The 204,653-nt window shown below is 41.0% G+C and overlaps 1 protein-coding gene across 1 annotated transcript; it reads left to right on the forward strand.

Annotated features, from left to right (window-relative positions):
- The first annotated feature begins 59,697 nt into the window (after nt 1–59,697).
- On the forward strand, nt 59,698–183,085 carry GLCE (glucuronic acid epimerase). The gene is made up of 4 exons (XM_082838440.1): nt 59,698–59,798; nt 168,381–168,976; nt 172,790–173,035; nt 179,087–183,085. The coding sequence occupies exons 2-4, from the start codon at nt 168,394–168,396 to the stop codon at nt 180,109–180,111; spliced, it is 1,854 nt and encodes a 617-aa protein (XP_082694566.1). The 5' UTR covers nt 59,698–59,798; nt 168,381–168,393; the 3' UTR covers nt 180,112–183,085.
- Nucleotides 183,086–204,653: the final 21,568 nt, after the last annotated feature.

The following is a 204,653-nucleotide window of genomic DNA, read 5'->3' on the forward strand; positions in this document are numbered from 1 at the left end:
CTAGCTATCTATTTTACATTTGCTAGTGTATATATGTGCATACCACTCTCTCAGTTTGTCACAAGGCTGACTAGGGCAGGGTAGCACAGGTTTTCCAGAAAGAGGGAAAGCCTGCGTCAAGGCAAGAAAGGCACAAAAGATGGCCTGTTGCTGCCATTCTGACTCCTGCCGCCTCCAAGGCCCCGGAATCATCAGGGTTTCACAGAGCCAGCCCCGAAGTGGAGGAATGGCCAGGCCTCTCAGACGGCAGCCCCCGAGCCAGGTGGGCCCGACGTGCCGTGCCCCCATCTCCTCTCCATAAATTGGAGCTGGGTGGGGAGGCCACAGATGCCTGCTCTGGGGCCAGACTCCAGATTCAGGGAGAGCCCTCAGTCCACACACCTTGGGTAGGAATAGTCTGGCCAAGATTTCTCTAAGCCAGAGTGAGCACACACATGCATGCGCGCACACACACACACACACACACACACATACACACACACGGCTGCGTGGGCCTGGCTCCCTGGATCCTCTCACTGCTAACCCTCCTCCCCTTCCATGAGCAGATTCCCCTTCACACCAAGCTGAGCATCACCAATCGCCTGATGCCAAACAGATGGCGGGAAAGAGCGCTTGTTTCCAGGGGGGATGGGCAGCAAGGTCACTGCTGACAGCGAGGGCTGGGCTGCAGGGCAGTGGAAAGATAACGAATGGCTTCCCTGTCATCCTGGTGGCTCAGGGCCCTCCTGCCCTGCCACATATGTTCAAGCTGGGAAGCGGAACCCACATGGTTTAGTCTCCCCACACCCACCTTCACAGTTTCCTTCTCTTTCCTCTTTTCACTTTCTTAAATTTGAACCTTCTGCATGCTTCCTTCTCCCCTCTACTCTGTCTTCCTTTTCCTTTGTGGGTGGTGGAGGAGGATGGGGGATGGGGAGTGGCAAGAAGACACCGGGAGTGAGAAAGAAAAAAGCCGGCAGCCCTGACATTTAGAAGTTGGCCTGATGCTCACAGATAAGCCGGGTTATACTCCTGTTAGGTTTAAATGATTTCACAGAACACCAACCTCAGACAAGCTTACTCTGAGACCAGGATAAAATGACATGAAGCAAGGCCACTTCACAATTTTGTCTAAGACAAAAACAGTTACCCAGCCACCCACCAAATACCTCCTCTCTTGGCCAAAACGAGTGACTGCTACTGCTTTACCAATTTCAACTTTCTTTATTCTCGTCTCCCCTCCCCATAGATGAGATTTACTGAAATAGTCAGAAGCGCCCCACTTTCTGAAGCCATCCGACCTAGAGCAACCTCATTTCCTGAGACCCTCCGCCAAACCACCCCATCAAAGCTCAGCGCTATGATGGGTTCTTTCTAAGACCCTCTAGTCGGCAGAACACCCCCAAGGTTCCCCACGGCGACACTCTCCCTCTCCACAGTGAAGAACGATTTCAGCTGGTTTAACTATAGATGTCTTCCTGGTGGTCTTTGGCTGAAGGGCATCGACAGAATTGGAGGTTCCACCAAGATCCAGTTGAAACCCTCACCATCTTAGACCAGGACCCTCACTCAATGCAGTAACAGTGCATAAATCTTTCGGGGGGGTGGGAGGGCCTCCGGGTCCTGGTAATTTTTAAAGCTCCCCAGGTGATTATAATGTGCGTCCCGGATTTTGAGCAACTGGGTGACAAGTCACTTCAGGGGGCCATAGTGGGCTCGGAAAAGCAATGCCTGGAAAGCACTGAGGTCAGTCCTTGCACTTGGTACTCGGTTCCCGTGAGCTTCATGTGTTTGCTTCTGTGCCTTATTCATCTTGCTGTCCCTCTCAATAAACGGCTGTCGGGGGAACATGAATGCTGCCGATGAAAGACTGCGAATCATGTCAAATGTAATACATCTCCAAGCCACCGTTTTTCTCCCCAAACTATCCCTCCCTCCATCTCAGTGTTCTCCCAGTCACCGAGGTTGGAGGCCGGAGTTGGAGGCTCTGACTCATCCCACCGCTCTGCCCACCCCGCTACCCACACCGCAGGATCTTGTGACCCCCGCTTCTTTTCTGACTCTCAGACCCCATGGTGGCTTGGGGCTCTCAGCCTTCCCTCTGGCCTTCCCTATGCAGTTCATAATCTTCAAGACGGCTCTTTCTAGAGCTTGGCCTGACCATGACACACCTCCAGCTCAGACATCCTCCGTGGATCCTCATCACCTCCTAATGAAGTTCAAACCCTTATCTTGACTTCTTTTTTTTTTTTTTTGGTACGCGGGCCTCTCACTGTTGTGGCCTCTTCCATTGCGGAGCACAGGCTCCAGACACGCAGGCCCAGCGGCCATGGCTCACGGGCCCAGCCTCTCTGCGGCATGTGGGATCTTCCCGGACCGGGGCACGAACCCGTGTCCCCTGCATCAGCAGGCGGACTCTCAACCACTGCACCACCAGGGAAGCCCCCTTATCTTGACTTTTAAGGCTTTCCATAATCCAGCCCCACCTCACACACATATCATATTAAATGAAGTGTTCTACTCCTTAGCTCCACAGACATCCTTCATGTCTTCAAACCATTGGACTTTGCTTATGCTGATCCAGCTGCCTGGAATGCCCTTCCCACCATTTTTTCCTAAATAAATCCAACTTATCATTCAAATTCCAGCTTAAATGCTACTTCCTCCAACCCTGATCACCTCAACCAAATGGGACCACTGCCCCTTTATCATCTCTTAAAACCATCCGTTATAAACTCACTAGTGACCTTTTATCATACACTGAACTGAACTGTGTATCTTTAATCACCCTCCCTCTATGTGTGACAGGAGGCATTCCAGACCAGGGGCTAAGTTAAGAAGACAGGTTTTGCTATCAAGAAACCCTGAAATTACAATTCTATTTCCTCCTCCTACTACTCCAGCGAACTTGGGCAAGTTTTTTAACTTCCCTGAGCCTCAATTTCTTCACGTGCATAATGGGGATAATCTCATAGAGTTATGGTGAGGATGAAATGAGATAGCCACACATGTAGAATGCCTCACACAGGACCTGGCAGAAACAATAGATATTATCTGTGTAATAACAACTGTTTTTATTACTAGGTTGGAATCTCCCGGAGCAGGCGTCTCAATTTCAGTGTGCACACAGATCACCTGGGCATCTTGTTAAAATCCAGGTATGATTCAGGAGGTCTGGGGTGGGCCTGAGAGCCTGCATTTCTGGCAAGCTCCCAGATGGTACCGATGCTGCTGGTCCGGGAACCACACTTGGAATAGCAAAGTTCTAGAGGGCAGGGCTTGTGTCTTGGATAACAATATCTCTCTCGCAAAATCTGGCATGGTTTCCTGCACAGCATAGGGGCCTGATCATTTTTTAAAATGAATGCATCCTCAAGGTGGTGGTAGAAACGATATTGCACATAACAGCCTTCCTTACTCAGAAGATTACACACACACACACACACACCCCACGCCAGTGAATCTAACCTGGCGTAGGACTGAGATTTCCCAAGGGCCCAACTGCTGTGTTTCAGAAATCAGTGCTCTGAGATGGAACGGCTGTGTGCTAACCTTATAGCCCTGATTAATTCCCTCCCTTTGTTTGCCTCATTATCGTGATTAGGTTCTGCCCGTAGCATAGCAACGGCTAATTGTAGGCTGGTTGCAGAGTGCATAATTCCCCGCTATTAAAATTTTATCGAGGCTTAATTGTGCTCCTTTTTACAGCAGAGAAGCTTCAAAATTTCAGAAAAGAGGGGATGTGGTTAGTGGGAGCTGATGATTTTTTAATCTTAGCAAGCTCTGTGAAGCCCTGCTCTGCAATAGCATTGACCTTGAGATGGTTTCCCGTGGCCAGAAAGAAGCCCATCATTTATTTATTAACCCTCCAGAAGGTCTGCAAACAATCCCCTGTGGCCAGGCAGAAAGCATATTATGGGTCAAATGCCGTTACAGAAAGCCCCAAAGGGTGGGCCGACTGAATGGTTTGGCCACGTGGGCAGTTGGGCTGGAGAGCAGAAGTTTGCATGTGCAAGTGGTACGAAGCGTCGCTCCGCAAATGCCGCGCGGCCACCCAGCAGCCTTGCAAAGCCAGCGGCAGAACCGAGAGGCTCTGAAAGCAGTTTTTCCAGGAATTCAAGTGCCAAACTACCCCAGCCTGTGTGTAGTGGGAGGTGGAAAGAGGTGACCCCATTAGCAGGTACTTTCTACAAAGGTTTTTCAAACCCACGTGGTCACCAGCATTGCCGGGAGCTCCGTGGAGCTGCACTCTTCTGGGCTCCAGCCCAGACTTATTGATTGGGAACAGGGAGGCAGGCTGGAAATCACTCCTCAGGTAGTGCCCATGCTGAGTCACTGTGGGAATCACTTACCTGCAGCTACAAGGCACTTCGGAAAATGTAAAAAAACAGCAGATCAAGCTGCCGCTTGCGTGGGGGGTGGGTCCACTTACTCTACTTAGCTCAGACTGGAGCCATGAAGTCTAACGGTGTGGGATGGCTCTAAGTCAGTGGTTCTGCAACTACCGCATGTATCAGAGCTACCTGGAAGGCTGTTTAAAACACAGATTGCTGGACCCTACATCCTAGAGTGTATGATCCGTTAGGTCAGGGGTGGGACCGAGCCTTTGCATTTTTAACAAGATTAGTGAAGATGCTGCTCTAAGGACTGCACTTTGAGAACCACTAGCCTCAGTGATTCTCCAAATTTGGACCCTATGTGTCTCTGAAAAGGACTCAGTTGTGTTTCTTGGTCCTAATGTTATAGACTGTAGCTTTACATGATGACTGTGCTTGTGTCTTGGACATCTATCTATAACCCAGAAACAGTGGTATTTGTAGTCAAGCTTTGGCCTGAGGCATTATAAAGGAGGAGTTGAATCCAGGGTTCTGGATTTAAACATGAGGAATCCAGATGAATCCATACTTTTTCTACCATTATTAAGTCAAGCAAGGCTTTTAAAAGGAGGTGAGATTTTTGACGCTGCTTAAACGGGAGGCGAGGAATTATTTGATGAGCTGACTTCAGTCTGGGAAAGACTTTCCATAGGGTACAAGAATGGAATTGTGGTGAATGAGTGAAAAATAACAATGTGCACGTTTTACCGAGGGGAAATAAATGGGGGGAGGGGCGGCGGTAATGGTAAAAAAGAGTAGGTTTAAAGCAGGGGTTGCGGGACTTCCCTGGTGGTCCAGTGGTAAAGAATCCGCCTTCCAGTGCAGGGGATGCGGGTTCGATCCCTGGTCAGGGAACTAAGATCCCACATGTCATGGGGCAACTAAGCCCGTGTGCCACAACTACTAAGCTCGTGCGCCTCAACGAGAGAGCCCGCGTGCTGCAATGAAAGATCCCGCATGCCGCAACTAAGACACGATGCAGCCAAAAATAAATAAAATAAATAAATAATAAAGCAGGGGTTGCAACTCAAAAACCTTCAGAGGCCAGACGGATAACAGAAATGAGTGAGGCAGACAAGTCAAATTAGAATCTGTGATTCCGATTTGAATAAGAACATGGAGTGGCAGGGGGACATGGTGAACTGGAAAGACCTGGCCCTTCTAGAAGGGGAGCCCGTTGTTCCCCTTCAACTCTGCTCTTGCTGTTGTTGCCAGGAAAGAATGGAGGCCCAGGAATGGTTTGCTGTTTTGAATTTCAAGAGAAGCTGGGAGTCTGAATTCTAATATGAAATTTCCCAACTTTTAAAAACTGAGCCCCAGTCAAAACACGCCTGTGGGCTATTAATTTATAACACTAGTTTAAAGAGTTCAGATTCTACTTCCTAGATCCCAATTCATTGGAATGCTTCTGCAGAAACTTGGCACATTTTTTGCTTTTTTAGGGTGAGGGTTAGCTATAAGGAGAGGAAAAGGAAAAGAGTAAGAAGGGGAAGAAAGACGAAAATCAGGGAAAACATTGTAAAAAGAAGGAATCTACTCTTAGAAGTGAGCTGAGGGTTTATATGGTCCTATCCCTACAGAAAGAATATATCACTTCTACAACATCCCTGGTGTGGTAGACTGTTAATCTGGTGGCCCTTGTGGAGTCCCCTCCCGTAGTGACTCTGGGCTTGGCCAGTGGGTCATTAGTGAGCATGATGACAGCAAAGCCTTGATAAGTCCTTGCACAGTGGAATGCTTATTCTTGGGATCCAGCTGCCATGTAAAGGCTAGCCGTATGGAAAGACCGTGTAGAGAGAAAAAGAGGTCCCCACCCCTCAGCCGTCCCTGCCAAGGTGCCAGGCATGGGAATGAAGCCATCTTGGACTGTCTGACTGCAGCCACATGAGACCCCAAGACAGACCGACAGATGGGCTCAACCATCCGGCTGAGCCCCAGGCAACCCAGAGTCATGAGAAATAATAAAATGGTGGTTGTTCTAAGCCACTAAGTTTTGGAGTAAAGATCTTCCTTGACTCATGATGGATTAATCATCCTGATAAACCCATCATAAATTGAGAAGGTCATAAATTGAAAATGTGTTTTCAATATATCTAACCTACAAACATCATCGCTTAACCTAGCCTACCTTAAAATTGCTCAGAACACTCACATTAGCCAACTGTTGGGCAAAATCATCTAGCACAAAGCCTATGTATAAGGGTGTTGAATAGCTCATGTAGTTCGTTGACTACTGTTCTGAGAGTGAAAACCAGAACGGTTGTCTGGGTACAGAATGGCTGTAAGTGTACTGGTTGCTTACCCTCGGGATCTCGGGGCTAACTGGGAGCTGTGGCTCACTGCCACTGCCCAGCTGCACCAGAGAATATCCTACCGTATATCACTAGCCCTGAAAATGATCAGAATTCAAAATGCTAATTAGGTTTCTACTGAATGCGTATGACTCTCCCACCAAGGTAAAAGTCGAACTGTCATACGTCAGGGACCATCTGTACTTTTTTATTCAGTGAAAATTAATGGAAACACCTAGTGAGTAGTTGGCCTATGAATCAGATAATTCTGTGGTAGAATAAAAAATAAATATTTAGTCTTTGTCCCTGGTTCATAGCATAGAACTCCTAAAACCCTTGGAATCTCCTGAATGATAATGTCTTTTGTATGCTAATGCGATTACGGGTGGCTGGGGTCTCAGCATAGCTTCGGGAGGGAGGCTGCTCACCAGAAAGACCAAGGCATGATTAGAAGGTTGGAACTTAGAACCCTAACCCACCCAGCCTCCAAGGAAGGGAGAGGGGCTGGAGACTGAGTTTAATCACCAATGGCCAATGATTTTAGTCAGTTGTGTCTACACACACACCCATACCTAACCCCACGTATCTCTTCCACTCGGCAGTTCCTGAATTCTGTCATTTCTAATAAACTGGTAAACATTAAGTAAAGTGTTTTCCTGAGTTCTGTGAGCTGTACTAGCAACTCATCAAACCTGAGGAGGGGGTCATGAGAACCCCTGATTGGTCAGAAGTACAGGTGGCCCAGGACTCATGATGGGTATCTAAAGTGGGCAGAGTCATGTGGGACTGAGCCCTTAACTTGTGGGGTCTGACGCTAACTCCAAGTAAGAGGGTCAGACTTGAACTGTTGGACACCCAGTTGAGGATTTGAGAATTGTAGAGATTGCGTTTGGCTGGAAGTAGCAGAACATCTGGGAAACAGTGGCCTAAGCAAGTAAGAGATTTATCATGCTCATGTCAGGAGAAATAAACTTTTAATCATTGGTCAGAATCAGCTGCACCAAGGGGGACTAGGGAAGTGCAATTAGCTAGGCGCATTCACACCCCCAATGAAATGGGGTTTCGACTAGTAAGGAAGAAGGAGGAAGGGGTATATATTTTGCAGTGTTGGACACAGCCAGCTCCTGCTGGAAAAAGAAATGTGTATTTCACGATTTTCCCCTTCTCTACCAAATGTAGCCATTAGGCCAGCCCAGCAGCCTGTACACCCAGCACACAACTATCCCATGCTCCGAGGATGAGGTCTCTGTTAATTTAATGGCTCAGCATTTCATCTTTCTTTGTCTGTCTGTGTTTTGTTTGGGGAGTGGCAAATTAAGCTCAGAGACTGGTTCACTGTGGGAATTATAATAATTTCACAAGCCAACAGCATCCAGGATAATGTCTCCTAATAAGCCAACAAAGAAATAACACATTCCAAACAAATGATAGATTAATCACACTATTGTTCCAGGCAAGGGGAGATGACAGAAAGAAAGTCCAAATTTAGTTCAAGGTGTACCTTTTCTACGAGCTGTGGTTTCTAGGGAGAGCTGGCTTTGTCAGCTGAGAGCTGACATCCAGCTACCAGGGCAAAAATAAAAGTGTCTTGCTGCTAGAGCACGTTACTAGGGAACGGAGGTGCACCAGTGTTGACAGGCAGGCTAGGCCGCTCCAAGGTTTATCACCCCGGGGACTGTGGCAGGGTGTGCGCCACTGCTTAGAAGGAGTACCTCCCTGAGGCAGGAACGGATGTCCCTTCTCTTGCTGAGACTGCCACACGGTTTAACACCTCTGCCAACCAAGAGCAGCCTCGTCACGCAGGAATGAGTGTCTCAAGATCTTTGCAGAGCTAGGTCAGCAAATGGTGGCTTTGCCCAGACTTAAACTCCCCAATACAACACTTGTTATTTATATGTTAAATGTCCCCTTGCCATAGGGGCTTCTCCACTTGTTCTTACTGATAAGCCCCCAGCAGGGCCCCTCAGCAGCTGAGCTGCTAAGTGCTTTATCTCACTGACAACAGATGAGATGATGACATCCTGATACAGCATACTTCATTCTTACCTCAAAATCATTTTACTTCTAAAGCCAACTTTTTTTTTGTCTTTGTCATAAATGGATTAAAACAATTTCACTTAAGTCGTAAACAAGTGGCTTGGAAATGATATCAAACCAATACACAACAGTCTGGTTCCAGGTTCATTTGGTAAGAAGATGATTGATCTTGAACTTGATTCAGTCCATTGATAACATCATGACTAATAAAAGATCTCGGGGCAGTCAACTTTAGATTTGAAGCAATGGCGATGAGCAGACATTTTCAAATGGGCGTACCTTCTGCAAACCTTAGCTGACTTTCAGGATGTGTGGCACAAAAGAAGAGGCCATAGAAGGAGCTAAAAATAAAGTCTGTAGTTCACAAAGTTAGCCTGTGGCCATTTCGTGCGGTTAGAAGTGGCTTGGTGGGAGTGGGAGAAAAGCAATAAAAGAAAATGAGATTGGAACGCACTCATTTTCTTTCTTTTCAGCAACTTCTTGGAGGGAGGAAATGGAGATGAATAAGACATAAAAATCACAGAACTTGGACTTGGCAATGCTCTTAGAAATAAATGATCTAACCTTTCACCCAATTGCAAATAATAATAGCTAACATTTATTTACTAAATGCCAAATGTTATACAAAATAATTTACTAGATTTGTATTTATTACTTTAGTTTTACCCTCACCACGTCTCTAAAAGGTGGCATGATTTTAATGTCTGTATTCCAGGCATCGAGTTAAGCAACTTATTCAAGGCCACAGTGAATAAATGGCTGGACCAGAATTCCTGAACATGTACTGCCTTCTCCTCAGTTCTTCCTATCCCATCCCCTGACAACTCCAGGCTCTTCTAGCTCTCCACTCCTCCAGAGACTGGTTTGTCTTTGCGGGGACTTCTCCTCATTCCTACTTGGAAAGCTTGGTTTCTCAAACATTCCTCCACATATTAAGCTGACATCTGCTTTTCTGGAACTTGCATCATCTGTCTACCCACCAAAGTAACACATAAGCCAGTCCCTCTGTCCTCTGACAGTCCTTCCAGTATCTGCAGTTCCAGAATCATGCATCCCCTGAGCCTTTTCTTCCCCAGGCTAAATATCTACAGCTACTGTAACCCTGCCCCGTAAGACCTTCCTACATGCTGTGCTTCTTCCTCTATGTATACTGCACTCAGACTGCAAATTCAGACTTCTACAGAGACCAGACTAGTAATGAAAATAAATAGAGCAGGCCAGGTACAGTAAACTCACATGGGCTTCTCCTTCTTTTATTTTCCCACTTTTCATAGAGACACGGATCCTGAAAATTTTGTCTCTGCAAATTCAACCATCAAAGGCAACTAACCCTCAGTCTCGCTATTTGGGGACGACACGGGGTGGTGAGTACTGTGGCAAACTGCGAAGCGAGTGCGTGACCGAAAGCAAGCGGACAGTGTACACACAGCCGGTGCCGTCATAAAGGTGGTGGCAGAGTTTCTGAACTCTTCAAATGCGGCCGGAAACCTGGGTTTCTACTGGAAAACTTTCGATTTTTATCAGGTCAATTTTCTCTTTCTTTTTCGTTTTTCCTGCAGCATGATATAAGCCAAACAAAGTGTGTCTGCAGGCTGGATCCAGCCCCTGGGCTGCTGGTCTACAACTGCCCTTGAGGACAGTGGGACCCTCACTTCGCTTGACCTAAACGCCATGCTTCTAGGAATGCAGACTAAATGTGTAGGGCCTTTCCTAGCAGCTGTATCACATTATACTTTAAGTTCGCATGGAACTTGTGGCTAAGTGAGTAACTTCAAGTCTTCATGTACAGGGTTGTCCAGGCTGCCTCTCCAGCCATCTTGTGCAGTGATATTTTGAACCTCACTGTCTGACTTTGCGTTCCTCCCTGTTGGTCCCCGTTCTGTCTTGGAGAGTTTTGTCTATTTTTCCCTGCCTTTGTGTGCAGCTCTGACCAATGCTCCTTCCATGAAATCACCAGCTGGACCCAATACCCGGATGAATTCTGACCCATCTTGAGGGCATTACTTAAAATGTCAGCTAGAAATATGGAGCTCCAAGTCACCCCAAATGTCACCAATGCGCTAAAAACACCCCTTAGCTTCAGAATGGAAGGAAACTAGCCTGCGTTTGACACCTATTCTGAGCTCAAGCCGGCCAGCTCCCTCATCCTCGCTTCCCACCCACTGTAGAGACCCCTTCTGCAGCTCTGCCCCTGTGGCCAAGGAAGAACCCCCAGGCTTCACCCCATATCATTAAGTCTGAACTCTCAGCTCTGGTCTGCGATTCCCAGATTGGTTCCTGATCGAACTGTGTATTTCGCTCTGGGTCTCAGTCTCAGCTCTGGATGTCAGCCCTCGCCTGGCAGCCCAAGGATCAGTGTGGCCCCTGCTCAGCACCCATCCCAGGCACCCAGCCCTTTGCCCGTGCCTGAGACTGAACTCCTGCTTGGCCAGGGGGACACACACTGTGCCAAGCACTGTCCTTGGCGCGGCAGCGTCCATGATCTCACTTAATGGTGAATCCGCACGCTCCCACTGCCATCTGGCCCACAGTTTTCAGTTGGCCCTTTTTGATTATCAGGGAATTTGTATTATTCATGCCCTTCCTGCCTCCTCATTATCGTGAGTAATTGCGAGCAGGGCGCCGAGCTGTTCACCAGCCTCCACAAAGCCAGCAGCACATGCTCCCTCAGATTCCTTCTCTTTTTGTGAAATAGCTCACTCTTCTCATCTATAAAATGGGGGTGTTTTTGAGGGATCTATTAATTGATGTTAAGCATTTATAACAGAGCCAGGCATGTCGTGGGCACTCATGAATGTTAGCTTGAAGTAGCAGCAGTTGGAGAACTCATGCTGGTCACCTCCTGATCTAGCCCGCAGGCGCTAAAGAGGGGGCACCCCCTTCCCGAAGGAAATGTCACTAATTCCCTTCCGCCACCAAGGTCAGCAGCAGGCACCCCGAGTTGGTTTTCTGATGAAAGGAAAGGATTGGTTCAAGCCATCCACATGGCCCAGGGGACGGCCTCTGGAAGGCCCAGGCCTAACTCCTGCCTCTGCCAGTTACTTGTTGGGTAACTCGGGACCAGTTGTTTACTCTCTCGGAGCACAGGTACTCTATCTGTAAAAAGCGGGCACTAATATGTAGCTTACAGCATTATGGTGGGCGATCAAATGAGATTTGTAGTGAAATACTAGGCACTTGATATGGTGATGATGACACAAATACTGAGGCAGACATTGTCTGTGGCCCTTCCCAGCAAGAAAGAGCAGCCTTCCGTTTTTCCTGCCAGGTTTGCAAAAACTGAATTACAAACTTATTGCTTGGTTGTGGTAAAAAAAACAAAACAAAGTCAAACTAACAACACGGGCATTTATAAAATAAAAAGTTGGCGTCTTCTGCACTCCAGTTCTACTCTCCTGAGAGAGCCACTGTTAACTGTTTAGGGTATGCCCCTGCTGACGTTTTTCTATACACACACACACACACACACACACACACACACACACAATTATTTTTAAAGCAACATCAGGATGATACCATACATACTCTTCTGCAACCTACTTCTTTCTCTAAGCAGAATTTCATGGCCATTTTTCCAAGTCAGAGTATATGGAGCTAGTCCAGTGTTCCAGACTTAATTATGTCTCCCAAAATTCATATATTGAAGCCTTAGCCCTCAGTGCCTCAAGATGTGACTGTATTTGGAGATAAGGCCTTTAAAGATGTAGTTAAGTTAAAATGGGTCATTAGTGTGGGCCCTAATCCAATATGACTAGTGTCCTTTTAAGAAGAGGAGGTTAGGACACAGACAGAGGCATCAGGCACATGTACACGTAGAGAGAAGGCAGCTATCTGCAAGCCAAGGAGAGAAGCTTCAGAAGAAGCCACCCTGCTGACACCTTAATCTTGGACTGCTAGTCTCCAGAACTTTGAGAAAATAAATTTCTGTCGTTTAAGCCACCCATACTGTGGCATCTGTTATGGCAGACGCTAGCAAATTTATGTGTCCAGGCTTTCATAAAATACATAGTATTCCATTTTATAGATGGTACAAAAAATGTGTTTGTTGATGGACTTTCAGGTTGTTTACAGTTTTATGGTGTCACTAAGAGTGCTTCAGGTAATATCCTAGCAATACGCTTTGTGCACATACGTGAGAATATTTGTAGGCTCTGTGCCCATATGAGGAATGACCAGGTTGGAGAATATGCACATCTCAAGCAACGTACGAATCGGTTGTACCAACTGAAACTCCAATACGGTAGGCAAATTACTGCCTTCCTTTTTACCCCCAAAGCATAACTTCAAGGACTTACACTCTGTGGCCATAAAACATAACTAAACTGACAGTCAATAAAATAGGACACCTTTGACCTTGGCTTTGCTCGTGCTGACCACTTCCGCCTATGCCAGGACCCTGGCCCCGTCAACCACCTGTAGAAACACACAGTTTTCCTGAATGGACCAAGTTCTCACCAGACTTTATAGTCTCTTCATTGTGAAGTCAAACTCGCTAAGAACAAATACTAAAAACAGAAGCATTGATTTTCATTTTTTAAGAGTATAATTAGATTTGAATCACACATGGTATATTGGATTTAGGGAGAAAATATTTCATGACAAGCTGCCAATGTATTTGTTTCTCATCTTTCACCAAATAGAACTGGGGGTTGAAGGCTGCAGAAATGGACACAGGTTGGCAATGGCATTCCGATAGGCAGTAATTTCTATCTGAGTTGATGTGTCTGACTGGCCTTTTGTTTGGAAAAAAATTAAGAAATGGGAACTGTCTTCTGTAGTGAAGATGAACTTGGAGGTGTGACGGTCCTGGTCCTTTTTGGAGAGTGTATTGGAATTTACCCAAATTGCAAGGGGGGTTGCCTTCCCTCTGTTTGCTCTTACTTTTCCATACAAGCGGATGTGCAAAAGAACTGAGCATTAAAAGAACATTTGTTTTGTGAATGAGTAAATAAATAGCTGTTAGTACGCTTTTTCTATTTCTAATTATTATTAGTTTTCTCAATATGTCATACATACATATCGTTCAAAATTCTGGGCTGGCCATCTCATTGTCCGTGCTCCCTGCTTCTTTTGGTCTTGTTCTGGGCAGGGCTTGTGTTCAGAGCCAGCTAAGAGTAACAGCTGCAGTTCATTGGATGCTTACTGGGCACTAGGCATTATATCTAGTACCTAATCCCACTTAATCCTCTTTGGGGGAGGGATTAATAGTACATTTACAGTTGAAGAAACTGAGGTCAGAGTGGTTAAGTAATTTACTTGCCCAAGGTTACCCAGTAAGAATCAAAAGCAAGATTCTTTTCCTGGTCTGTTAACAGAATCTGGACTTGTAATCACTGTACACTTAACCTCTCTGTGCCTCAGTTTCCTCAATCATAAGAATAGGGATTATTTCATAAAGTTGTCTTGAGGGTGGGAGAGGAGGCAGTAAGGAGTAGAATGGATCCAAAACAGTTGAGAAAAGAATTGGAGGCGGGTCACGGTGAATGTTTAGGGATGAATAGCGTTTCTCAAAGTGTCATCAGGAGCCGCCCAGAGTAGCATCACCTTAGGTGTTTATTTCACATGCAGATTTTAGGACCCCTTCCTAGATGTCTTCAAGAGTGGAGTCTGGGAATCTACATTTTAAACTAGCATCCGGATGATTCTGATGTTCATTGAGATTTGAGAATTTCAGGCCCTAGGATGTGTGTGTGTGTGTGTGTGTGTGTGTGTGTGTGTGTTGTTACTTGTAGCTCCATCCACATAGCACTATTGTGGCTCTATACTAAACCCCTCCTCACCTTTCCTCTGTACTCCCCACGTACAAGTCATGTTTTTCTCATCACCAGCATAGCCAGTAATCCATCCAAAAGAGATTCTGAGATTCCAAACCCAGAAATCTGTGTGTGTTTCTGATTTCTTTTTGCTGGAAAAAAAAAAAAAATAGTGATAGATGGCCTACGAATGATGTGAATCTGTGGTCGGGTGTCTTAAATGTATAGGAAGCCATCTAGCCCTTGGTGTGAAGATCTCTCCAATGCCCTGTGTTCCTACAGTCATTCTGGCCCCCTGCATTTTGGGGCTAGCTCTGATGAGCCGATACCTTCAACAGACTAAGTAGGCGATGAAAATTTAAGTAAACAATACTCATTAACGTTATGATCATGTGTGGCATCTTCTATTACTAAATGATCCCGGTACACAGATATTATTCACTTAAATAATCAATCACTGTCAACAAATTACAAGATACAGAGAATGAAATTAGCAAAATGAAATATGGATGTAAAGTTCATTTGAAATTCAATTTAGTGACAACATTAGCTTTCAACAAGTCTGCCCAACTGTTTGAACACCTTCCTTTCGCACAGAGTTTTTTAGAAATAAATGCAATTAACCTTTTTACTGTTCAATTGCTGTTGGACGCAACAATATTATTACATGGCACCTATGGTCTGGGAGTGAAATAATTAAACGATGATGTGGGATGAGGACATCAGGGCAGTCCTAGGGCTTTCTCTGGAGCTTCTACTCATGACTTAGGGGTGGGGCAACAAGAGGGGTCCAGGAGGTGAGGATGGGTGCGTGTTTGCACTGAGCCTTCCCCAGGGAGCATCTGATATTGTTGCATTGTGTCTGGAGTCGAAGAGAAACCTTCTCAAGACCCATCTCACACTCCAGATACCTCATTCCCTATTCCGCACACAGCAGTGTGCATTCTGCATTTCCGGCCAATTGCCCTGAAAAGCCAGCCCCTCCCCCACTACCTCATCGCCTTTCATGATTCTATGACTCCTTTTATCCAGTCACTCTAGCTGGAGAGTAGGAGTCACCTCAGACTCCTGTCTCCCCCTCCACTCCCACAGGGCAGTGAGTCACATCACCCCTTCAAGCCTTCTTCCCTTGGAAGCTGCCTCTCTCTCCCGCTGTCTGTGCCTGCGGCTGCCACAAGCAATCTCAGTCCCCATCTCCACTCGGCTCTCACCTCTGCATGGCTACATCCTGGCCCCCACCCCAGAGTCCTCCCTGCATGCCTCTCTCTGCCAAGGTGAACAGACAAGCCCCGACTCAATATCCTGCAGCCACTCTCCACTGCTCCCACGATCAAGCCCGAGCCTCCTGTCCATCAGTCCTCGGCCGCCCTCACCACCTGCGATGGCCTGGTGGGCACGGCTTCCCCTACCTCCCCTGCGTCTGCTCCCCGGCCCCCGTACCCAGATTGCCCTTCAAACTGCCTCTTCCTCACCTCCAAACATGCTCTGCGCTTTCCTGCCCTCACACCTCGCTCCTACCAGCCACTCCATTCGAAAGAAAACAAAAACCTTTTCCATTTCTCTCTCTCAGTAAAATCCTTCTTTCCCAAGGCCCAGCCCAAACCCCACATCTGCCATTAAGCCTTCCCAACTGCACCCCAGCCTCCAGAGATCAGTCCCCTTCAAACAGCTCAAGTGCTTGTTGTATGGGGCGCTCCTTCGGATCCTCAATAACTTTGTGATGTCTCCCCACGCTCTCAGCTGTGCAGTACATTCCCTTGAAAGCAAGGACATGCCTTTTGGTCCTTGCTTCTTGCTTAATGAATGAAGCCATTTCTAAGCCTTCCCTGAAAGAGGATGACACCAGTTTCTTTTGTGTCCTGTTTTCAGGGCTGTCTTGAGGTGAACAATTCAGATGTGCTGAGAGCAGGAAGCCCTGCCTTGGAGCGGCGTGTGGTAGGCGGGCTGATGGGATTTCGGGGGTGCAGGCAGAGGACGTGCCCATCGGTGGGTACGGTGCTTGGCCTGGAAAGCTGTCTCTTGTCAACTGTGCCCAAGATATTCTTGGCTCTGAACCACATCCCTGGCTGTTCCAGATCACCCCGTTATTACTACAGAGCTGCCCCACTGCTGGGGTAGGTGGGGAGTGGGCAGTGGCTCCTCCCTTCACAATGAGCTGCGGGGAACTAAGTCACATTTAGACATTAGGAAACCTCTATCCTCTAGCAACTGAGAGCAAAATTCTTCAGGAATCTATGGAGAATCTCCATGGATTCTTGGGATTCTTCTCCAAGAATCCTGAAGGGGGTGGCCCAGATGCTGAGCTTGTCCTTTGTCAGGTCTGAGGGTAGAAAGAAACAGTCTCGCTTATCTCTGAGCTATGGCTTTCCTCCCCTTGCTTCCAAAAGCCAAAGCGATTCTCTCTCTATTAGCTGGCTGCCACTCATGAAGTCACCATTGATGTGCCCAGCGCTCCACAGTTTACCCCACCTAACTCTCAAGGCAAATCGCTGAAGAAAGTTTGTTCCCATTTTAGAGATGGTAAGTCTGAGGCCGGGAGAAGTTAGCCAACACAGCTGGTAAGCAGAGCCAAGTTAGAAACCAAGCTGAGTCCAAATCCCCCTTTCCAAGCACTACCCTGCCTGACTCCCAACCCAGCATTTCTGAAACCCCTTTTCCTCTGGGAAGCTCCCCCTGCCCCCAGCCAAGCTGCCTAAATCATGAGGTTGCCCCAATTATCCGTCACTTGTCTCTTTACAGCCTGTTTGAAATGATGGCATCTGGTGCTCCTCCTGACGTGTATGGTTATGAATTGTGTGGATCTGGTGATCACAGTGCCATGCTCCCCGTGAGCTGGCCCAGCATCTGGGCTGGAGTCAGGATGTTTACCTCCAAAGGATGAGGCACGAAATGGCAGTCTAAGTGGGTTTCAGGTCACTTTGGCCACTGAGCTCCCTTCTCCCCCAGCCCACAAATTTTGGGGGATACTCTTTGAGATAAAGCCAGCAAGGCAGGTTCCTCCCGGGCCCTTTCTTGGTTTGAAGTTTTGGCTTAAAATGTGCTGGGTGCCTCGTTCAAGGAGTTTAATCTCTCAAGCTTGGTTTCCTCTGTAAAATGAAGACATCCTTCCCTACGACACTGTTTGGTGTGTAAATGAAATCAAGTATGTTCAACACTTAGCAAAGTATCTAGGATATTCCAGGGTTTCTGCAAATGTTGGTTTCCTTCAGATCCTGAATACATAACCTGGGAGCCTCCGACTTCCCAGGTTTAAAATGGGAACAAACTTTCTTCAGTGATTTGCTGTGGGAGTTAGTTGAGTTATAACCGTGCTTGGGAGAATATGGTCTGAATAATGACCACATCACAGGCAGCTCTGGCCTGACCTCTGATGAGCAGGATCTCGGCTCTGATCTCAGCTCTTAGCGTCCGTTCCCTACTGCCCCCACCCGGTCTGACTATCTGCACCTCTCATCTGCCCCAGCCTCGACACAGCCCTTCCTGGGAGGCAGAGAGAGAAATGGGAAAAGGAAGACAGGATTAGCCTCCCCACCAGCACCTTAAAGGACACAAAGCCCCCCAGTCCAGAGGATGCCCCCAAACCTCCCTTCCCAGCTCATCTCGCACACTTCTGCTCACACTGATGCAAACAACTTTGTGCTTTGCAGAGAGGCCTTTAGAATGCCTCTGCTTGAAACTCCAGACTCACCAGGGGCCCACTTTAGTTTTCCTCGAACCCTGGCTCATTTGCTGGGCAACAGGAGCAAGCAATGGGTGGACGCCTGCAAATGGAGCAGTAATTGGGGAGGCGGGGGCAGTGGGGTCAAGGGAGGGCTTTTTACAAGATGGGAGGTACGATTTTACATTTACTGATGGAAATGGTCAAATAGAGAAAAATTGATGGAGGAGAGTCTTCCACTGAGTCTGGTTTTGCAGTATTATCTGGTTTCCTTCACTCCCCTTAAAATTTAGATTAAAGTTCCCTTTTTCATGTCAGTGACTCCCTTATACTCAGTAGAGATGACATGGTCCAGTGGGAAGAGCTTTGGAATTTGGGTTTGAATCTCACTTCTACCACTTATTGGCTGGGTGGCCTCTCTAGGCCTCCATTTCCTCCTTTCTAAAATGGGAAGAAGAATAATACTTACCTCTCGAATTCCATGTAAGGATCAAAGGAATAGTGTTTGGCCTGGAGCAGTGTTTATTAAGAACTCAAAAGTGGCCATTGCTGTTGTTACCATTCTCTTACCAAAAAGGTTCTTCCATGTCTTCCTGAGATGCACTGAGTCCCTTGCTATGAGGTAGCCATTTCTTTGGCATCAGTCATGGGTCAAAGTACCAGATCCCGAGATCTGACTGTGTAATTGGAGAGAGAGCTAAAGATAAATCTAGATCTGGAGTTACATTCTCTATGTATTTATCCAGCGGTTCCCTTCTCACAACCACTTTTCTGAAGTTTCAACCTTCAGCTGGAAGAAGTCACAAAAGCATAACTGGTGTTCCCAGGCCTTTAGAACGCCTCTGCTTAAAACTCCAGACTCACCAGGGTCCCACTTTAGTTTTCCTCGAACCCTGGCTCATTTGCTGGGCAACAGGAGCAAGCAATGGGTGAACGCCTGCAATGCTCTATCGGATGCCCATGGTCCATCTAGAACAGTGGCTCTCAAACTCTGCTACATACTGGTACCACCTGGGGAATCCCGACCCCAGAATTCTGATTGGCTGGCAGGGCCAGGGCATAGGACTTTTAGAACTTCTCCTGATGATTCCATTGTGCAACAGAGTTGAGAACCAGTGGACTAGAAAGTTCGCAAGCCTCCCAAATGGGATGGTCTGCTGTCACCTGTGCCACGTCCAGACTAAGCCAGCCCTTCGCTGGGGGTCAGGAGACTGCCTCCTTCATTCATTTATTCAAGTATTACCACCTCTGACGATGCATCCAGGGCCCTGTCCCTGCCCACGTGGGTGAGCTGCCCTCATCTAACACCCCTAGTCCTTGCACCCTTGTACTTGCCCTTCATGGCATTTATCCCTCTGTGAATCCCTTGTTTTTCTTCTCCACATCTGTGAATTTCTTGAGTGTAAAGACTAGGTCTTCCTTTCTTACTCCCAGTGCCTAAAACGTTTAAAGGAGGGAATGCATGTATGAATGAATGAATGAGTGAATGAATAAGTGAACTAGCTATGGGAATCCAACCTTAGAAGGGAGGCATTATAAGAGAGAGCATGGCATCTGGAGAAGATAGATTTCAACTCAGATCCCGGCTCTGCTTAGTAGCTGCGCTGCTTTAGGCAGTTTCCTCAATCTCTCTGAACCCCACTTTCCTTACCAGGAAAATGAGGACAGTAAATTTCTGATGGCGCTGTCGTAAGGAGTAAATTATGTATTCCATCTAATGTGCTTTGCCTGGAACACAGTAGGAGCCCGAAAAATGTGAGCTCCTATTAGAATGGGGGGGGCGCTATTTGCACCTTCATGGGCATTTATTTTTATTTTTATTTTTTTTTATTTTTTAATTTTTTTAACATCTTTATTGGGGTATAATTGCTTTACAACGGTGTGTTAGTCTCTGCTTTATAACAAAGTGAATCAGTTATACATATACATATGTTCCCATATGTCTTCCCTCTTGCGTCTCCCTCCCTCCCACCCTCCCTATCCCACCCCTCCAGGCGGTCACAAAGCACCGAGCGGATCTCCCTGTGCTGTGCGGCTGCTTCCCACTAGCTATCTACCTTACGTTTGGTAGTGTATATATGTCCATGCCTCTCTCTCGCCCTGTCACAGCTCACCCTTCCCCCTCCCCATATCCTCAAGTCTGTTCTCCAGTAGGTCTGTGTCTTTATTCCTGTCTTACCCCTAGGTTCTTCATGACATTTTTTTTTTTTCCTTAAATAGACTCTGCCCTCATTACCTAATTCCTCTTGATCCTGGGTTTCCTACCCCATTAAGGAGAGTGTTTCTGGGACAGCCTGGGGGAGCAGGAAGCTCCTCCCTCCGCCCTCTGTGCGTCAGCTCCCCCACCCTCGGGTGCAGAGCCCCGAGGGGAGCAGTTGCTCTGCCTTTTAACCTCCTTGCCGCTTTGTGTTGATTACAGGGCAGGTGGAAGCAGCTGCTGTGACTGGGCGGCATCTGCTGTGGCCTGTCAGCCCCCGTCAGACTCACCCTGAGGGCAAATAGGGCTCCAGCTGATGAAAAGCTTAGTTGCAGCCTCCGAAGCAGCCCCGCAGCTGCGGTCCTGGCCTTTCCTCTTGTTTCCCGTGTGCTTCGGCAGTTCCAGCCCTCCGCACGACCAGGGCTAGAGTCCCGGCACTGAGGTGCCCTTTTCCAAAGATCAAGTGCCTGGGCACACGCTATGTCTCCACGTTGAAGCACATCAAAGGCTTGAGCAAAAGCAGGCTGCCCAGGGATGTGGAGGCAGCTGTCTACTTGATATGATTCCAGGGTTGCTGGAAAAATCCCTGGAGCCCCACATATTTTCCTGCTAGAAAATTGAAACTCCACCATTAGGTACCCAATCTTATGATTTAAAACAGCGGTTCTCAAAGTGTGGTTCCCCCTCTACCCCAGCAGCAGCAGCACCTGAGAGCTCATTAGAAATGCAAATTCTGGGACTTCCCTCATAGTCCAGTGGGTAAGACTCTTCACTCCCAGTGCAGGGGGCCCGGGGTTCGATCCCTGTTCAGGGAACTAGATCCCACATGCTGCAACTAAAAGATCCTGCATGCCACAACTAAGACCTGCCATGGCCAAATAAATAAATATTTAAAAAATGCTAATTCTTAGGTTCCACCCCAGACTCCGACATCAGGATCTGGGGGAGGGACTTATCTGTGTTTAGACTCGGGACAGACTCTTAGCACTGCCTTCTAGCTCTGTGGGCAAATTACTTAATCTCTTCAGCTTTCGTCTGCACCATTAAAAAATTCAGATTGTACAGCCAGTTCAAAGGGCCGAAGATGAAATAAGATACATGAAGCACTTGCACATACTAAGTGCTTAATGAGGGCTCATATCCTCTCCCCACCCCACCTCACCTCATGTCTCATAGAGGAGTCTAGGTCAAGTGCTGCGGTAGAGGAGAGGATCACACAGATGGGAATTTGTGAATCGCAGCAGCGTGGACCAGGAGAGAAAGACTATAGAGGCGGATGGGATGCTGAGACAGAGAAGGAGCAGAAGGGAGAATAAGGAGCTCCCCTCAGACTTCACCCTTCTGGTGCCCTCTGTTTTGCAGGGGCTGGTCCTTCGGGGCAGGGTCCACCTCCAGTGGCCCAGTCTCACCACCATCCTTCCCAGATGTTGGGTGGGGCGGATTCTTTGCTCACCTTTTCCTGGGTTAAGAAGAGAGCCAGCAGTTGATACAGAGGCCACCCTGGGGACCTGACTCTTGCACAGACACTGCCAGGGTCTCCCAAGGAGCCAAAAGGCAGGCAGCTGAGAGCATCTGAAGAGAGGCAGATGTGGCCCTGGAGAAACAGATGCATGTGTCTCAGAGCAGCCTGCTTCCCTTTCTTTTAAAGTCTTCCCATTGCCTCTTGAGCCTTTGATGGGAGGACAAATTAAGATCTCAGTCTCACTAGGCAGGCTCACGTGACATGGTTCTGGGGTAACGACACCCCAATTTCCCTAGCTTCCCGTTGCCAGGAACTCCAGAGCCAATGTTTCATCATTAATTTAAGGCATCCCTATTAGAACTTGCATCTCCATTAAGCTATGTTCTGGCTTGGGTGAGTCAGCCTCTATCCAAACCCCAGCTCTACCATTTGTTAGTAATTACGTTCTGGGTTAAATATTTAACCCCTTCAAGCCTCACTTTCTGCCTTTGTGAAATGAGAACAGTGATTATATATATATATATAAGTGTATGCATATACTTATAATAATTTCAAGGGTTAAAAATATGCAGTGCTGTTTGGGTTTCTCATGCATGTATTTCTTTAAAGTTTCAAAAAGAGTGTAGGGAGTAAGGACTGAAGAGAATGCTTGAGATCGGGAATGGCTAGCAAGTCTCACATAGGTGGACTTGCAGGCACCAGAGGAACACTGTTCTATCAGGGCTGTGAAGGATTCCAAGGAGACCCCAGTCTCTGCAGACAGAGTGCGTGACTGAGTGGAAGTATCTACTCCAGTCTGGGCAAGGGACCCAGTCGCACGTGCAACCCACATTTGCCATCTCTGCTCTAGTTGCCCCCTCCCTGAAGGCAAAAAGACAGGCTGTTACCTGCAGTAGACAGTTACCTGCAGACAGTTACCTGCAGTAGAATTATAGAAGCCATTACCTGGGATCTTCAAAGGCTCACACAGAAAGAGTAACTCAGCCTCTTAATTGAACACCGTCCAGCGGTATCATTTTGGAATGGTGGAGCTGTCCCCAGTCACAGCGCACCTCCTCTTGATCTTTGTGATAAAAGTCCTTGATGTCGACTCGCCAGGAAATACAGAGGAGTGCTCTCTCTGTAGTGGCGTTAGACAGATGTTTGGTGAAGCTGGTTTTGTCAGGGTGGGGTGGGGAGGTGGAGACTAAGAGGTGAGTGAGCATCCCAGGGGAACCCGAACTCCAGCCCCCTGGCTATTTGTCAGATCAACTGTGGCTTTTGTGTGTTTCACAGCTGGTGGTCTGTAAGGCGCCCAGGTGTTTTACATTATTAATCAGCTAGATCTTTTTTTTTTCCTTCCTAATAATCTCATCTCCCTCCAAAGCTGTGGAAGCACTTTGAAAAGTGGGCTGTGGTGTATCAGTGCAGAGTGTTTAAGGCAAGGCAGCAGGGTGGGCCCACAGCCCCTGGGGCCCATGGGAATTTGAGGGGCCATAAAACGATTTTGATTTTAAAATCAGAAGAAAAAATGAATATAATAATAATGAATATAGAATAATGAATCCCACCAGGAGTCTATTTATCTTCATACCAATGCAATCATAAAGTACCATTTTTAATATTTTTTATGGGAGAAGAAGTCCACAAAAACTTAAGTGCCTAAGGTCCAGGGGGATCATAAAATGCAGCCCCGAGTGTGGGGTATGGAAGAGATTTGAATGGGGTCTGGAGACAAAGCTGTGGTCCCACCTCAGACCTGCTGACCCCATGACCTTGAGCAAATCATTCACCTGGGGTTGCAGTTTTCTCCTGGTTCAGTGCCTACAAGCGCAGGAGAGGACTGAGGGCCCCTCTCCTCCCCTTCCTCTCAGTCCCAGCTCTAGGAGATAACCGTGAACTGTGTGAACATGTGTAAACAGGCACCGGGTATATAAAAGGTCAGCATTCTCATTACCTAGAAGGAAGGTGGGCATCCCCTGCATGCTCCGGGGATGAACAGCTCCAGAGGACAGCTGAGTGTTTTCACGACACCCTGACATCCTAAAATCCACCAGGCAGTCACCATCTGTCCCGTTCCTGAGAAAAAACAAGTTAGGGAGATGCTGGAGGACTAAGCTGGGTCTTGCAGTGGTCGTGGGGACTCCGGGAGACAGAAGCCTTCAGGGAACCACACAACTCTGGGCGGACTGCTGAGCTGGCTTCTGGAATAACCCGGGGAGCAGGTGGGGGGGATGGAGAGGGAGGCAGGAGGGTCTCCAGGTGTGAGGGGCTCGGCCAACCTGCAGACCAGGGGTCGTCCTTCTCGTGCTCTGCGGGGTACCTAAGCTGAGATGAAGATCCGAAGCATCTGGAAATCGAAGGGATTTTTCAAAAATAGACTTTAGGAGAGTTAGGGGAGAGGAAAATGGGAAAGTTTGATTAGGGTCTGCTGTTCTGAGGTGTGACACAACCCGTTGCTTCTCCCCAAGGAATCACCATAAAATCCGAATTGCTCACCCCAGCGCTGGGGGTCGAGTGGTGTGTTTTGACGATATCACTGACTGCCAGACAGACCCAGCCTGGGCTCCCATAATCCGTCTGCCTCATTGCTTTTGCTCTTTTCTCCTTCCTTCCTCTCTCCCCCATATCTTTCTTCGCTTTTTCTCCCCTCCCCCCTTCCCTCCCGCTCTCGCTCTCCCTCCCTCCCCTCTGGCCCGATTCTCCTCCCCCTTCTCGCCTTTCCCTTTGCTTTCTCCTCACACTCCAGAAAGTGGAGAGAAGCATGCCCACTGGAGAGCTCCCAGCTGTGGGAACCCCAAGCAGGAGGGTCAGGAAGCCTCCCTGAGGACAGTGGGCTCCATCTTCTTTCTGATGAGTGGAGCTCTAAATGCCTTGGTCTGACTGCAAAGTTAACCTGACTCCTGCCGGTGGCATTACTAATTTAAATACCGTTTCTTTCCTTCTCCTTACCGATGAGTGTTTTTTCCTTATCTGTGAGAACAGGCATCTCCCCACTTAACGGTGGAGAGGACAGACAGCTGGACGCTAGCCCGCCAGCCTGCAGGACGGGGTCGGCAGGCTGGGGGTCCTAGCAATACCAGAGCTTTAATCCGCAGGGGCAAACCAAGCCTGGCCTCAAGAAGGAAACCCCTTATTCCTCCTCTGCCCATGCCCTGGGGAGAGAAAAAGAAGGAGATGGCTTAGAAACAGAGGAAGTCCAGGCCTTCCCCAGGGCTGCGTGGGGAGGGATGGTGGGCTGGGCAAAGGAGTGGGCTGGCAGAGCCCTCTACGTCTCTGAGACCTCCTCACCCAGGGCTGCTCATATACATAGTTTCAAAGCTGCTGTAATTAAGAATCAAAGAGATGAATGTTCAAATCATCAAAGGTCATTTTGAAAACCTATCTGATGGGCAAAATAGTAAAAGCTTTTTGAAGAGTTTGCCTACTACACAGGTGCTCTCAGATCCTTCTGGAAGGAAACGTGCAAGCTTTCTGGAGACACAATTTGGAAATGTGTCTCCCAAAATATACCCTTTGACCCAGGCATTTCACTTCTAAATATATCCTAAGAAACCCATAAATGTCATCAAGAATTACTCACAAAAATGGCCATTGCAATTTTTATTATAGTAGTGAAAATTTTGAGACTTAGAAGAGTGATTAGCTAATTTGTGGTACATTTATTTATTCAATGAAATTCTGAATATCTATTAAAAATGATTATAGATACGGATTTAATGACATGGAAGATATTCACGATATACTATTTAAATGAAAAAGTTGTTTTCTAAGCAGTATGTATATTATGATCTTATCTTTTAATGAAAAAATATAGCATTTACAAGTGTATTAATTATCTATTGATGCATAGCAAATTACTCCCAGAACTTTGTGCCTTAAAATAATAAGCATGTGTTGCCTCACAGTTTCTGTGAGTCAGGAATTCAGAAGTGGCTTCTGGTTCATAGTCCCTCATGAGGTTATAGTCAAAATGTCAGCCGGGGCTACGGTCACCTGAAGTCTTTATGCAGATAGAGGATGCTTCCAGGATGGCTTATTCACATGGCTGTTGCCAGGAGGCCTCAGTTTCTCACCCCACGGATCTCTCCATAGGACAGCTTGAGTATTCTCATGGCATGGGAGCTGGCTTACCCCAGAGCAGGGGATCCTAGAGAATAGGACAAAGGTCACAATGTCTTTCATACGTACCTCAGTAGTCCCACCTTGTCACTTCCTGCAACATTCTATTGATTATGCAGATTAGCCCTATGCAGTGTGGGAAGGGACTACACAATAGCATGAATAGTAGGAGGCAGGGATCATTGGGTCATCTTGGAGGGCTGTCTACTGCAATGTTTGTACTCATTCAATAAATAGTTTTTCCAGGACATGGAAGCAACCTAAGTGTCCATCGACAGATGAATGGATAAAGAAGATGTGGCACATATATACAATGGAATATTACTCAGCCATAAAAAGAAAAGAAATTGAGTTATTTTGAGTGAGGTGGATGGACCTAGAGTCTGTCATACAGAGTGAAGTAAGTCAGAAAGAGAAAAACAAATACCGTATGCTAACACATACATATGGAATCTTAAAAAAAAAACAAAAAAGGTCATGAAATATCTAGGGGCAAGATGGGAATAAAGATGCAGACCTACTAGAGAATGGACTTGAGGATATGGGGAGGGGAAAGGGTAAGCTGGGGCAAAGTGAGAGAGTGGCATGGACATATATACACTACCAAATGTAAAATAGCGAGTGGGAAGCAGCCGCATAGCACAGGGAGATCAGCTCAGTGTTTTGTGACCACCTAGAGGGGTGGGATAGGGAGGGTGGGAGGGAGGGAGACACAAGAGGGAGGGAATATGGGGATATATGTATATGTATAACTGATTCACTTTGTTGTGAAGCAGAAACGAACACACCATTGTAAAGCAATTATACTCCAATAAAGATGTTAAAAAAATAAAATAAAATAACATCTACCAAAATAAATAATGCTGAGCATCAGGACCTACTGTCTCTGCACTGAGGGTGCACACACAAAAAGAGAGACAAGGTGTCTGTTCTCCTGGAGGTCACATTCTAGGGGAGGGGGAGGGAAGAGATCATAAAGAAGTAAGCAAGGTCATTATAAACAGTGATGAGTGAGCAAAGAGGAGTGTGGAGGAGGGGATGTCAGAGAAGCAGGCAGGGGCAGATAAAGAAGAACCTTGTAGGTCATGTACAAATTTAGCTTTCATTCTAAGTGTGATGTAAAGGATGGTTTTAAGTAGAGCAATGACACGATCTGATTTATATTTAAGAATATCCCTCTGGCTTAGTGCAGAGAATGAATTGAGGGGCAAAAGTGGAAGCAGAGAGACCAGTTAGGAGTCTGTAAGAGTACTCTGGTGATGGTTGCTTGGATGATGACACAAGTGATCTCCATGGTACAGTGGGCTTGTGGAGGGTTGGAGAGTAAGACAGGGAGCTACAGACATAAAGATAGTGAGATGGGACTGCTTTGGAGAAGTATCATGGGGGAGGGAAATGGAGATGGAGTAGACGCAGGAGGGCCGCAGAGGTTGTGTGGGTTGAACTGAACCCCTCTGGAAGTTATGTTGAAGTCCTAACCCCTAGTACCTGTGACTGTTATTTTGAAATTTATATCCTAAGGTGTAAATTAAGATGAGGTCATGCTGAAGTAGGGTGGGCCCTTAATAGAAAACGATTGGTGTCCTTATAAGAGAGAAGAAGAGACTCAGAAACACCCAGGAAGAATGCCACATGAGGACAGAGGTAGAAACTGGAGAGGCACTGCAAGCCAAGGAACGTAAAAGATTGCTAGCCACCACCAGGAGCTAGGAAGAGGCAAGGAAGGATTCTCACCTACAGATTTCGGAGGGGACGTGGCCCTGCCAACACCTTGATTCTGGACTTCTAGGCTCCAAAATTATGACACAATACATTTCTATTGTTTTAAGCCACCCAGTCTCTGGTACTTTGTTACAGCGGCCATAGGAAATGAATACAGTGGTCTGGGAGGAGATATTTATCTGTTTATTTATTATTGAAGTAGAGTTGATTTACAATGTTATATTAGTTTCTGGTGTACAGCAAAGTGATTCAGTCTATAGATATACATATATATATATTCTTTTTCAGATTCTTTCTGTTATGGTTTATTACAAGGTATTGAATATAGTTATCTGTGCTATACAGTAGGACCTTGTTTTTTATCTGTTTTATATATAGTAGTTTGTACCTGCTAATCTCAAACTCCTAATTTATCACTTCCCCTTTCCCCTTTGGTAACCATAAGTTTGTTTTCTATGTCTGTGAGTATGTTTCTGTTTTGTAAATGACTTCATTTGTATCATTTTTTAGATATCACATAGAAGTGGTATCATATGATATTTGTCTTCGTCTGACTTCACTTAGTATAATAATCTCTAGGTCCATCCATGTTGCTGCAAATGGCATTATTTTGTTCTTTTTTAAGGCTGAGTAGTACTCCATTGTAGAATATATATGTACCACATCTTCTTTATCCATTCATCTGTCAATGGACACTTAGATTGCTTCCATATCCTGGCTATTGTGAATAGTGCTGCTGTGAACATTGGGGCGCATGTATCTTTTTGAATTAGAGTTTTCTCCAGATATATGCCCAAGAGTGGGATTGCTGGATCATATAGTAGTTCTATTTTTAGTTTTTTAAGGAATCTCCATATTGTTTTCCATAGTGGCCGCGCCAATTTACATTCCATGAGGGGATTTTTAAACAGGGGAGAGTTTGTATTCTACTGGGAATGATGGAGAGAATGAGACCCTGAGGATGCAGGAGTGCTGGGTAATGGCCAGAGTGGAGTCACCAGGAGGAGAGAGAGGATGGCATCCAGTGCCTCAGTGGCTGGAGGGATTGGTTTTTGACAAGAGCAAGTCCACTTCCACTGAAATAGGATGGAAGGTGAGGGTGTGTGTACAGATGGAGATGAAGTTCACAGGCCTGGTGGTGAGAGGATAAGAGAGTTTATGTCTGAGGGAGGGCTTCTATTTGCTCAAAGAAACATGAGGTGAGAAATGTGGGAAAGTGAATTTACTAAAGAAATAAGGTAGGATTTCATTTGGATAGAAAAATGTTTGGAAGAATATCTCATTAAAATGAGATTTGGGGCGATTTTTCCTCTTTCTTTATTTCTAATATATAATTCTTAATTTTCTTCCAGTGAGCCTAGATTAAATATCCAGTAAAAATAATTTTTTCAGTTTGCAAAAATCAATGTCCTGGAGCTGAGGTTAAAGCATCAGTCGGCTGTTAATGGGTACCTATGCACCTTGGAGGTGGGAGACGGGGTGAAAGGGACAAGCTGTCTCCTCACTGGCTGTGTGACTTGACACCAGTGGAAGGCCTCTCAGCTGACCTCTCACACCTGCTAATGCTACACACGCCAAGTGTTTCCTAAATACTCATGATCGGCCAGTTGGTTTGACTTCTGCCAGCCTTTCCTGCAGCCACGTTGAAATGTTCTGTTCCATGGCTCTCAGCCCGGAAATATCTGGACATTCCATTCTATTCTGTTCCTTGCACACAGGGCTGCCCAGCTGAGCAGCTGGAACGCTGCACTGGCCCTCGCGGGGTGGGAGGCCTCAGCGTCTGAGCACGGCTGCTGAGCTTTCATCATATTTACCATGAGACTCGGGGCTCCCTGGGGAGGAAGAAGTTGCCTTGAGATCCCCCCTTGTAAGCTCTTCGATGAGTAGCTGCTTTTCTCTAAGCTCCTCGGATGAGAACTGTCAGGGGAGATTTCCTAGCTCAAATCTTTTACTCTCTCTGAAGCACAGCGCAGACACTCCCACACCCGCTTAGCAACTCTGACATCCTTTCCTTCCCAGCCAAGCACTTCACTTACTAGCCATCGGCCCTCGGGGAAATCTCCTCACCACTTGAGCCTGGGCATCCTCATCTATGAAACTGGGGTAGCAACATCTGAGTTGCAATTCAGCTGGTACCCACCAGTGGAGGTGTTCTGCTTATTAGAACATTCAGATGCATTTGTAGCAGTTGGTGAAAAACCACTGCCCTAAGCCCCTGGATTTCCCTCGCTCCCAAACACTCCAGCCACCCGCTTCTGGGACCCTCAGACGTCCATAGCATCAGCAGCCTGAAGGCCATGTCCGACACAACAGGAGCTTCGGACCCGGTTCCAGAGCTGTGGGCAGGGTCAGTTCTGAGAGTCTGGTGTCTGCGCCTTGCTGGCTGTTAAATATTTTAGTTATACTCTTGGCTGTGGTGATGCAAGGTAATGTACGGGTAGCACCCAGCACATTGTTTCCTGGGGCACCAGAGAAATGGTTATTTTTATAATCCTCATACTTCGCAACACTGGGCCTCCCAAGTTTGTGTTCCTCAGTCAAATCCCAGCCAAAATGTATCCTCTTTCATGCTTTTTCAAGACACCTTTTTGTCTTCTGTTTCTTTCCCCCATTGCCTTAAAAAAAAAAAAAAAAGTATCTGAAAGAGAGAAACTTCCACTCTGTCCTTTTCCACAAATGTCAGCAAACTAGAAATTAAAGATCCAAGGGGAAGGTGACTTAAGTTGTGGGGTTCCTTGGGTCTTCCAGTCATTGGAATTTCCTCTACCCGTCCAACTGCAGAAAGTCCTCGACTGACTCTAATCCCAAATAACCCTGCTTTGGGTTCCAGGAAGTTTGTGCCATCTGTCTACCTTAGCCATGGCTCTGTCACTAACTCATTGCATAACCTTGGACTGGTCACCTAACCCCACTAATCCTTACCTTCCCCAATTGTTAAATGGGGAAGTTCATTCTGTGTTTCTTAGCACTGACGATGGAAACTCCAGACATTTGGATAGCAGGCCACAAAGGGGCATCAGTGACCTGCTACCTGGCGACAGCATACCTAGATTACAGATATATTACCCAGGAAGGATGAAATAGGCTGACAAACCCAATCCACAAATACGAGTGAGGAACCCCAATTAAAAGAAAACAGAATTATCAGGAGTGTTTGGTTAGCATTTAATTTGTCCTAATGATTTCAGGAAACCAGGTGAAAAAAAGGCAAGACTTGGCCAACAAGTTCAAGGGCCATATGCTTAGATAGCTGTGGCCCACTCATCCATCCATTTATTGTATACCTCATCTTCTTCCAAAAATTATTTGAGGCAGATGTAACAAAACTATAAGCTATTACTCTGTTACCGTAAGATATACAATACCTTTTACTGTGTTGGAGAGAGGGGAGGGCAGAGGAGGGTAAAAAGAAGAGAAAAGAGAAGCTAAAATGACTGACAAGTAGCTAAGAGGAAAGAAAAAAAATACCATCCCCATCCAGCAAAGGTCCACTTACTAAGCAAACAACCCTTTCTATTTCTCTTTGGTTCTGTTCTGAAAAGGCCTCTGCTGAGCAGTATCGATTGGGCAACTAGGCCCCAGTCCCCCTGCCAGGCAGAGTCCATCAAGGCTGCACCAGTACTCACGGGAGCAGAGTACTGCCCTGATAGAACAGGAGCCCAGCAGGATCTTTGCAGGAGCCAGTCTGAGCCTAAGTGTGTCCCCGAGGAGAAGGGAAACTGAAGTAAGATCAAAGGAACTAGGGTGGAGTTGACATTCGCTTCCTTTGGGCGCTGTGGCCCAGGCCCAGGCCTTCCTCCCTTGTGAGCTGGCCCCGGGGCTTTGCGCCAGGCTCACTGGAAGGACTGTCACCTGACCGATAGCTCTGTCTGTGTTGAGCCCTTCTCAAGGTGCTCTGGGGGACACAATCCAGCTGAGGTGCTTGATCACTGCCTGGAGGCCTCTGTTAGTGACAAAATGTTGTCACATGTTCTAAAAAGTGAGCCACTCTTGAAAGCTGCCCGGTGACTTTAAATATTAAAGGAAGGAAAGAGGAACAGGGTATGAGTGTCTCCACTGACAGACCTTGTTAGCAGAGCTGACTCAGTGGTAGGAAGTAGAATTCAAGGGTCCTGAAATAAAAATTTTGGAAAGCAAACTCTTCTTCTTCATGAAAAACAGAAGGAAACCAACAGTGCAAGGCCATGCCCCAGAGTGGCCCCTGAGGAAGGCAGAATTGGTGTGCTTAAGATTTCTGAGAAAGGAAAGCCCTCTCTCAACAGGGGTCAACAGGGGCCACTCACAGGGGAGGTGGGATGGAGAAGACGACGGAGGCTCTGGCATATGCGAGGGCAGAGCCAGAAGTATAAAGCATGCTTGGGGCACAGAGTTGTGGCCCACTCTGACTGGAGCCAAGCCTGCTCCACGTTTTGGGCCTGGGAAAAGTTAAGAGTGGTGGCTGTAGGCATGGAATGCTATTAGCTCACGTTTGTATTGTGCTGAATACGTGTATATAGTGTATTAACTGGTGAATTCTCACAACAGTCCTATAAGGGAAGCACCATTCTTCTTCCCTTTTTACAGATAGGGAAGCCAAGGTACAGAGAGGCTAACTAGCTAGCCCAAGGTCACCTGGCAAATAAATGGTAGAGCTGACATGTGAACCCAGCATCCTGGGTCCCAGACCCTGAGTTCTTAGCCACTATGTGATCCTGGCTCCATCAGTATGATCGAGAAAGGGAGCCAGTGTATGAGAAGGTTGATGCTTCCAGGTTGGGACCTGTTGCTTTGAGGTGGAAGCATCCACCTGGAATTGATGATGTCTCTTGGGGCTTCTGAGAGTGAGGGCTACTGCAGAGAGCGGGGCACCTGAGAAGGCGTTCTGGGCTATCTGCTCACCCTCTCTCTATTCTGGGGGAGGGAAGAGTAGACAGTGGAAAGTGACTGTTTTGTTTGATTGGTTGGTTTCTAAGCAGGTCTCCAGGACAAGGTTAAATATATGTATATATGAAAACAAGATGGGAGATAGAGATAGAAGACAGATATGGATGGAGGATGGAGATATATACATACAGTCAGCAGCATATCATCCCTCCTCTCTTGGCTAATACAAAGGCAGAAGTCTTTATGCTGAGCCGATCAATGACCAGTTAGGCCATTCTTTTCATCCACGAAAAAAATCAATTAGTCAGACTGAACCAACATAGAGGAGTAACAGGACAGCCCAAGTGATGAAATCCAGTTCTGGGAAAGCTTATACTGTGTAGTGAGTCGTTTAACCTTCAAAACAACCCCGTGCTGTAGCTACTACTGTCATATCCATTTCGATAGGCTGACACATTTCCCATTGTCAAAAGCCTTTTAGGTAAGAGAAGAGTCAGGACAGCGGGCTTATACATCCCACTTTGCTGCTGATGAGCGTGTGATGTCGACTCTCAGTCTTTTCCCCTGTAAAATTGGAGCAGGGATTGAAGTGCAGCATTGCTAAAGCTCTTTGTGCGAAGGCTCTGTGATTCCGGTACTGCCCTCAGGGCCTTATCTTTCCACTGGCTTCCTGGGCCCAGGCTGGCTGCACAGCTCCTGCCCTCAGCTGCCCTTCTCTCAGCAGGCACAGGGTTGTGGCTTCTACCCGAGCTGTGCCCTCTCACCCCACACCAGGGCCTTCGGTGTGCATCTGTCATTGCTTTCTGCTTCTTGGGGTGAAGTTGGGAGGGGCTGGCACCCTGCGGTGCCTGGCCAAAAGGCAGGGCTCTTCCCGAGCTGGCTGAGGAGCCGGAAGGAGCATGGCAGATGGCGAGCAGAGCTGCCCCTGCCCCCGGGCCCTGGGTGGCTGTCACCTGCCACCCTCACTCTGGCTGCGGTCTGGGCTGGCAACACCCACCCTGCAGCCTGGCGAGTGGGCCAAGAGCACTGAGACTTGGTTTTCTACTTCGCATCGCTTTTGATTTTTGAGTTGGCATTTTTCATCTTGTTGAATGAGGAAATTCAGATTCTCTTCTGCTTCCGACGCTCCCTGGCACTGAATCAGGATCCAAAGAGGCTCACTGGCTCTCTGCCCTGCTCCCAGGTGTTGGAAGGCCTGTGTGGCAGGGCGGAGTCCCCTCCAGGGAGGAGGGGAGACTTGCCACCCGACACGGGTATTGACAGGGCCAGAGGCCTGCCCTTTGGACCTGGGTCAGCCTTTTCCTGCCCCCCTCAGAGATCAGAATGTGAAATGGGGGTGAAACGAAGTAGGTGACCTCAGGAGCTCTTTCCAGGTCTCAAACCTGTTCCTCTACATCCGAGTTGGCATATCACAGCTCATGGGCCAAACCCAACCAGCTGTCTGTTTTTTGCAAATAAAGTTTTATTGGAACACAACCATGCCCATTTGTGGTAGCTGCTTTCATGCTACAGAGTTGAACAGTTACAACAGAGACCATATGTGCCCTTCCAGGACTAAAATATTCACTATCTGGCCCTTGACAGAAAAACGTCTGCCGAGCCTTGCTCTACATGACAACTGTCGCAGTCCTAGGGGTTAGTCGCTGGAAATGCCCGCTGCTCTCCCTTTAGACAAGGCTGTATAATAATACAGGTGTAATAATAGAGGTCTCTTGTGGCCAGAGGTGTTTCAGACCTCAGAACTATTCAGAGTTTGGTATATGAATGCATACTCCGTAGTGTATGTAAAATCGCGCTGTGGGGTCTGAGGCAGCATGCCGTAATCAAACACATGAATGTTTTTCTGTCGTGAAATATATGACTATTCTCACTACGTGGGATAAATAAGATTATCCACAGGTTCCCATCAATTCAGGCCAGGTTCTACCACTCAATACAGCAAGTCAGGTCAGATGTGGCTGCCAAATGAGTTACAAAAATCACTTTGGGTTCTCAGAGCCTTAGGGATATCAGAATCGCTGCTAAGGGATTATGTTGTAATTCTGACACTTTACTGGACACTTGTTGGGGAACAGAGGGTGGCCAGGACCACCGTCCTAGGAGGGCATATGATTATCCTGTTTGGTAGATTAGGAGACTGAAACACAGAGAAGGCATGTGGTCAAGGTTACCCAGATAGTGAGGAAGAGAGCCCAGCCCCCCAGCCCAGATTTGTCTCTGAATTCTAATCCTACCTCTTTTAAGACCCAGATTTAATCCTCCCACACCCTGCCACCTTTCATGAGGCCTCCCCTGATAAGGCAGGTTTACATTTACCTCTGACTTTACAAATCTTTTCTTTTTTCTTTTTCTTTTTTTTTTTTTTTGCTATACGCAGGCCTCTCACTGTTGTGGCCTCTCCCATTGCGGAGCAAAGGCCCTGGACACACAGGCTCAGCGGCCATGGCGCATGGGCCCAGCCACTCTGCGGCATGAGGGATCTTCCCGGACCAGGGTAGGAACCCATGTCCCCTGCATCGGCAGGCGGACTCTCAACCACTGCGCCACGAGGGAAGCCCCCAAATATTTTTTTTTTTAATTAATTTATTTATTTTTTGTCTGTGTTGGGTCTTCGTTTCTGTGCGAGGGCTTTCTCTAGTTGCGGCAAGCAGGGGCCACTCTTCATTGTGGTGCGCGGGCCTCTCACTGTTGTGGCCTCTCTCGTTGCGGAGCACAGGCTCCAGACGCGCAGGCTCAGTAGTTGTGGCTCATGGGCCTAGTTGCTCCGTGGCATGTGGGATCTTCCCAGACCAGGGCTCGAACCCGTGTCCCCTGCATCGGTAGGCAGATTCTCAACCACTGCGCCACCAGGGAAACCCTCTTTTTTTTGTTGTTTGCCTCAAAATCCAGCACGTTATTCTCTGCTGCGTGGTGGGGTTGTGCCTGGTTGTTGCCTCATATCTCGGAGGGCAGAGACTGTGAATTCTGTCTTTTCTTGTCTTCTCCACGGTGACCAGCACTGGCCTGAGTGCTCAGTACATCTGTGATGATCCACTGTTATTGAAGAAAGTAGCCGACCTGGGCTGTAACTCCACTTCCTGCCCCCAGAGCGGCGTGGAATAGGGGAAGGGGGAATTTGTTGCTGTGTGTCATGGAGCAGGGCAAACATGAGAGCATACTCTAATACCTCTCGTGGAACCTTAACACTCCTTATTGAGGTGGCTGGACTTGGAGATACATAAATGTCGAATCGAAGCATGTGTGTGCTGTGCTGTGTTAAACTGGAAACTGCCACAGGAAAGCTTTAGGCATAAAATCCAGCCACTGCACACAGACACCTTCATGGTCAAGAACAGCAGGGAGTCAAAGGTGACTGACCACAGGGGTCGGAGTCAGCAAGGAAGACCAAGACAGAGTCTGCTTTTAGGAAAAGCATTTGGGTGAATCTCCCAGCAGCCTGCTCCTGTGGGGCTTCGGTAATGCTGATGAATACGTGCGTTTTGAAATGATCAGGAGTTAGTCTGGTAATCTATCACATATAAAGATGCCTTCGGGGGCAACTAACCCTTTCTCTACTGCTGTGAAGTCCATCCCTTTATGAGGAGGGGGACCTGGTCCGTATCCCCACAATCTTTATCATTACCAGCCATCATCGTTGCCAGGGTAAGTTACTGAAATGCCTGCTGACGTGTGGAGCTTGGATAAAGCTCTGTCTGGGATAAGACCCAAATCCTCATCACTGCCTTCAATGGTCTTGTGGTCCATCCCATTTCAACCTAAGCACTAAGAGACATGGTGGACAAAGCATGGCTTCTGGTGTCGAGTAAACCTGTGCATGGATCCTGCCTATGCCCTTGGTAGCTGTCTGTCTTTAAACAAATCATTTACCTTTTCTGAGTTTTAGATTCTCATCTGTAAAAGGGATTATTAGTAGTATCTCTTTCTCAGGGTTGTTGTGAGATATAATGAGATATTCACTGTGAAAATATTTTGTATAATCAAATCTCAAGTCCCTTCCCTTCCTGTCCACTCATTACCCTCCTAAGGCAAACAGTAACTTAGATCAGGGAGGGCCTACACTTGGCACATGTGATGCCCCTGCCCTTCCAGTGCATGTGGCAGGCATCAATAATCAATCACTGCATTGGGCTCTGTAGGCCTTGATCCTCAACCCACCATTCCAGTCTGCATACCGAGTTAGGACCTAGACCACTTCCTGTACAACTAATATGGTTCATTCCTTGATGGTGGGGCAGTCCCAGTTTTGTAGCTATTGGGAGACCCACTAGGGCTCTATTTACATGAAGAACCAAGGAGTCTCCTGGAAAAGAGTTTATCCTAAGAGAAGAGAGAAGGGAGACACAGAAGTTAGATTTAAGAATAACGGCCCAGGGTGTGGGGAGTGGGGATGTGGATTCTGCCACTCAGAATGACTTATACCCAGGTCCACTGGTCTAATGTCTGAGCCCTTTTCTGTAGGAAGAGCTACCAAAAAATTATAAAAGAACAGCCTTATAATGACAGTCATAGGTGCTAATGGTCTCAGATAGCTGCTGCTTTGGGGCCAGCAGCTGCTGCTGCAGTGGGAAGGGAAGCAGTGTCTCCAGCCTGGTCACCTATGCTGGGTGTTGGATATAGGCAAGTGTGGAGCATGGGCAGGTTTGGGACATGAGTGGCTTCAATACAAGTACCAGAGAGCAGCAGCAGTAGCAGGGCCCTTGTTGGTGCCCCCGGTGCACCAGGTTTTGACAGGCACCCTCCGTGGCTGCTGCAGAAGGTGACTGAAGGTTTCAGCTCCTCAAGGCAGGGCCGATGAGCAGGCTGGTGTCAGGGGCCCTGAGACCCCCATAAACACACTGTGTCACCCACTGATAACCCTCAGAACTACATGGGAAGAGATTTGAGGTGCCTGAGGATATGGAGGCAGCCAGACAAACATTTTTAAAATAGTATTCCTAGAGCTTGCCTCCAATCCGGCCCCTGGTGATTCAGGAAACTACAGAGCTGGTGTGTGATCTTGAGGCATCACGCATCTTATATTATTTTCTAGCAGCATTCTTTTTATGAGCCTCTGGTAGAGACACTAGAAACAGTAGCTGGATTTTATGCCTCGTGGTGTCTCAGGTAGTCTCAGGAACAAGCTGGAGTGATAGGAGGCTCTTTAAAAAGGCTGCTCCAGGGAATGAATAAAGGAATCATGCAATGAATTGATGGATGGATAGATGGATGGATGGATGGAGCGCCTGGAAGCCAGTATTGGTGGTCCCCTATTACTGATCTTTATTTGCAATTTTTTCCTCCCCGCCTCTCTCTCCTTTCCTTCTGCCAATATGTTTCTTACTTCCTTAGTTTTCATCTCCTCCATCTTTGTTTCCATTGTGAGCTTCCTTTCTTATAGTTTCACCCTCCTGAGAGCAGAATGAAAGGCCGGGTCAATTTCCCATCAATTAATTAATTAATTAATTGAGTCAATAGCTGTTTATTGAGCTCCAGCTGTTCCTTCGTCCATTCATGCAGGCACTTGACAAGATGTTTATTGAGCACCAGTGGTGTGTGTGAAGTGGAGCCAGGAGCTAACTGGTGCGGGAGCAGAAAGATCTAAATAACATCCCTGCTCTCTGGGGATCAACAAACTAAAGACAAAACCAACAGAAACCGGAAGCCACTGAGCTCTGCTGTCCCATCACTCCCACCCTAACTAGTTCCCCACACTCAGGTTGTGAGGGGCAGTCCGCTGCTCATGCTGCTTTGCTTCTTGCCCACTTGCTAGTTGGTCTAACAGCGCTGCCTGCAGTGGCCATGGGATGAATGAGGCATTTACAGAGAGGCAGCCAGGCCCTCTCTGCTCATTACCCCCCTTCAGCCTGCTCCTCTCATTTTCCCAGTGGTCTTGTCTTCAGTCCCTCCTGCTCCTTCCTTGATTTGAATCCTCAGATCTCAGAATTAAAAGAGATCTTGGATGCATGTGTTTTCCCCTTGCGCCTCCTGAGGCCGTTCCCAGGGTGCAGGCCGGCACCTCCAGCAGCAGCCTGCTCCCTCTGAGTGATGGGCCTCCTGTCCCAGCTGCGCTGTGGCAGATTCATATGTTGAGCGCAAGCGGACCCACTTTGTCTGGACTGCAGAAGTTAGAGCTCAGGGTAATCCTGATTCACCTTTCGAGCTGCAGCCTGTCAGATATTGGAATTATAGCTATTCTGTGCCTTTTCAGGGTTTTCTTCCTGAGAGTAAATATTTCCAGTTTTCTCAACTTTTCCAAATTCAAGTATGAGCTCTCACAATCCTGAAGAGCTTTCTCTGGGAAGACTCTAGCTTTCCTATAGACCCCTCAAAATGTGCCCTTTCCCCTCAAATTGGCTGCTATAAAGAGGTCTGCCCAGCAACTGAGGTCAGCTGGGCTACCGCCTTGTCTTAAGTGACCACTATATTCCTGCTGTCAACTACTATTTGCATCCTACTGGCTCTTATTGAACTTACAGCCAACTAAAACTACCGTCTTCTTTTTTTATAAAAAAAAATTATTTATTTATGTATGGCTGCATTGGGTCTTCGTTGCTGCGCACAGGTTTTCTCTAGCTGTGGCGAGTGGGGGCTACTCTTCGTTGTGGTGCGTGGGCTTCTCATTGCAGTGGCTTCTCTTGTTGCAGAGCATGGGCTCTAGTCGGGCGGGCTCAGTAGTTGTGGCTCACGGGCTCTAGAGCGCAGGCCCAGTAGTTGCGGCACATGGGCTTAGTTGCTCCACGGCATGTGGGATCTTCCCGGACCAGGGCTCGAACCCATGTCCCCTGCATTGGCAGGCAGATTCTTAACCACTGCGCCACCAGGGAAGCCCTACCAAGTCTTCTTGACTTGATAAAATGCGAGAGTTATATGTTAAAGTTAATATAAACCATAAGAATTATCTAGTAGTCCAAGCCACTAAGTTTATAGGAAAGGAAACTGAGGTCCAGAGAGGTTAAGTGACTCACAGCTTATGTAGAGTGAGGACAGAATAGGGACTCCTACTGGTCAGGTACCCTTTCTCTTACGTGAGGCTGCCTTCTGATCGCTTGACATTTCAAAAAGGAAGCGGAAAGCATCTTCTGCTTTTAAGTCAGTTTTTCTAATTCAATATTTTGTGCCCTTGGGTTTTTGAACTCAGTGCATGACCTCGCGTTTAGTTCTTTTGGATTTCATCCTACTCATTTCATTCGATCTGTCAAGATAATTTCCGGCCTTGATTTCGTGTTGCATTGCTGTGGCAGGTCTTCCCAGCCTGGTGCTGGAACTTGCCGTAACTCTGGATGCCCTTCGTTCTGTACCTTCTGCCAGCCTGTTCTATTGGAAGCTTGGCAGAAAGATGCATTGCCTGAAGCCAGACTCACCATGAGCTTCCTTCTCCCCTCACCCATCTGCTTGGCTGTTGCCTTCCACAGTGAGTCTCTCTCCTCCTACTTGCCTGTCATTCTCCTATTAGGAGCCCCGCAAACCCATTTCAGATTCTACTTCCAGTATGGAATTTGGGGGGAAAGCCACAAGCAGCATTTGTTGTATTTTGGGAACTAGCCTTTCCTGAGAGTCTATATGCTGTAGTGAGAAAAATCCCTGGGCCAGGCACTTGTTCCAACACGTTATGGGCTCAAATTATTTCTCTCTCCTCAGTTGGCACATCTATATAGTGAGAGGCAAAGGAAACTCACAGCTAGTGAGCATCTGCTCTGTGCCATCAGCTACGCTAGGGACTTTGTTTACAATTTGCATTTCATTTAATTGTTACCACAAGCCGGCACAGCAGGCAATATCCCCACTTCAAAGAAGAGAAAGCTGAGTTCAGAGAAGTTAATCTGACAAGGCACATCCAGTTAGTCAGCGGCAGAACTTCTTCATCTCTGTGGCAGAACTTCTTCATCTCTGTTCTGTCTCTGGCTCGGTAATTGTAAAAATCAAATAATTTAGTAATGAATGTAAAGCTGCTTTGAAAAGTATAAAGCAGCCCCCAGGAGCTGTTAAATGTAAATGTTAGGAGTATTGTTAAAATGCTACTTTTCCTCACTTGCTCTCTCTCCTTCCCCTTTTCTGTCACTTCCCTAAAGTATAAGCAGCTGCCTTTGGTCCAGACCTATCAAAGAAATGTCATAAAACCATTTTTCAAAATGTCAAAGGCTTGTGTACTTTAGCCCAAAGTAATTAAGCCTTTTTATTTTCTCCAAGTCACGATGTAGAACCCTGGGAGCTTCTAGAAGGTGCCCTTTCTCCTCCATCCTGAGCTGATGGAAATCAGGGCTGAAGGCCGAGCTTGCAGGGGTGTCCATGAGAGCCCTTCAGTGCCACAGAGGACTGGCCTGACTTCGGCGGGTCTCCAGCCTTGACTACACAGTGCTAAATAACAACAAGGTTGAATTATTTATCCAGGGGCCAAAGTGATATTAACCCAGCTCACGCTCCATCTATAAGGATCTTGACCATCACGGCGTCTAGGAATGGCCCTCTCATCTGTACTCCATGAACCTTTGGCCCTTAGCTGTCAAATATATTAGGATGTGAGTTTAGTCCACTGCTAGCAGAGTGCTAGGGGCCCAAGGTCACAGGTGAGTGGATGCCAGAGGCAGGACTGCAATCCTGGTCTCTAGACCACCAGCCCCACCCTCACCCCCACCTCCACCTGTACATACCTCCTAATCAACCCACCTCGAGCACAGCAGGCAGAGCAAGAGCTCAGTTCCCGGAGGGCAACTAACCTGTCAATGACATTATAGGGTGTTTACACTGAGCTAGATATTTGTGCGTACATTTTCCCATTTCATCTCCACAGCAATGCTTATTTTCTCTATTTGTCCTAATAAAGACATTGACGCTCATTCTCCAGGTCACACAGTTGACGAGGGGTAGAGCCAGAATGAGAGCCCAGGTCTGTTATTTCTAGGATACCACGTGGACTTCCTCTTAGAATTCCTCTTACCTGACAATTAGCTTTATTTTTTTTTAATTTTTTTAATAATTTTTTGGCTGGGCCAGGCAGCATGCGAGATCTTAGTTCCCCGGCCAGGGATCAAACCCACACCCCCTGCAGTGGAGGCGTGGAGTCCCAATCACTGGACCACCAGGGAAGTCCTGACAATTCGTTTTAAAAGCACAGTCTAAGAAGATGCTCGGGTGGTTCCAAGCCCAGTCTTGGAGAGCCATAGATTTTTAGCATGGATTTTAAAGTCCTCCATGACCTAGTCTCATTCTAGCTGCTTCTTATTGTAGACACAGTGCTTTCGATCATCAGAATCACCTGAAAGCTTTAAAGTACAGATTCTTGGATCCCATGTCTGGTTTACTGTTGTCATAATATTTGTTGCTGGGACCCAGGAATCTGTTTTTAAGCCTCCCAATGGATTATGATGATAAGTTGGGAATCATCATCTTACAAAAGACTTCTCTTTCGTCCCTTTCCAAATTACCATCTATACTCCCATTTCTGTGACTTGGCTCATTGCCATGAACCTCACTGAGGCAGGCTATTCTCTATTTCTACCAATCATTCTTTTAACCCAGCTCACGCTCCATCTATAAGGATCTTGACCATCACGGCTTTCAGGAATGGCCCTCTCATCTGTATTCCATGAACACCTTTGGCCCTCAGCTGGCAAATATATTAGGATGTGAGTTTAGAAGCTGTAACACAGACCCAAAATAACAGTTTTGCCTCATTTAACACCTAGAAATATGCTTGTATTCTGTAACAGGGCAAGAATAATCAGTCCAGTGGTGTCTCCAGGGCACCAGGACCCAGACTTCTGCTATCTTCTTGCTCATCCCTAGGATAGCGCCTTTGTTCACGTGGTCCAAGATGGCTCAGTACCACATCCACATCCCAGTCAGTGGGAAAATGAGATAAGGGAGAGCAGTGACCTAGGAGTTGCACACAACAATCCTGAGAACATTGCCCTGTCCAGAACTTGATCCCATGGCCATACTTAACTGCAACAAAGGTTGAGAGATTCAACTTCATTCTGCATGAATACATGCTCAGTTAAAACTGGGGATTCTACGAATTGTGTGAGTGAAAGGGGAGAATAGATGCTGGGGAAGAACCTAGCTGGTTGGTAATTTTCTGTTTGTGTCTGTGTTCCCAGCTAGACTATGAACTCCATAAAAACTGGACCCCTGACTTATCCCTGCTTGTGATCCTTCTGGTTGTCTAGCATATGGAAGGCACTAGATGAGTGTCTGTGATTGGCAAGTTAGACTAGAGGGACAGGCCAAGAGCTGGAATTTAAGTCAGATTTTTTTTCTAGTCTGTGTTCTCCATAATTTACGGAAAGTTTCTTAACCTTTCTGGGCTTTAGTTTCATAGAATCATAAAATTTAGTTGGAAGGCACTTAAGATATTATCTAGTCCAACTGTCTCATTTTATAGATGAAAAAGCTGAAAACCAGAAATGGTAGTGACTTGTCGAGGACACAAAGATTTGTAAATAGAAGAACCAGAGCTCAGGTCTCCTAGCACTCAACCCAGGCGCAGCACTAAGGTATCTCCCCATATTTGGAAAATGGGTGCAAGTGACAAGGAGACCTCTAAGTGTCCTTCCAACTCAGAAACTCTGATGCACACACGCACTCACATTTCTAGTCCTCAATCGAATTAAATACAAAACTAGCCCTGAACCACTGCATCCTGCTGAATCTTGCTATGTGCTCCAGCAGCATATACGGTCATTTAAGAGGCAGAAAAGTTCAGAGCTTTGGGTTCTGAGGTCATCTAAGAAGCAAAACTAACTGAGGAAAGCAAGGGAGAGGGACTTGGATGATCCTACCACTTGGGCAATATTCCCCGTGAACTTCTTCCGAGAGGACACTGCTCTGGGTGCCAGGGAGCAGCTGTACTCAGGGAATTTGGAATCTAGGTTACACACAGTTAAATAGCAGTGGAAGAGGATGTATGTAACATTCCACAGGAGAAATGTCACAAGGCCAACTGGCCATAATAACAATAACAGCTTCCATTTATTGCTCAACTGCAGCATGTGCCCCACTCTGTGATAGGTATTTATTTTATAGGCTTGATCTCATTAAATTCTCACGACAAGTTTCTGGGATTACTGAAGGTCACGCAGCTGTTAAGTGGTGATTATCAGGGGAGTGGTATGAAGACAATAAAAAATGGAGCAGTTCAGGAGAGAAGCCTGTGGAGAGAGTGTACTGGGAAGGCTCTGTGAGGGAGGAGAGAGTTAAACTGGACCCTGAAGATGGGTGTGATTTGTGGAAGAAGGGAAAAGGGGGAAAGTGAGTGTGCGTGGCAAGGCAACATAAGCACAAAGAACACTGAGTAAACAAGTTCCTAGGGAAGGTGTGGGAATAAGTAAACACAAGGGCAAACAACTGAACCGTGGAACCTTGGGGCTAGGAGCCATGGGGCAGAATGACACACCCAGTGATCATTCTTGGAGAAGGGGTACAAAGTCAGGCTGAAGTCCCATAGCTCACACATGGCCCACTGCATAAGAAAAGAGAAAATAAGTGACTGGAAGAGTGTAAAGGCAATCTGTGTTGAGTGCCTTATAAAACATTTTAGATCTTTTCCTCCACAAATCTCACTTCTAGGATTTAACATAAAGAAAATTTCAGAGACAGTGTGAAAGCTGGAAACAACTAGATGTCTAATAATAGGGGAACTGTTGAATATACTATGGTACACGTATATGACTAAATGTGATGTGGCTTCTACAAAACATACTTTTGAAGGATGTGAAATGATCTTACATAATGTCAAATAAAAAAGTAGAATGCAAAGGTGTAATGCAAAACTCTTAATTTTAAATTATATATATATACCTATAACATAAAATCGTGTGTGTGTGTGTGTGTGTGTGTGTGTGTGTGTGTACACATACTCACAGAAAAAAAGACTGGAAGGAAAGACACCCAGCATGTTTACTGTGATTATCATTGCTGAGTGAGAGTATGGGTGATTTAATTTTTATTTAGACTTTCTATATTTACTGAGTTTTATTCAGTGAACATGCACTTGTATAGTAATAAAAATGCTTGTTTCTAATTTTTTTAAAATTTAAAATCCCAGTACTCTGCCATGAAACATTATAATAAACATCTTGCTTTGTCTTTAAAGATAATACATTATCTCTTCTTCGAGTATGCTGACACTAATATTCCAACCAAATGATTGTTCAGTAATTACTATATCCATAGATTTTTTGAAAGTTCATTGAAACCTGATATTCCCTGGTTCCCGTAAAGCTTCCAGCTCCATGGCTCCCACTGGATCAGAAACACTAAAGTTTCCCATTAATGTTCTCTGTAGTCATTTAGATAAATAGCCTTCCCCGGAGCCATAAATCCTAAATGAATGACACCCTTATTTCAGGGGACAGGCACAAAAGCCTTTTTCGGACTCAATGATTTATGAATCTGTGGCTTTCAGAATGTCAGGGGTCCTTCATCAATACCTCTAGGGCCTTCCCAGGTAGAGGAACATATCACATCAGATGGAAAGACATTATTGTACTTGGGTCAATAGTTTTCACCTTTATCCTTTCTGCTTGGTTTGGTTTGGGTTTTTTTTTTTTTTTTCCCTTCCGTTGAAATAGTTGGGATAATTGCTGAGTAAGAGACGCAGTGCATTAAGTATAACTTGATCAGAATCCCAGCCTGCCTTTGCCCTCACTGCTACTGGGGCAACATAAAGGTTAATAACCGAGAGAGGCTCCCACGCACTTAACCACAGAGCAGCACCTCATCACCAAGTCACAATTAGGAACTCTCCCTGAATGCCAATGACGGGTGATCAGAGCTTCACCCAAACCAGGCAGACCTCTGCATGAGCTCAGATCTCCATTCATCACAGGCTGACAGCCTGCAGAGCTCTGCGTGGAACATGAAGCTTGGTCTTTCTGTTTTACCCAACAGAATGATCTATGCTACCAGGACTGAGTGGGAGAGGAGCGTGGAGGGGATGAGGGGGATAAAGTACGCTTGTCTTTGGCATGTTTGGGCAACAGCTCAAAGCGTCTGTTGGAGACTTGTAAAGAAATATCACACAATGATCTTGCTTGTCCCTTCTTGCAACTTTCTGGCTCTCAGACAAGGATGGTCCTACCTGAAATAGTTCTCTTTTTGGAGGCGGCGTGACAAATTGGAGCAAGCACATAGCCAGTGTGTGACTTTGGATGAGTCACTCTAGGCCTGTTTTCTCATCCATAGAATGAATGGGTTGGATGAGAAGGGTGGTTTTCAAACTGGGTTCCTCAAGGTCTTACCGTTCCGTAGTGGTGCCTCTGAACCTACAAGGGCAGGGAGATGGGGAGGTTAGTGAAGCTAGGCACAGCTGCTTCACATCAGGTTATTGAATTTTATTTTATTTTATTTTTAAATTTTATTTATTTTTGGCTGCGTTGGGTCTTCTTTGCTGCACGTGGGCTTTCTCTAGTTGAGCGGGGGCTACTCTTCCTTGTGGTGCGCGGGCTTCTCACTGCGGTGGCTTCTCTTGTTGTGGAGCACGGGCTCTAGGCACATGGGCTTCAGTAGTTGTGGCACATGGGCTCTAGAGCACAGGCTGAGTAGTTGTGCAGCACGGTCTTAGTTGCTCCGCAGCATGTGGGATCTTCCTGGACCAGGGATCGAACCCACGCCCCCTGCATCCGCAGGCAGGTTCTTAACCACTGCACCACCAGGGTAGTCCCACTTATTGAATTTTTTTTTTTTTTTTTTTGCGGTACGCGGGCCTCTCACTGTTGTGGCCTCTCCCGTTGCGGAGCACAGGCTCTGGATGGCTCAGTGGCCATGGCTCACGGGCCCAGCCGCTCCGCGGCATGTGGGATCTTCCCGGACCGGGAGACGAACCTGTATCCCCTGCATCGGCAGGCGGACTCTCAACCACTGCGCCACCAGGGAAGCCCCCCACTTATTGAATTTTATTGTAGGCTATTTTTAACTGTGCAGAGCATGGTCTTACATACTAATCTCACTTGATCTTCGCAACGTTGTAAGGTAGTCAGGAGAGACATTACCATCTCTTCCAGTTCCTATTGCTGTATAACAAGCCACACCAAAATTGGATGGCATAAGACAACCATTTTATTATGTTCAGGGATTCTTTGGGTCAGAATTTCAGACAGGCACAGCAGGAAATGCTTACTCAATTCCATGACGTCCAGGACCTCAGCTGGGAAGACTCAAAGGCTGGTGTTGACTGAATGGCCAAGGGCTAGACTCCCCTGGATGTGTCTCCACTCACAGGTCTGTCTGTTGACTGGGACACCTATATATGGCCTTTCTCTGTGGTCTTGTCACATGGTCTAGTTTGTGCTTCCTCATATAATGGCAGCTGAGTTCAAAGAGCTGGTGTTCCACAAGCAAGGCAGAACTGCATGGCTTTTTTATAATCCAGACTCAGAAGTCACACAGTGTTGCTTCTGCTATATTCTATTGGTTGAAGCAGTCCCATGATCAAGGGAAAGAACAAGATGGGACAAGAGTCATTATCACACTGTAAGAAGAGATTGTGGAATGAGAGCTGGTGTTGTGGCCATGATTAGAGAATATAGTCTGTCAAGGCCTTTTCATTTGAGAGATGAAGAGATAGACAAAGAATTGGTACCCTTCTGCTAAGGGCAGAGCTGGGACTAGAACCAAGTCCTTCAGATTTGAGCTCCTTCTACTTTCCCATGCTGCTATTGGATCTGGGTTTTATCTTTCTGAATTAACAGGTCATTAATTTAGTGAATAGACTGATTCAAACATGAATCCTCATCATGATGGTGCATGACCAGCCAAGGAGAACAATATATTTGAGTGGATGGAATATTTTGGTCTTGTCTCTTCTCAGAAAATTGAAGTGTTATTGTGGTGATCATTCTGCAATATATAGAAATATTGACTCATTATGTTGTATACCTGAGACTAATATAATGTCATCAATTACACCTCAAAAAAAAAAGAAAATTGGAATGGAAAATGTATATAAATTCCATTAAAATTGAGGTAAAAGGGGCTTTCCTGGTGGCGCAGCAGTTGAGAGTCCGCCTGCCGATGCAGGGGACATGGGTTCGTGCCCCGGTCCGGGAATATCCCACATGCCACGGAGCGGCTGGGCCTGTGAGCCATGGCCACTGAGCCTGCGCATCCAGAGCCTGTGTTCCGCAACGGGAGAGGCCACAGCAGTGAGAGGCCCGTGTACCGCAAAAAAAAAAAAAAAAAACCAACAACAAAAAAACCTCTTTTATGAGTGTCTAAGTAACAGGCGATTGTCCAGTGCCTGCAGTTAGAGTGATAATTCCACCTCCTACCAGCTGAATGAGATGAGTGCTGATTCTTTGTGTGAGAACATGTGGGTTATAGTGATGTTCGGGAAAAGCCAGACCTTACCAGCGCATTGACACAGTTCGTTCACAGTGCTGCAAGGGAGGAATGAGGATGCTTCCTCGCGGTGACTGGTTTCCTTTCCTTGTTGATTGGTGTCAGGTACAGCCTGACTTCCTGGCTCATCAGTGCCCCTTCTCATCGCCCACCTGTTGCCATCCTTGAAGTCTACTTGACCTGGCATTAGAAGGCAACTGACTGATCATTAAGCTCCATGCCTGCTGCTTTTTCTCAGATTACTCTTTTAACCTCGTATTGTCACCACCTCTCAGCTCCTGACTCCATAGATGGTCTCCTGACTCTTGCCTCACTTCCTGAGCTCTGATTTCCTGACTGCCCACTGTGTGATGGGTTTTTCTCCATGCTCTGCTGTCCTCTGTTGTTGCCAAGGCCACTTTGTACCCTCCTATAAGTACAACTCGACCAGATTGCTCCCTGAGTATTATTACCCCAGGAGACTGACATTGAGTCAGCCATGCTGTAGCTGCCACTTTTGTTCCTCTGACATGTGCCTGGGCCTGGGAAGCAGTTCTTACCTTGTTCTCCCGTGTTCAAGCCTCTGCGCTGTGCTGCAATCCCAGTCACCAGGTCTGTGTCTTATGCTTTTGCTCAACCCCCTGCCCTGCCTGATTCCTTCCTAAATGCTTCACTTCTTTCCTTTGAAATGCAGGCCCTGTCTTACCCTTACTGTGCAAACTGTGCCCTCAAGGGCTGAAGTCCAGTGGGAGCCCCAGTCCTTGGATCCCAAGACTCTCTCTTGTCATGCTCAGCTAATGTCAAGCTATGGCTGCTAATACCACCTTGAAGACCCTGATCTGGACTCTGACCATTTTCCTGTCCATTTCACCTCTGGTCACTGCACTTTGTTTCCCTACACAGAGTTCCTGCTGCCATCTGTTGCTGGTTCTGCCCAGAAACCTGCCATATTTCATCCATTAGGCCAGCTGCTGTGACAACCCCAAATGTCAGTAGCTTAACACATAACAGGTTTATTCCTCACTCACATCAGTTCAAGTGTATGACAGTTTACCACACAGTGATTCAGGACCCTCTCCTTCCATCCAGTGGTGCCTCCATCTTCTAGGACCTTGGAATCCTTCACTGGTTCCTCCGTATCCAGCCAGCCTGTGGATGAGGGAGGAGAGATAGCAAAGGATGTCTCAGGACATTTTAGGGCCCAGCCAAGAAGTAGTGTTCATTGCTTCTGCTCTGATGAGGCAGCAATGATGAGTTCATTGCTTCTGCTAGAACTAGTACTTGGCCGTACCTAGAAAATGAAATCTTCCTGTGTGCTGGGAGAAAATAGAATTGTTTGGTGTACAAGTTGCATTGTCTCTGCTATACAGTAGAGGCATCTGTTTTCTAAGAGCCCATCTCTCCCACCCCACCCCCGGTTTATCATTCTGTCCAAAGCCTAGAAAGGACTGGGCTCCTGAGAAGGCATCTTGGAAGTGACAGATATGTAGACCAGGGTTTTTGCCTTCTCATCACCTGAGCAGAAGGTGGATCCCGGTGGGAGGCGATGGGGCAGTCTACAGAGACCCTCAGGCCCTACATAATCTCACAAGTTGGGCTCTTCTAGACAAGTGTCAGCCTTTCATTGCTTCCAAGAAATATTCTCTTTTCCCTCCTGGGGACTTGTTCAGAGAAGAGATACTCAAGTGATAGGTGCTTTACAAATACCTAGATGGAGAGAAAAAAATGGCATGAAGAATAATTCAGACAAAACAATGTAGATTGCCATGGAAACAATCTTTAGAACACACTAGGGAGAAGGAACCATTGTTAACATGGTTCATATTTTACAGAGATACCCAATCGCCAAACTCAATTCCAGACCCTTCAATCATGCTACTTTCAAAATGCTGGGGTTGTTATAACCACAGAGCACACGCTGGTTTTCAGGGAGCCCTTTTCCTATTTATCTAATAATCTTTAATGAAGATAATGCTTTACTTAAGGCAACTTACTGTTTCCCTGTTGGTTAATTTAAAAGCAGTGAAAGGTCAAGTTACCAAGTAACACAGTGAGTTTACTGAGCTATTCCAGAAGTATTTTTATTCTGACAGCAGAGGCTTATATGGCGAAAATACATATTTAATTGAAATGTGCGCAAGGAAAATGGGATGTGTATCTTTTGTATTGCATGGAAAGAAAAAGAGAAACCATCCTTAACTACTCAAAAGCAGTTTTTCTTAGATTTTTCTGTCCCAACTAAAGCCCATAGGTGTGGATGACTCTTGGTCAGTAATAATGATTCAATATGGCTGCTTAAACCAAACCTCTGGGGGTTGCTAATGAACAGTTTGTTCCAGGGGCTACTAAAGAAATGTCAGAAGAAGTGCAGTGGTTTTTGAGAACGAGGCCTCAGAGATGTAGCGTCCCACAGGCCAGATGCTGGGCCTCAACCTTGCAGGCACAGAAATGCAGTGTCTGCCATGGTTTTCTGCCTACTATTCTCACAGGGCTCCATCCCTGTCCATTTCCCAGGCTCCTCACCTTCCTGGGGAAAATTTGGATGTCTTCCTCATTGGAAGACAAACCCATTGTCTTACCCTGTGGTTCCAGGAACCAACTGAATCACAACTCATGTTCCATGTACCCTGAGGACTTCCGGAGGATGTATTTGTGCTCTCTCCTCTCCTTTCCTTGTCCCTGGTCTTCCTAATACATGACATGTGTGGGATCAGGGAGAAAAGAGCCAATTTGCTTGCCCAAAACAGATGCCAAGTCTTGATAAAACTATGAGATTTCTTTCTTACTTTCTTCCATTTCTTCCTACAAGTATTTGTCGAGCATGTCCTACGTGCTCCAGTGTTTCTTTCATGTATCCCTTTCCCCTCTCTGTGACTGCTTTCTGTACCAGATTTCCTCCTTTCCTCCACCTCTCAGTGACCTCAAAACCTGTTCTCAGGGTTTGACATTTGATTTTCCATTTGCTGTATCAAATATTCCATGTTCAATGAATTTTAGACATCAGTTTGCAAGCAGGAGAGATAGTTTCAAAGTAGAGGAACTTCTCCAAAACCTTAGGTCCCACCAACTGGTGACCACCCACTTAGAATATGCACGAGGTTGGTGCCTTCATTGGCTCCTTTTTTGTTGTTGTTTTGTTTTGTTTTGCAGTATGCGGGCCTCTCACTCTTGTGGCCTCTCCCGTTGCGGAGCACAGGCTCAGCGACCATGGCTCACGGGCCCAGCTGCTCCGCGGCATGTGGGATCCTCCCAGACCAGGGCACGAACCCGTGTCCCCTGCATCGGCAGGCAGACCACCGCGCCACCAGGGAAGCCCCATTGGCTCTTTTTTGTGATCACATCAGAGAATGGAATTGACCAATCTCAGAAAAACATGCTAACATTGCTCTTAGGATAAAGCTCCAAATCCTTTTCCTAGCGCATAAGACCTTGCATAATCCAGCCTCCTACTTAACTCTTTAGACTCTTTCTGCACCATTGGAGGAAAGCCAGATTGGAATTTTGTCAGATCTTTGTTAGAAATACCATCTAATCTTAGCATGCTTCTGCTTGGAGTGTACTGCTCATCAACCTCTTTCACCATAATAACTCCTATTCCTGCTTCAGGTCTCATTTTTTCAAAATAAATTTATTTATTATTTTGGGCTGCATTGGGTCTTTGTTGCTGTGCATGAGCTTTCTCTAGTTGCAGTGAGTGGGGGCTACTCTTCGTTGTGGTGCACAGGCTTCTCATTGCAGTGGCTTCTCTTGTTGCGGAGCACGGGCTCTAGGCGTGCAGGCTTCAGTAGTTGTGGCATGTGGGCTCAGGAGTTGTGGCTCACAGGCTCTAGGGTGCAGGCTCAGTCGTTGTGGCGCACAGGCTTAGTTGCTCCGCGTCATGTGAGATCTTCCCAGACCAGGGATCGAACCCGTGTCCCCGGCATTGGCAGGCAGATTCTTAACCACTGCGCCACCAGGGAAGTCCCCAGGTCTCATTATAAATGTTACTTCTTCTGGGGGGCCTTCCCTGACTCCTAGTGAGGCTGGGATTAGGTTCCCTGATACATGATATCATAGTACCCAATAATTTTCAGAGCATGGTTGTGTTCAGCTATTTGTTTCATGGATGTATACCTCATCAACTGGTCTTCACAGCTGTCGTGTTTATTATTATGTACCAAGCATCTGGCAGAGTGCTGGGCTCATAGTAAATATCTGTAGAACATATCCATGACCAATCATAAGTACTGTATAGGTACTAATCGTAAGTACTTACTAATCTTAAGTACCATGTCTCTAAGTCAAAACTTCATCAAGAGTTCCCTTACTATTTGGTAATTTAAAAACTGGCTAGGGACTTCCCTGTTGGTTTAGTGGTAAAGAATCCACCTTCCAATGCAAAGGACGCAGGTTGGATCCCTGGTTGGGAACTAAGATTCCACGTGCTGCAGGGCAACTAGGCCCTTGCGCCACAAATACTGAGCTCGTGGGCCTCAACTAGAGAGAAAAAACCCACACGCCACAACTAGAGAGAAGCCTGGCGCCACAACTAGAGAGAAGCCTGGCACCACAACGAAGAGCCTGCGTGCCACAACTAAGACACGACACAGCCAAAAAAACCCCCCCAAAAACAAAACAAAACAAAAAAACTGATTAGCTCTGCCCTGCAGAGTGGTTACCTACTGTTTAGGTCCTCTTGTCTTGGGCAGACTCTGTACTTGGATTCTGCCCTCATCGTCTCACACTTGAGCTTTCCCCATTTCAGTCCACCCTGTGAGATCCTACTGGATTAATCTTCCCCAAACACTGATTTGACCAGGTGACTCCTCTGCTTAAAAGAGTTGGCTACTGAATAAACTCAGACTTCACCTGACTTTCAAGTCCATCTTTAATCTGATTCTGACCTAAATTTCTGTATTTACTTACTCTCTAAGGTAAATTGTTTGTTCCACCAGACATTTTTATCCACTGACTTTATGCTTTTGTTTATATTATTTACTCCCCCCAGAAGCGCCACCTTCTCTTCTGTTACCAAACTTCTATCCGACCTAAGAGTACAGCTTATATCCCATTTTCTCTGTGTAACAGTCCCTAGCCACCTTTCAGTTGTAAATGATGAGGCCAATCTCAAACTGGTTTAGGTAAAAAATAGAATTTATTGGTTCATGTAATTGATAAGTCCAGAGATAGAGTTTAAATATGACTTCAGGTAAAATATTATCAGTAATCCTTCTCTCTCTTCTGATTCTGCTGATTCTTTTGATTTGCTGATTTCATTCTGAGTTAGTTTTACCAGGGAGTGGGTGACAAGATGTTTCACGTGGTAGCCCCATACACTCAAGGCTAAAATCCTACCTGCTTAGCAACCTCAGGAAAAGTGAACTTCTCTTTCTTTAAAGTTCCAGCAAAAAGTCATAGAGAAGGATGGGTCACATGCCCATCCTGAACCCATTGCTATGGTGCTCTGATTAACCAGGTCTGGGTCATATGTCCACTCCTGGAATCTAGGGGTGGAGTAAACCTCTCAAAACTACTTTAATGGACAGTGGGAGTTGGATGGCTCCCCAAAGGAAAATTTAGATTCCTTTACCAGAAGGGGAACTGGATGGACACCAGGCAGGCAAAAACAACATATATCCATTCTACCACTCCAGGTGTAATTGGGCTCTCCTGGCTCTGAATTCCTGTTGCTCTTTTTTGTCTACACTATTTATTTATCACTTAACATCATGGCCTTATTTCCCCATAGTCACTACACCATAACCACAGCCTCAAACACCAGTATTCCAAGCAGAAAGAAGAAGGGAGCAGGTGGAGAGAGGACTTTCCTACAAAAAAGGAAAGCTTCCCTAGAGACCATCCAGGAAACTTGGATCACCCGGTGAGGAGGCAAGGAAAACGAGTATCTGGCAAAGGGGAATGGAAGAGCTGAGCCTGGATTAGCTCAAACGAGGTTCATTCCTGGAGCTGAGAACTTTGCTGAACAAAAGCAGGGCTCTGTTAGAAAAATGGAAGGGGTGGTATTCTTGCTGTTGCCTAGGTAGCCAAGAGTAACTGCCCAGGATGCTTTTTCATCAACTTACCTGCTAGCAATTGAGTACTACATGCAAAGCACAGCGTGTTTTAGATTCTCATCTTGTTCATATGATTTTGTTTTTTAATGACAGGAACAGTGGCTTATACTCTGCATCAACACAATGCCTTGCGCTTAGTAGCTATTCAACAAGTATTTGCTGATTTAAAAAATTTGATGGTGAGGGGTCGAGAGAAAGGTATAGAATTCAGAGTCTTTCTAGGGCCTTGTTGTTCAAAGACTTAATTTTTGCCCTCACTGCTGCAGGAAATGAAAGATCCCACAACTGTGTTGTGGTCATTTGAATCATGGACCTGCAAATGAATCTCAAGTATATCTTCTTAGTTCTAAGTTATCTTCTGGTTAATGTGTAAAGTATTTGACTCTTTGTATATATGGCCCATCTAGATGGTTCTTACAGATGTAAGATGAATTTAGACAGGCAATGTATGTAACTCAGTTAACTGGTCTCCTTTTCATGTCTTTTCCTCATTTTTTACTTAATAGGGAAATTGCTCTCCCACTGAATCTTAATTCACAATGTTAAGACTTCAGAAATATAGTTTTATATGCAAGAAAGAATTTCAATATTCTTGCTGTCAAACATACTCTGCTCTCACATGGGCACTAATGGTGTCAGGATGTCAATTTCATTTTGACAGGATCCCTATAGATGGAATCTTCAACTTCTTATTCTTGGTTAATATGGATGGATAAGAGGATGTTTGAGGTTTTCTCCACCTCTGTTTTCATGGAAATATATACTTTCCCATAAACTTGGATGACAGTAGTATGTTTGTGAAGCACTCTAAGCTTTTGAGGGTGAAAAGTTTCCTACTGCTCAAGCCCTCCTATTGACTGCCTCCAAATGGCTCCACAATCGTTGCAATCCCAATTTGCTCTGATGCTCTTAATAGTCTGAAGGCCTTGGAATCTTTGTTCCCACCAAGAAATGATTTCTTCCACATTCTTCTGGTGCAGTATCGCTTGAATTTTAGATGTAGCCATTATAGCTACAAATCTATTTTTCCTTGCTCTTTAGGTAATGTTAGTGCCTGATGTGAGTTTTTAGATATTTGCCCAGGAGTAGGAGTAGACTAAACTACTCTCAACACTTTTGTATTAGCTATCTATTGCTGGATAACAAGTGATGCCGAAAGGAAATGGCTTAAAACAATAGAAGAGTAACCTTAAACTAACACAACATTGTATATCAACTATACTTCAATAAAAGAAAAAAAAAAACCAGACAGGTATTATCTCACACAGTTTCTGTGTGGAACTTGAGAGAGGCTTAGCTGGGTGGTCCCGGCTCATGAGGTTATGTCAAGGTGTTAGCCTGGGGCTGTAGGCATCTGAAGGCTTAACCGGAGCTGGACTGAGGTTTCCAAGATGGCTCACTCACATAGCTGTTAGCTGGAGGCCTAAGTTTCTTGCCATGTGGGCCTCTGCTTGAATGTCCTTATGGCATGGCAGCTGGTTTCGTACAGAGTAAGTGATCAAAGAGAGAAACTAAGGAGGATGCTGCAATGTCTCTTACGACCTAGTCTTAGAAGTCATACACTGTCACTTCTGCCATATTCTCTTTGCTAGAAGTGAATCACTCACTAGGTCAGTCCCATACTCAAGGGGAAGAGAATTAAGCTCCACCTCTTGAAGGGAGATGTATCAAAAGTCTTGTGGACATATTTGGGCTTCCCTGGTGGCGCAGTGGTTGAGAGTCCGCCTGCCGATGCAGGGGACACGGGTTCGTGCCCCGGTCTGGGAGGATCCCACATGCCACAGAGTGGCTGGGCCCGTGAGCCATGGATGCTGAGCTTGCGCGTCCGGAGCCTGTGCTCTGCAACGGGAGAGGCCACAACAGTGAGAGGCCCGCGTACCGCAAAAAATAAATAAATAAATAAAAAGTTTTGTGGACATATTTATAAACCACTACAACCCTCTTGATTTCCCCCTTTTGTAACTGGGTATCTTCAAAATACACCAAACTCAGAGGTTTAGCATGTGGTCAGCAAATGGACAGATGAATACTGTTCCCTTAATCTTGGGGTAATTCATGCAGAATTTCAGCCTTCTAACCTAACCAAATAGGTGCTCCTCCAAAACTTGAAAAGGGCGGAGTGGAGGTTGGGTCTGAGAGAGCCAGATTTCTTCTTCCAGATTCTCCAACGATACTGTTTTTTATGCCCCTCATGAATACGCAGCGGCCAGGAGGAAGCTTTTCCCAGCACATACTCAGAGAGGGGAACACCAGTAAGGATGGAAGGGCTAGAAAGGAACAGGGATAGAAGCGTTGGATTGTACTTACCTGGACTAACAGTTTAGACACAGGCAGCAGATGGTAAGGCCTGAATAAGAAGTTAGCTAGTTCTGTTCTGCTGCTGATTGGTGAAGGCCAGCCACAGATGGTGAGTGAGAGTGTGGCTATGAGTAGATGTCGGTCCTGGGATTAAGGAAGCATCAGAGCCTCCTGCTGAAATCATCTGCAGCACCACTGAGAGATGTACAGGATCCACGGGCAGAATTCTAGGCTTGGATCCTGAAAACAGAAACCTTGGTAGTTCTGGCTCCTTAGCAGCTCTTAACATACAGTGTGCTGAAGGGTGTACTTGGTACCAGATGGAGAGGTTGTGAGGACAGAGCATGACTGTCAGGCCACAGAGTGAAGCGTCGTGACATAAAGACAGATGGTGAGAGGGGTGCCCCCGTCTGTGGTGGCTTACTGCCTGTTTGGTACTCTTCCTGCCTGTGTACTCTTCACATTGGGCCTCTTCAGGAGCTTCTATTTCCAAAGCATTTTAATTTAGAAGTCAAATGTGAGTGTTCCAAGCTCCAGGCCAGGCTAAGAGTGCTTCATAGCTTTTCTGTTTTCTCACATTTAGAGACACCCAGGTTTCTAATACACTGATTAATAAGGGAGTCATAGAATAGTATAATTTGTGAAACCAGGCATAGGAGAGGAGTTGCCACATAAGGAGAGAGTGGAGTCAAGAATAGAGTTTTCTTTCCAGTACATTCCTGCCATTAAGATACCAGTGCAAGAGGAGAGGAGGTGGGAAACAGAAAATACACAGATTTATATTTCAAGCTATAGATCTACTATATATGTCATTACCCTACTAAAGACATTCAGGGGCTCTGCTGCTACCTGCTACCACCCTAGATGCACGTGAGAGGGGCCTACATTTAAGGGGCTCTGCTCTGGCCCTTCTCCAGCTGCACTCCTACGTGGGATGGGAATCCATCAAACCAAAGGAATATGCCCACCTGAAGCTGACTTCACCCCTTCAGATCTCGCTCCAGGTATTGGAAGCCAAAATTCTTTACCCCAATGACCCTGAGCCCACTCTCAGGGCCTTTGTGGTCTTCCCCCCTAGAGCCTGAAACATAAACTCCCGGACTTGTGGAGTGGCTAAGAAATTATAGTTTTGTAGAGGAAAAAGTGGGAATGGAGCTTGGATTTGTGGGCTGGGGTACCCATGGAGTGGGGGGTGAACTGGGTGTGGGAAGAAAAGGGGGGAAGACTGCTCTGTGTGTGGGCCAGCTCTCTCTGTTCCAAGCAGGGAACTCTGAAAAGTCCCAGAACCCTAAGCTCGAACCTGGCCTTCCAAGTTGTTAGGAAAATTTGTCAAAGCAAAAGGATATATTTTTTAACTTCACAGTTTGTTAGCTTGTTTTATAATTTTTACATAATATTTAGACATTTGATATGTGGAACTCCATGTGTAGCCTTTTGTGGGCCCTACAAATGCTAGGGTTGCTCTGGCTTCCCATTTGATACAGAATCAAGTTGAATCAACTTGGCCTGGTTTTTAAGGCCTTTTACTATTGGTTCTTCCCTAAACTTACCTTTTACTGCTCTTCTGCAGGAATCCTCTGTAGACCAATCTGGTGCACCGATAGCCAGGCTCGGCCTACATCCTTTCCTCTGTGCTCAGGTTCACTCAATTTTTTTTCTCTGAAAAGCATCTGTGTCTGCTCTGCATTTGTATGGGCCAACTACTGTTTTAAGACCCAGCCTCATAGTCGTGTCTCCTCCCTCTGGATTCTTCCAACAGCTTTTGTCTGAGCCACCTATTGACACTCAAAGTGTGGAACCATGTGTGGAAACCATTTTTCTTATTACGCACAAGGCATGGCTATAAGATAAGGAGATGCCAATATGCAATAGTTTTTGAATGAGGAAAGAGGATTAAAAAAAAAAATCAGAAGAGTAGCTAGAGAATCTGGAGAAAGCAGTTAGGCAGGTACCAAAGGAGGAGATGGCTGGCATTGTCAAAAGGCTGCAATATGGTCATTGGGAAAGATCCCCCAAAATAGAAAGAGGAAAGAGGTCTTTTGTGATCACTGAGAGATCAGCCCATTGTGTGGGTGTAAGCAGCATTGCAGTGGGGAAAACAAGAGATGAGAAAGTAAAGACAGCAAATACAGTTTCATGTCCCTTAAGCACTGAGTCTGAGAAGAAAGGTGGTAGAGTAGTTTGAAAGGGTGGAGGAGGTTAGTTGTTTTGTTCTGTTCAAAGCATGGAGGAGACTGTGTTTGTGGGAGAAAAGAGCTAGATTAGAGGGGAAAATTGGTAACAAGGAAAGAACAGTTGATTCATCAAAATCTGGGAATGGCTGTGATCCAGTGCACAGGTACAGGGACTAACCTTGATGAGGAGAAAGGACACTTCTTGCTGTGGGACAGGGAACGAATGAAGGCTATAGGATAGGCATAATAATGAAGAGACTGGGCTTAAGGGTGAAAAAGGTTGGCTGTCATTGTAGAGGAAAGGCTAGGAAAGCCCAAATTTTCTGGAGTGGGTTCAGATTTCATACATAGTTGGCCACCATATCTGTGGATTCAACCAATCATGGTATTCAGGAAAAAAAATTCCAGAAAGTTCTAAAAAGTTGCACCGGCAACTATTTACATAGTATTTACATTGTATTAGGTATTATAAATAATCCAGAGATGATTTAAAGGATATGGGAGGTAGGTTATATGCAAATACTACAGCCATTTTACATGAGGGAATTGAGTATCCACTATTTTAGTATCTGCAGGGGTCCTGGAACCAATACCCCAGGATACTGAGAGAGGACTGTATTTAAATATCACATTCTTCAGTCATTCCTTTTACATTTATTCAGTGCCCTGCGTGTGCCAGACACTGGGGTCCACAGAGATACAACTTTTCATTTAATTTCGGAATTTGTTATAATGGTGACTGAGGTTTACTTTTTACTCTTCTAGAAGGCTCTCAGTAGAAATAAACACGAATCAGAAGGGTGTCCTTTGTCAGACCAGACGTCCCTAGTAGGGGTTGGGAAAACACTGGCATCTCAACAATGGCGCCCTGTTTGAGGTGGAGAGGGAGGAGAGGCCCCGATGGGGGGAAAACAGGTTTAGACCTGGGTAACCCGAGGAGGGTGCGCCTTCAACCAGGAAGAGGCGAACCTCTTGAGCACTTCAGGCCGCGCGGTAACCGAGGGTAACAGCGCCCCAGTCCACGGCGGTGTGAAAACCACCTTCTTCCCTAACCAGGTATATCTACGGAGGCTGACTAGGACCAGACACGAGCCAAACCTCTCCATCCAAGATACCGTCTCTCTGCCCGTGACTACTTAAGGTCACTGCTCCTTTTGCCTAGTTTATTGATGAGGGGCTAGGGAGAAGAGAAACGGTAGACGAATCACCTTTCCTATTTTACGATTGGTAGTATTAGGCTCCAAGTCCCGCCTCCTGCCCCGCCGCAGACAGGCTCTCGGGGTTGTCACTCGATCCTCTGCTGCCGCCCCTCGCCGGGGCCCCGCCCCTCGCTGTGGCTGGGATCTCGCGGGAAGAGCGGTGGGCACGGCTGTGGCTCCGTCTCCCGGCTGCGCGCGGAGCGGGAGGGCTCTCCTCACACAAGCGCTTCCTCGCGGAGGGGTTGGAGCTGCGGCAGACGCAGGCCTGGGCAGCCCCTTCTCTGCCGCCTCCTTCTCTTCCTGAGGGCTCCCTGGTCCTCTTGCCCTCCGACGCTACCCAGGTGAGGAAGCCCGGAGCTCGTCTTCGCTGAGGAGCGGTCGGGGAGCGGGGACACGGAGCAGCCGGGGCAGGGGGGCTCCCGACGGGGGCGGCTCCGCGGGCAGCGCGGCGCTGCCTGGTGGGCGCGAGGCTTGGAGGGGTTCGTGAGTGCGGGGGTCGAGGAGGCAGTGGGGTGGGATCCGGGTGCGGGCGCCCAAGGGCGGTGTAGCGGGTGCCAGGGCTCCTCGGGGTGAGGAGGCGGTTTCATGGGGGTCCGGGTTTTTTTCCGGCTTGGGGTGGTGGTGGCTGGCAGCAAATTGGGTCCCGGGTCTTCGGGGTCGAAGGAGATTTATCAGGACCCTTCGGTTCCTTGAGGTGGTATAGCGCGGTTCCGGGACAAGGGGTCCTTTTATCGCGATCTCAGGCTCTTTGGGGGCAGAGGATTCAGTTTAGGAAGGTCCTAGGTCTCTGAAGGGGCAGATCCATGAGGTTTTGGGGGTCCTTTGAGCGAGAGTGGGCGTCTCGTTTCCCATTCCTGGGATAAAGAAGCAGTGTATTGGGGTTCCGTCTGTTTATCGGGGTCTCCGGGCGAGAGGGCGATGTATCTGCGTCCTGCAGGGGCCGGGACCGCCTTGGTGGGCTGCTGGGGACGGAAGGGTTTACAGCGGAGACCAGCGTCTTTATTGGGGTTTCTGCTTTGCCCAGAGGGGGGCGGTAACTTGGCACGGCCTCCAGTCTTTTCGGGGGAGACTGGGCGAGTTAGCGGGTCCCCGGGAGATCTCGAAGGGAGGGCGCGGCTCTGCAGGAGCTGGGTCGGCTCGGGGCGGGAAGGGGACTCTGGTGACATCCCGAGCGAGCCTAGTACACAGTCTGTGGCTGGTCAGCATCCTGGAACAAATCTCTTTCTAGGTGAGATTTACTCAGTGCTTAGTTGAAGGATTGATCCGTGTTGTTGCCTAGTTGGAGAAATAGTGGGTTTGTTCTGCAGTTTCCTTCTCTCTGTCCCGGGATCCCTGTGGAGGCGTGCTGGTCTCCCTGCTCTGGGAGCGGGAGAGTGGCAGGCAACACCTTAAAGTGGGCATGTAGACTGTAGATTCTTAAGGGGGCGAGTGTCCTCCGGGTCAGCGTGGAAGCCGCTGAGGATAGGGAAGGCTGTGAAGTTTTGGCTTCCTTTCCTAGGTGGTCTGCTTTGCTGATCCTGCATTATTAGGTCTGTCCTGAAGTCTTGCTCGAGTGTTAGGCAGTCAGGCAGTGCTGGGAAGTGTGTTCTGGCTTCTCCCTGTCCTTTGAAAAGCATTTGTGGAGAGGGGGAACTTCAAGTTCAGCTTCCAAATAACGCATTGGAATTCGAAGTTCCAAAGCTAGAGCTCTGCAGAAGCGTCATTTGAGACTTGTAAGCATGGCTAACAGCTCTTCTAGAGAATCCTGCTTAACAGTTTTATTGTGAAGGTACAGTTAGTCTTGACTCCTATGCAGAGTCCTTGGTAACTAGCCCAGACTTAGGTGGAATTCAAATAAAATGACCTGTGTATATGTGTATGTGGGTTTTTTTTTTTTTTTTTTTTATGTTTAAGTCAGACAGTCTGTTCCTTTGCTTGACAGTTCTTCTGGTTAGATAGCTCCTTTATCATAGAGGCCCGTAAGTGAAGTCTGTCTGTGGCAGGCAGTGGAAACTGTACTCACAGTAATTCTGTAATTTGGGATAAACAGACAAATTTGAGTATGCCAAAGCAGAGAACTTCGCCTGCCTCACTCTTTTTCTTAGTGACAGTTTTTTTTTTAATGACATTTCTTTTGATCTTAGAACCAGAAACATTAGTGATAATCTACTTAATACTTGACTTTTGTAATCATTTTAAAAAAACAAGGGAGTTCTGCATAGCAATGCATAACTCTCTGAAAGTTTTTGTTTTGGTTTTTGGTTTTTGGTTTTTGTTTTGGTTACAAATTCCTGATCGAACCAAAATGCCTGATTGAATTTTATAAGATAGTTTTGACTATCAAAACTGATCAGTTGAGCAGCTATTTGATTGGAACCACAGCCAAAAAAACTCTAAGCAGATCTTTTTTTCCTCATTATTTTTGAAAGCCAATGAAAAATTAAGCAGGTGTCAGTAACTTTTTAAAAAGCAACTTTCATAATTTCTAAGTAAACATACTGATCAGTCAAAAAATATTTGATTGTCTGCTAAGTGTCACAGCATGGAGGCACAATGATTCCAGCTCTCATGAAACCTATATCAAGAGAGAGAAAGACAACAAATAAATAAAATAAATACATAAAATAATTGAGATGCTGATAAGGAAGAAATAAACAGGATAGTTGCGGTTTTGCTCACTTAAAAAAAAATAACCTCTGAATGATAATATAATTGATGTCTGTCATGTTAACCAGAAACCAGGCAAGATAACGATCTACCTTCTGAATTAATAGAGATTAAATTATGATCAGTAGAGTTTGAGTGTTAAATATATTTTGACTGTGAGGATTAGCACGTTCTGTTATATAAGCATAAAAAAAGTCTGTAAGGGGACTTCCCTGGTGGCGCAGTGGTTGAGAGTCCGCCTGCCAATGCAGGGGACGTGGGTTCGTGCCCCGTTCCGGGAAGATCCCACATGCCACGGAGCGGCTGGGCCCGTGAGCCATGGCCGCTGAGCCTGCGCGTCCGGAGCCTGTGCTCCGCAGCGGGAGACGCCACAACAGTGAGAGGCCCGCGTACCGCCAAAAAAATAAAAAAAGTCTGTAAGGATAAACATCAGACTTAAGTGTTCGGGGGATTCTTCAGGAGAGAGTTGCAAAGGCGTGGAAGAGAGTTATTAATATATGCTTTTATACTATTTGAATTTATTTCAGTGAGCAGACATGACTTAAGGGTAGATTAGAGAAGTCTAAAAATTAAAATTTTGGTCACTATGCAAATTTGTGAAACGTACTGTATTTATAAGGCATTTTGTCAGTGTTGCCACTTCTACTATGCGTACTAGTGAAGGAAAAATGTATTTCAAGTATGTAAAATTATAGGAATGGGGTGGGGAGGGGAGCACAACAGAATAAGTAAAAGACTGAGGCTCAAGTTAAATCTTAAAACATGGTAAAGGTGTTGGATCTTTAATTATACAAAGATAAATTAATCTTAGGCCTTTCTTATTTCAAATTTGTTTCCCGAGTTTGAAAAAGGAAGTGTTTAGACTCCCTAGAGAAGAATAGGTTGTGTTTTTGTGGCGGGGCAGGAGGTGTTTTTATTGTGGCACAGATTTCAGGATGGGATTTCTTTTTGTCAGACATATGGACACTTAATAGATGTTTTTCTTGTGAGGCATATGAAACAAAAATAGTTTTATAGTTCATTATTACACTGCTGAAAATGACAATACCAGTGTCTTTTGGATTATCATTCAAGATTCTGAAATTATAAATATGACGTACTAAGCCAGTTTCTAGAAAGGAAATCATAAGACATGAATTCCAGTCTGAACTGTGCTGCTAACCATCTGACCCTGGATGATTCCTTAGTTTCTCAGGGCCTCAGTTTCCGTATATATAAAATTAAAGAAAGAGAAGTCCCTGTCAGTAATCAATATAAATTCCAATTCCAAGGTTTTTATTACATAGGTTTTTATGTTGCGGATCTACAGTATTATATTTACAAAAAGGGATAGATGCCACAAGAGTAGCTAGTTCTCAGGGTACAACTAGTTCCATGTAATTTTTATATATCATACCTAATTTTAGAGCCTCTTCTATATTAAGATATATAGGAAATATTTAATTCAAGAATATACATTCATGAAGGTAAATGATTTCCTTTTGGTAATTTAGCTTTATCTGTTAAAGCATTATTATTTTTGCTTCTGACCCCTGGTTCTGTAATAGAGTATCTATATGATAATGTAATGTCCTTATTGAACTCTGTGTGTAGAATGAGGTCTCTAGTGGTTGACCCCGTTTAATGTATCCTTTACACCGCTGCCAATGTGATTTTTCTGAAATGCAAATATGTTCAGTGCTTTTTTCTTAAAACCCATACTTCTCCCTTACCTACAGTATTTAGTTCTATGGTTACAAGGCCCTTCATCATCGGGCTCATCTCCTGCATTTCTCCCACCATACATCTCAAGCTCCAACTGTACTAATAACATCAGTTTACTGAAAGAGCCATACTTTTTCCTGACTCAGAGCCTTCTTATATATTCTCCCTGCTGCTTAGAATGCCTTTCCTTCTCCTGTCTTACTGACAGAGTCTAGTGATTTTTCAAGATACAACTTAAGCGCTGTCTGCTTTTTGAGTCTTCTGTGTGCTCTGGTCCTCACTCTTCCAGCCCCACTAGGTATTCACTCTCTGTATCTTGTTCTTTCATTCTCTTATGTTCATTAGTATGCTGTAATTATGTATGTCTCTCTCTTCCTGGACTCAAAAGCCAATGTATATTTGTCTTATTACTTATTGAGTTATCTATTGCTTAGTTTACACAGTTGGCTCTCATTACAGATTTGAACTCTCAGTGCCAAGATTAATATCTTCATAATGTCTGAGTTAAGCCCAAATCTCAGTCTTGTCCTATTTTTCTAAAACGTTGGGCTTTCTACATTATCTTATTCTCTGCCCCTATGACCGCAAACTGACATTAGATCTGTAGTTCTTATCCTCATGTTTAAGAAAAGAGACTGTCAGCACTGTAGGAGTTAGGGGTTACTCTGATAAACTTGCAGAAAAGTCATGCAGAATTTTGAGGCAACCACTAATCCCTGTATCTAAAGTTGTTAGCAGAGTTATGAACTAGTTTGAGTATTTCAGATCTTAGACATCAGTGATTTAGTAGATATTTTACCTTGGCTGCTTTCTGTATGGGAAATGATTGTTGCCAGTGTGTATGGGATTTTATAGTGGCTTAATAGTTGCTTTACATACATTACCTTTAATTCTCAAAACAAATCCTGCAAATTTAGTAACTTTCTCAGGGTTATTATCTACTAAGAAGCAGGCTATGTAGATCCAGGTCTGTCTTACTCCAGATTGTATGCTTTTTCAAAATACTACACTGCTTTCTGAATATGAATTCTTATTCAGTGTATTTAAAATTATTAATAGATATTTTATTCATTTTATAAATTGAAGAAGTAGGTTGTGAGGTTTATCTATTCAGCTTTTTCAAAAAAAGCTAAAGTAGAGGATTTGAGATTGATTGGACTTTAGAGACCACTTAATCCAACTCCTACATTTACCATATGAGGGAACTGACATACACAAGATTAGTTAAATGACTTGCTCAAGATCACACAGCTTTGTAGTTGGTTAAGATTTGTTGTTGTTGTTAAGCTAGTTATGACCATTGGTGTTGTAAAACCATTATTTGAAAGGAAACCAGGTGCCTGATGTTCCCCCCAGGAAAAAAGCCTAGAGTGGCTTTTAGAAAAGTGATGTTGAGGATCTCAGAGTCTTAAGGACATGGCTCAGAGAAAATCCAGACTTTGGATCATGACACATGGAGACGCCTCAGTGCCTCTTCACTCACGTAGCTCCCTAGTCTTGGTTTCTTTCCTTCCTCTTTTTTCTTTTTAAAAATCTATTCACAGTTTACTAATCTTCTGCCTGCTAAAGTTATTAGCAGCATTCTGACCAGTAACCATTTACATGCCAACCGTAGGCTAACTAACAGGGATACAAAAAAGCATAAAATGTAGTCACTGCCCTGAAGAGGCTCAGTTTATTGGGAGTGGGAGGCAGTAAGTATTTAATTGCAAGGCAGTATATAAAGATGCCATGAGTGATGCAGCTTCAGGAGCTCAGAAGATAAAGGTAAATGTGGACTGGGCTAGTGGCTGCAGAAGTTTCTATGTAGAAAAGGTTTGATTTAAGTTAGTCTTTAAACGAGGAGTTGGAGGGAAAGACTGGAGAAAAGAATATCTGGCCGTGTGTGTGTGTGTGTATGTGTGTGTATTTTTTTTTAATCTAACCCTTGTTCACTTCCCTTTAGCCACAGTGGCCTCCTTGCTGTTTTGGAAGGCCTGGAACATGTTCTTCCAGATATCTGTTATGTCTCGCTCCCTTCCTTCTTTCAGGTCTGAATTAAAGTATCACCCCCTCTGAAAGGCCTTTACTGATACCTTGTTTAAAATTACAGCATCCCTCCCATACATACTCTTCCTATCCCTCTTCCCTGCTTTGTTTCTTTTTTTGTGCTTTTCTGCAGTCCAACACACTGCTTTTATTATCTTTCTAACCCTACTATAATGTAAGATCCATGAAAGCAGGGATTTTTACCCATTTTGTTCAGTGCTATATCCCCAGCACCCAGGGGATACAAAGTAGGTGCTCACATTTTACCTTTTACAAAGTAGGTGCTCACATTTTTGTTAAATGAATAAGACAATCGAACTTTAAAACAGAAACGTGAAGATTGTTTGATCTAACCTCTCTCCTTCCTTCCTTCCTTGCTGGCTGGCATGGAGGACGAGGAACTTTCTCTTCTATTTAAAAAAAAAATTTTTTTCTAGGACTTAAATTGTATACAGTGCAGAAATCATAAACAGCTCAATGAATTTCTACATATGTAAGCATGTAATCACCAACCACACCAAGAATAGAACACTTCTAGGACCTCCGCATCCTTCCTTACTCTCTGCTAGTTAGTACTTCCCGAAGGTAACCACTATTCTGACAGCCATCACAGTAGATTAGTTTTGCTTTTTCTTAAACTTCATACATTGGGTTGGCCAAAAGGTTCGTTCAGTTTTTTTCCGTAAGATGGCTCTAGTAGCACTTAGCTGTCTTTAACTTCATTTGAAACAATTTTGTTAGATTTTATGGGACAGCTGTATATCAGCATGCCTTTAAAAAAAGACATCAAGATTGGTGAATTTTTGTGTAGCCATTTTAATATTGAAGATGGAAGAAAAAAAAAAGCCAACATTTTCGGCCTATTATGCTTTATTATTTCAAGAAGGGTAAAAACACAACTGAAACACAAAAGATTTGTGCAGTGTATGGAAAAGGTGCTGTGACTGATCGAACATGTCAGAAGTGGTTTCGTGCTGGAGTTTTCTCACTGGACGATGCTCCACTATCAGGTAGACCAGTTGAAGTTGATAGCAATCAAATCGAGACATTAATTGAGAACAGTCAACGTTATCCCACGCGGGAGATAGCCGAGTACTCAAAATATCCAAATCAAGTGTTGAAAATCACTGCACCAGCTTGGTATGTTCATCGCTTTGATGTTTGGGTTCCACATAAGTTAAGCAAAGAAAACCTTCTTGACTGTATTTCCACATACGATTCTCTACTTAACGAAAACGTTCCGTTTTTAAAACAAATTGTGATGGGCAGTGAAAAGTGGATACTGTACAATAGTGTGGAATGGAAGAGATCGTGAGGCAAGTGAAATGAACCACCACCAACCACACCAAAGGCTGGTTTTCATCCAAAGAAGGTGATGTTGTATATTTGGTGGGATTGGAAGGGAGTCCTCTATTCTGAGCTCCTTCCGGAAAACCAAACAATTAATTCCAACAAGTACTGTTCCCAGTTAGACCAACTGAAAGCAGCACTCGATGAAAAGCATCCAGAATTAGTCAACAGAAAAGGCATAATCTTCCATCAGGATAATAGAAGACTGCATGTTTCTTTGATGACCAGGCAAAAACTGTTACAGCTTGGCTGGGAAGTTCTCATTTATCCGCCATATTCACCAGACATTGCACCTTCGGATTTCCATTTATTTAGATCTTTACAAAATTCTCTTAATGGAAAAAATTTCAATTCCCTGGAAGACTGTAAAAGGCACCTGGAACAGTTCTTTGCTCAAAAAGCTGAAAAGTTTTGGGAAGATAGAATTACGAAGTTGCCTGAAAAATGGCAGAAGGTAGTGGAACAAAAGGGTGAATAGGTTGTTCTATAAAGTTCTTGGTGAAAATGAAAAATGTGTCTTTTAGTTTTACTTAAAACCTGAAGGCACTTTTTGGCCAATGCAATAAATGGAATCAAATCAATTTTTAAGTTAGCAGAAGTTCATTCTTTTTCATTGCTGTATAGTATTCCATTGTGTGAGTATATATTTTTATTGTACTATTTATAGACATTTGGGCCATTTCCAGGTTTTAGCTCTTAGGAACAAAGCTGCTAAGAACAGTTTTGTACCTGTCTTTTTGTGGGCATAAAGATTCATTTCTTGGCTAAAAAACTACAAGTTAACCTCATCTTTATATAGATATAGATATATAGATACATACACATAATTCTTAATTCCATGTGGTCCTTAGCACATGATAGATGATCATTAAATGACTGAAGATAAATTATTAACTCATCATGTACTGTGAGATTATCTCAAACTTATTAAAAATATTGGAGAACAGCTTCTGGTCCATGCTTTTGTTCTTATATCTGACTTAAAACATGTAGCACTTAACTTTATCCAGGCTGTACACATTTCTCTTTCCTCTTGATTAGCCTCTTTTTAAAAATCATGTTCTTTATTAGTTGATGCCCCTTCTCCAGAAGATGGGAGAAATATGTCCAGAAAAGAGGAAATTCAAATGAATTAATTTTAAGGTGTGAATTTCAGAACTGGTTGGCTATTTTTCTATATTTTCCCAACTTAAAAAAGTCATTTGTTTTTGACAGTTTGGTTCTACTGTACGTTATATATATTTTTTACTATTCTGTACAGTTTGAAATCATTTATACCAATGCATAAGTTATGTTTTGGGATATGTCAAGCAAAGGCTTTCTTTGATGGTCTTAAGAAATTTTAGAAATGGCTTTAGTTGGTGAAGAATGCAAATGAGAACCCCTACAATAATAGAAGAAATCATGAGAAATATTTTTCTAATTCTGGAAAAGTTTTCAGTTCCCTTTTGAAGTGATTTCTAAGCTAAGACTTGAAAGATGAGTAGGAAACAAGGTGGATGAGATGCCTGCTAGGGAATGGGGTAAAAGCACTGTAGGTGGGGAGCTGTCTTTGCAGAGAGAGAGCAGGGCAGATTTGGGTATCTGCAGACAATTCAGGAGGGCTAGAGCAGTGGTTTTCAAGCTATAGTGTGAATATGAATCTCCCGGTAGGAGTGGGGCTCATGAGTTTGGAGTTCTAACATGTTCACAGGTGGTAGAGATGTCGCTGGTTCAAGGATCACACTTTGCAAACCACTGGGCCAGAGCATAGGAAGCAAGTGAGAAGGAAGGAGTGGGGAGTGAAAGCAAGGACCATATCATGGAGGATCTTACAACTAATGTAAAGAATTTGGATTTAAGGCAGCGGTAACCCACTGAAGGGTGCTAAGCAGAATAGTGACCTTGTGAGATTTGTGATTTTCGAGGGGGCAGTAGTGGTGGAAATCATCTTTAGGGGTAAACTCCATCTACATTTGAAACTGTACAGATTAATGTCTGAGCAATGATAGTTTACCCATTCATTAATAATTATTGTTTTTCCCAGTGGCAGATTCAGTTCATTTAAAGGAAAAGTTTGGTTATGTTTATTAATTTAGATGTTATATGTTAGTTTAATCTTTTTTTTCTTCCAGGGACCTTATTACTTATTATATATATATAATAAGTATTATTACAATTTAACTCATAATTACATTTTTAACCCTGTTTGATGGGATTTAATTTTTGTCCATGTTGTACCATATGATAGTTCAAAGTCTTCTTTTTTATTGTATTGATTAAAAAATGAGCTAGCTGGTAGTGCTTATTATATGGTAGGAATGATCTTAATGATACATAGTAATTGAGTTAGTCACCAGCTTTTGTAAATGTTATTAATTAGAAGGCTTTAATTTATTTCAGCTGTTTAAATGTCAATCAGTCTTCCAAAATTATAAACTTAGGAATGTGTGTGTAGCTTGTTTTTCCCCCTTATTTTATAAGTTCTAGGAACTCATTTTAAATATGTGGAGAAATACTAAAGACAAAGATCTAATGCCTCAGCTCAAATATAAGCATTGCTAACATTATGGTACACATTCTTCCTTCTTCCATGAATATATTTATTCATTTGTATACTGTTTATTCTCCCACCATGAATTTATATCATAAAGACTTTCGTACTTTGTCAAAATTGTTTCAAAACCGAATTTTTTATTTTTTTAATTTTTGCGGTACGTGGGCCTCTCACTGTTGTGGCCTCTCCCATTGCGGAGCACAGGCTCCGGACGCGCAGGCTCAGCAGCCATGGCTCACGGTCCCAGCTGCTCCGCGGCACATGGGATCCTCCCGGACCGGGGCACGAACCCGTGTCCCCTGCATCGGCAGGCAGACTCTCAGCCACTGCGCCACCAGGGAAGCCCAAAACCGAATTTTTAATAGCAGCATAATATTCTGTTGAACGGATGTGTAATGATTTAACCATTCCCAATTACTGAATATATTTTTCCTCTGCAGATAACACTTGAAGAAAGTCTTTGTGCATAAATATTTCTCCATACTTGATTATTTTCTTAGGATAGGAATAAAAATGTTGAGTCAAAAGGCAAGAAGATCTTAAAAAAATTAGGTATTGCCACATTACTTTCTAGAAAGTTTATGCCACTTTACATGCCAATATCAGTATTAGTTTTAAAAACCTTTTCTAGGGAATTCCCTGGTTATCCAGTGGTTAAGCCTCCACGCTTCCACTGCAGTGGGTACGGGTTTGATCCTTGGTCGGGGAACTAAGATCCTGCATGCTGTGCAGCACAACCAAAAAAATTAATTAAAAAATTTAAAAAAGAACCCTTTTCTAATTTAATAAGCAAAAATGATCTGACTTTAATTTGTATTTCTTTGATTATAACTGAAGAGCATTGCAAAAATTTTTTTTGAAGTTACATATTAAAAGAATACCACATGCATTATGTTATAAGGTAAAATGTTTTAACTGGAATTAATGTTTTATTATTTTAGTTTTTTCTTTTAATAGATAAATTAATTTCTTGAATAGTTATTAAAAAAACTTACAAAATTCAAAGACCCAAACAGTTGCCCTAGAGGCAACTACTGTTACCAGTTTCTTATATGTACTTCCAAAGGTATTGTAAATCATATGTGTGTGTGCCAAAACATAAGACGAATTATGGAGAACATTCATTAAAATACTGTCTAGTTCAGATGTGGTATTGTGTACTAAACTGTGTACTAAAAATTAGAAAGGGTCTAAAAATGATTAGTATCTGGCTACTGGCCCAGAAGGAAGAAAAGCAGGGTCTGGCAGCATTTGGCAGTAATTTTCTATAAGACAAGTGGCCTTAGCTCTTTTTATTATTGGATCGATTCTTTGACAATAGCACTTCTGTTTATAGTACCTATTCTGTAGTTCTATTCCAAAAAGGAAAGCCAAGTTTTTGAAAATTAGTTGATGCCTGAAAGAAACTCTTTAAAGTACAAAAGCTATTTGGAGGTATTTAGGAACAAGATACTTTCTTCTTAGATATTTTAGGATTTCTTTGGCAAGTACAGTTGTATCAGAATTTTCATGACTTTGTTGCTTAACAGTGAAAGTTTGAGCTTGAATAATTATAAATGAAATTCATCATTTCCCTAAACTCTTATTTACCTAATTCAAAAACCAATCAGCCATGATATAAAATATTTTAAAACATATTTTTAAAAGATTTTCATGCTAATAATATAGTAGTAATTTGTCTCATACAATCAAAGGTCTTTTTGAGCTTGACTTGGAGGCCACTGCTAAATAAGTAATTTGAACAATAAGAGAGGTTTTAATTGGATTCTACAGAGCTTTAATGCTTTAGGGAAAAGATATTTGCTTTGGGGATAGATTTTTTTTTTTTAAGCCCATGTTTCCAAAGATAAAATTTGGGGATGACTATTGTTTACTGAATACTAACTCTGTGTGGGCCAGGATATGTTAGGGGTATTATGAGAGTTCCTATTTGCTGGAATTCATGTCTCCTATTCCAGATTAATTATAGGGCTGTAAAGCCTGCTAAAGAATTTGCACCTAATAGTGGTTGGTAATATATGAGTAGTTTTAAGAAAGAATTTACCAGAGGTGGGAAAAGATCCTCTTGACTTTAAAAAAAAACATTTAATTTTGAAATAGTTATATGTTTATAGGAGAATTGCAAAGTACAAAGAATTCCCATATGCCTTTCACCCAGCTTCCCCTAATGTTAACATCTTATATAACCATGGCAAATTTATCAAAACTAAGAAATTAATCCTGATTTTTTTAAAGGGGAATTCAGCAAACTTTTTTTTTTTGAACACGTATTATGTGTAACAGTGTTTTAGCTGCAGATACACAATTTGGAAAAGAAGTAAAGGTTGCAGATAATAATAATAAAATGGTGAGCTTGGTGTTATTCCTGAACAAACTGTCAGATTATTGAACACATATATTTTTGGTACCCCAAAAAGAAGACACTAATCACTAGGAGCCAGCATGCGTTCACAGAGGACAAGTCATGCCACACTAGCCTCACTTTTTTTCTTATAGGGTATGTAAACTGGTAGGTACATCAGGAGATGCTCTGGCCATAATATATCTAGAATTATAGCTACATTTATTGGATTTTAAATTTTGTGCTGGGTACTGGGTTAAACACTTTACATAGATTGCCTCATTTAGTCCTGTTTTACAAATGAGGAAAGGGACCCCAAAGGTTATACAGGTAGCATTTGATAGCCTTTTATTACGTCTTTTTAGAAAAGATGCAGAAATGTAGTTGATAATTGCATAGGCAGGTGGATTTGTCATTGATTAATGAATGGGCTAATGTTAAAATTAAACTGCAGTTCATTCTTAGTGGTGAGCCTCAAGATGCTATCTTCCCGCATGTCCTGTTAAGATGTTTATCATAAGTTATTCTCAGAATTGTGAGGAAGTGCTAGTATGTTATGTGACAGAATCAGGATCCTCCCCAGCCCACTTTATTTTTAATAATTAGAACGGTGGACTGTATCTAAGAAAATATTTGTTATAATAATTTTATTTATTTATTTATTTTTACACTTAAAAAAATTATTTTATTTATTTATTTATTTTTGGCTGCATTGGGTCTTCGTTGCTATGCGCGGGCTTTCTCTAGTTGCAGTGAGCGGGGGCTGCTCTTTGTTGCTGTGCGCAGGTTTCTTATTGCAGTGGCTTCTCTTGTTGCCGAGCACGGGCTCTAGGCACACGGGCTTCAGTAGTTGGAGCATGCAGGCTCAGTAGTTGTGGTTCGCGGGCTCTAGAGCGCAGGCTCAGTAGTTGTGGTGCACGGGCTTAGTTGCTCCGTGGCATGTGGGATCTTCCCGGACCAGGGCTTGAACCCGTGTCCCCTGCATTGGCAGGTGAATTCTTAACCACTGCACCACCAGGGAAGTCCCTATGATAATTTTATTTTTGGTGTGTTAATATTTGATAGGGACAAACAAAGCCCTATAATTGAATATTTTTTTAAAAAAATCTGCCCAAATACAGGGTTGGAGACTAGGAGGGTTAACAGCAGTAGGTGTAGGTGTGGTTTTTTTTCAAAGCAGGTGTGTGCCTGGGTGTGTCTTCTTATTTGTCTGAAGTTGGTGAGTCCATGGTTTATTATAACTGCCCTAAAGGCTAACACCCGTTTAACAGTGTTATTTTGAGGCATGTTGTCCAAAACACAGTTGATTTTCCTTTTCTACTTTGCATTTAGCTTAGTGCTGTCAGTTCTGTTTGCCACATTTTAAGGAGGACATTGATAGACAGTGTGTTCAGAGGAGAGTAATTGGAATGAAGCAGTGTCTTGAAACAGATGCTTGCACGATAATTGACATATTTGAGGTTTTCAGCCTGGAAGAAAGAAGACTTTAGTGTGGTATATGGTAATGCTTTTCAAATTGGGTAATTGAATGATCTTTAATATTCTTCCTGACTCAAATATGTGATTCTGTGAAACACATGAAGGAATGGCATGTGGAAGAGGGATTAAACGTATCTTTTGCATCCCCAGAGGGTAGAACTACGAACAATGAGTGAAAGTTAGAGGAAGGGAAGTACTGGTATGTAATGAGGATGTTTTTAACAATTGAACTGAAAATAGTGTGGACATTCTGTCCTTGAGGCATTAAAGCATGTATTGAGTACAGTTTAATCAAGCTATCCTGTAAGGACTTTTCCAACTCCAACCTTTAAAAAAAATTTTATTGGTTATAATTCCCCATAGCAAAACTTTCTGTTGGGTACCTCACTTATTCTCAACACCTTATGGTTTCATATAGTATCAAACGTTAGTATATAATAATAATATTATTATAATGCAAATTTAAACAACAGTAGAGCATGTTTTCACCTTCCAGATTAACAAAGATTAAAATGTTCAATAATGGCAAGGATGCATAGAATCACTGTCTCTCGTACACTGTAGGCAGGAATGTAAATGTGTGCAGTTTCTTTGCAGGGCAAGTTGTCTTTACTTATTAATAAAATGATAAGACATATTATTGGGTGAAAAAAATAAGTGGCAGGACAATGTTTATGGTATGCTGACATTACTGCAAAACAGTTGTGTATGTGTGGGTTTAAATAACATACATATTCACACATTAATAAACACAGTTATGTTTCTGTGTGCATAGACTTTTCTGGAAAAGAGTTAGGATATTGGAAGTCTGAGATCTCAGTAAGACTGGTTTGGTTTAATGGTGTACACTTTTATACCTCTTGATTTTTTTTTTCTTTTTTTTTTTTTGAAGAGTGTATTGTGAAAAGGTGTTTTTATTTCGAAGTAATTATAGATTTGCAGGAACTTCCAAAATTAGTACAGAGAGGTCCCATGTGTCTTTCATCCAGTTCCCCTCAGTAGTAACACTTAATTTTTTTTAATTAATTAATTTTATTCATTTAGTTTTGTCTGTGTTGGGTCTTCGTTGCTGCGCACAGGCCCTCTAGTTGCGGCGAGTGGGGGCTACTCTTTGTTGCGGTGCACAGACATCTCATTGCGGTGGACTCTCTTGTTGCAGAGCATGGGCTCTAGGCGTGCAGGCTCTAGAGCGCAGGCTCAATAGTTGTGGCGCATAGGCTTAGTTGCTCCGCGGCATGTGTGATCTTCCAGGACCAGGGCTTGAACCCGTGTCCCCTGCATTGGCAGGCAGATTCCTAACCACTGCACCACCAGGGAACCCCCAGTGGTAACATTTTAAATAACTATAGTACAGTGTCAAAACCAGGGAATCGACTTTAGTACAATCCACAGATCTTATTACTTTTTCACCAGTTTTACATGTGTTCCTTTGTGTGTGTAATTCTTCGCAGTTTTATCAAGTGTAGATTTGTGTAATCACCATCACAATTGAGATACAGTACTATTCCATCACCAGAAAGATCCCCTAACCTCTGGCAACCACTAATCTGTTCTCCATTACTGTTTTGTCATTTCCAGATATTATGTAAATGGAATCATACAGTATGTAACCTTTGAGACTGGCTTTTTAAAAACTCTGCATAATTCCCTTGAAATCCATCCAAGTTGTTACATGTATCAATAGTTCCTTTTTATTGCTGAACAGTATCCCATGGTATAAATGTATGAGAGTTTGTTTAATCTTCACCCGCTCGTGGACAGTTGAGCAGTTTCATTTTTGGCTGTTACAAATACAGCTGCTATCAACATTTGTATACAAGTTTTTGTGTGCACATGAGTTTTCATTTCTCTGGAATGAGTGTCTAGGAGTGTAAATTCCAGGGTAGTATGGTAAATATATTTAAGAAAGTGTTAAGTGTATTTTAAGAAACTACCAAACCATTTTCCAGAGTGGTGTACCAATTTATGTTCCCGTCAGCATTGTATTAGAGCTCTAGTTTTTCTGTCTTTGTTATTAGCATTTGGTATTGTCACTGTTTTTTATTTTAGGTGTTCTAATAGATATGTAGTGGTATCTCATTATGTTTTTAATTTTCATTTCCTGATGACTAATGATGTTGAACTTATTATATTTGCCATCTGTATATCCATTCTGGTGAAATGTCTCTTCATGTTTTCTGCTCATTTTTACTTGAATCTTTGGTGTTTTACTCTTGAATTTTGAGAGTTATTTATATATTCTAGATATGAGTTCTTTGTCATATAAGTGGTTTGCAAATATTTGTCTATTTTATCTAAGTTGTCAAATTTATTGGCATAAAGTTGTTTATCATGGTTTGTTATCCTTTTAGTATCTGTAGAATCTGTAATGATGTCTCTTCTTTCATTCCTGATATTGGTTATTTGTGTATTTCTCTTTTTCCTGATCATTCTGGTTAGAGGCTTACTAATTTTATTACTCTTCTCAAGAACCAGCTTTCGAGTTCATTGATTTTCTCTATTATTTCTATTTTCTGTTTTGTTGATTTCAGCTCTGATCTTTATTATTTCCTTTCTTCTGTTTACTTTGGGTTTACTTTGCTATTCTTTTTCTAGTTTCTAAAAGGTAGAAGCAAGCATTCATTGCTGTCAATTTCTCCTTAAATACCTCTTTAGCACAATCCCACAAATTCTGATGTGTTTTGCTTTTCTTTTCATTCACTTAATAATTCCTTTTAGTTTACCCCCCTTTTTTAATCCATGAATTATTTAGAAGGGTATTCTTTAATTTCCAGATATTTGAGGATTTGCCTATAATCTTCTTGCTATTGATTTCTAATTGATTACATTGTGGTCAGAGAACATACTTTGCACGACTTGAATCATTTTTAATTTATTTAGACTTGTTTTATTTCTTAGAATATGGTCTCTCTTCATAAGGTCTCTGTGTACTCTTGAGAAATATGTGTATTCTTCTGCTATTGGGTAGTAGTGTGTTTTAGAAATGTCAGTCAGATAAAGTTCATTGATAGTGTTGTCAAATCTACTATATCCATGCTTTCATTTCTAGTTTTTGTCTTTTTGCCTATTTGTTACATAAGTTTGTTTGTTTTGTTTTTGTTTTTGTTTTTGTTTTGCGGTACGTGGGCCTCTCACTGTTGTGGCCTCTCTCGTTGCGGAACACAGGCTCCGGACGCACAGGCTCAGCGGCCATGGCTCACGGGCCCAGCCGCTCCGCGGCATGTGGGATCTTCCCGGACCGGGGCACGAACCCGTGTCCCCTGCATCGGCAGGCGGACTCTCAACCACTGTGCCACCGGGGAAGCCCTGTTACATACGTTTTTGAGAGAGAAGTATTGGATAATTGTGGATTTGTCTATTTTCTTATGCAGTTCTGTCAGTTTTTGCTTCATGTATTTTGAAGCTCTGTTATTAGGGGCATAAACATTTAGGATTATTATGTTTTTATGATGAAATTACTCACCTATCATTATGAAATGACTGTCTTTATTCCTGGTTGTAGTCCTTAAGAATTTGTCTTACATTAATATAGCCATTATAGCTTTTTTTTTTTTTTTTCTGGTATATCTTTTCCCATCCTTTTATTTTTAACCTACTTGTGTCTTTATATTTAAAGAATTTCTTGTAGGCACCTTCTAGTTGGGTCATGCTTTTAATCCAGTCTGATAATATCTATATTTTAAATGGAGTGTATAGACCATTTACATTTAATATGATCATTGATGTGATTATATTTGAGTCTGTCATCTTGCTATTTGTTTTTTATTTGTCCTATTTGTTCTTTGTTCCTTCATTCCTCTTTTTCCTGTCCTCTTTTGTATTAGTTGAGTATTTTCTATGATTCTTCTTGATCACATCAGTTACCTTATTAGCTATAACTACTTATTTGGTTATTTTAGTGTTTGCTTAGGGTTTATAGTACATAAATGTTCATAGTATACATCTTTATCTGCTTTCAAAGAATATTATACCACTTCATATATAGTATTGAACCTTAGAAAAGTATACTTCCATTTCTCTTGTTAGTCTTTATGCTATTGTTATGATAAATTTTACTTTTAAATATGTTATAAACCCTCAGTACATTGTTATTTAAGCAGTCAGTTATTTTTAAATAGACTTAAATATTAATATATATTTATCTTTGAAATCACCATATCTAGTGTTCTTCATTCCTTTATGTAGATCCATATTTGTATCAAGATTTTTCTTCTGTCTGAAGGATTTCATTTAACATTTTTGGTAATGTGGGTCTGCTTGTGATGAATTCTTTTCACTTTTGAATGTCTGAAAATATCTTTATTTTGCCTTCATTTTTGTTTGTTTTTCTCTTTTTTAAAAATTATTATTGGTGTATGGTTGCTTTACTTTTGCCTTCATTTTTGAAAGATAATTTTTCTGGGTATAGAATTCTATGTTGATTTTTTTTTCTTTCAGTACTTTAAAGATGTTGCTCCAGTGTCTTCTCACTTACGTTGTTTCTGTGAATCTGGTGCTGTCCTTATTCTTATGCCTCTGTACATGACATAACATGTCTTCTTTCCTCTAGCTACTTTTAAGATTTTCTCTTTATCAGTAGTTTTGGGCAATTTGATTATGATGTATGTTGATGCAGTTGTGTGTGTGTGTGTGGGGGGGGTAGGGTTTTGTTGAGCTAGTTTATAAGGCCCTTCTTGGCCTTTATGCTATTTTTATCATCAATTTTACTTTTATATATGCTATAAAACCCTAGCTAGCTTTATAATTTTCATTAAGTTTGAGAAGTTTTGCCATTATTTCTGCAAATTTAAAATATATTTTCCTCCTCCCTTTTGGGGACTCCAGTTACCCATATATTTGGCCACTTGAAGTTCAGTGGTTTACCTATGTTCTTTTTTTTTTTAATTCCTTTTTTCTCTTTCTTTCTTTTAGGTAGTTTCTGTTCCTGTGCCTTCAGGTTCACTAATCTTTTCTTCTGTATTGTCTATTCTGTGCTAATCTCATCTAGTGTATTATCATCTTAATCACTGTACTTTTCATTTCTAAAATTTCTATCTAAAAAATATCTTCCATGTCTCTGCTAAACTTTTTGTATACGTGGAATGTGGTTATAACGACGATTTTAATGTCCTTCTATCTTTTTTTTTTTTTTGTCCTTCGATCTTAATTCTAATATCTGTGGCAGTTCTGGGTCATTCAAAACATCATTGTGGTAAAATACACATAACGTAAAATTTACAATTTTAATAATTTTAAACGTGCAAATCAGTGAAAGTTAATACACTAACAGTGCTGTGCAGCCATCACCCTTATCTAGTCACAGTCATTTTATAACTTCAAAAAGAAGCTTTGTACCCTTTAAACAATCATTCCCCATTCCCCCTATCCCCTCAGCCCCTGACAACCATTAATCTACTTTCTGTCTCCATGGATTTGCCAATTCTGGATATTTCATATAATAGAATAATGCAACATGTGTCCTTTTATGTCTTCTTTCGCTTATCACATTGTTTTCGAGTTTTATCCATTTTATACCATGTATCACCATGTCATTCCTTTATATGGCTGAACAATACTTCCATGTATGGATATAACACATTTTGTTTATCTGTTTGTTCATTGATGGATATTTTAGTTATTTCCACCTTTTGGGTATGGTGTATACTGCTGCTATAAACTTTTTGTAAATTTTTTTGTTTAAACACCTATTTTCAATTTTTGGATGTATTTAGTTAGGAATGAAACTGCTGTGTAATATGAAATTATGATTACCTTATTGAGGAATTACTATATCATTTTCCATAGCAACTATGACATTTTATTTTCTCACCAGTAATGTGTGAAGGTTTCACTTTCTCTACATCCTAGCTGTTCTTTTTGGTTTTGAAATTATAGCCGTCCTAGTGGGTATAAAGTGCTGGCTTACTGGTGGGCGGAAGCAGGGTCCTGAAGACTCCGGAGCTGTTGCCAACCCACTAGCAGGTGAAGCCAGGTCCTGGGGTTAGTGCTGGAGTCTGGCTGCAGAGCCCAGGGATCCCAGAGTTCATTTCAGATTGTTGGGGCAGGGGTCCTGACACAGTTGAATTTGGGGTCTGCGGTGTCCTGAAGCTTGAGTTGGCCTGCAAGTGGACAGGGCCCAACTCGTTCCAGGGTAGAGTCTGGGCTGCTGTGTGTGGGCTGGGTCCACAGGCTGTGGGATCTTAGTTTTCTTGCATCTGTTGTCTGCCCCTGGTAGGTGAGGTGGGTCTAGAGGTTGGTGCAGGCTTCCTGGAGGGAAGGGACAGTGTCTGCCCACTGATGGGTAGAGCTGGGTCTTGGTCCTCTGGTGGGCAGGGCTGTGTCTAGGGGCATTTCTAGAGGTGGCTGTGAGCTCAGGAAGTCTTTAGGCAGCCTGTCTGCTGATGGGTGGGGCTGTGTCCCTGCCCAGTTACTTGTTTGGCCTGAAGCATCCCAGCACTGGCACCTATAGTCTGTTGGGTGGGGCGAGGTCTTAGCAATAATGAGCCAGGATGGCAGCGTTCATGTGGTAGAATGTTCCAAAATATGACTGCCACCAGTGTCTGTGTCCCCAGGGTGAGCCACAACCATCTCCCACTTCTCCAGGAGATTCGCCAAGACCAGGAGGTAGGTCTGGCTCAGACTCCTGTTAAATAACTGCTTTTGCCCTGCATCCTGGTGCATATGAGATTTTGTGTAGGCCCTTTAAAAGTGAAGTCTCTTATTTCCCCTAGTCCTGTGGGGCTCCTGAAATTAAAGCCCTGCTGGCCTTCAAAGCCAAATATTCTGGGGGCTTGTCTTCCCATTGCAGGACCCCTGGGCTGGGGAGCCTGTTGTGGGGCTCAGAACTCTCCTGTGGGAGAACCTCTGCAATAAAATTATCCTCCAGTTTGTGTGTTGCCCACCTGGGGGTATGGGAATTGATTATATTGTGAGTTCACCCCTCCTACCCACCTGTCTTATTGTGGTTCCTTCTTTATGTCTTAAGTTGTAGAAGACCTTTTCTGGTAGGTTCCATTCTTTTTCATCAATGGTTGTTTTGCAGATGGTTGTAATTTTGGTGTGCTTGTGAGAGGAGGTGAACTCAGGGTCTTTCTACTCAGCCATCTTTGCCACTCTCCCGTTGGGAGGTCTTTGATTACTGATTCAATCTCTTGTTATAGTTCTGTTCAGATTTTCTATTTCTTTTTGAGTAAATTTTGGTAGATCATATCTTTCTAGGAATCCATCCATTTCATCTAGGTTGTCTGATTTGTTCACAATCAGTTGTTCACAGTATTCTCTTATAATACTGTTTATTTCTTTAAGGTCAGTAGTAATGCTGCATAATAATTTCTAATTTTCATAGTTTGAGTCTTCTCTCTTATTTTCTTAGTTAGTCTAGCTAAAAGTTTGTCGATTTTGTTGATCTTTTCAGAAACCAGCTTTTGGTTTTGTTGGTTCTCTCTATTGTGTTTCTATCCTGGAAAATGTTCCACATGGATTTGAGAAGAGTACTCCAGAATGCACTATTCTGCTGTTGTTGAGTTGAGTGTTCTGCATGTGTCTGTTAGGTCTAGTTGGTTTATTGTGTTGTTCAACAAGTCTTCTTTTTTTTTTTTTTTTTTTTTTTTTTTGCAGTATGTGGGCCTCTCACTGCAGTATGTGGGATCTTCCCAGACCAGGGCACGAACGCGTGTCCCGTGCATCGGGAGGCGGACTCTCAACCACTGCGCCACCAGGGAAGCCCAAGTCCTCTATTTTGTTATTGGTTATCTGCCTGGTTTTTCTTTATGAAAGTGAGATATTTTTGAAAGTTTCCAGCTATTATTATAGAACATTTCTCTCATCTATTTTGTCAATTTTTGCTTCATTTTTTTTTTTTTTTTTTTTTTTGCGGTACGCGGACCTCTCACTGTTGTGGCCTCTCCCGTTGTGGAGCACAGGCTCCGGACGCGCAGGCTAAGCGTCCATGGCTCACGGGCCCAGCCGCTCCGCGGCATGTGGGATCTTCCCAAACCGGGGCACGAACCTGTGTCCCCTGCATCGGCAGGCGGACTCTCAACCACTGCGCCACCAGGGAAGCCCTGCTTCATATATTTTAGAGATATATTGTTAGGTTCCTATGTTTACGTTTGACATATTTTCATGTTGGATTTACCCATTTATCAATGTATGATGTCCTTATTTGTCTCATAACTATTTTTGACTTAAAGTTTATTTTGTCAGATATGAGTGTAGCTACCCCAGCTCCCTTCTGGTTACTGTTTGCATGGAATGTGTTTTTCCATCTTTTCACTATCAACCTATTTGTGTCTTTAGATCCAGAGTGAGTCCCTTGTAGACAATATATAATTGGATCACTTTTTAAAATCTATTCTACCAATCTCTGCTTTTTGATTGAAGAATTAAACCATTTACATTTAAAATAACTATTCATAGGTAAGGTTTTCTTTTTCATAAAAAAAATCATATCTTTTTTGTTCTTCATTTCCTCCATTACTGCCCTCTTCTGTGTTTAGTTTATTTTTTCTAGTGTCCTATTTTGATCCCCTCTCGTTTTATTTTTTGTATATTTTTTAGTTCTTTTCCTTAACCCTGAAGATTAAGGCTATATTGATCTCAAACTTATAAGAAACTAGTTTGGATTCATAACAACATAGCTTCAGTAGTATTCAAAAACTATTCCTACATAGCTCCAACCTCCCTCTTATTGCTATTGTCAAAAATTACTTATTTATACATTGTGTGTCCATTGACCTAGAGTTATAATTTATTCTTTTTACATCTTTATTGGCGTATAATTGCTTCACAATGGTGTGTTAGTTTCTGCCCTTCAACAAAGTGAACCAGTTATACATATACATATGTTCCCATATCTCTTCCCTCTTGCGTCTCCCTCCCTCCCACCCTCCCTATCCCACCCCTCTAGGTGGTCACAAAGCACCGAGCTGATCTCCCTGTGCTATGCGGCTGCTTCCCACTAGCTATCTACCTTACGTTTGGTAGTGTATATATGTCCATGCCACTCTTTCGCTTTGTCACAGCTTACCCTTCCCGCTCCCCATATCCTCAAGTCCATTCTCTAGTAGGTCTGTGTCTTTATTCCTGTCTTACCCCTAGGTTCTTCATGACATTTTATTTTTCTTAAATTCCATATATATGTGTTAGCATACATTATTTGTCTTTCTCTTTCTGACTTACTTCACTCTGTATGACAGACTCTAGGTCCATCCACCTCATTACAAATAGTTCAATTTCATTTCTTTTTATGGCTGAGTAATATTCCATTGTATATATATGCCACATCTTCTTTATCCATTCATCCGATGATGGACACTTAGGTTGTTTCCATCTCCTGGCTATTGTAAATAGAGCTGCAATGAACATTTTGGTACATGACTCTTTCGGAATTATGGTTTTGTCAGAGTATATGCTCAGTAGTGGGATTGCTGGGTCATATGGTAGTTCTATTTTTAATTTTTTAAGGAACCTCCATACTGTTCTCCATAGTGGCTGTACCAATTCACATTCCCACCAGCAGTGCAAGAGTGTTGCCTTTTCTCCACACCCTCTCCAGCATTTATTGTTTCTAGATTTTTTGATGATGGCCATTCTGACTGGTGTGAGATGATATCTCATTGTAGTTTTGATTTGCATTTCTCTAATGATTAATGATGTTGAGCATTCTTTCATGTGTTTGTTGGCAGTCTATATATGTTCTTTGGAGAAATGTCTGTTTAGGTCTTCTGCCCATTTTTGGATTGGGTTGTTTGTTTTTTTGTTATTGAGCTGCATGAGCTGCTTATAAATTTTGGAGATTAATCCTTTGTCAGTTGCTTCATTTGCAAATATTTTCTCCCATTCTGAGGGTTGTCTTTTGGTCTTGTTTATGGTTTCCTTTGATGTGCAAAGGCTTTGAAGTTTCATTCGGTCCGATTTGTTTATTTTTGTTTTTATTTCCATTTCTCTAGGAGGTGGGTCAAAAAGGATCTTGCTGTGATTTATGTCATAGAGTGTTCTGCCTATGTTTTCCTCTAAGAGTTTGATAGTTTCTGGCCTTACATTTAGGTCTTTAAAACATTTTGAGCTTATTTTTGTGTATGGTGTTAGGGAGTGATCTAATCTCATACTTCTACATGTGCCTGTCCAGTTTTCCCAGCACCACTTATTGAAGAGGCTGTCCTTTCTCCACTGTACATTCCTACCTCCTTTATCAAAGATAAGGTGTCCATATGTGCGTGGGTTTATCTCTGGGCTTTCTATCCTGTTCCATTGATCTATCTTTCTGTTTTTGTGCCAGTACCATACTGTCTTGATTACTGTAGCTTTGTAGTATAGTCTGAAGTCAGGGAGCCTGATTCCTCCAGCTCCTTTTTTCGTTCTCAAGATTGCTTTGGCTATTCGGGGTCTTTTGTGTTTCCATACAATTTGTGAAATTTTTTGTTCTAGTTCTGTGAAAAATGCCAGTGGTAGTTTGATAGGGATTGCATTGAATCTGTAGATTGCTTTGGGTAGTAGAGTCATTTTCACAATGATGATTCTTCCAATCCAAGAACATGGTATATCTCTCCATCTATTTGTATCATCTTTAATTTCTTTCATCAGTGTCTTATAATTTTCTGCATACAGGTCTTTTGTCTCCTTAGGTAGGTTTATTCCTAGATATTTTATTCTTTTTGTTGCAGTGGTAAATGGGAGTGTTTTCTTGATTTCACTTTCAGATTTGTCATCATTAGTATATAGGAATGCCAGAGATTTCTGTGCATTAATTTTGTATCCTGCTACTTTACCAAATTCACTGATTAGCTCTAGTAGTTTTCTGGTAGCATGTTCAGGATTCTCTATGTATAGTATCATGTCATCTGCAGACAGTGGCAGCTTTACTTCTTCTTTTCCGATTTGGATTCCTTTTATTTCCTTTTCTTCTCTGATTGCTGTGGCTAAAACTTCCAAAACTATGTTGCATAAGAGTGGTGAGAGTGGGCAACCTTATCTTGTTCCTGATCTTAGTGGAAATGGTTTCAGTTTTTCACCATTGAGGACGATGTTGGCTGTTGGTTTGTCATATATGGCCTTTATTATGTTGAGGAAAGTTCCCTCTATTCCTACTTTCTGCAGGGTTTTTATCATAAATGGGTGTTGAATTTTGTCGAAAGCTGTCTCTGCATCTATTGAGATGATCATATGGTTTTTCTCCTTCAATTTGTTAATATGGTGTATCACACTGATTGATGTGCGTATATTGAAGAATCCTTGCATTCCTGGAATAAACCCCACTTAATCATGGTGTATGATCCTTTTAATGTGCTGTTGGATTCTGTTTGCTAGTATTTTGTTGAGGATTTTTGCATCTATGTTCATCAGTGATATTGGCCTGTAGTTTTCTTTCTTTGTGACATCCTTGTCTGGTTTTGGTATCAAGGTGATGGTGGCCTCATAGAATGAGTTTGGGAGTGTTCCTCCCTGTGCTGTATTTTGGAAGAGTTTGAGAAGGATAGGTGTTAGCTTTTCTCTAAATGTTTGATAGAATTCGCCTGTGAAGCCATCTGGTCCTGGGCTTTTGCTTGTTGGAAGATTTTTAATCACAGTTTCAATTTCATTGCTTGTGATTGGTCAGTTCATATTTTCTATTTCTTCCTGATTCAGACTTGGCAGGTTGTGCCTTTCTAAGAATTTGTCCATTTCTTTCAGGTTGTCCATTTTATTGGCATAGAGTTGCTTGTAGTAATCTCTCATGATCTTTTGTGTTTCTGCAGTGTCAATTGTTACTTCTTTTTCATTTCTAATTCTATTGATTTGAGTCTTCTCCCTTTTTTTCTTCATGAGTCTGGCTAATGGTTTATCAATTTTGTTTATCTTCTCAAAGAACCAGCTTTTAGTTTTATTGATCTTTGCTATCGTTTCCTTCATTTCCTTTTCATTTATTTCTGATCTGATTTTTATGATTTCTTTCCTTCTGCTAACTTTGGGGTTTTTTGGTTCTTCTTTCTCTAATTGCTTCAGGTGCAAGGTTAGGTTGTTTATTCGAGATGTTTTCTGTTTCTTAAGGTAGGATTGTCTTGCTATAAACTTCCCTCTTAGAACTGCTTTTGCTGCATCCCATAGGTTTTGGGTCATTGTATCTCCATTATCATTTGTTTCTAGGTATTTTTTAATTTCCTCTTTGATCTCTTCAGTGATCACTTCGTTATTAAGTAGTGTATTGTTTAGCCTCCATGTGTTTGTATTTTTTACAGGTCTTTTCCTGTAATTGATATCTAGTCTCATAGCGTTGTGGTCGGAAAAGATACTTGATACAATTTCAGTTTTCTTAAATTTACCAAGGCTTGATTTGTGACCCAAGATATGATCTATCCTGGAGAATGTTCCATGAGCACTAGAGAAAAATGTGTATTCTGTTGTTTTTGGATGGAATGTCCTATAAATATCAATTAAGTCCATCTTGTTTAATGTATCATTTAAAGCTTGTGTTTCCTTATTTATTTTCATTTTGGATGATCTGTCCATGGGTGAAAGTGGGGTGTTAAAGTCCCCTACTATGAATGTGTAACTGTCTATTTCCCCTTTTATGGCAGTTAGTATTTGCCTTATGTATTGAGATGCTCCTATGTTGGGTGCATAAATATTTACAATTGTTGTATCTTCTTGGATCGATCCCTTGATCATTATGTAGTGTCCTTCTTTGTCTCTTCTAATAGTCTTTATTTTAAAGTCTATTTTGTCTGATATGAGAATTGCTACTCAGCTTTCTTTTGGTTTCCATTTGCATGGAATATCTTTTTCCATCCCCTTACTTTCAGTCTATATGTGTCTCTAGGTCTGAAATGGGTCTCTTGTAGACAGCATATATATGGGTCTTGTTTTTGTATCCATTCAGGCAATCTGTGTCTTTTGGTGGGAGCATTTAGTCCATTTACATTTAAGGTAATTATCAATATATATGTTCCTATTCACATTTTGTTAATTGTTTTGGGTTCGTTATTGTAGGTCTTTTCCTTCTCTTGTGTTTCTTGCCTAGAGAAGTTCCTTTAGCATTTGTTGTAAAGCTGGTTTGTTAGTGCTGAACTCTCTCAGCTTTTACTTGTCTGTAAAGGTTTTAATTTCTCCATCAAATCTGAATGAGATCCTTGCTGGGTAGAGTAATCTTGGTTGCAGGTTTTTCTCCTTCATCACTTTAAATACGTCCTGCCACTCCCTTCTGGCTTGCAGAGTTTCTGCTGAAAGATCAGCCGTTAACCTTACGGGGATTCCCTTGTGTGTTATTTGTTGTTTTTCCCTTGCTGCTTTTAATATGTTTTCTTTGTATTTAATTTTTGACAGTTTGATTAATATGTGTCTTGGCGTATTTCTCCTTGGATTTATCCTGTATGGGAGTCTCTGTGCTTCCTGGACTTGATTAACTATTTCCTTTCCCATATTAGGGAAGTTTTCAACTATAATCTCTTCAAATATTTTCTCAGTTCCTTTGTTTTTCTCCTCTTCTTCTGGAACCCCTATAATTCAAAAGTTAGTGCATTTGGGCTTCCCTGGTTGCGCAGTGGTTGAGAGTCCGCCTGCCGATGCAGGGGACAGGGGTTCGTGCCTGGTCCGCGAAGATCCCACATGCCGCAGAGCGGCTGGGCCCGTGAGCCATGGCCGCTGAGCCTGCGCGTCCGGAGCCTGTGCTCCGCGACGGGAGAGGCCACAACCGTGAGAGGCCTGTGTACCACAAAAAAAAAAAAAAAAAAAGTTGGTGCATTTAATGTTGTCCCAGAGGTCTCTGAGACTGGGACAACATTCTGGGACAACAACTGGGACAACATTCAACATTTCATTCTCTTTTCTTTATTCTGCTCTGCAGTAGTTATTTCCACTATTTTATCTTCCAGGTCACTTATCCGTTTTCTGCCTCAGTTATTCTGCTATTGATCCCATCTAGAGTATTTCTCATTTCATTTATTGTGTTGTTCATCATTGCTTGTTTCATCTTTAGTTCTTCTAGGTCCTTGTTAATGTTTCTTGCATTTTGCCTATACTATTTCCAAGATTTTGGATCACCTTTACTATCATTATTCTGAATTCTTTTTTAGGTAGACTGCCTATTTCCTCTTCATTTGTTAGGTCTGGTGGGTTTTTATCCTGCTCCTTCATCTGCTGTGTATTTTTCTGTCTTCTCATTTTGCTTATCTTACTGTGTTTGGGGTCTCCTTTTTGCAGGGTGCAGGTTTGTAGTTCCCGTTGTTTTTGGTGTCTGTCCCCAGTGGCTAAAGTTGGTTCAGTGGGTTGTGTAGGCTTCCTGGTGGAGGGGACTAGTGCCTGTGTTCTGGTGGATGAGGCTGGATCTTGTCTTTTTGGTGGGCAGGTCCACGTCTGGTGGTGTGTTTTGGGGTGTCTGTGGACTTATTATGATTTTAGGCAGCCTCTCTGCTAATGGGTGGGGTCGTGTTCCTGTCTTGCAAGTTGTTTGGCATAGGATGTCCAGCACTGTAGCTTGCCGGTCATTGAGTGAAGTTGGGTGCTGGTGTTGAGATGGAGATCTCTGGGAGATTTTTGCCGTTTGATATTATGTGGAGCTGGGAGGTCTCTTGTGGACCAGTGTCCTGAAGTTCGCTCTCCCACCTCAGAGGCACAGCACTGACTCCTGGCTGCAGCACCAAAAGCCTTTCATCCACATGGCTCAGAATAAAAGGGAGAAAAAGTAGAAAGAACGAATTAGTAGAAGAAAGAAAGAAAGAGAGAGAGAAAGAGAAAGAGAATGAAAGAAAGAAAGGAGGGAAGGAGGGAGGGAGGAAGGAAGGAGGGAAGGAAAGAAAAATAAAGAAGATAAAGTAAAATAAAATAACGTATGATAAAATATAATAAAGTTATTAAAATAAAAATTAATTATTAAGAAAAAAAAACGGACGGATAGAACCCTAGGGCAAATGGTGGAAGCAAAGCTATACAGACAAAATCTCACACAGAAGCATACACATACACACTCACAAAAAGAGGAAAAGGGGAAAAAATCATAAATCTTGCTCTCAAAGTCCACCTCCTCAATTTGGGATGATTCGTTGTCTATTCATGTATTCCACAGATGCAGGGTACATCAAGTTGATTGTGAAGCTTTAATCCGCTGCTTCTGAGGCTGCTGGGAGGGATTTCCCTTTCTCTTCTTTGTTCTCACAGCTCCTGGGGTTCAGCTTTGGATTTGGCCCCGCCTCTGCGTGTAGGTCGCCAGAGGGCATCTACTCAGGCTGGACGGGGTTAAAGGAGCAGCTGCTTTGGGGACTCTGGCTCACTCAGGCCAGGGGGAGGGAGGGGTACGGAGTGCGGGGCAAGCCTGCGGCGGCAGAGGCCGTTGTGACGTTGCACCAGCCTGAGGCGCACGGTGCGTTCTCCCGGGGAAGTTGTCCCTGGATCCTGGGACCCTGGCAGTGGCGGGCTGCACAGCCTCCCTGGAAGGGGGGTGTGGATAGTGACCTGTGCTCGCACACAGGCTTCTTGGTGGCGGCAGCAGCAGCCTTAGCGTCTCACGCCCATCTCTAGGGTCCGTGCTTTTAGCCGCGGCTTGCGCCTGTCTCTGGAGCTCCTTTAAGCAGCGCTCTTAATCCCCTCTCCTCGAGAGGGAAGAAAAAGTCTCTTGCCTCTTCGGCAGGTCCAGACTTTTCCTTGGACTCCCTCCCGGCTAGCCGTGGTGCACTAACCCCCTGCAGGCTGTATTCATGCCGCCAACCCCAGTCCTCTCCCTGCGCTCCGACCCTCAGCTCCCAGCCCTGCCCGCCCCGGCGGGTGAGCAGACAAGCCTCTGGGGCTGGTGAGTGCCGGTCGGCACCGATCCTCTGTGCAGGAAACTCTCCGCTTTCCCCTCCGTACCCCTGTTGCTGTGCTGTCCTCCGCGGCGCCGAAGCTTTCCCGCTCCGCCACCCACAGTCTCCGCCCGCAAAGGGGCTTCCTAGTGTGTGGAAACCTTCCTCCTTCACAGCTCCTTCCCACTGGTGCAGGTCCCGTCCCTATCCTTTTGTTTCTGTTTATTCTTTTTTCTTTTGCCCTACCCAGGTACGTGGGGACTTTCTTGCCTTTTGGGAGGTCTGAGGTCTTCTGCCAGCGTTGAGTAGGTGTTCTGTAGGAGTTGTTCCACGTGTAGATGTATTTCTGGTGTATCTGTGGGAAGGAAGGTGATCTCTGCGTCTTACTCTTCCGCCATCTTCCCCTCGTCCTGTAATTATTTTATACATTTGTCTTTTAAATTATATAGGGAACAAAGGAGTTAAAAATCACAAATACAACAATGCTGGCTTTTTTATTTATCTATGTAGTTATTTTTACTAGAGTTTTTTTTTGTATAGCTTTGAGTTACTGTCTAGTGTCCTTTCATTTCAGCCCGAAGGACTCTGTTTAACATTTCTCGTAAGGCAGGTCTAATGTTGATGCTTTTTACCTGAGTATGTGTTAGTTTCTTCTTCTTTTTTTTTTTTTTTTTGGGCTGCACCACGTGGCTTGTGGAATTTAAGTTCCCCAACCAGGGATCGAACCTGGGCCCCAGCAGTGAAAGTGCTGAGTCGTAACCACTGGACTGCCAGGGAGTTCCCAGTTCCTTCATTTTTTGAAGGAGAACTTTGCTGAATATAAAATTTTTCATTTATAGAGTTTTTTGAAAAGCACTTTATAAGTATATCATCCTACTGTGGGTTCTGATGAGAAATTAACTGTTATATTATTGAGGATCCCTTGTATGTGACATGTTGCATCTCTCTTACTGCTTTCAAGATTGTCTCTTTGTCTTTATCTTTGGACAGATTATATTGGGTTGGCAGTATGAGGATCTGTTTGAGTTTATCCTGCTTGGAGTTCTTTAAGCTTCTTGAATATGTAGATTTACAGCTTTTATAAAATTTGGTAAGTTTTTGGCTAGTATTTTTTCCTGTATTCTTTCTGACCCTTTCTCTTTTTTTTTCCCCCCTAGAACTCCCTTTATGTATACATTAGTATGTAAGATGATATCCCACTGGTTCTGTTCATTTTTCTTCAAAGTTATTGTACTTTTCAGCTCCAGAATTTTTATTTGGTTCTTTTTTATAATTTATATCTTGTTATTAGTGTTCTCCAGTTGATGAGATCTCATTCCCTTGGTTTCCTTTAGTTCCTTGTCTGTGATTTCCTTTCGTTCTTTGAGCATATTTGAGACAGTTGATTTAAAGTCAGTTAGTCTTAAGGCAGTGTACAGATTCAAGGCAATCCCTATCAGAATACCAATGGCATTTTTCACAGAACTAGAACAAAAAATTTTGAAATTTGTATGGAAGCACAAAACACCTTGAATAGCTAAAACAATCTGGAGAAAGAAGAACAGAGCTGGAGGAATCATGCTCCCTGACTTCAGGCTATACTCCAAAGCTACAGTAAGTGTGGTACTGGCATAAAATCAGACACATAGATCAGTGTAACAGGATAGAGAGCCCAGAAATAAACCCACACACTTATGGTTAATTAATCCACAACAAAGGAGGCAAGAATATACAATGGAGAAAAGACAGTCTCTTCAGTAAGTGGTGCTGGGAAAACTGGACAGCTACATGTAAAAGAATGAAATTAGAACATTTTCTAACACTATATACAAAAATGAACTCAAAATGGATTAAAGACCTAAATGTAAGACCAGATACTATAAAACTCCTTAAGGAAAATATAGGTAGAACACTCTTTGATGTAAATCCCAGCAATATTTTTTTGGATCTGTCTCCTAAAGTAAATGAAATAACAGGAAAAATAAACAAATGGGACCTAATTAAACTTAGAAGCTTTTGCAAAGAAAAGGAAACCATTGACAAAACAAAAAGACAACCTACTGAATGGGGAAAAAAATTTACAAATTATATGACTGATAAGGGATTAATATCCAACATATATAAACAGCTCAATACAACTCAACATAAAAAAACAAACAACCCGATTAAAAATGGGCAGAAGAACTGAATGGACATTTTTCCAAAGAGGAAATGTAGATGGGCGACAGGCATTTGAAGACTCTCAACATTGCTAATCATCAGGGAAATGCAAATCAAAACTACAATGATATATCACCACACACCTGTCAGAATGGCTGTCATCCAAAAGAACACAAGTAACAAATGTTGGCAAGGATGTGGAGAAAAGGGAACCCTCATACACTGTTGCTGGGAATGTCAATTGGTGCAACCACAGTGGGAAAACAGTATGGAGGATGCTCGAAAAACTAAAAATAGAACTACCAATATGACTCAGCAATTCCACTCCTGGGTTTATATCTGAAAAAAACAGCAACAGTAGTTCAAAAAGATACATGCACCCCATTGTTCATAGCAGCATTATTTACAGTTGCCAAGATATGGCAACAACCTAAGTGTCTATCAACTGATGAATGGATAAAGAAGATGTGGTGTATATGTACAGTGGAATACTACTCAGCCATAAGAAAGAACGAAGTTTTGCCATTTGCAGCAACATGGATGGACTGGGAGGGCATTATGTGAAGTGAAATTAAGTCAGACAGAGAAAGATAAATACTGTATGATACCACTTTTATGTGGAATCTAAAAAATGCAACAAACTAGTGAATATAACAAAAAAGAAGCATACTCACAAATATAGAGAACAAACTAATGGTTACCAGGGAAAGAGGGAGAGGTAATATAGGGGTGGGGGAGTGGGAGGTAGAAACTACTGGGTGTAATACAGGCTCAAGGATGTATTGCACAAGATGGGGAATATAGCCAATATTTTGTAATAACTGTAAATGGAAAGTAACCTTTAAAAAATTAAAAATTAAAAAAAAGTCAGTTAGTCTAATATGTCTGTCTAATGTTAGCCTTCCTTAAGGACAGTTTCTACTTTTTCCTTTCTTGTGAGTAGACCATACTTTCTTGTTACTTTGCATGCCTCATAATTTTTTGTTGAAAACTGGACATTTTTAATGATGTGGTAATTTTAGAGAACAAAGTCTCCCACCATCCCAGTATTTATTGTTGCTGCTTGTTATGGATTGTAGTTTTTTGTTTTTTAGTTATTTTTCTAAACTATTTTTGCAAAGAGTATTCTTTGTCATGTATGGTCATTGACATTCTGTTCCATTAGCTTAGTGGTCAGCTAGTGATTTGACAGATTTCTCTAAACACCTGGAGCCAAAAAGAAAACAAAAACAATATGCAAACAAACAACAAATTTTCTTCTGGACTTTGTAGACTGACTTTGAGTTGGGGGTGCTTCTTCAGTGCTTAGTGAGGCTGTTTACTGTTCCTCACTTTTTGCTTACATGGAACCTAAAAGTGAGTGAGAGGTGAAAGCTTAGGATCTTTTTAGCTATATTCTGACATGCATCTAGCCCTGGACATGTGTGTGGCCTTCTAGATTACCCAGTTCATAGGAGAGCTTTTCACAGCTCTGTCTCCTTCCCTACCGTCCTCCTAGGCTTCTTGCTCTGTTGGCTATTTAACCCCTCTGTTGCCCCAGGTAGCCACGGATACGCCTTTAAATGTTTTCAACAGATGCTGTATGGGAGGCCACCTCAGCTCTGAGAGAGTTCCAAGGGTGTGCAAAACACAGACAAGCCCCTGAGCCATTCCTTCAGGAAGCCTCCAGACAGGTTAAAACCCACAACTGTACTTTTTGAGAACAAGGTTTTATTGCTCCATCTGGCACCAGCAAGTCACACCAGTAATGTGGGCTGCTATCCACAAGTCTACCTCTGAGCTGGAGAATGGGGGATGGTAGGCTGCTAAACCAAAATGCCACAATGCTTTTGAACTTTTGAATGTCTTATTGAACTATGTAAACTTCTTCCTTCATAAGCACTCCTGTGGTTGTTGTACATCTTAGATTATTTTCCAGAGTTTAAAAAAGTTGATACTAACAGTTTTTGCCAGTTTACTTGTTGCCTTAGGGGAGGGATGGATCCTTGAGCTGTCTGCTCTTCCATTTTCAGTAATACCACTCCTTCTGGGTCAGTTTTGATTATTCTTCAAATGACAGATCATCTTTTTCTATCTTATTTTATGCCTGCTAGTCTTTGGATGGCAGAAAGTGTGAATTTTTCTTTTTTGATGCTGGATAGTTTCATGTTAACATATTTTTGTTAGGTTACTTTCCGTCAAGTTACTTGAAAACAGTTTGAGCCTTTCAGTTCTTGCCTTTGTGATTTGTTAGATGGGCCTGGAGCAGTGCTCAGACAAGAGGCAGCATTCTCCACTGCTGAGTCAAGACTTTCATGAGTAGTATACCCAATCCATGACTTACGAGTTTTTCCAGTCTGGGTGGTGGGTACAGACACTGTTCCTGACCCCATGTGTGTGTTGGGACTGTTTTGTGTAATCCTTTCAGATGGTTCTTTCCTCATCTTCGAGTAGTTACCTCACATGCAAGCACTGCTTAGTACTCTGCTGAATGCTTGAGAAGAATCCTTTGCAGATACCTGATGTTCTCTCTGTACTCGCTGTGTACTTCTCTAGTACTCTATTCTGTTAACTCTAGTTGCCTTGGTCTTTTAGACTTTCAGCTCCATCTTAACTCAGAGAGTGTGTTGTGCTCTGCCTCAGTTCTCCCTCCCTGCACCATGGGTTGGAAACTCTCTCAAGGCAAGAAGGGAAGATGGGGCTAATAATAGAGCTCATCCTTAATTGTTTCTCATTTCAGGGATCACTGCCCTACATAGCCTGATAGCCAATGTCTTGAAACTATTTAATGTATTTTTTTTTTCTATTTTCAGACTAGAGAGTAAATTTGGTCGCTGTTACTCTATTTTGGTTAGAAATGGTAGAGTTTAGTTGTTATTTTTTTAACTGTGTCAGAACATTTTGACAAGGCAATGAGCCTGAGCCCATGTGACCTGAAAATGTGTTTGTACATATATGTTGTTTACTAGTTTGCTTAGGTAATGAATTCTATTTCAGGGGATATACATGGACCTGGATTAAATAAAACAGTAGTTCAGAGTTGCAGTCTTGCTAAATAATGACACATTTACAAAAAGTTCTGAAATTTGCTCAAAATGAGTTACTCTGCTATGTTTATAATATGTTAATTGTATCCCTTGGGTGTAACACATTTGAGTATGTTTTTAAAATTATAGCTAAAATAAAGAAGTGAGGGGCTTCCCTGGTGGCGCAGTGGTTGAGAGTCCGCCTGCCGATGCAGGGGACACGGGTTTGTGCCCTGATCCGGGAGGATCCCACATGCCGCGGAGTGGCTGGGTGCGTGAGCCATGGCTGCTGAGCCTGTGCGTCGGGAGCCTGTGCTCCGCAACGGGAGAGGCCACAACAGTGAGAGTCCCGCGTACCGCAAAAAAAATAAAATAAAATAAAGAAGTGAAATTCAAAGTAGATCTTTGCAAAGCACCTGAAGTACTTCCATAGAATAGTTTAGAAACCACTGATAGTCTAGTTTGAACTTTTTATTTTGCATGTGGAGAAAACAATACCTAGGGAGACTGTTGAGTTGCACAAAGTCATACAACTGTAACAAGAACCCAGTGTTCCCAAATTCTTTGTTACTGTTTTTCTGATAAACTATAAGAAAGTTCAGTAACAGTTTTCAGTAATCAATGTCCTGATCAAAGGAGTGGGTATGCTAAATTATTCTGTCTTTAAAATCCAACATGTTTCAACAGTGATTAAAATCTAACAGTTTATCTTTTATTTTTGAAAAACCTCAGTGAAAATTCCTTTTATTAAAAAAAACATTATTTTTTGCCTATGAATTTTGGAGATCGAAAAGACTGAACTTTCCAACCTATGTAATGATATATCTGCAGTAAATGTGAATGAAGTTAAAAGTGCTCCTTTTGAGGAACTTGTTAAAGGACCGATTTTGAGATCAGTGTGTTTTACTTTATTGAGGAGCCCTAAATTTCTTAATTGAATAAATCTATGCAGCTAAAGTAAATTGGTTTGATTCATGAAGAGAATGCTACTATATCACTGCTCTATTTTTAAAATCTGTCTTTAGATCTTTGAATAACATTGGTCTTGCAGAAGCTTTGAATCTTTTTCCTGCTGTTGGTTCTTCTGCTCCTACCTTTCATAAATACACCTCTGTAATAAAAGGATAACTTCAAAACATTTTATACCTGTATTCGTTCTTACTTTATAGTACTGATTAATAAGTCTATTACATTGAATAGTTGCTAGATGCATTGATATACTCATGCCATGAAATTTTTTTAGGTGTATTAGGAAGCATGAAATTCTCTTAAGAATGTTGTAATAGAATATGTATGTATATGCTCCTCTTATGAATGGGAGTGTTATCATTTATTAGTGATAAGAGGCAGAAGATACCAAGAAAAGACTAGGAACAAAATGAAAACAGAAGAAAAGAATTTTGTCATTTAACAGGAAGGAAAAGATTTTTTTTTCAAAATTAGTTTTTAGAATGTAGAAGCATTTGTGTGAATACTAACTATATAACATTTAAATAACCACACAACATCTGCGTGCAATTGAATTAAAGTATTTACATTTTGCCACTATAACCTCACTTGGTTTTTGCAGTGTTAATCTTATTATCAGTTTACTGGAATATATTTGTAGGACACAAAAATCAGCTATATTTCCTGCCTCCAAAACCAACCACTGTTTACTGTTGGGTTTGTTTTCTTCTATTATTTTTCCTGTGCACTGTTTTTTATCTGTGCATTTAAACAAACAAAAGGTATTATTATGCATGTATAATTTTTTATCCTGCTTTTTACCAATATTCATAAACATTTTTCCATGTGATAAAACATTTTTGAAAACAAGTTTTTTTCGATGTTTGTTCAATATTCCATTGTCTAAATTTATAGTAAATAAGCCATTTCCCTGCTGTTGAACGAGCAATCTCACCAGTGACCAAGGACTGCAAATAAAATATAGCTGTGCTTCCATGGAGGACATTCAGCTAAAGTGAACGACTGTAACGTCTTTCTTTTCTCCTGGTGCCATATGCTCTCTGTCTTTGGTTCTTTCTGCATGCCTGCTCCATTCTTCTTTTTTTCTGCAGTGAAGGTCCCTCTGTATACTCATAGTATCTGTTACCTCATAACTTTGGGTTGTACATAACTTTGGGTTGATTTGCCATGGCACTAACTCCAACTCTGAATATATTTCCTCTTACTTCCAAGATCACTGTATTTAACTTAGTCATTCTCTTTGTGTCATTTTCCAAATTATAGGGAGAAAGACTGTAGCTCATTTGGTTTAGGTGAACCAGGTGACTTGGTACATAGGGCTCTACCATCCAGGGGTTGAGCAGGGTGGGTTCTCTAATACGGGAGTGTAAGCTAAGAGGCAATTATTGGTATATTGACTATAGTCTTTTAAGAAAGGCTGACTATATGCTCCTTGAGGGTACATTTAGTACCTTGCACTTAGTAAGATCTCTATAAAGAGATTTAAGGGGGCATTTTTGCTTTGTATCTGGTGGTATAAGGATTTTGCATAGTACTTTATTAATATGAGACTTCAGGTGTATAAGAAGTTACTCTTTAAATTTGATTATTAAGTTTGTTTCATATAGCTATCTGTGAAAGTTGTGACAGGTGTATTAGTTATTACTGTTATGGCCATATAGTTCTGCTTGCTGTTGTGACCTTTGGTGTCTGTGTCAATTGACAAGTAAAGTGAACAATGGGAAATGGCTTATTTACTATAACTTTAGCAATGGAATAAGCAGAACCACCAGGAGATATATTTAAGTACATAGTATATTAACATGTGTGTATATAGTATATGTAGTAGATATACCAGATTGTGTGTCTGTAGTGTAGTGTATAGTGTATGTATTGTATATGCTTATTTTATGAATTTTTTGTGTCAGAGATATATGTACTAGGTATCATTTTATGTTGTGGACACCTATGGTACTTTATATTCCTCTTACTGCATGCTATATAGACTGAATGTTTGTGTCTCCCCAAAATTCATATGTTGAAACCTAATCCCCAGGGTGAGGATATTTGGAGGTGGGGCATTTCGGAGGTGATTGGGTCATGAGGGCAGAACCCTCATGAATGGCATTAGTGTCCTTATAGAAGAGACCCCTGAGAGATCCCTTGCCCCTGTCTGTCATGTGATGGCAAAAGACCATCAGTGAACCAGGAAGCAGGCCCTCACCAGACATAGAATCTGCTGGTGGCTTAATCTTGGTCTTCCACCCTCCTGAACTGTGAGAAACAAATATTTGCTGTTTAAGCTACCCAGCCTGTGGTAGTTTGTTATAGCAACCCGAACAGACCAAGACACTGAATTTAACATATGATTTGTATTTTAAGATGTATGAAACCACTAATTGTTATCCCTCCATTTCAACTTCATCATGGCAGGGACTATGATTTATTCATTAAAAAAAATACTCCCATTTCTTTAGGTACGTTTAGGAATTTGTCAGATGAATATTCAAAGATTATTTTGTTGGGTCGTTGGTATCCTTTGTATTTAAATCAAAACAAAACAAATTTTAAAACCTTTATTTTCCCTTTTAGGAAACTTAAGGCTTATAATCTGTTTTGTAAAGTCTTTTAAAAAGGTAAAATGCAAACTTCATTTTGCTTTTATTTCTGTTGTTAAATTGCCTTGAATGCATTTTACTAAACATTTACTGTTCTCAGTCCAAACTACCTTCCTGGGAGCAAATCTTTTCTTAAAAGAAAAATGTCAGGCTAGGGTCAGATAATGATTGTCTTTCCTTTTCTAAACAGCATTAACATCTGTGATGCCATATGTTGTAGTCTGGAAAATGTGGTATTGATGTTGAACTACGATTTTAAATGATATAATTATATATTATAGAATTTACTATTTTAGAAACAAGGTAAATCACTGTGGCAGTTCTTAGGTGGAGTGCTATAGTTAGCCATCTGATTAGTCATGGGATTATGAAGAACTATAAAATTTAAATTGTAGTGAAATGTGTTCTGGAGTCATTCATTAAATTTTTAAAAAGTGCTGATTCAGTCGGTACCACATTAGAAAAGAGTAGAAAGTGCAACTTTAGAATGGTTTCCTTAAACAGTTTGTTTGCAATCACTTTCTTCATAGACTTCTTTGAGAAAATTTTAAAAGTTGCAACCCAGAAGGAAATTTTATGTTTAATATCAGGGAGTTCACATATTCTCCAAATCCTTTACTTGGACCCCAAGTTAAATACTCATATTGTAGGTTTTAGGTCTATAACTTGTCTATGAATATAATCTGCTAAATCAGTCACGGTCTCTGGTTCTTGGGCCTCAGTATTGTCATAAGCAAAACAGAATACTTTGCTTCCTAGCACTTGTTTCTGTTTGACTTTCTTACATATTCATTTCAACAAATATTTTGAGACTCTACTGAGAATAAATTACTGTGCTAAATGCTAAAGATATTAAGATGGAGAAGATGGAGTCCTTGGATGTAAAGAGTATATAGGCTTATGGGGAGATAATAGAGATATACAAACAATCCTGAACAAAGAACAGAACTTGGCAAGTACCAAAAGGGCAGAACATATTTATTGCTTTGAGAGCTCAGGGTGATCAAAGATTAGAAAAGAGGGATCAGAAAAATCTTTATGGAAACAGCATTAGTATAGTTATTAGTTGAACTAGCTCTACTTCTAATCCTGCATAAACCAGCTGCTAAGTAACTAGATATGTTTAAAATAAGGAGGTTGGGAGAGAGATTTTCATTGGCCCCTTTAAATATAATCTTGATACTGTGGATAATTCGATATCATCCTTGAAGGAGGGAAATGATTTCATTCACGTAGCAAATGTTTGTATGACCACTTTATGCCAGGCACTCCTGTAGGCCCTGGAAATACATCAGTGAATGAAACAGATAAAATTACCTACCCTCATAAAACTTACATTTTAGATGGGATGATAAGAAAGATAAGTAAATATACAGCACGTCAGATGATAAATAATAAAGAGAAAAAATAAAGCAGGGAAGGTGGAGTAGAGCATGGGAGGAGTTGAACTTGAAAGTATAGCTAGGAAAATTCACTGCTGAAGGTGACTTTTTTTTGGCGGTACGTGGGCCTCTCACTGTTGTGGCCTCTCCCGTTGTGGAGCACAGGCTCCTGACGCGCAGGCTCAGCGGCCATGGCTCACGGGCGCAGCCGCTCCGCGGCATGTGGGATCTTCCCTGACCGGGGCACGAACCCGTGTCCTCTGCATCGGCAGGCGGACCCCCAACCACTGCGCCACCAGGGAAGCCCTGAAGGTGACATTTAAATGACAACATGAAGGCAGTCTGTGAATGAGGTATGCAGACCAATGCAAAGATTCTAGGTCCAGGGAAATAGCAAATGCCAAGTCCTTGAGGCTGGGGCATGCCTGAGGTATTTACATTCCAAGAAGTCTGTTTGGCTCGGAGTAAAGGAGTAAATGGAGGATGAAGTCAGAGGGTGGTGGTGGTGGGTGGATGGTGGTTAGATCAAGCAGGGTCTTATATGATGTTAAGGACCTATGCTTTTAGTCTAAGTGGTATGTGATGTAGCAGGACAGTGGGTGGATTTGAACAGAATAGTGATGTTGTTAGACTTTCCTTTTAAAGAATCATTCTGGCTGCTGTCTTGAGAATAGACTGAAGAAGGACAAGGGCAGAAACTGTAAAGCCACTTAGGAGGCTGTTGCAATAATCTAGGTGAGAGATGGCAACTTAGACCAAAATGGTAGCAGTGGAAATGGTAAGTAATTGGCGTTTTGAAGGTAGAGTCAACAGGAGCTGTCGCGAGGGGGAGAAAGAGGGAGACAGAGTGAAGGAAGGAAGGAGGTTAAGGATGGTACAGAGTGCTTGGCTTGAGCACCTAAAAGAGCAGAATTACCCATTTGCTGTGATGGGTAAAACTGTGGAGAAAAAGATTTGGGGGGAGAAAAGTTTGATTTTGGACAAGGTAAATGTGAGATATGCAATAGGTGTCTAAGTGGAGAGATTGCTGAATGTATGAGTCTAGAGTTCAAGGGCTAAAGATTTAAGTTTGGGCATTATGTCTAGATGGTGTTTAAAGAAATCAGACCAGATGGCTTTACCAAGGGAGTAAGGGTAAACAGGCAAAGGTCCCAGGACAGATATTTGGGGCACTACAACGTTTAGCTGGTTGAGCTGGTGAAGATCATCCCAAATAGAGGCATAGAAGGTACTAATTTTGGAGAACAGCAAAAATTATAGTGCAGTGTTGGAATTTGAGTTTTACCCCTGTTTGATGTCTTTGTAGCATTATCCCTTTTCATAGTACTTAGAATTTACAAGCATTCTCTGTATTTCAGCATCCAGAAAATTTCAGCCCCAAGACTGAAATCAGCAGGGCCTTGGTTTATTATTTCCTAGGACTCATCCTGAACCATTAGCAACGATTTTTGTTGAAGCTTCCCAACCACCTCCTCAATTTAGTCGTAGCTCTGGGCATACAGTGCAGAATAATGACACCTCCCTGGTGAACCCTGCATCCCTCCAAGTTTTTCAGGACTATCCAAATCAGAGAAAAATTATAATTATAAAAAATAAGCATAGAGTTTCCACTTCTTTTCCAGTTCTATAATTTGTTTTATCTATTTTATATTACTACATCTAAATTACCTACTAATAAGTGTTCTTAAAATCTTTTTAAAAATTCAAGAGCTCATCTTGGTTCTTAGGTACCTTTTGTAGTCCATCAGCTAGGTGTTTTAATTTCAATGTTTGTTTCAGTTAGGCTTCTTTCAGCTCTAAGTATCAGAAAGCCCAGTTCAAACAGCTTCACACAATAAGGAAATTTAAAGGTTAACGTAAAGTGGAAGTCCAGAAGCACAGTAGGCTTAAGAATTAGTTGGTCAGTACCTTAATGAAGACACCAAGGATTCAGATTCTTTCTATTGTTCCACTCTGCACTCCTTAATGCTGGCTTTATACCAAGCAGGATTCTCTTTGTAGTTGTCTTATGGTTGCCAGGAAGGAACCATATGTTCTACAAATAAGAAACAATCTGGCCTCCTTTTATCAGAAAGGACAAACTTAACCAGAAGCTGCCAGAAAACTTCTTTTCATATCTCATTGGCACAATTTCTCTTCACGTCTGAATCAGTTTCTGGCAGTGAGATAGGCCCATCTTTGAGCTGAAGTCATTTCTCCAGGTTGCCGCCACTTAGAGTCGAATGGCATTGGAATGGATGTTGGAGCAGTCACAGTGTCTGCTTTGGTTGTGTCCTAGTGCTCTGAGATTTTTTAATCCATTCTTTTTCTGTTGTACTCCTATAATGAGTCAAAATATGCTAAGTCATCTTTATGGGTATAATTGCCCGTGTTCAGAGCTTTCTATCACATAAAGCAATACAGCAATATTTCTCTTTAAAAAGAGAAAAAAAGAGTAGTGAAAAGACTGAAGATAGTTGGCAAATTTGAATCTGTATCTCCTTGTAACCCATAATATTTAAACTCTTTTACCTCCACATAATTGATTTAGTTACCATTTACATAGAGACTTTAGTGATTTGATTTGTATCTCCTTCCTCTCTTCAAAAGTCACCTGGAGCATTGTGTTAAAGTAGAAAGTGAACTGGGTTATGATTAAGGTTCTGTTTAATTCTAGCTTCACAACTTTCCAGTTATGTGATTATGGACAAATCACTTCATCTCTCAGACCTTCAACTGCTTTCTCTATAAGCTGAGATAATAGTACCTATCTTCTCACCAAGTTATTCTTATGGGAGTTAAATAAAGTGATGTGATTTTCAGTTCAAGGAATTGAAAAGTATAGAGTAGCATACAATTTTAAAGGTCTTAATTATTACATTAATGAAAAAGAGTTAAGGGGAGGAGAACTAAATAACACAGGAGATTCTGGTCCTAAAAAGGAAATAATTGATCTTAGATTCTGCGTATTCAGGACGTATCAGTAGATGATAAGGGATGTGTGTAGCTTTTTTCACATTAGATGCTTAGTGAATAAAATAGGTTTATCATAGAACAGCTATTTGGATACTTGATTCTAGCTAGTGTATCCTACCAGCTACTTTTCAGGTAAGTATTCCCCAGAATTTGTTTACTTCAAATTTTTGCTGTGGTTTTTTTATTGGTTAAAGATGTTTTTGAAGATAACAACTATGGAGTAAATTGTAAACTAAAGTGCTTTATGTGGCTTCGAGGGTATGAGGGATACATTTATTTATTCCAGTTATTGACTGTTTTCTCATATGCACTTTGTTGTCCTCCTTTTTGGAACATTATTCTTTATAAGAACCCTGAGGTTTCACACAGAAATGTAGGTGGAGTTTTGCTGTTATTACTAAACTGAGAACTCTAAAAAGCAAAACTTTGTATTTAGAGTTGAATGAAGTTAAGATGATGATAAGGAATTTGACTTTTAAAATACTATTTATTTATCATGTCTTAGGTTAATGTACATAATGAACCTGAATGTGTTAATAAACTATAGAGTATTAAATAGTTTCTCTTTGTATCTTATTGCTATTGGTGAAACAGCATTTGTGCTTCTTCAATTGATATCATTCAACTTTTTGTTTTGAGGTAGTTGCTGTTATCATATTAAATTTGGGGCAGTACCCTTTTCTAAATGAGAAGACCAGCCTTACAGTATGTCTTCTTTTACATGGGAGATAATATGTATTGGCTTACACACATAAGAAGGAAACTAACAAATGTTGACTTTGTTACTATGCACAAGCATACCAAGTAAATAACATTTATGTCTCCCAATTTTGTGGATGTTTTTTAGAATTGGTATTATTTTGTCCTGAAATTTATGGTAGAATTCACCAATGAAGCCAGTTGGGCCTAGGTTTCCTTTATGGGAAGATTTTAAACTATAATTTCAAATTCTTTAATAGATAAAGCATTATTTACTTATCTTTTTCTTCCTAAGTCAGCTTTGGTAGTTTGTCTTCAAGGAATTTGTCTATTTCATCCGAGTTATTAAATTTATTGACATAAAGTTGTTTATGACAGTCCCTTCCTTTTATGTCTGTGATTTCGCTCTCTCATTTCTGATATTGATATTTTGTCCTGCCTGCCCACACCCCACCCACTCCTCCCCAGCTGAAGGTTTATCAATTTTACTGATCTTAAAGAACCAGCTTTTGGTTTCACTGACTTCTTTTTTTTTTAATTAATTTAATTAATTTTTTTATACAGCAGGTTCTTATTAGTCATCCATTTTATACACATTAGTGTATACATGTCAATCCCAATCTCCCAATTCATCACACCACCACCCCCAAGCCCCTGCCACTTTCCCCCCTTGGTGTCCATATGTTTTTTCTCTGCTTCTTTGTCTCAATTTCTGCCCTACAAACCGGTTCATCTCTATCATTTTCTAGGTTCCACATATATGCATTAATATACGATATTTGTTTTTCTCTTTCTGACTTACTTCACTCTGTATGACAGTCTCTAGATGCATCCACGTCTCTACAAATGACCCAATTTCGTTCCTTTTTATGGCTGAATAATATTCCATTGTATATATGTACCACATCTTCTTTATCCATTCATCTCTCGATGGGCATTTAGGTTGCTTCCATGACCTGGCTATTGTAAATAGTGCTGCAGTGAACATTGCGGTGCATGTGTCTTTTTGAATTATGGTCTTCTCTGGGTATATGCCCAGTAGTGGGATTGCTGGGTCGTATGGTAGTTCTATTTTTAGTTTTTTAAGGAACCTCCGTACTGTTCTCCGTAGTGGCTGTATCAGTTTACATTCCCACCAACAGTGCAAGAGAGTACACCCACCCTCTCCAGCATTTGTTGTTGGTAGATTTTCTGATGATGCCCATTCTAACTGTTGTGAGGTGATACCTCATTGTAGTTTTTTTTTTTTTTCCGGTATGCGGGCCTCTCATTGTTGTGGCCTCTCCCGTTGCGGAGCACAGGCTCCGGACGCGCAGGCTCAGAGGCCATGGCTCACGGGCCTAGCCACTCCGCGGCATGTGGGATCTTCCCGGACCGGGGCATGAACCCGTGTCCCCTGCATCGGCAGGCGGACTCTCAACCACTGCGCCATCAGGGAAGCCAAGCCCCTCATTGTAGTTTTGATTTGCATTTCTCTAATAATCAGTGATGTTCAGCAGCTTTTCATGTGCTTCTTGGCCATCTGTATGTCTTCTTTGGAGAAATGTCTATTTAGGTCTTCTGCCCAATTTTGGATTGGGTTGTTTGTTTTTTTAATATGAGCTGCATGAGTTGTTTATATATTTTGGAGATTAATCCTTTGTCCATTGATTCGTTTGCAAATATTTTCTTCAATTCTGAGGGTTGTCTTTTCGTCTTGTTTATGGTTTCCTTTGCTGTGCAAAAGCTTTTAAGTTTCATTAGGTCCCATTTGTTTATTTTTGCGTTTATTTCCATTACTCTAGGAGGTGGATCAAAAAAGATCTTGCTGTGATTTTTGTCAAAGAGTGTTCTTCCTATGTGTTCCTCTAAGAGTTTTATAGTGTCTGGCCTTACATTTAGGTCTCTAATACATTTTGAGTTAATTTTTGTATATGGTATTAGGGAGTGTTCTAATTTCATTCTTTTACATGTAGCTGTCCAGTTTTCCCAGCACCACTTATTGAAGAGGCTGTCTTTGCTCCATTGTATATTCTTGCCTCCTTTGTCATAGGTTGGTTGACCATAGGTGCGTGGGTTTATCTCTGGGCTTTCTATCTTGTTCCATTGATCTATATTTCTGTTTTTGTGCCAGTACCATATTGTCTTGATGACTGTAGCTTTGTAGTATAGTCTGAAGTCAGGGAGTCTGATTCCTCCAGCTCCGTTTTTTTCCCTCAAGACTGCTTTGGCTATTCATGGTCTTTTGTGTCTCCATACAAATTTTAAGATTTTTTGTTCTAGTTCTGTAAAAAATGCCACTGGTAATTTGCTAGGGATTGCATTGAATCTGTAGATTGCTTTGGAGAGTATAGTCATTTTCACAATATTGATTCTTCCAATCCAAGAACATGGTATATCTCTCCATCTGTTGGTATCATCTTTAATTTCTTTCACCAGTGTCTTATAGTTTTCTGCATACAGGTCTTTTGTCTCCCTCAGTAGGTTTATTCCTAGGTATTTTATTCTTTTTATTGCAATGGTAAATGAGAGTGTTTCCTTAATTTCTCTTTCAGATTTTTCATCATTAGTGTATAGGAATGCAAGAGATTTCTATGCATTAATTTTGTATCCTACAACTTTACCAAATTCATTGATTAGCTCTAGTAGTTTTCTGATGGCATATTTAGGATTCTCTATTTATACTATCATGTCATCTGCAAACAGTGACAGTTTTACTTCTTCTTTTCCAATTTGTATTCCTGTTATTTCTTTTTCTTCTCTGATTGCCATGGCTAGCACTTCGAAAACTGTGTTGAATAATGGTGGTGAGAGTGGACATCCTTGTCTTGTTCCTGATCTTAGAGGAAATGCTTTCAGTTTTTCACCATTGAGAATGAAGTTTGCTGTGGTTTTGTCATATGTGGCCTTTATTATGTTGAGGTAGGTTCCCTGTATGCCCACTTTCTGGAGAGTTTTTGTTATAAATCGGTGTTGAATTTTGTCAAAAGCTTTTTCTGCATCTGTTGAGATGATCATATGGTTTTTGTTCTTCAATTTGTTAATATGGTGTATCACATTGATTGATTTGCATATATTGAAGAATCCTTGCATCTCTGGGATAAATCCCACTTGATCATGGTGTATGATCCTTTTAATATGTTCTTGGATTCTGTTTGCTAGTATTTTGTTGAGGATTTTTGCCTCTGTATTCATCAGTGATATTGGCTTGTAATTTTCTTTTTTTGTAGTATCTTTGTCTGGTTTTGGTATCAGGGTGATGGTGGCCTCATAGAATGAGTTTGAGAGTGTTCCTTCCTCTGCAGTTTTTTGGAAGGGTTTGAGAAGGGTGGGTGTTAGCTCTTCTCTAAATGTTTGGTAGAATTCACCTGTGAAGCCAGATGGTCCTGGACTTTTGTTTGTTGGAAGATTTTTAATCAGTTTCAATTTCATTACTTGTGATTAGTCTGTTCATATTTTCTATTTCTTCCTGATTCAGTCTTGGAAGGTTATACCTTTCTAAGAATTTGTCCATTTCTTGCAGGTCGTCCATTTTATTGGCATAGAGTTACTTGTAGTAGTCTCTTAGGATGCTTTGTATTTCTGTGGTGTCTGTTGTAACTTCTCCTTTTTCATTTCTAATTTTATTGATTTGAGTCCTCGCCCTCTTTTTCTTGATGAGTCTGGCTAAAGGTTTATATATTTTGTTTTTCTCAAAGAACCATCTTTTAGTTTTATTGATCATTGCCATTGTTTTCTTTGTTTCTATTTCATTTATTTCTGCTCTGATCTTTATGATTTCTTTCCTTCTGCTAACTTTGGGTTTTGTTTGTTCTTCTTTCTCTACTTCCTTTAGGTGGAAGTTTAGATTGTTTATTTGAGATTTTTCTTGTTTCTTGAGGTAGGCTTGTGTAGCTATAAACTTCCCTCTTAGAACTGCTTTTGCTGCATCCCATAGGTTTTGGATCGTCGTGTTTTCATTGTCATTTGTCTCTAGGTATTTTTTGATTTCCTCAGTGATCTCTTGGTTATTTAGTAACGTATTGTTTAGCCTCCATGTGTTTGTGTTTTTTACGTTTCTTTTTTCCCTGTATTTGATTCTAATCTCATAGTGTTGTGGTCAGAAAAGATGCTTGATATGATTTCAGTTTTCTTTAATTTACTGAGGCTTGATTTGTGACCCAAGATGTAATCTATCCTGGAGAATGTTCTGTGTGCACTTGAGAATAAAGTGTAATCTGCTGTTTGGGATGGAATGTCCTATAAATATCAATTAAATCTATCTGGTCTATTGTGTCATTTAAAGCTGTGTTTCCTTATTAATTTTCTGTTTGGATGATCTGTCCATTGGTGTAAGTGAGGTGTTAAAGTCCCCCACTATTACTGTGTTACTGTCGATTTTCTCTTTTATAGCTGTTAGCAGTTGCCGTATGTATTGAGGTGCTCCTATGTTGGGTGCATATATATTTATAATTGTTATATCTTCTTCTTGGATTGATCCCTTGATCATTATGTAGTGTCCTTCCTTGTCTCTTGTAACATTCTTTATTTTAAAGTCTATTTTATCTGATATGAGTATTGCTACTCCAGCTTTCTTTTGATTTCCATTTGCATGGAATATCTTTTTCCATCCCCTCACTTTCAGTCTGTATTTGTCCCTAGCTTTGAAGTGGGTCTCTTGTAGACATGTGGGTCTTGTTTTTGTATCCATTCAGCAAGCCTGTGTCTTTTGGTTGGAGCATTTAATCTATTCAAGTTTAAGGTAATTATTGATATATACGTTCCTATTACCATCTATTTAATTGTTTGGGGGTTTGTTTTTGTAGGTCCTTTTCTTCTCTTGTGTTTCCCACTTAGCATTTGTTCCTTTAGCATTTGTTGTAGAGCTGGTTTGGTGGTGCTGAATTCTCTTAGCCTTTGCTTGTCTGTAAAGCTTTTGATTTCTCCATCGAATCTGAATGAGATCCTTGCTGGGTAGAGTAATCTTGGTTGTAGGTTCTTCCCTTTCATCACTTTACATATATCATGCCACTCCCTTCTGGTTTGTAGAGTTTCTGCTGAGAAATCTGCTGTTAACCTTATGGGAGTTCCCTTGTATGTTATTTGTCGTTTTTCCCTTGCTGCTTTCAATAATTTTTGTTTGTCTTTAATTTTTTCCAATTTGATTACTATGTGTCTGGCATGTTTCTCCTTGGGTTTATCCTGTATGGCACTTTCTGCGCTTCCTGGACTTGGGTGGCTATTTCCTTTCCCATGTTAGGGAAGTTTTTGACTATAATCTCTTCAAATATTTTCTTGGGTCCTTTCTCTCTCTCTTCTCCTTCTGGGACCCCTATAATGCAAATGCTATTGCGTTTAGTGTTGTCCCAGAGGTCTCTTAGGACGTCTTCATTTCTTTTCATTCTTTTTTCTTTATTCTGTTCCACAGCAGTGAATTCCACCATTCTGTCTTCCAGGTCACTGATCCGTTCTTCTGCCTCAGTTATTCTGCTATTGATCCTTCTAGTGTAGTTTTCATTTCAGTTATTGTATTGTTCATCTCTGTTTGTTTGTTCTTTAATCAATCTAGATCTTTCTTAAGCATTTCTTGCATCTTCTCATTCTTTGCCTCCATTCTTTTTCCGAGGTCCTGTATCATCTTCACTATCATTATTCTGAATTCTTTTTCTGGAAGATTGGCTATCTCCACTTTATTTAGTTGTTTTTCTGGGGTTTTATCTTGTTCCTTCATCTGGTACATAGCCCTCTGCCTTTTCATCTTGTCTGTCTTTCTGTGAATGTGTTTTTTGTTCCACAGGCTGCAGGATTGTAGTTCTTCTTGCTTCTACTGTGTGCCCTCTGGTGGATGAGGCTATCTAAGAGGCTTGTGGAAGTTTCCTGATGGGAGGGACTGGTGGTCTCATTGACTTTTTAAAACTTTTTATAAATAGACTTTATCTTTTTAGAGCTTTTTTAGTTTTAAGTTCACAGCAAAGTTGAATGTATAGAGTTCCCATATACATACCTCCTGCTCCCACACATGCACAGCTTCCCCCACTACCAGCAGTCCTCACCAGAGTGCTCTATCTGTTACAATCAATGAAACTACATAATGTGACACATCATGATAAAACTACAGTGGCATATCATTATCACTCAAAGTTCATAGTTTACAGTAGGGTTCACTCTTGGTGTTGTACATTCTGTGGGTTTAGACAAATGTTTAATGACATGTACTTACCATCGTACAGAGTAGCTTCACTGCCATAAAAATCCTGTGCTCTGCCTATTCATCTCTCCCTCCCCCCTAAGCCCTGGCAACCACTGATCTTTACTGTCTTCATAGTTTTGCCTTTTCCACAATGTCGTAGAGCTGGATTCACGATATGTAGCCTTTGCACTTTGGCTTCCTTTACTTAGTAATATGCATTTAAGGTTCCTCCATGTCTTTTCATAGCTTGATAGCTCATTTCTTTTTAGTGATGGATAATATTCCATTGTGTGGGTGTACCACAGCTTATCCATTCACCTACTGAAGGACATCTTGGTTGCTTTCAAGTTTTGACAATTAATGGATAAGGCTGTTATAAACATCTATGTGCAGGTTTTTGTGTAGAGATAAATTTTCAACTCATTTGGGTCGATACCAGGTAGCATGATTGCTGGATTACATGGTAAGATTATGTTTAATTTTATAAAGAAACTGCGAAACTGTCTTCTCGAATGTCTTTACCATTTTGCATTTTACTGATCTCGAAGGACTAGCTTTGGGTCCTTTTTTTGGTGACTTTTTTCTATTTTCTAGTTTGTTGTCCTTATATATGTATTTTTCCTCCTCCTCCCCCACTCTTTTCTTTTTTCCTCTTTTCTTCTTCTGCTTACTTTTCTTACAGAAAAGGAGGGAACACTTTACTTACTTCTTAGGTTTAATTTGTTCTCCTCTTTCTAATTTCTGAAGGTAGAAGCTTAGGTCATTGATTTCAGACTTTTTCTTCTTATCTAAGATTTAGAAGTGTATTATTTAGTTTCCAGATGTTTGGGGATTTTTTAGATGTTGTTCTTATTTTAATTTCTAATTTAATTCCATTGTGGTCAGAGAATATATTTCGTATGACTTGAAATCTTTAAAATGTATTGAGAATGGTTTTATGGCTCAGAATATAGTCTATCTTGAGTAATAGTTCGTTGTATAGTTGAAAAGAATGTGTATTCTGCTGTTGTTGGGTGAAATGTTCTATAAATGTCAGATAGATCAAGTTGGTTGGTAGTATTATTCAAGTCTGCTATATCCTTACTAATTTTCTGTTCTGTCAGTTATTGAGAGAGGAATGTTGAAATCTCTGACAATAATTGTGGATTTGTCTGTTCTTCCTTGCAATTCTGTCAGTTTTTGCTTTATGTATTTTGAAACTGTTATTAGTTTCAGATTCTTTTATCCACTTGATGAATTGATTCCTTTATCATGAAATGACCCTATTTATGCTTGGTAATAGACTTTGCTGTGAAATATGCTTTATCAGATATTAATATAATTACCCTGCTCTCTTTTATTTTAAAAACAATTTTTTTTTGATGTGAACTATTTTTAAAGTCTTTATTGAATTTGTTACAATATTGCTTCTGTTTTGGTTTTTTGGCTGCGAGGCATGTGAGATCTTTGCTCCCTGACCAGGGATCGAACCCACACCCCCTGTATTGGAAGGCAAAGTCTTAACCACTCAACCACCTGGGAAGTCCCACTCTGCTCTCTTTTGATTAGTATTAGCCTAAAGGATTAGTTACAATCCTTTAATTTTAACCTTTTTATATTTAAGGTGGGTTTCTTGTAGACAGCATTTTATCCAATCCGACAATCTCTCCCTTTCAAACAGGAGTTAAGACCACTTACATTTAATGTGATTACTGATGTGATTGGGCTTATGTCTGCTATATTGCTATTTGTTTTCTATTTGTCCCATCTGTTCTTTGCATTTTTTTCTCTTTTCCTGCCTTCTTTTGGATTCAGTACATTTTGGTATTCCATTTTACCTCCATTATTGCCTTATTGACTATTCCTTTTTTTCTTTTCTTTCTTTTTTTAGTGATTGCTGTAGGGTTATAATATGCATCTTTAATTCATCGTAGTGTTCCCACAAATAATATTATACCACTTCATGTGTAATGTGTGAGTTTAAGCACAGTATATTTTCATTTCCCTTATCCCATCCTTTGTCCAAATGTTGTCATACATTTTACTCCTGTATATGTTACAAACTCATCATAGATTATTATTATTTTTACTTTAGTTTTCTATTAAAAGCCTTTAAAAATAAGAAAATGTACATTATTCCACAAATTTTCTCATTTAAGTGTTCTTCATTCTTTTGTATAGATTCACATTTTTGTCTAGTATCATTTTTCTTCTGCAAAAATTCTTCCACAACATTTTTTATTGTGTAGGTCTGCTGGTGATACATTCTCTCAGCTTTTATTTGTCTGAAAAAGTATTTCATCAACATTTCAGAAAGATGTTTTTGCTAGGTACTGAATTTTAGCATGTCAAGAGTCTCCAGGACTGCCTTCAGATTTGGTCATTCACTAGGAGGACTCTCAGAACTGAGCATATAGTTGTACTCAAGATTTATTACAGCGAAAGGATGCAAAGCCAAATTAGCAAAGGAAAAAAGTGCATGGTTAAAGTCTGGAGGAAACAAAGCACAAGCTTCCAGGAGAGTTCTCCCAGTAGAGTCACAAGGAACATGTTTAATTCCTCCAGCAATGAATTGTGACAGCACTTGTGAAATGTTGTCTAACAGGGAAACTCATTAGAGACTCAGTGCCCAAGGTTTTTATTGAGGACTAGTCACACATGCATCCTCTCCCTTGCAAGTACCAAAATTCCACACTCCAGAAGCAAAACTGGTATTTAGCATAAATCATATTGTTATTGTTTGCACAAATACTTCAGGCACAGAAAACGACCCTTATTATTTAGAGAATGTTAGGAATCTTCCCGAAATCCCAGTTCACAGGCACCAGCCAGGGGCTAACCTTGCAGGCAGTCTTGAGACTGCTATGTTGACTCTTTTCTGCATCCTAGGTTGCCTTTTTGTTGTTTGTTTGTTTGCCCTTTAAAGATTTTATTTTGTTGTCTTCTGGCTTGCAGACCTTCTGGGGGAAATCTGTGATGATTCTTATCTTTATTCCTATGTGAAGTACTTTTTTCCTCTGACTGCTTTTAAGATTTCTCTTTATCACTGTTTTCAGTAATTTGTTTATGATGTGCCTTACCTGCATGTATGAATGTGTGTTTGTGTTTATCCTGCTTTGGATTCCTTGAACTTCTTGGAAATGTGAGTTTGTGGTTTTCACAAATTGAAATTTTCTCAGCCATTATTTTTTCCAGCACTGCCCCACCTCTTTTGTTTTCATGCTTCAGTTAAACATGTTAGATTGCTTACTGTTACACAGGTTACTGAGACTGTTCATTTGGGGGAAGGGGACATCTTTTTTTACCCTTTATTTACTCTTTTTAATAGTTTTTTTTCCTGAGTCTTTGGGTTTACTAATCTTTTGCAGTAGCTAATCTGCTATAAATCCTATTCAGTGATATTTTTATTTCAGATAGTGTATTTTTCATCTCTAGAAGTTCCATTTAATTCATTTTTTAATATGGTTCCTTGTCTCATTATGTTCAAGTTTTCTGTTATGTCACTGAGCAAACATTTATTATAGCTGTTTTAACATCTTCATCTTCTAATTTGATCATCTCTTTCATTTCTGGTTCTGTTAATGTTGACTGTTTTTCTAGTTCCTGGGTCACATTTCATTACTTATTCATAGGTCTAATAATTTTTGATTGTATGCTCATGACTGTGAATTTTGTGGTGTTTGCTGGATTTTGTTGTATTATCTTTAAAGAATGTTGGATTTTTTTCTGGTAAGCTGCTTAGTTACTGGCAGGTAAATTTGATCCTTTTGGGGTTTATTTTTAAGAGTTGTAGGGCAAACCTATAGTAGTCTTTAGGGCTAATTTAACCTCACTTCTAAGGCATGGCCCTTCTGGGGTCACTGTTGGCTTCTGTATTCAGCAAGATTTTTCTGCTTTGGATAGTGGGAACTTTAACAGTTCCTGGCCTTTTGTGAGCTCTGACAATTGTTTATCTTATAGTCTCCTGGTACAGTTGTCCCTTGGTATTTGTGTGGGATTGGTTTCTTGACCCCCACCAATGCCAATACCACGGATGCTCAAGTTCCTTGTATAAAATAGCATAGAGTTTGCATATAACCTACGCATATCTTCCCATATACTTTAAATAATCTCGAGATTACTTATAATACCTAATACAATATAAATAGTAGTAAATACAATAGAAATGCTATGTAAATAGTTACCAGTGCAGGAAATTCAAGTTTTGCTTTTTGGAACTTTCTAGAATTTTTTCCCCCACATATTTTTGATCTGCAGTTCATTGAATTCATGGATGCAGGACCCACAGATACAGAGGGCCGACGGTAATTTTCTGTCCCTAGAGGTTGATTTTGATTTTGCCCTGCTTCTTGGGGTTTCATTCTCCATGTGCGAGAGTTGTTTTGAATCTCTTTCTTTGTGTAGATCTCTCCTCTCAGCTATTCTGCCCTCCCCAGTTCTACTCACCTTGGCCTCCCCAAACTCTGATATGTGTCTTTTCAACTCAGAAAGGTTAGTGGGTTCTTTGGAGGTTACCCTTCTCTGTACTGTTGTCTGGAAATTACCTCTAGGCATAAAGCTGCAGGGCTGTCTCATTTATTGCACTTTTAGGGCAGTAATCTGGGATCACAGTATTGTGCTACCTTTGTTCAGCATTAGAAAATAGTTGTTTCCTATATTTTTTCTAATTTTTAGTTGTTTACACAGAAGGGTAATTCCAGACCCTCTTTGTTCTTCGCATTCAAAGTGGAAATCTCCCTATAAGCACTAAACTTCCATTTTCACTATAAACTTCCTTTTTCTAAGGCAACTTTATTTCAGAATATATGCAAAAATGTCAAGCCTCTCTTGAAAAAGAAATGTCAAGCCTATTCTTTTCTTAACTGTATCCAGAAGATAGCCATGATGAATGTGATCAGGATCTTAGACTTCAAATTCTGCTCAGGTTCTTGCTGTAGCCATAAAATCTGCTATGCCTTTAAGGAATATATATATCTCATGGTGGATCAGGGCTCTAAATCTGGTGAGGCAAGTGGGGCATTTAGGGTACAAAATTTAAGGAGGTGCTCACTCTCAGGTGCCAGTCCTGCACTTGCACAGCCTTTGGAGTCAATGCCTCCTTAAATTCTTTTCTCCTACGTACTACCTTGCTTGCCTCACTTTATTTTAGGCTTTGCAGGAGATATTCTAGACAAAGATCATTTTCATTACCTAGGACATTGGTTCCAAATCACTATTAACTCTAGATCATGTATTTCCTTTAGCATAGGTTTAAGTCTTTTTTTTTTTTTTTTTTTACCTTCATAGTTAAATTACTTTAACTTCTCTCCAACCACTTATTTTCTTAAAGGAACTGTAATAAAATCTGATGTAACATGTCAGTCCCTTGGTATTGGCTGAGAAATGGAAGAAAGAAAAGAGTATCTGAGGTGGCAAATACTGTTCCACAGAGCCAAACCATGTGTACTGAAGCCTTATCTATTTTTAGGTTAGTCTGTCCTGGACCTAGAAATGAATGGCTCTCCCCACCTGGGCTAGATTCTGTTAATTCCATGTGTGCTATTACCCACTGGGCTTGCACCCTTATTTGCAGTTTGAGAGTCCCAAGTAAGGCTGACTTGGCTTCAGAAATGAGTCTTGATTTCTACTAGGAGAAATTTTAATATGGGTCAGAGACACAGTTATGCTCTGATGATGAGAAAATTGAAGCTTTTGATCTCACGTGGAATGTACTCTTTTTGAGTTCTTTTGACTCTTGACCCACAGTTGGATTGCTTTAGGGTGCAGCTGGAATGAAAAAGAAATTCCTCTTTCTTCATCTTAGAATATTAGAGAAGACCAGGAAGAAATACAGATGAAATGAGTCATGGAGCCATTTGTTTATCTGAAACTGAGCTAAGCCTTGGAGAGAAGTGCAGAAAACATTCATTCTTATATTTTCAGTCCAGATTTCCAGGGTTATTCAGATAGGAATCTAGTGTGAGTTCTAGTGGTAATAAGTGATTTTACCTGGAACGCTTCTGTTAAATGTCTTCCTCTGTCTGGGTGCAGTGGTATTAGGCATCTGTTTGACAGTTCAGAGGTTCTGAAACATTGATCTTGTATGCAGAGAATAAACATTAATCTCATGTTACTACTGCTTTGGATCCTAAATTTTCTTTACTTGATTTTTTTTTTTTTTGACTTCTTGGGCTTTTTTCCCCTTTTTTTTCTCTAAGAATATTAGCACATGTGTACCATCTTCAAAGCATTTTTATAATAGATGGGAATGTAAAAATCCCCAATGTTGAAGGAAGATGCTTTTACAGTCAAGTCTTTGTAGACTTATGCAGTGGTACCTTTCTTTAATCACTGAGTGAGATAATAGGTCATTATGATAGAAAACAGTGGACTTAGGTTTGAAAGAACTCAGTGATAGTCAAGGTTGAACCACTTACAGCTTTTTGACCTTAAGCAAGTCAGTTAATCTCTTCGAGACTGAAAATTTTTTCCATCTGTAAAGTGTAAGTATGTGGGAGGTAGGGGAGGTTGTGATAATATCTGTCTGCTTATTGTACTTGTCATTATGAAGATCATAAATAAAGATGTGAAAGCACTTTGGAAAATGTGTAAAACACTATGAATAAAAATGTAAAACTATATTTATAAAAATTCTTTATCTCAGTTCAATTAAGTCCTCTTCTTTGAGAGACTGTGTAAATATAGTTTCATCTAAATAGTTTATTTCTTTTATCACTGATAGTTTAGAAAAAGGAAAATGAAGATGTAGGTTAAAAAATGGATGGAAATATATGATGGTGTCTTAGGCAAAGGTTATAAGTTACCTATGAGAAAATTTATAAAATCTCCTTAAAAGGTTTTTGGTTTTTTTGGTACTAGTAAAATTTGATTGAAATTTTTACTTATCCTCTTTTCTAGTCCCATGTTTTGTAAATCCTTAACAGTTAGATTCTGTGGAATGTTGCGTGTGGATTTTCCCACTTTGGATTATCTATGGAAAGTTATTTTTTTAAATCAGTCTAATTGTTCCTTTTGTCTAGGATGATTCTGGACTACTCTTTCCTTCCTAATTAATATGTAGTGAGGGCAATTCAAACTAATTTAATATAACCCCAGTGTGAGTATAATTAGAGAGTTAAATTCTGTCAGAATGTAATCACAATCAACGTAATATTCTGGTACCTTTGAAATTATTCAAATTACTCCCCTGTATTAGAATGGATCAGCGAGAGAATCACCTGTTATTGCCAGATACTGTTCTACAACACTATCCAACAGTAAACAAAATAGACAGAAATTCCTGCCCTTATAGAGCTTACATTCTAGTGAAGGGAGACAGATAATAGCAGATTAAATACGTAGTATGTCAGATAGCAATAAGTACTGTAGAGAAAAATAAAGCAGGGGTAGGGAAGAGGGTGTGTTGGGAGGCTTGGGGATCAGAGGAGCACAGGCCATAGAAAGATGATAACATTTGACCCTAGGCCTGAAGGAGCAATCTATACAGATGAATATCTCAAGGAGGAGCATTCCTGTTTTGAGGTGAAGCAAGTGTGTGGCCCTAAGTGTGTGCCTAGTGTGCTCATGGGCCAAGGAGGAGGCCAGTGTGACTAAAGTGGAGTGAGCTTAGGGGAGAGTAATAGATGAAGTCAGAGGGGTAATGGCATCTAGTTAATGGAACTTTATGAGAACTTTGCCTTTTAATCTGAAAAGGGAAGCCATTGGAGACTTTTGAGCAGAGTGATCACATAGCCTGTCTTATTTATTTATTTTTTTAAAGATTACCATTGGTGGGCAAATGGGGGTTTGAGGCAGAAATAGATCATTTAGGAGACTAAATGTGAGCTTGGTAGCAGTGGAGATGGTAATAAATGGTTGGATTCTATATTAAAAGTAAAGCCAACAGGTGTTGCTGACAAATGAGAGATAAGAGGGAGAAGGAGAGAGGAAATAGGGCTAACAGATGATTTTTGGTCTGAGCGACTAGCAGCTTAGAATTGTCATTCGCTAAGATGGGAAAGACTGTGGGAGAGGAGCAGGTTTGTGGGTGGGGCTGTGGTGAGGTTAATTGGGAGTTTGGTTTTGAAAAGAAACGTTAAGAAATGTCCAAGTAAAAAATGTTGAGTAGGTAGTTGGTTGTACTAGAGGACAATTATGGAGCGAGGAACTATTTATCTATCTATAAATAATTTTGGGAGTCATCAGTTTGTAGGTGGTATTTAAAGACCTCAGACTGGAGGAGACCACACAGGGAGGTGTAAATGGAAGTACTTTCTGCACCCAGTTTCATACTGTGGCTTTTTCCCCACACCAAGCAATTCTTGGACACCAGTTGAGGGTCCTACAGTTCAGCTGAGGTTTTACTGTCTATCTGGAGACAGTATCAGATTCCGCAGTTAAGGGCTCAGTTCTACAGGACTACCCTTGCTCCCACTTTAGATGCCAGTCGCAAGCCCAGGTAGTCACCTGTGTTTCTGACCCACCAGCTATAGATCAGGGGTTCCAACACCCTCCTCCTTGGGTTTGGTTAATTTGCTAGAGTGGCTCTCACAGAATTCAGAGAAACATTTTACTTACTAGATGACTGGTTTATTACAAAAGGATAGAACTCAGGAACAGCCAGATGGAAGTGATGCATAGAGCAAGGTACAGGGAAAGGGCACGGAGCTTCCATGTCCCCTCAGAGCATGCCAGTTTCCCCAAATCAACACATGTTCACCAATCCGGAAGCTCTCTGAAACACTTCCTGTTGGGTTTTTATAGAGGCTTCATTACATAGGCACAATCAATTAAATTATTGATAGCTGGCGATTGGTTCAACCTCCAGTGCCTCTTCCCTCCCTGGAGGTCAGGGGATAGGACTGAAAATTCTAACCCTCTAACCACATGGTTTGTTCTCCTGGCAACTAGCCCCCATCTTTAGTGCTTTCCAAGTCACTTTACCTCATTAACATAACAAAAGACACCTTTTATAGCTCTCCATCTGTTAGGAAATTCCAAAATTCCAAGAGTTTTAGGAATTGTGTGTCAGAAACAGGGACCAATACCAAATAAAAATATATATAATATTATTATAAGTCAGAGTATCACAGAAGAGACAGGAGGTCCAAGGACTGAGATCTAGAACACTCTATATTTAGAAGGTAGAGAAATGAGGAATCAGCAAAAGAAAATGAATGAAAAAGATGAACACCAGGAGAATGCGGTGTTCTGGGAGCCGTGTATTTCAAGGCAGGAGTTATTGTTCGTGTCAGCTGCTGGTCATAGGTAAAGTAAGAGGAAGACCGAGAATCGGTCATTGTATTTAGCAATGTGGAAGTCAATTGGTGACTTTAATAAGGGCGAGTTTGGCAGATAGGTAGAGGAAAAAAGCCTGGTTGTTGTGGATACAAGAGAAAATGGGAGGAGATGTGGACACGGTGAGTACTGACAACACTTCTGAGTTTTATTATAAAGGGGGAGCTATGCATACATGGCATGTAGAGTTAAGCGAGGGGCTTTTTTGTTTGTTTAAAATATGGGATGGGAATGATCCAGTAGAGAGGGGATATTTGACAGTGCGGTAGAGAGAAGAGATAATTGCTGGAGCAATTTCCTTTAATAGGTGGGAGAGAATAGGGATCTAGTATACGGGCAAAAGGGTTGGCCCTGGTCAGATCCTATGTTGGAGTATGGACCAGTTTATTCATAATCAGGGATAGAATTCCAAACAAAATGATGATCTGTAATCTAGTGTAGGTTAGGAATCTACTATACTGATATAACTAAAATTATACTATACACAGTGCTAGAGACCTCTTATGCTACCTGTAAATGTTTGTACACTTTTGAAGTTGGAAGATGAATAATCATCTCTTCCCTCTATGTTCCAGTCTTACTGGATTACCTATAGTTTCCCAAGCTGACCATTATATTTCCTACTTTTATGCTTATAACTCACATTCCTCTCTTTTAAAGAACTTCAGTGCCTGTGCCCTTCCCGACACAAACCCTTTCTTATGTCCCCACATACCCTCACGTGTGTACTTCTGTCAAACAGACTAAAACACTTTATTACATTTATTTACATGTCTCTCACCCATTACTAGATTATTGTTACCTTGAACCTACTTATTACTCAACTCTTGGTTTCTTCAGTACAGTGTTTTTATTCATTGCTACATGCCTATCTTAGTTACCTATTGCTGCATAATAAATTATATCAAAACTTAGCACAAAATGACATTTATTATCTCACAGTGGGCCAGGAATGCAGGAATGGCCTAGGTGGGTCTCTTACAAGGCAAAAATCAATGTGTTGGCTGAGCTTGCATTATTCTAAAAGCTTGCTGTGGAAGGATCCACTTCCCAGCTCACTTACATGGTTGTTGGCAGAATTCATTTCCCCGATGGACTGTTGGCCAGAGACTTCCTGTGGTTCCTTGCCGCATGGACATCTCCATAGAGCATCTCCCTCCAAGCAAGTACACAAGAGGGCAAAAAACAGTGCCAGTAAAAAAGAATGCTAGCAAGAAGGACATCACAATTCTATAACCTAATCGCAGACATGACATTCCATCACTTTTGCCATATTCTATTTAGAAGGAAATCACTAGACTGATCCCACACTCAAAGGAATAGGGAATTACACAAGCGTGTGAATAGCAGGACTCAGGGGTCACTGGAGGTGCATCTTAGAAGTCTGCCACTCAGTCCCCAGATCCTGGTACTATAAAATGCTTAATGTGTTGAGTGAATTAACCTTTTCCCAAGCACCCTCATAACAGGTAGCATACATTTGTAAGAGGGCTGGCCAAGGGTGAGAATTCAGTTTGAGACTATCAAACAATAACTTGCTACTCAGGGATTCTTTTATCCCATGTTCCTGGTGTCATTAATGATGTGCTTTTATGAAATAAATTAATATTTAGTGAAAAGGTAAAATCGTTTTATATTTATGAAACTAGAAATTCTATTTAAGAAAATCAGAATATGTGCAGTATATAATTTAATGGGAATTCAAGAAATAGTCTAATAGCAAGTTACATTTGGAGATAATTCAAGCTTCCCAGTCATTGCCAACGCACATGTCATTTTATGACCTGGATAGACATAATGATATATCAAAATCTGTGGGATTAAAGAAGAGTTAAATTTGAAATCTACTGTAAAATAATCTTTCCTTACAAAAATAAGCTCCTAATAGATTGGAATAAATATCAGATATATCAATAAATATCAATATCAATAAATATCAAATATGGATTTTGATTTTTTTTGCATAGTTTAAATGTTGAAGCAATTTAATCTTTAGAAGAGAACTAAGGAACCTCATCTGAGACTCATAACATGTTAGATATTAGAAATGAATTTTCCTATCAACTTTTTACAGATGAAGAAATGGGTACCCAGTGATGTGCCCAAGTTTGCTGGTAGCAGAGCCAATGCCAGATCCCAGGCCTACTGATTCCATTCAGTGCATTGTACCATGCCACATACATAAATCATACTGGAACCACTTAGGGAATCTTTAAAAATACTTATGCCTGTCCCATCCCCAGACATTTTGAGTTAAATGGTATGAGGTGGAACCTGATCCACCTCATTTTTTAAAAGCTCCAAGTTTGGGAATTGTTCCATAGGGAATTAGTGTGCTTAAGCACTTGAAACCAGAGTGAAATCAATAGTATAGACTTCCGTCCATTCTGATTCCTTAATTATATATTTGGCTAGGTTTTATCTGGGCAGTAAGAGAAGTCTTTACATTGAGAAATAGCCAAGAGTTCTGCTAAACAAAGGCTTTCTTAATAAAGCTGTTTCTTTTCACTCACTAGTATATATTTTGTAAATGAGATAGCCTGTGATAAAATTCTTCTTAATCATGAATAGGAGAACAGTTTTTCGACACTGATCAGGCAAGGAGAAAGTCTTCTGCCATCTGTGTTGTGGCATGCTCTGCTGTTGTTTTAACTAGATAAAATTCTAATTACCGTTAAACAGATTGTTTATGAGGTTGTCTTTAATATTTTAGAGCAAGTGTATAAATATCAAGAGGCAAAGAAATGGTTCTAGATTTAAAGCACAAAAGACTTCCTTTTAAGTAAGTTAGTCAGGATTTGACACACTGCGTTGTTTAATACATTTCTGTGTGTGTCCTTCGTATTGCATGTTGTAAGGAATGTGAAATTTGCAGTCTGGTTATAATCATTCTGTGGGGCTATCATGTACTCTTTGGTACAATGCTGATCAAATGTAACTAGAAAATACTAATTCATGCTGGATAAATGACATTTGTTTCAAAATATCACTTTTTTTACACAAGATCTTTCCTTCATAATGACAGGTATGAGAATATGGAGTAGAAGAGTTAAGAATAGGAGATTGTGATCAGATTGAAACATTTAAGAATTTTAGATCTTTTATTGAAGTTGTGTCAGGGTGATGGCAAGAAGCTGTATATTTGGATTGCTAGAGTAGAGATTAAAGGAGATATATTAGCTTTCTATTGCTACCATAGTGAATCACTACAAATTTAGTGGTTTAAACAACAGAAATGTATTATCTTACAGTTCTGTAGGTCGGGAGGACAACTCGGGGATCCCACTGGGCTAAAATCAAGATTTCAGCAGGGCGGTGCTCCTTTCTGGAGGCTGTAGGGCAGGTTTCTTTTCCTTGCAGTGGGGGTTTACATGCTAGTTGCCTTGCTGGCTGTCAGATGAGCACCCTTCCCAGCTCCTAGAGACCACCCTCATTCCTCGGCTTGTGGCCTTCCTTTCTCCACTTTCAAATCCAGCAACAGCAGGTCAGGTCTCTTTCACACTTCTGCTATCTCCTCCTCTTTCTTCAGTCTCATTTCTCTGACCCACCTTCTGTCTTTCTCTTCAACTTCAAAGGACTCATGTGATTAGATTAGACCCACTTGGATAATTCAGGATAATCTCTCCATCTCAATGTCCTTAACCTTAATTATAACTGGAAGTCCTTTTTGCCAAGTAAGGAAAGTTTGGCTGGGGTTGGGAGAGGAAAGGGCAAAAACATCTTTGGAGGACCACTATTCTGCCTGTCAGAAGGGACTAGGTCACTGAAATCAAGGAAGCCAAGTAACAGTTACTGACATAGCTGTTGAAAGTGTTCATTTATCAAAAAAATAATTTTTGAATTATTTGTGCTAGGCATCACAATAGGCACTGGGCTGTGGTGAATGGACAAGACATGACACAGTCCCTGCCCTTATGTATATAGCAGTATACTTACAAAAACAAGCAAAACAGATATAGCAGTGTTTTATAAAGGATTCTTCACATATTTCATAGTTACATAAAGTCTCTGAAAGCAGGTACTAGTGTTCTTTGTTTTGGCCCTTTCCTCACCCTACCACTACAATAGTGTTTTACATGCGCAACAGGTATTGTTCACAGAGGCTTTCTTTGTTTTTCCTTTGCATTGTTAGGAACTTGATTTGTCTCTCTTTTCTACTATTTTCTACTCCAAAAGAAGAGGGGAGTTTTGAGTTCAGCAAACCAGACTCAGATGGTAATGTAAGATTTAATCAGATACTTACTGAAGAATTTTTAAAAAGGCATTAAGTATTATCTTGTACTCCATTTTCCTTTTCTTAGTTAAAACACAAAAGTGCTAAAGGCAGCTTTACAAATGTTATCATTGTATTAAGTGGCAAACTTTTGCTTCCGGCCCCCCCTCCCGGATTCAACAGCAGAAAGTAGTTATTTACCCAATTTCTTAAAACACCAGCAGTTGCTCTAAACCAGTATTCATCAATAGATAGTGAAGAATTGACAACCCAGAAGCACATTAAAGTAAACTTTTCAATATGGCTTTTTTGTGGATGGATAGACTTTTAAAATAACAAAAAAAGATGTACTATCTGTTATTTACTACTCTTAGAGCTCTCTTCCTCATATACAGTGCCCTGTTACGCTCCCACTATGTGCTGGGTGTCAGTTTACTCTTCATGGAAAACCACAGGATTCTTATCAGTTGTTCAAAGACTTCTGACGACAGTTATTTTTAATTTTTTCAGTGATGGTCAAGGTTACAATTCTGTGTAATATAGTTTCCGGAAGCAACAGAGGGGAGCTTTAGTAATAGTGACAGCTTTGAGTAAGTGTATGTGAGATTTATGGATAATATACCCAGGCAGTAATTTCAAAGGAGACCATCACAGAACTTTTTATCAGAACTATTGGTAAGTAGCTAAATATATTTGTTACACAAATCTGAGCTACAGAGTGTAAATATCACATGGGGTCTTAGGATACTTTCTAAATTGCAATACACACCAAGCTCTCTATCCAAAATTCCTTCATGATTCTTTGGCAGTTTAACATTATTTATGGATAATTTCTTATCACCATGGCACTCCAAATAAATAGCCTAAATATATTTATGTAAGATTTCATTCCTGGTCAAAGAAATTTTGGAGTGGTGGATGGAAAATTCATTTGACTTGCCTATATAAAGATGGCTATTATATTACATTTGGGTGATATTAACTTGAGTAAAGGAAGATGATAGCTAGTTTTATTTTATTGAGGTGATTTATTGAGATAATGTTGATTTCTGTGGACTTTTTTTTTGATGCCTCAGTGTCTAGGAATGCGTATCCTGTTGGATTTAGTTCATATGTAAAAATTTTTATCAAATAGAAACTTTTGAAGAAAGCTGGAAATTTAACAGTGAATCGTGCAATAATAAAAATGACTGGGGTTCTCTTGATTATTTTACAAAGAGAGGGAAAAAATCCTCCATGGTTTTCGACATTAAAATATAAGAGTGACTTAAATGTATGCAATGCCATGATAGACAGATGAAATTTACTGGCTTTCTGAAAGCTTTTGACAGGTCCATTGCATCTTTAGAAGTCAGGTTTGAATGATTAAAGTAGCCTTTGTTTAGTACATTGAACATCTACTGAGAAGATTACAGGGAGGAATAAGCATACAGATTTACAGTAGGCATTGTTTTAATGGATGTCAAAACTTAACTGGCTGTACTGAACCATCATAGTGACTGCACACAAATGGCTTCAGTTAGCAAGGGTATGATTCTAGGTGTAAGTCATATATTTTTCCAAATGTGTTTCTGGGGAAAATAAAGCTAAATTCTTAAAGCAGGTCATTTCACTTCTAGTTAAATGTAATATTAGAAAAACAAAGGCCTTAAGGCAGAAACTGTTCCTCATAGAGGTTTTTGTTTTCAATTTGAAATTAGTGTGATTGCAGATTGGCTTTTTAAAAAAATCCCTGTTTCTTTTCAATAAAGTATAACAATGTGAAATTGTTGCTAAATTTACTAGCACAACTGAGAACAATTATATCCTTAAAAACAAGTAATCATTGTTTCACTTAAATACAAGTAGTTGGCTAAATATGATTTTTTAAAATAACACCTAAGATAAACTTAGGAATCAAATAGATAATATGATAAAGATGTTCAAGAGAGGCAGTACCTTTGTACTTAGATTTTTTAAATTCCTGTATTATGTAGGTTTGAATGTTTTGTGCCATCTGTATGTATAATATAATGGAAGTTTATAGTAGTACTATATTAGTTGATGTCAGACAAACTCTTGCAGAAGAGTAGAATTAATTCTGAAATATTATGTTATCTGATTTATATCCTTGCTTCACTTTATCCTACTTATTCAAATAAAATAATTTTTTCCCTGATAATAAAGGTGGAAACAAATGATTGACCTTTTCATTTTCAAGAATGCTGTCTATGCAATTGAAGTGGAACTAATCACATGTTTTCTCTCCCTGGAATTCTCTGAGTATAAATCAGTATTCTTAAAAAAAAAACTTTAATGAAAGTGTTTTATGATGCCATTAAGTAAATGTTAGGATTTACTCTTCAGTTAGGTGGGATTATGACTGTTAGCTGATTAGACTCCTTTGCAGGTGTTGCACTGCCTAGAGTAACTGACATTTAGGCTATTGCTTCCCCAGTGATTCTACATGTCAGGACTGAGCCGAGAAATTTGTCACTTGCTATCTTAAAAGTAGCCAAAATAAACAGAATTTTATCTTCAGTTTTCAGTTTTTTTTATTAGTGTGTATCTGGTCATGGATTTCTTTGTATTTATTCTGTTTGGGGGTTTGCTTCTAGAATCTGTAAGTTTATGTCTAAAATTTGGAAACTATTTTCTTAAAATGTTTTATTACACCAAATTCTTCTCTCATTGGGATTCTAGTGTCACAAATGCTGGACCTGAGGTACTCTTCATTTTTTGTTTTCAATGTTTTTCTCTCTGCTGTTCACATTGGATAATTTCTATTCATGTATATTAAGTTCACTTTTTCTTTTGTCATCTCCAATCTACTATTGAGCTCATCTAGTGAGCTTTTAATTTTGGTTGTTATTTTTTTCACTTCTGAGATTTACATTTGGTTCTTTTTTTATATCTTCTATTTCTTTTCCAAGGCTTCTATTTTTCCATTTGCTTCAAGAATGTTTGCTCTTACTTGGTGAAGCATTCTATAATAGTTGCTTTAATATTTTCCTCAGATAATTCCAGCATCTGTGTTTTCTTGGTGTAGGCATCTTTTCCCATTCAAGTTGAGATTTTCCTCGGTCTTCAGGTGCCAAGCAGTTTTCAATTATACCCTGAACATTTTGACTATTATGTTATGAGACTTTAGGTCTTGTTTAAATCCTATGCAGAATGTTGATATATTTGTTTTAGTAAGCAATCAACCCAGTTAGGTTCAGATTGCAAGTTCCTGTGGGTCATGATTACAACACTGGTTCAATTTTCAAAGCCTTTGCTGTGCTATTTGATCATGTCCCAAATGTGCACCATTGGCCAGTCGGAACTAGGGTAGTGGTCTGTCCCATAGTTCAAGTCTCAAAGTCTGTGTATGCTTGTTTGGGTCAAATCTACACATGTGCTGCTGAAGGGTGAGCCCAGGAGTTCATAAACAACTTTGAAGCATTGCTTTCCCAAGCTTCTCCTTCTCTGGGATCTGCCAGTAATTTCGGATTCCCTGGGGCTCCCCTTTACATTCTCTGACCAGAAAGGTAGGGCTTTATTTATCCCTCTCTAATGTGCACTCACTACAGCTGTGCCCAGAAAAGAAAAATAGCATCAGGGATTCACCACATCCTCTTGGGAACACAGCTCCTCTTATCAAAGAGGAAGGTGTTCCCCTGCCTCAGACGTTTAGGTTCCTGATGGCCTCCATTGCCACAGGAGGGCAAGCTTAAGAGAATCGAGAAAAAGGGGGGGAGCGATTTCCACACTTTCTTATGAGTGTTGGAAGATCCCTTTCCTTCTGCTAGTACCAGAACTAGAGGGCTTCTCCTGAATAAGAATTCTTTTTTAAATAATGGATGATATAAGTGGGTATTGCTAAAACTTTTTACCTCTAGCAAGACCATATCTTAAGACATTTTTTTTTTAAAGCTTCCCTAAGTTATGTCTCAGTGTGGTACTTAAAAGTAGAAGAAGGAGAAATAAGCTTATAGAAAAGTTCACATTTTGATAATTTTCTTCATATAATTTTCTATACAAACTTAGATTATTTAGATTTTTCTAGGTCAACGTAAAATATTTCATTTTAAAAATCAAATACTGAGTCATTGCCAGTTTGACAGTATCATTGAAATTAGATATGTGTGTGTTGAAGACAGGGGCAGAATTTCTTCAAGTTGAATATGCATGTCTTTTAGAGTATGTATGGCTGGATAAGAAAGGGCTTAGATGGTTTTGTTTTGGATTTTTTTCTGTTCATATCTTCAGAGGTATTCAGACTAAAAAAGAATGTTGATGTCTTATTCCATCTGGGCTGCTATAACAAAATAACATAAACTGGGTAGCTTATAAACAATAGAAATTTAGTTCTCACAGTTCTGGAGGCTGGGAAGTTTAAGATGAAGGTGCTGGCAGATTTAGGGTCTAGTGAGGACTTGCTTTCTGGTTCATAGATGACTGTCTTTTTGCTGTGTTCTTACATGAAGGGGTAGGGGAGCTCTCTAGGACCTCTTTTATAAGGGCACTAATCCCATTCATGAGGGCTCTGCGTGATGACCTAATCACCTCCCAAAGGCCTTACCTTCAGATACCATCACATTGGCAGTTAGGATTTCAACATGAATTTTGAGGTGACACAAACAGTCTATAGCAATCAACTTTTTAATTTTGTAGACCCTGATCAATGTTATTATATAGGCTTTAGGGCAATAAAGAAACTAGTTTGGAAATGAACCTCCAAGGTTTATCCTCATAAGAGATAATCTAAAAATATCTTATTTTAATTGACCATTATGGGATTTTTCTTAAAGAAACTTTAAGTAATGTATTTTATAAGGCTTTTTTTCAACACAAGTCATTTTATTTTCTACCAAATATGTTTTAGAGGGAAAAAACAATTTTATTCATAGAATTTACTGTCAAGAAAGGTATATACACATTTGAAAGAGAGGAATCAAGGCTATTTTTCTTTTATTTTCTTTTAAATCTTCCTTTGTTTTTAACAACTTGTTATTTTGGAATAATTTTAATAATGCAGATAAGTTCTAAAGATAACACAGAGTTTTTGTAAATTCTTCACTCAGCTTTCCCTAGTATTAACATCTTATATAACCTTGGTACAATGATTAAAACTAAAGAATCAGCATTGACTACTAAACTATAGACTATTAGAATTTCACTGATATTTTTTCTACCAATGTCCTTTTCTAGGATCCCACATTACATTTCTATCCTTCGTCTCCTCTAATTTCTGACAGTTCCCCAGTCTTTCCTTGTCTTTCATCACCTTCACACTTTGGAAAGACAGTTGGTTAGGTATTTTGTAGAATATCATTCGATTTGGTCTTCTCCGAGGTAGACTGAACTTACAGCTTTTGGGAAAGAATACCAGAGAGGTAATGTGTCCTCAGTGCGTCGTATCAGGGGCTATATGATGTCAATGTCTCGTTACTGGTGATGTTATTAACCATGATCACTTGATTATGGTGGTGTCTGCCAGATTTCTCCACTGTAAAGTTACTATTTTTCCCTTAATTATTTTTCCCTTAATTTTAGGGAAAATACTTGGAGGTTACACACATACCCTATTTCTCCTTAAATTTTTGGCCACTAATTTTAGCATTGATTGGTGGATCTTGCCTGCAGCAATTAATACTCTGATGTTCTGATGGTGATTTTCTGTTCCAGTCCTTCCTTCTACATTTATTAATTATAATTTTTCTTTAAGAAAGAGTTTTCCCTCTTCATATTTATTTATTTAATCATTTATATTAGTGTGCATTCATGGAGTTTTATTTCATTCTGTGGATTGGAATCAGTACTGTTGTTATTTATTTTGTTGCTCAAATTGGTCCCCTGGGAGCCTTTGAAGTTTGCTTCTGTGTCCTTTCAACACGTCTTCTCTCTCTTTTTTTTTTTTTTCTAAAGCAATTTCTTACTTTCTAGCTCCACAAGATACTCCAGGCTCATCTTGTGTTTTCCCTGACCCAGGCCTGGAATCACCCACTTCTCCAAGGAGTCCAGGTCCATCTTATTGGAGAAAAGTATTTAGAGACTAACATCTGGGTGCTAGATTGCTACTGAAGGGTCACTACTTCTACGCCTTTCAGAGGTCAGAGCTAGGAAGTGTATGCATGTATACACACATCTATGTTTATTTCTGTATATACTATCTATCTGTATATACATAAAACAAATTAGTTCATATTGATACCTCCAACTCCAGTCTAGCATTGTAGGGACTATTCTAGCATTCCGCTTTTGCTTATTTGTAATCTTTCCCTCACAGCGAGAAACCTGACTCTTATTATCCACAACATATTTATGTATTTGCTATACATGTATAGTAGTTTCAGAATTGCTAACCCATGCTCCTGTGAGAAACAAATTTACCAAATAGAATACAGTATTTGTATACATATCTTTTAATCTTTATTCTCACACTACCTAGCTCTTTTCCAAAGTTAGTTAAGTCAGGTCTTTCCTTCCATATCTCCTTCAGTCTGCTATGTCATTCATTTGTAATGCAGCTAGATTCATTTGTCACAGTTTGTATTCCATCTTTGGTTCCCTGACACCCTTGTTCTTTTGTTTTTTTTTTAAATGTATATCCAGTAAAATGCACTCTTTGTGTTATACAGTCCTCTGGGTTTTGAGAAATGCATAGAGTCATGTATCTACCAACAACAGTTCATCACTCCACAGATTCCCTTGTGTTGTGAGTCCCTTTGTAGTCAACTCCTCTTACCACCCCAAACCTTGGCAACCACTGATGTGTTTCCTGTGCCTTCAGTTAACCTTAATATGTAGCTTCTTAGGACTGGCTTTTTTCACTTAAAAATGCATTTAATATTCATCCATCTGTTGCATAAATCATTGGTTTGTTCTCTTTTTATTGCCAAGTAGCATTCTTTTATATTACCACAATTTGTTTATCCATTTACCTATTGAGGGACATCTGGTTGTTTTCAGCTTTGGGCAGTTGTGAATAAAGGTACTACAGACATTTACAGAAAGGTTTTTTTGTGTGTGATTTTTTTTGTCATTGTTTTTTCACTTGGGTAAATATCTAGGAGTGGGCTTATGGACCTTATTTTAAATATGTATTTAACTTTATAAGAAACTGCCAACCTTTTTTCCAAGTGGCTGTACAGTTTTGCATTCTACCACCAGTGTATGAAAGTTTCTACTCCTCTGCATCCTTGTCATCACTTTGGTATTGTCAGTTTGTTTTTGTCTGTTCTAATATTGTGTTGTGGTATCTTGTGGTTTTAATTTTCATTTCCCCAGTGACTAATGATGTTGATATGCCATCCATATGTTTGTGGTTGGGCAGCTGGTCTCTCTTATTTCTTTTGATTTTCTCCTTTTATGATCAACTGGGTGGATAGTATCTTTTCCAATATATTTTTTATTGTACTGGTTGCCATCATCTCTGAATATTTGGCTATATTTTATAATAAAATGCACATTTCCATATACGAGTTTTAGGTTTCTGTACTTATTACAATGGAATGAATGTATAGTTTTTGTATAGCTGAATATTTGAATGATAATTTCATTGTTGTCCAAAGCTAGATTACTTTATAAGAATGCATTCATAGATTACATCTGTGGCTAAAAAGACTTGTAGGGCAAGGTAAAGTGCAATAAACTCTGCTAGTGCTAATGGTTGGCTTTGGATTGACAAATGTCACTTTAGAAAAAGAAATATTAGAGTCTTAGGTGAGATCTTTTCCCCTTTGACTATCAAATAAGCAAACAAACCTGATATTTTCTTGGAATGTCTGTCAACATATGAAACTTCTGGTATATTCGCAAAACTAATCAGTTAGTGTTAGGTGAAAGAGATTAGAAATGCAGGTTTTACAGAAATACAGATCAATGGAACAGGATAGAAAGCCCAGAGAACCCACGCACCTCTGGTCAACTAATCTATGACAAAGGAGGCAAAAATATACAATGGAGAAAAGACAGTCTCTTCAGTAAGTGGTGCTGGGGAAACTGGTCAGCTACATGTAGAAGAATGAAGTTGGAACACTCCCTAACACCATACACAAAAATAAACTCAAAATGTATTAAAGACCTAAATGTAAGGCCAGACACTATAAAACCCTTAGAGGAAAACACAGAATACTCTTTGACATAAATCATAGCAACATCTTTTTTGACCTACCTCCTAGGGTAATGAAAATAAAAACAAAAATAAACAAATGGGACCTAATTAAACTTAAAAGCTTTTGCACAGCAAGGGAAACCATAAATAAGACCAAAAGACAACCCTCAGAATGAGAGAAAATATTTCCAAACGAAGCAACTGACAAAGGATTAATTTCCAGAATATACAAGCAGCTCATACAGCTCAATATCAGAAAAACAAACAACCCAATCAAAAAATGGGCAGAAGATCTAAATAGACATTTCTCCAAAGAAGACATACACATAGCCAACAAACACATGAAAAGATGCTCAACATCACTAATTATTAGAGAATTGCAAATCAAAACTACAATGAGGTATCACCTCACACCAGTTAGAATGGATATCATCAGAAAATCTACAAACAACAAATGCTAGAGAGGGTGTGGAGAAAAGGGAACCCTATACTGTTGACGGGAATGTAAATTGATTCAGCCACTATGGAAAACAGTATGGAGGTTCTTTAAAAAACTAAAAATAGAACTACCATATGACCCAACAATCCCACTACTGGGCATATACCCAGAGAAAACCATAATTCAAAAAAACCGTGGACCCCAATGTTCATAGCAGCACTGTTTACAATAACCAGGACATGGAAGCAACCTAAATGTCCATTAACAGAGGAATGGATAAAGAAGATGTGGTATATGTATACAGTGGAATATTACTCCGCCATAAAAATGAATGAAACTGGGTCATTTGTAGAGACGTGGATGGACCTAGAGAGTGTCATACAGAGTGATATAAGTCAGAAAGAGAAAAGCAAATATTGTATAATAATGCATTTTTGTGGAATCTGGAAAAATGATATAGATGATCTTATTTGCAAAGCAGAAATAGAGACACAGACATAGAGAACAAATGTTTGGATACCAAGGGGGAATGAGGTGGGATTGGAGGAACTGGGAGACTGGGATTGACACATATACATTATTGATACTATTTATAAGGTAGACAACTGATGGAAACATACTGTATAGCACAGGGACCTCTACCTAATGCACTGTGGTAACCTAAATGAGAGGGAAGTCCAAAAGAGAGGGGATATCTGTATGTGTACGGCTGATTCATTTTGTTGAGCAGTGGAGGCTAACACAACATTGTAAAGCAACCACACTCCAATAAAAATTAATTTTTAAAAAATGAATGTTTTAAACTTGGGCCACTTTACATAAACATTTATATTGACAGCTTAAAATATATTAATATATTGCTTCATTGATCTGAATTAATAAAAATGTATGGAATACTCATAACCTACTTTCTGTCATTTCAAAGACTACTGCTAAAAAACCTGAAATTCAGTAACTGAGTTCTTGGCTTACATTTAGCTTTTATCAGAATGGAATAAAGTCATATCAAGTTTTAATTTTTAAACTTGAGTGAGTTTTTTAGCTTTAGTGAGTGATTTTTACCCTATTTGAGTTTTATATTTACTCTTTCTGTTTTGTAAAGACCTATACTTGATCTTTTAGAATATGTGCAGGGACACCATATTGTTTAAATAGATTTTTCTGTTTACTGTTTAAACTCCTCTTAAGAACTTAATATATTGCATAAAATAGATGCTTAAATTTGGAAAATGCTATATGCCTTAAAGGATAGCATTTCTGTCACATTGTTTAGGTAATTATGATTGATTCTCTTGATACAGATTCTAGTTAACTGAGTAAGTTATCCCGTATTTCAGTAGGAGAAAGCCAGCTAAGCAGTATTTTATTTACATAGATTCTGAAAATGATGTTAGGATTAGAAGTTATTACAAATGAGACGATGACTTTCTTGTATGCTTTAGAATGAGCACATCTCTTTAAATATGGTATTTGACAGTATGATTACATCACTGATATTTCTTGTGGTTAAACCAGGGTGGTTGTTGTTCTTATGATGATGACAGTCTTTGAATTTAAACCTGCAAGTTTTAAATTGGAAAGTGCAGATCTTTCTATGGTGGCTGCTCTGATCACTGTACATAACTTATATTCTTGTATCTTCAAGGCTGTCTTTGTAAATAAGATACAAATAAGACAAACAGTGTTTTCCTAGCCCTGTGAAAGGGGAAAAAAGTACTATTGTGATTTACAGGAAAATTTCTCACCACAATTCCTGTCTCACAGCTCCCCAAACCCTTAGAATTTCGTGAGCAATAAGAGCGGGATAATATTTGGTCTCCTGTCCTCAGTTCCTGAAAACGCTTCAGGGAAGGTGACTTTTGGTTCTCACCCAAGGATGGAGACTGGTTGCCAGTAGAACCAACCATGTGATTAGAGGGTTAGAACTTTCAGTCTCACCCCTGACCTCCAGGGAGAGGGGCTGGAGGTTGAATCAGTCATCAATGGCCAATGATTTAATCAAGCATGCCTATGTAATGAAGCCTCCATAAAAACCCAAAAGGAGAGAGTTCAGAGAGCTTCCAAATTGGTGAACATGTGGAAGTTTAGAGGGAGTGGTGAGCTCAGAGAGAGCATGGAAGCTCTACTCCCTTTCCCCATACCTTGCGCTACTCATCCTTTCCATCTGAATATTTATCTGTATCCTTCATCATATCCTTTTATAATAAACTGGCAATCCAGTAAGTAAAGTGTTTCTTTGAGTTCAGTGAGCCATCCTAGCAAATTAATCAAACCTGAGGAAGGGGTTGTGTGAACCTGTGATTTATAGCCAGTCAGTCAGAAGTACAGGTAACAACCTGGACTTGATTGGCCTCTGAAGTAGAGGGCCATCTTGTGGGACTGAGCCCACCTGTGGAATTTTATTCTGTCTCCAGGTAGATAGTCAGAATTGAGTTGAATTCTTGGATGCCCTGCTGGTCCTGAGAATTGGTCTCAGAACACCAGAAGAGTTTATATATATATTTTTTCTTTTTTAATTTCCTTCTTCCCTTTTCCTGAACAGGAAAAAAAGTGTGGGGTTTTGTTTGTTTTTTAGGGTTTTGATGGCAACCTACTTCCTTATTATATTTAGAAGGCTAGGAAGGTGAACTTTGTGATTTCAGTTGAGTATACTTTAGAATCTGAGACTATTAAGTAGCAACTACAAGTAGTTGTGCTTGTGTGTCAGTTGATAATATCAGTTTTACCTTCCAGTGTTGAAATCAGCATTCCAAAATTGCAAAATTGAGGAAGGATGGAGTTTAGCTTCTTCTGAGCAGCTGTTCTTCGGTTGACTCCAAGTCAGGCACTTTGTTTTCCATATTATTTAATTTAATCCTCACAGTTAGCCTACATGGCATGTCCACATTTCACAAATAGAGAAAATTTATCCAGGGTAACACAGCTAATAGTGGCACAGTTAGAATTTGAACTTTTGTTTTCTGGCCTAAAAATCTACACGCTTGTCCACTAGACTACACTGCTTCTCCTAAGATTAGAAAAGTAATGCAAATTATTAGAAAATCTTTCTAAACTTTTAAACCTCTGGGAGGGAAACTAATAATTAGATAAGACTGAGATTATCTCAACCTTATATAGTGTTTTCTTCAACCTCAAGGGGCTTCCCTTTTGGAAAACCTATTTTACACATGTTATATGAAAGAACCGCCAGCATAATATTCACTAATGCTAATCATATGACTGGGTCTCCAGTTGATGTCTCAGGAAGGATTCTCTCATGATATTAATGATAATAGCTTTCTTGAAAATAAAAATCATCTATAAATCAAACAACACATGCCTGCAGTGGTGTTAGCAGCAAAAATATTCATCTCAAAAATTCAAGACATTTGCAGTAACTTTTTAATAGTCTAATTAAACTCTTAGAAAAATGATTCATAGTATAACATTTGCAGACAAAGTGTTGTATAGCTGCAAATAATGCTTTAAACTATTTTGTCAATAAGCTCATTTTATGGTAGATCAATAAATTCCATTTGCACAATGATTAAACCGTCTTTATCTTAATGGTATTTTACCCTTGTAGTAATGTCATACTGTCAGAATTAACAACTATATGTAGAATTGCTGTAAGTGTTTTCCTTAACATTTTCGTTACGTTAGTGGTCTTATTGTACACTTAATGTAAATTTATATATAGGCAAGTTGCTAGTTATTTAGTATTTATTTCTAGCATATTAAAATTCTCAATAAATATAGAAAACATTTCAAGTATGATAAAACTGCATGGAAAATTGTTTCAATATATATATTCTCAGCTCTAGGATTCTTACATCAGAAATTATGTCAGTACTAAACCTAACTTAAAAGGTATAGTTGGTCTACTTTTCTTTCCTGGCTCTTAACTAATAAATAGTGATTTTCATTTTGTATTTTGTTTTTAGAATGGGCAGCCCAACACAACTATGCTGGTGAAGTTAGGTGCTGAAAGTACTATATATACCTATAGTAGTACACCATACGTAAAAAGTATGATTCTTACCACTAGAAGTAAAAGACTACAACATTAGCCAAATATATTTTAAGCTTTTTTTTTTGCAGGATGGTAGGGAATGGTTAGACTATTTAGTTCTCTCGAGGACTTGGCATAATGCAGAGTAAACCCTGAGTTATGGGAATGCCTGCAGTACACTAGGCATCCCTACATCAGCTCTCATGGAATTCCCTGTCTTCTTAGTTAGGATTTATGTTCTTTACCACAGAGTTTAGCACTTAATTATTTATGGTCTTATATTCTAAATAATTTGTTTGTTAATGATGATTATAAGGTTTTAAGGGGCAGTTGTTATGTCTCTTGTTTTTACATCCCAGTGCCTAATAAATGTTCAATAAATACTTATTGATCAGGTCATCATATATAAAGCATAGTATTATTTTGTGGAGTAGTGAAGGTTTTGAAACTTGGGTAGACATTAGGTTGAAAGTGTGTATGGCTTCCTGTGAAGTATGTTTAAATTTTGAACTTTGACTTACATTTTTAATTATTAAAGACTCTTTCTCTCTCTTTTAAAAAATTTAGTATGATTATTTTGTATGTGCCTGGCATTGATCGAAACACTTTACATACATGAACTCATTTAATCCTACCCTATGAAGTAGTTATTCTTTAAACCCATATGGTATATGAGGAAACTGAGATGTAAGCAAGTTAAATAACTTTCTTAGGGACACAGTTAATAATAAGTGATAGAGCCAAGAGTCAAACTGAGAAGGAACAGTTAAAAGCCTACATCCTTAACTATGCTGTACAGCTTCCCAGTATTATATATGTGAATTTTCAGATTTTGTCTAACTTAAGGCTCTAAATTCATCAAACTTCAGCCTCCTACACACACACACACACACACACACACACACACACCCTATTTCAATTCCTCCTTATTAGGGAGAGTAATTAGACTATCTTGTGGTCATGGCATTTTCTATCACTAACATGCTTATCGTTAGGTGAGTTGGATAAGGATGTGTCTTTTGTTCCAAACTATTGACATTTTAGAACCATTCCATGAGTGATAAACATGATTTTGGCAAAGTTCCAAACACTGCTATTGTTAGAAGTGTCGTGCTAGATAGAATTCTGAGTACTGTATTAAGGTAAACATTGCAAATAGAGTATTTCTGCAAATATCTCATAAACCTCCTGGTCTGTATAAGCCTTGTCTTTCTCACAAATGTACAGATGCAGAAGATGGGAAAATCTGAGACAATAATACAGTCAATCGGTCACCGTTTAAATGTAGCATTTTTACTTTTTTGTCCATAGTGTTTATTGCAAAACAGCATAGGAACAATGGGTCTTCAGAGTAAAGCTAAATTGCCGGCAGGAAAGTTTATACTAAAATAAATCCCAACTCCTTAGTGAAAATCAAAATATGGTTATAGGGCTTCCCTAGTGGCGCAGTGGTTGAGGGTCCGCCTGCCGATGCAGGGGACACAGTTTCGCGCCCCGGTCCGGGAAGATCCCACATGCCACGGAATGGCTGGGCCCGTGAGCCATGGCCACTGAGCCTGTGCGTCCGGAGCCTGTGCTCCGCAACGGGAGAGGCCACAGCAGTGAGAGGCCCAAGTACGGCAAAAAAAAAAAAAAATTATGGCTATATAGGAAACATTATAAGGACTTCATGTTCATGTATATTCCTAATCTGTAAATCAGGACTCTTAATATAGATTTCTGTCTATGGCCAGAGTAAGCCTGCTAACTAGTATATTCTTGAGTAGATTTCAGCAGACAAATATATATATATAATTTTTATTTTATAAATATATACATAAATATATATACATAAATATCAATACATACATACACATACATGTATAAAATTATTGCCTACTTAAGTCAATGGTGACTAATTGTTTAAATATAATTTGAGTCATTGGACCCTGTGTGAGCAAGAAATAAATTTGTTTTGCTAAGTCACTAAGAGTATAGGGAATATTTGTTACTGTCCCAGGCCTTGAATATCCTGACTAAGCTAATTCATATGCTCTATACTAAGGGTATCCAATTAATCATTAGAGACCTCTATTTATATAAAATGATACTTTGGGGAAAGAACACAGAATTAGTGAAGCCCTGTAACACACCAAGTCAGTAGTCATTGACTGCTCATTGTAGAATTGATGCTAGAGTAAGTATGTCAGTGGAAGCTTTTGAAGACACAGCATTCACTAGAATGAACTCTTAGATAATCAAATCAGGGGAGTCATCAATTTATTTTTTACATGACAGTAAAAAAAAAACCAGGGTAATCTTTTTTAAGCAAAAGCTTTGGGCCAAACGTAAGCCCTGCAAGAAGCATTCTTCTACAAAGAATGTAGAAGGCAGAAAATAAAAGAGACAAAATTAATAAAGTAAAAACAAAAGTACAAAATCAGTACTTCTAATAAAAGTGATAACCCTCTGGAGGACTAATGAAGAAAAAGAGAAAAAGGCATAAATTTCCAATTTCAAGAATGAGAAGGGGACATCTTAGCAGGTCCTACAGACATTAAAAAAGATAATAAGAGGGCTTCCCTGGTGGCGCAGTGGTTGAGAATCTGCCTGCTAATGCAGGGGACACGGGTTAGAGCCCTGGTCTGGGAGGATCCCACATGCCTCGGAGCAACTAGGCCTGTGAGCCACAACTACTGAGCCTGCGCTTCTGGAGCCTGTGCTCCGCAAAAAGAGAGGCCGCGATAGTGAGAGGCCTGCGCACAGCGATGAAGAGTGGCTCCCGCTTGCCGCAACTAGAGAAAGCCCTCGCACAGAAACGAAGACCCAACACAGCAAAAATAAATAAATTAATTAATAAACTGCTATCCCCAACATCTTCTAAAAAAAAAATAATAATAAGAGAATTTTAAAAGTAACTTTATGCTAGAAGATGTGAAAATTTAGATGAAATGGACAAATTCCTAGAAAAAAGTTTGCTAAAACTTTACAGAAAATTAAAAATTTGAATAGTTCCATATTTATTAGTGAAATTGAGTCTGTAATTTGGAACTTTTCCACAAAGAAATTTTTAGGTCCAGGTGGCATCACAAATACATTTTTCCAAGAAATGTTCAAAAACAATAACATCAATATTACTAAAACTCTTTCAGAGAATAAGAAGAAAATATTTCCCAACCTGTTTTGAGCTTGCATAACCTTAATATCAACACCTGATAAAGACATCATAAGAAAGGAAAATTTCAAGTCCACTTCTCTTGGGAACATGGGTGAACAAATTCTAAAAATATTAGCAAATCAAATCTACATAGATAGATAAAGAAATAGATGTCATGACCAAGTTGAATTTACTATGGGAGCGTAAGTTTGTTATAACATTCAGAACTCAATGAATGTAACTGACTAAATTAATAGAAAAAAGAGAGAGAGAATTACATCATCTCAATTGGTTTTTTCAAATAGTATTTGATAAAATTTACCCACTTATGATTTTTTTTAAATGCTTATAGCAAACTATTCCTTCCTTAATCTGATAGGGTGTTTTATTCACCTCCCCTGCAAACCTCCAGCAAGTATCACATATAGTGGCAAAACGTTGAAGGCATTTATCTTGCAATCAGGAATATAACAAAGATCCCTGCCATAACCATGTGTATCGCCATTATATTGGAGATCCTAGACCTGAGCTATCCAGTACCATATTTGGCAATTTAAATTTTAATTAGTTAAAATTATAGATCATCAGTCACACTGGCCACCTGTCAGGTTCTCAGTAGGCACATGTGACTAGTGGCTACTATATACCACAAATATAGAACACTTCCATTATCACAGAAAGTTCTATTGGATAGTGTTGACCTAGACAGTGCAGTAAGGGAGGAAGCATAATGACTAGAAAGAGAAATAAAACTGCAATTATTTACAGATGACATGATTGTTACAAAGAAAATTGGAAAGAATCTATAAACTGATAGAATTAAAAAGTGAATTTTAATATTGCAAGGTCGCCAGATATGTGATTGGTATACAAAATCAATTTTAGGTCTGTATACTAACAATAAATGAAAAGTAAAAAAATTTAAATAATACCATATTAGTACACAAAAATATCAAATACACAAAATTAATCGAACAAAAGCCCTCTATACTGAAAAATTTAAGACATTATTAGGAAAAATTAAGACAAAAAAATAGAAGAAGATATCAGTTCATGGATCCAAAGAGTGTTGTGTGATTTCAGTTTTCCTCACATAGATTCAGTGTGGTCTCAAGCAAAATCCCTGAAGATTTGTTTGTTAGGTTTTGAAATTGGCAAGCTGATTCTTAAATTATAAAAATGCAAAGGGCCAAGAATAGCCAAGATAGTCTTGAAGAATAACAAAACTGGAGGATTTTTACTACAAGATATCAAGACCTTTTATAAAGCTACAATAGTAAAGACAGCATGGGTCTGGCACAAGAAAAGACAAATAAGCCAATGAAACAAAATGGAGCCAACGGATGCACACATATATAGTGACTTGATTTATATCAAAGATAACATTGCAGTGCAGAGAGAACGGGACATTCTTTTCAATAAATTGTACTAGGTCAATTAGATACCCATGTGGGGGGAGAAAAGATGACTCTTGACCTCAAAACATATAAGAAATCAAAAGATAAATTATAGATATGCAAAGTAAAACAATAAAGCTTCTGGAAGAAAACATTATCTTTGTGACCCTGAAGTAGGCAAAGAGTCTTAAAACTGAATGCATATAGCATTAACAATAAAAGGAAAAAATGATACATTGAACTGCATTAAAATTAAGAAAGTCTGTTCATTAAAAGACGCCATTAAGAATGAAAAGGCAAGCCACAGAGTGGGAAAGGGTATTTGCAATTTGCATTACATATACCTGATTAAAAGACTGACGATACCAAATATTGGTGAGATTATGTTGCATCTGCAACACATTTTCCATAGTTGGTGGGAATATAAATTGCTTTAACCACTCTGGTTAATACCTTTAAAAATTGTTTTTTACTAAAGCTTAACTTATACTCAAAACCACATGACTGTACAATTTCACTTGTAGGTGTATACCCAATAGAAATGCTAATATATGTTCACTAAAACACATGTATAAGAGTGTTCATAGAGCAGTATTCACGTAGCCAAAAACTGGAAACAGTCTAGGTGTTCAACAACAACAAACTGGATAACTAAATAGTGGTATATTTGTACAATGGAATACTATACAACAATGAGAAGAAAGGAAGTATTGCAGTACACAACTATGTGGATGAATCTCAGGGACATAATGATCTGTGAAAAAATCCAGTCACAAGAGTATACATTTTATGTCATTCCAGTTATATAAAGTTTAAAAACAGGAAAAAATGATTTATTGTGTTAGAAGACAGGAGAGTTGTTACTTTAGGAAGAAGCGTTTTGACAGGGGAATAACATGAGGCAATCTTCTCTGTAGCTGGTTAAGGAAGTTCTGTTCTACTGATAGTTTGCTATAAACATTTAATAAATTCATGACTGGGTAAATCTTATTAAATGCTTCTATTTGATAAAATCTATTGAGATGATATGGTTTTTCTCTCTTTTTTCTGTTAATTTGAATTCTGAGTATTAAACCAACCTTGTGTTCTTATAGTATATTTCTTGATCTGGATATGGTTACATGGGTGCATTCACTTTATGAAAATTAATCAATGTGTATTACATTGTGATTAAAAACTTATTTTAAAAGTTTAATATTTAAAAAATTAAAAGTATATTTGGAGTGATGGCCAAAGTTTTCATGTTGTTTATAGCACTAGAAGAGACAAAGAAAAATTTACATTTCCACGGAAGATTATCCTTTTCAGTCGTGCTTGAGTTAAATGTACTCTTTAGAAGAACTATATTTTATGAGGTAGTTTAGTAATTAACACTTGCCTCTGTGAAGTCAGCTACAAATGAAGTGAAACTTTTTAAGTTGCAGCAAAACAATGGCATAATAATTAAATGAAACTTATTAGTGGTAAGAACTGACTTCTCAATTTTACTTCACCTTTCCTAGTTGTCCTTTTTTCAGGTATTAGGTAAAAGTCAATCCAGGATAATGATCTCTCAGCGAAGAGAAATGAGGTGATCCTACAGTGTTCCAAGCCACAGTGCAGAGAGAGGGAACCTTAACAGCCCAGGAGTCTCATAGGATTGAGTTTGGGGTTCAGCTATGTGGCAAGGAAGCTAAAATTTTGAGGGTAAAGTATTGGAAAGGAGAGGCCTGCAGAAATGTAGAGTTCCAGAGACCTATAGAGGGCCCCTTCAAGTCTTTGGCTAAATATCAATCTGTGCATACATGTGAAATAACTACGAAACACCAGGAAAAGAACCACTGGAAAGAGTAGGAAGAAGAATCCTCAGAGATTACAGAGAGTAAGGTGGCCCTACCAGCCAGAGTGGAAAGACCTCTAACAGACAGGCATTGGGTAAAGTTGTAAGGGTATTGCCCTAGACTAGAAGCTACTCTGGCCCTACCTAACAAAGTTTAAAAGTAAGCCTTGAAATGATCAAACCATATCCAAGTAACTTAACTACACACAGAACAAAACTCAAAAACACTTAAAAGAATGCAAAAAAATCCATACCATGTAATGCAGCAGTCCCATTTCTGGATATTTATCCAAAATCATTGAAATCAGGATCTTGAAGAGATATTTACACTTCTATGTTAATTGAAGCATTATTTAATAGCCAAGAGGTGGAAGCAACCCAAATGTTCATCAGTAGATGAATGAATAAAGAAAATGGTGGTATATGCGTACAGTGGGATATTACTCAGCCTTAAAAAAGAAGGAATTCTGTCATGCAACATGGGAGAACCTTGAGGACGTTATGCTAAGTGAGATAAGCCGTCACAGAAGGACAAATACTGCATGATTGCACTTGTGTGAGGTATCTAAAATAGTCAGACTCATCGAAGCAGAAAGTAGAATAGAGGTTGCCAGGGGCAGGAGAGAAGAGGAAATAGGGAGTTGCTGTTCAATGGGTATAAATTTCAGTTATGAAAGATGAAAAAGTTCTAGAGATCACCTGTACAACATTGAGCTTGTAGTTAACAGTACTGTACACTTAAAAATTTGTTGAGGGTAAATAAATAAATTGCACAAATTCATTTGTTCATTCATTTTTGCTATAAATACTGTTTTCTGCTTTTTAAAAATCTGCTACATATCCATATAGTGAAGCACAAAAGATAAATATATCCATAACAAATCTGAAAAAAAAATATCCAATACCCAACAATATAAGATAGTGTCTTGTATCCTAAAAAATTTACCAGACATGCAAAGAAGCAGGAAAGTATGACCCATAACTAGGACAAAATCAACCAATAAGAAGAGAGAAAGAAATGACACATATGATTGAATTAGCAGGCAAGGATATTAAAACAGCAATTATAAGTATACTCCATATGTTCAGGAAGGTAGAGGGAAACATGAACATGCCAAGAAGAGACATGGAAGTTATTTTTTAAAAGAGAAACCCAAATAGAACTTCTAGAGATGAAAAATACAATATCTGAAATGAAAAATACAGCAGATTGCAGGAGAACAGAATTAGTTAAAACCCAGAGACATAGCAATGGCAATTATGTAAAATGAAGCACCAAGAGAAAAATATACTTGGCGGGGGGGAGAGAAGAAAAATGACAGTACCAATGAGCTATGGCACAATATCAAGCAGTTTAACGTAAGCGTAACAAGTTTCAGAAGGAGATAGGGAGACAGAAAGACTATTTCAAGAAATAATGGGCAAATATTTACCAAGTTTGTTGAAAACTATAAACCCAAAGATTGTAGAAGTTCACAAATCTCTAAGCAGAAGAACCAGGCACAAAAATTGTTGAAACTAATGACAAAAATCATGAAAAAAGTCCTTAAAAACGGCCGGGGGTTGGGGGTGGGGAATCACCTTAAATAACAGACAAGCAAATATATAAAAATTACTGCAGGATTCTTGTCAGAAGCGAAACATGCCAGAAGTGGCATCCTTAACGTGCTGGAAATAAAAATTTTAAAAACAAACAAAAAACCCCACTCAACCTAGGACTCTGTACCTGACAAAAAAGATTTTCCCAAAATGAAGGCAAAATAAAGACTTTTGGGGATAAACAAAGCTTAGAGAATTTGTCACCAACACACCTGCACTGTAAGAAATGTTAAAAGTAGTTCTTCAGTAAGAAAGAAAATGATATCAAATGGAAATTTACATCTATGAAAAAAATGAGGGGCACTGTAAAGAGTAAACATGTAGGTGGATATAAAAGCCTTTTCCCCCTCATTTAAGAAATTTTTTTCTTAAAGATAACTGTTTAAGTCAAGAATAACAATATATTGTGGTATTTACAATGTAAGTGGAAGAAAAAAAGAGGTATGGCTGATAAGTCAGTGGTAGAGAAAATGGAATCATAAAAAATACTCAGAAAATGGTAGAAAAAAAAGAAAAGCAAGGCCCACTGGCCTTCAAAGCCAAATGGTCTGAGGTCTCATCTTCCTGGTACAGGACCCCAGGCCTGGGGATCCCAACATGGGCCTCTCAGGAGACCAGAGGGCTATAGGAAGTAGTCTCCACTCTTAAAGAGTGTACGCAAAAATCTCACACACTCCGGGACCCAAGGCAGAAGTAATTTTAAAGGAGCCTGGGTCAGACCCACGTGCTGATCTTGGAGAGTTTCCCACAGAGGCAGGAGGCAGCTGGAGCCCACCCTAAGGACATAGACACTGGTGGCTGCCATTTTTGGAAGCTTGTTCTACCACAGGGACACTGGTGCTAATGAGCACCATTTTGTAATCCTCTCTCTAGCTTATTAGGCTCAAGACCTAGCCCCATCCCTGCTCACCAGCCTGTAGGTACCAGTACTGGGACACCTCAAGCCAAGCAACTAGCTGAGCACAGCCACACCCACTAGCAGGCAGGCTGCCTTAAAATCCCCTGAGCCCAAAGCTGCCCCTGACATGGCCCTGTACACCACAGGGCCCAGGACCTGGCCCCACAGACCAGTGCACAGGCAGTAGACCCAGGACCCCCAAAGCCCTGCAGCCAGAGGTCCCAGGACCCAGCTCTGCCCACCAGTGGGCGGGCATAGCCCCAGAACCCCCTTGGCCCTGGCCCTGCCCACCAGTGGGTAGATACCAGCCCCAGGACCACTGTAGCCTGCTGTGGCAGGACCCAGCCTATCTACCAGTAGGCCAACACCAGCTCGGAGATACTTTGGCCCCTCAGCCAGCTGCCCCAGGATCCAGCCCCCCTCACTAGCAGGCCAACACAAGCTTCAGGACACCCTGGACCCCATAGCCAGCTGTGTCAGGACCTGGCCCTATCCACCAGCAGGCCAACACCAGCTTTGGGACCCCTGGGCCCTGCAGCCAGAGACCCTAGGACGCAGCTCTGCTGGCCAGCGGGCCGGCACTATCCCCAAGACCCAGATTCACCCACTGGTGGGCAGGCACCAGCCCTGGGATCTCCTGGACCCCAACTCTGCCCACCAGCAGGCTGACACTGGCCCCAGGACCACTGCCCTATAGTCTGCCTTGTCAGAACCCTGCCAGCACATCAGGAGGCCGGCACCGACTCTGAGACACCTCCTAGGTCCAAGCCCTGCCCACCAGCAGGCCAACTCCAGTTTTGGGACACCTTGGGCCCCTTAGCCAGCAGCTCAAGTATACAGCTCCACCCACAAGCAAACTGACACCAGTGTTGGGAACCCTAGGGCCCTGCTCCACTCACCAATGAGCTGACACTAGCCCAGGGACACCCAGGCCCCAGCCCAGTAGTCAGACACCAACTCTGAGATACCTTGGACCAACCGGCCCAAGATCCAGCCTCACTCACCAGCAGGCCAGCATGAGCTTTGAGACACCCTGGAATCTGCAACCACCCTCCCAGGAACCTGGCTCTGCCTACCAGTGAGCCAGCACTGACCCTCAGGCACCCTGGAAAACAGCCTCCTTGTGACCCAGCCCTGCCAACCAGCAGCCTCTGTTCAAGGCAGGACCTGGCAGCCAACCAGACCAGGGGCCAGCCATGCATACCAGACTGCCCACAGTAGTCAGCCCGTTACAACAGAAGGACCCATGTAGCCCACAAAGGGGGCACGCCTAGAGCATATAGCCCTAGTGACCAGAGGGGAGTATGCTGCTGGGTTGCATAGGACATCTCCTAAAAAGACCACTTCTCCAAGATCGGGAAACATAACCAACCTACCAGATACATAGAAATAAAAACAGAAAGTTAGGCAAAATGAGGCAACAGAGGAACATGTTCCCAATGAAGGAACAAGATAAAACCCCAGAAGAAGAACTAAGTGAAGTGGAGATAGGCAGTGTGAAGAATTCAAATAATCATAAAGATGACCAATAAACTCAGGAGAAGAATGTACGAACAGAGTGAGGAGTTAGAAGTTTTTAACAAAGAGAAGATATAAAGAGGAGGATGAAGAACACAATAACTGAAATGAAAAGTACATTAGAAGGAATCAACAGTAGATTAAATGATGCAGAGGAACAGGTCAGCAAACTGGAAGAAGGAGTAATGGAAATCACTGAAGCTGAACAGAAAAAGAATAAAAAGAAATGAGGAGGGTTTAAGAGACCTCTGAAATAACATCAAATGTACTAACATTTGCATTATAGGGGTCCCACAAGAAGAGAGAGGGCTTCCCTGGTGATGCAGTGGTTGAGAGTCCACCTGCTGATGCAGGGGACACAGGTTCGTGCCCCGGCCTGGGAAGATCCCACATGCCATGGAGCGGCTGGGCCTGTGAGCCATGGCTGCTGAGACTGTGCGTCCGGAGCCTGTGCTCCGCAACAGGAGAGGCCACAGCAGTGAAAGGCCCGCATACTGCAAAAAAAAAAAAAGAGAAAAAGGGGCAGAGAATATAAAGACATAATAGCTGAAAACTTCCTGGGAAAGGAAACAGACATCCATGCCTAGGAAGCACAGAGTTGATCCAAACATGATCAACCTAAAGAGGACCACACCAAGACACATTATAATTTAAATGGTAAAAATTAAAGAAAGAATATTAAAAGCAGGAAGGAAAAAACAAGTCTTGTACAAGGGAACTCCTATAAGGCTATGAGCTGAGTTTTCAGCAGAAACTCTACATACCAGAAGGAGTGGCACAATATATTTAAAGTGATGAAAGGGAAAAACCTACAGCCAAGAATACTCTACCCAAGAAGGCTTTCATTCAGATTTAATGGAGAGATCAGAAATTTTACAGACAAAGCAAAAGCTAAAAGAGTTCAGCACCACCAAACCAACTTTACAAGAAATGTTAAAGGGGCTTCTCTAAGCAAAAAAGAAAAGGCCACAACTAGAAAGTTGAAAGGTAAAAGCTCATCCGTAAAAGCAAATACATGGTGAAGGTAGTAAATCAACCACATACAAAGCTAGTAGGAAGGTTAAAAGACAAAAGTAGTAAATGTGTATCTGCAATAAGTTGTTAAGGATACACAAAACAAAGAGATGTAAAATATGTCAAAAATAATAATTGTGCAGGGAGGGGAGTAAAAAATGCAGAGTTGTCTAAATACCTTTGAATTTAAGAGAGTAGCAACTAAAATAATCACATAGATAGCTATATATAAACCTCATGGTAACCAAACACCAAACATCTATGATAGATACACACACAAAAAAAAAAAAATAGAAAAGAATCCAAATGTAACACTAAAGAGAGTCATCAAATAACAAGGGAAGAGAACAAAAGAAGAAGAAAAGAACAAAAAGAACTACAGAAACAACCCCAAAACAATTTACAAAATGGCAATAAGTACATATATATCTATCAATTACTTTAAATGTAAATGAACTAAATGCTCCAATCAAAAGACCTAGACTGGCTGAATGGATTCAAAAACAAGGTCCAACTAGATGCTGCCTCCAGGAGACTCATCTTAGTTCTAAATACAAACACAGGTTCACAGTGAAGGGATGGAAGGTGATACTGTAAGTAAATGGCAGGCAAAAGAAAGTGAATGTAGCCATACTCATATCAGACACCATAGACTTCAAGCCATAAAAGGTAACAGGAGACAAAGATGGGCATAATATAATGATAAAGGGAACAATCCATAAAGAAGACACCTAACATAGGAGCACCAAAATATATAAAGCAATTATTAACAAACCAAAAGGGAGAAATTGACAGTAAGGCAATAGTAGGGGACTATAACACCCCACTTACATCAATAGATAGCTCAACCAGACAGAACGTCAATAAGGAAACACTGGCCTAAATGACACATTAACAAAATAGAGTACAAAAATCATATGACCATCTCAGTAGATGCAGAAAAAGCATTTGACAGGATTCAACACCGATTTATGATATATATCTTTATATATGCTTATGAGCTTTTCCCATTTAGGATATATATGTGTTTCATTTTTTCATATACGCCTTTGGATGGAGTAAAACAGAATATTGTCTGAGTGATCATAGTTCCCTTTTATTTGCAGGAAAATAACGTATTTCTAATTATTTAAGCTAGAGAACAACTTCCTGTATGTAGCTAGTATGTTGATGAGTCCAGACAATAGTATCAGTCTGGTAGAATATGGTTGAATATAGTCATTAGCAGCTCTGGACTGATCCAGCTGTAATATTCTATTCTAAATAATCAGTGATACTTCTAAGTAACAGCACCTTAAATGAAATACATAATATTATGTTATATTACAAAATGTTTTTCCAGGAAAACATTTTGATTTGTCACTTGGTACAATGGGGTTTGTGTAACTACATGAATCCTCTTTGTGTGTGCGTGTGTGTGTGTATATGTGTACACTCGTGCACATTTTCCTTCCTTCCTCCTAGGTTTATTTGTAGTGAAAATAGAAATTGCTGTACTTGTATCTTATTCTGCCATTTGTCTTAAAGATTTCAAATGCTTAAAAAAAAAAATTGAAGCATTGCTCTCTAAATGTTTTTAATTGTTGCAGAGCTTGGGATCCTTTGCACTTCCCAAACTAGCTACTTCTCCTTACAGGGAAAAAATAACTCCATGTTTAGGCTAGCAAAGTAGAATTTGGGGTGGGAATTATATCCATAGAAATGTATTCAAATGTATTCCAAGAATAATTAGACCATCATATGGAAAGAAAACGAAACAAAACAAAAACCCAGTATTGTCCTAGGCACTTCAGGAGGGGGAAAAAATCCATTTACACATGGTTTCTCTCCTTAAGGAGTTTATTTTCTGATATAAATGCAACAGCGAGGGCATATAAAATTCATCCCGAGAGAGTTAAAAGCTTTAGGTTAGTCTAAAATCATAGACTAATTGTTAGCGTTTCTGTTTGAGTAGAGTACGTACTATTTGGGGAGGCGGAGCAGACAGTAAGGAATGAGGCAGAGAATATACAAATGAGTAATAATTTCCTAATAATGTAAAGAAATAATTTATTTGGCATTATTAAATATTGTAGAATATCCATATTTAGGTATTTTAGGGTAATTTCTCATTTTCCTGGAAAGGCTGAAGGAAGTTATACTGGCTTAGAATTTGATGAGTCACCTTAAGGGGTTCCTTACAGAAAAGGAGTTCCTTATGTTCAAGTTGGGCATATTTAACTTTAGGGTACTCTATAACTTCCAAGAGTTTTAATTTCTAAAATATATGAAAAACATGTAAAAGATTCCATATGACCCCCCAAAATCTTGAAACCACCAAATTCCTATGACCTCTGTAGTTACTCCTTATGACTAAAGTGGAGAATGAGAAATAAAAGTTTCATGGACTTAACGTTTGTTTTTAGCTTATAAACAAAGTCCCTTTGTTTGATTTTTGCATTCAGACTGTAAATTTACACCAAGAAACTGCTAGAAGAATTTAGTTTTCAGTCAAGAAATAGACGTCAATAACTTGCTTGAACACCCTTCCCCTTCCTTTCTCCAGGCAATAGTAAAGAGGTGGAAAACATTGGTGCCATGTCTTCAAATTTAGTGTATAATGTTAAGCTTCTTTTTAAATTCATTCTGCTTCCCAGAGATGGAGTTTTAGCACTAACAAAAAAGAATGCTCTCTATCCTTATTATAAATGTGCATCACAGAGAAGCTCGATTTATAACCCAGATTCCTATTGGATTGTTTGGAGGCCATAGCTGCTTTGTTTTCGGCTTTATAGAGACGGGAAGATTTGTGTGTCATCTTAATTTCTTATTCCTTAATCAATACTTGCTGCATTTTGAAACCTAAAGCTTATGAGATGTGGGATAATACTTTAAATTCTGTTTTAAAGGAGCAATTTTTTAAAAACATGAAGCAGTGTATGGGCTATATGATGGGGCTTGTTGCAAGAACAATGTGTGTATATATATATGAAGTATACACGATATACACCTACATATGTGGAGGAAAAGATTTTGATTTGGGAAGAAAAACAGAAGATATAATTTTATCTTTGCCAAATATTTGTAATTCAAGTTTCACCATTGTAAATAATTCTAGTGCCAAGATCTGAGACTGTTTATTTAAATGTCACTGAAAATTTAGTTTCAACCCTTAGTAAATGTATAGAAATGTATTTCTACACATTAAAAAACTCTGTTTTGTATACATTTTATTTCTACTTCAGTCACCTTATTTATTTAGGTAAGTGGAATTTCTGTGTAATTTACATTCATCTCAAATTTTAAAACCCACAGTGTATCTATACCCTTGCTTAGCATGCAGAAGGGTCTTAAGTACGAGTTAAATGAAAGTTCCTACAGTGCTGAAGTTAATTTAATTTGGTAACCTTCCTATTTGCTTAGAAAATTGTATATCTGGGAAATCTTAGCTTAAATCTTATTTAATTCACATTTATTTCTGATAAAATTTATGTTCCTTACCCATATATTATTCTGTGGAAAGGCAGATTGTATTGTTTCATTCATTCATTCATTCATTTATAGCTGCACTGGGTCTTCATTGCTGCGCGTGTGGGCCTTCTCCAGTTTTGGAGAACAGGGGCCACTCCTCGTTGCAGTGCGTGGGTTTCTCGTTGCGGTGGCTTCTCTAGTTGCAGAGCACGGGCTCTAGGTGCGTGGACTTAAGTAGTTGTGGCATGCGGGCTTCAGTAGTTGTGGCACGCAGGCTGCAGTAGTTGTGGCTCGCGGGCTCTAGAGCGCAGGCTCAGTAGTTGTGGCGCACGGCCTTAGTTGCTCTGCGGCATGTGGGATCTTCCTGGACCAGGGCTTGAACCCATGTCCCCTGCGTTGGCAGGCGGATTCACAGCCACCTCACCACCAGGGAAGCCCTGTACTGTTTCTTGATTGCTGTTCTTATCAACTTTTATGAGATGATAAAAATTACAGAAGCTTAGAGGAAGGTGTTCTTTTCAGGGGACACATGTACTTCTCTTTTTTTGAGATTGCTTATTTGAGAAAATGTTACTATACCATATAGTAGATATTTAACAAATATGTGGTGATTAAATGGACTGATACAGGTAGAGAGATGAAGATTACTCTTTATTGACCTAAAAAGAGAAACACCACTTCATCCATAGACATTTTCCTTTGTTTGCCTACTATGTGGTAGGAACCAAATTGTTCAATTAATCTTATGACTACTTTATGAAGTAGAAGGTATTATCTCAGCTTTACAGATGAGAAAATTGAGATTTAGAAAGCTTACCTAACTACTCCAGCATTGTCTAGCTTACCAGTATTCAAATTTAGGCCTATCCCATATATGACAAGCCCACAGCAAACATCATCCTCAATGGTGAAAAACTGAAAGCATTTCCACTAAGATCAGGAACAAGACAAGGCTGCCCACTCTCACCACTCTTATGCAACATAGTTTTGGAAGTTTTAGCCACAGCAATCAGAGAAGAAAAGGAAATAAAAGGAATCCAAATCGGAAAAGAAGAAGTAAAGCTGTCACTGTTTGCAGATGACATGATACTATACATAGAGAATCCTAAAGATGCTACTACAAAACTACTAGAGCTAATCAATGGATTTGGTAAAGTAGCAGGATACAAAATTAATGTACAGAAATCTCTGGCATTCCTATACACTAATGATGACAAATCTGAAAATGAAATCAAGAAAACACTCCCATTTACCATTGCAACAAAAAGAATAAAATATCTAGGAATAAACCTACCTAAGGAGACAAAAGACCTGTATGCAGAAAATTATAAGACACTGATGAAAGGAATTAAAGATGATACAAATAGATGGAGAGATATACCATGTTCTTGGATTGGAAGAATCAACATTGTGAACATGACTCTACTACCCAAAGCAATCTATAGATTCAACACAATCCCTATCAAACTACCACTGGCATTTTTCACAGAACTAGAACAAAAAATTTCGCAATTTGTATGGAAACACAAAAGACCCCGAATAGCCAAAGCAATCTTGAGAACGAAAAACGGAGCTGCAGGAATCAGGCTCCCTTACTTCAGACGATACTACAAAGCTACAGTAATGAAGACAGTATGGTACTGGCACAAAAACAGAAAGATAGATCAATGGAACAGGATAGAAAGCCCAGAGATAAACCCACACACATATGGACACCTTATCTTTGATAAGGTGGCAGGAATGTACAGTGGAGAAAGGACAGCCTCTTCAATAAGTGGTGCTGGGAAAACTAGACAGGTACATGTAAAAGTATGAGATTAGATCACTCCCTAACACCATACACAAAAATAAGCTCAAAATGGATTAAAGACCTAAATGTAAGGCCAGAAACTATCAAACTCTTAGAGGAAAACATAGGCAGAACACTCTATGACATAAATCACAGCAAGATCCTTTCTGACCCACCTCCTAGAGTAATGGAAATAAAAACAAAAATAAACAAATGGGACCTAATGAAACTTCAAAGCTTTTGCACAGCAAAGGAAACCATAAACAAGACCAAAAGACAACCGTCACAATGGGAGAAAATATTTGCAAATGAAGCAACTGACAAAGGATTAATTTCCAAAATTTACAAGCAGCTCATGCAGCTCAATAACAAAAAAACAAACAACCCAATCCAAAAATGGGCAGAAGACCTAAATAGACATTTCTCCAAAGAAGATATACAGATTGCCAACAAACACATGAAAGAATGCTCAACATCATTAATCATTAGAGAAATGCAAATCAAAACTGCAATGAGATATCATCTCACACCAGTCAGAATGGCCATCATCAAAAAATCTAGAAACAATAAATGCTGGAGAGGGTGTGGAGAAAAGGGAACACTCTTGCACTGCTGGTGGGAATGTGAATTGGTTCAGCCACTCTGGAGAACAGTATGGAGGTTCCTTAAAAAACTACAAATAGAACTGCCATATGACCCAGCAATCCCACTACTGGGCATATACCCTGAGAAAACCAAAATTCAAAAAGAGTCATGTACCAAAATGTTCATTGCAGCTCTATTTACAATAGCCCAGAGATGGAAACAACCTAAGTGCCCATCATCGGATGAATGGATGAAGAAGATGTGGCACATATATACAATGGAATATTACTCAGCCATAAAAAGAAATGAAATTGAGCTATTTGTAATGAGGTGGATAGACCTAGAGTCTGTCATACAGAGTGAAGTAAGTCAGAAAGAAGAAGACAAATACCATATGCTAACACATATATATGGAATTTAAGAAAAAAAATGTCATGAAGAACCTAGGGGAAAGACAGGAATAAAGACGCAGACCTACTGGAGAACGGACTTGAGGATATGGGGAGGGGGAAGGGTGAGCTGTGACAGGGCGAGAGAGAGTCATGGACATATATACACTACCAAACGTAAAATAGATAGCTAGTGGAAGCAGCCACATAGCACAGGGAGATCAGCTCGGTGCTTTGTGACCACCTAGAGGGGTGGGATAGGGAGGGTGGGAGGGAGGGAGACGCAAGAGGGAAGAGATAGGGGAACATAAGTATATGTATAACTGATTCACTTTGTTATAAAGCAGAAACTAACACACCATTGTAAAGCAATTATACCCCAATAAAGATGTTAAAAAAAAAATTAGGCCTATCAGGCTCAAAATTTCAGAATTTTTCTAAAATATACTATCTCTTTTTGCTTATTTGACCTATTTTATTAGTTTCTTCTATATTTTCATAACATTTATTGCTCAAAAAACCAATGGTAATGCATTTATTCTTGACTAATTTTACAAGTTGTTTTAAAAGTCAGATTTATTGAGGTATAATTTACATACAATAAAATGCACCCCTTTTGAATATTTCTTTCTTTCTTTCTTTCTTTATCTATCTGTGGCTGCTCCGCATGCTTCTTAGTTGCAGCATGCAGTGTGCGGACTCTTAGTTGCAGCGTGCATGTGGGATCTCGTTCCCTGACCAGGGGTCGAACCCGGGCCCCCTGCATTGGGAGTGCAGAGTCTTACCCACTGAACCACCAGGGAAGTCCCTAAAATGCACCCCTTTTAAAGTGTACAGTTAGATGAGTTGACAGATGTATATACTCATGTATATATAACAATCAAAATCTAGAACATTTCCATTACTCCCCAAAAGTCCCTCATGCCCCTTTATAGTCATTCCCTTTCTGCCACTACTGATCTTTTATCCCTATAACTTTTTTTTCCAGAATGTCATATAAATTGAATCATAAGTGGATAAGTAACCTTTTGTGTCTGGCTTCTTACTCTTAGCAAATGCTTTTAAGGTTCATCCATGTTGCTGCCGATATCAGGTATCAGTTTATTGCTGAGTTGTATTCCATTGTATAGATGAACCACAGTTTATTTGCCCAGTCATCAGTTGATGAACATTTGGTTTGTTTCCAGTTTGGGATTATTGTGAATAAACTGCTATACATTCATGTATATAACCTTTTTAGTTTTAGAATATCTGGGTTAATATGGCATTATCTTGAGGACATGGCATTCTGTTGAGTGACTAGTTCATGGATTCCTTAGTCTTAAATAATCTAAAATATGAGCCCTCTATTAGCAATTGGGAATGAAGAAACTTGTTGACTATTTTCAATGAAAATTTGGAGGGTAGTATGTGACATTTGGGACATACTTTTTTTGTTGTTTAATTTAGCATGCTGTAGTAGTAGAAAGATAAATAATACAAAGTGGAGTACAATGAAAATGTAGTGTAATGGCAAACGCTGGACTAAGAGTTTAAAAATTGGGTTCTAGTCATTTAATCTGGTTTCAATCTCCAGTTTTATCTCTTATTAAACTTCTAATTTGTGACTTTGAGCAAATTAGTAACATCTCTGCAAGAAAAATGGGGCTAACGTTTCCACATTTTTAAGTATATACATTATCTCATTTAGTCCTAAAGATCACCATATGAGGTACCTATGAGGTATATAGTACTAGTCGTATTGTACTGGTGAGTGAACTGTGATTCACAGAAGTGAAGCAACTGGCAATGGTGGTTGAGTCAACATTTGACTCCTTACAGTTTCCTTCTGGAAAATGGAGATAATACTCACTTTGTAGTTAATGAGAATCAAATGTGATTATATTAATAAGACACAAAACTGCTAGTCTCTTGCTTTCCCTGCCCCCCCACTTTTTAAATTGAAGTATAGTTGATTTACAGTGTTGTGTTTCTGGTGTACAGCAAGGTGAGTCACTTATACATATGTATAGATTCTTTTCCATTATGGTTTATTACAGGATATTGAATATATTTCCCTGTGATATACAGTAGGACTTTGTTGTTTATTTATTTTATATATAGTAGTTTGTATGTTCTCCTTCCCTTTTTATAAAGGTCCCCCTTTCCTTGTCTCCTGCCCAGCTATTCTGTTATTTATTAAGAGAATTTAAAATGTGGGCGCTAACCTTACCACGTTTTTTCTTTTAATTGCAAACGATTATACAATGTCAGCAGGCTGGTATATTAGATTTTTCTTTTTATCGTAAACATTAGAAAAACACCAAGTTGACTAGCAAATAGAATTTCACCATATAGTCTAACAACCTGACAGATTGTTCTCACGTGATTCCTGTTAGCACGTTCTCCAATCATTTTTTCCAATGTGATGCTTTCTGCATTGCTTTGTGCAGTAGCTCAAAACTGGATTCTACTACTTCTGTGTCAACAGTCAGCCCAGTAATTACTCATATTTGAAAATCAGCTTGGGCACTGATTTCTTCCACATACAGCTTCTTCTGCATGGCCAAGACTCTTATCTTTATGCCCTATGATTGTTTAAAATTACTGTAAGCAAGCAACTTGATGAACCTTTCCCCTTCTGTCATTCCTGTTTTGCAGGATTGCACCAATCTTGATAAAAACTTTTTATCAGCAGCTATTCTGTAGAACCTCTTAGGATAGTTCTACCAATTTGTGCTGTAAAGTCCTCCTGTGCATGAGCCATGAAGAGTAAACACATCATTAGGTTTTCTTTCTCTTGGCTTTCTTAATGGGGGGAGAAATCTTACACAGCTGAAGAAGCCTGGGATTCCTTTCTGAACTGATATATTTACATAGCATATGCTTAGTTTGACACTTGCTTAGAAGAAGCAGAGAGCTTTTTTAGTTAAGTACTGTATAATACTTCAAAGAACATTTTAGCTACACTGTAGCTGTTCAGCTTTTCTGGATGCAAAGCTGCTCTCTGCTCTTTAAAAAACATTCCTATCCTAGTTCTTTATATTATTGCTTTCAGTGCTAGAGAGAATTAAGCTGAATACAGTTGGAAGCTCTTTTCAGAAACAAATTTTAGTTTCAGAAGCTGCTGCATAATGCTAGTAGTTTAAAATGTCTGCAGAAACCAAGGGCAACTCATTCTGCTCTTACCTAGTTGGTGAGAAAACAAATAGTGATTTGGAGCCAGATAATATGCTGTTGTGGTCTGATATAAAGAACCTACACTTGGAAGCCAGAGAAATCTAGGTTTAAATCCCATTATGTGGTTGCTACCAATTTTTCTTCAGCAGAGTTAAATTTTCTTCAGCACTGTTTCCTCAACTGTATGGCAGTGATAACAAGAGCTCCTTCTGAGGGTTTGATTTCAGTAACTCAGTGTATGTATAGCACCTGGCAGATGGTAAGACATTCTAAATATTTCCTTTCCCTGTAATCTTTCCCCTACACCCTCAAAAAAAGAATAACTTCCTTTATCACTCAAATGTGACTTCTTGTTGTTGTTGCTAACCTAAATATGTCACCTGAAGGTTTGAGATAGATGAAGATAGCAGAGTTGACCTACTCATGGAGTGCTGGTAATGATTTTCAGCACAAACTCTGGACTATGGGAAGACTAGGTTAGTTTGAAAATGTACATGGCTATAAACACTGACTAGATACAGACCTCCTGCGTGACTGACGCACATTCCAATTTAATATTTATGGAGTACCTACTACAGTGGTTATGGCTAAGACATTCGACTGAGAGATGTGCCCGTTTGCCCTCTGTCTTTCCTCTTCTTTCTGGACTACAGCACAGACATGATGGCTGAAGCTTCAGTAACTTTCTGGGCCATAGTGTGATGTAGAAAGATAGAAAGTGCCCAGGTCCTTGACCATGTAGCTGTATAATAGCTCTAGACTGCCTAATTCTGGGTTTCTTTTGCATAAGTGAAAAATATCAATGGGTGGAACATATAAGGGTTTGTTTCTGGTGTCTGTTACTAGCAGCAGAACCTAATCCAAACTGATTCAGATAGCAGTCTGGATACAGGCATCTGACTCCTTCTCAACCCACCTCTAGTCACCACTAAAATATCTAAAAATAGTACCCTAGCACTTAAACATAAAAGAGGCATGTTCATATACATGAAATATAGAAATGTCAAGAAATTTCTATTAGAAATAACCTAGATATTCCCACTGAAAGCAACTAGAGCTCTTTGAAGAATGGCTGTTTCAGGTCTTTGGTAGAAACTGTACGTGATGAACCTGGGATACCTTTTCTTAGAAGAAAGCTCTCAGAAACTACTTGGGTTGTGTCAAAAGGACTTAGGAATCAACTTGAAGAGATTTGCACTGGCTAAAGATGGGATAATTTGAGCATCAAGAAGTAGTAACTCAGGGTATATGCCCAGTAGTGGGATTACTGGGTCGTATGGTAGTTCTATTTTTAGTTTTTTAAGGAACCTCGATACTGTTCTCCATAATGGCTGTATCAATTTACCTTCCCAGCAACAGTGCCAGAGTGTTCCCTTTTCTCCACACCCTCTCCAGCATTTATTGTTTCTAGATTTTTTGATGATGGCCATTCTGACTGGTGTGAGATGATATCTCATTGTAGTTTTGATTTGCATTTCTCTAATGATTAATGATGTTGAGCATTCTTTCATGTGTTTGTTGGCAATCTGTATATCTTCTTTGGAGAAATGTCTATTTAGGTCTTCTGCCCATTTTTGGATTGGGTTGTTTGTTTTTTTGTTATTGAGCTGCATGAGCTGCTTGTACCAAAATGTTCATTGCAGCTCTATTTACAGTAGCCAGGACATGGAAGTAGCCTAAGTGTCCATCATCGGATGAATGGATAAAGAAGATGTGGCACATATATACAATGGAATATTACTCAGCCATAAAAAGAAACGAAATAGTTGAGATAGTTGTAGTGAGGTGGATGGACCTAGAGTCTGTCATACAGAGTGAAATAAGTCAGAAATAGAAAAACAAATACTGTATGCTAACACATATATATGGAATCTAAGAAAAAAAAAAAAGGTCATGAAGAACCTAGGGGTAAGATGGGAATAAAGACACAGACCTACTAGAGAATGGACTTGAGGATATGGGGAAGGGGAAGGGGAAGCTGTGACAAGGTGAGAGAGTGGCATGGACATATATACACTACCAAATGAAAAATAGATAGCTAGTGGAAGCAGCCACATAGCACAGGGAGATCAGCTCGGTGCTTTGTGACCACCTAGAGGGGTGGGATAGGGAGGGTGGGAGGGAGACACAAGAGGGAAGAGATAGGGGAACATATGTATATGTATAACTGATTCACTTTGTTATAAAGCAGAAACTAACACACCATTGTAAAGCAATTATACTCCAATAAAGATGTTAAAAAAAAAAGAAAAAGTAATAACTGTGGTGGATTGAAACACATCAAGTATGTTTAAAATTAATGAATTCAGATGTTACTTTTAAAAAGTCATTGTTTATTTTTGGAATTTATTAGGGAGTCAATTCATTATTTCAAAAATTGGTAAAGGAAAGATTCAAGCATTAATTCTGGCTTTCCTGTACAAACTGTATAGGGATAACCAAATAGCTGCTATGGGCAAGATTTTCTTTAACAGAAATATTTCAGCTACTACATTAAGAAAGGCTGATAGAATTATAATATCACCATTTTGCAGCCCCCCTAATGAAAGAATTATCAGTGGTTTCTAAAACCATTTGATGGATTGCTAACGCAGAACTTTATAATGACTAGATCAGGCTGACAACACCTGAACATACAGATTAATCCTAACAGAAAAAAAAAAAAAAGAGACTACCAGACATATATTTCCTGATGAAAGTTCACACCTCTACCATAAAGTATTCTTGCTGAAAAATCAAACCCTACTTTTGTCAAGCTGTGGAATCAGCTGCTGGTTTATAGGAAGTACCCAGGGATGGAATCAGAGTTAATACATTGCAGCCACTAAAAGAGAGGAAGGTAGCACTCAATACGAGGCAAAAGCATACTCTTGGTATAACAGGTTACTTCAATAACAAGGAAATTTTAGAAATTGGTTTTTATGCTTGGAAATTTTAAAAATTGTGGAGTCTTTGGATTAAGACATGGAAAATGAGTTTACAAGACGTAGACTGAGGTGAATAGGAGAAAATATTTGCAAATCATATATCTGATAAGGGATTAAAATCCAGAATATATAGAGAACTCCTAAAACTCAACACTAAAAAAATAAAATTTGAAAATGGGGGACTTCCTGGTGGTCCCTGGTGGCTAAGGCTCTGCGCTGGCTTCCACTGTAGGGGGTGTAGGTCTGATCCCTGGTTGGGGAATTAGAATCCTGCATGCCAGCACAGCCCGGCTTAAAAAAAAAAAAAAGCCGAAGATGGGCAAGGGACTTGAATAAACATTTCTTCAAAGAAGATATACAAATAGCCAATAAGCACATGAAAAGATGCCCAACATCACTAATCATTAGGGAAATGCAAATCAAAACTACAATGAGATGCTCACACACATTAGGATGGTTTTATTTAAAAAAATAAAATAAAAAATCACAAGTGTTGGCGAGGATGTGGAGAAATTAGAACCCTGTGCACTTTTGGCGAGGTTGTTAATATGTTACAATCTCTGTGGAAAACAGTATGGAGATTCCTGAAAAACTTAAAAATGGACTTTCCATATGATCCAGCAATTCCATTTTGGGATTTATGTCCAAAAGAAATGAAAACAGGGTCTCAAAAAGATATTTGTACACCCATGTTCATAGTAGCATTATTCACAGCAGCAACCAAAGTGCCCATCAACTGATGAATGAATAAGCAAAATGTGGTATATACCTATAATGAAATATTATTCAGCCTTAAAAAGGAAGGAAATTTGACATATGCTACAACATGGATGAAACTTGGGTTCATTATGCTAAGTGAAATAGGTCAGTCACAAAAAGACAAATACTATATGATTCCACTTATATGAGATACTTAGACTAGTCAAAATCATAGATGCAGAAAGTGTGGTTGCCAGGGGCTGGTGGGGAGAGAGGAATAGGGAAATGTTATTGTTTAATGGGTATGAGTTTCAGTTTTACAAGATGGGAAGAGTTATGGTGATGAATGGTAGTGATGGCCACACAACATTGTGAATGTATGTAATACCACATAACTGTACACTTAAAAATGGCTAAGATAGTAAATTTTATGTTACCTGCATTTTACCACCCAAGAAAAAAAATTGGAAAAAAAAATGTGCACTTCCACACTCTGGGCTAATAGAAGACGCCAGATGGTCTCAGGTTTCCTTGCAAATAGAGCACAGACAGAACCACAAGTATACCTTCCCCTAACTCCTGAGTTCTAATTTGAGTTTTTATTTATACAATTAACATATTCTTCATTAGATGGTTCTTCTTTTAAAAATTTTTTTATTGAAGTATAGTTGATTTATAATGTGTTAATTGCTGCTGTATACATGGTTCTCCTTTATCTCTATAGTTTGAAGTTTTTCGTTTTTGTTTTGTTTTTTCCTTTCATGATGATGGAAATGTTTATAAGAGAATGGAAAGCAGAAGTATTGGTTTAAGTTGCTTCTAAGCAGATTTGTGTTGAGTAACCGAGCAGATAAATTTGAGCTTTGATGTTTTGGGTAATTTTCATTCTGAGAGTTATTACAAATAATCTATATCAAAGATTCTATGTTCTTATCAGAAATTAAGCTAAGTAGAAAAAAAAAGGTAAAGCATTTATATTCTGGGTTTTCTTTGTTTCTCTTTTCTTCCCCCTCCACACAGCTAATAAAAATGCAATCATGGAATAAAAAATTTTTATCTTAAGATTTCTACTTTCTTATACCTGAACTAATGTTAGTTACTAATTTTAGTTTAGTAATTAGTCCTTATACTAATGTTAGTTACTCTTATAAATACTGCCACTGTGGGGTTTTTAGAACACCAGTACATTATTTTCAAAGCCTCAAATTAACATGGACTGATGAAACTGTTATTAAGCTCCATTTTTATCTCTGGAGAAAGGTTTTGCTTCAACAAGCTATCCCAGAACATCATTATAATTATTGGCAGAATGAAGCGTTGTAATGAATTTGTAAGCTGTTGCTAGATTTGTAGGGCCAATGGGAATCCTATTTTCAAGAGCTTAATTATTCTAATCCACCTGCAGACCAGGTACTGGGCTATGTATACATAAATATCATAATTATGACTTCCCTTTCTATTCTTTTCTAATAGTAACATGGTTTGTAATTATACTGTTAGATTTGAAGAAGATTCAAAAATAACAGCAGCTTCATTTAGAAATGCTAATATGATTTTAAAATAACTAGATAACTCTTTCTAAAATTGTACTCTACCTATGTAAACTGTTGATTCAAGGTCAAAATTCAGCTTTATCTAGAATAAGATCTGTTAATGTCTGAGTTCAATTCACAATCTGGTAACCTGCTATAAATTAGAGTATCTCTTGGGAAAGGGTGGTATTCAGTTTCTGAAATAAAATATATATCAGCTCAAAGATACCCTGTGAATGTCAGAGCACGGGGTTTGGAGTTCAAATCTCTAGTGAACCATCAAATAATCACATGACCTAGGGTAAATTACTTAACATCACAGAGCCTCAGTTTCATCATCTGTAAAATAGAAATATAATTTTTAATCTTAAATTCTCAGCTATCTTGGCTTTGTCCTTGTCCTCTGTTTTAATGAATCTCTTGTGGGCTATTATACCTTGGTCTCTTCATCCTTAAAATGTGAATAATATAATATACTGTAAACCCCCTGCTCATTTCTTTGAGATGTTTGCCTAGGAATATAATCTTATTTGAAGCATTGTGAGCCACTTGTATCAAAGATTATTTTAACTTTGTTTTGTTTTTTTTAATGGACTAGCAGAATTACCTTTTCATTTTGTCCTTTATTTTCAGTAGTTGCTAGGGAATACTACTTGCTTGCATTACTGCAAGAGTCCTGACCACCAAAAGTATAGGCAGTTCTCCTTTGAGTTGGAGCTATCACAGAATACTTAAACATTTGACTGTGTAATTTAAATCTTGGTCTATCAAGCAGTAAACAGATGGAACTTTACTAACAGCAGTTCTTAAATTATAGATCCATTTTAAAGAGTTGGCCAATATACAGCATCACAATCCGTATTCAATTATGTCAGTTATGTTCATTTTTATTTGGATTATGATTTCAGAATACCCAAATATGGGAAAGGAAACAAAATTGTCTCTTTCAAATGTCTGTTATTTTTTAAAATTGCATGTTTAACAGTGTTCATTCAATAAATATTTATTGAATGCCTACTTGAACCAGGCACATTTCTAGGCATTGGGGATGCAGCAATGACCAGGAGAAGTAAAATCTCAACCCTCGTGGAACTTACATTCTAGTGGATTGGAGAGGGCTTATAATCTGAATAGGTATGATACCAAGTAGTGATAAATGCTATGAAGAAAAATAAAGCCAAGTAAGGACCTAGAGAATGATGGGGTGAGAACTGCTATTTAGGATAGGGTGGTCAGAGAGGGCCTCTCTAATAAACTGACCCTTAAGCAGTGACCTGAAGAAGTAAGGGAGCAAGCCAAGTGGATATCTGGGGAAACAGGTTGCCAAGCAGAGGGAATGGCAAATGCAAACACCCTGATTTGGGAGCATGCTTGACTGTAAGTCTACTCATTCCACCTGGAAGCTTTCACTTAAAACGTTACTGTGTTTCATAACACATTCTACATAACTTTTTTTTTTTTTTTTTTTTTTACAGTTTGTGTATCATTGCGTTATTGTTTCTTATGCCCATGTTTCCTGCCAATCTGGCCTTTAGGGACAGGGATTGTGCCTTACCTGCCACATGTTAGCTGCCGAATAGATACTGATTGAACCAGTCAGTTTGATTTTCTATTGAGCAACTACTATTCCTTCTATTTACTTGCTACCAAATGATTATAAGAATATAAATTGTTAGATATATAAATAAAAAAGAGAAAATAATGGGCAAGCAGGCATTGGTCTACATTATTCAGAGGAAGGAAAAAGCCAATAATTTCTTTCACTGAAACTATTACAAATTTATTTGAAGGTTGTTCTTAACTGAAATATGACCTTCATATTTTAAAAACTCATGGTGATATCCACAGTTTTAATGTTTACTGAATTACTCAGGAAAATGAATTTGAAAACTAAGGTATCAGGAAAATTTCTTTGAATTGCACATCATTTTAGAAGAGAACAGTTTGCTCTCCCAAAGGAAAACTAAGCTATATTTTGCTTTACTTAATTTTTAACTGTTTGTGCAAAGAACTTATTCCACAGTTTCTTTATGATGTTTACTGAATGTTATTTCCTGTTGTAGATCTGTAAAGTTACTAAAGCTAAATTTTATTGGATTATGTTTCTAATGAAATAAATCTTTAGGATCAGCAACACATGAGCTTTCAAGGTTTTTGAATTTATTTATTTACTTTTTTTTTTTTTTACTTTAACTTGAAAGGTTAATCTAGTTCATGGATGTAGCAAAAGCTTTAAAATAAGTAGGAAGCTTATCACCACTCAGTAGAAAACCCTGGTTTTAGCTTTTAAAGTTACTATCATTTATACTTAGAAATATGTCAATGCAATTTACTTTTCGAAATTTGAAAGTTTCTATAGTCAATTTTCTGTAATATGAGAAACATAATAAAATTATTGTACTTACCTTTACATAAGCCTGTTTGGTAGTTAGTACTGCATGTCAATACTCAGAGGTTTCTTTCTTTCTATCCTCCCCTCCAAAAAATGTCAGTGCCTATTTTGAAAACTAAGAATTTTAACTAAAAATTTGTAATTCTTTCTTTAAATATTTTAACAAGTAACTTTGACCTTCTTAATTTTCTTTTTTTATGGTTTAAAAACACGTTAAACATATTCATGGAAAATTAGAAAATCATACTATATGTGCTGTTCTGTAACCTCCTTTTTTTCAGTTAACAACCTCCATATGTCCTTCCATCTTTCCTTCTTACCAAGCCCATAGTCAGATTTCCCAGCTTAGGACCAAGTCTCACATCTGGTTGTTATATTTCTTAAGTCTCTTTTCAAAAAGTCTAACCCAGTCTCCTTTTTCGTTTCATACCACTAATTTATTGAGGAGATGGGGCCAACTCTCCTGCAGGATGTCTCACCTTCTTGATGTACCGGTTGCATCTGCACTTAACTTGTTCCTCTTTCCCTTGTATTTCCTGTTAACTAGAAATTAAATCGTAGGGTCAGAGAGATCCAAGTTAAACATTTTTGGCTGGGATATACAATAGGTTATGTACTTTTTATTTTAACTCATCAAGAGACACAACATCTGCATGAGTCATCGTTAATGAGACTGAATTTGACCACTGAATTAGGGTGCTGACTGATCCCTTCATTGTAGAGTTTCACCTTTTTCTCCTTGTGACTAGGAAATAATGTATTTGGTGTTACTTTGCACAGTATGAATCACTAAATCCCTGTCAAACATGCCTGAATATAACACTTGGCTAAATTAGTAATTTCATGAAGAATTGCATAATAATTTTCTGATTTTAATTTTTTTCTTCTATATTATTAGCCACCCTTTTTCTGTAAAATAGAATTCTTTGTCATCTGAGGCTATTGGTGTGTTCTCCTGCAAAGATAGATAAATAAATTCTTCCATTTAGTTACCAGTTTTCATCAGAAGATGATTTAAGTATTTTTTCTGGCTATCTCCTTTTTTGAATATCATTATAGACTCATGGATCTTTATTGATTTAGTGTGTTTCAGTCAACGTCAGTCATAATTCTCACAGCTTTGACTTAATCGGGAAAGGGACCTTTCAGATTGATGTCTCTAAGAAGCCCTGATTGCTTTTATAATTTTTTTATCCTGATTGCTTTTAGTAAGGAATGGTATCAGATACAAAATCTGGACATAAACGTTATTGAAAGTTTTTAATTTTGACTTTTCTTTATTTTCCCATCACATGCCTCATCATAATGGTAGCCTACTAGTTCCATAGCAGGTTTACTCTCTTTTGGGTCATGGAGGAAGGGCACGTCTCAAAGGTGGGACAAAAGCTTTATATTTCTGTTTTAACTGCTCTAAATATTAGTATAGCTGACGGATTATTCAAATGTTGGCACATAAAAGTTTTTAATGGAGGGCTTTTTTTGTTTGTTTGTTTAAACATCACTTAGGGGCTTCCTTGGTGGTGCAGTGGTTAAGAATCCGCCTGCCAATGCAGGGGACACGGGTTCGAGCCCTGGTCCGGGAAGATCCCACATGCCACGGAGCAACTAAGCCCATGTGCCACAACTACTGAGCCTACGCTCTAGAGCCCGTGAGCCACAACTACTGAGCCCAAGCACCACAACTACTGAAGCCTGCGTGCCTAGAGCCCATGCTCTGCAACAAGAGAAGCCACCCAATGAGAAGCCCGCGCACCACAATGAAGAGTAGCCTCTGCTCACCACAACTAGAGAAAAGCCTGCGCGCAGCAGCAAAGACCCAACACAGTCAAAAATAAAAATAAATAAATAAAATTAAAACAAAGAACATCACTTAGTATTATCCGTTTGCCCATGCTACTATATAAGGAAATCCTCAATTTATAAATATGTGACTTCTGAAGGTTTGCTTATACCACACTTCTTTTTTTAGCGTTCAACACATTTTCTCATAGTAATAATGCAGATGATGAAATATATTATTGGATTCCAGCTCTTACAATCTGTGTATGATTTCCAAGTTGTACCAGACCCATATCTTTGCCTCCCTTCCTTCCTGATGCCGCACTGAAATAAAATATATAGAAATAAGAAATGAAGACGCCAATAACAGTAAATAGGAAGGTTACCATAGGGTGATAATTAAACAGATTTCCGGATCTCTGTTCCAGTACTAGAAGGCACAGCTGTACCCTCTCCTTCCTTCCCTTTATCTCTCTCACCCCTGCACTTGAACTATATAGCTGGCGTGAACCCCAGCCAAAACACCAGCCAGATTTTCTTTAGAGAAATTGGGAAAAGCTAAGGCTTCTAGAGTACGAGTTATGTCCCCAGGACAAAAGAAAAAGTCATCTTCATTCTGGTATTTAGAGGGCCTGCTGGCTACCCACCCACACACCCTAAAGGAGCACTGTCACTCCGCCTGTACCCAACCCACACAGAGCCCCTCTCAGGAGAACAATCTAGCCCAAAAGCAGACCATCTTCACAATAACAGAGGAAATCTGTGTTAGCTAATGAGTCATTCAAGCCTAAAGATGAATGAGTAAACAAAGATCACAGGCGTATGAGGAAAGCTAACACCATGAAAGAGACTAAAATAACCAGAAAAATGACCACCAAAGAAAACAGAGATAATCAGAGAGAACTTTACAAAAACAGAACCCTAACATACTCAGAGCTGCAAGAAGATACTACATCCATTAAACAAGAATAAGAGAACACAAGGTTTCAGGTTGAAAGGGCACACCAAGTGCTGAAATAATGAATCAAATATCATACTGTTAACACATTCTCACAAAACTGCAGAATTCCTAGGGTAAACACAAGACTCAGAGGGAAGTCATGTACAAAATGGCAAGTATCAGACTGAAGTCAAACCTCTCATCAGTAGCCCGTAATGCTTTAAGAAAGTAAAACATTGCCTACAGCATTTAGAAAGAAAATAATATGCAGCCCAAGGATTCTATATCCTGCCAAACTATTCATCAAAGGTGAGAGCAGAATAAAGTTGCTTTCAGACATGCAAGGACTCAGGGTTTACCTCCTCTTGGAATTAAAAGAAATGAGCTTTTAATTGAAAAACACCATCAGCTTTCTTGAAAAACAGAAAATCATTGTGTAATTCTTCATTAAACGTTTTCATTTTACGGTTTGATTTTTTTTAATCTCATTGCTGCCAGAAGGGTTTATTGAGAGGAAAAGGGGGAAGAAGGATTACAACCATAAAATAAGTAGTTTTGGATTTACACCATAAAATAAATTACAGAGCTACTGTAGCAAACAGCAGTAAGTCTACTCTCTTTACTCTCAGTGGGCAGAGATATTCTATATGTTGCACATGTAACTAACCCATAATTTTCCATGTTTCCCAGTGACCCCAGCAACAGGCATTCCAGGACTACCTACAATACAATCACAACTGGTTGGTACACCACATGGCCAGTAGGGGCAACAGCATCAAATTCTTCTCCCATCATGACTGGAAAGACAGGATCTGGCTTGTATTTAAAAGCATCATTCTGACTGCTATGTTGAGAATAGACTTTGGGGTAGAATAGTAGAGCAAGGGTAAAAGCAGGGAGAGCAGGTTAGACATCACTGCAGTATTCCAAGTGAAATATGGCAGTGGCTCTGATGTGTTGGTAACTTGTGTAGTTGGTGAAAAGTGATTAGATTCTGGGTATAATTTGAAGGTAGGGACAGCAGGATTTCCTGACTGGTTGGATATGGGGTGAACAAGAAAGGAGCCAGTATTTCTGGTCTGAGCAGTAAAAGAGGAGCAGATTGAAGGGAAAGATTAGGGATTAAATTTTGAATGTTACGTTTTAGAAGCCCATTTGACCTTCAAATAAAGATGTCAGTTATTGATACTTGGATTGGCACATAGGTATATGTGCCTGCAGTTCTGAAGAAAGGTCTGGCCTGGAAATAGAATTTTGGGAAAAGTCAACATATAAATTGTATTTAAAGCCATGAGATTGGGTGAGATCACCTGGGAGTGAATAGAGATAAAGAAGAGGTCTGAGGACTGGGGCCCTAAGGCATTTCAACATTCAGGTTCAGAGAGATGAGAAGGAACGATCAGAGATGATTGGGGGAGGATCCAGCTGGGGTATAAGGAGAACCAAGAACGCATGGTGCCCCGGGAGTCCTGGGAAGAAAGTGTTTCAGGAAGGAAAGAGTCGTTTACTATTTCATGCTGCTGAGAAGCAACATAGGGTGAGCACTAAAAATTCATTGTTGGATTTGGCAACATGGATGTCAGTGTTTACCTTGACATGACCTGTTATATTTTTTTCAAACAGCTACTCAGTCGTTAGGACAAAAATATGTATTAAGTTGTTTGAGCCCAACTGCTTCACAAATGGAAGTAATAGGTTTTTGTTTGTTTATTTGTTTGCGGTACGCGGGCCTGTCACTGTTGCGGCCTCTCCCGTTGCAGAGCACAGGCTCCAGACGCGCAGGCTCAGCGGCCATGGCCCACGGGCCCAGCCGCTCCGCGGCATGTGGTATCTTCTTGGACCGGGGCACGAACTTGTGTCCCCCGCATCGGCAGGCGGACTCTCAACCACTGCGCCACTAGGGAAGCCCAACAGGTTTTTTTTTTTTGACCTAGGGGCTTCATGAAAAAATTATTAAGAATCCAAGGGAGCCACAAACAGAGAAAGATTGGGAATCTTTGCTTTAGAGGATCATGCTAACTGAGCATTTTAAGAGGGGGGAAGCAGCTCTTGCCTTTTCTTTGTCTCTGCTGAAAAGTTTGAGTTAGCAATTTTAAATCTGATCAGATTACATGCAGTTAATAAAATTAATGTGGTGGTTCAGTATCTTAAAAGTAAATCTTATCCTATGAAATGTCAGTAAGTACATCTTTGTGTGAATTTTTCTTCTTGCCTCCATAGGTATGGTCTGAATATGCGTTGCTTGGCAGCTCGGGTCAACTATAAGACTTTGATTGTCATCTGCGCACTCTTCACTTTGGTCACAGTACTTTTGTGGAATAAGTGTTCCAGCGACAAAGCGATCCAGTTTCCACGGCACTCGAGTAGTGGCTTCAGAGTGGATGCATTAGAAAAAAGAGCAGCAGCATCTGAGCGCAACAACTATGTGAACCACATGGCCAAGCACTCTGAGGAGGCATTCCCTCAGGAACAGCAGAAAGCGCCCCCTGTTGTTGGAGGCTTCAATAGCAATGGGGGAAGCAAGGTGTTAGGGCTCAAATATGAAGAAATTGACTGTCTCATAAATGATGAACACACAATTAAAGGGAGACGAGAGGGGAATGAAGTCTTTCTTCCATTTACCTGGGTAGAGAAATATTTTGACGTTTACGGAAAGGTGGTTCAGTACGATGGCTATGATCGGTTTGAATTCTCTCATAGCTATTCCAAAGTCTATGCACAGAGAGCCCCTTATCACCCTGATGGTGTATTTATGTCCTTTGAAGGCTACAATGTGGAAGTCCGAGACAGAGTCAAGTGCATAAGTGGGGTTGAAGGTTGGTATCCATCTACTCCACTGCATTTTTCTGTCCTGATTGTGCTGAGGAATAAGAGACTGTGTTAATTATATGGCAAGTACTTGCATAGCTTACTATCAAGAGACCTTTCATCACTCTGACTTAGCAGGGAGGAACAGGTTAAACCTGAACTTTCTAGATGGTGTGATTTAAGGGCTACAATAAGATCATACCTGATTGAATAGGATTATGCCATTAACCTACCCCAGAAACTAAAATTATCATCAGTAAAGTCAAGGCACAGCATCTCCAGAAATTTTGCATTAAAATATACAGTTATTATCCTAATAACCTATCATAATAGGCTATTATCATATCCTATGAGAGGAGATGGGAAAGGGAGACAGACCATCCAGTGGACCCATCAATGTACCAAGTCTTATTACCAGATTAGCCAGGTACCATCCCTGGATGGAGGTTTACAGTTCTCAGAACAAGATAATACATAATATCATTTTCTCTGAACTTCATGAACTCCTATAGTCTATTACATAATGTCTTTCATTGGCTTTAAAACCTAGGGGTTCCTTATGGGTATAATTAATACATTTTGGAATTTGTATTTCAAACCTAGGATTGATCAGAAAGCCATATTGAATTTGACTTTAAAGTATATCATTTAATCAGAGGAAAGAACTTAGTGTGTTTTAAGATTGCTTAGTTTGGGTTTTATTTCATTTTTCTCATTTTGTTATAGAAAGTGATTTTAGGGCTTCCCTGGTGGCGCAGTGGTTGAGAGTCCGCCTGCCGACGCAGGGGACACGGGTTCATACCCCGGTCCAGGAAGGTCCCACATGCCGCGGAGCAGCTGGGCCCGTGAGCCATGGCCACTGAGCCTGCGCATCCGGAGCCTGTGCTCCGCAACGGGAGAGGCCACAGCAATGAGAGGCCCACGTACCGCAAAAAATAAAAAAATAATAAAAAATAGAAAGTGATTTTAATATCTTAATATTTTAATTTTTGTAATATCTTTACTGAATGTTTAGAAGAAGGAAGGGGGTAAATTCACTTATATTCTTACCATTCAAGATAATTACTACCATTTTTATATATTCTCAGAAGGTCTTTATACCTAGGTATATGTTTTAACATACTTATAATGATATTTATTGTGCAGTGTTCAGGAGGGTAGTAGTTTTTTAGAGGCTTGAAAGATATCCATCGCCAAACCTTTTTTCTTTTTCCAGTAATTTTTAAAAGTGTATAAGCTTAATAGGTGCTTAGATGCTAAAGAAAAAGTAAAAAGCAACCATAACCACTGTTAATGTTTTGATGTCTTTTCCAATCTTTTTGTTGTTTTTGTAGATATACATTTTTAAACAAATTAGAATCATGCTGTATAGTCAATTTTGTATTCTTTTTTCGTTCAACATGTTATGATTATTTCCTCTTGTTATTGAATATTTTAATCACTAATATTCGTAATAAGGACATGCCATAATAATGTATGGAACCTTTCTCTTTAGTTGGACATTTAGGTCATTTCCACTTTTTTGCCATTATACATAATGGTATAGATATTCATAGTTAATCATTTGCTGTTTTAATTGTATTCTCAGAGTAGTTCCCTAGGAAATAAATTACCATGTCAAATAGTATCAGTTAATCTATTTTACCAAACTACTTTCCAAGACGGTTGACCTTATTCATGCTTCCAATAGCAGAGTATAAGGGTGCCCCTGTCACCCAATTCCTGCCATCATGAAAGTTCATTTTTTAATCTGTTGTTTACAAAGGGATCTCATAATTTGCTTTCTGTAGCAATTAGTGAGGTCAGATATGTTTTTCATATGCTTTTAACCATTATAGAATGGGCTTGATGTTCTTTCCCCCTTTTTCAATGTGATTAATGTTGTTTTTTAGAAAAATATATTTGTGAGATCTTTTATATATATAGCAAGGGTGGTAGCACCTTGTTGCATTTGTTAAAGATATTTTCTTTAATTTGGCTGTCTTTGCATTTTATTTATGCTTTGTTAGTTTTAGAAATTTTTAGTTCTATTTACTAAACTTAGGGTTTTTTTTTTTAATTCTTCCTTTTATGCTTAGAAAATCATTTGCCATGCCACGATCAGCTGTTCATCTGTATTTTCTCTAATAGTTTTATGGGGTTTTTTTTACATTTAACTTTTTAGTCAAGCTAGACTGATTTATATTTTGACAAATGGTACAAGGTCAGGGCCTAATTTTAGATTTTTTTTCTCTTAACGTTTATTGAATAATCTCCTCTTTTCCCTGCTGATCAATCTTTATCGTTATAGTAAAATATTTTGAAACTAGAATATGTTTCTAAATCTTTACTAGAGTATGTTTCTGGCCTACTATTTGGTTCCATTGATCAGTCTATCACTTCTTAGGCCAATTGCACATTATTGTAGTTATTACCCATCAAATGAGATCGTATAAACCTTGCTTTTATTAAGTGAAAATAATTGTTTGAATTTGAAAAAAAAAATCTACCCTTGGAGAAAGAATATTGAAGTTAAAAAGCTTATCTGTAGCCTAGGTTTCTTAGCCTGTATGGTCTGTAATTCCTTAAACTATTTTGAAACTACATCAAAACACATATAGTTTTATAGGTTCCCAGTTTCTGCCATGCCCATCTGTTGCTTGTTAATTTATTTTAGGACTACAAACAGTTTATCTCTCAACACATACACCATGATGCAATAATACAGTATTCTGTACAGTGTGGTATTATTGTATTTCCCATGTAGAAAATTACTAAAATAAATACTAATGCCAAACATTTAAAAGTTTTGCTTAGAACTTTACAAGAGGTAATCCACTAATGAATTTATCAAGAATCTGTGGTTTAAATATACAACTTTAATTCATTCTTTAAAAAAAGCACTCCTTGTTCTCAAGAATTACATTTTGATCTGAAGGATATGAAAAAGAATTGCAAACTGTGTTTATACTTTAAGTTGCCTAGTCATAGCTGACTTCTTTTTATTTTATTTTACTTTTTTTTATAAATTTATTTATTTATTTATTTATTTATGGCTATGTTGGGTCTTTGTTTCTGTGTGAGGGCTTTCTCCAGTTGCAGCGAGCGGCGGCCACTCTTTATTGCGGTGCGCGGGCCTCTCACTATCGCGGCCTCTCTTGTTGCGGAGCACAGGCTCCAGACGCGCAGGCTCAGTAGTTGTGGCTCACGGGCCCAGTTGCTCCGCGGCATGTGGGATCCTCCCAGACCAGGGCTCGAACCCATGTCCCCTGCATTGGCAGGCAGACTCTCAACCACTACGCCACCAGGGAAGCCCCCCATAGCTGGCTTCTTAAGCAAATACTTTTAACCATCAGATGATAAAGTTACTAGACCACATCTTGACACCGGAGGGAAAGATTAGTATGTAATTAACTTGACTGTTAAGTACAGATGTTAAGAAAATTTCAGGTTTAATATTCTAGAATAAATCTGGTAACATTAACTATATGTATTTAAATTGTGTAAAACTTGAATGTATGAAACAGAATTATGAAATATGACATCTGTAGCTATGAGCAAAAGTAGCACACATTAAAAATTAGTCCTTAAAAAGATGATCCACAACATTGCATTGCTATCTGTCAACAAATAATGAATGAGAGTGAATGAGCATTTAGTTCTGTTTTTCATTTCTGGTTAATTTGGTACTTGTTTTTAGTAATTATGAAAACAGTGTAATAAGGAAACTTAAAAGTTGCTGATAACCCTATAACTCCCCCAGAAGTAAAACAGTGAAGAGTGGTATTCAGAATAGGATTATGAATGTCTGGAGATATTTATTTTGTTTCTCTGTTTTATAGGTGTACCTCTATCTACACAATGGGGACCTCAAGGCTATTTCTACCCAATCCAGATTGCACAGTATGGGTTAAGTCATTACAGCAAGAATCTAACTGAGAAACCCCCTCACATAGAGGTATATGAAACAGCAGAAGACAGGGACAAAAATAGCAAGCCCAATGACTGGACCGTGCCAAAGGGCTGCTTCATGGCTAGTGTGGCTGATAAGTCTAGATTCACCAATGTTAAACAGTTCACTGCTCCGGGTAAGTGATGTTTTGTTTTGTTTTGTTTTTTTTAAGTGATGTGTTTTTATATGTGTTTGCTAATTTTATGTTGATTTATAGCACCTGATACTCCCTTAAAATTGTTTTTATGGTTTTTAAAAAACACATCAGCAGGTGCTTGATATCACATATATGAAGAAACAAATAGTGTCACCCAAGTGAAATCTAAAGGATCAGCTAAAATATTTATGGTTGTGTAAGGAATATTTACTGCATGAACAGCCAAGCCACAAGAACCAGGTTACTGCATGATGTCTTTCTCCTTCCAGGGAACCAGATCCCACAGGAATAAAGTTTCTCAGTTTATTTTAATGTTTCAGCACAGTACTCATCCTTTAATTTTTTAACTATTTTGCATTAAGGCAGAAATTTTTCTTTGTAGCGAGAGCCATCCTTTCCTTTGCCTATTTTTTACCAGTAGCTTTTTATTTTTTCAAAGTCATATAGCATTACCAACCAGGCCTGCTTTCTATATTGACTTTTGTTAATGTACTAGATAGATTGTTTCAAACTTCATATAAAGCCATTTCGTTAATAAAATCTTTTATAAAATCAAATTAACTTTATGCAACATTTCCCCTTTTTCTAAGAGGGTCCCATTAATTGGGATGTAATGTATTTCTCTCCACTAATCAATATCCATGAGAATTAATGAGTTCATTACTTAAAAAGACAATGGAATAATTTTAGTTAGCACCTCAGGCTTAATTTTCTGTGGGGGGGGGAACGTTGTCAAGAACAGAACTCATCCTCCCTCCCACCAACCTTGCCAGTTGGTAAATAAAAAGAGAGAAAAGGTTATAAGACCTTTTCTGTATTCTGTCCTTGTCTTTTACTGATGACTGTGTAATTCACAGACCTTGAAAACAGCAGTACAAATCTACTCATTCTAGATGGCCTTAAGTAATGGATTTATGAGTGCTTAATGCAATGCAAATAATGGGTGGTGACCTTTACTTTTTATTCTGTGAGTAAAACTTCTTTTATCCTATGGCATTCTGTGATATTTCAGTACATAGAGCATCTTTGCTTATTGTAAAGCAACAGGCTTGGCTGGGTGAGAAAGTACATGGAGATGTTTAAGAATATTTAGCTTATGATTTATAGCAGGAAATTATTAGATTAAAAAGGACATTTGATTTTGGTTGCATCTAGAGGGCTTATTTTTACATAATGTAGTCTGGATTAGGGTGGAAAACAGCAGCCCTCATCTCTGTCTCCTCAAGTGCTGGGAGGTTTTCTAGAACCATCTCTTGAACTCTGCCCTATTCAGAGCAATAGATTTCATTGTGCACTTTTGGGTACCCTGGTTAATACAAACAATAGGTCTCCTCATACTAAGTGAAGGGCCTTCACTTTAGCCCTTCATTCTGCAGCCAGCAACCAGAGATGAAACTACTTCCCAAGGTGGGTTTAAGCATATGGAGGAGAGAACTGTCTGTGACAGATATTCTGCCAGTGGCACACTAGCTACTCACAATTGGAACTCTCTGTTGGTAGGAGTGTGCTACCTCAGAATGTGGTGCTTGTTTTGATATCTTGGATGTGTCTGGAGTTGCGTTTGATACAAGTATATGAGGGAGAGTTAGTTGGAGTTGTTGCTCAGAGTAGAAGAAGGAAATCAAAAAGGTGAGACGTTTATTGAAACGTAGGAATGGGAAATGAGGCTTTTTAGATGATGTAGTCTTCTTGGGAGATAAATTCAGAGAATCACTGATGAGAAGAAATTGGAACTTGTGCATAAAAGCGTAGGCCTAAGTGAAGTAAGGCTCTGGAAGACCAGAGGCTACATGCTGTTGGTCTTTTTCCTTTTTGGCCTTGAATTTTTTTTCCCTGAAAGGAAATAAGATTATCTAGAGGGAAAAACCATAACATGGGTCTGCAGCGTATTTTTTATTGTTTTGTTTGTTGAAGAATGTTTTTTTCCTTCTACCTAATTTTAAAATTGAATGAATTAAAACTTTATACCTGTCCTGCTTTATTAAATTAGCTTTCCCTTTCCCAAGCACTCTCTTCACTTCATTTCCATGACCTCACTTTCTCCTCTCTGTGTAGCCATTCCTTCTGAGGCTTCTTATGAACTTCTCTTCTGCCTGACCCTTGTCTCTCTGTTCCTTGAGGTTCTGATTAAGGCCTCTTCTCACTCCACATAGTAAACCTGTTGATTAATAACAGTTCATGTTATGTGTGAAAACATTGATTTAAAGACTATTCTTAAATGTTTATCACCCTTTGTTGCCTAAAGTACATTTATATGTACCACATATACCAAAAATAGACACTTATAGTGACTCCTGGGAATAACCGGTCAGGGAAAGGAGTCATGGATTTCAAGCGACAGGAAGCTCGAAACTTTCTATTAGTAGATTTTTTTTTTTAAAGCTTTATTGGAGTATAATTGCTTTACAATGATGTGTTTGTTTCTGCTTTATAACAAAGTGAATCAGTTATACATATACATATGTTCCCATATCTCTTCCCTCTTGCGTCTCCCTCCCTCCCACCCTCCCTATCCCACCCCTCTAGGTGGTCACAAAGCACCGAGCTGATCTCCCTGTGCTATGCGGCTGCTTCCCACTAGTTATCTACCTTACGTTTGGTAGTGTATATATGTCCATGCCACTCTCTCACTTTGTCACGGCTTACTCTTCCCCCTCCCTATATCCTCAAGTCCCTTCTCTAGTAGGTCTGTGTCTTTATTCCTGTCTTACCCCTGTCTATTAGTAGATTTAAAGCACAGGTCTCCAGATAGCTTAGGACTCTCCAGTAGAGCTCAAAATCTTGCCTGGTATATTTCCAAAGTGGTTGCCATACCCACAGTCATGTCCCAGTTGCTACCATTCAGACCCTTCTGAGTGACGTAGACAGGATATTTAACCTCTCTGTACATCTGTAAGATAGGAATTAAAAGACTTGTCTCATATGATTGTGGATTGATTTAAACTGGGGATTGTGACTTCTTTGTCACTTCTCCTCTGTGGCTCAATAACCCCCTCTGGTGGTGTTAAATGACATCATTCATTACTGAGTTCTTTGAACTACATAATCTGTTATATTGAAACATAAGGTGATTGATCGAACTATATCATTTCATTAGATTTGTATACATAAAGTGAAAATTAGAATGGAATTCTGAGAAGAAAATATAATTCTTCAACTTTCTCCCATTTGGACTTCTGAAGATGGTGGTGAGAATGGATGCCATAGTTAACAGTGTTGTCTGATTAATAAGGCATTACCATAAGAATAAAAAAATAAGTAGCACTCAAGATAGCCTCTGCTGAGTATAATTTAATTTAATCTTGAGTAATTCATAAGTCAATTCAGAATCCTGCGAAACATCCTGAAACATCAAGTATGTTGTACTGAGCATCAGATTCCATTTACTATCGATACAGGAAAATGCCAGCTAAGAGAGAGGTTGCATGTTGACATTTCCCCAGATAAAATGGATTTTTACTGTGTTAGAAATATACTTCTGACATCACTTTTTAAAAAGTCAAAGCATCGTACATCTAGCAAGATGTTCTCATTCTCAGTACAACTTCCATAATTGTTTATTCCATCAAATGAAGTAATTAAGAGCCTTGGGTCAATTATATCCACACTGGTAGAGTCCAGTGTTGGAAGAGTTAAATGATCAGCTCAACATGGTGATAATACTGTCCAAGCTAATCACACTGTATACACTATCATCAGTTCACATTCCCAATCATTGCTCCAATAAGGAACACCCAAGATTTCCTCAAGGATGCCTTAAAGTAGATCTGATTCTATAGCTATGTTTAAGAGAAATAATTCTTCCACTGGTTATTCTCATGAGGATGGTATTTCCAATATCATTTCTTTTTCACAGTCTTTGAGCTTAGACCCAGGAACCCTGGTTTCTAGTCCCTGCTCTACCACTAGTTAGCATTTGGCTTTGGGCAAACTTTTTACCCTTGCAAAGCCTCCATATCTTCATCTGTAAAATGGAAGCAGTAATTCCTGCTCTACCAACGTCAGAAGATTATTGTAAGGATCAAATGAGATAATACATGTGAATGTGTTTTTAAGATTTAAGCCCTGGGGACATCCCTGGTGGCGCAGTGGTTAAGAAACCGCCTGCCAATGCAGGGGACACAGGTTCGAGCCCTGTTCCGGGAAGATCCCACATACCACTGAGCAACTAAGCCCATGCGCCACAACTACTGAGCCCACGTGCCGCAATTACTGAAGCCCACGCGCCTAGAGTCCGTGCTCCACAACAAGAGAAGCCACTGCAGTGAAAAAAAAAAGCCCACGCACCGCAACGAAGAGTAGCCCCCGCTCACCGCAACTAGAGAAAGCCCACAGCAACAAAGGCCAACACAGCCAAAGTTAATTACTTAATTAATTAAATTTTTAAAAGATTTAAGCTCTGTATAGACCAAGATATTCACATTTACCTTTAATGTTATAAAATTTGTACTACATATATTTTTGTTGTTTTTCTTCCTCTTTTTCTTCTTCTTCCTCTTCCTCTTCTTCCTGCTGCTGCTACTGTTTGGTTTTAATATGCTCAGTTTCTTTTCTTGGTAGAAGTCAACTTTCTGAGAGTCAGGCATCATCGTACTGTAGACACGCAAGAGAAATTTCCTATTTGACGATTTGCCAAATAAAACAGCTCTGCTATTTTATCAGCCTCTGAAACCATTGGCTTCAAAATCATCATTATCATCATTTTATACTATGTTCCAAGCCACTATCCTTTTTTTAATCCTCACAGTTACCTTACAAAGTAATATTATTTCTACTTAACACGTGAAGAAACTGAGGCTCAAATAGGTGTATCTTTTTTTTTTTTTTGGGGGGGTTTTTTTTTGCGGTATGCGGGCCTCTCCCGTTGCGGAACACAGGCTCCGGACGCGCAGGCTCAGCGGCCATGGCTCACGGGCCCAGCCGCTCCGCAGCATGTGGGATCTTCCCGGACCGGGGCACGAACCCGTGTCCCCTGCATCGGCAGGCGGACTCTCAACCACTGCACCACCAGGGAAGCCCTCAAATAGGTGTACCTTGTTGACCATCTCAAAGCTAGTAAGTGGTGAAGTGAGAATCCACACAAAGTTTGTTTGTTTTAACTCCAGAGCCTCCCCCGTATTCCTCACTTTTTGTTGACTACATGAGCCAATTGCTTAATTTCCAGAATTTATTCACAATTCCAATGAATATCTGAAAACAAACCTATCATTTTCAACATCGATTGGTGATTCAGAGCATGTATTCTACAGCCAGACTAGACAACCTGTGTTCAACTCTTTGTACCTTAGGCAAGTTACTTAACTTCTGTGTCTGTGTTCATCATTCATAAAGTAAGAGTAATAATAGCACTACTCTTAAGTGTTATACTGACTAAATGAGTTAATATGTGTAAAGCACTTAGAACATAGTAAATACTCACTAAATAGTAAGTAAATAAAAATTTTTTAGGGAATTCCCTGGTGGTCCAGTGGTTAGGACTCCATGCTTCCACAGCGGGTGGCCCAGATTCTATTCCTGGTTGGTGAGCTAAGATCGCACAAGCTGCGCGGCACAGCCAAAAAAAAAAAAAAAATTTGTTTTTTTAATTCACGTCTAACCATTCTTCTCTTCTAGGCTCTTTCTTGTAATATTATGTGCTGAGCCAGCTTTTGGTTATAGTTTTTCTTTTTGTAGAATGGGTATACTAGACAGTCATTGATTATTGGTCAGCCAGTATTTGATCTAGAAAAGGCAGTTTGACCACAGTACCTTAGCTATCTGCTAAGGCCATTAACCCCTCTAATGTAAACTAGACAGGCCAGAAGGTAAGAGCTTTGCCCTGGTGCTCACAAGCCATCACGGACTCAACAATTGTCATCTGTTTATGGTTAACTTAGTAAAAATTAAAATATTTTTTAAAATCTGACATATAAAATATTGAAGGATTAATTTTGTATGGTCAGTGATTGTCAAGGATGAATGACAAGTAACTTTTAAATACAAAGAGCTTCTATTCTAACCAGTCTTTTTTGGTATATTTTCCCCCTACAGAAACCAGTGATGGTGTATCCTTGCAACTGGGGAACACAAAAGATTTTATTATTTCATTTGACCTCAAGTTCTTAACAAACGGAAGTGTGTCTGTGGTTCTGGAGACCACAGAAAAGAATCAGCTCTTCACTGTACATTATGTCTCAAATACCCAGCTAATTGCTTTTAAAGAAAGAGACATATACTATGGCATTGGGCCCAGAACTTCATGGAGCACGGTTACCAGGGACCTGGTCACTGACCTCCGGAAAGGAGTGGGTCTTTCCAACACAAAAGCTGTCAAGCCAACCAAAATAATGCCCAAGAAAGTAGTTAGGCTGATTGCAAAAGGGAAAGGCTTCCTCGACAACATTACCATCTCTACCACAGCCCACATGGCCGCATTCTTTGCTGCCAGTGATTGGTTGGTGAGGAACCAGGATGAGAAAGGTGGCTGGCCAATTATGGTGACCCGTAAGTTAGGGGAAGGGTTCAAGTCTTTAGAGCCAGGGTGGTACTCTGCCATGGCCCAAGGGCAAGCCATTTCTACATTAGTCAGGGCCTATCTCTTAACAAAAGACCGTATATTCCTCAATTCAGCTTTAAGGGCAACAGCCCCTTACAAATTTCTATCAGAGCAGCATGGAGTTAAAGCTGTGTTTATGAATAAACATGACTGGTATGAAGAATATCCAACCACACCTAGCTCTTTTGTTTTAAATGGCTTTATGTATTCTTTAATTGGGCTGTATGACTTAAAAGAAACTGCAGGGGAAAAACTCGGGAAAGAAGCGAGGTCCTTGTATGAGCGTGGCATGGAATCCCTTAAAGCCATGCTCCCCTTGTACGACACTGGCTCAGGAACCATCTATGACCTCCGGCACTTCATGCTTGGCATTGCCCCCAACCTGGCCCGCTGGGACTATCACACCACCCACATCAATCAACTGCAGCTACTCAGCACCATTGATGAGTCCCCAATCTTCAAAGAATTTGTCAAGAGGTGGAAAAGCTACCTTAAAGGCAGCAGGGCAAAGCACAACTAGAGCTCAGAACCAAAATCATATTTCAGCCTCTGCTGTACACAAAAACTACGGGCTCTCTGTCGGCAGAGCATAGGCACATTTTAAAAGGTTGTATACTAGGTTTTTGTGGATTACATCAAAGTGATAAATGATCCTTAAAACCAGTCTTCTGAGATAATTGCATACCATGAGTTGGGTGTTTAGAAATGTAGGTGGCATTTAGAGCAGAAAAGTGTTTAGTCAATGGGTGAATGAAAATGTTTAACTTGGCCTTGCTTATCACCCTATACAGATAGTTCCACAGATAGTCCAGTCCTCTCGGTTTGGGAAAGACAATGGTAAGTAGCTCTTACTGGCCAACTGTCCAGCACTTGCCTGCAAACTTAGTATGGGGCTCTTTTAAAATGTGGTTATTTATGTTTATGTTGAAAGCAGACTTTAAAAAAATAATGTGCTGTAATACAGTAAATATGTACTTGTAGCCTGAATAGTGGACTGTGTGCAACTTTAAAAATGGTGTTTCTTTTCTATATATTAATTTCTTGGGAGTGAATGAGCATTTGTTGCATTTGTTCAATTTGTTATATATAGAGAATATTTTGAATTTATGGTTTTCTTGAAACGTGTAAATTAAAAACACAACCAGTGTTCAGGCTTCACAGTTATATAATGTAAGCACAACTAAGATGAAACTTGTTGACTGCACAAGAAATTACAGAAATGTTATCTGTTTTATGAAACTTGATCTACAATCAGTAAAGGTTTGATAATCATTCTATCCCTCCTTTACCCCCATTGTGGTGGTTTCTTTTTGTCACTATCTAGAATTTTGTATTTCATTTCAGACTATGCTAGAGAGTTTTTTCTATGTTGGCGGGGGGGGGCATTTGGGAATTTTTATTATAAACCTAAATTTGGGGAGGAGGTAGTAATTTTGATAAGTCCGCTACCACTGTCTTTTTAAGATTTTTTTTCCCCTTTAAAGAAAATTACTAGGTCAGATATTATAAGGTTTATAGCAGTTTTTTTTTTTTCTACTTAGATCATCCTTGGTCGACAACTTTCCAAACTATTGCCTTTTGTGCATCAGTGTTTTTCCTTTGCAATTTTAACTTTAAATTATTTCAGCTATTGGGTAAAAGTGATGCTACTGCATTAGCTGTATGTGTGTAATCAGACCTTTATTTTGGTTTTATACCTCACATAAATAGGTATCATAGCCCTCATACCCTGGGTAGTGTCTGCTATAAGACTTCAGGCAGTAGGTCAGAACTGAGGGAGGCTGATTTTGCTGTCTTTGTTCTAGTGTATGACAATACACTAAATCAATACAATAAGTTATACAGAATGGAAATATGAGACCCCATATTTTCAGGGGACTGAGTCTGACACACACCGTGCAGTGTGTGTGTGACCTGTATGAAATGCACATCAAGAGCCAGGTGGGCACCTGCCTGCACACTACATCTTGATTGAACTCAGCCTACCAACACCACTTAGAAACCAGACAATACATACGTACCTATGTACAAAATATATGTTTCAGTGGCAAGGGGGGCAGGAACGAAGATCTACAACTGAAGACAATATTAAACTGGCCATGGAAAAGTAAGTTTAAACTCCCAATTTATGTGACCACAAGTCGATTTTGCCCACAACAAAACAGTTGTGGGTCATTAGGTTTCCCCCTAGATGTTGACCTTTGTAGTTCTTATACATTCGATGTCTCAACAAGAATATCTGGACTCCTTCTTTTTTTTTATTTCAGGGCTCAAAAATAAACCTTCTCCAATCTGGAAATCGTTTTTACTCCATCGTATGTGTTATTATTTAGAGCAGTCCAGACTTCTGCCTTGTGTTTGCATACTGGTACTTCAGATTGAGGGAATCAATGAAAACAGTATGGTACTGCTTCTGTGACAAATATCAGTGCCTTAACAATGTGGCTGTCTTTTTCCACTGAAAAAAGAAAGACATTTTGATCTAGAAATGGCATTGCTATTTCATTGCTGTTGGTTTCACACTGCCTTCCATGTTGCAACAGCAACTCGATATTTCCTGTGATCCCAGAATTTTCGAAGAGGGTGAGTTGACCCTGTAGCAGCACTGTCCGTACAAACCGGTGCATCTCAAACTAATGCCTCAGAATCACCTGGGAGCTTACTGAAATACAGATTCCAGATATTCAGTAAATCTGCCTGTGAAGCATGATAATCTGAATTTTTAAAAAGTGTTCAGGTAATTCTGATGCAAGTGAACCGGGGGATATATGTGGAGAAACACTGCCCAAGACCATCCATCACATTTTTCTTCCTAAGCACCTGTGGAGTTTTCTAGGCTTTTAAATCATGCAAAATGTTTATTTAGTCTGAGCTTTGCGAGAATGGGGAAGGTGTTTTAAAGTTTTGTTTTATTTCTTTAAATTTTTCTTCGCTCCAAGAATGTGGATATTAGTTGTTTACACTTACCTTGAGTTAGCTTTGATATTAAATTAAACCTATTGCCACTTCAGCTATAAAACCAGCCAAAAGTTTGCAGATGAAGGTCAGGTTTGACCCTTTCAGAGTTATTGTACATAAAGGCTTCATCCAAAAACCATCCAGTGTATGTGAGGAAATACAAAAATGACACACAAGCACAACTCTACAGATGTGGCAGACCTTTTTCTTTGTCGGTGTGCGAACTTTCACTGAAAGCTGCTATTTTCATCCTCCTTTTAATTGTTTTTCTTGTTTCTCCTCCATTGTACATGTGGGTTATAGACCATGTGTTAAATATGCAATAAAGTGTTTACTGGATGCCCTTCTGAAGGGTAGTCCTTTGTAAAGCTGTACAGACTTTGCAGTTTAAGCACAATGTGCACATGTTAGTTTTATATACAGCAAAACTTGATTTTTTGCAGATGAAAAGGTATTTTGTTTCTATACAAAGTAAATGGATTGTTTGTGCTTAATGTAAAGCAGCTTTATATAATTGTAAAATAAAGTTTTTATCTTAAAAGGAACATACCTGGATGTTTCTCTTTCTTCTCTGATTATTCTAAGATTACTTGAGCCCAGCAAGCATATTTCTGACCATTTTCTGTTCAGCTGGTGACAACTAGTCAGGCAACAAATGTTCATTAAAGGTGTGTCAGGCCCTTTAAGACAAAGTGGGGAATATCATATAGGCCTTCATCCTAAGGAGGTTTAGTCTATAGGGGGAACACAATGTCCACAAAACAGTTTCAGAAAAATAAAATGCCAAATTGTGTGGTCAGTCAGGGTAGGTGTTACAGAGGAGATAGCCTAAGCAGGGGCTTCAGGCCTGGGTACCAGGTGGAAGAAGAAGAAGGGGTAACGTGAGCAAAAGCAAGGTGCTGTGACAGTTGTGAGGATGCCCTTTCCCATGCTAATTCAGGCTGGTAATCACTTTTGTCTGATTCCGATTTATTTGAAAGTTTGTTCTTGCTGTTTTTCCCATACATGACCTCTTCTCCAGAACAAAAAGCATTATTTAATCTCCCCCCCTTCCTCTCAGAAAGGAATGATTTAGGCTCCCTAATATGTATGAAACCAGAGACTAGTCTGGCTTCCTGTTATGTTTCATTGCACATTATTTTTTAGATTATAAACATTCTGCACCATTTCTATAATGGAATTCCAGTTGATCACCAATCAACTTTTCCCACCTGATGGGTGCACATGCGTTGACAGGCTGCTAATCAACATTGTCGTCATCTCTTCTTTCTCTCATCCTCAGTTGGGAAACAGCCATAAGATTGCAAGCAGTCCTTCGTCTGAATGAGGGCTTGCACTGCTCTTGCCTTAATTTTGCTCTCTGTAGCCAAACTGTTAATACATCGGCCATTCTGCTTTAGCACCCTGAGCATCACATATTTGCCTCCCCATTGCCCTTGAGAGGAGACAGACCCTCCATGCTGCACAGGACTTATTCCATAGTCTGGTGAGCTCTCCTTTCCTGAGAACGCCTCCTTTGTCTCCACAGGGCTTTTTTATTTTTATTTTTAAATTTTATTTATTTTTATTTATTTTTGGCTGTGTTGGGTCTTTGTTGCTGCACGCGGGCTTTCTCTAGTTGTGGCGAGCGGGGGCTACTCTTCGTTGTAGTGCATGGGCTTCTCGTTGCAGTGGCTTCTCTTGTTGTGGAACACGGGCTCTAGGCGTGCAGGCTTCAGTAGTTGTGGCTCGCAGGCTCTAGAGCGCAGGCTCAGTAGTTGTGGCTCACGGGCTTAGTTGCTCCGCGGCATGTAGCATCTTCCCGGACCAGGGTTCGAACCCGTGTGCCCTGCATTGGCAGGTGGATTCTTAACTGCTGTGCCACCAGGGAAGCCCTTCACAGGGCTATGATGGCCACCATGTGCCATGTGACTCTGCCTCCCTCTAACAGTCATTTCTAACATGACTCTTAGACCAAGGGTGAGTCCCTCACTCAAGCTGGGCCAATCAGTCTCTTCCCCAGGAATTGGAAATTGGGATGGATTTAAAAAACAAAACAAAACAAAACTGAAGCAGATACACAATGAAAAGCAGAGATGAACACAGAATCTTTTTTTTTTTTTTTGCAGTACACGGGCCTCTCACTGTTGTGGCCTCTCCCATTGCGTAGCACAGGCTCCGGATGCACAGGCTCAGCAGCCATGGCTCACGGGCCCAGCTGCTCTGCGGCATGTGAGATCTTCCCAGACCGGGGCACAAATCCGCGTCCCCTGCATCGGCAGGCGGACTGTCAACCACTGCGCCGCCAGGGAAGCCCGAACACAGAATCTTGACAATGCTCCAGGCCCTGGGTCCAATGCATTTCTTTTTTTTTTTTTTTAAATAAATTTATTTATTTATTTTTGGCTGCATTGGGTCTTTGTTGCAGTGCACGGGCTTCTCATTGTGCTGGCTCTGTTGTTGCAGAGCATGGGCTCTAGGTGCACAGGCTTCAGTAGTTGTGGCACATGGGCTCAGTAATTGTGGCTTGTGGGCTCTAGAGCGCAGGCTCGGTAGTTGTGCCGCACGGGCTTAGTTACTCCGCGGCATGTGAGATCTTCCAGGACCAGGGCTCGAACCTGTGTCCCCTGCATTGGCAGGTGGATTCTTAACCACTGCGTCACCAGGGGAGTCCCTCCAATGCATTTCTGAAGCCATCGTCATTCCACTCTGGTTCCATGAGATTCCACTGTATCCTTAGGATAAATGAGCCCTACTTAATAACATAGTGTCTCTATTATAAAGAAAAGTATAATGTGAGTTCTACATTTTCTTTCAGTCTGGACCACTGTATTTGCTAGGGTTGCCATTCAAAAAAAAAAAAAACGAAAGACTGTGTGCCTTAAATAGTGGAAATTTATTTTCTCGCAATTCTGGAGGGTAGAAGTCCAAAATCAAGGTGTCACCAGGGTTGGTTTCTTCTGTGGCCTCTTTCCTTGGCATGCAGATGCTGCCTTCTTGCTGTGTTCTCACACATGGTCATCCCTCTGTGTGTTGTCTGTGTCCTAACCAGTCGTATTGAATCAGGGCCCATTAATTCAGAAACCTCATTTTATCTTAATTACCTCTTTAAAGGTCTTCTCTCCAAATACAGTCACAAGCTGAGGTCCTAGTGGTTAGGACTTCAACATGGATTTTGGGTGGGACACAATTCAGCCCATTAGCAACCATTCTTCACTCATTAAGTACACAGAAACCAAACTAGCCAGGGTTGCCATTTAATTTATTGACAACCAGCTAAGGCCAAAACTCAGAGTTCTTTCGGGAGTGTTAGGTGGACTGAAATCTAGACCGGGGACTCGGGAGACAAGGCTCTCTGGCTCTGCTGTTATCACATCAGAAACTTACTCCACCCCCATGGGCTTCAGTTGCCTCCTAACACAAGTCCAATAAGAGAGAACTAGTTGATCTTAAAGTTTTTTTAGGGAGTTAGGTGATCAAAAAGTAACCACTAAGCTTAAGCAGTGGTGCTAAAAAAGTATATAGACACCATCATCAGCTGCAAGATTTTTATTCTTCCTGCCATGTGCCATTTCCATTAGCCCATTCTGAATATAAAACTCTGAAGTACTGAAAAAGTATATTTAGATACAGAGTATATCAGAATTGTAGGTTGTGAGATTTTGTTTCATGACAATTTTAAAAATATCAAGTCTGCATTATTGTAGCATTATTGTTACAAATAGTTAACAATATAGGGATAAAATACTGATTTTCATTATACCAACTCATTAAGGATGTCAAATTGAAAATGGATGTGAATTTAAATGTGTTGGTGATGAGTTTCAATGTTTGCAGCTCCCTTTCTGGTGAAAAGATACAGTTACCATCTGGTAAGTATGATTGGTAACTTGTGTGTGGATGCTGCATTTCCTGAATGTTAAGTAGCAGCAACACTGTGTAATTTTGCTAATCCTTTTCCAGAAGTAGGATTTTGTGAAATGACAGGACTGCAAAGCAAACCATCGAGAGTAGCCAAGAGAACAGCGAAAGAGGAAGAAAAAAGTCCTGGAAAGGATCAGAAATAGAGCAGCCCACGAACTGCTGGTAAACACACGGTTTAGGGAGGATATTATTAGGCAACCCCGCGCACATTGCCTCTAGTGCACCTGGAAGAGCCAGTGCCTTCCTGGGATTTTGCTCTGTGCTCATCAGCCCCTAGTGAAATCCCCGAGATAAGAATGGCTGTTCCATTTCAGTTTAGAAAATCTAGTCGAGTGGTAATCTCTTTGGGCACTAGAGAAGGAAGTAAATCCCTGAGGTCTGGTGGGGGTGGAGTGGTCTTGGCAAAAGCGCACGAGCTTAATTTAATGCCTGTTACTCTGTCTTTCCTTTTTTAACACTGGTGAAATTAAATCTCTGCAATTCAATCGAATACAGAGTAGGAGGCTCCAAACTAATTCCCAAATCCCATCATTGGTGTGGCAAGGTAATCAGGAGGAGGAGAGTGCATCTTCTCAACTCCTGCAAGCAACGAAGAGGGTACTGTCTCCATCTGGAAATACCCACCAGGTGGTGTCACCCAGGCAGCTTCTTGTCAGTAAATATTCAGAGCTCTGAGTATCAGGGTACAGCAAAGTACAGCCCACAGTGGCTCTGGATTGGTGTTTCTTTTTCTTTTTTATAAAGTAGAATGATAGAAAGTTTTGTGTTTTTTTAAGATTTATTTAATTTATTTTTGGCTGCGTCGGGTCTTAGTTGCAGCATGCGGGACCTTTCGTTGGGGCACGTGGGCTCTTCATTGCAGAGTGCAGGCTTCTCCCCAGTTGTGGCGCGCAGGCTCCAGGGTGCGTGGGCTCTATAGTTTGTGGCACGCGGGCTCTAGTTGAGGTGCTCGAGCTCAGTAGTTATGGCGCGCGGGCTTAGTTGCCCTGCGGCATATGGGATCTCAGTTCCCCAGCCAGGGATTGAACCCACATCCCTTGCGCTGCAAGGTGGATTCTTTACCACTGGACCACCAGGGAAGTCCCTGGATTGGTGTTTCTTGATCTTTGTTTAGGAATAAGGAGAGGGAATAAGCACCATTGTAGGTGCCCCCCAAGCTCAAACTCATTTACCACTCAGCCTGACTCGGGTGGTAGATGAGAAAACAAAACACTGTTTAAGCAGCTTGCTCCAGGTCATGCAGTTCGTTTCACGTTCTAGCTGCCAGGACGGCAAAGGTAAGAAGATGCTGTGCCTGCCCTGAGCCACAGCCGGGAGCGCTTTTCCTCTGGTAGGCTTTGGGTATCCTCCCCCACCCAAATCAAAGCCAAGTAGTAGTGGGAATATGGGCAGCTCAAGTGTCTGTGTGCCCACAGTCGGGCTCTGGCAAAAGGACTCCACATGTACTCCTAATTCTTTTGACAGTCTTAGGAGGAAGTACTATGTGAACTTCACAGATGAAAAAACAAACTTGGAGAAGTCAAACAACTTGCCAGAAGTCATTCAGTAATTTGACAGCCAAGATCTGGAAGCCAGGTATGTCTGCCCCCAGATTCCATGTTCCAAGCCATCATCCCCAAGCAATAGCCATGACCCACTAGCTCCTGACTCCACCCCAGGGGGCTCAAGTAGGGATGCAGATCTCAGCCCATTGCTGGCCCACAGATGGGAAAATGAGCCCATTTCCTCTATAGACTCTATGAGATCTGCTGAAATTGATACTTGCTCCACTAAATGATTAGAAGAGCCGGGAAACAGGAGGTTGTTTCAGCGATCAAGTCTCCTTGGTATGTGCCCCGTTGCTTCTGCATCCCTGGACCATCTGTATACATTAGATCTTGGATGACCCAGCATCACAGCCCCTCCGGCACCCTCCTGTTTACTGTCTTCTGTAATGGACTTTCAAAAGCTCTGTATGTTACAGAGTAAGATGTAAGTAGAGTGTGTTTGTGTGTGCAAATGCACACACACGTATGTAAATGCACAAGAAACATCTGGAAGGATTCAGCGAGCGGTTACCAGGCAGCCTGCCAGCAGCTGGAGAGTCAGTGACGAGTAAGAATGGGTCCCTGCCCTCTATAATCTGCGAAAGTAACAGATTCAGGAGGCACACGTTTTTTATTCTTTGCTATGAAAACAAAACATTTAAAAATATTACAAATTCCAAATTAGAGTTTGAATTAATGAGATTCTCAAGAACTTTCCTACATTAAACTTTTTAGCATCCTTCCATTAGTTTAGTTTATCCTCAGGGTGGTCCTAGGGGACCAATGGAGTGGGCATCCCCTTTAATGGCAGAGTGCAGGCCTCCCTACAGCTGCTCATTTTCTCCATCCCCCGGAACAAACCAGTTCCCCAGAGTTCTCAGCACAGAGTTTTCTGGGAGATGGGCCAGAGTCACGGTAAGCCCCAGACCCATGTGTGTGAGCGCGCGCGCGCGCACACACACACACACACACACACACACACACACACACACACACACACACACACACACACACACACACACACACACACACACTGCAGCCTGCCCACCCCCTTGGGAAATTCAGAAGTCAGCCCAGGCCTGGTAGGCCCAGCAGATCCTGAGAGCAAAAACTACGGAGAGGTAGGATTAACAGAAAACCCAGAGAAGTCAGGGAAATCACACACAGCTGCTGTCTTTTCAGTGGGAAGGAGAGTCTTTGCCCACACTGGAACCACCCAGAAGAAATGCCCCAGCTGTCCTTGCAACTCAAAGAACAATTCCAATTCTCAGTTGAGGAAAAGGGCTTTGAGTCTGAGGACAGGACCCCTGCCCCTTCCCCCAAAATCCCCACCTCACGGACCCCTCCCCAAAGTTATCCTCCACCCTTTTCTCACCTCCAGCCAGCTACCCATGAAATCAGACTCTTGGGCCAAAACATGATTACAGTCAAAATGCGAACCTAATTGTATGCTGCTTCATCATGTACACCTTGGTGTAAATGGAGTGACCAGATCCTTTGTGAGAGTGGTTTGCTGGGAGGTGGCACAGCCAGCGGGCCCTGGGGCCGAGGGCTGAGGAGGGTGAGGGAGAGCACTTGTGGACCACACCACCGTCGCCCGTGTCCTCCCTGGCTGACCGGCACCTCCAAGCTGCGATTCTTGTCTTGCCTCTGGCTCTGTGTCCTTCAAAGTGGCAGTGGCCTCTTAATTGGTGGAAGAAATCTTTAACTGAAGGCTTTCTCTCTGGTTCACAAAGTTTGCCCAGACATCTTAAATCAATGCTCCCGGCCCTCTGGTGACCGCCGCAACGCCTGCCCGTGCTGTAAGCAGATCCCACAGTGCATTCATATTTTTAATTACTAACTGAATTAACCTAGGCTAAGAGGAAAAGGTGAACAGAAGTCAGCCCTGAGTCTCTCCTTTGCTGATTGCACAAAACGTCTCCAGGGACCTGCAAAGACCTCCGCCCCACCTAGCTAGGCCTTTTTCAGGAGAGAAGGGCAGACCCTTTGGAGAACTCTATGAAAGCCAGAGACTCTCTCACCAGAAAAATGCCCAGAAAATTTTAGGTACATTTTTGGGCCCCATGGTCTCAGCCGATTATTGAGCCTCCTGATGTCCTGAATTTTACCCAAAGATCTGGAAAGTGTCTATGAACCCCCAAGTGAAAAGTCACTATATTGTTTATATTTAAAGATGTAAACTTATAAGCCTTCAGAAACCTGGCAAGTGAAATAATTGTAAAAGAATAATTGGGTCAGTGAGTGATAAAGAATAGTGGGGACTGTGGCTAAAACAAAGCATTTAAAATCATGTCAAAAATTAAATTATTAGTAGATGAACCAAACAAAATGCATCTTGAGACTAGATTTAACTCATGGGTAACTTAAGTATTGTCTAAGGATTTCCTAGGTATTTACACATGCCCCGCCCTCCAGTTGAAAATGAGATCTACCCATTATCTAACCCCCATCATTCCTACTGGAGCATAAGCGTTTCTCCTCAATCTTACGTCATAAGAGTTCTCTCAATTCTTCTCCTCCATGTTGTTGACAGTTCTTCCAGGGCTCTGCTCAGCTCCAAGACCCGAATTAAAACAGCACTTCAGCCATGAAGCATCTCTGACAGCCAGACCTGCATCCCTGCATCTCTCTCCCCTCCAGCTCCTATGGGCGTTCTGGGGTGCCCACGATGAGCTACATTGTGATCCCTGAGCCCTTTGACTCCATTGTCAACACCCATTGCCTAAACCAGTGGTTCTCGCTAGGGCAATGTCTGCCGCCTAGGAGACATTTGGCAGTGTCTGGAGAAATCTTTATGCTTATGATCTGGGGGAGGCACCTGGTGAGTGGAGGCCAGGGGTGTTGCTGAACATCCTACAATGCACAGGACAGCTGCCCACACAAAAAATTATCTAGCCCAAATGTCAATAATGCTGAGGTTGAGAAACCCTGTCCTGAGCTGGCCCTGAATGAGTTCCTTGAGGGCAGGACTGTGTCTTGTTAAATGCTGTGCCCCAGGCTCTATGACCCAGGGGCTGGCACACAGGAGGTACTCAAATGTTGATGAGGTGGAATGGTTAGGGGGTGGGTCTAAAGAGAAAGCCAATCATGGCCCCAGTAGTGCACAGCTGAGTCAGGAGGGGACCACATGCACAAGGCTCTCCTCCACACAAACAACTCAACTCAACCGAGACAGGACAACCCTGACGTGGATTGCTGAGAGGGGCTTCACGAGTGTGGGTAGAGGGCCTTAGAATTGTTTGTTTACTTGGGCTGTTAAGGTAGCAAGAACAGAAACCCAGGGCTCCTCGAGAGATGGAACGTTCACTGTAAAGAGATGTGTGAATAGAAACCAGGCCTTAGGAAAAGCAGAGCAGCTGCAGGAAGGCTGGACTGGGAACTGTCACCCTGGCAACTTCCATTAAGAAGATGAAGGTAAAGCCCTGTCTCTTCCTTCCATCTGGCCCCACCCTACCCCCAGGTTCATTCAGACTTTCCTGCTTACCCTTGACCTGGGCCCCTACCAGGGCCAACTTATCCATTAATCACAGCGCCTAAGGCCCTCGATGCTTTTTAGGAGCCCACAGAAGTGTTTTAATTTTAATTTCTTTTAAAATCAGAAGAAAAAGACAAATATAATAATGGCCAGGGCTTCCCTGGTGGCGCAGTGGTTGAGAATCTGCCTGCCAATGCAGGGGACACGAGTTCGAGCCCTAGTCTGGGAAGATCCCACATGCCGCGGAGCAGCTAGGCCCATGAGCCACAACTACTGAGCCTGCGCGTCCGGAGCCTGTGCTCCGCAACAAGAGAGGCCGCGATAGTGAGAGGCCTGCGCGCAGCGATGAAGAGTGGCCCCCGCTTGCCGCAACTAGAGAAAGCCCTCGCACAGAAACGAAGACCTAACACAGCCAAAAATAATTAATTAATTAAAATAATAATAATGGCGAATAGAAAACAATGAATCCAGCCTGGATTATATTTGTCGTAATACCAATGCGGTCATATAATTCTAGTACATTTTTAGGGAGAGAGGAGTCCACCTACAAAGACCCTGCCCACACCCTCCCCAGCCCCTCTACACCGTGACCTTTCAGGTGCAACCACCATGAACCACCTCTCCTTGTTTCTTACTGAAAATTCCACAGAGAATCCACTGGAGACATTTTGAGTATAAAGGTGTAACTAGGAAGTACGCTGACTCTGATGAATTTTCCTTGGGAAAGGGCTTTCCGGAATGGACTCCATTAAGTCAATTTAATTCCTTGATCAATTTTCTATAAAGCCCAGTTAAGCCATTTCCAATTTTTTCACTTTTTCATTTCGAGTTGCCTAAAACTATTTTCATGGGGACCAATTCTTTTTCACTTAAGTTTTAGGTTAGAAATTTGGTTCATAGATCACATTTTGGTCAGTACCAGATTTCACTGATGATAGTTTCTGTCATGGCAAGTTTTCTTTTGTGAGCTTTATTTCTACCAAGTCCATTTTCTAGGGTCAAATTTTGTTCTAACTTTGGTCCGGATCGTTTGATTCTTTCATAATTGTAGTAGGTAACAACCCGTCTAATTTAGCCATCTCAGTTTTTCTCTGCATTAGATAAAAGACGAGTCTCTAACAATTTCTTAGCTCATACCACAAAAAAATTGAGACTACATTTATGAGCTAGAGAGATGGGGTGGGGCAGGAGGGCAGGCAGAGTAGACAGAAGTTTAGCAGCACTCCTGAGTTGCTGAGTACACACAGGATGTCCTGGGGAAGCGGGTGGGGTCGATGGGAAGGCGGAAATATTCTCCATTCCAGCTCACCTTTGTCTACTCTTATGTCATAGTTCACTTGACTACCCTTTGGTCAACCAGGGGTAAGAGGACAGCTGTGGTATAAAATATGATGGCCTAGAACTGCCAGTGAGTCAACAGCTGGGGCAAGCCAGTGTCCCTTACGAAGGAGGTAAGGCATGAAACCAGCGGTCTTGGGCCAGACAACCTGGAGAGTTGTCTCCGTGTCAGGAAGCACTTCCACATGTACTACGTCCTGGGAATTCTAAATGGTGCTGGGAGGCAGGCCGTGTCACCTCGGATTCATGGACAAGGAAGGAAAATAAGTCCAGTAGGGTGAGTCTTCTTGTTCCATACTCAGTGATTCTCCATTATGCCTCACAGCCTCTCTGAAGAAGGGTCTTTAGGTGGTCTCCTAACATTTCTGGGGCCTGGAACAAGAGTACAAATGGAGGGCTTCCCTGGTGGCGCAGTGGTTGAGAGTCCACCTGCCGATGCAGGGGACACGGGTTCGTACCCCGGTCCGGGAAGATCCCACGTGCCGCGGAGCGCCTGGGCCCGTGAGCCATGGCCACTGAGCCTGCGTGTCCGGAGCCTGTGCTCCGCAACGGGAGAGGCCACAACAGTGAGAGGCCTGCATACCGCAAAAAAAAAAAAAAAAAAAAAAGAGTACAAATGGAGGCCCACCAACCACATGACTAAATATTTCAAAGTCCTTAATCAGGCTCACAAGCCCTTTAAAGAAAGTTTTCTCCTCCTACCTTAACAGATATACCTTAATAATGACAAAATTGAAAATAGTGTTTTTCATGTGACTAAAAACTGGCTTTTATATGGCTGAAAGTTAGTAAAATATCAAAGATGGCTGAATTTAATCATTACTATGTATGTCTGAGTGTTCTGTTGATGGGCTCATGATGTTTGAAAGATTAATAAAATAAAAACAGGTAAGTTATACATTATTCATTCAGTGCATCTCTTCCTTTGTTTCAACAAAATCACAATGTTGTTAAATAATTGGTAACAAAATTTTGTTCTACTGCCAGAAATGCCAAGTTAGACAACCTTTCTTGAGTTCTTAGTTTTTCTTTAAATTCTGTATGGAGAAAGTTCAATATTCTGAGACAGTAGCAACTGGAATTAGTCATATATTCCTTAAAGTGGTCCTTCGGTTCGGAAGTGAATCATAAATTTTGCATGTTCAAATAGTGTAATAAGCTTATGTAGAATAACTCATCATTATCACAGGAAACGTTACATAATATTCTAATTGTCCCCTAGGAATTTCTCTCATTATAGATTTCAACATCTCTTGAAGCGGTATCTAGCTTGGTGGTACCCCAAATGCCAAACCATAAAATATTTGTTGCAGGTCTGTGATGAGGCAGGGAGGCTGTGATAGACTGTACGTCGCAAGCACACTCTTTAATTCAGCTGGTATTTGTTCATAGCAGGACTTTCCAGATAAAGGAAGCAGTGTGTTAATTTATATTCCTTGATTAGCATGAAGAATCCATGTAGCATTTCTTAAGTTCTTTCACATTTTTCAACATTGGGACATTATAAAGAAAACCCAAAATACCAGTATTTTGCTCATTTGTTCAAATCTCTCAATTGAGATTCTGCCTTAATTTAGGCGGAAATGGCTAGAAAATAGTCTCTATAAACTGGACTATGTGAATGTGAATCTTCTCCTTTACGGTCATATGAGCGTTTTATTTCTGCTTTCTAGTTTCCTTACATTTTATTGGAATATTACTTTTACTGCATATTATATATGAAGGTTCTCTCTACTTATAAAAACTTTTTTCTCTAAACATTTAAAAATATTTTTAGTCTTTTAAAAAATGACACAGCCAATTTAGATTTGTTTGTTTTTTAAAAATAACCCTTTGCTAACATTATGAGTGACAAGCAAATAATTAACAAACTTTTAAAGATACTTTCATTTTCTGCCAAAGTCCATGGTTTGCTCTTTGAGGATCATCTGCTGTTTCATTGAACTCTTCTAGTGCTACTGTATCTTGTCCACATTACCTCTGATCCCTTTAAGACCATTTTGTTGGGGACTTCCCTGGTGGTCCAGTGGGTAAGACTCCACGCTCCTAATGCAGGGGGCCCGGGTTCGATCCCTGGTCGGATCCGGCATGCGTGCTGCAACTAAGAAGCCTGCCTGCTACAACTAAAAAGTCCCCCATGCCACGGTGAAGATCCGCTTGCCACAACTAAGACCTGGCTTGGCCAAAATAAATAAATAAATAAAAATAAAATCTTAAAAAAAACAGAACATCTCATCAACGTTCCCTATTACCTTTATTGAAGACTATCCACCGTTGGCGGTTTATTCAGCTCCTTTCTCGTTTCTAGGAATCATATAAGTGGGGTTTTTGACGGGGAGGGGTACAGTGAAAGCTGCTCACTTGTTGTTGGCAATTTTAAAAATTTTAAGCAGACTGTCTCTTTCAAGATTTTCTGTTTCTTTGTGCCTTTTTTTGTCTGAGTTCCACTTCCACAATTGCTCTTTCTATCATCATGTCTATTTGCACTCATTCTCAATGATCCAAGGGATTAAAAATAAAATGAATTACATCCAGAGTATAAAATTTGAATACATTTTCATCATAGAAATGTAAATTAAATCAGTTGTAAAAATTAACTTTTTTGAAAAGTTATGTATGTGAAAAAAAATTTTTTCTTCCTAAACTATTAAAACATATCTATTAAACTTTAAAGGCCAAATACAAATGATAAGTAACGGATATCAAAATGTAAAAACAAAATTTTACTTAAACCTGGAATTCTCAATTTAATTTTTTGAAATTATAATTAAATCTTCTTAAATACTTTCTAAAAATAAAACCACTTGTGATTCTAGCGTTCAATATCCATCTCGTTGGCAATACAATCTTTCGTGACGCGGTGACACATCGCGTTTGCTGAATAACAATAATTGCTAACATTTATTAAGTGCTTATTAGGTGTTCTGACGGCCCTATGAAGGAGGACGGATCATTCACTTTTTTGGGTGGGAAAACAGAGAAACTATGGACATGCCCGGGTGTCCTCAGGCAGTGAGGGGAAGAACTAAGATCTGTACCAGGTTTTTCTGAGTCACCACACACTGAGCGCCACCCTTGGAAAGGCCCACGGGGCGGGGCCCCTGAACTGTTTTGGGCAGGTGGGCGGCCCCCAAAGCCAGGGTTTTCTCCGTCTTCACATTGATGCTACAGCAGCTACTTCTGGCTCACTCAGGCCTGAGGCCTGGGGTCCTGCAACCCCTAGCCTGAGGCCCTGTGGGCACAGGGTGGGGACCAGAATCCGGCCGCCAGTTCGAGCTGCTGCAGAGCTGAGTACAGACCGAGCCACCTCCCGGGCCGGCTCAAGGGCGCCACCTGCAGGGAAGCGAGGCCCTTCTCCGGTAAATTGCCTGCATCAGAGCCAGACCCCAGCCTGGAGAGGCCCAGCTGGGTCCCTCAGGGAAGGAAGGAAGTCTGGACAGGCACAACCAGGAAAGACCCACGCTACTCCCTGCACCATGAACTCAGTTATCCCTTTTCACTTCTTCCTCTGTCAGAGGGAAAGTTATTCCCAACGTCTAACCTCAGTCCCTCAGACTGCAATGGAAGCCCTTTTCACTGCAGGGAAACAGAGAATAGGACAAACCCCAGGCAGTCTCTGTAGCTGCTTCCCAGGGTTTGCAGAGATACAGCTCCCTGGAAATCCATCAAGAATTCCTGTCCCACACAGTTGGTGGGAATGTAAATTGGTGCAGCCACTATGGAAAACAGTATGGAGGTTCCTTAAAAAACTAAAAATAGAGCTACCACATGCTCTAGCAATCCCACTTCTGGACATATATCTAGAGAAAACTCTAATTTGAAAAGAGACATGCACCCCACTGTTCATAGCAGCACTATTTAAACAATAGCAAGATATGGAAGCAACCTAAATGTCCATTGATGGATGGATAAAGAAGATGTGGCACATATATACAATGGAATATTACTCAGCCATAAAAAATAATGAAATAATGCCATTTGCAGCAACATGGATGGGCCTAGAGATTATCATACTAAGTGAAGTAAGTCAGAGAAAGACAAAGATCATATGATATCATTTATATGTGAAACGTCAAAAAATGATACAAATGAACTTACTTACAAAACAGAAATAGACTCATAGACAGAAAACAAACTGTGTTACCAAAGGGGATGGGGTGAGGGGAGAGATAAATTAGGAGTTTAGGATTAACATACATGCACTACTATCGATATATATAAAATAGGTAAACCACAAGGACCTATTGTATAGCACAGGGAACTATACTCAATATCTTGTAAACTAACACATGTAAATTACCTATACTTCAATTTTTAAATACATAAAAAATGCATTAAAAAAAGAATTCCTCTCCCATTCAAGCCGACCCCATCCCTCCACCCAAAACTGTCGCTCAGACCCATCTCCTTGCCTTACAGAACTCCTCAGTTTGTTCGTGTGTGTGTCTAGAATCCTCCTACCAAGTTACACCTCCGAAGCCTCACAACAACCCAGTGAGGTCAGGATTGTTATTGCCATTTTCAGATGTTGAAACTGAGGCCCAGGGAGATGGTGTAACTTCTTCCTGAGAGTCAGGGGCAGGCTGGAAACAGGGTAGAGATCTGATCCCAAGCCTAGGGCGCTCCTTGCCAAGCATGGTCTCCCCTTGTGTGGGAGTGTGGTGCAAAGGCAAACTCCTGTGTCCATGCTGTGTGTAAATGGGGATGTGCCAGCCCCAGGGTGCACACTCATGTGCTTTGTACAAGTGCACGAATGATTAGGACAATTCAACATGTATTTGCAAGACAAAAAAAAAGCAAAAAGACCATGTACTCCACATCTTATACAAAATTTACTCCACATCTTATATAAAAATTGACTCCAAAAAGGATCATAGTTCTAAATGTAAAATGCAAACCTACAGAACTTCTAGAAGATACAAGAGAAAATATTCATGACTTTGGGTTAGGCAAAGAGCTCTTAGATATCCAAAGCATAATCTTTAAAAGAAAAAAATTAATAATAAATTGGACTTCATCGATATTAAAAACTTTTGCTCTGCAAAGGACACTGAAAATGTCCCGGGACATTGGGAGAAAATATTTACAAATCACATCTCTGACAAAGGACTTATACTCAGAATATATAAAGGACTCAAAAATAGGAAAAGAAATAACCCAATCCAAAAATAGGCAAAAGATTTCAACAGACACTTTGCAAAAGAAGAAATAAGGCAAATAAACACGTGAAAGATGCTGAGCATCATGTGCCTTAAGGTCATTCGGATTAAAACCACAATGAAACGGCTTAAATACTCAAAAACAAGGGTATGGTTAAATTACAGTGCATTTGTGCAAAAGTGTATTATCTACCCTTCAAAATTATGTTTTGCTCTTCAAAATAACAAGAAAAATACTTATGGAACAACGTATTCAGTAAAAGAAACAGGATATAAACATATAAACAGTCTTACCCCGATCTGAAGGAAAATGTTATTTATTACATACATGTATTCAATAAAGACGGAAATATGCATAAAAATGTAAATAGGGGTCATTTCTGGGTATGACAATGATAAAAGATTTCAGTTTTCTTATTAACTTTTCAGAATTCTCCAAAATATTTCCCAACATACACATATTGCTTTTACAAATTGTCTAAGTCAAGAGAGAAAAAAATGGATGCATAGTAGCTGAGCCCTGAAGTCCTCCCTAATCATTCAGTCCTTCACCTAGGAGATGCCGCCCCAGCTCCCAATAGCAGAAGGTATATGCTGAAGTTTTCCCTCCCTATAGCCTCATCCAGAAGCCCCTTCTGGCTCTCTGCGCTCTTGGCACTGCAGCCCTCTCCTATGATGGAGTCCTCCAGGACCCCTTCCACCCCCTTTTCCTTCCTGATCTTCATTCTGTCCCCCTGGGATTTCATTCACTCTGTGGCATCAGCAAGGGCACCCGGGACACCCACATTACGACGCCTGGCCTAAACTGTTCCTGCAAGTTCCAAACCCTTGCCCATTCACCCGTGCTAACAGCAGATGTTTGTCGAGTATGTATTGCCAGGCCCTGTTCTAACAGCAACGGCAGAGGTGCTGCTTTCACAGACCTGACATTCTAAAGAGGGTTCAGGCAATTAACATGGCAACAAACAAATGAACAAATTAACTTCAGAACCAGCATGTTAACAAGGTCCCCAGGACAGTTGAATTGCACATTAAAACTTGAGAACCGCTGTTGTACATCAGCGGCAAAGTGTGGTTCCCCAGCCGGCGCCTCAGCGTCTCCTGGGAGCTTGTCAGAGTGCAAACTCTCACCACGCCCCAGGTCTACTCAAACAGGAACTCTGTGGGTAGGGCCCAGAATCTGTGTTTAACAAACCCTCAGGGGATTCTGCACGGGCCTCATAAAGGGCTCCTCAAGGTGAGGAACCACATGTCATTTATCTTCACATCTGTATTAGTTTCCTAGTACAGCTATAACAAATTGTCACAAACACAGTGGCTTAAAACAATATAAATTTATTATCTTATGGTTCTGGAGATCTGAAGTCCAAAATCAGTTTCCCTGGGCTAAAGTCAAGGTGTTCGTACAGATGTGCTCCTTCTGGAGGCTCTAGGGGAGAATCCATTTCCTTGCCTTTTCTAGCTTCCAGAGGCTGCTCACATCCCCTGGCTCGTGGCTGCATTCCTCTGACCTCTAGTTCCATCATTGCACTCTTTCTCTGACCTCTGACCCTCCAGCCTCCCTCTTGTAAGAACCCTTGTGATTACAAGGGACCCACTCTGACAATCCAGGACAATCTTCCCATCTTGAGCTCCTTTACTTAATCACATCTGCAAAATCCTTTTCACCATGTATGGTAACATATTCACAGGATCTGGGGTCAAGACGTGAACATCTTGGAGGGGCCATTATTCAGCGTCTGTCACAGAGCAGATTCTCAGCAAGGAGCTGAAGAAAGAATGAATGAGTGAGTGAATGAAGAAAGAAATCAGAGACAGAGGAAGCTTCACCCTCCCTACCCTGTGAGCCCTAGCCCACCTGTGAGCATCTGACCTGGTCCCCGGGGTGATGGGATCCTGCAATGCTTCTCAGCACATCGATCCTTCAATGCAAGTGACTAGGTGCAGCGTATGTTGGGCAGGTGAGGCTCAAAACTGAGGCTCTACCAGCCAGGATGGAGCCCGGCAGGCTGCCCTCACCAAGCACTGGGGCAGGTAGACCCGCGATCGGAAGGTGGGCTGTGAGGGGAAGACTGGGGTGCCAGACGGAGAGCTCGGTGTCTGGAGAACACACACATTTTGGGGTCAAGTCCTTACTCAGCCATTTGCCAAGTGCACAAGCTTGCACAAGCCACCTCACCACTCTGCACCTCCCCAGTGACTTCATCTGCAATGTGGGATGGCAACGCCAGCCTCACCAGGTTGTCAGGTTGTCGTGAGAACCAGAGATAAGGCATGAAGTACCTGGCCCTGGACGGATGAATGAGGGCAGGGATTCAGGGTGCAAAATGGGGAGCTGCAGCCAGGGCCTGGGCAGCGGTGGTGGGGCGGGTGCTGACTCTGCCTGGTTGCCTGGCAATTACCCAGAGGCCCCTGGCCCCCAGCCCTGGCAGTCCTGGGCGAGAGTGAGGCAGTCCATGGCCCTTTCTCTCTGTGCAATTTGCTTTACTCATTCATTACAGAGAACTGAACTCAGAGGCGGGAGGAGCCATAGGGGCCCCAATGGTCCAGAGGGCCTCCCTGTGGGCCCCAAGGTGGGGCAGAAAATACTCAGGATCTGGGTGAGGACACCTGGGCTTGGTCAGCTTTGCTGACCCTTTAAGCCTCAGTTTCCCCATCTGTAAGTAGAGATGATGCAATCCATCCCACCCCTCCCTTGGCCCTGGGTGGTGAGGACGTGCCAGGGAGGTGAAGGGTAACACAGGAGCGGACTGGGAGGACAGAGGGAACAGAGCGTGCAAGTAATAGAAAGAGGCTCTGCCTGGAGTCTTCTGACTCAAGTGAGCTTGAGAAAGGGCTGTTTGTCATTAGTTAGACTGGAGAATATTATGATAAAGACATCAGTGTTCTGTAATTAAGGATACTAGCTTGGGGCTAAATTAAATATTTACACAGCCCTCAATTATCTTCTCCCTCTCTTTAGCAGCTCCCTCCCCACGCTAAAATATTTAGCAGGGATTTCAGGAGTATTCTCAAACCCAGCTGTGGTGCAGAAAGTTACTTGAGAGTGAGGGCGATGGTGACCACTTGCTTTTAGCAGATTCCCAGATCTGTGTGTTAGAAGAAAGACATCGCACTTGAATCTTCAGAGGGCAAAAAACCCCACAAATCATGTAGGCTAGGTCTGACACAGGCTGAACCCAAAGGGACTTTCTGGTATTCATTCAGAAACCACCTAGAAAATAAAATAGCTGCACAACAACTTTTGAGGAGGGAGAAATTCGAGCAGGGCAGATGGCAATCTAATGCAGATTCAGCCTTTAATTCGTGGAAGTCACTTGCCCTTTTAGGAGTTCACTGTTCCTACAATACCTAATAGATCTCTACATCCCTGTATTCTAATGTAGGAAATTGACTACAAGCATGCCCTATTTCCCATAAGTGGACCATTTCTCAAAGGCTCGATCCTGTGAAAGCCTCAAGATTGGCTGGCTAATGTGAATAGGAGTCATATTTTCAATGTTACCTGTAGGATATATGCTGTGGTGAATCTCAGAGCAGATGTGCTCCAGGGAAAATTGTATATATATTTAATTTTTGGAAATTGAAATGTACCTTCTGGTTCCCAAGGAAGACTGTAGCACAGCAACTGATGGCACAAACTCCGCACCAGTCCCGAGTCCTGGCTGTGTGACCTTGTATAAGTCACTACCTCAACTTTCCAATCTATGAAATGGGGATAAAGATAGACATAGCTCTTGATGAGCGTCAAATGAGATTCCGTGTCTACAGAGCTCTGGGTACCCGGCCTGTAGTAAGAGCTTGGTAAACAGTGGTTATGACTGTCGCTTGAAATCCTCCTGTCAAAGTGAAGCCTTTTCGCTCTGCCAAATGTTTTGTGTAAATCTGGACTTCCGCGCCTTAAGCAGCGAGGTACGTCACAGGGCTCATCAGCTGTCCCGAGCTGCCCTGCCCAGCCGGTCAGCCCCCAGGAGAGCACAGGGGCGCACTTCTGTCTCCACCTCTCACAGCTCCTGAGCTGGGTGGGGACAGAGAACACAGCAAGGCTTCTCCGGCCTTTCCTGAGAACAAACTTCAAAAGGTCCACACCCAGACTTTAAGAAAGCCTCAGGCCCAGTGCCAACCCCCCTCCTCCCTGGGGTCAGCACTCTGTCCCAGCCCTATTTCTCGCAGTGTCCTTGCCCATCCAGGCTGCCATTGAGGTGGCTGTGGACAGCACTGGGTCATCTCCCCACCTCAAGGAGAAGACCCCAAAACAGAGGGGAGGAGGCCCTTGCCTTTGGTTGAGACCCACCTGGGTTCAGCTCTCTGCCCTGCCTTTTACTAGCCGTGAACCTAGTCAGGGTGTTCCTGTTTGACCCCGCAGATATTCTTTTTTCTAAAAAATAAATTTATTTATTTGTTTATTTAATTTTTGGCTGTGTTGGTTCTTTGTTGCTGCACGCGAGCAGCAGAGTTCTCTAGTTGCGGCCAGCGGGGGCTACTCTTCGTTGCGGTGCATGGGCTTTGTTTTTCATTGCAGTGGCTTCTCTTGTCGCGGAGCACAGTCTCTAGGCGCGCGGGCTTCGGTAGTTGTGGCACACGGGCTCAGTAGTTGTGGCTCGCGGGCTCTAGAGCACAGTCTCAGTAGTTGTGCATGGACTTCGTTGCTCTGCGGCGTGTGGGATCTTCCCGGACCAGGGCTCGAACCCGGGTCCCCTGCATTGGCAGGCAGATTCTTAACCACTGCACCACCAGGGAAGTGCCCCCACAGATATTCTTATTATTGGATAAAATAATGTGCAGAAGAGGTGAGGCTCAGAGGCTGAGTAACCTGTAAGCTCTCCGTTCCTCCGTTGCCCCATAAAGTGGGCACACTGAGTTAAAGAAGGCTGCCGGGAGTGGGTGTGCAGAGACAGGGGCTCATCCACAGGTGGGGACTGCAGGACCTTACCCCATCTGTAAAAGAGCTCTACCAGCCCAGCCTGAAGGCCACTGTTTGTCTGAAACTTTAGCTTCTTTCAAATGCAAATACTTCACTGAGGCGGCCCGCATGAGGACAGGTGCTCATTTACACCTGGCTTTGAATAGGTGCCTTCAGGAGCCTTTCCTGATCTCAAGACTAACAATAATTACTATTATTATATACGCATACAAATATTTATTGCACAAACAATATTACAACAATACCGGAAGTTAGAAAAAGAATCACCCACAATCCCAAACCTGGTAAACCGGCGTTTCGGTTTTCCTTCTTTCCCCCCCAATTCCCCTCCAGCCCTTGTACACGCACACATACAACTTTTTCACAGCTGGCCTCCTGCCCGGTGCAGTTTTGCACTCAACAGAGTATCATCGGCCCTCTCCCATGGTGCAACGGTCTTCACGATTAGCTTTTAAAATGGGTGCGCTGTTGCTTACCAGCGCTCTAGAGCTGCACACGTAGGTTCCTTCATTTCCTGCTGTTAGAACGCTGAAACTTTGTTCAAAGAGCGTTTTCATTCTTTGAGGATTATTCCCTGAGGATGCATTCTCAGGCATGGGGTTGCGGGGTTAAAGGGGATGGATATTCGTGTGGCTCTTGAAAGAGAGCTGAGTCCAGGTTTTGCCCAGAGCTTGCAGAGAGCTGGTGCCTGGGGGCTGAGAGAGAGCCGGGGGTCAGGGAGGGGGAATCTCTGGGTTCACTGGGGGCAGTCAACACTTTGCGGGGGGGGGGCAATCCTTATAGGCCGTTAGCCATGCAGGAGAGGCAGCAGCCTCAGGCTGAGAGCAGAAGCCAGAGGCTGCCCAGAGGAGCTCCCGTCTTCCCACCCCTTCTGGAGTGCTTGACTGCCCTCCAGCTCTGCAGCATCCAGCCCCAGTGCCCCGCAGGCTCAGGGGGCTGGGAGAGGGAGAAACACAGGGAAGTGGTGAGCAATGAGCGGCCCGGAAATCAGGCAAGAAGTGCAAGTGCCATCGCTGCTGGGAAAATCCACCGCCATCGCTGGGCGCTGGAGCCGTCGGGGTGGGCGCCCCCTGCCCCCTCACACATTTATTTGTATTTATATTTGCTGCGTGCTGGGCCAACCCAGGGCAACTCGGGGCAGGATGATGACGCAGACGTGGCCTTGGGTTGCTGGTCACTCCAGAGTCAGGCAGCCGAGGGAGTTGCCCTACCTGGGGCTCGCCACCCTGGCTGCATATCAGAATCACCTGGGGAGCTTTACAGACGACCTCGTCCCACTGCCAGAGATCCCACCGAACAAAAACAGCACACTCGGGACTCCCCTGAAAAGGTGAGACCGCCTCCTATCCTCCAGTCCCTGTGACTGTGACTTTATTTGGAAAAGGGGTCTTTGCAGATGTAATTAAGGATCCCGAGGTGAGATCATCCTGAATGCAATGACTGGTGTCCTTACACAAAGGGGAGAGGACGCAGTGACAGAGGAGAAGGCCACGGGAAGACGGAAGCAGAGACTGGAGTGATGCTGCCACAACCCAGGAACTCCCGCAGCCACCAGAAGCTGGAAGGGACGTGGACACACCCTCCTGTGGAAGCTTCGGAGGGAGTGTACCTCTGCTGACACTTACATTCGGGGCTTCCAGCCTCCCGGGCTGTGGGAGATTCAGCTTCTGTTGTTTGTGGTAATTTGTTACGGCAGCCCTAGGAAACTAATACCAGCACTGCCCACTTGTGTGAACACAGTGGCTGAAAGGAATGCTCTTCGAGAAGTTCCCATCA

This window comes from Leucopleurus acutus, assembly GCF_964270905.1.
Source record: "Leucopleurus acutus genome assembly, chromosome: 1".
NCBI classification, from domain to species: domain Eukaryota; kingdom Metazoa; phylum Chordata; class Mammalia; order Artiodactyla; family Delphinidae; genus Leucopleurus; species Leucopleurus acutus.

What these genes read in the sequence shown, in the direction of transcription:
- GLCE (XM_082838440.1), top strand. Translation starts at nt 168,394, where the DNA reads ATGCGTTGCTTGGCAGCTCGGGTCAACTATAAGACTTTGATTGTCATC. An exon ending in GTGCATAAGTGGGGTTGAAG is followed by an intron (nt 168,977 to 172,789) that starts GTTGGTATCCAT and finishes TCTGTTTTATAG; the next exon opens with GTGTACCTCTATCTACACAA. An exon ending in TAAACAGTTCACTGCTCCGG is followed by an intron (nt 173,036 to 179,086) that starts GTAAGTGATGTT and finishes TTCCCCCTACAG; the next exon opens with AAACCAGTGATGGTGTATCC.